General features: G+C 56.9%; 18 protein-coding genes and 1 long non-coding RNA gene across 65 annotated transcripts; 6 read left to right on the top strand and 13 right to left on the bottom strand.

Annotated features, from left to right (window-relative positions):
- Window positions 1-2,761: 2,761 nt before the first annotated feature.
- CXCR5 (C-X-C motif chemokine receptor 5) lies at window positions 2,762-11,659 on the top strand. Its single transcript, XM_009469052.2, has 2 exons — window positions 2,762-2,844; window positions 8,466-11,659. Exons 1-2 carry the CDS (start codon window positions 2,806-2,808, stop codon window positions 9,540-9,542), a joined length of 1,116 nt encoding a protein of 371 aa, XP_009467327.1. The 5' UTR covers window positions 2,762-2,805; the 3' UTR covers window positions 9,543-11,659.
- Window positions 11,660-14,379: 2,720 nt separating this feature from the next.
- On the bottom strand, window positions 14,380-88,042 carry BCL9L (BCL9 like). 5 transcript variants are annotated; one of them, XM_087778414.1, is made up of 13 exons: window positions 87,127-88,042; window positions 86,888-87,014; window positions 86,277-86,656; window positions 85,598-86,056; window positions 84,504-84,546; window positions 83,674-83,843; window positions 28,269-28,632; window positions 26,438-26,560; window positions 24,730-24,940; window positions 23,874-23,958; window positions 21,081-23,472; window positions 20,340-20,600; window positions 14,380-19,053 (listed from the first exon to the last, which is right to left on the bottom strand). In XM_087778414.1, exons 7-13 carry the CDS (start codon window positions 28,567-28,569, stop codon window positions 17,894-17,896), a joined length of 4,533 nt encoding a protein of 1,510 aa, XP_087634540.1. In that variant the 5' UTR covers window positions 28,570-28,632; window positions 83,674-83,843; window positions 84,504-84,546; window positions 85,598-86,056; window positions 86,277-86,656; window positions 86,888-87,014; window positions 87,127-88,042; the 3' UTR covers window positions 14,380-17,893. The 5 variants fall into 5 exon arrangements, 4 of the variants coding, with proteins under 4 accessions (XP_087634540.1, XP_087634541.1, XP_087634539.1 ...); XR_015709161.1 differs by lacking the exons at window positions 83,674-83,843; window positions 84,504-84,546; window positions 85,598-86,056; ... (1 more) ...; window positions 86,888-87,014; window positions 87,127-88,042 and adding an exon at window positions 51,927-51,950 and having other exon boundaries at window positions 14,380-16,270; window positions 16,486-19,053; XM_087778415.1 differs by lacking the exons at window positions 83,674-83,843; window positions 84,504-84,546; window positions 85,598-86,056; ... (1 more) ...; window positions 86,888-87,014; window positions 87,127-88,042 and adding an exon at window positions 64,753-64,885.
- Window positions 87,043-90,560, top strand: FOXR1 (forkhead box R1). Of its 2 annotated transcripts, XM_009469085.2 has the most exons (5): window positions 87,043-87,152; window positions 88,027-88,241; window positions 88,555-88,823; window positions 89,212-89,444; window positions 89,857-90,560. In XM_009469085.2, the coding sequence occupies exons 1-5, from the start codon at window positions 87,104-87,106 to the stop codon at window positions 89,883-89,885; spliced, it is 795 nt and encodes a 264-aa protein (XP_009467360.2). In that variant the 5' UTR covers window positions 87,043-87,103; the 3' UTR covers window positions 89,886-90,560. The 2 variants fall into 2 exon arrangements, with proteins under 2 accessions (XP_009467360.2, XP_087634555.1); XM_087778429.1 differs by lacking the exon at window positions 89,857-90,560 and having other exon boundaries at window positions 89,212-89,669.
- On the bottom strand, window positions 89,545-90,953 carry LOC148052852 (uncharacterized). The gene is made up of 3 exons (XR_015709165.1): window positions 90,863-90,953; window positions 90,554-90,746; window positions 89,545-89,675 (listed from the first exon to the last, which is right to left on the bottom strand). It is a non-coding gene; the product is annotated as an uncharacterized LOC148052852 (long non-coding RNA).
- A 962-nt stretch (window positions 90,954-91,915) lies between these two features.
- CENATAC (centrosomal AT-AC splicing factor) lies at window positions 91,916-95,491 on the top strand. 10 transcript variants are annotated; one of them, XM_087778422.1, is made up of 9 exons: window positions 91,916-92,234; window positions 92,303-92,468; window positions 92,553-92,626; window positions 92,773-92,837; window positions 93,188-93,372; window positions 93,726-93,756; window positions 94,166-94,249; window positions 94,356-94,488; window positions 94,995-95,489. In XM_087778422.1, exons 1-9 carry the CDS (start codon window positions 91,936-91,938, stop codon window positions 95,038-95,040), a joined length of 1,083 nt encoding a protein of 360 aa, XP_087634548.1. In that variant the 5' UTR covers window positions 91,916-91,935; the 3' UTR covers window positions 95,041-95,489. The 10 variants fall into 10 exon arrangements, 7 of the variants coding, with proteins under 7 accessions (XP_087634548.1, XP_087634551.1, XP_087634550.1 ...); XM_087778425.1 differs by having other exon boundaries at window positions 92,553-92,615; window positions 93,267-93,372; window positions 94,995-95,488; XR_015709164.1 differs by lacking the exons at window positions 94,166-94,249; window positions 94,995-95,489 and adding an exon at window positions 92,960-93,059 and having other exon boundaries at window positions 92,553-92,615; window positions 94,356-94,463.
- Window positions 95,492-96,032: 541 nt separating this feature from the next.
- RPS25 (ribosomal protein S25) lies at window positions 96,033-98,608 on the bottom strand. Its single transcript, XM_087778299.1, has 6 exons — window positions 98,442-98,608; window positions 97,923-98,289; window positions 97,674-97,769; window positions 96,998-97,181; window positions 96,500-96,598; window positions 96,033-96,098 (listed from the first exon to the last, which is right to left on the bottom strand). The coding sequence occupies exons 1-5, from the start codon at window positions 98,606-98,608 to the stop codon at window positions 96,504-96,506; spliced, it is 909 nt and encodes a 302-aa protein (XP_087634425.1). The 3' UTR covers window positions 96,033-96,098; window positions 96,500-96,503.
- TRAPPC4 (trafficking protein particle complex subunit 4) lies at window positions 98,073-99,830 on the top strand. The gene is made up of 5 exons (XM_087778430.1): window positions 98,073-98,247; window positions 98,341-98,515; window positions 98,597-98,700; window positions 98,795-98,921; window positions 99,350-99,830. Exons 1-5 carry the CDS (start codon window positions 98,073-98,075, stop codon window positions 99,426-99,428), a joined length of 660 nt encoding a protein of 219 aa, XP_087634556.1. The 3' UTR covers window positions 99,429-99,830.
- A 119-nt stretch (window positions 99,831-99,949) lies between these two features.
- SLC37A4 (solute carrier family 37 member 4) lies at window positions 99,950-108,599 on the bottom strand. 4 transcript variants are annotated; one of them, XM_087778419.1, is made up of 9 exons: window positions 108,260-108,599; window positions 107,877-108,154; window positions 106,313-106,556; window positions 104,859-105,017; window positions 104,377-104,462; window positions 103,280-103,393; window positions 102,915-102,980; window positions 101,728-101,866; window positions 99,950-101,459 (listed from the first exon to the last, which is right to left on the bottom strand). In XM_087778419.1, the coding sequence occupies exons 1-9, from the start codon at window positions 108,405-108,407 to the stop codon at window positions 101,293-101,295; spliced, it is 1,401 nt and encodes a 466-aa protein (XP_087634545.1). In that variant the 5' UTR covers window positions 108,408-108,599; the 3' UTR covers window positions 99,950-101,292. The 4 variants fall into 4 exon arrangements, with proteins under 4 accessions (XP_087634545.1, XP_009467324.2, XP_087634546.1 ...); XM_009469049.2 differs by having other exon boundaries at window positions 107,877-108,109; XM_087778420.1 differs by lacking the exon at window positions 102,915-102,980.
- Window positions 108,600-108,722: 123 nt separating this feature from the next.
- HYOU1 (hypoxia up-regulated 1) lies at window positions 108,723-123,907 on the bottom strand. The gene is made up of 24 exons (XM_087778417.1): window positions 123,705-123,907; window positions 123,338-123,431; window positions 122,452-122,530; window positions 122,028-122,182; window positions 121,848-121,924; window positions 120,708-120,889; window positions 119,989-120,104; window positions 119,027-119,210; window positions 118,438-118,572; window positions 117,446-117,528; window positions 117,214-117,346; window positions 116,707-116,894; window positions 116,290-116,428; window positions 116,117-116,177; window positions 115,265-115,347; window positions 114,458-114,646; window positions 114,097-114,296; window positions 113,840-113,927; window positions 113,096-113,218; window positions 112,604-112,737; window positions 112,003-112,087; window positions 111,268-111,520; window positions 110,310-110,393; window positions 108,723-109,777 (listed from the first exon to the last, which is right to left on the bottom strand). Exons 1-24 carry the CDS (start codon window positions 123,886-123,888, stop codon window positions 109,716-109,718), a joined length of 3,111 nt encoding a protein of 1,036 aa, XP_087634543.1. The 5' UTR covers window positions 123,889-123,907; the 3' UTR covers window positions 108,723-109,715.
- A 2,307-nt stretch (window positions 123,908-126,214) lies between these two features.
- Window positions 126,215-148,018, bottom strand: PHLDB1 (pleckstrin homology like domain family B member 1). 22 transcript variants are annotated; one of them, XM_087778372.1, is made up of 26 exons: window positions 147,956-148,018; window positions 143,402-143,503; window positions 142,849-142,972; window positions 142,602-142,772; window positions 140,622-140,747; window positions 138,036-139,147; window positions 137,021-137,263; window positions 136,816-136,953; window positions 136,557-136,694; window positions 134,425-134,553; window positions 133,030-133,185; window positions 132,808-132,918; window positions 132,536-132,625; window positions 131,721-131,843; window positions 130,732-130,869; window positions 130,072-130,227; window positions 129,468-129,635; window positions 129,010-129,126; window positions 128,801-128,894; window positions 128,552-128,596; window positions 127,840-128,131; window positions 127,642-127,732; window positions 127,414-127,560; window positions 127,039-127,258; window positions 126,868-126,953; window positions 126,215-126,647 (listed from the first exon to the last, which is right to left on the bottom strand). In XM_087778372.1, the coding sequence occupies exons 2-26, from the start codon at window positions 143,459-143,461 to the stop codon at window positions 126,507-126,509; spliced, it is 4,416 nt and encodes a 1,471-aa protein (XP_087634498.1). In that variant the 5' UTR covers window positions 143,462-143,503; window positions 147,956-148,018; the 3' UTR covers window positions 126,215-126,506. The 22 variants fall into 22 exon arrangements, with proteins under 22 accessions (XP_087634498.1, XP_087634499.1, XP_087634500.1 ...); XM_087778373.1 differs by having other exon boundaries at window positions 147,961-148,001; XM_087778374.1 differs by lacking the exon at window positions 147,956-148,018 and adding an exon at window positions 147,388-147,529.
- Window positions 148,019-149,389: 1,371 nt separating this feature from the next.
- On the bottom strand, window positions 149,390-157,409 carry ARCN1 (archain 1 coat protein complex I subunit delta). The gene is made up of 10 exons (XM_087778405.1): window positions 157,283-157,409; window positions 155,538-155,801; window positions 154,798-154,977; window positions 154,346-154,551; window positions 153,641-153,802; window positions 152,735-152,900; window positions 151,264-151,411; window positions 150,832-150,940; window positions 150,463-150,667; window positions 149,390-149,882 (listed from the first exon to the last, which is right to left on the bottom strand). The coding sequence occupies exons 1-10, from the start codon at window positions 157,283-157,285 to the stop codon at window positions 149,793-149,795; spliced, it is 1,533 nt and encodes a 510-aa protein (XP_087634531.1). The 5' UTR covers window positions 157,286-157,409; the 3' UTR covers window positions 149,390-149,792.
- Window positions 157,410-157,453: 44 nt separating this feature from the next.
- Window positions 157,454-162,159, top strand: IFT46 (intraflagellar transport 46). 3 transcript variants are annotated; one of them, XM_087778407.1, is made up of 11 exons: window positions 157,454-157,573; window positions 157,653-157,862; window positions 157,933-158,078; window positions 158,776-158,850; window positions 158,963-159,056; window positions 159,465-159,593; window positions 160,034-160,152; window positions 160,577-160,643; window positions 160,917-160,977; window positions 161,259-161,344; window positions 161,717-162,159. In XM_087778407.1, the coding sequence occupies exons 1-11, from the start codon at window positions 157,517-157,519 to the stop codon at window positions 161,810-161,812; spliced, it is 1,140 nt and encodes a 379-aa protein (XP_087634533.1). In that variant the 5' UTR covers window positions 157,454-157,516; the 3' UTR covers window positions 161,813-162,159. The 3 variants fall into 3 exon arrangements, with proteins under 3 accessions (XP_087634533.1, XP_087634532.1, XP_087634534.1); XM_087778406.1 differs by having other exon boundaries at window positions 157,456-157,573; window positions 160,031-160,152; XM_087778408.1 differs by lacking the exon at window positions 157,653-157,862 and having other exon boundaries at window positions 157,477-157,573; window positions 160,031-160,152.
- A 156-nt stretch (window positions 162,160-162,315) lies between these two features.
- Window positions 162,316-164,710, bottom strand: TMEM25 (transmembrane protein 25). Its single transcript, XM_087778412.1, is given in 7 exon segments — window positions 162,316-162,822; window positions 162,926-163,012; window positions 163,115-163,399; window positions 163,476-163,977; window positions 163,979-164,280; window positions 164,361-164,467; window positions 164,574-164,710. Coding segments are annotated over 6 exon segments (1,335 nt in total). The 5' UTR covers window positions 164,446-164,467; window positions 164,574-164,710; the 3' UTR covers window positions 162,316-162,748.
- A 267-nt stretch (window positions 164,711-164,977) lies between these two features.
- TTC36 (tetratricopeptide repeat domain 36) lies at window positions 164,978-166,166 on the bottom strand. Its single transcript, XM_087778409.1, has 3 exons — window positions 165,842-166,166; window positions 165,474-165,662; window positions 164,978-165,390 (listed from the first exon to the last, which is right to left on the bottom strand). Exons 1-3 carry the CDS (start codon window positions 165,948-165,950, stop codon window positions 165,122-165,124), a joined length of 567 nt encoding a protein of 188 aa, XP_087634535.1. The 5' UTR covers window positions 165,951-166,166; the 3' UTR covers window positions 164,978-165,121.
- Window positions 166,167-166,313: 147 nt separating this feature from the next.
- Window positions 166,314-215,912, bottom strand: KMT2A (lysine methyltransferase 2A). Of its 5 annotated transcripts, none has more exons than XM_087778354.1 (36): window positions 215,535-215,905; window positions 203,550-203,619; window positions 199,583-202,254; window positions 198,055-198,232; window positions 197,438-197,672; window positions 196,066-196,130; window positions 194,890-195,261; window positions 194,194-194,267; window positions 193,373-193,501; window positions 192,392-192,505; window positions 191,046-191,192; window positions 190,668-190,763; window positions 189,757-189,877; window positions 188,835-188,948; window positions 188,280-188,464; window positions 187,526-187,699; window positions 186,598-186,708; window positions 186,276-186,349; window positions 185,592-185,785; window positions 185,104-185,210; window positions 184,819-184,956; window positions 183,437-183,595; window positions 183,029-183,146; window positions 182,866-182,944; window positions 182,450-182,610; window positions 181,420-181,605; window positions 176,678-180,989; window positions 175,215-175,295; window positions 174,619-174,683; window positions 174,071-174,241; window positions 173,333-173,407; window positions 172,850-173,024; window positions 172,346-172,453; window positions 171,825-171,908; window positions 171,306-171,435; window positions 166,314-170,911 (listed from the first exon to the last, which is right to left on the bottom strand). In XM_087778354.1, exons 1-36 carry the CDS (start codon window positions 215,880-215,882, stop codon window positions 170,636-170,638), a joined length of 11,898 nt encoding a protein of 3,965 aa, XP_087634480.1. In that variant the 5' UTR covers window positions 215,883-215,905; the 3' UTR covers window positions 166,314-170,635. The 5 variants fall into 5 exon arrangements, 4 of the variants coding, with proteins under 4 accessions (XP_087634480.1, XP_087634481.1, XP_087634482.1 ...); XM_087778355.1 differs by having other exon boundaries at window positions 185,592-185,782; XM_087778356.1 differs by having other exon boundaries at window positions 190,668-190,760.
- A 2,986-nt stretch (window positions 215,913-218,898) lies between these two features.
- On the bottom strand, window positions 218,899-220,297 carry ATP5MG (ATP synthase membrane subunit g). Its single transcript, XM_087778411.1, has 3 exons — window positions 220,091-220,297; window positions 219,785-219,945; window positions 218,899-219,080 (listed from the first exon to the last, which is right to left on the bottom strand). Exons 1-3 carry the CDS (start codon window positions 220,152-220,154, stop codon window positions 218,982-218,984), a joined length of 324 nt encoding a protein of 107 aa, XP_087634537.1. The 5' UTR covers window positions 220,155-220,297; the 3' UTR covers window positions 218,899-218,981.
- A 110-nt stretch (window positions 220,298-220,407) lies between these two features.
- Window positions 220,408-232,447, bottom strand: UBE4A (ubiquitination factor E4A). Of its 2 annotated transcripts, XM_009471661.2 has the most exons (19): window positions 232,182-232,447; window positions 231,922-232,098; window positions 231,558-231,670; window positions 230,729-230,881; window positions 230,439-230,598; window positions 230,034-230,236; window positions 229,614-229,805; window positions 228,368-228,701; window positions 227,978-228,104; window positions 226,711-227,018; window positions 225,697-225,829; window positions 224,447-224,634; window positions 223,906-224,006; window positions 223,676-223,789; window positions 222,621-222,795; window positions 222,332-222,512; window positions 221,726-221,873; window positions 221,299-221,456; window positions 220,408-221,103 (listed from the first exon to the last, which is right to left on the bottom strand). In XM_009471661.2, the coding sequence occupies exons 1-19, from the start codon at window positions 232,303-232,305 to the stop codon at window positions 220,965-220,967; spliced, it is 3,228 nt and encodes a 1,075-aa protein (XP_009469936.2). In that variant the 5' UTR covers window positions 232,306-232,447; the 3' UTR covers window positions 220,408-220,964. The 2 variants fall into 2 exon arrangements, with proteins under 2 accessions (XP_009469936.2, XP_087634523.1); XM_087778397.1 differs by lacking the exons at window positions 220,408-221,103; window positions 221,299-221,456; window positions 221,726-221,873; window positions 222,332-222,512 and having other exon boundaries at window positions 222,692-223,581.
- Window positions 232,448-233,029: 582 nt separating this feature from the next.
- Window positions 233,030-236,367, bottom strand: LOC104018513 (G protein-activated inward rectifier potassium channel 4). Of its 2 annotated transcripts, XM_087778401.1 has the most exons (4): window positions 236,278-236,367; window positions 235,382-235,600; window positions 234,071-235,274; window positions 233,030-233,842 (listed from the first exon to the last, which is right to left on the bottom strand). In XM_087778401.1, the coding sequence occupies exons 2-4, from the start codon at window positions 235,553-235,555 to the stop codon at window positions 233,508-233,510; spliced, it is 1,713 nt and encodes a 570-aa protein (XP_087634527.1). In that variant the 5' UTR covers window positions 235,556-235,600; window positions 236,278-236,367; the 3' UTR covers window positions 233,030-233,507. The 2 variants fall into 2 exon arrangements, with proteins under 2 accessions (XP_087634527.1, XP_087634526.1); XM_087778400.1 differs by having other exon boundaries at window positions 233,030-235,274.
- A 1,304-nt stretch (window positions 236,368-237,671) lies between these two features.
- Window positions 237,672-238,663, top strand: CLDN25 (claudin 25). The gene has a single exon (XM_009474977.2). It carries the CDS (start codon window positions 237,675-237,677, stop codon window positions 238,347-238,349), a length of 675 nt encoding a protein of 224 aa, XP_009473252.2. The 5' UTR covers window positions 237,672-237,674; the 3' UTR covers window positions 238,350-238,663.
- Window positions 238,664-240,441: the final 1,778 nt, after the last annotated feature.

Raw genomic sequence — 240,441 nt, 5'->3', positions numbered from 1 at the left:
TTGTAAGCCTCTCTCGCGCCCAGTGCGTCCCTCTTTCTTTCTAACGCTTCTGTGCCAAGCATGGCAAGAGAAAAAGGAACCTGAAAAGACAGGTGGTGTGCCTTCGAATGCCAGGGGATTGGAAAAGCTGCATCTCACCTGTTTTCTTGATGTGCCAGCTCGTTGTGCCGCTTGTTGGCCGACGGGCACAGCAGCTACAGCTGGAGAAGCCTCGACTCCCCCATTCCCACAGTCAGAGGCACACGCTGGGCACGACCACCATCGTTCTCTGGGGCCTGCTCCTGCTGCTCTGGCCCCGCTGCGCGGGGACCGGTGTTTCATCTCAGCTCTTTGCAGGGCTGAGCGTCGCACTTCGCAACGAGATGTACGGGAAATAGCACAAATAGCACGCTCTAACCTTAAAAGAACAGACGACGACAGAAATTGACAGATTAGTAAATACGACTAACACCTGTAGGCAGCACATGCTTCCCAAAGCTTTATGGCAACAGCAAATAAGACAAACGGAAAAGATTAAAGGTGAGAGGATTCAGGAGCCAAAAGCGATCTGGCTTTTCTCAAGCAGAGCTCGGAAAGTCAGTGTAGCGTCAAACGGGTCACTAGATGTGCTTGTTAGTCACATAGTTATACAGAATAGAGCCAACTTCAGATGCAATTAGCGTATTTTACTGTCCTTATGTATAGCCGAATAATTTCCTATTATCAGAATACCTTATACAAGTTAATGAAATTTTATGTTCCTGACAATACAAGAACAGTTCTCCAGTGAGAGCGTGTACCAGTGGCAGAAAATCAGAGTTCAGCCCGGAATTCCCAGGTACAGACACCAAAACATTCCTCAAATATTTATCATTGAATTTTGCGACAATTTTCTTCTGTAGTCAGTTCCTTACCTGCCCGTGAAGTGACATTATTTTTCATTTAGCTTTCTTTTCTCCCCATTTATTTTTCTCCCATGCTCTTCTCTCTCACTACCATTTTTCCCATATTTTGCGTTACAGCAACACATGGATCCCGTAGGTCACGTCTGTACAGTAGCAGTCATTTCCTTGGCGTAGTAGGTGTTTGCAAGTGAAATCACTTGTGTCTATTGCTTTGGAGTGGGTTCCCTGAGCCTCTGTCATTCCCACGCCACATCTGAGGGCCAAGCTCACGGCCTGGGAGATATTTCCAGCCTATGGTTCCCCGTAGCCACATCCTGCACTGTCTCTCTGACCCAAGAGGTTCTCCAGCATCACTGTCACCTACAGACTCACAGTACCTTATTTTGCACAGTACTTCTGCTTTGCTCACTGGGTAGTTGGGGCTCAGGGGGACGGCCCTTAAAGGAAGTCCCTGATGCTGAGCGCTCCACCCTCCAGTTCTAGCTGAGCGAAAACATCTTCCTAACCTCTCTGTCTCTCTGTCTGGGGCACAGCGGTACCCCACTTCTTGCCTCACCCCACAGCCCCAGCAGCGCAGGGCCTCGGGACAGCCAAGCCATGCCGGACAGGGCTCACTCGGTCTGTACTCCCCCCACAAGGTGAGGGACACGAGGCACAGCGCAAGCTCCCTGTGCCCTCCCTCCGGCTTTCCCGCTCTATGTCCTCTCACTTTTGGGAGGAGGGGTGCCCAGAGGCTGGTGCATCGGGTGGGCATACACAGGTGCACACAAACGTCCTCGGGGCAGGGGAGGACGACGACATCCTCGGGGCAGCAGGTCCCCCGTCAAGGCAGGATCACCAGGCTCCCGCTAATAAGCATAAGGAACGGGTGAAATCAAATGGCGCTCACCAGAACAACGCCACCTCCTTCTTCACCAGTCCAAGTCCCACCAGACTCCTTGCTGGTATGGAGGCTTTGGTGCAGCTGTGCCCAGACAAGAGGAGGACGGGCACGGCCCTTGTCGAACTGCCTCAGCTCCTCACAGAGGAAAAGCTTTCTGCCAAAATGCCAGCTACGATGCCACCCTATCCTGCTGATCCAGGCTGGGGCTTTCACACCGTGAATCTGCTGCTGTGACGTTACTGGGGCAAAACGCCCATTTCCCTGAGCAGAGGAAATCTCGATTTCCCATCTTTATTATGGGCAAGACAAGCGCTGCAGGAAGGCGTGTAATCAAGGGGCTTCACTGTGTGTGATATAGCAGACCAGCCTCTGCTAGGTAGCGCCCTTCCCTAGACCTGCAGAGCAGCCGCCGAGGCCATGCTTTCCTGTGCAAGCCACTGCACGCCCCCCTGAGCCAAGGCAAGGGGTGAAGCAGCGGGAGAAGGAGCAGAAGACGTCCGCAGGTCACTGAGGTTAAAGCAGCCAGGAGGAGCCCAAAGCGGAGGGCGATGGTCACACAGACTAGATCCATACATTTCATCTCGGGTATCTTCAAAATCTCGCACAGCTCTAGAGAGATGCCCGGATCCGGGGAGATTTCTAGTAAAGGGGTCCGGTCCCTTGGCGCAGAGCTTTCCAAAGCCTTTCGGACCACCTAGCACAAGGACGGCCGTGGGCAAGAGCCCTGGAGGTTTCCAGGGAAGACCTATAAACAGTTCTGGATCTTCTCTAGTACTGACCAAAGGAACATGGATTCTTCAAACTGTACTTTAAAAATCAACTTACAGCACTAAAAAAAAAAAAAAAAAAGATGGTAACGCTAGATGCTAATCTTCATGTCAATTAGGTCACTCTATGCCTGGAGCTCATTTGCCTTGCAAATACTCTATTGTTACATGCTGGGTCCCTCCCTACTCACTTAAATGACTAACTCCACCCCAAAAAAGAAGAACTTTTGCTGAAACTGCTGGAGGGGAGACAGATCCTGCCCCTGAAACCATGGGGCCTGTCAGCTACTCATCAGAGACCTATGACTTGGTGAGTCAGGCCTGGCTTTGCTTGTTTGAGAGGATAATGGGGAGAGCAGGTAGAGCTAGGGTGGACTGAAAGACCTCGTTTCTGTCTGTCCGTCTTCTCACCCTCCTGTTGGCAGAGGGAGAGCTTGGTTGATTTCTTACGCCGGCGCAAGCAGCCCTCACATCTCGTAAGTCCGGACTTGACCGATGAGGGGACTGCAAGCGGCAGCGCTGTGCTTGCAGAGCGCCAGCGTGACGGGGCTGCAGCCGTTGTGATCCAAGGGTGCCAGGTATTACCTTGGGGACAGCTGCCTACCTACTGGGACCTCGCGCGCAGACATTCTGGCGAGCGCTGAGCCCGAGCGCCGTGCTTGCACAGACGGGGACCGAGACCACAGTCGCTGCCAAAGGGCCAGGTGGCTCACCGGGAGAGCCAGGCTGCTGTAGCCCCGTCCCGCGCTGCCAGCCTGTCCCAGTCTCTGTTCCCTGCTGCCCTGCTCTCTGCGCAGCCATTGACGCAGCGTGGGCGTAAAACACTCGTTCTGAGTCGGGCGCTTTTTGCACCAGCCTTCAGTGGTATAAATGACTGTGCGCACAGCGTGCAAAGCCCTGGAAATCTCATCTAGTACCTTCACACAACAGGAATACCCAAGCAAACCCAATGCTACCTCTCCGTGTGTGAAAACCCTTGGTGTGACTATACACGCTCCTACCTCTGCTTGCCTTCTCCACGAACAGGCTGCCGTAGACTCTGCTGAAAGGGGAATATGTGGTGTATTTACAAGAGGGGAATTTTAAAGAGGGGAAGATAAATTGCAAGTACTTCTTCTAATAGGGAGTGATGACACTGTGTATTCTGCCCCATAGTTCTCTCCCCTGTGTTTTCAAGCGAAAGACAGCAGCTGCACCTTTTAGAGTATCTTGTGCTATCCAAGGGGAAGTCCACAGCAGCGCTGTCATTAGCCTGGTTTTCAAATGTTGCAGCTCAGAATTTATTTTTTAATACAGTGGCTCTCTGCAGCAGACCTCAGTTTTTGTTTAGTTTCTCTAAAGAGAGAAATGCTGGATTTAATTTTTGCCAATTTTTTCTGTCCCTCCTTTGTCCTATACACCAGGGAAGAGAGAGGAGATGTGGGGGGCAAGCCCTACCCTCCTTATTTTTTCTGATTCATCCAGTATAAAAATCCTTTGCATATGGTGGTCGCTTCCTTTAGAGCTTTTTTGCAGAAGACACTTCTCTCCCTGACCTCTGCTGAAGTTCAGTGGCAGCGCTAATGCTGGCTGCGAGGTTAAAACCAAACTCAAACCTTTTTCATCTCCATGCTGGTTTGTTCCTCCAGCTGAACTCTCCATTGGAAATCTGTCCCCCCACCAGAAAACCAGAAAAGTCGAAGCATGCCGGCCGCCTGCCCGCAGCACGTCACGCGCTATAAGCAAGCGGCTGCTTGTGGCAAAACTGCGTCGTTTTTAACACAGGGGGATTAAGGAGCACTGGGATTTGTTCTTTGTATACAATACTGTCCAGAACCTTAGCTTAGCGATTTTACCTCTGCCGTGAATTGTCGTAAGTTATAAAGGAGAGCTCGTGTGAGGGGGGGAAACTCAGCTAACTTCAGGCGCGAGCGTCTACAGTCAGGTGCCACAGCAAGAACAGTTTTGTACCTTTTCTCAGACTTCCCGCAGTCGGGAGTTTGTGGCACACGTTTCCCACCTCTGCCTCTTGGGAGCTTCCCAGGTTTGGCTCCTTTCCTGGAACAGGCCACAGATCTCACACGAGCAATGCCACATTGGCTGTGGTGGTGCCGTACGCTGCTTTACTTATACTCGGCGCTTGTAGCAGCAACCTACCCACAGAGATTTGCAAAAAAGACCTCAATGGTGTCCTGTCAAAGCGGTGACACAAACCTTGCCTTGTGCGCTCATCAGAGAGGATCGCTTGACTGATTGAGCAAATGTGAAAGGGAGAATGATGAGAACATTTGCACCGAAAGGGCATTTATCTCAGTATCGCCCAGTGAGTGCAGCGAGGACCTCACCTAAACTTTGATACTGTACGGGACCATTCGTCTCCATAACCTTGTGGTAAAGTCACATGCCCAAAACGATAACCCCATTTCTGCATAGCAAGAAAGCTTTGCCCACTTCACCTTCCTCAGCTGCAAGACTAGAGAAACAAAACCACAGTTGCACAAAGACCACCGAGATCCCCACCGGGTCCCTGAGGTGCTGCAGGCCACTTCTCACTGTAATGGGACCAACGTGACTCAAGAGCCGTAAAGGCACCTGCGCTACAGTAACGTGGCATTTCCACAGGCTTTGCTCTTATTCGTGGGTTTCCGTAGTTCAGCACCTGGAGAGGGGATGAGCAGAAGCTGTCAGTAACTTGCACTGATGTGGGCAATTTCAGTTTTAAGGCTTTGGGAATGAAACGTGCTTCTCCCAGCCCTGGCAAGGGCTAGAAGGGAATGACTTGCGTGGAAAATCCCTAGCAGTGCACAGGCTGCTTCTCTTCTGCAGCCAAATATTTTGATCGCTGGCAGTTGTGGGGAACTGAGAAAAGCAGCTGACACACGGAGACTGGAATAACTCTGAGGTGTGAGTTAGAGGGGAAGAGGGATCCCTGAACAAAAAGCACACAGGAACAGGCTTCCCAGGCATGCGCTTGACTGCTCAGTTACAGAAAAAGGCACCACTTTATCGCCCACCCCCAAATCTGGCTGCAATCGTATTGCAGGAGACCTGTACAAAGGTCCCCCTGCGCACGCACTCCCATCCCAGATCAGGCAGCCACCCGCTTCCAGTCCTAGAAATGGGAATCGCAGCAGAGCCCCCAACAGCCCCAGCTTGTCACGTTCAGTGCACCTCCTGCAGCTCCGGTCCCTGCCCTTCCTGTCTCAGCCCGGACTCTGACCTTTCATCCTCTTTTATTTGTCTCCAACTCATCTCTGTCCGCTCCCACCCACACTCGCTGCTCTGCTCGGAGATGCACATGAGAGGACGCCTCAGACACAGCTCAGCGTACGCTTCCCCTGCCCGCGGCAAGTGGCTTCCAGTAAGAGCCCTACCTGCTGACTTATCAGCAATCAGATGGTGCCTGATAGCGGCACTCAGCCTCCGCACCTCCGGCTCCGAATGCAAGGTGATGCTGGAAACCGTTCAGCAGCCAAAGCCATTGAAGACCATGCACGGCCTGCCCATCCGCCATCGTCAGTGGCGCTGGCGTGGCTCCAGGCAGCGCTCTGACGCTCGGGCCAGCAAACCCAGCCATTTCCCATCATTTCCTTTTTGCCTTTAAAGCTGGAACCTTCCAGCCTCTCCCCAGTGAAGTTACCCATTCTAAAACATGTTCTCTTTGGGATTTTCAGCACAGTCACCCGCACGTCCTGAGCAGCCTGGTTCGGTCGCTGTACCAAATTGCAAAGGTGTTTGGTTTGTTTTTTTTTCTGGGGAGATTCAAGGATCTGGCCCTGACCAATACATCACAGGTTTCTGTGTGCGTTGGTAACTCTTGACGCAGGGTCCATGTACGGACTAGGCAGGAAATAATTTTCAAACCAGGGAGAAGGCAAACTGGGAGGGATTTCTAAAGGCTTTTGTCTTTAGCAGCAATCTCCAGTCTCCAGAACCATACCCTAAACCGGAAAAATAATTGTTCTCTGGAAATAGAAATGCTCCCCACCAAAGGCTTACCCCAGCCCCACCATTAAGTTAGGGGAAGATAGTCACATGCGTTTGAGGTTTTGGGCAGGGAGGAGGACTCTCGGCCCCTGAGAGGACCAGCTCTCGCCCGTTCGGGGGGAAGCACTGTGGCATCACACCACAGTGGCAGCACCACTGGATGCAGAGCCAGTGGGGAACAGGACTGTGACGAGACCAAGAGTAGCTTGGTCAGACCAAAGTCTGCCTGGCTCGACAGTCTTTCTAGCAGTAGCCAAAGGCAGAGGCTCTGGGAAGAGGGCAAGAACTGGGCAAGCTTATTCCGCGCTTTCCCCAAGGGCTCGCTCACCCTCCTGCCATCCACTGCTCGGGGACTGCCTGAGCCAGCTGCCTGCTCCGCACGTTCAGTAACGCTCCGTAGACTTCTTCCCCATCAACACGCCTGGGCTCCCCTTGGAGCCATGCAGACGGTTTCAGCAGCACAGCAGTTCGGGATGAGTGCTGCCACTGCGATGTCACCTCTTTATCCCAGACAGTCGCATGCGGAAGCACCCAGCGCGTCACCCAGGGAAGGCTGCCTGAGAGAGAGGAAACATAAATCACCCTTCTCTAGCTAGGCACAACGCAGGGCTCAAGGCTGGTCACAGTCATTTGGCTTAGCAGCACGAGGGAGAGCAAAAACCCCCCAAATCAGCTCTAAAACTGATTAAAGCAGGGCTAGTATTTTTAGATGGGAACTTTGGCTGACGAGGGAAGGAGCAGCAGGTGCAAACGGCTACAGCTGGCAGTGAAAGGTATGAAAGCAGCGAGCAGAGACTTCCGCTGTGGTTGGCACTGAAGTCTCGGCGCTGGTCTCCAGAGAGGGTGTGGGTGGGGGAGCTCAGGGTAACTGCTGCCGAGCGCTTCCCAGTCATCACTAATTTCTCAGCTTGCCACAAGCCTCCTGTGCCGCTCTCTTTTTCTGCCCGTCTGCATCCGAGCCCTTTGCTTTTGTGAACGCCCAGCTCCTGCAAGGTGCCTGAGGCCAGCCGGAGCGTGCCCCCTGTCCGGGGGGCTCGTCCCAAGCACGACTGCAGCTTTCTGGCACTCGGAACTTGTGCGCAGTCTCAGCCCAAATACAGGCTGCTCACCTGGCAAGGAACTCCAGCAGGCCAAGTGCGAATCACATCTGCAGCGTCTCTATCGCACTTTTCTTACTGGGTATCAGCCCGGGGTCCGAGTGGTGTTTTCAGATTCCCTTTCCTGCTCTGGCTGCCATTAATTCAGAACCGCAAGGTTTACCAACAGAACAGGTTTCTCTCTCCTGCATCCATCCCCATAGCTATAGCACCACGGTGCCTCAGAGGCGTTCCTCCAGTTATGTTTGAACAGCTGCCCCACGCTTTTCTCTGAGCACGTGGAAAGCGATCCGAAGCACGGCTGCTACTGTCCCCCCCTCGCCTTGCTCTGCCCCAGGCAGCTCTGAGGTCTCCGAGGAGGAGAGGCAGAAGGGGACAGGATCGGTGCACATAACTTGAGGCAGACATGTGCTCTGCGGTGAATCCTACCACCTTCCTACCTGACAGCAGACAGCAGGCAGGACAGGGACAGTCAGTGTCGGAAACGGATGGAAAGATCGGGAAAGCTGGTAGAGGAGGGTTCCGTGCCGTGTGAGGAAGCAAAAGGCACGAGCAGGTAACTCAGCAAGAAACAGAAGATGAAACTGGTCATCTGTCTGGACGCCAGAACATCCCCAAATATGCTAGTTAACAATTACAGACTGAGCAGCCCTTGCTGTCAGAGATCGGGACAACCCTCTCCACGTGGTGCCGGTCCACCTCCCAGGACCTGGCACCAGAGTCATCATGCTGCAGACAGGCAGCACCTCCTCCTGACGCAGGCGGGCCGCGGGGATGCTCCGCTCCAGGTCTGCCAGGTGCAGCTGAGGGACTGGGTTCTCGTGTTCAGAAACTCCCCTCCGATAACCAGACTCTCTCTGTTCCCCAGAGCCAGGTGGAGCTGAGTGGTTACTACGAAGCCGAGAACACCACCCCTTCTTTGGAGGGCTACTTTTGCTTCAACCCAGCCTCATCTGTGGTCGGCAACCAGACAGACCCCTTCAGAAGGGTCTTCATGCCCCTCATTTATCTGCTGATGTTTGTGTTGGGGACTGTGGGCAACGCCCTGGTCCTGGTCATTTTAGAGAGGTTCAAGCGCTCTCGCACTACCACGGAAAACTTCCTCTTCCACCTCACCCTGGCCAACCTGGCACTGTTGCTCACCTTCCCCTTCAGCGTGGTGGAGAGCTTGGCCGGGTGGGTATTTGGGAAGTTCCTCTGCAAGATCCTCAGTGCTGTCCACAAGATCAATTTCTACTGCAGTAGCATGCTGCTAGGGTGCATCGCGGTGGACCGCTACCTGGCCATTGTCTATGCAATCCACACCTACCGCAAACGCAGAGCTCGCTCCATCCACCTCACCTGCATGGCTGTGTGGCTCTGCTCGCTGCTTTTGACCTTACCCGATCTCATCTTCATGGAAGTCTGGACAGACGACAGCAACCGCAGCATTTGCTATTTTCCAGAGGTTGGGATCGACGGCAACAACGTCTGGCTGGCGACCCGCTTCCTCTACCACACTGTGGGCTTCTTTGTGCCCCTGCTGGTCATGTGTTACTGCTACACGGCCATCGTCCGGGCTCTGTGTCAGTCCCAGCGCCTGCAGAGGCAAAAAGCTGTCCGCGTGGCCATCCTGGTCACAGGCGTCTTCCTGCTCTGCTGGAGCCCGTACCACATCGTCATCTTCCTGAACACGCTTACTAAGCTAGAAGCCTTCACCAAGAACTGCCTCCTGGAAGACCAGCTGGACACAGCCATCATGGTGACAGAGGCCATCGGCTTCACGCACTGCTGCCTCAACCCCATCCTCTATGCCTTCATTGGAGTCAAGTTCCGTAACGACTTCTTCCGGATCCTGCAGGAGCTCGGCTGCATAAGCCAGGAGACCCTGCAGGAGATCCTGGAGGTGACGAGGAAGGGCAGCGGGATTGAGTCTGACAACACCACCTCTATCTCCACTTTCTAGCTGGGAAAGGCTGCCTGCAGGGCAGAACTGGCCTGGGGCTTGCCTTCTCAGTGGCACACGTGCTGTGGCCTCAGTCCCAAGTTTCACAAGCGTCCCCACCACTTTCCTTATGCCTCAGGAAACTCAAGTCTGGTAGCTACCAAACACCCAAATCTCACCAGATACCTTCCCTGGCTCTTTCTGGTTCTCACAGCTGTAGTAATAATCCATTTGGCAGCTGTTGGCAAGCGCTGGCTGTCCGACGGTCACTCTGGCAGGGCCGGATGAACCCGAGTGGGTTGAACCTGACGTTTCCACCTCTCCCACGAAAAACTGACTGCAGGCGTCCTGTGCACGGAGCCGAGCATGAGACTAGGGTGCCGGGGGCAAGGAAAAAAGTGCAGCTGAGTAACTGTGGAGTTGCGTCAGTGAGCAAGGACTGAGGACAAAAGCTAAGCAGGTCTCCGTTCACCGGCTCAGGTTGGTAGAGACACGCCCGAAAGAAGCAGCAGGACTCAATGGCCACAGCAGCTTGAATGAGAGATGCAGGTAGGACCGGCGGGGGGTGCAGAGCTCACTCCAATAGCGTGGGCACGCAGTGCTGGGTGGTCTCTGGCTGCAATATTGTTCCTCCTGCTGCGTGACATCCCCCTGGCCAGCCACGGCACATTGATTTTTCCCAACTTGGCTTGCGCCAGGAGGTCCTGCCATGGACTCAGAGATTTGACTGTCGCAGATTCTTTTCCTGACATCAACTGCATCCTTTCCTGCTCACTTGATCTGTTTTACTGCTGTTAAGACCTCCAGTGAGTGACTGCTGAACTGAATGCCTGACTGTGTAAAAGCTTTCCTTTAACGAAGAAAGCTGCCTGGAGAGATGGCTTCTATCTTGTGACTGAGCACAGGGGAGATGAACCACACAGCTTTGTGAGGCTGAAGGTGCAACTTTTTTTTTTGCAGCTAGTTCTACGGCACTTTGTGTGTGCCAAGAGCAAGGAGACCCATTGCCCCAGAGTAAGGAAAAGAGCTTGTTTGCGTAATTTCTGTTTGTTTTTAGCAGGCTGAGAGGGAACGTAGCGTTTTGCTTTGCAGTGTGCTTTCTGACATTTTTGCTCCCCCTGCATCTACGGGGCTTTCAGAGGTTTAGTGCATCCAGGTTTATACAGAACAAACCTGGGTGCTGATCTTGCCCTGAACCATGAGTATCCAGCAACTGCTCAGATCAGGGCTGCTTGGTAAAAATTTGGTCCAAAATAAGAGGAGCCGCTTTCACCACCATTAAAAATTGCACCGCAAGCTGGCATGCGGGGCAGCCCTAACAGACTCGTGCAGCCTGCTGCTTCCTAGTCGGTCATGTCACAGTATAACGTCGCAGCACGTACACAGCGTTGCTCCATGATGTTTCTCTTGCAAGCTAAGCAGCGCCGTAGCCTGAACTGTACGAGGGCCATAAGTACCAACTGTCACACAAGCACAACCCTAATCACGAGCGCACTTTAAAATCCGCTCTACCATTCACCTCACTTTTTAAGCAAAGTCGGAACAACGTCAGTTCTCCTGCTGCAGCACGAATTTTGTGCTAAACTCACTTCTGAAGTTCAACCCGCTAACAAAGGGCTCGGTTGCAGCTGAACTTCACCGTACCCAAGTGCCCCGCTAAAAAGACCGGTCGTTATGGAAGGGGTCACATTACACCGGTCCACCTCAGGCAGAGATCTCAATAGCTCATTCGCAAATTGTGACTCAAGGAGAAAACTCCCCAGGCATAAAGCTTTTTATACAAAGAGCAGTCCACCATTTCCTGCAGTGCTGCATCTTCAAAGCTGAAACCTGCAGGTAATGGCGACCGTGGTTGTCCAAGCACGTACGTGCAGCAGAGGAAGAGCAGCTCTCTGACACCAGGCCGTCGCTATCTCCACGGCTGTACTGGTGAGGAACCCTGCTGCAGACGCATTGTAAACACCTCCCCAGCCCGGGTTCTGGTGGGAACTGTGTGTCTACACAAAAATGTTACTGAAGAAATGAACAGTCAGACTGTAAAATTCATAGAGCATTCACAAGGTAAAAAGAAAACCTGCACGCAAAATAAGGGTGAACAGATTACACATCTATTGTTACTATAGTTTTTAGTACTGGTATGTTGGTAAACTTTTAGAAAGTTTTGACGTGAGCTGTTAAATAAACAGTTAAATAAAATACCGTCTTCTCATGTATAGCACTTGCAAGCAGCCGTCTGCAGTTATGTCACTTTTGCACGAGAAATGCATCAGAGGGTGCTAAGACGGTTGATGGCACCTTTCTGACAAGCGTTGCTGTTCACACATGGAGATCACAGGGCTCATAAGAGCAGCTTGCTCAGATTTCCCTTCACCGGTGCCACAGAAGGCTCTGCTGTGTTCAGAGTCAGTCCAGACCTATGTTAGCTCCCTGCTTCACAGAGCCTCTTCCACCGACTGCAGCACCTCCTGCCCCAGTTTTACAGCAGCTGCTAACCTGAGCGGAAAGCTGCCCTCCCACCCGCCTTCGGCTCAGCCGGCCTGGGGAAGGCTTGGCTCGGAGCTGGCAGACCCTTCCCCAAAGAGCGGACATTGCTCCTCCCGCAGCTGACTGCAGCCAGCCTGCTGAATGGCGATGAGAAGAAAGCCAGAGGAACTCTCCTTCACCGCAGAGGAAGCTGGGCTTTCCACTCAGCAAAATCCTCCCCGACTCTCCGAGGTTTGCATGGCCGTCACATGCCTTGGCGCAGAGAGCAGGCTTCCCCGCTAAGCGCTCACGCTGCCAGAGCTGCCCCTGGACACCGCAGCCCTCAGTCAGACCTTCAGGCTGCCCCAGGGAGCTCTGCTCGGCCCCCAGCCCACCACTACCGAGTGAGGCAGACGGGCTCTGCTCCCGCCAGGAAGGGGGACTAAGGGCCGAGGGGAGCTCCGAGGCGGCTGCTGCAGGCAGCGGGGAGGTGGCGCCCAGGCAAGGCCACGTCACTACCATCCACAGCGCACACTCGTGTGACCCCGGCCCCGGGCTCTGCTCTGCAAAAAGGGCTGGAGCAGACAACCCAGAGAAAGCCCTAGTCCCTACTGAAGGCAACGCCAAAGAAGGGGACACAAAGAACCCCACAACAGCACGCTGCTCTGCATGTCCTACGGGGTGACAGAGTCTCCCAGGAGACAGAGCTGGGGTGTTTCAGCAGAGCATCCTGCTACACACGCGCAGCGATCACAGGGCCGTGGCAGGCAGCGGGGCGTGCACCGACGAGCAGCAGTCAGAGAATGCATGAATGAGCGCGTGCCTGGGAGCGCTGCAGAGAAGGGGCTCTCCCCACGCCCTCGCACCCCTCCTAGCAGCTTTAGCACCCCCTTCCCCGCTGTGACTCATGCACAGTTTCATTTTCCTTATCAAAAAGACGACCTGCTTCCTCACCCCGATCTCCCAAAACCAAGCAGATGCTTAAGCACTTCAGCATCTGTACTGCTGCCTGCTGTGTCATCCTTATTTTGAGCACAGGTGGCTCTGGACATATGACACCACAGCCACCGAGGCCCGTGAGCTTGGGCCTTGGGCAGCATGCCACGTGCGCCGCCCTGGCCCTGTGCACAGACGGCAGCACGATCCCTTTCTCTCTCTGAGCCCCCAGAACCGGCCTCTCGCCCCGCTGCCGTCACAGCGTGCTCTGCATTTGCCCCGGCTCCCCACAAGCATGCAGCAGCTATGGCACACGCGAGCTTTGCCAGGCCACGAGATGCACAGAACAAGGGGGAACCGTGGGGCTCCAGGCACCAGCGGACAGCTTGGGCAGCAAGTCCCTGCTGCAGGCCACCTCTCCACTCTGCAGTCCTGCCAAGGACTTCAGGTGTCCAAGGTGGCCCTGCCTGCCCCGCCCCCCCCCCCCCCCCAGCCCCACGCGTGCCCCTCCACCTACCTGGGAGGACTGTCCTGTCCCACGTCCTGCGAAGGCAGCTCCCCAGTCCCAGCCCAGCTTCCACTGCCTTGGGGCAGGGGCACACGCAGGTCTACGCCAAGGGCAGGTATCCCAGCTCCCTTAAGGAGCTCACAGCCATCTCACGAAGGGCAAGAGCTTCTCTTCGGACAGGGGCACACAGCAACCACCTCGAAGTCGCAGGAGATGGGACCTGCAGCACTGGAAGCCGCACTCGCAGGTCAGCTGGCAGGCCCCTCTCCCTTACCTACCCCTGCCTGGGGACCTGCAGCTCTCCTGCCAGGCACGAGTGGCTGGGAGCAGATGTGCTCAGGAACCGCCACAGAGGCGGGGACCGGCAGCAGGCAGGAGGGGAAAATGAGGCTGTTTGCCTCGTGACTGTTACTTGTTTGCAAGCAGCTAGAAAAGATGGTCCATTTCAAGCCGCAGGAGCTAGAGGATGGGCCGGCATGGCAGAGGGTGGGAAAGAACAGCCAGCACAGCCTGGACTTAGGCAGCAAAATCCATGCTACGGTAACGAACCACTGCGAGCTGCGTGGCTGGGTCTCGTTCGATGTCGGGGAGCCAGCACGCAAGTGTCCAAGGAGGGCCAAGTCGCCCACCCCGCACAGAGCGCAGCAGGCGCTGAACAGCTGACCCCGCTCCCAGAGGGGGCTGCCCGAATTTCGTAGGAAGAAAACCGCAACTGCAGCCAAGCCTCAGCGTACCTTAGGCACAGATGACTCGTGCAATCCTGAAGAGCTCCTCTCCTCTCAACCAGAGCCCCCACCTGACATAAGGTATTTATAGTGGGGCCAGCTGAGCGCCTCTGATCAGCCCCAGCCGGCCACAGGTGATGCTGGCTGAGCTCCCGGAGGCTGGGCTGAGCACACCTGCTTGCAGCCCAGCAGAAAACCCCGCAGCTCACTCAAGACAGGCACAGGGTCGGGTTTTGAAATTTGTCTTTTTAATAAAAAGGCACCTATAAAACAGGTCAATACATTACAGGCAGCACAGATACCCAAAAACAAGCCTAAAAATTGTTTCAAATAAAAACCAATAAGATGTCTTCACATATTGTATTTATATATTTATATTTATATATATATTTATATAATGGTACAAAATGACTGGGGAAGTTTCTCCATGGGATGACAGAGAACAGGTCAGTCACCATTACCTCAACGTGAAAGCGAATTCCGGGCGTGTGATTATCTGACGTACTGAAAGATGCGGTTTCCCAGCATTCGCTTTTTTGGAGCTGGAAAAACATGGCGAAGTCATGGCTAAAACATGGGCAAACCTTTTACTGTGATTAGGTGGAGTCAGTACACAGAACTCAAGCTGAGAAGCCGAGCAATAAACTACAAGACACGAGACTAGACACAGCTCACGGCAGCGGGCAACTGGCCGATGGCAAACCCTGCCCAGGTCTAACAAGGACTGGCTGTTACTGAGCTTCCAGAGAAGCTCCTGCCATATTGCTGTTCATGGACGCGGCTGGGCGCGGTGCCCGGGGCAGTGGGGTGTTAGGCAGCACTTCTCCCCGTTGCTCAGCCATTGCGGTGGTAGGGACGGGGCTGGCTCCAGGGCGGTGGGATTTTGCGGAAGAGTGCTGACTGCTGCTCCAAAGTCCCCAGCTCTGACCTAGCGTCAGGATTTCCCTTTTGTATGCAGGGCTGCTGAGTCAAAAGGCTCTACTTACTCATTTGTCACCGAAGGACAGGTGGTCTTCCTGCCGCCTGGCAGAAATAGCATTGCGCTGCCCTGTCCCTGCGAGCAGGCTCTGGCTGACATAGGGACAGTGCACTGTCGACAGAGCGAGGACCGCAAGCCCCAGGCAACTTCTCAGTTGGGCTGGGCAAAAGGGACAACAGGGAAGGTACGGACACATGGAGATCTCAACCGGGCTAAAACAACAGCTGTCTACAGACAAACAAAAAAACTTCTGTATAGAAAATATTATGGCTTCAAATTAACCGAGACTAGCTGGTGGGTGATGAGCAAGGTTTGGGGCTGGCATTGGTATTTGGATGTTTACGAAAAACTACCAGCAGCCAACACCCCGAAGTGCAGCCAAGAGAAGCCGCAGCCTTTCAGGCAAGTCAGGCTTAGAAAGAGCTACATCTGTTTGAGCCACATCCTCCCATGTGAAACGCACGCTCTGAAAGGATGGAGAATCCAACCGGCTAACACGTCAGGTCCAAAGCACGCTGCGTTTGCCTGGGCTGAAGATTATTCCTCTGCTCCAACTGCCAAGGCAGGGACAAGCACTTCCTGGGATTGTCCCCATTTTGCCATCTTCAAAAACACCGCTCGCTCACATCGTGCACAACAAAACCACACAGAGCAAGAGACCAGAGCGAAATCCTTCCTCGAATCCAGACCCATGCTTCCCACCCAGTACTGCTCACTACAAAATGCCCCAAGGCTTCAAGGTATTCCTAACTGGACTTTGTGGCTCCATCTTCTCACAGATCGGATCAAGACGACAGCCGCTGGGCTGACGTTTCAGCACCCGCCAGCCTTTCCGAACAGCTTGCAACGTGATAAAAAGCGTTGCCGTTCGCTCGCTACTTGACAATCTCCCTTTCCGAAAGCCCTCTCCTCCCTGCAGTAGCAAGTAAGGAACGGTAAGCTCTGTTACAAGAGAGGTAGTACGCTAAGTCTGGCTCCGCAGAGAGAATCCTCCAACTGGTGTTCCTCCGGCAATCACGTGCCCCGAGTTCACCGTTGGATACCCATAGGGTACACCATGCTGGAATGTGGTCCCCGCGGAGGTCCAGAGACACTGCGGTATGTGCAGAAGTGCAAGCACGTCACCCCACAGTCCCCTCTGTGGACAAACACAGGAAAGACCATTGGTGCCGCGTGCAGGAAGACCTTACAGAGTGGAGAACGGGGAGGGTGGAGCGCATCCAGAAACGCCGGAGTTGTTTGAACGGCACGCTTCCGCCAGCCTAGGAACGAGGGGCTGCGACGCAACCTCGGCCTCTTCTGTCCAAAGCACAGGACAGCCACGCCACTGACACCGAACGAGACAACTCTTACCCTGAGATGGAGTATCGCACGCAGGGACAGGTCGTCTTCAGCGGCTAGACCTCTATTGTGCAGTAGGGCAGGGCTGCTGCCGGTAGCTCAGGGTGAGATGGAGAGAAGACTGCCTGTGAAACTCCGGAGCAGGAGGACCGACAAGCACGAGGAAGACCTGGGAGAGCGCGTTCAACGGCAGAGGTAGACGGGGCGTGGCGCAGTCACGGAGGGCGACGGATGGGTAAAGGACTGGTGTAGGAAGGCTGCGAAAGAGCAAGGTTCCCAGCTAGCCTCTCCCAGAGGCACAGGAACGCATTGCCTCGCTCATCTCAGAGCCCATCTACCCCTATGCACCGCACCACCCTGCCCACAGGGGACACGGCGTGAAGGGAAAAGAAGGGACTAGCGGTGACGCGGCCAGTCGAGACCTTTGGGTCCAGCACATTGTCATCTGCGAAGCCCAGATCCTCGCCACTTCTCCAGCCGAAGGGCTGGCATCCTCCCCGTCCCAGCCACGGCAGCTTTGCGACGGAGCAGCGACAGATGTCTTCCGTGAAGCTGCGGCCTCTGCCCCGATGGATGAGCACTGCTCTGGCAACGTTTCACTGGGGCCACAGCTCTGACCTCCCCGACGGATGGTCCTCAGTCGTTGGTTGTGTTTGTGTACTCAGCACAGCCTCCACAGGGGCCTAAGATCTGCGTGAAACTATACACCCCGCGCATGCAAACCGTTCAGACGCATGAACAACACAGGTTTGACACAGAGTCACTCTACAATGGGATCTCTCAATGCCCTGTGCACCCTGGGGGATCCTCCTGCCTCCCCCAAGGAGAATTTTCAATCCTTGTACACTGTTGCCTTTAGCATGTTTTTTGTTTCTGTTTTTTTAAAACATGTTTTGAGGCTTCTATTAAAACACAGAAATACAGAACAATTAAAAACCAGCACAAGTTTTGCCTTTCCCAGCGACCTATTTACAGCTAGTTCCAAAAACCCTCTTGCACATTTTGGTTGCTTAAAAAGAAAAAAAAAAAAAAAAAAAGGAGGGGGAGGGGGGAGGAAAAGGAAAGAAGAGAGAGGTAAAAAAGGGAAAGAAAAACACTTGACAGAGGAAAACCATAAATGAAAACTTTACAAACTGCCACAGGGTCTGGATGTCCCTGGTCATCACGCAGGGTTCAAAGTAACAGCCCCACTCCCAGCCCCTCCACCCTCCCCTTCCCCAAAAAAGAAAGGAAAAAGAAACCCAATTCACATCAAGTTTACTGCACATCTGGTTTTCTGTGTAGAGGCGAATCCGATATGAAAAGCATCCCCCGTGGTGTCCTCCACCGGCGTTGGCCCCCAACCCTCCCCCGAAGAAAGGCTGAAAAAGGTTTGTACAGGCAGCCCCGTCCCCTCCCCACCCCTGAGCGCGGGCCGGGGTTAGAAAGGCAGGTTCGCCATGTTCCCAGGCCCGGGGATGTAACTCATCTGGCTGTCCAGGGAGACACTCCTCTGCCTCATCTGGTGCGTGACCATGAGGTTCTGCTGAGGCGGGGGCCCCATGAGAGAGCCCTGAGGTGACATCATGTGTCCTGTCTGAGCATACATCTCCCCTGACACAGACATGCTCCTCTGCTTCGCCTGCATCAGCATGAAATTCTGCTGGGCCATCAGGCTCTGCTGCGGAGACATCATGCCCTGATGCATGCTGTTGCCCATCATGCCTTGCTGGGGTGGTATGCCTGTCCTGCCCAGCATGGGCACTTGTCCAGGATGGCACATGGGCATGCCGAGTCCCCTCTGCACGCCCTGCTGCCCGGGGAGGCTGGGGGCATTCATACCTGGCCGCACCGGGGGCTGGTCAGCCATCATGTTCTGCAGGTTCATGAGGTGGAGGTTGGAAGGCTGCGATTTGGGTGCTTGGCTGTCGCTCTTGGGGAAATACTGCAAGGTGCTGCTTGGCTTCTCTGACGGGATGATCCTCGACAGGTCAAACTCGGGGATACCCGTGGGCGTGGGGCGGATGACCTCGCTGAGCTCAGGGTCGTTCAGCACCGACGCCACCCCAGGAAGCACGGGCGGGTAGGGCTCGCCGATCCGAGGAGGGATGTTCTTGCCCATCATGTGCTGCTGAGGGGGCATCTGGCTGGGCTGCTGGGAGGGAAGGTCCTCAGGCGGCAAGGGCATCCCCGGCGGGTAATGCTGCTGCATGCCAGGGCCACCTCCCCCACCGGGGGCCATGGGGATGCCTCCAGCAGGAGACGGCATGGCGCTGTGGGGCTGCTGCATGCGGGGGAACACGAGCTGGTTGGAAGGAATCATCTGCGAACTGTTGGGCACGGGGCCGCACTGCTGGTTCAACGAGTCCTGGGGCCCTGGGGGCAGCATCATGGGGTTCTGGGCGGGCACGCCCGCCCCTGGCGCACTCGGGTGCATAGGAATGTTGGAGCCCAGAGGGTTTGGGGAGGACATCATGGAGGTGGGGGGCGGTTCGTGGGAGAGGGGTTGCTGACCAGGCAGGTTCATTCCCATGGGGCTCTGAGAGGATCCAGGCCCCACGGAGTTCAAGTGCAGTTGATTCGGCTGGTTCCCCGTCACGCCTAAAGGAGAGGAAAAAGAGAGAAGAGTTAACTCTGCCCACTGACCTCTCAGGGCTGCCAAATCCACACCCTGGAAGCCTGCCAAGCGCTCCTGCTCGGAAAGCTCTGAGCGCGGAGTGTGATGCTCAGTAAGCAGCCGCAAGATGGGCTTGCAAAGCACCGACGTCAGGAAAAAGTGTCTCAGACTCCAGCTCCCCAAGCCCACGAGCAGCAGAGAGCTATTCTAGCTTCATCCAGTCCCACGCTGGATCTGTAGTCCCTTACAGCCCACTGATTTGAGAGTCCCAGCTGGCGCTGAGAGTTGGGACAGGCCTACACCATGATCTCAGCAGGGCTCTCAGCTGCCTGGAAGGCACCGGGGAGCAACCCCTCACCACTGCCTGCCTGCAGGGTTAGCCACCCGGCAAGCTCCTGTGACCACACGGCCTCGGGCGGCAAGGAGAAAAAAAAAGCAGAAGAGTTGGCAGCCCGACACAGGTGCTGTCCGGGAGGGAGGACTGTGCTCATCGGTACAGCAGAGCAACCAGTGCCTGCGGAGGGGTTTGGGTTAGGAGGGAGCCAATGCATTTGCCTGCCTGTGGTCAATCTAAGTGACTACTCAGCAGTGAAAGAGTCAAAAAGTTGATTTTTTCATTTTGAAAACTGCCAAAAATACTCATCAGACAGCTTTAAACCCCTAAATCGAGTGGTACAGCGTGCTGGAATTCCCCTTTGGGTTGGTCACCAAGTGACGAAAAACACTCATTTGCCTAGCTGTCCTCACCAGCACCACCAGCTAGCGGAGCGTATCTGGCTGTCGCCTACTGAAATCAGAACTATGCTACGACACAGCCTTGCACTGTGCAGGTGCCTGGGCTCCACTCAAAACACCAGACTCCCATACCCTCTTCAGAGCATCCCTGTCCCGCTGCACGAAAACATAAGAGCTCCAAGCAGCAGGCCTCTGCCTGCAACTCCTGGGCCCGAGACAACTCCAGGAGCCATGGAAATCCAGGGTCAACACATCCGCACAGGGTAAAGGTAGTTCCGAAAACTTCCAGAGCTCATGGAAGAAGGGTGCCTCAAATGCCAGACGGGCTCATGTCCTTCCAGACAGCACACCCGAGAAGCCAAATGCTGATGGACAGCCTGGGCACAGGGTGGAGAAGCGAGCAGACTATTATGAACGAGGGCAAATTTAAGCTATTTGACATGGCAGCCGGTGGCAGAACACAGTTTCTAATGCCCCCTCAGGCCTGCTGGCAGCCGGTCTGTCCCCTCGCAAGCCCAGCCCCGGAGGTACTTACCTGACATGCTTCCAGGCGGGAGCATAGGCCTGTCCGGCAGCAGCTCGTCATCAGAGGCAGCGATGGTTTTGATGGCATTGTGATAAAGCGGTGTGGAGCTGGGCATGGCATACTTGGACATCTGGGACATCATCAGCGAGAGGGGGTTCTGGGAGGGGGATGGATCTGGAGAGGAAGTAAAAGGCATGTTGGGATTCATGGTGCTAGAGGTGTTACTGGCTGGTGCGGAAGAGCTGCTCCGAGGCCCAGAAGGGAGAGAACCTGCAAGCAAGAGAGAGACCAGCTTAGTACTGCCCGTGCACCGTGGCTTGCTCCCATCAGACAGCAACCCCATCCCCTCCTTCCGACGGCAGCGACCAGAGGAAGCCGCAAAACGCAGAGCTGGCGCAGCCCAGCACTCTCTGGACTCTGAGGAGGCTCATGCGGAGACCCTGCTCCAGAACAGTGACGGACTTCCACTTCAAACTGCCCCTGACTGTCCAGCACAGACGCTTCTTTTGCTGCCTGCATCACAGGGCATGAGCCGGGGTTGAAGTAAAAGCTGCTCTGTTCGCCCTCCCATCTACCTGAAAAGGCCCTGTTTGGACTCCCGGGAAAAAAAGACTTGCCCCACGAGACGCGAGGGCACCCACAGGCACGAGTGTCTCCCCGCTCCTGCGGGAGCATGCAGGCTGGAGAGAAACGCTGTCCACAGGCTCACCAAAACCAAGCACGCACTTGCACACAAGATACACGGCATACCCTGATCCAGTCCTCCCATGGAAGTAGACGAGTTCATGCTGAGAGTCTGCTTGCTCTGGTTGACTCCTGGGCTGGGCATGGTGGCTTTGGGAGACGGCACCCAACCAGGGGAAGGAACAGCCATAGAAGGGGACTTCAGGCGGCTTGGAGAGCCAGTCGGAGACCGGACGTTAAGCGAGGAGCTCATGACCTGGGGGGACTTGAGGGGTCCAGACTGGTTTGAAGGTGGCATGCTGACCATCTGCGAGGGCGTCTGTGGGGACTTGAGGTTGGCAGAGGGGGAGGTGACCAGTGGCGAGTGCACCTGGCTGAGGGTGGGAGACTTGAGGTGACCCATGCTGGGGGAGTTCATCTGGCTGATGTTGATGGTGAGGTCAGAGGGCCGGCGGCCCAGCCCCCGGGAAGGTGCTGGGTGCATGTTGGCCAGGTTGCCCCCTTGCGTGGGAGTGGGATTGGAGGCCGGAGGCAGAGGGATGTGGCTGAGCCTGGTGGTGCTGCCGATGCTCCCAACGGGCATGGTGCCCTGCTCAGGGCTGAACATGTCCGAGCCGCTGCCCATCTCCTGGGGCATGTTGGGGAAAGGCCCTTGCCCGCTTGAGAAGCCTTGCTGTCCTTGGTTGGGGAACTGGGAAGGAACCATCATTTTCTGGGGTCCCCCCAGCATTGCACTGCCATTGCCGTTCTGAGCCCTCGCCCTGGCCAGCTCCTCAGGGCTCATGCCCTGGTGGGCCATCATATCGGGGCCCCTCATCTTCTGCGACATCATCATCTGCTGCTGCGGGGTCATCTGGACATTGAGGTTCATGTTCATGTTCATGTTGACATTCATGTTCATGTTGAGGTTGCCAGGGCCCATGGGCGCGTCCATGTCCCGAAGGCCCGACTGACTCATAGTGGGGCTCAACATCCCCCGAGTGCCTGCAAAATCCATTCCCATCGGGGCACTGCTCAGGCTGTCCCCCGTTATCTGCCCAGCAAACATGGATGGATCCATCTGCCTGTGAGCCTGTATCATCCTCTCCATTTCCATGCCCTGGCTCATGGAGTTGCCGGACATCCCCATGGGCCTCTGCATTGCCACTGGGCGTTTCTCCATCAGCTGATGCCGCAGGATGTCCTCCCTGGCACGGGGGTTCATGAACCTTTCGGGGTCCCCTTGCCCTGACGGGTAGGGCAGGGTGCCTTGCGGAAAGTTCCCGGGGCCTCCCATAGGAGGCATATCGTCGCTCCATCCCATGCCGGGCCTGACTGGCCTCTGCATGGCATTCATGGGCCCAAGAGCATCCAAGGGCATGTTCTGCATCCCTCCAAAGCCAGAGACTCTCTGCATTTGATTCCCAGGGAACCGTGGCCCTGGGAAGGGTGGGCCTCCCCGCAGCTGCATAGGGTCCTGCACATCTATGGGTCCCCGCAGCTGGCTGCCCATCCCCGGCGGCCACTGCTCTCCAGGCTTGCTGTGGTAGGGTGGCGGGGGCCCACGCATCATCATGCTCCCCATCGACTGCGGGATCATGATCTCCTGCATGGGCCGGCCGTGGATGCTGATCTGCTCCTCTTTCCGTCGCTTCTCCTCATAGTACTCTTCCTGCAGCTTCCTCCAGGCCACTTGCTCCGGTGTCAGGCTGTCCTGGTTCAGCCGCTGCATCATCATGTTCATCTGCTGCCCCATGTCAGCGCCTGGGTGGTGGGGCACCTCGTGTTCCAGACTTGGCCCACCAAGGCTCTGGGTCTGGGAGATCATGGACTGCAGAGGCTCTTCGTATTTCTTCATGCTGGCGGGGGGTGCAGGGGGCTGGGCAGGGGCAGCCTGGGGTTGAGGGGCAGTCCCGCCCTCACCTGCGTTTTGGCTGGACTTCATGAAGGGCTCAGCCTCCCCGCTGCGCAGCAACAGACGCTCAATGTCCCGCAGGGTCTGCAGCGAGCGCTCTCGGTGCTCCAGCTGCTCCTTCGACAGCCCTTCCGAGTTCATGGGGTTCCTGGGGCCCAGGCCCGCCTGCCCATTCCCTGGCATCCCTGGGCCCGGGCCCTCCCCAAGGAGGCTGGAGCTGGATGTGGCGGAGGAGTCCACTTGCCCAGGCTGCATGGTGTTGGCGGACGCGGTGGGCGTATTTGAGTGGTTACTTCCAGGCTGGTTGCTGCCGCTGTTGTTCCCCAAAGAGTTGGGAGTCAGATCTCTCCGGACATCTTCACTTGTCCCTTCCTGGGGCAGGCTGCTGGGGGCAGGCAAAGGTGCTTGACTGATGGTCTGAGGTGGAGGCGGAGGCTGCGTCGGGGGAGGCTGCGGCTGTGGCTGACTGGCTTGAGGTGCCGGTGGCTGGGACTGTGGAGTGTTGGCAGCAGGAGGGTTAATGGGAAGCGGCTCAGCAACCCCCAGCACTTTAGGAGCTGGCGCCTGGCAGAGAAAAGGGAAATAAATGCGAGCAGGAAAAACCCCAGGTAGGTATTCCTCCCCGCACCCTGCAGGAGACCTCTCTGTCCCAAAAACATGCCTGCTGCAGTTTGCCTTCATTCCTTGTGGGGAAGAAGCAGGCCCTATTACATGCCCTGGAAACGCACAATCAGGTATCCTGCCCATGTGCCCCACCCCAAACTTTTCACAGCTGACAGCAGCCAGGACTCACTCCGAAGAGGTTCCACAGCAAAGCAGCTTCGCACCCCATGGGAAGGGCATTCTGACAACCCTTTCCCTCGGCAGCTGAGCCAAGAGCTGGGGGAGAACGGCCACGTCAGAAGAGAAGGGTCAGCAGTCAGCAGCATGTGCCGACAGGAGCATTTGGTTCATGGCTGGTATACCTGGTCTAGCTTTGCCCGTGGGACGTTCTGCTGATGGTAGGCCAGAATGGAGTCAGCTCGGCCCTGCAGGACAGCTTCTGCAGCTCTGGGGAGAGAGCACAAACCGCTCAAGAACAGGCATTGTGCCCCATCCCACCCACCCCAGGCTCCAGGTGCCACCTCCGCTCTTCAGTCCTGCGGGAAGAGGGAATTCTCTGGAGGTCACCGAGAAGGGGGGATAGTCTCAGCGTCCCCCCACCTGTCCTGCACAGGCCCCAGTGAGGCTCTCCAACTGGCGATCGCTTGCCCTGGAATTTCCCTCTTCCCGCGTCCTGTGACGGGCACTCAGCTCTGCCTTGTGCCTGCTGCTGTCTGCTGCCCTAAGGTGGCTGTCGCCGAGATGTTCTGGGATCTACCACACTGAACCTGTGGTACAGCAGAGCTCTAAGATGAAAGGGCCTTGCTAAGACTCCGCGGCTGAGACAATGCGGGACAGAAGGGAGGAATCGAGTGGAGAACACCAAGTGTTACACAGCACTCCCCGTGACACCCAGCCCCTCTGCTACCTCCGAATCAGAACAGTGGCCCATACTGCTGTGGGTGAATCTTTGCGTTGGGTGCTGACTAGACGCACTCGACGGCCCGTGTCGCAGAACACAGTGCTGGGCATCACTGGGAGAAAGCGTGCATTTAAGACAAAGTTTGCCCACCAGCAGTAGCTGCCAGCAAACTTCCTGAACCTCAGGGGGGACCCGCTCTGCGCAACCAAAGCGACGTGGGTCCGTCCAGCTCTCTTGTGCTCAAGTGCAGCACGCAGCAGGCAGGTGTGACAGGCCAGCCCTGCGCCAGCAGAGGACAGACAGGGTTTAGTGCTTACGTGTTAGCAAGGTGCGTTGTAAAGACGTAAACGAACTGTGAAGGCTGCTTTCCTGTTCCGCCGCCTCCGCCTCCTGCAGCGTCTGACCGTAAGCCGGGGGCAGCACCATGAGGCACGCTGGAAGAACCGGTCTCGTTCAGGTTCGGCAGCGGGTTGGACCCTGGGCCAAGCTGCGAGGCTGTGGACATCGCAGGATCTGCTACATTACAATCTGCGGGAGCACAGGATTCGAGCTGCTAGGGCCGGCGCAGCAGGGCAGCCCGGGCGGCCTCTGCTGCCCGCACCGCGGGACGGAAGGGCCGGGAGGGAGGCAGCCGGGGCCGGGGCAGAGCCCCGCGGGGCGGCACGGCCGTGCTCGGGCGCCGGGCCGAGGAAGGGCCGCTGCCCGGCCGGGCCACCGGCAGGTGGCAGCACCCGCCCGGCCGGCCCCGGGGCCGACGCTCCCGCTCCCCCGGCCCGGGGCTCTACCTCCTCTCCCGGCCCGCGGCGGCGGGACGGACGCCCCCGGCAGCGGGGGGAGAGGGGATGCTGTCCGCCGGCGTGGTCACCGTTAATCGTCAGCTGCTATTAGATAATATTCCCACTGAATATTAATAAGCATCGCAATTACCAGGAGCGTGCAGCACCTTCCTCTTGCCTAGCCCCTCTCACACACACATGCTACACCCCGCCGAGGCAGGCTCGCCGGTTCTCCTCCTGCCAGCCTCTCACCACCAACCTCCCCGCAGACCTACTGTACGCCACTGCCAGCAGCTCGGCCCTGGCACAGCAGCATTTAAAGAGAAGAGACAGCACTGGAAATCTGGCGTGAGGACAGACGCGCTGCCTCACTGCCAGCCCTTGCCCTTGGACCTCGACCAGCTCGAAGATGTCGGAGCAGGCAGTGACAGGGAGGCAGCGCTATCCCTTCCCACAAGGGTTGTGGACTGTGCGGAGAAGCACAAGGGACATCCTGGAGAGGATGGCTACGGCGCAATGGCAGGCACAGAGGCCACCCTCTACTTGGGTTTATACGCTTCCGTGTTCTCCATCAGCTGTGGCCCTTGGGCCCCGCAGGACCTTGCCCTCTTCTCTCAGATATTCTCCCTGTTGCAATCTGAAAGTAAACTGAATTCTAGATACAAAAAAAAAAAAAAAAAACAAAAAACCAAAGAGTTTTGATGCTTTTGGAAAACAGGAGACACCTATGGTTTGTTGCCCCAAATGGTGCATGCCTTGGCCAGCTCAGCCCTGCCTGAACCACTGTGAAGACTCCGAGGGCCTCTTTAGCTTCAGTTGCCTTTAAAGCACAGCTGCGGAGAGGCAGGTGGATGGCCTGGCACAGACTTAGCTGCTGCGACAAGGGCAATGCACGTCGCGTGGTCTGGCTGCCGCTATGACCAGGGTAGGCATGCTTAACCAGATTTAAACCAGGCACACTTTCAAGGTGGCAATTCTGCCGCTGGTGTGGCCAGAGCAGGGACATCCAACCTTCTCCTCCAGCATCTCGACAGCACCTCCACAAAACAGGTCCTACACCTCACTGCATGGCCACAAACACTCTCACAGCACGACGACCGCCAGCCGTGATGGCCCACCACGCCACACACCCGGCTAAGCGAGCACACACGGGCAAAGCTAAAGGTGCCGGTGCCATCTGCCATGCTGAGCTGCAGGAAGGAGCTGGCTTTATTCAAGCTTCTAAACTGGTAAGGAGGTAGACACTCACTGTGTGCACTGCTGATGGGCTTGTCGTCTTCCTCGCTGTCCGGCCCAGAGCACCATTCGTCCCCGCTGTATGGCTGCTTCCTTTCCAGCACGCACCGCCGCTTGCTACGGGGAGCCACCTCACCTGCAAAGGGACAGAGCCATCAGAAGAGCTGAGGAGACCTGGCAGGGGCTGGGAAGGCTGGGGCCCTGCCCAGCTGTGTGCTGCACGCTGGCACTGCCAACCCAGCCAGGATGCACTGGGCGAGAAGCCTTACACTGACATCTGCCCAGCCCCGGTAAAGATCCTGAAGCATCTGCTCAGTCTGGGCTCCTTGTCTTTGCAGCCAGACCTGGTGAGACACTCCTGTGAGAGCCAGCAGTTCAGAATACGATCTGTTTCTTACTGTCTGAACGGAGTCTGCAGACACAGGACACGTCCAACTGCTGTTCCAAACCAGAGAGCTTTGGACATTAACCCTAAATTTAAGGGGTCTGTGATTTAGCAATGAAAACCTGAAAATGGAACGGGAGGGCACGTTCACATCTGTTGTGGGAACAAGAGACAGACTCTGCCCTTCCCAGACATCAATCAGGCAGGTGCCTTTACGCCCTCTGTAAACTTGGATGCTCCCTCCGTATCTCAGATGGGGCTGATGCAGCTCAGAGAGGAAGTGGCTTGCCTAAAGGCACTCAGGGACTCGGGGAAAGGAACTGGACATGGAACGGATAACTTCTAGTGCTGTGCTTTAACTCTAATATAACACTGTCTGGACTCCCTTTTTTATATCATCTGGTGGTTTTCCAGGCCATATTCACATGATCTATCAGAGCACTGCAGCAGGAACACAGGAGATTTGGGCATTCCTGACCAAGCCATTTTAATAATTTTCCTGTGGAAGCCTGGGCTGCAAGACAGTACTGGGATAAAGCTACAAATACTTATGATCGGTGGCACACAGTTACCCCCTAACGCAACAGGGAGAAAGCTTTCCTGGGGGCAGGAGGTCTGTTCAGGTACGTTCTACCCATTCTTCCAAGGCACGGTTCTGGCCTAAGCTAGTCAGTCAACACAGCTTTGGCCACGAAACCAAATGCTTAGATGCACGAGCCACAACAGCGGCTCTGCGTTTGGGGACCGGGTGTGAGTCTCGGTTGGAATCAAGGGCACCACTGGGATTTCTCCTCTGACAACCCCCCACAAGATGCTCAAGCGTCCCATGCGGCCGTTGAGCACAGAGCTTGGTGGAACACAAGAGGCTACAGGGAAGGCTGGTGAGGACAGGGAAGCCAGAGGGTTTGGAAGCAGTGACTCAGCCCTTTTCCAGAAGCCACGTGCTGTAACACAAGAGTCATCCATCGCTGACAAAACCACAGAACTGTTCAGACAGCGACCCTCACAGCACCTCCTCGCTAACCACGACTGAGTCGTCGGGCAGCTGCAAGAACACCACAAAAGCAGCTCTTGGCCAACAGCAAGGAAACAGAAAACAACTCAACTCGGTCCCAAGTTGAAAGTCTGCACATTGCAAAGCAGGGGCGTGCGGTACTGTTTCAGTGAACCATGCTCTTGCTTAGCCAGCCTCAGTAGCCCCTGAAAACCAGAGTCCCAGGTTCTCAGTGTAACAAACAGTTTAGGGAATGAAACGTAAAGACAATGCTCAGCCACTCTGGTCCCAAAACCACGGATGCGACAAGCAGCGATGCGAAGACGCACCGGCAGCCAGGGCAAGCCCAGACAGCAGCCGTAGCACAGAAAGCCAAGACGCTCACAGCTGCTCCCATCCCAGGTCCTGCCAGGACGCTTGGAGCAACTACAAGACGTGCCGAGGCAAGGTTTAGGAGAGCATTACCTTTTGATTCTGTGTCCTGCGAAGGGGTGCTGGCTTCTCGCTGTTCTCCGGAATCCACCGAGATGCTTCGTTCCCGTTTCACCTTGCCCTTCAAGGAGCTGAAGTTTGGGACAGTGTTCTGGCTGTTTTTCAGTCCAGAGTTGCCAGGGGAGATCTGAGTGGCCTTGCCGCCATGGCTGCCCGCCCCCACACCCTTAGAGCCCAGGTTGCAGGTGGGTGCTTGGCTCACGTTGTGGTGCTGGGCCGGGGCACCGCTGCTGCCTGCCTTGCCATGGCTGGGCAGTTTGTTGTCAGGGTGCATTGGATTGGCTAAAGCTCCCCACAGCGCCAGCGGAGGGAGCTCCCAGGCCCTTCGGTCAGAAACCTGCAAGAGAAGAGGGCAGCGAGTGAGTGCGGTGCCCCTCGCATGCGCGCAGCTGACAGGGGCACTGCCCAGGGCCGGGGCACTGGGGCTGCTGCCTGGTCACAGGGCCAGACAAAGCCTGCGGCAAGGCACAGCCCAGAGCCACTTGTGCCGGGAATTAGCCCTGGCCCCTTTGAGCAAAGGATCCTCCTCCGCAGTTAGCTGCGTGCGGACAAGCAGCAAACTCCCACCCAGGCACAGCAGGCTTGCCAGCACTCCAAGGCACAGGCACGGACGCGAGAGCCCTCATTTCCAAGGCCACGATGAGAACGGGGTGCTCCATGCCAGCCTGGCCCTTTGGTGAGCAGAAGGATCCTTAGAGCTATTTTGCAGGTGTTCCCAGAGCTCAGACAACTTTGCGACCCTGAACAGAAATCTGGTGCCCTGCTGGCGTCAGGGACCCCTTCTGCTGCTAAATCGGTTTCCTCTGCTCTGCAAAACACACAGGAGACAACTGAGCAGACAGAAGATGGTCTTGATGCAAGCCGATAAAGAGAAAGCTGGGACGGGGCAGGGAAGGACTAAGAGGAGAAGGCGGCAGTGGGTTGCAAGGCAAGGGCAGAGCCAAGAGTGCGGGAGCTCATCAGCTAAATGGTATCCCTGTCTCTTCCCGGGGGCCTGAGGGACCGTTCCGGCTCCTGCTCCAAGGCCTTAGGTGGGGGAGCGTCCACTTCAGTGGCAGCTTCCAGCCCAGCAGGATGATGCAACATGCCACAGGCCTGCCGGGACAGCAGGGTGAGGCTCTCCTGCTCCAGACCCAGCCCAGCTTTCTGAACAGCCCCACAGGCTGAGGCAGAGCGTTTCAGGGAAGAAGCGGCTAGGGCAGAGCACGCAGGCTTCTGGGCTGGTGGACGTGCATGCAGCTGAGCCATGCTGCAGCAGCCCTCCTTGCAGATCTATTTGCCTTAGCAGAGTCTCTTAGGCTTGCGCTGGGATTCTTCCCCTCGGAGCTCTGCACAGGCATTACAGGTGACTGGGATGCGGCTCCACAGTACCTGAGCACATCACATGTTCTGGAGCGCTGCTCCTAACCCTTGGTTCAACAGACAACCCTGGTAACTGCAGGGTGCATCCCTCCTGGCCTACGAGTACCTCCTACTTGCAGCAAGTAGCCTTCTTCAACATGGCAGAGGCAGCGCGGGACATCAGCCAGCCTAACCTCGGGGGCTACCGGAGCGGGCAGAGGATGTCCCTGACCTTCAGACATGGCTCTTAGACATCGACTCTTCCCGGCCTGAACTGCGTTTGCTGCTAAGCCCTCGGAGACAGTCCCAGTGCAGAAAGATGCACATCCCCGTGAGAACTGCTCCTCTCTTTCTTCATCTAGAGGACGTAACTCTTCCTGCATGGGGGCCCCACGTTGCTCTGCTACAGCCTCCTCACTGCCCCAGCGAGTGACTCCAAAGCTGCAGAGACCCCCACTGCCTGTCACAGTCTTCTCTACTGCTCGGGGAGCAGGGGTGAAGGAGCATAAACCACGTGTTCATGGAAGTTGAGGTATTACTCTCTGTTTGCTTACGTCTGCTATGTGCTTTGCATGACACCCCCACAACGCACTCAAGAACCTTCCCCGTGTACAGGCAGAGAAATTTCCCAGCACACGGGGGGGTTACTGGGCCCATGGTCCGCTCCTCCCATCTGGACTGAGCAGGCCAGATGCTGCGCACAGATTTCTTCTGCCACCCAGGGACAGGAAGCGCCGGCTCCAGACCAAACCCCGCATCTCGAAATAGCGCCGCAAGAGCTCAGCAGCACTACACACACTGCTCCTGGCTTGCCAAAGGCAGGCCTGAAGACATCCCATCAGCAAAAGCCAAGTGCTTGCTCTGCTAGGGCAAAACACCGTACCCAGAGCAGCGCGCAAGCGAAGAGCAAAGCACGTTTGGCAGACCCGTAATCCCTGAAAGACGGTGATCGCCACAAGGCGCAGGCTGCAGCTTGCCATCCACCGCCAGCAAGTTCCCTGCCTGCAAAGGGGACTTCTTGGCACCTGCCTCCCTGTGAGGCAAGGCTGAGCCGGTGGCTGGCTGGCACGCTGAGGCGCCCGACGGAGAGCAGCCTGCACAAACAGCGCTATCGCACAGCCCGCCCAGGCATTCCTAGTTAGTTAGTGGGATCGTTCATGCACAGCTTGGCCTATCACTGCTTCCTAACTAGCGAGTCGTTAGTTGCTCCCTCCTCCTCCACCTCCTCCCCACGCACCTCAGCGAGGGCTCTGCTCTAGCCTGGAGGAAGATGGTGAGCCACAGCGCTGATTAATTTTCACAGCACATAAGGGAGTTGCTAGCCCTTTAAGTGTCAGCCAGTCTCGCTCGCTCGCTCTTGTTCTCCGGGGACCTATTAATAGCAGCTGGAAAGATCACATCACTCTCTGGATATTTATACCCCTCATTCCACACCAGGAGAGATTTATGTCAGAGCTGCTGTCCCAGTGCCTGCCCAATTGCTCTGTCAAACCGCTCGCAGGGGGAGGGGAGCAGAGCGGGGAAGGAGACGTGGAGAGGGCAAGCGGGGAGGAGGAGAAGGTCCATATGGCACAAGCTGCAGCGTTAAGCACACACGCTGCCTGCAGCCGCTGGCTGGCCAGCCGCAGGGAGCCTTCGGCCCCGCTGGAAGAGGCTGCTGCCAGACAGCATTCCAGAAAGCAAGCCCTGCAGCAGCTCCCGCTGCTGGTGGCCCAGAGCCCCCGCCTGCTGCGCCGCACTCAGCAATCTTTGCAACACGTTGCACCGCAGTCCTGAGGGTCACAAACCGACTGACGCCAGGGTGCGGCTAGACCAGCCGAGGAGGTGCTACCACCGCCATCCGTATCACCGATAGGCTGGGAGATGCAGGTCTGCCTGTGGCACATCTGCACGGACACGATATTGCATTCAAAATAGATCCCAAAGTGCTTCACCGAAAATGGGAATGCTCAGCAGCACTGCAGCACAACCCTCCTACAGCATAGCGTGGGCATGTGAGTAGCCTGGGGAGGGAGGAAGAAAACCCGGGCCCCGCTAAGACCACGCCTGCAGAGCCCAGAGACTAACGCTCGAGACGCACCCCCTGTCCCTCTAGCTCTCAGGTCAGACTGCAGGGAACACACGCATCGATCCCAAAGGACCTGGCAGCCGCCACAATGAAACCTTCAGACGCTGCCTGCGGCGTGGGTGAGCCTCGCTGGCTGCGAGGTCCCTCCAGAACATCACCGTTTTGGGGCATCTATCTTCTTCCTTCATTCTGGGAGTAGGCTGGTGCTCCAGGGAGGGCATCCAATGCCTCGCCTCAGCCAGTCGCAGGATGGAAAGCCACCCTGGGCTGACGGGGGGCCCTGGCTCAACCTCGGGAAGCCCTCTTCTTCCAGCCTCGACTGAGGCTGACTGCACTCCCCTCGCAAATCCTAATGGGAACAGGGCCAGAAACAGCTGGTCGTGGATTCTGCTCTACTTTCGGGAGTAGCAACAGTTGGATCCTGTTGCAGTTGCATAGTGGGGATCCACCCCGGCCTCCCATGTGTCTGGCTGCAGTACGCCGATAGGCATCTCGATTGCTGTAAGCTCCTTGCACACGCCCCTAGATTCAAATTGGATTCCAGCAGGCATGCCACACATCTGGGCCACAGAAGAGAATTAATTAGAAAGTAGATACACTGACACGGGGAGACAAACAATCCAAAACATCTTGAAAAGAACACGACAAAAAGGAGATTGCATAGAAATCTGGCTCCCTCTGCAATTTAGCAACACACCCGCTCCAGCCCAGCAGTTTTAAAGACAATAGCAAACTTAATTCCCAGCAGTTATAGCAAGGAGCCGAGACTCCTGGCTTCTACCCCCAGCTGCCACAGATTCCACGAATGACCCTGAGCAAGATGCACTCTTTCTGGGGGCCTCGATTCCTCCGTCACTAAAGAGGGGGACAACCCAGCCTCCCTCACATGGGGAGGGAAGCTTACAAGGGACAATAAACATCTCTGTTGAACGAAGTGCTACACCTAAATGCAGAGGGAGAGTATTTGCGCCTGGTACATCTGAAAAGCCACAGCTTTAAATCAAAGACTGGGACCTTAGCAGACAAGAAACCTCAAAACAAAACAACAAAACCTGCTTTCAGTAAGTCTCCTCCAGTACGGTCTGAACAGCAGCAGAGGGGGAGGAGGAAGCTCCGGGCAAGGAGAGACTGAGCTGACATATTCCCAGTCCCGGAATTGCTAGCTGATAGTTCAAGAAACCTGAAACCCCACTGCGTTCCTGGAGGACTTTCTGGTGAATCATGCTCCCGCTCACTCCCCGAAGGACGATAACGCAGATTCCCAACGCTGCCGCAAGAATGCGGAGCCCGCGCCCGCCTCCCAATGGGGCAGGAAAGCCTCTCCGCCGCCAGCCTGCCTGCGCCGCAGCTTCCACGTCTTGATGCTGGCTGACATTGCTGCTGTGCTAACCCTATCGGGAGGAAGGGCAAGAGAAGAAGCCGGGAAACGAGAGTCACGACGGTTCAAAAAGGAAGGAGCTTCGCCCGCACCTCCCTCCTATCAGATGCTGGGGAGAGCTCTTGCGAAATCCAGATGACTACCGACTTGCGCATACACAGCGAAGACCAGAACCCAGGCCTCCTGAGCTGTGCTGACATGCCCGGCAGCTCACGAACACCCAGCGTAGCAGGTCGTGACAGAGCGATGCAACGAGCAGAAAGTCACCCAGCCCCTCTCCGCCAGCCAGTCCAGGAAATAACAAGACCAGGTTGCCGCTGCAAACACCCTCTGAGCACATTGCCTCTGCTGATAACCACCCACCCGCTCACTATGAGCGGCAATCCCGGGACAAGCCCGATCTAAAACGTCCCACAGACACCACCACAAACTCAAGCGGAACACCTTGGCTTTGGAAATGAGGGGTCCTAAGCAAGCTCAAGAGCCTCTCAAAGAAAGGCATCAGGCAGAGAACAGCAAAAGGAGAGACCCCCAAAGACCCGCTGCCCCGTCCTGAAATACCTCTCTCACCCCAAGTCCGGATGAGATCACGGGCACGCTGCCTAACACCACTCCTGGATTACCAGTCCTCCCAGGGTTAACAGCAGAAGGGGCTGGAACACCTCCAAAGAAATACCGTACTATTTCATTAAAGTCAGAGTATTTCATGGAGACAAAGACTACGACAAACTTTCCAGAAGCAAGATTTCTGAAGTCCGAGACTCTTGGGTCATTTCTGATTTGAGAAAGAGACCAGAATCAGAAACTTGACCTTTTCCATGCAAAAATGGTTGTTCCAAAACAATCCTTTTCGCAAGACCACTCAATGGGTTTTGAGTCTGTTCCAGTGAGAAACAAAACCCTCAAAAACAGTAGCGAAACAGCACTGCTGTCACCCAGCCAGCTCCAGCCAAGAGTCAGTGATGGGCTCTAACGGCCAGATGAGCCCAGGAACCCACCCGAGCCTGACAAGCACACCTCTGAGCCAGCACGCTATTTAGCAACCACCGACTGCAGGAGTGTCTCCCTAACCCCTGTATGGGAGCACTCGCCTGAACGTGTTTATCACCAGCGAGAACAGCCTTAGCCCAGGCTGCCATTGCTAAAGGAGTTTTCATTTGAGCCTTGCCTCGGCCAGCCAGCCTCGGAGACATCAGGAGGCAGGCAGTTCCGCAAGGCAACGCTCCCCCTGACAAGTCATCTGTTTTGAATGCATCATGAAATTATCTTGCTCTCCTACCGTCAGATGGATAGCCTGGAGAAGCCCATTTTCTCTTCTATCCATTTCTTGGATTCTTCTCACGCCCTTTTAAATGGCGGAAACGGTGGTACCCTCATCAGCTGTATCATAGAATGGTTTGGGTTGGAAGGGACCCTAAAGATCACCCAGTTCCAATTGCCATGGGCAGACACACCTTCCACCAGACCAGGTTGCTCCAAGCCCCATCCAGCCTGGCCTTGAACACTTCCAGGGAGGGGGCATCCACAGCTTCTCTGGGAAACCGGTTCCAGTGCCTCACCGCCCTCATAGTGAAGAATTTCTTCCTTAGATCTAATCTAAATCTACCCTCTTTTAGTTTTAAGCCATTACCCCCTGTCCTATCACTACATGCCCTTGTAAAAAGCCTCTCTCCAGCTTGCTGCAATCCATTGGTGTTAAAGAGCTTTTCTTAGCACTTCCTTGCCCCCTGCTCAACAGTTTCTCCCACTCTTCGGCTGCTTACTGCACCCCCAGGCAGAGGCTGGCTTCCTGTCCTGTGCTCAGGGAGCCTCCAGGTCTATCACCAAATTTGCAGATCCTTCCAGCTTCCGAGTCCAACTGGCACGTTCGCTACAGCAACCCTGCATGTGCCAGACGTTACTCGACAGTCGCATGTGGCTTTATGGGGACGATAACGAGGAATTGTTTTGTACATCGGCTCGTGTGACCTGCTGGGGACGGGTCAGCGAGAGACCTGCATGAAGGTCCGGGTGCCCCATGTGCAGGGTAGCACAGCCACCCGCACGTTGCAGCTCGGCAGGCTGCGGTGGTGTAACCAGCATCGAGCAGGTCAGGGAGCAAAGCCAGAAATCTCTTCCAAAGGTACTGCTGCTGCTCAGGGAGCTTCGATTTCCTCCGAGGCAGGATCCCTTCCCGCAGTATGTGAAATCTGGCCAGAGTCACGGGCCGCTGTGACAGCTGGACACCCCCACGCAGCCTTTGGTAAACGCCTTGAGGATCTTAGCTTGTAGATGTCAGCGGCGTGGCTCAGGCAGGTAGCAACACTGGGATACGTGAAACACTCGTGCAGCAGGCACTGTGCATCCAACCCCCTCAAGCGCTCACCGCCGGCTGTCCCATCATAAGCAGCACAGGGCAGGAGACCATCCCGGACTGCAACAGCATGGGTGTGCTGGGGTGCGCAAAGACAAGCTCACCTACACGTGAAGGGGGCGGTTTCCCTGTGAAAACCATTACGGCACATAACATTGCAGGCTGCAACGCACAGCCACAGCACAGACCTCCCTGTGCAGTTGATCCATGGGATTAAAAGACCTCCTTGGGCAATTCCCACTGTGTTTGTGCACTAGCGTTACTGAGAGCGGGTCAGTAATGCTTAAAAGTCTACCTGGTGAGCTGCCCTCTGCTACACCAGCTCTCCTGAGTAGCAGGGCTCGTAGATGAGCCCCTGAAAGCCCAACGTTCCCACAAATACCACGAGGGAGCCAAGTCATGTGTGTCAGGTAAACGCCTAATGCAGCTAAATCTACGAGGAGGGTCTTTCAGCTGTGTCTAGACTTCAGTATCTGCTTTAGGATCCTTTGGCAATAACTAAAGAAGCCCGTGAGATGCCAGCAGTGTGCGGGACTGGAACCCAGCAATGCTGGAGCTTGTCGAGGAGCTCCCAAGCTTTAACACAACAGTTTCTGCTCTTCCTTCTAGCAGAAAGGCTCTCTGCAGGGCTCCGTGATGGACTAGCCACCGTCAACAAGGACGTCACGCTTGGTCCACTTCCCCACACACTGTCTCCAAGCCAGAGCCATAAGGGCTCCCGAGTGCCGCGGGGTCTGTTGCCCACGACTGGTCCAGCTTCATGCTGGGCGCCTGGAAGCACCAGGAGATTTTCCAGGGTGTCGCACCCAGCACCCCATCTCTGGGCCTGAGGTGGAGACTGTGGGACAAAGCCACTAGGTGTCACCGTCACCCAGGGCATCCACAGTCTCGCCAGGGCTGAGCACGGGCGAACTCGCTGCACCTCCTGGCCAGCACCGAGGCACCCGGGCTGGCGCAGGGACTTTGCACCGGATCACGGGCTTCCTCCGCACCCCAGCCCTCACAGCAGGGACTCTGCAGGGTGCGGAGGGGTGGGCTGGAGGGCAGAACCATGCGGCGTATCCCTGCAGCAGACGCTTACCCCACTTCCTCAGATAAAGGCAGCACAGAGACGCCTGTTGCACGCTGCTAGCGAGGGCTAGACATCCTGTACCACCTTGCAGAAAATCTCCCCCGTAACAGCTCTCCCTTTGAGCCCGACAATGCAAGCTCAGGCAACTTTCCAGCCTGAAGAAGGGCACAATCCTTGCAGACAGAGTCCCGGCAGGAAACCCTTTTGGCAGGACACCCCTGCCACCTCTCAACACCGGGTACCCCAGCTGCACCGCATGGTACGACCAGCAGCCTTTGAGGAGGCTCACAGCAGAGGAAATAAGACGTTTTAAGCCACACGCAGGAAGGCTTGCTCCAACAGCCCTACTTTGACCTGACTGTACGCATTTTTCAGATCACTCAGTGTCCCAGGGTTCTCGGCCTGCTCTCGAAATAGACGTGAGTTGGGGAAGAGTTGGGCTCCCTTCCTGCACCCAGTCCTGGCACTGAATGCAACGTCCAAAGGACGGACCCACACAAAAAGCAGAAGCTGGAGCACCTGCGGGCCGGCAAACCACCCAGATTGCAGCACTGCATCTGCGCAAGTGAGCGCACCTGGGGAGGGGGAGCCGACAGAAAAATGCAGGGAAGAGAGGGGAAAGCAAGGCCGGCTGCCCCAGCACCTTGCCCCTACGCTGCCCTCTGCCAGCCTGGACTGCAGAAGAGACGCAGAGAGTCGCCAAGTGCTCCTCCAGGATTATAAATACCAGGCCCAGCACGCAGCGGAGCCTGGGCTCTATATTTAAACCCCGGCTGAGGTCACTTCCTTTTCCCAGCAGCTCCCTCCAGCCCCCACCTCGTCGCCTCGTATTTGCATGCCACCATGACTAAGGCACATCGGGGTTTAAGGTCAGAGGGGAAGCGGCCGCGCATCTGCCTCGCAGGAAATTCCACCCTGGGAAACCCTTCACCTTCCCTGGCGCGGATCGGATCGGCGCAGGCAATGGAGATCCTGCCGCTGAGCAGTGGCAGCTGCCTATGGGTGGTAGGGGGACTCCAGCGCTGGGTGGAGAGGGAGGGAGGGAGAGACCTCGCAGAGAGGGGAGCCCATGCTCCCCACCTGGCTTTACCGTCAGAGTCTGGGCTCGCACTGATCCGGAGAGGGGTTTCCCCACTGCGCGCCCCGAAAGGGCAGCTGCTCCACCTCCTCACCACGCGTCACCTCCAGAAGCCTCCTCCGCACCTCGAGCTGAGATTCCCCAGCTTCTCCCACTCAGGGGGTGCAAAGAGGCACGGCCTTCCCCACAGACCTAGCCCCAAGTCCCAGCGGCTACTTTGCCCTTACTCGACGCCCCCCCGCAGCTCACCGAGCTCCTCCAGAGACAGTGATCTAACCCTGACCCAGGCCTCCGACCACCCCATGGGAAACGGGCAGAAAGACCCAGAAATGCCCTGTCTCACTAACTGCAGCTCTCTGGGGGTGGTAGCGAGACCCCCGTTTAAAAGCAGCTGTACACCCACACACAGGGAGGAGCGACCAAACAGCAACCTGTCTCGGGGGCTGCCCCCCGAGAGCCCCTCTTCTCCACCAGGACAGAGAGGTCTCATGAACTCACGATGCGCAGAGTAGGCAAGGGCTTCTGACGCTCCTCCAGCCCTCGTGCCTGAGGCTCATGGGAGGCTTTGGGATTTGCAGTGGTCTCTGTGGCCAGAGCCCAGGTGCAGGCATTCAGCCAGATGAAGTTCTGCAGCAGTTGCATTCCCATTTGGTACAGCAACTGGGGCCATCAAGTGCTCCCAGCCCAGCCCTTGGCCCTCCACACTCAACTCTAGTTACGCCGTTATTTAAAAACCAGAACATATAAAAAAGAAAAGTCACTGCATCAACAAAGACCGGGGTACAAAGGAGGGGGGAAGAGCGCCAAGGGTACCTAGTGGGAGAAGCGGAGATAAGAGAACTTTCGGAAGCAGGGTAACTGCTTAGCTTATGATATAAGCAAATTAGCTGCAGGGTTTGCAGTAGAACTAATTGGTGATGCTCGCACGGCATCTATTAGGTTTCAAAGTTCTCGGCCGCCTGGATTACCGAGCCGATTCGCAAGTCTCCAAGCTAGCACGAGACACGCCGGGATCGACAGCCAGAAAGTTTCCTGTACGCAGTCTTGGCATGCCAGCCAAATGCCTCTTCCTCTCCTTCATCCCACGGATTCTGGAGAGGAAATCTGTGACAGAGCAGGGGTGCTGAGGCAGCCCTATAATCCCTGGAGTCAGCTGACAGGGAAGCAAGCGTGGCAGAAAGCTGCGGGGAAGCATCACTGCTACCAAAAGATGGGCAGCGCAGAGCCGGCCAGCAGAGAGGGATGCGGGTGTCCAGGTCCTCCGGCCGGCAACAGGGTGCTCGTTGTCCCCTTAGGCACACGGACATTGCGCTCTGGCTCCGAGCCTGCACCCCGGCAGCGTGAGCACGCTGGTGAGGCGTGCTTGTGCCCTCCAAGGCTGCGCCTCCACAACAACAGGAACCAGAAGCCACAGCAGACCATGAGCAGCTCGTTGACCCGCGATCACGTTACAGGACAGGAAGGAAGAAGGCACTTTGATCAGGCTGGAATCGCTTTAAACAGCTTCCACACCGATAGCTCAGCCACTGGAATTAGCACCCCAACATCCCAAACGTCCCGATCCCAAAGACACGTCCTGCTCTGGCACGCGCGCTGGGGCCAGAGCAACGTGGCCACGCCAAGGCTGGACAGGGGCTGCTCCCAAAGCAAGGTCACGGCAGCAAGCAGCCTGGAAGAAGGCAGAGAGCCTCCCTACGCCTTGTCAGAGGAAATCAAGGCTCAGCGGGGCCCTGCCTCTCCGTGTACATCTTCACCACAGGCGTGTGCTAGCTGTCCTCAAAACAGCAGCAACCGGCAGGTTTGGAGGCAGCTGGCAGAGAGAGGCTGGCGCTCCCTTGCAGCTCCCTTCCACGTACTCAAGGGTGGCAGGAGCTCCTCCACCTGCCCACGGGACCTCCTGTGCCATGCCACGCCATGCCCCGCACGCCCTGCAGCCCACTGCTGGCAGGCAGAGGGTTAACAATGCCCAGGGAGCTGCAGGCAGCCTCCTGCTTGCCCTCTCAGGAACAATGGGGCCATTGTGGGAGGCCAGGCAAGTGTGGGCAGATCCCTGGGACTGGCAGTTACCCACTGGGTGGGTCCTTACTGCCAGGCACTCTCCTCCTCCGCTCAGGTAGGAGGAGAACGGGGGCTGCCAGCCCTTCCCATGGGCCTTGGAAGAAAACAGGGCCAGCCCAGCCGCAGGAGCACCATGCCAGCGTGCCCGGTGGCCCTGTCGAGCAACCTCGCTCCTACCAATTTGTCTGGGTACAAAATGCAGTCAGACAGCCACAGGCACAAAGCTGCCAGCCGACACCAGCATGCAGCAGACCAGACTGCGAGCCGGCTGCTGAGCACTGCCAGCACTGCCAGTACCGCACCTGGGTCTCCAGCAGGATCAGCTGCGCTCTCAGGATGTGCTACAGGGGGACTGGAGCAGGACGAACCAGGTTATTCCCACCCCAAAGTCACATTTCAATGGTGGGTGCAAGCGCTGACCTGGGACCAAGAGCTTCTGGGTGACCTGACAACTCCTCAACTTGACACACACGTGAGCAGTGAGAACACAGCCGCGTACCAGGGGGGTACGACAGTGACTGCTTTCTGAGCCTCCGCAGTCTGAAACTGGGATGAATAAGCAAGGGAGCAAGCAGCTCCAACATACTCCCACTCTCCTACAGATTTGCATCTCCTGGCCCCAGCACGGCAGTGCAAAGAGAACTCGGGACGCTCCGAATTCACACCCCCAAGACACAGAGCTGATCCCTGACGCAGCAGCAGGGACACACCGCTGGGAAGTCCTACGCCGAGGCAAGGCCGGCACTCTGTCACGCTCCCAGACTTTCCAGCAGAGCCTCATGCCCCCTTGGGCATGGGACCAGGGTACACAGCCACGAACTTGGCTCACTGAAGCGTGCACTGAGCATCTGCGTGAAACCCTTGGCCGGGAACCTGACTCTGGACTAACAGCCCGATTTACAGCCGCTGCATGCCGCCTCCAACACCAGAAGCGGCTCCGGCTGGTCCACAGGAGCGTAGCAGTGCAAAGAGAAGCCGAAAACAGCCCCATACGGCTCGGCACTGCCTCCCTGGGACCCCTCAGGCTGGGCACAAGCCTGCAGGCGATGCTGCAGAGTGCAGCTCCAAACATCTGGATTAGTCCAAGTCCCGACAGGGGGAAGGTGCAGTTCAGGTGCACGCTGTGCGTGCTGCTGTGCACAACCACTGCAGCTCGAACCCCACAGGACTGACTGCCTATCTGCGTGGGAGATGTGTCCTTTTCCACTCGACACTGCAGCTTCTTCCCCCATCTCACAACTAGACTCAATCTTCCCATTTTCAGGAGCACAAATACAGGCCAGCACAATTCTCTGACCTGGCAGCACCAGCTCTACCAGCAGTCCCCATCTCCGTTTCTTTTTTCTACAGTCTCCCCGTGTCCTGCACTAGCTCAGGAGTGCTGCTGCTCCCTAATTTTCCCAGAACCGGGCTGACAAGCAGCCAGCTTCCCAGGTCTGCACCCTGGTTCATGCTTTCAGAGCCAGAGCCTTCTCCCCTGCAACTCCCAGATAACTATTCTGTCATTTCTTTACATTTCCCACCTGAGGGCATCGCTTTCTTCCTTGCCCCCAGATCGCTCTCTCCTGCTGCTGTTACTCAGTTTCCACCAAGCCCACTTCAAGACACGCTATACAAGTTAAAGACAATGCTACTTCAGGTCCCAAACAGGAGGCTGGCTGCCCTCAAAGAAAGGGCTACAAACAGATCTGTCAACGTAAATGTGCTGTGCTCCCCCACTTTGCAGCCAGCTCTGTTCAACAAACCAGCGCAGCCCGCAGATGGATTTTGCTCTTCCCTAAATACTCAAGCAAGAGGGCCCAAGACGAGGACAGGTAAAAACATCTGACGGGGCAGGGTTTAATCTGTGTATCTTCACAAGACAGCATGCCTGAAAGAAAACACAATCTCTCCTTCCAACAAGGAAAAGGAAGAATCTGGGTAACCTCTGGCAAAAAGAACAAAAAAAAAAAAAAAAAAAAAAAAAAGAAGGAAAAGAAAAGAAAAAAAGAAATCAGGGCAAGAGGGACAAAACAATCTTTGTCCTTGTTTTGCTGGTCACGCAAGCACAGGGCAGCCTCAGTACCCGCTGCCCCAGCTCGGACAGCAAGTAATAAGCACGACCGGCCCAGTTTCCAGGCTCTATGGTCTAGGGAAAGCTGCGTCCCTGCGCTCGAGAAAGAGGTAGAGCATCGATGGGATTTCCAGACTACACTGATAATCGGCTCACAGAAACCAGATAGGACAGCACACCCTCAGAGGTCACCGCTCAGCTCTACAACATTCACTTCAGATGCTGTTCCTTTAAACGTGGCTCCAGAGACCACACAAGGGTTAAATCTGCCTATAAATATCTGTTCTCAGCAGGGCTGCTGCTCTGAACCCTCCAGCCATCTGTTCTAGCTTTCCCCCATCTAAGACTCTAACATCTGAAACACGCTCACAATTCTTAGGAGCGCTCCCAAAAATAGACCAGCGCTGTGGCTTAGCTCTGTCGCCTGTGTCTGCGAGCGCAGGAGCATGTATGCGTGCGCCTGTGCCGGCACAAGCCTGGAGCTGTGCAAATACAAACACGTCTGCCTCTGTGATGGCGAGCAGGCCCGCACCAGCATGGGTCTATTTGCATCCATGTTGGCGTGGGTGTGCCTGCCTAACCGCAGCTCCATGCGAATCCGCACGAGCATGTTCACGCTGGTACAAACCTGCATCCGTACGCGTGTGCGCATTCGTACCAGCGCGTGGGCGTGAGAGAATGTGGAAGCCTCTCCACCAGTGGATGCGACGGCAGTTCTGCCGTGCCCTCTTCCCCGGCGGCATGGCAGCGCTGTGGGACAGGGCCAGGCACCTCTCCCGCTGCAGCCCAGCCCTGCGTGGCCTCAGCATGAACCAGGTTGTCCTGTGAGGTCCCGCTGTCCCCAGGCCCTGGCACTGCAACCCAGACAGCGAGCCTACGCTACAGCACAGCAGGGAAGGGAGGACGCCGGTTCTCTTGTTCAACGCCTGGCTCAGCAAATTCGGCAACTCCACCTCCAGGCACCAGAACCTCGCTGCGAAAGCAAGTAAAGCCTGATCTGCGTGAGGCCGGAGACACGCCACCCTGCTCACATCCAGCTGGGGCTTGCAGGATTTCCTCAAGCACTCCACAGAGAGAGCCGGGGCAAGGCTTCTACTGCAGACACGACAGCTTTTTCTTGGAGCAGGGTGGGCTCCAAGTCTCTCATAGTTCTTTCCAAATATCAAAGACATTGGTACGTTCACCCTTCCGACTGCCAAGCCCATTAGCCTCGCTCCATGCGGGCAAATCCAGGAGACAACGATCATCTTCAAGCTCACAAGGCAAAATGGGAAACGAGCTGTCAGCTCCCACATATTGTCCAGGAGCAGACCGTCCTCCTGAGCATCCTCAGGGCACAGTGCTGCCCACCTGCTCTGTGCCCAGCACAGCTCATACTCGAACACCCGTTATGCAGCAGGGACCATCGCAGAGAAGCTCAGCCCTGGCTGCTGGCCCTGCTGACACCACATCGCAGGGCAATGTGCACGCACAGCCACAGGGAGGGGACAACCGGTGTCCATCCTCCGTGCAGTGACGACAGCCCGAGGATCAGACAGCTGCTAGGTTTTCATCTCTAACTAGTTCCACAAGACTGATTTTCCCGTCCAGACTGAGTAAAACTCTAGACAAAGCCTCAAACACAAAAGTGCCTGGCTGCGGTACGGGATGGGGCTGTCTCAGGGCATGCCATTTCTGCCAGTCGCTAACCCCCACGGCAATGTGGTGGGGAATGCCTGCCACAACGCGGCACATGCAGAGCGAACCCTCCTCGACCAACACACACACACACACACACACACACACACCCCCACCCCACTGGTGAGAAACACTGCGGGGGGCTCTCTCACGACCATACCTGCACACGTGGGCTGGTGGAAGGGACCAAGGCTGCCATACCAGAGTGCTGCACTGCTGGAGTGTCATTTGGCTTTTCCCAGAGTGCATTCAAAAGGGAACCTGACAGGGAGGAAGGGCAGAGGGCAGAAAGTACATACCAGCAATTTTGCTCAGGGTTTGCCAAGCGTCCCAGTCTCTTTCACCCCTCTGATGTGCTCGAGATAGCCAGCTAGCTCCAAGAACTATAAGCAAGACGCTCCAAGAAGCCTAAACTGCAGGTACACTTAGACTCGGGTGACCATGTAAATGGAAAGAGCTTGAAATTCCAGCTCTTCCTTTCAGCCTTTGACGGGGAGATGTGCTGGGAAACAGCTTCAGCAGACTGAGTCAACACAGCTATACTCTATTTCTGACAGAGGGAAAAAAACCCCATTGATCCGGGTATTGATTCGATGCAGGAGTTTGTGTTTGTTTAAAAGTTTGCCCATGGGTCAGACCTTGTTACAAGCATCTTTCTTGGTGATGAGGTTAGAAACAGACTGTGCCGAACGCCGGTCACCTGCCCGGGAAGCAGAATGTAAGCAGGTGTGGAAGTTAAGCAGTCCCTCAGGGATGCTTCCCTCCTCCGCTCCCCCAACATTAAAAACCACCTTGTTGGGTGGAGGAACACCACAAACAGCCGTAAGGCAGCACTGGCATTTTGAGGAGTACAGCACAGCTCGGGTGTAAATGGGGGGCTGAAGGCCAGGCAGTTTGCCAGAGGTTTCAGATCATGAGGTGGAAAGGATTTAAACAGCAGATCCGTTTTAGGATTTCTCCCCCTTCTTTCAGAAAGAGCAACAGGATTTCAAGGTCCCCACAGGTTTGCAATCCAACCAGGCAAGGGCCCGAGAACGACACTGACCAGGCCAAGGTGGAACTGACAAGTCTCGTTTCCTTCTCTCCAGCAAAAGCAAACAGGTAAGTACCAGGATCAAGTAGGTACCCACTAGCACAGACAACTTCCAAAAGCACTGCACACAAATAGCTCCTGCACCAGCTCAGGCCCCCAGCGGGCTCCACATTTGGTGGAAAATAACAGTCTCCACTTCAGCACCCGGCCACGGGTGCCAGCAACCTACAGGTCACTCTGAGTTACCATATTCCCTTCCAAACCATTCCTACTCTTCTTCTGTCCCGGACACTCGCGGAGTGAATGACCGCAAATAAGTTTAAGGAAAAAGCGTGGCTACATCAGGCGCAGTAATTCCACCAGAGACACGCTCGGGTGTTCTCGGGTGTACTCGGGTATTGCTACAGAGCTCTCCTCTTCCCACACCTCCTCAACCCTACGGGCACAAGCTCTTGAGAGATGGGGAAGAGAAGCGAGGAGATGCTGAGGACTAGGCGCACAAGAATGCAGGAGAGGCATCCCCAGCAGCTACCTCCCGACCTCAAAGCTCCTTCCCTTAGCACCCAGCAAACGTGTAGCATCCACTGCCCTCCCCTCCTTCCAGCCCCAGAAATCTCTGCCAGCAAACACCAGATCCCAGCAGCACTTCTCACTTTTCCTCACCGCTTCTGTCCTGCTATCACAGTTCCTGCATGAACCGCAGACGCATGCACACTGCAGCGTTTTCATAGCTGCCTCCAGCTGTATAGCATAGGCAGGGCCTCCGACCATCGGAGAAGAGGTGGGGGCACAACTACATGTGCAAAGAGACATCTTTTAGGGACTAAGATAGCTATCGTTCCCCTCACCTCTGCGTTCCCCATGTGACACGTGGCAAAGGGGTTCAGCCTTACCAGGAGCTCACAGACACCTTTCCCCACTGCATTCTCAAGCCTCCTTGTGCACCTTTAAGTTCCCTTCATTTCAACAGAGCAAAATATTCTGGAGGATTTATTTTGCATTTTACATTTCTTAGCCCATCACATCCTTTCCTGCTAAAATAAAAAACAGTAAATCAATTTCTCCCCTTCCCTGCCTTTGCTGCCTGGGAAGTCTGTCTCACAATTGAGCGGTGATATATGACGGAGGAAGCAGCAAACTAGTTCAGACCAGTGCGGGTATCCTCAGATAGCTGCATGGCTCACAGCAGCCAACCGGCTGCTTGCTCTCATGCAGCCCTCTTGCTGAAGTACACAGAAGCCAGAGTCAGGCTGGAGCATTTGCTGCGATTTATGCATTTGAAATAGCAAAAATCAACATACAAATTAAGAAAATCTGTCTCCGAAACCAACTGGCCGATTTGCATCTGAAAACTCCTCTCACCTTGAGGAGCCTCCTTTCTTTGCTCAAGAAGTTTTGCTCCTGCGAGGTGCCGCACACTGGGGCGCCCAGTGACCCCCTGGGAGCTGGGACACACAGCGAGATCCCACGACCTGTTGCGCAGTTCAGACTGGAACGCGGACTTGCCACAAGCGACGAGCCAAGTTGGCAGTACTCCGATCGCACCTGCCTCACCCCCTGCGCCATCCCCCCTCCACCCTGGGAAGGGGTCACAGGGCTGCCCACAGACAGGCTACAGAAGTTGGATGCATAGGGAGCAAAGATGCTGACGGCCAAACCACAGGCCACGGGGCAGAAAACCACCCCTTGTGCACGCACCCTGCTTCTGCCCAAGCCCAGCTACGTCTGGGTGCAGGGATACATGCAGCGGGAGCACGAGGTGGGACAGTAACTGGTGGCTTCCCTGAAAGCCTAGGGGAAAGCTGAGCTCCCAAGCTGGGATGCTGCTTCCTGGGAATTAACAGACCAAAGCGGAGGCCCAGGCACGCTGCCAGCGGCAAACAGGGGCTCTCAAACCTTTCATGTCCACATCCGAGTCCCAGTGCTCCGGTGCACCCGTTTCACCCTCGCGCTTAGTGCAGCAGGCAGGGAGAGAGCCGTGCAATCCCCCCACTGTGCGGAACGACGTTAGCGCTTACCAGCGATGACTTCCAGTGCAGTGGAAACAGACAGCTCCCGCGCCACCCTGCCGCCACAGGGCCCACAGGAGATGCCCGCGCCCCTGTCCCAGGATACACGCGTCGTGCGCAGCCCAGCAGCACGAGGCACCTGAAACCCGGCCAGCTGCCCACACAGCCTGCTGGCGGAGAGGCCAAACACGCCTGTCCCCGCCTCGACAACACAGTGTCTGGCTACCCCTCTACAAGATGTCGGGCCGTTCACACAGGAGGGTCGTTGGCTCCCATCTTCCCAGTGGAAGAGCCGACTCCAGGGCGCGTTTCAACCAGCCACACCTGCGCCACAGCAGCCAGGAGCATTTGTAAACACTCAGGAACAAATCTTCGCCTCTCACCTCCTCCTACCCCCCCGAAAGCCAGCCCACGGCCAGCACGGCTCCTGGGTGCCAGCGGCCGAGGGAGACTCGCACCTCAGCTCCCATCCTCCCAGGCCTGGCCTGCGTGGCCTTGGGCAAGACACTTCACCTCTCCGTCCCTCCGAGAGCGGACGCTGCCACCAGCCTCTGCAGGCCTGGGTGCAGCGGGCAGCTCCCCCTCCTCCCAGGCAGCATCACTGCAGGCAGAAGCAAGAAGGCAAAACCAGGCTGCCATCCTGCACCTTCTCCCCCTAGACTGATTCTGAAAATAAAAACCAGCTTCCACTTGTCCCGGCCCCGAGAGAGAAGGAGGCAGAAAGAGGTTTGTTGTCAATACATGAAACTGTCGCTAAGTGAAGGAGAAAAAAAATCCGGGGGGGGAAGGGGGAGAACGAGGGAGGGGACAAAACCGCATTTTTACTTCTGGTGGCCAGCCAGCTGACTGACTCAGCCAGTTTGGTCGCCTGCCATATAGATTTAAAAACAAAACCAAGCTCTCGGAGAGGGGAGAGAAGGGGATTCGGATGAACGTGCTTTTTTGTTGCGTGTCAAGCAGATCCTAGACTGGCCCAAGACACGTTCAGGAAAATGGCTTCCCTGCCACACTGTGCCCAGGGGCTCGGCGCAGAGCAAGGCGCAGCACAGGTCTGCCGCTGCCGGCGCCACACGCAGCACGAGACTCCCGCCGCAGCACCGCTCCCGGCAAAACGCTGGGTCTGAAAAGAAGTGCAGTGAAAGCCTGAGGCTCCAGGGCTGTCCCCAGAGCTGGTTCCCTCCAGCCACCTCGAGGGCTAGAGACAGGGGTCTGGGTCCCCAGGCAGGTGCTGTCTACCCACCGGGCGGCACGGCCAAGGCCAGGGCGACCCGCTGCGTCCGAGGTGTCCTGCGTCTGCTGGCCAGAGAGCTGTGCGGTATGCTGCCAGCCGCTGCAGCCGCTCTCGGGCTGCGGGCTAGGGCTGCATGCTGCGGGCAGCATGCTGCGGGCAGCTCCCCACCTTCGCCTGCTCTCTGCCGGAGGAATGTGCACAGGAGGTGGGAGGAGCGGGGAAGAGGTTGTTTTGAAATACCAGGTCCCGTTTTATTTATCTGGATCCCACAGTGCCCATGGCACGGTAGCCACTCATAACGAGGGCTTTCTGTTCCCAAAGCGCTGTACAAACACGAACATGCTCTCCCCACGCCCTTTACGGCAACACAACACGCCGGCATGCTCAGCACGGCACCAGACACGCAGAGCTCACCGCCCCACACCGACTCGGCACTTCCACACAACTGGACGGTCATGAAATCCTATGTGAATAAGCAGTACTTGGCACTTTGCAGCTGCAGCAGGCATTACAAACACGAGCTGGTGAAGCCTCGTGAGCCTCCCACGCAGTGATCTCCCATAGAAACTGGCCAGCCTCCCTGGAGATTAATCCCTCGCTCACTGCGGGGAGCACAGACAGAATAAGTTACCTAAGGAGCTGACGACAGGTAACTGCAAACCCTGCGGCTCTTATTCCCGTTTCAAGATAGCAGGACGGAGGCACAGAAAAACCAAGGCCATGCCCAAAGCTGCCCCAGCCATCAGCAAAGCCGAGAAGAAAACCTTTGCCCTTTGGCTCCCGGTCCCCAGCACCGACACTAAGACAATACTGAAACGTGGTCTGCCAGCTGCCCCGGACAAGGTATCATCTCCAGCAGCGCCCCGCCAGCCTCCCGAGGCTCAGAAGAGAGGTGCAGATGTGCACCCCCACGGGCAGGGGGAGCAGGTGCAGGACCCCCCCCAGGGACTGCTGCAGAGAGGCACCCGGGGAGCCTGCTGCTGCCAGCACCGGTTCACGCAGGAAGCAGGCAGACAGACACAAGGACAGCTGCCAAGCCGGATGGGACCCACCGCTGCAGGGCGAGGGGCACCGCTGACGGACCAGCGGCTTGAGCTCTCCCCAGCCTTCAGCCCGGGGGGAACAGGCTGGCCTCACCTTCGGAGATGTTTCTGATTTGAGCAGAAGGAGCAAGACGCGGGGCTGGGGGCAGGAGAGGGGAGTGACGGGTAGAGGTTTGCAGCGGAGCTAAAAGGGGAGATTTAGTAACTGTCGGAAAAAATGGCTGCTTTATTGCAGGCAGCTTGTAAACCCTGGAGCCTGAAGGTCTGGGAGTAATTTCTCCCTCCCACGTGCTGGGCTCAGTTTGTACTGGGGGTCAGAGGTCAGTGCTTTTCCAAAGCATTCTGGGAAAGACGCCAACTGGAGCAAGCTGCTAAACACTGCTCCTGCAAGCACGGCCCAAGCTGCTGAGAGCAGCGGGCTGGAGCGCACCGTTAACCCTTCACGGGGCGATTCTTCCCCTCCGTCTCTCCTGGCCCCATCCCTCGAGGAGCGCGGGAAGAGGAGGGTGGGGAGGATGGCTGCTGTGGACCTGCTGGGGACGGTCTCCCCCAGAGGCCGCCCTGCGCGGGGCTGGGCTGGGGAGGCAGCTCGCCTCCCCGTAGCACCAGCTGATGCCTTGACGTCACCCGGGGCCTGGACTCAGCCGCCCGCGTGCAAGCTCAGCCTGCTTCCTGGCTCGCCAGCAACCAGGTCCCGCCGGCGGGCCAGGTCCCAGAGTCAGACTCCTATCAGGGGAAAACAAGAGCCCACCGGCGCGAGAGCCACGTGCCTGCCGTAAAGCCCTGCATTAGCCTCGGCACAGAGGGAAAGGCGGCTCACAGGAACACGCCCAGCACCACTGTAGAAGGGAGAAGAGCCAGGTACCGGTCTCCTTGAGCCCAACACCAGTCCCTGCAGCCCATATGCCTGTCCCTGCCACACCACTGCCCTCCGAGAAGCCTGTGGGCACAAAATCACGACTGGGGGCACTAACCGGGGCACTCATGGGAGATAATGCTCCCGTTGGCAGAGTCCTACCAACCCTGGCACCCTTCTCCTCTCAAGGGAAGGATGCCCTCCCCAGCGACCTCCTGGGCCCTGGCGCTCCCCCTCTGCCTCCACTCATCAGTGCTTTCTTCCCAGGGTAACGTCGTGCCCTGCTGACTTCTCCCTCTGCCCCGCCGATCTCCTGGGGGAGGCAACGACCAGCCTCCACGTGGCACCTTCTGCTTCTCCTCAGCATCGGGTAAACACCAGGACCTACCAGTCTTGCCTCCAGCTGCTGGTGATGCTCCCATTCCCCTGGGCAGGGGCTTTAACGGCTGCCTGCCAGGGCTCCCTTATCTCCTTAGCCACCTCCTCCCAAGCTGCGGGACAGGGTCCGGCTGGCTGGGGGAGGCATGGCTTTGCTGTCCCACCCCTGCGACGCAGCGGCTCTGGATCACCTGTGCAGGCGAGAGCATGGCTTCCTGCAGCATTTCAGCTTCCTCTCCCAGGGATGTGTGCGAGCGTTTCTGGCCTGCAGCCCAGCCCCGCTGCCCCCACCCCACCGAGTATCCGCCAGCACACAAAGAGGAAGGGAGCTCAGTTCTGTTTCTCAGCGGCATCTCTCATCTTCCTCTCAGACGCATGCCCCATCTTTCCCTCGCTTCATCTCCTTCGTGCTCAGCGCTGCACCGAGGAGGAGGGGCCTGCGGTTACTGCCCAGGCGAACAGGAGACCCGAGCACTTGACTCGGGTCTGGCTGCCGGATCTGCTCTAGGCTCTTCCCCTCCGTGCAGCAGCACCGGTCCCAGTTGCCACAGACCGGCACCCGAAAGCATGCCAACGGGTGCGCCAGGGCCCTTCGCTGGTGACACCGCAGAGCCTCGGCTCTGCTCGCCGTGCAGCCGCCAGCCTTGCTGCTCGCTGTCAGGCACCTGGCCCCAGCCCAGCCCCGCAGCTCCCGTCTCTATGCCGCATCCTTCACAGGCACTCAGATAATTTCACCAGCTCCTCCGGTGGCAGTCACCCAGCTCTCCCGCTACCACTTCTTCAACGCCTGGCACGGGCATGGACCACAGCCTTACTAATCAAACAGGGGGGGCCAGAACCTACTGTCAACTAACCGCATGCCAAGCAATGCTCCTCTGTTACACTGCACTTCCTCCAAGCTGGCAGGGGGGATCTGGCTGTGCCTCTGCACCCCTCCACCACAAAGACGGTCACAGTGAAGAAGATCATCCCTCTCCCTCCAAACACAGACTTGTGCCTTCTTGTCTAAATCCCTTAGAATCATGCTCGCATCTTTCTGATCCAGGTACAAAACAGTAAATTTCCCCACCGGCTTCGTTTATTCCATCTTTCCAAGCTCCTGTTTTCATGTCCCACCTGCAATCCCTCCAGCTCCTTCTTCCAAACCTGCCTTTACAGTCAGAGCTGCTGAATCCTCTTTCATCCTCTACCATCTCTTCTGACTAATCCACATACCTCAGCCCTCCTTCTGGGCTTTCCCCAAGATCACAGCCCGGCATTGCCTTCATGCTCCCAGCTACTGCTTTACCCGTTTCAGGAGAAAGGAGTTTGCTGTGCTCCCCCTCCATACCCTCTTCATTAAATCCTTCCGCTCAATCCATCCCAGCTCCTCCACTCTCACCTCCGGAGAAGCCCCCAGGCTAGAAGCACACGCAGTGCAGCCAGGGCACCTCAACGACTGTTGTGTTGGGGGACTGGCTGGGCTCAGGGTAAAGATCTCCTCTCAGGCTACCGCCACACTTTCTGGTGACAAACGCATACGCACAGACAGGAACCTGATGCAGCAGCGCCAAGAGGCTGAAGCCACAGAAAAGCCACTTTGCAGGGTGCTTCCTGCTGCCACAACGGCAGGGCTACTGAGCCTGGGGGTTACTCTCAGGAGGCAGAAGGCCACAGCCCTGCTGCCCTCTGCACCCAAGGAGCACATCATCCCACCGCTCGGCCGCAGCAGAAAGAAACAGAGCTCCCTTCTCCCCGAAGGGGCCAGATGAATACCTGGAGTAGCGAACTTTGCCCCCTGCAGCTGCGCAGGACAGGCCTGAGCCAGACATCGGACCAGAGCATCCAGTGCTGGCACCAGGGCTGCAGCTCACAGCTGACCTTGCTGCATCTGCTTCAGTCAAACAGCTCTGAGCTTTTTGCCCCAGACTCCGCGCCTGCCTCAGGCCCCAGGCGCTGGCTGGAGACCTGCCAAGGAAAGGGCTGCCTGTTTGAATCACGAGCCAGAACCGGGTAAGCATCACCTTTAATAAGCCTTTCCCCTCCATCAGGCACCCTGATTTTTTTTCAGCTACGGTCTTGTGAGACGGAAGGCTGCTTGGAGCCAAGCCAGCACCAGGGAAACCACCATTTCAAGGTCCTGCGAAGGAGCCTGTAAGAGCAGAAGGGAGCTTTGGTCAGGCGTGCGGGGGGTGATGCAAAGAGCAGGCTGTTCGCTGGGAAGCTGCTGCTGCTTGCCAGGAGGTGGTGGGGGAGGAGGCAGCAGATGTCCGCAGACAGCATTTGCCGAGAGCCTGCAGCGCTCCAGCCCAGCGAGGGGAGGAAGGCGGCGGCTGGTGCCACTGCTGCTGCATTGTAATTGAACAGGACAAACACGACAGAGTCTGCCGAGAAAGCTTACGTTGCCTTTCCCTCCAATAACCACTACTTCAGCGATGGGAAGTGGGAGTCCCAGGACCCCGGCTGGGGGTCAGAGGAAGACCTTAGGATGACTGTCGAGAGACCTCGAGCACAGGAGAAAAAAGCCCTGCCATGAAGACGGCAAGACCTTCTTCCCAGGGAAGTAGCGGTGGCTGCAAACCCCAGCACAGCCATCGCACCGGGGCCGAGTCTGGCTACGGGGGCCTGGGTGAAGGCAGCGTGCTACAGCCCAGGAGCTGCCTTTATTCCTGGCATACACGACAGACGGGCACTGAGACAGCCAGAGCCCGGACAAGTGCCTGAGGACGGATGCACAGCAGATTCCCAGCAGAAAGAGGAAGAGAGCCCAAGAGCTCTGGCTGCAGCCTCCCACTTTGGGCACTGGAGCACTGGTGCAGCAGTCTACGTTTCCCCCCTTGCTTTGCAAACAGAGGACACAGAACAGGGCGACCGGCGCTGCGGTGGGCAGCCAGCGAGCCTGAGCCCAGCTGCGCTGCTTTCGGTGCGAGTGTGAGGTGCCGGTGGGGCTCGGAGGCAGCCCACGTGGTTCTCGTTTCCTGCCTCTGGGCAGGGGAGGTTGGCTTCCTCCCCACCCCACAGCAGTGAGGCCGACCAGGGGAGCTCTGCATCCAGCAGCTACCCTGCAGCCACCCTTCTCCCACAGGTTCGGTCCCGCACCTGGGATACGGCGAGCCAGGCAGCGTCGGTCTGACTAGATGTACAGTGGCGGGGAGCAGCACCTCCTGTGCTGGTCCTGGTCCTGCGGCACTGGGACACCCGAGGGCAGCGGCAGGTCCTAGGCGAGCCATACTCCCGTCAGACAGCATCCTGACCGTCACCAGGGTCTACAGGACCCTCTCTCGCTCACTCGCTGCCTGGACTGTTCACAGGGACCTTAAAACCCCCAGAAAAATCGGCACTTGCCCATTTCAGATGGAAAGGAACTGATTTCAGCCAGAGGGGTCTTTGGCTCATTAAGCGATACCACCCTCAGGCTTGTTGTTCAGATCAAATCAAGCAGTTCCTGGGCTCCTCCTCCAGCATACTGAGACACGGTCTGGCACTTGGGTCCACTTGAGTCCTCTTAAAATAAAAATTAATTGATATGGAAATCAGACGAGGCATTAGACTAGTCTACTGGCCAAGGGCGATGCACAGGTTCCCTGCTGTTTCACGCTGCAATCCCAACTCCCCCCCACATCTCCTCCTTCCCAAGCCCAGGGTCAGCTGTTAGCCGTGGCTCTCCAGAGCGGGGAGGACCCCGTGGATGCACGCCTTCCGTGCAAGAAGGGAGCCTGCACGGCACATGTTCTTCTGAAGCCAGGTCCCAGCTCTGCCTCGTCCCTCCCCTGAGCATCAGCGTGTCACATCTGGCAGGAGCACGGCTGGGCTCTCACCTCAAGCTGAGCCACTTGCACACGATCCGAGTTTGAGCCTGCTAAGTAGGACAACGGAGCTGCTCCGGGCGCGTCAACGCCTGTGCCCGGTGGGGAGGCAAGGAGGTAGCAAGAGAAGTAAGAGCCTGGCCTCCTGCCATGTTTGCCGTTGGGATTCTTCTATCAAGCTTCCAAGAGAGAACAATTCTTTGCATGCTCCCGATAGCTTTTCCAAATATACTGCAAAGAGCAACCACAGCCCCAGCCATTGCACCACCCGCAGCCAGGAACAGCCACAGAAGAAACACCGAAACAGCAGCCATCCAACGTGCTCAGGATCAGGTCTTGGAGGAAGGGCAACCCCAAAACATGCCATTACTCTTGGACATGCTCACCTCTCCTCTCTCCCCTTCCAACTAACCAACCATCAACTACAGCTACCCTCTTCCGCAATCTTGTTTCAGCCTGAGGTTGGGCAAAGCAATTAACCTCCCCATCTGGTTGCAGCACGATGAATACAAAGCTTGCCATCACCCAGACGGGGATCAGCAGCCCTGAGGGACGCCAACATCATCCCTTTCCACTGAAAGGGCTCGGAGCACGGCACTGCCAGCATCGGCCTGAGAACTAGGAAATCCCAGGGCAGCTGGTTTGCTTCATTTCTGTTAAACCCACCCACTCTGGACCTCCAAGGGCCTGTGGGCTACTGCTGGGAGTTCGGGGGAACGTCCTTAAGAAAGGCAGCCTATTACTGCAATAGCCTTAGATCTGTTGCATAGGGGTCCATACCAGCATCAGAAAAAACAACCAGAGCCCTTAGAAAAAGTCTAAACCCTACTAACATAAGTAATACATTTTAATTAGACTAGGACTTTGTGAAATCACTTGTGGTTAAAAAGCATAACAAACTAACCGATAAACATTTGCCACCAGTAGCTGAGTCCCTCTGAATATTTCAAAAGCACTGCGCGGGCTGGGGAGCAGTCACTTACACGTAAGGTCCTGATCACACAAACGCTTAGGAGGGTAAATGACTAAAACAACACACGCACCTGCAAACTCAGGGCTAAAATTACATCTAGAGCAAAATATCTGTAAGTGGCAGGACACTTCTTTGTTGAAGTTCCGCTTAAGGCAAAGTAACAAAAGTTACAAAACGTTCGCAATTTCAACTCATGAAACTGACCTCCACCGAGCAAAAGCAGGTCTGGGGTTTGGGAGGGGGATTTGTTTGCTTGGCTTTGTTTTTTGAAACAGGCTCCAAAGCAGATTCAAACACCGAATGCTGTGATTTTTCTAAAAGAGAGTTTTAAAAGAGTGGGGAGCAAAACTCACACTGAGTTCTCCGATGGAGGTGGGCAACCTCGGCAGATCGTTACTGAACCGCTGGCGTGCTGAAATGTTTGGGGAGGGAAGGTGCTGCCGACTGGATTACAGCCACGCTGCTGCACTTATCTGTTCTTCGTCTGGGTTTGTACCGTTCTCACAGCAAAGACGACAAACGGGGCTTTGGACTTGTCTCTTGCGGCATCAAGTTCATGTGAAACAGGATTCCCCACTGACAATTAGGAAACTAATTAAAGAGTACAAAGAGCATCCACTTCAGCCGTTCTGAAACGGATATACGCAGATGGCACCACAGAAACAAACAACAACAAAAAGGTATTCAACTCCTTTTTGAACACTTTTCCCAGCAGCTCCCCATGTGTTTCGAGCTCCGAGATCGAGCTGGGACAGAGAAGCTCATCTCTGCGAGAAGCCAACAGGGGAGCTGCACTCGTACTTCCCAGCGGCAGAGCGAAGGCGCTTGGCCTGCACTGTCAAACGCGATCTCAGCTTCTGCCTGTGAGCCCCGAGAAAGGAAAGGGGACATATCACTCATTTTCCAGGTGGAGGAGGGGACGCAGCCCCGGGAAGGTGCTTTCTCCCGCCCAACGCAGCAGAAAGCTGGGAATAGGTGGAGTGACGAACAAAAGGGAGAGGAGGGCACGGTTCCGGTGCCTGCATCCCACTCTGAGGGCTGCCAGGCCTGCGCAGGCTGCCAAATCAAATAGCTATCCAGGGCCGCGCTCCTGACAGGCGTAACGGGCAAAGCCCTCAAAGCAGGACCAGCGCGAGGTTCCTTCCACCCAGGGCCATCGCTGCCCACGTCTGACGCTCATCCACCACGACTGGCAGCAGCTGATGCCTACGGACGGCACAGAAACCTCGATCCCTCCCGCTGGAGAAGCTCCACAGCTCCCCAGGCCGCTGCGGTTTTACAGGCTCCAACCAAAACCCCCGTCCCGGTCCCCGCAGATGCCTGTTTACCATTGGAAAGGGATCTGGGACGCTGTGAGGACACACGAGGAGGATGGCAAGGACCAGCCCATACCGCCAGCGCCTTTCCGGGCAGAAGTGCTTGTCGGGAGATCAGTGTCGCGATCGGTGGGCTCTGCTGAGCGAAACCAGACAAATGCAAGGGCAGACCTTCAGCACCTCCCAGAAGGGGTGTTTATCCAAAACCGAGGGCTCCCGGCTCCCTTCTCAGCACCGTCTTACCAAGGGAAGGCAGGAAAGCCACAGCTTATTTTGTGCTCCGGTTTCTCCTACTGTCACATGGTTGCTCAGCCGAAGGGGCAAATTACACAAGACTGTCCCTTTCGGGTCAAACACTGTGCTGGCGGCACCTGCGTTCCTACATCCCTGTGCCCAGAGGCACCCTGCCTGGGCACTCTGCCGTCCCCCGTGACGGGGAGACCGCCAGCCTGGCATCCGGCAGTGGTCCTTCCCACCAGCCTTGTGGACCGACATGAAGCGCATCCACGTGCGGGAGCCTCCGCCTGCAACCCCAGTAGAAATAAAACCACTGCCGTTCAGAAAAAGCACACTTAGCAAAGATTAAACAGCCAGCAGCTATGCCGGCAGCCGGGAGGGAAGATGCAGACCACCACCTCCCCATAGAAGAGGAGTCGCGGCTTCCCTGCGCCCGTTTCGCACCCTCCGAGAGCCCTGCGGGTCTTGCCCCGTGCTGTGCCCAGCTCCGGCAGGAGGCACCGAGCCCGCTCACCCCGATCACTAGAAAGCCTGTATACCGCAGTATACAAAATCCTTCCTGTCTTCTTTTCCAAACCCATCTCGCCCCCTCTCAACTGGGACCCCCTCATAAAAATAAGAAGAGACAGGCCTTTCCTGGCATTTCCTTTTTCTGAAAAGGCTGTAAAATTTTCCAAGCGTAGCCAGAGCCAGAGCAAAGTTTGTCAGGAGCTCAGCTCATTAGGCGGCTGCTCAAGGAGCCCCGCGGGAGGCGCAGGCTGCATAATTCAAAACAGCTTGGACCCTGGAAAAGAAAATAGAAACCAGGCTGCGAGAGCAAGGGGGGGCAGCTCCAGCTCCGGTGTAACCCCTGCTCCGGGAGCGCCCCATTCGCGGGGCTCGAGAGGAGCCCCGGCCCCAGCAGAGGTGCTGCGGCCAGCCCAAGAGGAGCTGGCACCAGGCAGAGGAAATTCCAAGCCTGTTGCTTCTGGCAGCCGCGCCGGGCCCTGGCTAGGACCTCGGCAACCTGGAAACCGGCTACTCAGCAATTTTCTTGCCATCCAGAGGGCTTGTTCTGAACCACAGTTTCACTTCCCCCTCCCTGCGTCGCAGCCCAAGAGGCAGGGAACACCAGAGGCAAAAAAACGTTTGCTCAAAAGCTGTCCTGACCGAGGCCCCCCCAAACTGCTCCGCTCCAGGACGGCAGTCTGGAGCTGCTGCCGTTCCCCCCCGTTGCATCTGGGGGCGGGGAGAGCAGAGGAAACTTGCTTGGACCAGCCCTAGGTCTCCCCGGTTCCTTTTGCTCCTTGCCAGAGAAAAGTTCAAACAAGGCTGCACAGAGGCAGGACACAGGCAGCTTTCAGCCCAGCCTGACTGCCGCGCTTGAGGCTCGCCTGTGGCTGGACCCGCTCCGTTCAGGCCCTGTCTGGCCCGATCCTCCGCTGCAGACTGGTGCTGGAACGAATCCTGCCGAGGAAGTGGTGAAAGCTCCAGTGCTGCAGGGGTTTCCACAGCCTTGGCCAGCTTGCTGTCGGAAAGAGTCGCCCAGAGATGCAGCCCTTGCTCTCGGTTACTGCCCTTCGGAGCTCCCCATCCAGCTCCTCGCTGCCCTGAGCCCACAGACTGCCAGGGCTGCAGGAGACCTACAGCGTGGCTACCCAAGACCCCCGCAACCGCCTTTTTATAAGCCAGCATCCTCTACCAATTGCAGCCTCACACTGTGCCTTTCCCAAGAAGCCAAGAGCCCAGCACTGCGTAACAGCAGAACGAAGCAACAGTCATTCCACCCGCTGGTGAAGCTCCTTCCTATCTGAAGGGGAGCACAACCGTTCACTGATACACAGCTATTTAGCAGGACCTTTCTTCCAAAGAGGGTATTAAGAATGTGTTTTCTACTAGGAAGACTGCAGTGCTCCACAGAGTCCCTGCCTGCAGAACCAGGCAACCGACGCACACCCCATCATACAGTTACCAAGCCCTGAATGGCAAGTCAAGGAAGACCGTCCACAAAGCCACCTTCAGGAGGGGACACGTGGCAAGCAGAGAGAAACAGCTTCCCTTAACTTAAACCCTTAAGAGAAACCTGGGTACGGCCCTCCAAACAAGGGTACAGCATTCTGGGAGAATGGCACTTCCCTGCAGAGCGCACATCGGACGAGGAGCGCGGTGCTCCTTGGAGAACCAGACGCTCAACTTACTAGCCAAGGACACGGTTTGCGACTTCTGCTGTAACCACACCAGTCATAGCTTTCTAACTTACAGTTTTCTCAGCTGGGCAAATCCTGGAGACGAGACGCTGAGATGAGACACTCGGGGACTGGAAAGCCCACAGATGCACCGAGCATTGAGGAGATCTCACGAGAGAGGCTCCTGACCTCCAGCTTCTCAGAGGGCTGGAAAAGCCCCCTTACGCCTGAACTCGAATAGGAGGCTGAGACCCAGAGAGGCAGCTGAGGAGGAGTGGAGCGATGAGCAGGAACCAGGAATCCTGGCTTCTGGCCCTAGCTCTGTCCCATATTCCCTTCCTGTCTTTGGCCAAGTCATTTCCTTTCACTTTTCCTCCCAGTCTCTCTTTCGGAGGTGAAAAAAACAAGCCCTTGCTGCTGCAGAGCGCTCGAAACCTCCTCTGGCCTGTGACAGCGCAGAGCATCGCTACCGCCAGAGGCTGCAAGACACCCAGCGTGCAGGAGCCACGCTGCTCGCACAGACCCCAGCAGAGCCTGGCACTTCCTGTGCTTACATTTCAAGCAGCACAGAGTCTGTAAACAGTCAGTGCTGCCCAGCATCTTCTACACAAACCGTATCCTGGCCCGCTCCTCTCCTCGGCCACTGCAGTAAGCAGCCCAGCAAGGAAAAAGAAAGCTGCTCAGCTGAGGCGTGACAGAAGGAGCAACGCAACCGCACACAGCATTGCTCTGGACAGCCTGCCTGCAAGGAGGTGGTCCTCAAACCAGTAGCAGCAAGGATGGATGAGGGAAGATACAGCGACGAGAAAAGCAGGGTTAAAAGGGGGAAGGGGGAAAAAAAAAACCAAAACAAAAAAACCCAAATCAAAACCCAACCCAACCAGCAGCCCAAAGAGACAGGCTGGAGCAGAGGGGCCTGAGGAGCGCAACCCTCCTGCTCCCTACCAGATCCGTCCTGTGGCCTCCCACATACTTCAGGGAGAGGGAAGACCAGTAGGCATAGGCAAGAACAAGGAGCACTCTGTGGTTTTGCTTGGTATTTCAGGCCATCTCTCACACAGAAGGAGATCTGCTTCGCTTTCCAAGTCTCGCCCTCTCTGGCACGGATCACAAACCTGGCTTCTGGCCCAGGACTTGGCTCCAGCAGAGCTCCTCACCAAACAGGGTGACGCCCCACCTCTGGGCACAGCGCACAGCCCAGTCTTAAAGCCATCTTGAGGCTATTACCCCAGCATTAGAAGAGGCTCCCCATCATCCCCTAGCTGGGATTCAAGACATCTTGAGTCACAGCTGAAAAAAAAAAACTAACCCCAAACCTAGCTCCTACTCTTGGTGGAAGCAAAACCCAGAGACAAAGTGCCATTTTCCCTAGCAGCTCCGGCTGAAGCTGGCAGACGATCTGCCCGTGTCGGGGAAGCACGGTCTCCCAAAGACACCCAGGCACAGCTAGCACGTTCCTCTGCCTGCAGCTGCCCAGAAAGACGTGGCAGGATGAGATGCCAGGTGACGGCCCTGCCCTCCCATCACCGGCAGCGCAGAGGGGCTGGAAACCACTGCCTGATGCACCCATCTGGCAATCCAGCAAGGATGCCGGGATACAGGGGAGCCACTTGCGCCCAGACACCAGCAGCTGCCGAAGAACCAGCCCATCTCTCCAGAAAGAGCTGAGAAAGCTCATCCCACTGGCTGCGCCCAGCCTGGACACGCACCCGGCGAGAGCAGAGCAGGTTCCCCCTTGGCTCTTCAGGGTGCCGCAGCCCATCGTCCTCGCGCTGCTTTCTCCAGTGGAGGGCTGCAGCCGGCATCAAGGCAACCCTGCCTGCTGGGGAGCTGCGTGTCTCTGACAGCCCACCCCATGCCGTGGAAGAGGGGCAGCAGGAGGGCAAGGTGGGAAGGGAGGATCGGGTCCAAGCAAGCAGAACTCGGAGCCGGGCAGCACGCCCAACAGCAGGACACCCATTTCCAAGGCTCGGTGCAGGCTTGGGATAGCCACGCCGAGGTGTCCCGTGCTCCCTTCTCCTGCCACACCAGGGACCAGGCCGCCCAGGGCAGCGATGAGCACAGCTCCACTCGCCAGGGACGCGGGAAACGCGCAGGGCTCCCGGCAAGCCACCCCTCCGTAGCATAGCTCGCCCTTAAATCAAAAGCAGGTGCCAGTGACACTAACTGCTTCCTCTATGCTGGCTCCTGCTGAGCATGGCCCTGTGGCAACTGCAAACGCCACCGCGAACCGGTCCCAATTAGAACAAAATCCATCACCCTCTCCACCTTTGAGTTTCAAAGAAAACCAGGTAGGGAGAAAACAAAACCAGCGCCCCATTCCCAGCAAGGGCCTGGTGCCAAGCAGATGACCTGGAACAGGCACCAGTGAAGAAGGAAGGTGCCTCTCATCCACGCCACGTGGTTTGGCTGGTGCTGCCTCCCGGGGAGAGGCCGAGGAAGGGCAAAATACAGCGACAGAAACCATCCCCAACAACCTCTGGTAACAGCGTCTGGGTACCTTCCACCCCGGGGCTGCCCGGGGTGGCGCTCGCAGAAGGGAAGCCAGACCAGAGGAGCAAAGACCGACCTGCCGGAAAGTAGCACGCAACTTCGAAATAGAAGTCGGGAAGAATCAAGGAATCTCGTTTCGGCCATCCTCACCCCCTGCACCGCACAGAGCTGCTGGAAACGCACAACTGAGAAGCAAAGCGGCTGCGATGCTTCCTAGGCCCCTTGCTCCAAGAGGGGTGTATTTATCCACAGCTTCAGTGCTACAAGAAACCTCATAGGGTAGTTTTAACCTCACGGAGATCGACTACATAAAGTCGGTATCCAAAGCTCCCGCACCCCCTGGAAACATGGAACCACGCGCGAGATCACCAGAAAACGCATTTGCCAGTCAACGTCTTCCTGGGAGGAAAGGAAAGCTGAGTGACGCCGTGTCCTGACCTGCATTAGATTTTGATTTGCCAGAAGAGTCATGCTGGCAATCCTCCTAGCGCTTCACTGGTGCAGCTTAAACAACACTGACAAAATATTGCTGCATCTGGCCATCATATCGCTACGGTATCTCTACCCTTCATTATATCATATATCCATGCATCTACGTACCACGTCTCCTGTTAAAAACGCCAAAAGTAAATGCCAAATGCACAAACGTAGCACAACCCTCCTGTGCTCCCCCTTGTCCAGGGCACTGGCGCGATGCTGCGTCTTTGCCAAAAGAGCAACAGCACAAGGAAAATGACATTTGCAGGGCGAGCTCTGGGCTTCTGCTCGGCTAAGGCTATGGGGGCCGGCTGGCATCCCTGGGAGGAGGCAGCGACAGCAGCTCAGGAGCAGGCTCACAGGCGGAGCAGACCCCCAATGCATTCTCGGACAGGAACCGCAAACTTGTGCTTTTCCACAGGGGACTTACCCCCCGAGAAGAGGCCTGCTTGGGAGATCTGTCAGGCAGGGTATTTAAAACTGGATGGAGCCCTAAGGAATTAAGAGCTGGAAGCCAGCCTGTGCCATCCCCAGGAAATGGCTAGACCCAAGCAGCTTAAAACCCATCGTAGGAGCTGGAATACACAACTAGTGCCAGCAAGAGCACATCTGGACCTCGGGGGGACACAGACACATCCTCGAGCGCTCCAATGGCTACAGACTGTTACTCTTAGCAGCAGCCGAGCCTGACGCAATCACCTAAGACAGCGCAAAGAAGCAAAGGCTGTCCCGAAGTCAACGCTGAACCAGACGCTGTACCGAGAAGAGATGGGGCACGGAAAACAATCCCAGGACCCCTCTTTTACTCAGAACTCTGCAACCAACTGAGGACAACCGGAGTAAGCCACGAAGAGTAACGCCTCCACAGCAGTAAGAAACAGCCGCTGGCTGGGACACAGCTGATGCTCCCCGCAGGGGGAACCAAGAGCCTCCCCTCTAGCTACCGCTCCCTTCCGCACCCCTCCGCACAGCAAGCGCTGCCGGGAGGGAGAGCGCTCACAGCGCCTCAGCAGGAAAGAACAGCAGCGGGGAGAAGGAAAAGCAAAGTTTTTTCCCCCAAAACCAGCAAGCACGGAGGACGTGATGCCAGCTGGGTTGACGACTCAATAGAAAAGTCAAAGGCTGAGTTGAGCTTGGACCTCAGGGACTCCAAGCCGGCACAAACAAGGTCTGCAGCTCTACGGGCTGGAGTTAGCCTGGAGCTGAAGCACAACTCCAGCGCATCCTCAGCAGCTGCCCTGGAGCAGCATAGCCCAGCGAGCTCAGTACTTCCAGCTTTGCGATGGCCCAGTCGCTTCATGCGGCAGCCTGTCCCCTCTGTCACGCAGTGGCCAGAGAGGCACCTTCCAACCGCAACATGGCGAGATGCAAAAGGTGGAGGGCTTTAAAGTACAAAACATAGCTATTTTACTTTCTTCAACTGAACAACAACCGTGGCTTCGAGTTTCTGAGTAAGCTTCCTTTAGCTGCTGCCTTCTTTTTTTTTTTTTTTTTTTTTTTTTTTCCTCCCAGTAGGGGTTCTGGAAAGAGGAAAGGGACTTTCAGGGGCAGGGAGACGTAGTAACACCTACAACATTGCACTGCAGAAAGTACCAAACACCACGGACGGATTTTCTAGGTAATGAAGATACAGGTCAGGGTGGTAGGGAGGCACCGATCACGCCATCTGCCCACCTTACACGTCAAAACACACGTTAAAAAACAGACAAAAAGGTTCTAGAGCATTTAGGGTGTGAATGCTCTGGAAAAAGTCCTCGACGGAGTAGACAATTGCTTGGAGAGACAGCACAGCGATACGCTCATCTTTCTACCAAGGAGACAGAGAGAATCAGGCAACAACGTCAACCTGGTGATTTTTGCACTGGTACCAGCCGTGGGTGTGTATTACATACCCACGTGTGGCGGCAGCCAGCGTTATCACAGGCACCAGAGTCAAAGAAGGTCTCACTTCAGCACTGACACGGAGTCGCCGTGCGACCTTGGGCAAATCGCTTCCTCCGTGAGTCACTTTCCTTATCCCTCCTGCCGCCAAAGTAGCAAAACAAGGCGCGTGCACATCCCTTTGCAGAGACCTGGCGACCGACGGCTGGAAGGAGCTGCATGCCGTTACTGCGTGCCTGGCATGAAACAGCATTTGGGCAGGATAACGAGCGGCAGCCACGTTCGCAGCGCGGATCCCGCGGGTCAAGAGCACGCCACTAAGTCTCCCACAGCACCGCTCTGCAGGGAGGCGCCGCAGCCAAAGGTGCGCAGTTATCCTCCGCGCCACGCTGTCGGCGGCCCTTTGCCTCACGCAGCCAGGGCACAACCGTATGACGCCGCAGCCCAACACCCTGTCAAACGGCGCTGCCCCCGAGGCGCGCAGACGCCGCACACAACAACACGACAGCCTGCCCTGTCACGTAGCATTACTTGTGTGTTCAGATATGCATCCTTCTCACGTTTCTACTCCAGCAAGTGGTTGCTAGCAGAGCGGGGCTAGGACAAGTTCACCACCTGCTAAAGACACGTCCCTAATACAACGCAGGGAAGGTTTTGTTACACCGGTTCCTGTCCGCGCACAAGGGAAGCCCGCACGTACGGTGCTTCCCCCCTTTTTCCTCCAAGCCGACCACATGCCCGGTTGACCTCAGGAGAGCACAGGAGCCCATCGAGTAGGACACGGCAAAGAGAGGGGAGAGGTCTCCCCTGACATCTAGGATGGGCTCTGACAGGAGCATGTATTCAAACCCCACGTGAAAGGCGGCGAGTCCGGAGACAGGAATCCCAGTTCCAATCCTCCCTGGGGCTTTAACAGCACCTAGCAAAATCCAGAGCAGCCCAGGTAAAACGGGGTGCAGCGCAAGTAAGTTCTCTGCATCTAGAGCGGAGCCCCACTCGAGGCTCCCTGGCCCTCGGGGAACGACCGGCGGCCGCGGCGGTGGGTTACGCGGACCCGGGAGGAGCGGTCCCCGCACCGCCAGAGCGAAGCGGGACGGGCCACGCGGACCGGGGGCGACGTCCGAGCCGTGCCCAAGCAAAGCGGGAGCGCTGACAGCACAGCCCCGGGCCGGGCAGCGCGGGCAGCCAGCCCGCCTCCCCGGCCCGGCCCCGCCAACAGCGGGCTGGAGCACCGAGCACCGGGCGGCGGGGAGGGGAGCCGCCGGGGAAGCGCCGGGCAGGCCGAGCGGGGGCCAGCGCCGTCTCCCCGCCAAGTTCTCGCCGCCCCCCCCCCCACCCCCGCAGACCACGCCGCCCCCCGGGAGCTGTAGCGCGGCGGCTCCCCGCTCCCCGGGGCGGGCCGGGACCGCGGCCCCCCGCCTACCGGGGTGCGCCCGGATGACAGCGCCGGCCGCCGCCGGCTGCGCGGGGCGGCCGCCGCCCGGGCCCGGCGGGGCACTCACCTCGGCGGCGGCGGCGGCGCGGCTCAGGGCAGGCCGGGCGAGCCCGCCGGGGCGGCGCGGCGCGGCTCCGCGGGCTGCTGAGGGCCGGCCGGCGGCGCGGGGCCGGCGGCGCGGGCCGCGCTCATGGCTCGGCCGCCCGCCGCGGGGCGCGGGGCCGGGGCCGGCGGCGGCGCCGCCGGCGGAGCCCCCCGCCCCGCCGCGCCGCTCCTTCCGCCGGCAGCGCCGGCGGCGGCTCCGGCCCGCGCCCGCCGGCGGGGGTGGGCGTCCGGCGGCGGCGGGCCCCGGCTGCCCGCCCGGCCCCGGGCCGCGGGCGGCTTCCCCGCGCTGCGGCGGGCGGCCGGGCGCGGGCGGCGGGCTGCGGTGCCGGCGGGCGCGGCGGCCCGGGCGCGGGCGGGGACGCCGTGGCGAGGGGCGAGGCGCTGCGTGTGCCGAGTGCTCCTTTCTCCGCCGGAGCCTGAATAATCATTTGGAGAAACAGGATCATTCACTTTCCTCCGAGCGCGGAGCCAGGCGCTGCCCTGTCAAAATAAAAGCCCCGCGCGCTGATTAACCGCTTCCTGGTCGCGGCCGCTCCGCCGGCCGCCCAGCGGCCTGCCGGGGACCAGCACCGCGCCGGGGACCAGCACCGGACCGGGCCGGGCCGGGCCGGGGACCAGCACCGCGCCGGGGCCCGGGCGCCCCCCGCCGCCGGCAGCCCCCGCCCGGAAACGGCGCCCGGCGCCCGCTCTGGGGTCGCCCGCGGCCTCCTACGGGGAGGCTCCACCAGCTCGCTCGGGACGTGCAAGCCGCCGATCCCGTCGCGCCGCGGGGCGAGCCCCGCTCTGCGGGGAAGATCCCGCACCTGAGGCCCTCTCTGCCGCATCTCCCAGTCCCCGTGCACGAGAGATGCACAAGGGCTGGCCCCGGCGCCTGGGAAGGACTGCGTTTTCCTGTCGTTACCAACAACTTTTCGTGCATCGACCGCCCTCCTGCCCTGAGCAACAGCCTCATACACCCGAGAAATCAACAGTCTCCCTTCCAAACTACACAAGGGCCAAGAGAGAGACGTCTGCAACCGCGACTCCAGCCTTCCCTGGGAAGAACTGGGACCTGCCACCCAGAGGCTCCTGACACGTTCTGCCTCTGTGGGATGCAGAGGATACCGGGATGCAGGGCCGGAAGGATTGGCCTCGTCCTGTTGCGCTTCTGCGGATGAGGACGTCTGGAGTACTCGGGAGCCGGGTCCCAAGCCGCCTCCAGGGCTCTGGGGCCTGATCGTTCCCATCGCCTCTCCGGAACGCCAGCCCCAAGCTCAGACCTTCGCAAGACCCCTGTGGGCAAGGCCCTTGTTGCACTTATGAATATGATTAATTAGGTCCAATTAACTATACTGGAATTAATGATGTGACTCACAGCTACACTGGGGTGGGGGTGACAGGAGCGGGAAGAGGCAAATGAGACCCAAGTAGCAGGGGGAGGAAGGGGAGGAGATGGCTAGCGACAGCCAGGCGCAGGCTCAGGTGGAAGTAACATCCATCCCAAATACACCATTTGCTTCAGCTGGGCAGCCGGAGCACAGCCCTCCACCGACCTCGGGAGCTGCGGCCCAACTCGGGGCCACCGCCGCTGCCACTGCTGCTATGGGTGCGCAGCGTGTAGCTGAGCAAGGACACAGCTGGCTCGCTGGCTGCCTGTGCTCTGTGCCTGCTCCCTCTTTCCTCACAAGCAGAAGGGAGCCGCACAAGCACACACGCACGTCAGGCTGTTAAGCCAGTCCACCCGCTTCTGGATGATGCCAGCAGCATCCTAACCAGGATGTGTCACCTTCCTGCCTGCAGCGCGCTAACTGCTCCGGGGTGGGCTGGGAAGAGAGGGCTGGAGGCAGGGACCACTTGGCAGCATCCCCGAGCGTTGCAGAGCTTAAGGGGACCCAGGGACAAGCCATCCATCTCCACCGGCGGGAAGTGGCAGCCCCGACTGAAAATGAAAACACACTTCACCCTCCCGCTCTCCATGTGCACACATCCACGGCCACCACCAGAGCCGGACACCCACCCCCACCCCCCCCCAGTCCCTCGCCCTCCCCCGGCTCAGGGCAAGGAAGCCAGCCTGCCCCTGGGAAGCAGAGGCAGGAGATGAGGCGGCAGCGGAGGCGGTGGGGGACCCCCCCGACCCGGGGCGCCACGGTGGGAGCGTGGGCAGCTGCTTGCTTGCATCGGCCACCCAGCCATACCCTGAGGTACCCTCCCAGGGACCAGGCAGCAGCGAGGCCATATGTCTCCCTGCCTCTCCCGTGAGCTCCCAAGCGCCTCATCAGCAAGCAGCAACATATTTTCAGGCTTTCGTCCTTCCCAGTAGCAGCACCAGGCTCGCATTCCCGCAGACGGCAGGCATGGGCACAGTGGGTTCAAGGCAGTGCCCAGCCACCGCTGTCTGGCACAACAGCTCCCTGCCAGGGGCAGACCGGCAGCTCCTTCCCTCCAGAGGGGATGTGCGGAGCCACCTGTCCTCCAGGCCCTCTGGCTGCCTCTCCCTCTTGCTCCTTCCCTTCCCCACAGCCTCCTGGGCTTTCTACATCACAGCCCCTCGCATCTCTCCCAGCCTGCGCACATGAAAGCGGCAGAGCGAGACTGGGAAAGGTCAGCGGGAGGACCAGCCGCTGGCAGCTCAGCACCGAGCCTCTCTCTTTAATTAACATCTGCCGGGCTAGCTGCCCTCCCTACACTTGACTCCGACTCCCAGTTCCCCCTTCCCTCCTCTATCATTACGCCCACGCTAGGAGAGACAGGGAGGGGAGGAGATGGGGAAGCAGAGTCCTTGGAGTTCCTCAAAGCCTCCCTCTGCCAACACCACCACCACCACGACAGCAGCAGCTCATCCCTGGAGCTGCGTAGTACGTCGGCACGTCAGCGAGCCCCTGGCCGAGATACCCAGACTGGCTGTTACCTGCCCCCCTCTTGCGTGGAGCTTTCCTGCCTTTGGGCCACAGAACATACACCCGAGAAATCAACAGTCTCCCTTCCAAACTACACAAGGGCCAAGAGAGAGACGTCTGCAACCGCGACTCCAGCCTTCCCTGGGAAGAACTGGGACCCGCCACCCAGAGGCTCCTGACACGTTCTGCCTCTGTGGGACGCAGAGGATACCGGGATGCAGGGCCGGAAGGATTGGCCTCGTCCTGTTGCGCCTCTGCGGATGAGGACGTCTGGAGTACCCGGGAGCCGGGTCCCAAGCCGCCTCCAGGGCTCTGGGGCCTGATCGTTCCCATCGCCTCTCCGGAACGCCAGCCCCAAGCTCAGACCTTCGCAAGACCCCTGTGGGCAAGGCCCTTGTTGCACTTATGAATATGATTAATTAGGTCCAATTAACTATACTGGAATTAATGATGTGACTCACAGTTAGCTGGAGCTGCCTCTTTGCGAAGCGTTTCCCCAGTGGCTCACTCCAGTCCCAGACCAACCCCCAGCAGAGGCCCTGGAGATGGAAGAGCACAGATGAATTGGGAACAAGGAAAGGAGCCTGGGGCTGCGAAATGCCTGTTTTAGGGGCAGCCCTCTGCTTTGCTGATCCACGTAGGTACAGAGCAGGGAGCTGGCGGCAGCTCCAGCATTAAATCCACAGACCTGGCACACGGACTCATCCTGCGTTCCCCCAGAAAGGCAAAGGTCCAGCGAGGAGATGGAAGAGGCTACGTTACTGCTGCAGAGGTAGACTCTGGCCTCAAAACGTCTTTTCAGCTCTCCCCACGCTACCCTCAGTCCTGCACATCGCTAGACAGACTCCTGGCCACCAGTGCCCCCTTCTCCCCTCAGACACTGGCACGGATCCTGTCCCACAGCCTCACAAGTCCCTGCCGTGCCTCCATCTCTCTTGGGCTGCACTGCAATGTCTCAATCCCGCTTCTGTTTTGATGGCACCACAAAGCCGTCGCTCAGGGAAAGGGAAAAAAAGCCAACCCGGGAGAGGCCCCAGGTCCGTGCCCAGCCCCACGGCCAGCCGGGGAAGAATGGGCTCCCTCATTCCGTGCTCACTGGAGTTTGAGCAGGGCAGCCGCCAGCAGCAGGCAGCTGCGAGGAGCCTGCGCTACCTCTGCCACCTCTGCAGCTGCCTGGGCAGCCTGTGCCGTTGGCCAGATGGGCCTGGACAGAATCCGGGGTGCCCAGCTTGGCTTCCCTGCTCCTTTCAAATGGGACCCCAGCCCGTTCCCTTCATGCTGACTTATTAACCATCACATCTCCAGCAGGCCAAGGCCATTTTCCCACCTCAGCCAGAAGAAACTGGGAAGCGCAAAGACAACATGGGAAGCGACGCAGCCAGCCGGCCACAGTCTCCTGCTCAGCGTCCTCATGCCAGAACCGGGCCCTGGCCCCCCTCCATACGCTGGGATTTTCCTATGCTGCAGTCCTAAAGGCAAAACACAGCCTGTGCCAGAGTACCGGAGGAGAATTTAATCAAGCTGAGCCATCCTTTTCCCAAATGGAAATATGCTGCTGCAGCCACACCATCGTCTAGCAAAGACAAACTCCTGACACAGTTCCAGGATCACAAAGACACCAAGGCTCGGGATCCTGGATGCCTTGCTATTCCTGCAACGTCAGATGCGCTCGCAATGCCTGTCCGGGTGCAGGCGTGACGTAGCTCTTCAAGCCTCCTTCCCTTCTCGCGACTCCCGTGCACTCTGAACGCCAGCCTCATCCTCCCACCACCTCAGATGCTCGCGCTGCAGCCCAGGAGAAGTCATCCCAGGTCTTCTGCATGGCGCGCAAAGTCCTGATGCTGCTGGGATTCTGGCACGGGAGACGAGCCGAATTCCTACCGCAACAGCCCAGCCTCGGGCGGCCTCCGCTATGTGCTCCGGCTGTGTTTGGGCTGCTCTTTGCACGGGGCCCTGCAGAGACATTCGCTTTGCTGTCTCCGGTCTCGGTACATCGCTGCTGTCCAGAGCAGCCCCTGGCGAGCGGCAAAGCAAGAAAGGGCTGGGGTCTACTGGCGCTGGAGCCAGGAGGGAGCTCCTGCCCCCCGCCAGCCGGTGGGGCGCCAGGAGAGCCGGAGCCGGTCAGGCAGCCTGCGGGGCTGGGCAGACCGGCGAGCCTGCCGCCAGCAACGCCTGCGGGGCGCCAAGGGTTAAACCATTTAGCGAGGCCACCAGCGTGATAAATGCAGGCAGCGGCGGAGCCGGCGCCTCCCACCGCCGGCCGGGGCTCGGCGGGCTGGGGAGCGGGAAGGTGGCAGGCGGGGACTCTTATCCTGATACGGCGCCTTCCTCCCGAGTGCGGGTTTGGAAAAACTGAGCAGGCAGGGCTGCTCTGGCATCGCGGCGCCTGGGTGACACAAAGCCGGCGGGGCCCTCGCCGATGGGACGGGCAGGCAGCCGGCGGCGGGGGGCGAGCCTGGCAGGGCGCGGGCAGGAGGCAGCCGGGGGCGCGGGCGGCACCGCCGCGGCAGCGGGCTCTGCCTCCCCCGGGGCGTCCCGGGCAGCAGCAGGCCCCGCGCCGGCTGCGGGGGGCTTTGGGGGCTGCGCACGCAGGCGGGCGGCTCCGGGCGCTGCCTGGCTGCCGCGCCCGCATTCCTCGGCTCCCGCGCCGCTCCGCCAGCCTGCCCGCAGCCCGCTGACCGTGGGCCGCGCTGGCCCCCTCCGCCAAAGCGGGCGCCCAGGGCGGCCTCGGCGCGTGCAGCGCGCGCCGTGCCCACGTGCGGGGGCGAACGCGCGTCGCGGACGGGCGAATCTATGCGCTGGTGACGGGTGTCGGAGACGGCGCTGGGGCAGGCGCGCGCAAGCGTGTGCGACCACAAATGGCAGGAACAGAGCGCACGGCAGGGGTGCCGGCCCCAGAGCTACGCTACAGCCAGAGCACCGGCGAGGCTGGGGTGCATCGTACCAGGGGATGACAAGGTAGTCAAGGATGGCGCAAGAACGGCTCCTGCTGTCCCTGCTACCACAGTCTTACAGGGAGGCAGAACTAGGAATGGAGTAGTCCCTCCCTTTGTTTTATTTACTCGGTGCCTTCATCCCCAGAGGACTCCTGGAAGCTTGGTCACTGCAGACACTCAAGCCCTGCGTCAGCGAGTCCCAGCGCAGAAATCAGGCGAGTTTTCAGGAAGGTCACAAGCCTGACACAAATTCAGTTTTATTCGATGTCTCTATTGGTATTTGGGGTCCCTGGAAATCACCGCTCTCTAAACGGGGTCATAACAGGAAAAGTTAGCGAGCTGCTGCCTTGCGCCATCTGCCAGCACGGCAGGGACTTGTGTTGCTGGTGGCTTGGACTAGCACTTGCTACCCCCGTTCCCACACGGGCAGTCTCTGTTCCCGAGACAGTCACGTGCGTCTTGGTGTGTGCGACGCCTCAGCCGCACAGATCTCTAGCTGGGGGAAAAGCCTCTCCCCCAGCACCTCAGGGGCAGACCTGTTTTGCAGAGAAGCAGGGCACGTACCCCGGCACGCGGGGCTGACGCAGCCGGACTCACCGGCATCGGCAGGCAGCTGCCCGGCCAGGCCCATCTGCCCTGCGTGCTCCGGGGAGGGCGACCGTCTGAGTAAAGCCACGGGCTCTCCTTGTATGTTCAGGCTCCGCTCCCTTGGTTTCCGCCCAGCCCTTGCTCATCCGCGCCCCACTCTCCCAAGAACACGCACGCATTTACGCCGGCCTGATGGTACTTGCCTGCCAGAGGTGCCGAGCACCTCAGCTGACTGCCACGAGGACCCTACGGACTTTGGGACAAGGAAAAGGTCCTCCTCGCCGGGACCGGTACCCCACCCCTGCCCAGCTACTTCTCGCTTGCATTCAGCCTCCTCTCGCGCTCCGGATTTCTCCCCCTCCCTTCGTGCTCTCCCACAACGTGCCCTCTGCACCCGCCCCACGGACACGGGGGCACCCTCCGGCCCCGGCCTGCCTTGCCCGCGGCGCGCAGCAGGGCGAGCGCGGTGCCGGCGGCGGCTGCCTCTCCCCGCGCTCCTCCCGCCCTCCCTCCCATGCAGCGTTATTGACCACGCACGCTGTCGCCTGCCGCGGGCCCGCGGCCACCGAGGAAGGCGGGCCGAGGGCCGGCTCCTCCGGCCGCGGCAGCGCTGGCGCGTCCCCCCGCTGCCCGGGCAGGGGGACGAGGAGGGCACACGAGGGGAGAGCGCGGTCCCGCCCCCGGCGAGGGAGGCTGCTCCGCACGCACAAGCCGGCCCCGCGCCGCCGCCGGCTCGCACGGGAGCGGCGCGGAGCTGCCCGGGCGCAGCTCCTCGGGCAGGGCCCGGGGGCTCCGGCAGAGGGAACCGGGCCGCGGGCCCCGGGCCGCCCCAGCCCAGCGCGGAGAGCGGCGGGCTCCATCCCCCGCGGCGGCGGCGGGGCGCGGCGGCGCCACCTGGCGGGCGCGGGCGGCGCAGCGGCGGCGCGGGCAGCGGGCGCGGGCGGCGGCCCGGCGGGCGGAGCCCCGGCGGGGAGGGAAGCCCCAGCGGCAGCCAGGCAGGGCGCGGCGGGCACGGCCCGGCCCTTCCCTGGGCACCGGGCGGCCCCGCGCTCCTCCTGCAGCAGGGCAGAGCGGGGCTGCTCCCATCGCAGCCCGACTTTCCCCTCCCTAGAGCCGATGCCGAGGTGCAGCGCCAGAGCTGGGACGAGACACGCGAAAAAACCCACTGCCTTGTTGTATGTACCCTATTTTCTCTCTCAGATGGCGCAACGGAGACGCAGCTACCTCCGGGGCTACGCACGACAGAATAGCAGCACGTGCACAGCAGAAGGGGCTGTTTTAATTAAGACGAAAAGGAGAAGCGGTGGCTCCGGTGAAAAATGCCAAACGAAGCTTTAACGTCCAGGTGCAGAAGTGAGGAAACGGATTGCCGCAGCACGCAATACACCCTCGTCCCTGCGCTATAATACCAAGAGCTAAATGAACGGCATCCCTGCCAGCAGCCGTGGCTTACAGCCGGCACCCGAACTGTTAAATCACGCCTCCCTGCACAGACAGCCCTTCTTGCGTATCTGTGTAACAGGTACCTTAACGCACTTTACAGCTGCCCTTTATACGGCGTGGCCACCGAGAGCCACACATCAAAATCCTCTCCCAGGTGGAAGGCAAGGCGAGGGGTTGCGGGAGAGCTGCGTGCCTGGCAGCAAAGGCTGGCAGAGCCAGAACGCCCAACAGAGGGGTTGGCCCGGCCACAGGTTACGAGGTCAGCCGGATGCCAAGGTGCTTGGCCAGGACAAAAACGGAGGCAGGGACCGGGTTTAGATGGGCTGAGATAGAGGGAGGCTGCCAAAGCCCTGTTGGCTCTCCAGCAGTGCGACTAGAGAGGGCGAGGAAGAGCGGAGGCCGGAGCGGTGAGGCCGAAGCAGCCTAGCTGCTAGCCCCGCTACACGTGGGACTTAGTAAGAGAAGGAGAACCCTCCTAAGAGGTGGCTTGGGGAACCTCTCCCCTCAGCCACTGCCCCTTCCTCCTTCAAAGCAACCCCTGGCCCAATTTAAGCAAACACGCTGTACTTGAAAAAACCAAGGCGCAGTTACTTAAGGAACAAAGAAGACAATAAATGACAATTCGCTAAGAGGTAGCATCGCAACCGCTTGCAACTTTCTGCGCGTGCTCTTGATCTAGCAGGCGAATGCATGATTTGCAAAAGCAAAGCAAAAGGCAGCAAGAAGGCGATAGTTGCAAGAGCCTGGAGCAGCATCTCCTCCCCTGCTGTCTCTCAACCATACACAGCCTCGACACCAGCTTGGTCTTTGCAGAAACAGGCAGGAAAAATCCCTCAGCTACAATGAAGAGCACAGTGTGTACCACCCTGGTGCTGGCTTCCCAGGCCACCAGAGACAACAGCGGACTCAAAGCAGGAGAGACCCTTGGGGTGAGCGGACAGACTCGCGGACAGCAGGCGTCCAGGACTCCCTTTCATAGCTGCGCGACGCAGAAAAGATCAAACTAAAGACCACGTAAGCAGAGTGACTTCATCCCGTCCCTAATGGTCTTGCCATATTTCCCCAATTCCTCCCTCTAACCGCTGCCTTCATCCCAGGTATCGGAAGCCTTACGAGCTTCCCCATCCTCTGACAGCCACAGCTCTGTGTCCAAGCTGGAAAGGGGAAAAGAGACAGGGGGAAAGGGAACAAGGAGTTTTTCTGGAAGCCAATGAAATGCAACTGTGAACATAGTTCCCATGGTAACAGCAGGATCCAGGGGAAGGAAAGGGAATGTAAATCGGATTATCAAGGGGATGAACAGGGAGGGACGAACGAACCGGTTGCATCCGCCAGCCCAGCCAGGCCGCTCAAACACCATCTGCGCTGCGTGCCCGAGTACCGAGTCCCCTCCTCACCTTAACGCCTGCCCAGAGAGCGAGCTCCCTGTGCAGCAGCTCTCTCTGCTCTGGAGTCGCCCAGCAAGGCGAGGTCCCCGCAGCACAGCAGGGCTCACGGAGGTCACCGAGGGAGTCCTACCGCCACCACTCCCAGCCCAGAAACTTTCTCCTGAGTGGAGCAGTCTCCCTATAACTGATGCAATATATTACTTTTACTGCCTGACATCTTACCCATAAATGAGGAGGAGGCTCAAAAATGCCCTGAACATTAACAAAAAAAAAAAAAAAAATCATAGAGAAGTAACTCACGAGACCCAAGATTTATGCTCCTCCAGCCACAGGGGAGAGAGAGTACTCCTCTGTGGCATTCTAGCAAGGACTTGCGCTTTGCGGAACGAATACAGTGAAATCAAGGCGGCTTTCAATAAAGCCAGGAGAAGCACACCAATTCGCATCAGATGGATTTAAACCAGCACACCCAACAGCAGCAGAGCCTGTTCCAGCAGGCTTCCCAGGCTCGGGAAACATCTTCCCAGCCTGAGAAAGGACTACATCATCTCGGCTGCTCTCTAGATCTGGCTCTCCCTGCACTGCTTAGGCTGCACCCTCTCTCTGCCGGTGCTTCCCAGCCTGGAAAGGGTTAAGTCTCAAAAGCACCTCCTGGGGTTTTGCTGCTTCTTTTCTGCTCTGTTTTATTTCCTCAAAGACAGAGATCAGCCGCCCGGATCTGGCTTGACCTCACAGCAGAGCCCACAGCCGCCCTCTCTGCAGCACAGATTGCCTGCGTGCGTGGGGGGGGGGGCACGGGAGGGACACACAGATTTGCTGCGCTGGAGCCCTTTTAGAGACAGGCATGAATATTTCATGACAGGGAGACGATGCTTCGCTTCGGCAGCATCATGCAGATGCGGATTTGCGCTGTGCTGTCAGGGACACAAAAGGACAGACCCCGGGTCAGCGCTCCCCGGCTCCCAGGGAGCCCACCGAGAAGAGAAGCCCCCCAAGGGCAAAGGGACCTCCTCTGCCCACGTTTGCTCTGCAGGGCCAGCAGTATGAGGAGCCACAGGTGGTGCCAGCAGCTCCTGCGCGAACCTGCCATCCTCTACCTGGCAGCAAAACCCCAGCAGAGAAAGCTGCCCGTTGGCCTGCTCTGGGGAGGGGTAGAGGGGCAGCCCTGTCAGTCCCCAGGACATCCCCAGTACCGTAACGCCCTGTTAGAACGCTGCACCGGCCCCAAAACACGAGAAGTAACCAGATGGTCGTTCCAAACCCGAGCCCAGGTTTCAAGAAAGGCGCAATATCCCACTGGAACCAAAGAAAACATCTCTAGGGGGGGCGGACTGCATTTGGCACAAACTGTATAGACGCCCTTTGATTCAGGCACTCAGTACAACTTCCTCCATTCAAAAGGAGAGCGAGGTTCAAGATCTCTGTTTTGACTCTTTGCAATATGTAGAGCAGGTCCTGTCTAAGAGCCTCTGCAAGTCCAGCATAAAAGGAGCACTTGTGTCTCCAGAGCGTGTGTAGAGGGCAGAAAGAAAACGGACTGAAGAGCACAAGGCTGGACTGCCTGCAGCAGGGCTAAGCCCATCTCTGAAACTCTCAAGCATGATCTAACAGCAAAATTATCGGGGTAGAGTACCAAACTGTATTCCTATGGGCAATCCTGTGTGGAAGGAACGACCGGCCATCCTGGTTCAAGCCCCCCAAAATCTTGCCATACAGCAGTGATACCAAGAGGAGGAAGGAGCAAGATTTCAGCAAGGGGAGCCTGTGGAGGACCACAGCTCTGGAAGTTAATTGAGACAAAGCTGCTACACTTTTCTTGGACGTGAATTTGAGTGGGAGGTGTGCGCTACTGCCAATACATTTTTCCTCATACACAGTTCTTCCACATGAGGTTGAACCGTTAAGCGTTGACAGTGCATCTGTTAAGATTGGCTCCAGAAACCAAATGTTCTTGAAAATAAAGAGAGAAACACGCTGTGCTTGCCCTTCATCTTCCCAGCCACCCAGCTCCCAGTACCACAGAGAAAAGCCACGTGGAGCAGCCCACGTGCGCACGGACGGCCCAAGAGCGGCCGTGTTTAAAGCGCTCCCCTGCGTGAAAGGTGCAGTAGGCTGAGGAACGAAGAGAAGTTCTCCAAGGATGGCAAGACTCGGCGCGAGGCTAGCACGACAACGTCCGGCTTGTTTCTGCTGACGATATAAGGCTTCAAGGAAAGGTCCCACGGAAGACCTGGGAGAAGGGCTCTTCCCAATATTTCAAATTCCTCTCCCGCTTTGTGTTTTCTTTTTACAACTGCATTTCTGTCCTACCTCCCAGGGCAGCTGCCTTGGGCTTAGAGCAAACAGCGAGCCTGCTTCTTTAGAAAGATCCTGCGCCCAGCAGATAGCACTGGGATCACCACGGACTACAAGCACTGGAAGAGGAAGATGATCTTCCTCCAAGGTCACAAAAATCTTTTCTTCAGAGGAAGGAAAAAAAAAAAAAAAAAAAGATAGAAAGGGCAATGCAGCCTCCTCACTTGACTCCCTTTAATTAGTAACCATCTGGTTTTGAGAAGAGCTGTCAACCAACGTAGAGCATTTGGCAAGCTTCCTCAGCTGCTGCTCTCCTAACTTCAGTTCTTCTTGGAAACGCTTTAAGCCCCGAGATGCCAAAAGGAAATGAAAAGAAAAGCAAAATAGAGAGCGCGCGAGTGAAGCAGAAGAGCAAGGATGCAGTATAACCTAGCGGACAGGGCGAGACATTCCCCAGTTCCACCTCCAGGTCGGGGAGCAAACTGCAAACGCTGCTGGCCATCTGATAGCCGGGAAGCCTCCCGCCCCGCCAGCCACGCGGGAGGAACCGCGATACCTCAAGCGCCATATTTCAAACAAGCCGTTACAAATCCCTCGACATTTTCCGGAAGTCGGGCTGCTCAATTCAGCGTCCTGGCCAAATTCCAACTTAGGCAGTGACTTTCTATCTTCCTAAATTCCTTCCCTCACTTTAATTTCTTCTTTGTCCCAACCACCGTGCGACAGCACTGCGTGCCTGCAGTTACGTGTGCTGCTCCAGCACAGCGTTCATCCACCAGGATAGACACGGACAGTCTTACAAAGCAAATTCATTGTGCTCCGTGGACAAGAGCTGCGACGCTCTTCCTTGAGTTTTGCCCTGGTTCTGCCTGATGCCACGCTCTGCTCAGATAAAGGGGTGCTGCTCTCCACTGGGAAGCCCGCGGGTGCAAAGGGAGCGTTTCACCTAGCTTTTGGACAGAGCGAGGAGGCACGCCAACCATTCTGCTCCACAAGCTCCCAGGCTGCCTTGCTCATGGAAGCTCAAGTCCTCAGGCACGCTCTGCCAGCACAAGCCCTTTTGCTCTTTCCAGGGAAGCAGCCGCACTGGTAGCAAAGCTGGGCGGCAGGAGGCGGGCTGCAGCATTTTTGTCAGTGCTGCCTGCCTCATTAACATTCAGCACATGGCTCAAGCAGCTTTTAGATTACTCCTTCCTGACTCTGGGACCTCGTGCGCGAGTCAGAGGCTTGCACATTTGCTTCCCCTGATCCCTGTGAGCCCCCGACACATGGCAAACTACGTTTTGAACAGTTCCCTTAATTTCTGCGCACAGACAACCACCTTCTCACTCTTGCGAAGAAGCGGAGTCATCCTCTACTCCCCCAAACAGCAGCACGCGCCCACGAACTACCACCCTCTTTTCTCACAGATGCGTTCAGATTTTGCAATACCCTCAGATTTTGCAATACCCTCTTGTAAGCAGGCGTATCAGACTCCCCTACGCTCTCGCCCCCTCTACCCATTTCCACCCCGGTTCCCATACAGTGCTTCAGCTTCCTGTCAAGCACATGTAGAAGCCAGCTCCCTTTTCCTTCTCCAGACCCATGGTAATGGGGTATAGGCACAGCTGAAGGAGTGGAGGATCCCCATGTTACATACGTTAATGTCCTGCTACAAACAGGGCAGATATCGTTTCCCAATGCGTTTCCGCAGATCTGTCCTATGCAGCAAAGGAGTCCGAGATCCAAACCTACGAGATCCTCCTGTTATACCTGCCCTGACATTCACCAGCCTGTCAGAGCAGCAGAGCTGTAACCTCGTCGACTCCTGACCCACGAGAAAAAGGCAAGCACTAAATTCCTTATATCAGAGCACCTGAAACCACCAGGGACCCGCACCTGATGAGCCTTCTTGCACATTCCCAGAGGGGCAGATGAGCAGCTTTCATCTGCCCTGATCTGCACAGAGCTATGAGATATTCTCACTTTCTGTCTCAGGAGCTGCACGAGACTTGGGCTCGGCTGGGATGCCCGCCATCGACGGGGCGGCGGGAGCTTGGGAACTCTCTCACATCCACTTTTAAGAGGATGAGCATGCTGGTCTGACCTTCTTGGGACTGCGAATCCCCACGCAGGGAACAGGGAGGCACCCAGGCAGGCGGCAGGCGAGAGAAACACACGTGGCTCATCAGGCCTGGACCGTCTCCCCGTGAGCCTCGACACGGCCAATTTACACCAGAGGACCAAAAGCGAAAGGCTATGGACACCGTCGCTCTTTTTGGTTTCCCAGCCTCGGCTGGGGAAAACAAAGCTTTTCCTTTACACTACACGCTCCGCTCCAAGCCACAGGAACCCTTGCGCAACACTTCCATCTTCCATGCTTCTCCTCCAAAGCCTTTCTTCCTTGTCTGTTAGCATTATGCGAAGTGCCCAACTGCCAATGCCAATGAAACTTCAGGCAGAAATCCATCTACTTCTCCCCTCCAGCTCCCAATTAACATGTGGACTTTAATTACATTTCCTGTTTTCGTGACAAAATATGTCTCTCTCCTCCACCTACCTCTCTCCGAGATCGTTACAAGAGGTCTAATAATAATTATCATCATCCGTCTACCCTGAGAGCGAGGTGGGGGGCACCTGCTCCATCTTCCCAAGCTACCCCATCCCGCCCAGCCCCCGGTCACTCATTCCTCGGAGAGCCGCATGCCCTGGTCCCGTTCCAAGGGAGAGGGGGAGAGGGGTGGAAGTGCTGCTAACAGGTTGGCACAACATATTGCCAGGGCTGAATGGTGCCTGCAGGCTTTGGCTGCAGCAAAAGACATTACAATTCAAGGATGGACACAGAAACAAAGACAAATCAGGGAGGTATTAGGGATTCTCTTCCTTTATCAAAGGTAAGGATGGGCCACCCTCCTGCTGAAGAAGCTCCGTCCTCACTACCGATACAAGGCGCAGCAAACGCTGCTAGGAAGCTTTGCAGTAACACTCAGCTGGTTCACAGACCGATGCAGTAAAAAAAATGGAATAAAAGCTTTCTAACAAACCTCCCCATCCTCACTGATCCAGCCACTAGAAAAGCAATCACCTTAGTAAATCACAAAGCATCCATTTCCCAGGAGAAAGTGAAAACTGAGAAATTCTTCCCTAACCAGCCAGATGGGAGCAGGCAAGAAGCTGATACAATTTACTCAAGCACGGGCCTTGGTGCAGGCAGGCTTTCACAAAGCTCAGGCGTTTGGCTAAAGGTAACTCAAACTGCTACCACTCTCCTCACAGGTCCGGGAACCTCACCCGGGTGCAATCTATCACGGCGGGGAGACCGAGTCCTGCACAATATCAACTGTGGATCTGCAAACTCGAAATCAGAATCAGCTCTCAGACCAATTATTTTATCTGAATGTTCAAAATTCACCAGTCAGCTGGTGGCTTTGTCCACTTACAGAGGTCCGGGAAATGAGATTTTCCTTAGTTGTTACTTTACACCTCAGACTTTCAGTGCTCCTCAAAGACTTAATCTTTAGCCCCCCTGGCAGCAAACAGAAAGGTAATACCGAACTGAATATCAAGCTGTGCAATGTTCGCTTTAGTCTGCAGACAGACCGAAGGCAGCGACCTGCCCACCTCTTCCATTGCCGAGTTCTGAAGAATTAGCAATACTTCACAGAGCAGACATGACATCAGGCTCTTGGGACAGAGACAATACCGTAAGGGCAGCATCGGGGCAATCGCAACACAAAGGAGATATACGAAGGACTAAAAGCATGGCCCAGACAGAGCCTGCGAGGCAAGGACTGCATGAGCCAAACGTATAGCCAAGCGCATCACGCATAACTTGGACGGCAAGAAGAGCTCGCAGCAGAGCTCCGTGCACGGGCAGCAAGCGTGCCGCGAGCACAGACACCATCTCTGCTGCTCGCAGAAGCCCAGATCCCTTCTCGTAGTCCAACGATGCAAGAAAACCAAGTAATTGCCCGAGCAAGAGAGTCTCGATAAGCACAGCAGAAGGGAGACGATGTCCCTTTAAATGTGACTAAAGTGTTGTCAATGGATCTGCCATGGTAGAGGAGTTAATCCCCCCCCAGCCCCTCTCAGCCACTGTGATGGGATAATTAGATGCAAGGGCTCAGGGCAGATGATGCTCCAGTTGCTTAGCAACTAATGGTTTCCATGGAAATGGCAAAGCACAGCCTTCGGAGCAGTAAGTGAGCAGTGCAGCAGGGCAGGGAAAGATGCCTTAAACTCCTGCACTGATCTGCTCCTCCAGAATCACTCGGAGGCCTTGAGGTATTAGGGGAGTGAGAAGGGGGTGCCTTAAAGATACAACATCCCTGTTTCAAGCAGCAGTAAAAAGAAAGGGGTGTTTTTTTTTTAGACTAAACATCCAGTGACGTGGTCCTCCTAATCTCGGTGGCCCTCCACTAGCAGGACAAGCGAGGCTGAATCACACAGAGCGGTCTTACGCAAAGGCTCATGCCCCGATACATGGGTCGTCTTGCTATAAGCAGTTGAATGCGATTCCAGCATTGGTTCTCGCAGCCAGAGGCCGAGAGGTGAACGCGCAAACACAAACACACGCTAATGTGTTTAGATTTTCAGTGCTGGCCCACAAGAAGCCATGTACAGGCATCCAGCCTGGCCCCGGACCAGCAGGGAAGAGGAGGTGTCCTCTCGATTGTGCAGCTCTGCAACACACACGAAAGCGAGGCTGGCTGTAAAACGTGAAGTCTCACCAGAATAACAGAGATCAGATTTATTAACCTTAGCCCAAGTCTGTCATCTGGCACTTCCTTCGACACGACCAATTCCTACTGCTTTATCACCGCTGCTCCCTGCACCGAGTCAGCATCCCACTGTTTCTGAGCATCGCAGCCATGACCTGCATCTCTCTTCTCACTAAATACCGCACGTGCTGGCAGTGCAGCTGCACTGCTGCAATCTTGTCATCTTGTGAGCCGAGCAGAGACAAGCTCTGTTTGTATTTTGATAAGAGAGCTCTGGGACACTTAGGTGGGGTTGTTGATTCAGGGGGGTCTTCACCCCCCTCACGTGATGCAGGGATGGCCTGCGTCGCTACCCGCTTGCAAATGACAGCCTTATGCGTTAAAGCTTTGCAAACATCTCAAGCCCTGACGGCACAGAAGGGGGTATGGAAACTCACATCACGAAGACAAACCCTGCTCTCCTACCCTCCCTTGCAGAGAGGGCAGCAGTCTGCGTGCCTTGGGCACTGACTGCAGCACGCGCGCTCGCCATGCTTCTTTTCCCCTTCCCACCTGGGAGGAGGCTGGCAGCACGTGCTCCGCTCCGCCGCGTGCCATCTCTTCCTGGCAGAAAGCATGGAAAACGGAGAATAGGGCAGACCCCTCCCTCCGGCAGGGGCCGAGCCGGGAGGTGGCACGTACTGCTGGTGAGGGGCAGCCCAGACCGGCCTCTGGGACCCCCGCACGTGTCGGTCAAAGCCACCAACTCTGAGATGCTCTGCGGCTCCTTCCTCCCCTCGCCGCACGCGTTACTTTGCCCTCCTTGCAAACCCGGGGGATACCGGCTGCGACATCCAGGAGGGATGAAGCATCCCATCGGCCAGCCTGCGCTGACGGTTAGTTTAGCCACGAGTGAGGTCTCTTCCCTGGAGCCCTGTCCTGATCCACCCAGCGCTTCAGGAAGGTACCGGAACAGACTCGCCAAAAAAGTTGCAGAGCGTTTCAGACTCTGTCCCCTACGGCTTTCAAAGGAGGAAATCAAAGGGAAGCGCCGCGCTTTGTTCCGCGGGGGAGCGGCACGAAAGGTGAGTGGCGGCGAGCCCGGCAGAACCGGTCGCTTCAATCGTCCGCCAGCTCACCTTTGAAGTGGTTTTAAAAATCAGGGAGGAGGGGCAGAGACCCGAGTTCAGCTCTTTTACTGCGACTTCACAGAATTTGAGGATGTGGGGGGTAAGAGGCCGCCTTTCCCCCACCAGAAAAATAGCATATCTGTTCAGAGAGAATAGAAAACGGCTTAGAAAAAAGGCCGCGATACTCATCAAGTACGTCTGTTGCGTCCTCATGTCCCGAGGCAGCTACGAACAGCTACGACGGCAGCAGCATCTACCTACAGTACCAACAGAGACATAGCCAGGCATCCGCAGGATTAACCGGGCACCCTGACACGGCCCCCGGTCCGGTGCCGATGGAGCAACCGACTCTCGCCCGCCCGCAGCCTCCTCTCTGCCCCACGTTCCCCTCTCCCCCTGCCCGCCTATACTTTCCCCACTGCCTCTCTTTAACAGAAACGACTGGTTTTAACCCCGGCCCACACAAATCCCGCAAGCGCTTTCTGCGTTATAGTCACAGCATCAGCCACTTGCTGCAGCACGGGGAATCGAAGCAATGCCAACACAGCGGGAGCAGCACTGTGTGAGGACAAGCCAGGTGCCTACCGTACACACTAGGAAGATGGGGAAAAGTACCAATTACTTAACTGGAAATTAATCTCTGTTCTACCACAGGGGGGAAGAAAAAAAAAAAAAAAAAAAAAAAGATGTGTGCATATAGATATAAAGAACACAGTTGATTGGCATGACCAGTATTCAGAAGCCCAGAGTCCCCCACGCCCACTGAGCTTGCCTCTGTACAAACACCATCAGCTGGGCAAAGCCAAGACAAGCAATGATACCCTCCTGTCACCACAGACAAGCGGATGTCACTCTGTACAAATTCAAAGCTTTCAGGGGCTGTGGAATACAAGAGCCATTCGAGCCAGGCTTGAATAAAACTCTTGAGTCGGAAGCCAAGTTACAGAGCTCCCCTATCTTTAGAATCATAGAATCGTTAAGGTTGGAAAAGACCCTTAAGATGATCGAGTCCAACCAACCGTTAAGGGAGTGGACATTGCTTCCACATCGTAATACCTGGGACAGATTAGGCAGGGGCCGTGTGTGAAAGATATGGTCGACTTTAGGGGAGAGGGTGAGCTTGGATCCAACATCTTTCAGAAACAGGAGCAAATCTAGTTTCTCTGGCGTCCCGAGGAGACCTTATGCAACACATCCACGCACACACATGAAGCCAAAAGCCTGGCCAAAAACATCTACCTACGCCTCACGCGCACAGGTGGAAACGCACGTGCGAAAGTCAGACATCCCGAGAAGCAATCGAGCACACTCGCAGTTACATCTCAAATCTGAAACGTCTTTTCTCTTGATTTGCAAACGAGTCTTAGTCTAAAACGCCAGGAGATAGGGATCAGCAAGGAAAGAGAACGGCGCTTGCCCCCCGACCCCAACCCACACCCTTACGAAGCTTCCCTGGAGTTCTTGTGGGTACGAGGTGCGTGGGAGTAGGCGAGACCGGTTTTCAGTAAAACTCTCCCATCAGTTGGCTTCCGTGCAGGTAGCACTCACCTGAAAAGAGCTGGCTTTGAAGAATCCAGACGTCCTGAGCCAAGACACCTCCAGCCTGTCGCTTCTCTACATTTTCAGCTCCGTTCATGATGCAGATAGAGATGCTGGCTGCTCTGACCTTCTGCACGTGTCAGCAGGTTCTCTTCTAACTTCTGTTTCACCTTCCAAAGCTAGAGGGAGACCAGAAAATGAGACGGCTTTAGGAGACAAGTGGGAGCTTCTGGTTAAACTGTAGGGCGTAAGGAATCGGCAGTCTTAGATTTTATCTGCCACAAATCGGCTCTATCAGTCTGATCAAGATCCCTCTCCCCTGGGAAAGCAGGGGTAGCAAGACAGAGCTCAGGGCTTACGATGCCTTCACCCAGAATACGCAGTAGACAAACCGATGGGATTGGGATTCAGCAACTGAAAGGCCAAAGGCAAAATTAAGGCCTTTTAGCCCTTTCCTCGACTTAAGGGAAAGGTCTGTGGTGGGTATTTAAATACCCAATTGTGGGTATTTAAAACATTCTTAGGCTTTAAGCTGGAAACCAACACTTCTGCTCCCAGTTTTGCTAGCTTTTGCACAGACTGGGCAGACCACAGGGCTCATTTCCCTGCTTTACCTGTTTGTATTATAGCAGCGCCTCAAATCCCTACCCGTAAGAAGTAAATGTTATCATGTGGGGGAACCGTTTCCATCCCTGCAGCAGAGGCAGGAGATATTATCAAGCTCTTTGCACATCTTTTTCTGGGGAGGGTCTAAGTACAAACGTTTAGGCCTTCCCCGGGTAGAGTGCTATATTATATTATACTGTGTCACATCCTATCCCTCCCCTTGCGTTACTTACCAGTCCCACAGACGGGCACAGCCTTCTCTGAGGACACAGAAACCTGGGGGAACATGGGAGAAAGGAAACTCTAATCAGCTGCAGCCAGTTGCTGCTCTCAGCCCTGGCAGGTCTGCAGCTGTTTCTCATCTCCTTCATCGCCCTGTAGCAGCTTTTGCTGGAGAGCCCCCACCTCGCTCCGGGGGCACCGGCTCTGAACCGGCTACAGGTGAATGCGATCACTCCCTGCAAAATGCCTGTTCACATGGCCTCTTGTGGCCAAGCCACACCGGCTACCCTCCTGCAGCTCTGCCAGGCCGCTCTTCCCAGGGCGGCTCCTGGAAAGTGGCACAGGGAACGGTGTCCTTCCCGCGGACAAGTCCATCCCCAAATATTCTTCTGTCTGTTTTTCACATCGGTGCCTCACGCATGGCCCTGCTTGCTTTTCAGAAACCACGCCTGGCTGAAGGGCAAGCAGGTCACGATACTTCATCCGCAGGCAAGGTCTGGCTATCGCAGGACTTCTTTTACCCCCCCCAAAATACTTACGCGGTTCTAAGATTATTAACATAACTGCAGCCAGCCTAGCAGTCTTGTGCGAGTTTATTGTTGAAGTACCAAAGGTTATGTGGGTAGGTGAGGCATCAATTGAGGGTGCACGTAGATAATCACGGGCTTAATGAATTACTATGCCTCAGCTGACGCATACTCCGCCGCATGAGAGTTTCGCGCCAGACAGAAAGGGGAAAGCAACTTTGTGGTGCGACAGGTCGACTGATACGTGGTAAATTATTAAACTATCGTAGCTGGATTGTTTGCAGCACAACTCAAGTCAAATAGCAGGCTCCGGTTTCAGGAAGGGGAAAGGATTTTGACTGGGGCGCCCTCAGACTTTTTTGAGGAAAGCAGCCAACCGAGCAGGTCCGCTCACACCCGAGGAATCTGACGGGGAGCACGTCGTCTCAGCTAACGTCTGAGCTTTGTCACACGAGGGTGGAAAAAGCTATGCGACTGTAGTCTTTTGCATGTAGGGAAAGCCAAGCCAGGCTGGCTTGATATTTGTGAAATGCCTAACAAGAACTAAGCAAAACTTAATGCAGTACAAACTATCATACCTGCTTTTATTGAAGAAGCAAAACTGAGCGTGACAGGTCCTTCTCTGCCTTTTGAAAGCTACCTCTTCGAGAAAGGCTTGGTTTGGTGTTTGACTTCTTTTTCAACAGCCCGTCTCAAAAGACGCAGATACGCAGAGGGTGAGAATCGTGACAGCGAACGGTGCAGGGACATTCGGCCCAAACCACTGCAGAGCAAGCCTGCAGTTTGAAAAAAGCATCTTTTACCCTTTTCTTTCATCGTGCAGAAAAAGACCCCAAACAACTCGAAGCCAAACCTTTGGCGCAAGGGTCACGGAATTCACTTTTAAGCCGAGATTCTCCCAACATCGTGATGCTAACGTTACGGAGCAATCTCTTCCAGCAATTGCCAAAACCAGCCTCTTTCTGTCCGTCTCCCTGCTACGGGCTGGCAGCAGGTCCCTGACGTACTCCTCCGCTACGAGCATAACCTGCGTCCTCCTACAAAATGGTCAACATATGTAGCGAGTCTGAAATCTAATTGCCTGCTGGTACTAAGCCAAGGCTTGGATTTTGATGTGTAGCTACTCCATTTCCACCCCTGCCACCTGCCTCCCCTGCCCTCCGAGCAGAAGAGCGATGGCGAGTGGGCGGATAGGATGGGGATGTATTACAACCACCCTTTAATAGCACAAACCACATTGCTTCCACATCGTAATACCTGGGACAGATTAGGCTGGGGCCGGGTGTGAAAGATATGGTCAAAGAAACAAAAGCAATTCAGGAAGGCACGCAGAATTCAGGTCACATCTTCAAGCTGCCCAGAAAGTTTCTAAGAGACAGGCTGTGAAAGCACGCCCAGTGTCTGCTTAACCCGGCTCCTTTTCCCCGACTGTGGTACCCCCTCGGTGTTTTGCCTGGGCTGACAGAAAGCGGTTTCCAGTCTTAAAACCTGCTGCTTCCAGGCGAGCAGGGTGCGGGAGCTCCCTGGTACCTGCCAACGCGTCCCGAGCACCCTGTGCATTCCTCAGACATCCGTTCTGCTTCCAGAGACGTTCGGGGTCTCAGATCGGGGAAGTCCACGGCAGAGAGTAGGTAGTGCTGTGATTTTATCAGGAGCGGGGAAAAAAAAAATGTTAGCCTAATGAACACAGGAAGGGCTCGTTTATCAAGGCTCTAGCAAAGTAAATGGGCAGAAAACAGAGCCTATGTGGTGCGACCTATCTTACTCTCAATCAGCTCGCTTACTCCACCAATATGGAGCACTTACTCACTGGAAGGGGCTTTAATAGGTATTTAGAAGTGTGAAACAGAGACCAGCCTTTCACCCACCTGTGTGACATCCTTTTTAAAAAAGAAAATATGAAATCGGCTTTCTCAGCACACAGAGCACTTCAAGCTTGCGGGATTCTTTGTGCCACCCTCGCAGATCCCGCTGCGCTCAGCACCCGGAGGTTACCTTGCCATACGAAGAAAATGTACTTGAGTTTTCAAAACAAGTCATTCTGGGAAAGCCTGCATTTAAAAAACGGCCTTGAGGACTGGGATATGGCAGAGGAGCTCAAACTCACCGTCACTACTGAAGAGTTTCTGCAAGGTAAGGGCCTCAGGGGGATGGACTGACTTGGCTTCCTTTTAAAAAGATTCCTACCTCCAAAACCCAGGTGAAAGTTGTAAAATCTGGTAAACAGTAAGTTCCAGTCTAGAAGTTAACAAAAAGCCCGTGTTTGAATGTGATCAGATCAGATTAGAAGTGTCTGCAATTAGGTACAAAGTAAGTAGGCAGCTTACAGAGGCTAACACAAAAAATACAAGCTCACCCACAGTGTCTCTGGGCTCCCTATGTCTACCAGCTCCTGATGGGACCCCGCGCCATTGCACGCTGAAGCGGCAAGCTGAGCCCCGGGGTGCTCGCTGGCAGGGGCACTGCCAGATGCCAGGGGTACGTTCGGGACCTGGTGCTACCTACGGAGGCTGGCGGTGTTTCAGAGAATGGCCTGGGAAAGGGGCTTTTCTTTTGCCAGCCAGAACATCTGTGTCCAGGCTGGAATTTTTCCAAGCTTACTTAGAAAAAGTTGAAGCCCGTCCCTCAAGGCCACGGATGTGATGACATAGCTGTGCCTGCAGACACACTTCCCTCCGAATGCAACCTTTTGGGCAGATAAACTTGGGAGAGGAGGGCTGAAGGGAGTAATTTACGCTCTTCTGGCTGTGCAGGGGAAAGAGAAAGTAAAATTGCAGAGCCGAGCACCGATGTTCGGGCTGGCCGCAGCGGTGCAAGAACACACAGACGTGCACGCTCTATGCAAAACAGGAAACAAAACACTCTTTAGAGGGATGGGGAGGCAACTGGGGACCTTTGCCTTGGGAGCTGCATTGCATTAGAGCTCCCCCAGGCTGCCTCTGGACAGCAGGGTCTAGAAATGGTCCTCAGGTAGGACCGGCGGGGTGACGTTTCTCCTTCTCCTCAGAACCTGGCCTTCAGCCCCATCTGTGGATGTGGGTAAACCCCAGCCTGGTCTGCCCCATCCCCGGGAGCCCTGGCGTAGAGCCGGCTGGATCCGACAGCCCGGTGGCCTCGGTCGCTGGCGCCACGGAAACCTCCTCGCCGAACACATCCTGGGACTACTCCGACCCGGACTGCTCCGAGGAGGATGCGCTGTCATCCTCCGGCGAGGCTGGAAAGGTATAAAAAAGGGAACTGCTTGGGCAGTCCTAGGCATCGTATGCGCTTAATGATCCCGCAGGAGCAACCGGCCCAGCAGCTCCGCGAGCGGTTACCTCCCGTTTCAGCAGGGGTCAGTCAATGCATGGAGCCCGTCTGACGAACAGGCTGAGAGTACAAAGTGCAGGGAAGGAGGCTGAAACTTAAAAGTATATAAGCTTTCTATACGCACTCTGCCAGACCCGCCCTCCCCCAGAACAAGGCAGCTTATCCCCGCCCCTCATTCCACCCAGGGCTAATATATCCCCGGCCTTTTTATCCTTCCTCTCCACAGCTTATGGAGGGTGAAGATGCTTCGTGTGTGGACATCCCGGTTCCTCAGGAGACGCCGGAAACTCCCGAACTCAAGGCAACGCTGATGCCTCGGAAATCTGCAGTCCTCAGGCCTCAGAGCGTGAAGCTCAAGTGCCCCAGGGAGATGAGCGCCAAAATCGAGGGAGGCTGGCCTCGTCCCCCCCTTAATTACTGCATCCTCATCGCCCTCGCCCTGTGCAACAGCGCAAGTGGCAGTCTGACCGTACAGCAGATCTACCAGTTCACACGGTACCCGCCCTTCTCCCAGCTCCTGGCGCAGAGTGAGGGGACGAGGGACGACGAGGGGTACGGGAGTCTCTGATCTTCTACTGGGGAGCAGGGACGTGGCAGCCAGGACTTGCATTCTGCTCTCAGCTCTGCCTTCGGCTCAAGATGCCGCTGAGAAAACTGCTTCCCCTCTTTGTCAACACCCACACCCAGGAGCCTCGAGAGCCAGCATTTTAGTTTTGTCTTACCCTCCTTAGAAAAAACACAGTGCTCAACTGTGCCAGCCATCCTTACACCACAGGGGTCAGGGAGGACACTCTCCTCCTTCCCTTGCTCGGATGCGATGCATTCTGTCATTTATCACAGCCGCTAATCGCTTCAGCTCAGGACAAATCTTTTCTCTCCGCAGGCAGCACTTCCCATTTTTTCAAACGGCCCCAGAGGGCTGGAAAAACACGATCCGACACAACCTGTGCTTCAGCAGCTGCTTTGAGAAAAACACCGGCTTCGTGTGCGGCGAGGGAAACCGCAAGTCCTGCCTCTGGAAGCTGACTCCAGAAGGACGCAGAAAGTTCCAGGAGGAGGCGCAGGCTCTGCCCAAAGAGGCTCTCGACTTGGTGCGCCAAAGCATGAGCGAACCGGGTACGTTTCAGAGGGCAGGAGCCCCGCAAAACGCAGAGCGAGTCAGACGTGACAAGGTTCCCACGGTGGGGGGGATACGGACAGGCACCCAAGCCAGTACGCAGTCACCAGCACTGCCGGACAGCAGGTCCAGGAGATGATACCAGACACTCAGAGATCCCTGTAGAGCCAGCCTCAGGAGCGGGGCTTGGTCACCAGACCAGCCAAGAACCCTTCTTTAACGAAACCAACCTAGCAATAGGAACAAACCAGGCTACATTAAAACACAGAGCCTTCATCTCAGTATCGCGTTGCTCAGCAAAACAATACCTATCACGTTAACATGGATAAGAGCTGAGGCTGTGGCGTCAGTGCCTGAGCAGTCATTCTGCTCCAAGTAACTATCGCAACTTCCTCTCTCTCTCTTTTGCAGATCTCATGAGATCTCTGTTTGGCCTATGATTCCTTCTGGCTCCCTGCTTCTGAAACACGTACCGTGTGTTTTCAAACCAAGCTTGTTTTCTCAGGTCCTGCCGCAGGTAGCTTCCCAAGAGCTGCGTGTGGAGATGATGAGTATCGTGACATAAGGACTCAAATTTAGAAGCAAGGTGGGGAAAGGTGACCAATCTCATTTCCTTCAGTAAGGCAAGTTTTTGCTCCAGCTGCACACATCTCAAGTTGCAGAGGCATTTTGACATGTGGCAGCCGCTACGACTTTAACACAAAGTCCTCCACGCAAGCTGTTGCCTCTTGCAATGTTCTTGCGGTGCAGAGGCTGAAGCTGCGGGAGAAGGTTGATCTGTGCCCTAACAAAGGGTCTCGGCCCACAGGCCGGAGGCTGAGCAGAGAACACGTTAGCTGGCTGAGCGAGAGGAGCCCCTGCCGTACAGACGTTATTCCAAGCTGTTGCGCTTGCCCGCCCAGCTGTAAAACCAGCAGGCAAGGATCCACATAACTGCTGGGCAGGCTGCTTTGCAAGGTGCTTGGAATTTCTGCAACGCTCGCTTGGCAGAAATCAGCAAGCACTGCAGAGTGTGAGGAGGGAGGGGGTTATCTCGGAGAGGCAAGGATGCAACAAAGCAAAAAAAAAAAAGAAGCAATCAGAGCTTGCTGTTGTGCTGTTGACTTACTTGCTTCTCCAGCAAGAGGCAAGAAAATCACGTCCCCGGGCCAGAATTCAGGCTGGTAGCAGGTGCCTAGTGTTTGAGAAGAGTAGGTTTTCTGTACCTTCTGCCTGGCTGCTGCGGCAGCTGCTCGAGGAGAAGCACGATCGCTCCAGTTATGTCCATTATCAGTCCCGCATGCAGCAGGAGCCGGGGCGCCCTGTCGACAGGGGACAAACAGCACACGGTCACGATGCGAGTTCTGAAGTTCACTGCGGGGTTGTATCCTAGTCCTGACCCACAGGGAGAGGATGCCAGGGGACAGCCCCCCCGAACCTGCTTGAGAGGGCGGGCTGGGCACACCCTGGAGATCGGCTCCTTTCACCCGCCTGCCCACGAGAGCATAAAAGAAGAGACGCGTTAAAAGCGGTTTGATCGAGTCGCAACGCGCGCGCGCGCTAGGCTGGTAGCTTCCCTGGCGAGCGCACAAACCACCGCGCAGGGTAGGCTTGCGCAGCTGGGTGCCAATGTCACCTGAGCGACTGCAGAAGTCGGAGAGTGACAGGCGGCTGTCAGTCCCACACGTGACAGCACAGGCTCTGTCTGTCTGTCTGGGACCTGATTTAAGGTGAACGGTCTTTGAAGGCCTCGCTGCGCTGGATGGCAGCACTGAGAGAACCTTGATGCTGCAGTTCAGGCGCTCTCCTTCAATCACGCTGGGCTAGACCATGAGCATCCTCTGCTCTTACTGAACGTAAACAAAAAAACCCAACCAAACAGTTAAGATTTCGGTAGAGCTGTGGAGGGGCAGGAAAACGAAGGCGTCGGACCAACGCTACCGGACAGGCTGTGTCAGAAGGCAGCCAGGTGGGAGGCCAGCGGGTTTCAGGGATGTACGACGTGCCTGCAGCGAGCGCTCGTAACGGTGAACGGAAGAAGTCTGAAACCAGATGAAGCTTCAGACAGGCCGGGGGAGAGCGGCGTTTGCCGCGCGCACGTCCCCGCGGGGCGCCGAGCGAAACGCCAGCTCGCGATGAAGGAAAAGGGCGTCGGCTTTCCTGCCACCCTCAACTCAACACCCTGCAGCGGGGCTTAGCATGGAATCCCGGAATGCTTTGGGACGGAAGGGACCTGTAAAGCTCATCTGGTCCATCCCCCCGCAACTGGCAGGGACATCTTCAGCCAGACCGGGTCGCTCCTCTCCTGAGCAGCGCACCCGGAGCTGCAGCGAGCCCGCGCGCTGTCCGGCGGCCGCTCGAGAGCTCCCCGGGCCGGGGCCGGGGCCGGGGCCGGGGCCGGGGCCGGGGGGAAGGCAGGGCCGGCGCCCCTCGCCGCGGCGGCCGGGCGGTGGCGGGCTGCCGCGCCTGCGCCCCGCGGGGCCGGGCCGGGGCGGGCCGCGCCGCGCCGCCATGGCGGTGCACTACTGCGGGCTGTGCCGCCGCACCTCCTTCTCCGGCCGGCGGCACCTGTACAGCGCCGCGCACCGGCGGCGGCTGCGGGAGGCGCTGGACCGGCTGCAGGAGGAGGTGGCGGCGGCGCGGGCGGCGGCGGCGGGGGCCGGGGAGGGCGGCGGGGCCGTGCGGCCCTACGACCCGGCGGAGCACGAGCGGCGCGTCTGGTGCCTGTGCTGCGGGCGCGGCGTGCGGCGGGACGGGCGGCGGGGCGGGCTGGCGCTGCCGCAGGCCGGCCTCCTCCAGCACCTGGCCGGGTAGGCGGGCGGGCAGGCGGCGGCGGGCGGGCGGCGGGGCCGGGGCGGCGCTGACGGGTGTCCCGCAGGCCCGAGCACCGCCGGGAGACGGCGCGGTTCTGGCGGGAGAACAGGCCGGAGGCGGCGCCGCGGGAGCGGTTCCTGGTGCCGGCCGAGGAGTACGAGCGCTTCGCCCGGGCGCTGGAGCGGGCGCTGGCCGCGCACCAGCGGCGGGAGGAGGAGCGCATCCGCCAGGTACCGCCGACCCGGCCCCGGCCCCGCCGACCGGACCCCGGCCCCGCCGAGCCGGTCCCGGCCTCACCCGCGCTCTCCCCGCAGATGGCGGCCGGCATCCGGGAAGCGGAGCGCAGGCAGCGGGAGACGGTGCAGGCCGCGCTCCAGGTCGGTGAGCCGTATCCTGCCCTGGCTGTGGGGAGCGGGGCCGGGGCCGCGGCCGCGCGTCCCCGGCGGCACCGGACGCCCCGGCGAGGGGCTGGGGGCGGGCGGGGGCTCTGCTCAGCGCCAGAAATATCGTTCCTTTTTCCTGAATCGCGCCCAGCTTCAGACAGAGCCGGAGCCTGGCGCGGGACCTGCCCTCTGCGGCCCCCCAGCCGGACCCAGAAGGTGAGAACCGTTTTCCTTAAATTGCTGCTCACCCGCACCCCACTCAAATACCGCCCCGCGCCACAGCGGCAGCCTTTTGCGCTTGCCGCTGCTGTTGCCAGAGTTGACACTGCCACCGCCAGGATCTCGCGTTCGCTCAGATCCTTCACAGACTCTTATGGCCTAGACGATAGTAAGCGCCATAGCCGCAGAAAGGTTGCCCTCCCGTCCACGCATTGGGAGGTAAGCGCTCACAGCCACGAAGAGCGAGCACAGTGGTAGCACAAAAGTGTTTAACGTTGCCCCGAGAACATTCCTCCTTGCCCTTCTTACTGCAAAACTCTCCGAACACAAATACCATTCTGCTCCAGAAACCTCTGGACAATCGTTGCCTGCCCGGCTTCGGCAGTCGCTCACCTCTCAGCCTGCCCCTTGGCTCCCCTCTTCCAGGGACTCCTCTCAGGATGCAGAGCAGCCTGGCCCGAGCGGGACGCAGGCAGGACCTGACTTAGACTGGATGGAGGCAGGCCAGGCTTTGACCTTCATCGGCCACCAGGTAGGGGTGACTTGCTAACGAGCATGACTTAAATAACTGCAAGTTATAGCACGCGTCACAAAGCCAAGCAAGGGCTTGCAACCTCCGTCGCTGAAAAAGGCAGCTTTGCCGATTCAGACGACCGACTAGCCGAGAATTCCAGTCATCCAGTCTAAACTTGCGTTTCGTTAAGCAAACGTTCTCTAACACGCACAGAAAACCCAACCGCTCCTCAAAGAAAGCGGCGACGAGCCTCCCTCTGCGTCTTTTTGTAACAGCTTGAATCTGGGAGGGAACGCACGTAATGCCCTTCTGTTTAGAGACGTTCTTGAAAGCATCAGTTTCTCATTAGTGTTTTATGTTTCTGTTGACAGGAAACAGAAGGGAAAGGAAATGTTCACACAGGTAACCGCGCCTGCTTCGTGGCTCATTTGGTCGCTACCCTGCTGAAAACTCTTGGCTTGCAAACGTAACAGGGGTAACTGAAAGCAGTTCTGAAGCAGTTACAGCGTAACCTGGAGCTGCTCGCTCTTTTGCTAACGTTTGACACGCTAGAGGAGAAGACGACACTTCCGTATCATGAAAACGCTGTTGGTGCTACTGCTGCGCGGAGCGTACGGTTTGGGGTGCGATCTGCCACGGCCGTCACTGAGACAAGCCAGCTGCTTTTTCTTACGAAGCCCCAAGTTTACTTTTCCTTTGCTGCTCGCTTGGCAGGGCGAGCTGCGGGGACAGCGAGTAGAGGTGATGCCTTCCCCTATCTCGAGCTTAGGATAGCTTCAGTGGCTAAATGCATTTTCCCCCTGACTTCTAGGAGCAAAACCTCCGTGGCTAACAGAGGAAGAGGATGGAAGTAAACCACAAATTGGACCTTCGTACGAGGAATTTCTCAAGCAAAGTGAGCGGGTTGCATACGTTTCAGTTAACCTTACGTTCACTTTACCGCACTAAAGAATCAAAAGCTATTTGACTGAAAAACTTTCACTTAACGAACTATTTTTTAGAGGAGAAGCAGAAGCTGAAAAAGCTCCCAGCGGAGCGCGTGGGTGCCAACTTTGACCATACCTCTCAGACGGGTGACGGCTGGCTCCCTTCCTTCGGGCGGGTTTGGAATCACGGCAGGAGGTGGCAGTCCAGGTGGGCGTCAGGGCAGCACGGACCGATGCTGAGGGGAGGGCGTGCGGCTTCCTTCCACGCAAGCCGCTCGCGGAGCGGGCTTGGCGGTAGCAGCAAGCGTAAGGAGATGTCTTACCGCGCAAACGAGTCACGCCACGCGGTGCTCAGTCCGGGCAGGGCGTCGCTCCTGCCCTGGAGCAGCGCACGCTGACTTGCGGGGCGAAGCGCGGTCGCGGCTGCAGGGGCCGCGCACGCGAAGGCGTCTGCCTTGCTGAGCTAGGCTCACCTTTCAGACCCGCGTACTGGTGCGCATACGCACGCTTCTTCCGCTGGCGCCTCGTAATACGCTAGAAATCTCTGCCAGCTAGCTGAAGAGACTACTGCAGCTCACCGAGATAACTGAAAAAAAATAGCGGAGTAAGCGTCTGTTCTACACCACTGTGCCTAGCACTATCTCGCTTGTTAGATGAGGCAGCATTACCTCTTTCTAAAGGCTGTTGCGTTCTGACTTGTACGCTCTCTTTCAGGCATCAGTTCAGAACTGAATCGGGGGAAAAGAAGAAAAAAAGGTGATCAGAAGAGGAGCACCGAAGAAACCAAGCTGTGACCGTAGCGGAAGGGCGGACTGCGGGTACCTGCAGCTTTGTCGGCGCTGCCACCGCCGCCGCCAAGTTTAGCGCTCTTATTGAATACCTACATCTAGACGCGTCCAGTCCCCCGCAAGGCTGGGCGACCACGGCCTCATTCCGAGTTGAGCACCGTTACCGGAAGGGGGGCATCGTGGCAGACCCACTCCCCCTGTAAGAGACGCGCAGCGCACAGCTGGGCACCGGTTTCTTGAGTCTTAAGCTACACAAAGGCAGATCCTGCCAGCAGGGAAGGTCTCCTGCCTACGCGGTATCTTCATAATCAGAAAGCCTGCCTTATACAGCGCGTGCTGCCAGTGTCCTAGGCTGATGTGTGGCATGATGTCCCATTAAAAAACCAAGTTTTTGAGAAATAAAGTTGTTTTTTTTTTTTTTTTAAATTACCTGTGTTAGTAGAGCAACTGAAACTTGTTTCAGATGCAGGGCCCATGCTGGGGATAACCGATGACACGCAGCTGATGTTTTCATTCTAATTTATATTACTTTACTTGTTCTGCCTCACCTGAAGTCCTCAGTAGAAGAAAGGAGGCCTTGAAGACCATTGCTGTGGGCAGTTCTTCCTTTTAATTTAAACAAAATACAGCCTGATTTAGAGCTGCTTATTTAGCAGCTTGTTTAGAGGGAGTTTAAATACATGATTGAAATATCCCACTAGCACCTTCCCTGTCTACAATGCCAGAAACAGGCTTCGGTGTTCCTCCTACTAGAACCGAATACGGCTTAACGTCACTGGCTGCTGTCGGGGATGCAAAAGTTCCTTCCCTTTTTGCGATATAAAAGCACGTTCACAGTACATTCCTAACACCGTATAAATGCAAAAACTTGCTGCTAGAGGAAGACAGCTGTGACCTGTACCAGAAGCCACTATCAATAACGCGTCAATAACGAAACGTACACATTCTTGAAAAAGCAAGGAAACTTATTTCAATAATTTTATTGCGTGCATCTACATATGACACATTGTGGACGAGGTCACCGGAGAACCTGCAAAGCAAGAAGTTCCAAATCAGACAACCGGCTCGCAACCAGCTAGGCACAAACCAAACCGCCCGAAAGCCCTGCCCCAATAAGAACACTTGCACATGGTGCCCTCTGGCAGCAGCGAAGACGCGGGCCCCGCAGCCCACAGAGATAGGAGAGCGCACGCAGCTCTCCCCGTCCGATGGGCAACAGGGACAAAATCGCAAATTGCTCTTTAACTCTGGAGAACTGACGTTTCCAGCAACGCCACACAGACAGGCGCTCGGAGCGCGAGCGACGTCCTCAACACCTGGAGAAACGGCGCACCCAAAGCAACGTGGGAGCTGCCCGTGACACGGCGCGTAGCCGTCTGCCAGCCCCTGACCAAGCGTGACCCAGCTCCTTCACAGAGCCCGCTGTCTCACCTCCCTACGCGTCCTCCCCTGCGGCGGGCGCGTCTCCACCTTTCGTGTTTCTGGTGTAGATCACTTGGGCTCGGTGCTTGGACACCAGTTTGATCAAACCTACGAAAAAAGGAAATTATTCGAGTGCACGCGCGCGTAGTGGAGGACGCCGGGGATGTCGCGCTCCCTTCTAAAGGGGCGGACTGGACAACGCGCGATAGCAAATGCCAGGGTACCCGATACTACACACGCTTATACGCGGCTTTTGTTCGGGTCTGGCAGCGGTTCTGTCACAACCCGTCCTTCTGGCAGCATTGTCTTACTACAGCAACGCCACTGAAAGCGGCAGAGCCGCTGCTCCTTACTTTGGAGCGCTTTTGAAACGCGAGCTAAGGCAGCGGCTCATCAGAAACGCACCAATTTGCATACTGCAGATACAGTATGAAATCTTCTAGGTGAGCAAGAAGATGACGCCCAATTCAAGCTGCCTTCTGTTTTTCCACAGTTTTGAGCACTTACCTTTGCTGAGCAGCTCCTGGAGCGCAGCCCTAGCCAGGGAGCCTCGAATCTTCAGTCGCTCCGAGACAACTGCAGGCGTGATGAGCTTGTAGTTGGGGACTTCTTTGCACAGTTTGTCATAGGTGGCCTTGTCAAACAGGACAAGGTTGTTCAACTTGTCTCTCACTTTCCCCTTGGACCACTTCTACTTGAAAAGAGGAAAAAAAAAAACCCTAAGACATCTTCTAAGCAATAACAAAAGATAAAGCTTCCGGATGCCCTAAGAACTGCACCATCAGACGTCTCCATCTCGCGTCCCAGATTAAAGAACTAACGAGATGCGCAAAGTCGCCTTTATAAACGTCCGTGTTACAGACAATACCTACAGCACCTCCAAATAAAAGGAGCAAAACCTTTTGTTACCCAGCTTTAACGCCGTCGCCTGCAACTTACAGCCAGATGACGAAAGGGCTCCTCTAACGAGACGGCCCCCCAGCGCCAGGAGCACCCAGCCACCCGCGCCGCAGGCCTGGAAGGCCTGGGGAGCCCCAGCAGCCTCCTCCGAGCGATCGGGCTCCCGCGCCCCTTCGTGCGCCCGGCTGCGCGCCCCGCCTTTTCACGGCGGGCTCGGCGAGGGCCGCGGCCCGGGGCCCGCCGCCAGCGAGGCCGCCTCGGCAGGCGCGGCGCAGGCTCCTACCTTCTTCTTGGCTTTGCCGCCGGACTTGTTGACCGGGTCCTTGTCCTTTTTGGCGGACTTGCCCGCGTCCTTCTTCTTCTTGTCGTCTTTGGGCGGCTGCGGGGTGGAGTGGGGGGGAGAAGGATGGGACGGTCAGCGGCGGGGACGGCCCCCCCCCCCCCCCCCCCCCAGCTCCCGGCCCCTGCTCGGGGCCGCCCTCCCGCCGCTCGGCGGGTCCCCCCGCGCCCCCGCCGCCCGCCCCGGCCTCACCATGCTGCGGCGGCGGCTGCTCCCCCAAGATGTCGGCCGAGAAAGGAAGCGCCTGGCGCGAGGCGTGGGGAAGCCCCGTGCTCTCGGGCGGCTTCCGGGGCACGGCCTGACGCCACTTCCGGGGCGGGGCGGGGCGGGGCGGGCGGCGCCATGGCGATCTTCAGCGTCTACGTGGTGAACAAGGCGGGCGGCCTGATCTACCAGCTGGACCACTACGCGCCCCGCGCCGACACCGAGAAGACCTTCAGCTTCCCGCTCGACCTCGTCCTGCGCCCGCACGACGAGCGCGTCGTCGTCGCCTTCGGACAGCGCGACGGCATCCGCGGTGCGGCGGCGGGCGGGGAGGGCCGGGCCGGGCCGCGCCGGGCTGGCAGACAGACAGACAGACTGGCAGACTGACGCCGCGCTGTCTCCGCAGTGGGCCACGCCGTGCTGGCCATCAACGGCGCCGAGGTGAACGGGCGCTTCACGGCGGACGGGAAGGACGTGCTGGAGTTCCTGGGCAACCCCGCCAACTACCCGGTGTCCATCCGCTTCGGCCGCCACCGCCTCTCCTCCAACGAGAAGCTCATGCTGGCCTCCATGTTCCACTCGTGAGCCGGGGCGGCACGGGGCGGGCGGGGACGCGGCGTGGGCGGGGGCGGCGGCGGGCGCTGAGGGCCGTCTCCCCGCAGGCTCTTCGCCATCGGGTCGCAGCTGTCCCCCGAGGTCGGCAGCTCTGGGATCGAGATGCTGGAGACAGACACCTTCAAGCTGCACTGCTTCCAGACGCTGACAGGTACCGTCCGGCCCCGGGCGCCCGGCCCCGCTCCGCTTTGCTGGGGCCGTCACAGAGCTCGGCCTTCCTCCCGCTTCTGTCGTTGTGGCTCCAGGGATCAAGTTCGTGGTGCTCGCTGACCCGAGGCAGGCGGGGATAGACGCCCTTCTCCGCAAGATCTACGAGATTTACTCTGACTTTGCTCTGAAGAATCCCTTCTACTCCCTGGAGATGCCGATCAGGTAAGGAAAAGCCCACTTTTAATCACGCGGCTGCAACCCCTTGTCGCTTTCTGCCTGCGCAGTAACAAATGCTGACAGCCCTGAAGTGGCAAAGCAGACCCAGAGGCTGAGGGAAGGGGGACGACCCAGCACACTGCTGCAGGGACGGGATGCTGACCTGTGCCTTTTCCAGTGCCGCTCTGCTGGGGAGGCGGGAGGCGCTCTTCCTTGGTACAATCCCCGCTGTCCTTCCCTAACGCTGGAGCCCACGCAAGCAGCTTTACTCGTGCTTAACGGCCCAGCCAAAGTTTCACAGCAGTCAGGTTGCCCTCTTGTGACTTACGGAATCTCTCCTTGAAGGATGCAGAGCCAAAGGATGTGGAGAGCCCATCTTCCTTAGCCTGTTCCGTAGGTGAAGTCATCCCCTTCCGCTTTTCTGACTGTTTCAGATGCGAGTTGTTTGACCAGAACTTGAAGCTGGCTCTGGAGGTGGCAGAGAAAGCCGGACCCTTCGGACCTGGGTCGTAGAGAAAGCCTCACCTGTTGCACAGACTCCTTTCTCGGGAGAGCAGGGCCTCTCTCGTCCCCGGCTGGCCTCTCCCGGAGCTCTCTCCTCCACAGCAGAGACTGCGCATCCCCGAAACATGCTTCGTTATGTCCTAAAATACCCTTTTATCCCCTTTGTTGTGAAAGTTACCTTAAACAGACTCGTTACTACTGTTTACATTGGGCCCCAGAGGCTTGTTCCGCTGTTGCGGCTCCACTGCCCTTGAGTGAAGAAAAAGATAAGGTGCGGGTCCCCGGCCTTACCGCAGTCGATGATTGTCTTCTTTCATTTCATAACTGTACATACGGATTTTTCCTGTATAGCTCTAACTTATGGTTTTGCAGGGGGTTTCTGCATAGAAGTAATAAACGCTCCTCAAAGAGGCGGATGGCTGTTTGTTTTCTGTTGGCAGGGTAAATTCGCCCCAGTAGCACCTCAAGAGGACAGGCGGGTTTGGGTGGTTCTGCTTGCACCGTTCTCCATAAGACAACCAGAGCCCTCGTGACACTGCTCCGTTTTTATTTCACAGACAGTAGAAGACATACAATTAAGTACAAAATGTAATTCACTTCCATTGTTTTAATTAAGGCTGGCTACCTGCTCTTGCAACCAAGCTGTTCAGCAGAGTACCTGCGCGTGGGTTCTTCACGAGTAGAACTTGCCTCTTCCAGGACCCTAAAGCAGTAAATCCTAATCCTTTTGGGGAAAACCAAGAATATTCAACAAAACCCCGGTTAAAAACCGGAGCCTACTTATGGCAAAGAGTGCTGGGCCCGCGGGCTGCCAGCGGTGGCTCTGCTAAGGCCAACTCCCAGAGGCAGCCCAAGCCCCCGCCCACAGCCAGGGGAGATGCAGCTCTTGACCGAAAACATCCTAGACTACGTACCTCGCGCTGAAAAAATACAAGCCAAATGCTAGAAACACAGGTTTGCACGAAACCCAGCTGCAGAAGTCGTGGGCCGGCGGCAGCTGCTGTCACAATACCTGCCGCCGGGTCAGTTTTCCTGGCTGATTTGCAGAGCGCTCGCTACAAGCTGACTTGGCAGCAGCTGCCTCCCTTGCAAATCATTAACGCCGTCCGCAGAAATCGCACCGGGCCGGATCAGTTCAACAGAAGGAGCTTCTCTAAACGCTCTCCCCTGAAGTGCCAAGAATTTCTTGGAAACGTGCCTATTTCTAAGCGCTGCGGAGAGCCCTGCCACAGCACCGCATCGGCGTTCCGCTTCTCCAGAGCAAAACACCACCCTCGCTCCTAACAGCTCATCCCGAGTAAAGCTAAAGCCACGCTGCCCTCCAGTCAGCCGTGAGGCCGAACCGTCATGGTCATCGCTCCCTGCTCTGCCACCGTTCTAGGGCCGAGAGCGCGCAGGGAGCTCGCGCCTAAGCGAACCGAGACAGCTGCGCTTACAGCGGCTGGAGGGGGTGAACGAACGCGGCGAAGGCTCGCTTCAGCACCCCTGAACAACGAGGCTGACTTGACAGTTAATGGCCAAGACGAACAGTAAGGACAAAACTAAATGTGACAGCACCTGAAGCCGGTCATTTTAGAGCACTTTTAGTGAAGAAGCTCAGGCTGCGAAGCCTGCTTGCCTCACCAACAGTGCTGTGAGGAGGAGGTACAGTAAAATCATTGCAAATGTAAACTAGCTGAATTATCACATCTCGAGGGAAAAAGTGATCGGTAGCAGGAACCTTGTGCCCTCAGGCACGTGACAGTGGACGAGAAATTGAGACATTTTTATCTAGGTTGCAGCAATAGGTAAACTCGCTCCTAGGCCAGTTAAACAAAAACTGAGCATTGTTCACGGTGGTGTGGGAGCATCCTTTTCACCAAGCGGCTTATCCTCAGTCAGCCTTCCTGGGAATCCGGCCCATCTTGGTGCGGATGTTCCGCAGTAAGAAGAAAGCCACCGTGCTACTGGTACAGGTGATTTCGGCTACCCAGAAGGCTGTGGCCCAGCTGTAGTGCTTGGCAATGGTACTGAAGGGTAGTCCAGCCAGAAAACCCCCAACTGTAAGGAAAAACAAAGAGAAAACTAGCAATGCTTGAGCGTCTCAATTTTATCCGCCAGCACTCGGTTTTGCAGGTATAAAAGTTCCTTGGGCCTGGTTTGAACTTAAAGCACGAGGCAAAAACCCGTCAGGTACAGCAGGAAGCATTACCTCTGCTTCTCAGCTGACTTCCCACGATTGGTAACTTGGCACCCAGGGGCTAGACCATGCGTCACCAAGAACGCACACGGGTTTTCTTTGGTTTTCAGGGAAACGGGTGTTACTCACCGTTGGCCATGAGGGCCACTATGGCGTGGGAGGTGCCACACAGGTTGGCAGGGGCACTTTCGTTGGCTATAACCCCAAACAGGGCGATCGGCCCGTATGAGGAGAACCCAAACACAGCTCCCAGAGTCAGGATCCACAGCTGTCAAAACAAGTTAAGATCAGAAACAGGATCTGTGCATCTTACCCCTGCCAGTCAGCAGCTGCTGACAAATCTCAGATCCTATGCGCACGGTACGAGGGGGTTTTGACATTTTCGGGCTGACACCAGCTCCCTGGCCTGCCGACAGAGAGCTCAAGCCTGTGACAGACCCCACGTATACACAGCCCAGCTGCACCTCCGTCTTGTTAGCCAGCGCGCGCTCTCCTCTCTCCTACAGTTCTGCCCCCTACACCGTGTACGTACGCTATGCGCTGTTTTGCAAGAAAGAACCAGAACGTTGAAGAGAGATGGGCAATGAGCCCGTGAAATGGCAGGAGAGAGCTGTGAATCGAGTTGCTTTTAAAAATGATCCCGGAGACAGCACCTAAAAGCTTTTCTCATTTTAGATGCGAGCGACTGAGCAGAACATCTTTATTTGCGAGTAGCCACTATCTGATAACCTCTGTGTTACTAAACAAACACAGAAGCAAAACCAAAAAACCCCAGCAGTCTGAGCTTCAGTGTTAGCTTACGCTCTACAAAAGCTACCTGGCTCAGAATTTCTTGTGAAAGGACGACGAAGGATAAGTAACTCGACCACCTCAAGAGTACAGCACGCTTTTTGAACTCTAAACACCATTTCAAGATGCGCAGAAGGAAGTAAATGCCATCTTATTTTCCAGATAGGACACAGAAACAAAGAGTCAGGAGGACACCTGCCAAAGTTAAGCAGGAAGGCATCTACAGGAACAGAATCAGTCCTTCTGACCTCACTCACAAAACCCCTTAACCGGCTATGTTTTACCTGATAAACAAATGCCCTCGGAACCTTCTATACAAGAACTCAAAATTTTTATGTTCAGGCTTTTAAAGTCAGTTAGTGTGATCAAATGATTACAAGAAAAGGTTTCTTTCACAAAACTTACAGTAATCTTCTCAATGCCCTGGTTCTAAGTTCTGGAGCGCTAACCAACCTCCCAGGATAGGAAAAAGGCAGACCAGCGAAAGCAGAAACAGGCAGAGGGAGAAAAAAATGCAAGGCAGAAACCTCATGTTCTTTTAGGCCTGTAAGATCAGCTAGAGGTTGCAAGGCTACAGTCCAGAAGTGATTTTCCTGAAGAAGAAAAAAAGGGAAAGGAGAAAAGAGGTTTCATTTATTTAGCAATCATTAGGGCAGATGCAAGTCACGTCTACGCTATAGCCGGTAACGCAGGCTACCCAAGCCAACTTAGGCAGCAGCAGCAGTCCAAACCAGACTAAGCTAGCCTGCTTCTCTCTAGCGCAAACAAAGAAAACGCAAACTTAAAGTTCCTGGGAAGGGTGAAGGAAACAGTCACGCTCCCTGTCATCAAACTCCTCACCGTTAAAGGGCTATCCCTACAACCGACGGTCAGCTGCTCGCGCATGAATTACCTTGGGAGAATCGCCCGTGACCGTGACGCGGAAGAGAAACATGGACACGCACATCCCGGCCATCATGGAAAGCAGCAGCGCGTGCCGAGGATTCCCGTAGCTTGACAGACCCACCTGTAACACGGGAAGGGAAACCGAGGGTCAGAAACTGGAAGGACTCCTTCCATCTTACGCTTGTGGTAACAAACGCTGTCCACACAGCCCAGTCAGAAACGTGGATGGTGCATCAGAAGCACACACTTTAGCAAGGCTTCTTGGTTTGGTTTAGGGACTGCCCGCAGTCAAACCGTGCTAAACAAGCAGCTCTTAGTGATGAATGATACTTCTGTTATCAACTGTGCCCTATTTCCACCCTGAATTCAGCTTCAGATCCCACCACTGGATAGTAATGTGGGTTTTTTTCAGCCAGACATAACTGTCAACAACCAGATCTCTTTCAACACGGAAATCTGGAGAGCACAGTAAAGCCAACAAATTAAACAGATCAAACACCTTAAACCTGACAGGCGTATCACAATCCCTAACATCGGCATGCACATTTCCCAACACCTTCTAGGGTGTTCAGCGGTTGTCCTCACGCACACAGCAGAACTGGGTACAGGCCTGTTTCTCAGTTGTACCGCACCGCGGCAACGCCACCCTGACTGAGCACCTTAGCGAAGCTGTTGAGATGGGTCGCGTCCCTCCCAGCCTACTTCTGCACAAAGGGAAAGAGGCGGGTTAACCAAGAACGGTCTGATTTTCAAAAGTCCCATTTCAAAGCAGGGTAGTTTAGACACAGAACTGCATCCAAAAGAAGAGCTTGGGAAGACAGAAGAAAGAAACACGATACTAAGAATGGCTGTTTTCTAGCGTGAGGCAGCAGCTCCCTACCTCTGCATTCTGGGTATCCTGAATCTCCAGAGCAACATAAACAAGGGGAGCATTCTGCTCCGCTACTGGTGCGGGCATTAGAGAGGGGAGAAAAATAAAAAAAAAAAAAAAAAAAATCTTTACGCACTCACGAAGGAAGCCAAAAACAAACGTAAAAATTCTGAAGCAGTTCAAACTGACGTTGTGTCAACCGCCCGGCACGCCTGAGGGTCCGGATTACTTACTCTTGCTACCGCTCTGTCAGAAAGGTATCCAGCAGCAATGCTTCCCACCAGACCCCCAATCTCCAAGGCACTCATGTAGGAACTACCTAGAACGTAGGCGAAGCAAAGAACAGGCCATCAGGTTCGGTCACAACAGCAAAGCTGCTGCACGCTTTAAACCAAGCTCAACTGCTGTCAGCTCACCACGAGCTCAGAGCAGCTCTGCTGGACCAGACTCTCCAGCTCAGCCTTGCACAGGAATGCCCGTCTGCCAGTCCCAGGAGGGCTCTGGCACAAGACCACACTGAGGCACTCGGCGCATGCAGTCACTTCATCGGCAAGTTATTTCAATAACTACGTGTACCTAAATGGACAGGTAGGAGGTAAGCAAACAAGTCCCTCAGATGGAGTGGCCTGCATCCTTTCGCTCTACCCGGTTGAGCTCTCTGCCACACCCCCCACACTGCAGCCACAAAGCTTAAAAATGCAGCTTTGCATCTTACCCACAAGCACGGACTGTCCCCTCTCCTGGATCAGGAAAAGCTGTCCCCAGTCAGTACAGCACGTTTTCACTCCAAAAACGACCAGGTAGCCTGTTGAGAGCACCCAGAGGTACGGTGAGAGCAGCAGCTCTGTCAAAGTACTATTGTCGCTGGAGGAAGCTGTAAGGAAGACCAGGAGGAATGTTACTACCGCTTGAGCGCAGCTACTGAACCACACCGACTCAGCAGCACTACAGACACATCTGCAAGCAGGATTCACGCATAAGGACATCCTTAGAGGGAGCTATTCATAGCTACTGGTAGTGAATGGCTTTACCTCCCCCTCGTTCTGGGTTTGCTGTGACTTCAGAATCTTTTCTGTCAACTTATTCCACGCTCGTTAAAGAGTTCAAAAGAATAATCAAAACGCTACTCCCAGTAATTTTCTGTATTGCGGTTGCCAATAAACCCTTCACAACGGTGGTTAGAAACAACGATCTGCTTCTCCAGATTTTGCGCTAATGCTTTTACACTCTGCCTGTGAAAGCCACTACACAGACCCAAACAAAGACGCTGACTTTCAGGTGCTACCTTTATTTTTTGCATCGGTCACCCAAGAACGCCTACAAACCTCCCCAGAGAACACTCTGGGGAAGCAATGTTGGTTCTGTACACAAAGAGGTCAAGTCTAGCAGCGTAGGCATCGCAGGACGGTGTGGAAGGTAGGCTGAGTTTCCACTGGCCTTTAAAATCCTACAGCAAACCTCTGTTGCAATTCCCCTCTACCTGTTCTGCTTTCAGAGGAGCACCACACTCAGTGGTCTGGACAAACATTTACTAACTAGATGTCCTAGGTTAGGACAGAAAACACTGAGCAGAGTCCACCACAAGCCAGGGGTCAAGAGAACCCACGGCGGGGTGAGTGGAGAACTGCCTGTCTTCTGGTAACGTGGAGGAGAGGAAGGTTAGGCTTAAGGAAGCATTCCCTGCTGTTGCTTTTTTCCTCTCTCCCCAGTACTCCCCAGGAGACTCGGCTACGCAAATAAAACGCCAAGAAAATGAGGGAAGACGTTACACAGATGGGCAGATGAAACAGCCAGGCACGAGCATCTCAGCGACGCACACAGGGCCACTGGCAGGCCAAGGAACAGAACTAACTGGTGGTCAGGCTCTTCCTCTGCTCTGCTGCACTTTGCTGTGACAGTCTCGGAAGCCCATGCACCGGCCCCTTCTCACAAGGCTACACTGGGGCTTGCTTTATACGATTTGTAACTTCAACACAGCAGCTTGACAGTTACCAGAATAAAGCTGCTGAAAACAACCCCTTACACGTATCCCGCTGAGCAGTGGTTTCGGGAAGCGGGAAGGACGGAGGTCTTGGTACACCGAGAGCGACACAGAGGCACCCGAACGCAGACAGAAGGCACCGCACCTTCTCCCGCGGCTGCCCGCTTACAGTGAAGTCTTGTGCTCACCTTTCTTCCCTTTCTTGGGTCCTTGTTCAACGTTGGGTAGCCCAACATCCGACGGCTCGTTTTTAATCAGGACAAGGCAAACAAAAGAGACAACCACGCAGATGAAGCCAGAGAAGGACAAAGTCATGCGCCAGTCGTAGTTCAGAGACACGAGAGCAGCGACAATGGGGCCTAAGCCTCCAGCCAAGTTCATGCTTGTAGACAGGACTGCCCACCAAGTCCCAAACTGGGAAGGCTCAAACCACTGTGCAACAACAAGAAAAATGACGTGAGGTCTGAGAAAGAGAGCGACGCTGCACCTGAAAACCCTCGAGGCCCACGCTGCGGGTTCGGGGCAATTCAGACCCAGATCTACAAAAGCAGGTAAAGGGAGCGCCTGCTCTTCACCCCCTTAGTCATGCAGGGAGCTCCAAACATTATGCGAGCGTCAGCCACGGGAGCTTGACAGGTGCTCACACCACGAGCCAGCTCACGGTTATTTCCATTTACAGACGACGAAACCGAGACGCGGGCCAGGAGAGGCAAATTTAAGAGCGCGTGGTTCCGCGTACTCACTTGCTAGGAACAGCGTCCTCCTGGAAAGGTCTGCTGGCACAGGACCGTGAACGGATACGCGGAGAGTCACAGGGTAACTTTAGGACTCGCTGTTGCATTAAGTATCAGGCACGATCGGCTCTGCATTGCAACGTGCGCTCGGAGCCAGAGCCACTTGGGTGGTGGCTGTCGGCAGGAAAATCTGAGCGCTACGTTCACAAACGCCTTCAGAAAACACTGCGTGTATTGTTTCTGTTATGTGGGAACTTCCTTTCTGCGCACACAACCATCCCGGACAGTCCTTCTCTCGCCAGCTAGACGAGGCTAGATGCCTCACAGAAGGGCAATGCAGGTGTTCGCCTCCCCTCGTCCCGCCAGCACGTGCATTCCTGGATTTTACGTCTTTCGAGAGAGGTTAGCGCACAGCTGACCTCCTTTCCTTCTGCCCTAAGGCAGGAACCAATCTGTTCGATTTAGACTACCACAACACCCAAATACAGGCAGCTTAGAGGCTCGACTCATGCTGGTCCTCCATATGTTACCCGGTTTTCTACCTGAACAGCCTGCGGTTTGCAATTCCCGAGTTCCCTGAGCATGCAGATGGAATTCTGCTCATCGCTCCTCACCCCGCAGCAAAACGCCGCAACGACAAAAAGAGATGAGCAGGCCTTTGTCTGCACACTTACAACGCTGGGTTCCGACAAATGATGTCTCTTACAGCGGAAAAGCTCTGCTACCAGGAGGTGTTACTTATCAAACTGAACTAGGATCGAGGCACACAGACGCTAATGAACTTTTTGAATCTTTGCCAGAATAAGCAGAGTCTCGTGCACGGACCCTTGCTCCGCAGGCAGAAGAAAGCACAGCTAGTAGTTTGACCTCCTTAGCTCGAAAGAGGCAGGAATAGGCGTGAGTTCCTCCGGATTCGGAGCAAGCATTCCTGCAACGTGGTCTGCACAGGCCTGCTGCCGGCAGAGCTCAGAAGAAGAGCCGCGAGAAGTTTCCCCCCTCGCCTCCAGCGAGCACTTACTTTTCGCAGTATCTTCCCGCAGGGTGGCCAGCCCAGTCCCTGGGCCAAGCCGTTGAGGAACCAGAGCCCAGCAAAGGCCGTGACGGTGGAGCTCCAGGAGAAGACCACGTTGACCAAGCCCACCATCAGCAGGCCGGAGGAGAAGAGCCAGCGGGCGCTCATCTGGTCGGAGAGGACGCCGCTGACGAACTTGCTGATGGCGTAGGCTGCGGACTGGCTGCTGGTGATGAGACCTGCGGCGGGGCAGAGCCCCAGGCGGGCCTGAGCCCCAGGCGGGCCTGAGCCCCAGGCGGGCCTCAGCCAGGCGGCACGGCGGCCTGCCCACCCGGTAAAGCCGGCGCCGAGCAGGCAGGGCAGCGGGGGGCCCGGGGACCGGCACTCACCCAGGTCGTCCTTCCCCAGCGGCACCTCGGCCATGACGGCGGGCATGACGAACGAGAAGGTTTTGCGGTTGAAGTAGTACAGCGTGTACCCGACGAACATGGCTCCGAAGATCACGGCCCGGTACCGCCCGTACCCGCCGGCCGCCATCCCGCCGCGCTCCTCCGCGGCCAGGCGCGGCCCGGACCCGACGGGAGGGGACGGGACGGGGCAGGCGAGGCGGCCGGCGGCCCGGCGCCGCGGGCGGGGGGACGGCGCGGGCGGAGGGAACTGGCGAGCGGCACCGGCTCCTGCCGCAGCCCCGGCCTCGCCGCCCCGCGCGGAAGCCCCGCCCCGCCCCGCCCCTTGGGCGCCGGGCCCCGCCCCTGTCCGCCCGCCCCGCGGCCCCCCCGCCGCCGCGCCCCCGCGGCCCCGTTCCGCCCCCGAGCACGTACCCCGAAACAAACGAAGCCGCTTCCAAGAGCCTGTCAGGAAGTGTAATTTTTATTTTCGGTTGAGGAGGCCAAAACGGAGCACGACATCAGATGCACATTCACAGGCGTCCGCACGAGTCGATCAGAGACTCCGCTCCTGTACTGCGGCAGCGTGAAGGGGGCCCAGGGGCCAAGGACATGGAGGGTCACAAGGAAGCCGCTCCGCGCACACAAGATACAGAGGAAGGAGGGTAGTTACCGTTAACCCTGCCAGTTTTGTTTCTGCCTCACCCTGTGCCTCCTCTGCGGTCTGTTACCAGTGGTTGTTCTCACCACAAGATGCGCCAACACGTTTCTTCTTTCGGTCGCTTTAGCGTTCAGCGTTGCCAGTTCTGAGCTTTTTATTTCGTAGTAAACTATAAACAGAATCTTTTGGTCAAGTCTCAATTCACTGTTTTTAGAGCAGGGACAGAGAAGGTCCTAGCAACGCTCTACGGAAAACAGACGCTCTCTTATCTCGCAGCACGGAGCGTCCGCCTCCCCAGTTCCGCTCCACCGTCCTATGAATCCAAAGGAGAACGCACCTCCCGCCAGCTGAAATCACACCATTTCTTTACGCTAGGCCCTCGTATGCAAAGACACCGCCACCTCAGCTACATATGCTTCTGCGTTAATCCCATTCATCTTCACCAGAAGAGGTGTGGCACAGGGTTTGTGTTCCAAGTTACTTCCTAAAGCTTAAGATGTTTCTCTACTGCTTTCTTTCCACAGGAAAGTCACTTTGGTGACTTCTGTACTGAACTAGAGACAACTCTCAGTGGGCACACTGCCACCTTTAAACACATAAGAAAAACAAAAAACAATTCACTAAGTTAGTAGCGGCAAAATCCCCAGAAAGAAAAAATAAAATTTACATCTCTATCCCATTTTGTTGTCAGACTGTTTGTTGTGTTCCATTTACATCATGACTAACCAGGTCCATTATAAAAACAAGAAAGTAACCATGAAATAAATAGATGTTGACACTAGTGGGATTTCAGGGGTGTTATAACTCATCGTTTTTCCTGCTTTCTCCTCCAGCTTCTGTCTTCTTCTCTTTTTTGGACCCTGTGTAACGAAGTAGACTCAGTTACACACTGTAACAGTTTTTACAGCATAAAAAGCAGCGCTGAAAGTCCCTGACATTCATTAAGCGTTCCACCGAACTCTCGGTCTATGGTACAGAAGTCAGGGGAACGCTCTGAGCGCCAAAGAGCTGAAGACATTACTACTCTCCAGCTGTTGAACTCTGCCGTCCTCGCAACAGGACCGGCAGAATAAACACACGCCTGCACACCAGCTCTTTAACAAAGACAGGCTTGCGGCTACAGGACTGGCTATAAACTGCAGCGACCGAGGCATAAAGCAGCTGCCAAGGCAGGTGGCAGTGGTACATTATAACTTCACACCGAATGATGAAAATGTAGGAACAGTGAAGAACAACATTTGTGTCTTCCTCTTTGCAGAATTAACAATTGCTTCGCCATCAGGGGTTCTACCGCCTTACTACCTCCTACAGCTAAAAAGATGGAAGGAAGCACACAGACAGCTTGCATTTGTAGCTACCACGTTCCAGACCGTTAGTCAAACATTTACCCACCAGAGTCTGATCCAGGCTTGTCATCTATTGCTACTTTCTCAGCTGTAGGAGGTTCCTTGGCTGGACGGATATCCTCAGGTTTGTCTGTGTTCAAAGCAGAAGGAAAGAGCGCAGAAGTTAAGGGAGAATACACAGGAAATTAGGTGCAGAGAGATGAGGTGACTAGCGGCGAGGTTTACAAACAAGCCAGCTGTGCTGCCTCAGCAGGCCTGTAGTAATTCACTCTCACAAGGGATCTCTGTAACATTCGGAGAAGCATCACAGAATTGCTCCTTATTTCTCACTGCTGCTGTCTGCTAGGCTTTGTGTCCCTAGAAGCCCTGGAGATTCCCTGGTTGAACAGGCAAGTCACCTTTGGAGCTGCGATTATAAGCGGGATCTCTTACTCAGGCCAGAGGAACCGGCGGGGAACTCTGCTGACAAACAGCAGTCTAGATTTAAAAGGACCGGGGCACTCAGAACCCGAGGACGTTAAAAAGTTCAGAAAACTGAAAGTCTTAGCATCCCAAGAGATTTTTTTTTTTTTTTTTTTTTTTTCCCCTGGCGTCCATCTAAGCCACGAACCTGTCTCAGCAACATCTCATTCTGTTCCTCGATAGAGGACGCAACCTTGAATACTTGCTCTGGACACCCATAACGGAATTGATGGCTTATCTTTCTTATAAGGCAGCCAGCCAACCAGACAGACACTGACTAAGCATCCTAGGAAGTTTATAAATACTTCCTGTTCCTTTACAGAAAAAAACCAAAGAAACAAATGGTGGGGGGAAAAGGACACTGCTATACCTAGATTTTCCCAGCCATCTTTGAAAACTAAGAGGAGGATCATTTGGTCCTACAGTTAACTGTTCTCTTCGCTTATTTAGCTCCCTTTCACTCAAGGCAGGGAGATACGAGTGTGTTACACACGGTAATTACACACTGGAAGTTATATACACGTTCCCTAGCCGCTCCTTACCTTCTTGTTTCCCCTCCGTGGGAGGGATAGTGTTCTCGGTCTCAGAGGTTGCTGTAGCATTCTTGCCTGAATCGGTTTTTGTGGTGTTCTTCTCCTTTTTGGGTTTGGGTTTTGCAAACTTGGCCTTATTCAGAAGATACTGCACTTCCCTGTCCAGGGCTGCTATCTTGAGCTCTATGTCTTTGGACAGCAGGATGGGTTTCTCAGTAGGAGAGAGCTTATCCTGTTCAGCCAGTGTCTCGTTTTTCCAGATCTGTAGGATGGGAGGGAAGAGGTGCTTTTCAGACGCTTTTTTTGGTTCCAGGAACCACTGTACATCACAGTATCTCAAAGTCTCCTGGGCCTTCTAACTTATTCAGGATAACGCCGCTCCCTGCTACATTTACACCACCTTCTTAGCTACCCAGACATAGGACGAAACAAAGAAACAGAACCCTCAAAACCCAGTCTCTGCTTTTAAAAACTGCAGCCAGACTACTGGGCTACACCTCCACTCCTGCAGACAACTGTCCACATGCAACGCAAGGACTGTTATCCCCACAAAGCAGTCTGGGGTCAAGTTGGGCATTAGAAAACACTGAAACGCAGAAGTGGTTTGCTGGTGGCACAGAAACAAGACGCACACTCTCTGTTCCATGACCTGGAGTGAAAGTACACGACCTGTTACTTCAGACAGGAAACACAACCCAAACTGCCACCCCCACCCTCCCCCAGAATTATTTGATCCTTTATTACCGTTGTTTCATTGATAGCTTTTTCCAGCGTACTCAGTTCCACTTCTGTGAATATCTGGTCAGACTCTGGAATCATTCGGGCTCCCCTTAAAGACAAGACGAAAGTTTATTTCTGTTAAACCAAACAGACTGTACCTTGGCAACTCAGTGTTTACAGCTCCAGTAATCGTAATAATAACGAGCCATTGCACATGCCAACCAATTAGTGCATTTCACATTTATGTCTCTCACCTCTGCAGGAAACAGAGTCCTAAATCAACCTCTGAACGCTCAGAATAGAATACAGAGCCAGCAAAAGCAGCTATCACGAGGTCAGAAAAACAGGGAAGACAGAAAAAGCTGAGGCCATAGGACCAAGAGGCAGGAATCTGCTAGCAAATGGTGCGTACAGCATTGGACGCTTCCTGCCCCCGCAGTGTAAACAGAGCTTGCACGCTCCTGTTAATGGGTTCTGCAGAACTGAGCACTAGCAAGCAGGGTTTTGGTCGTCTTTTCTCAAGAAGCGCTAGTGACTTTCAGACCACATTCGATCTGGTCACGTTCTATTGGCATCTCTTACATGATCAGCTACACGACTCTCCTTCCCAACAGCTTGCTCTTACTTGAGAAAGATGGTTGAGTGGTTGAGCAGACTTTCCAGGGCAGCCAGGCGTTCTGGCCACTTTCTCCTTTCCTCGACACGAAAGAAGAGGTTCCTACAAAGCTTCTTCAGCTCTGAAAGCTTGTCTTTCAGCTCCTGCAAATGGGGGAGAGGGGAAAGGAGACAACTAGTTTGCCCACCGTCTAACATTGTAGACCTCAGAAGTTAAAACTGCAGTTTCTGTCGTTCTCTCTATCAAATGTACTTAATACAGTAAAAAGAGCCACATGACTAAGCTTTACGTGGAATCAACGGGCTACTGCTGAAGCTGTTGAAGATGTACCCATGGCTGGAAGAACTTCATGTTTTGTTCTGTGCATAATGCACTGAGGAAGCAAGAAACCTTCAAGAACCAAATTTCAAAGGATCAAGATGGATCAATACTCTGTCAGCCTGTGTGGTCGTTTCTGCATCAGCGATAGCAGACTGGTATCCTGACTGCACGCAGCAATACCTTAGTTGCAGCTGCATAGCCCTCCTCCTCCATCCAACTGGACGCCTCGCTAAGCCTTCTAGAAATTTCTTCTCTCTGCTCCTCTGTTGAGACAAACTGATACTCGTCTTGGTAAAGCTTGTCCTGAAAAGAAAAAAGCAAGCACTCCCGTCAAATGCCACTGAGCGCGGCCACATAAAACAACCAGGTCACCCGCTTGCAGCTGGGCTGGACTGTGAACTCCTGGGGTGCTGCCTGCACTGGCCAGGAGATTCTCATTCAACCCCCCCCAAACCTGGGCTCCTGCTCCTAGCGCTACCAGGAGCACGACGGTAATACACCAGGTATACAGACGCACGCGCACACCAGGTATACGACAGTAAAGCTGCAACAACCGTAATCTCACACGCATTTAACATTAGCTGCTTCTTCTGCACAACAGTTCTTGAGAAGCTGTAGCTTCTTTACAGCCTGCGTGCAATTGATCCAAAACACAGGGATTCCAGGGATACCAGAAACCCAAAGCTTAACGTGCTAGACACGCTGAAGGAAAGTGTCCGTTTTGTGTCGAGGAAACCTCCCAAGTCCACATGGGCTTGGGAAGCCTAATGGCAGCAGAAAAAAATGACTGAAAGATGAAAGCTGGGCTCTTCAAATCAGCTTCCTCCGGCTCAAGCAGCTCCCCTACATTCAGATCAGCCAAGCTGCGTAAGACACTTTTACCTGCTCTCCAGGAATTCTCATTTCTTTATATGGCTCTCCTACCTGGGTCTCAAAGATGAACGATTCCAAGCTGTTAGCCGATTTTTCTCTTTCCTGCTTCTCTAGATCTCTGACCGTCAAGTCTTGGAGTCTAACATGTGAAGAGAACAGAAATCAAAGGTAGCAAGTGCCTTTAGATAAGCACCTCATCATATACATCAGCTTCTGAGGATAGCAGCACTATGTGAGCTGTCAGCCTTCCAAAGCAATTCACTCCCTTTATCTAGAGCTTTAACCTAGCAAAGCCATTTCAAACATACTTTTTCATTGAGCTCTTCAGTTCATCCTCCAGCAGGTCAGGCACATCGTTTACATCCAGTTCCATGGTGATCTCATGGACAAGCTTCTGCTTCTTGGGTGCTTTGATCTTCTTCTCTTCCTCTGTTTTGGTAACTGTGCTGTCACCGGAACTTTTAGATGGCTCTTCCTCTTTCGCAGTTTCTCTGTTTTCTTTGGGATCCTGTAACAGACAAAGTACATTCTCAGGCAAGGGAGCAGATCTGCAGATTTTGCAACTTTTTTCCAAGGCAGGGCACTAACAGGGAAAGAAGAATTCCACTGAGGAAATTCCACTTCTCAGACACCGGAATCACAGTCCCATTCCGTCAATCTGATGCTCACCTGAGACTGTAATTTCTCGCCTTCTTCCTTCTTCTGTGACTCTGCTTTCGGAGGGGCAGTTTCTGCCTCACCTGGAGGCTGCTGTTTCTCTTCTCCCTGCTCTTCACCAGCATCTTCTGCACTGCTTTTCTGGTCTTGTTTCTCCCCCTGCTCTTCTTTACCTGTTTCTGCTAGGCTCTCCTCTTCTTCCTGGTCATCACAGGCAAGTAAAGGGGAAACCGAAACAGTGTTTTTAATGTAGAAATTCCATGCAAATGTTTCACAGAACAGACAATTCTCTGCAAAAAATGTACGGATGAAAAACAGCACTCACAGTGACTGTAGCCATTAGCGAGGGACTGTGCTGAGCTAGAATATTAATTAAGAGTCACTCCAGTGCAGGACACGACTCTGTAACAAGGAGCTTTCGTCTCACTGGAAGGAAATCTAATCGCTACTGCCAGCATAACGGCAGCTGTGCCTACAAGGCCCGGGAGAAAGCAAGGAGCCTGCTAGACGTCCGCACAGACAACACACAGGCAGAAGCCCATCCACAGAGCACCAGGACAATTTAGAAATGAGCGACTTCCCCAGAAACAAGTCCTGTAACTTGAGTCCACCGCTGCTGGACTTGCCAGCAAAAGATCACAAGTTTCTTTAAACGCATGCCACGTGAAACTCGAGAGGAATACAGCACTTTCTGAAAATATTTAGAATCCCGACATGCTGCCGGACACCTTTAACTCTGCTCACACGAACTGCTGCCTCTTTAGCAGCCACAGAAGGACCCAGGGGCTCCCTCCCGCTAGCAGTCACCCTGGGGCTCACCTGAACCGAGTCTGTCAGGTTCTCTCCAGTCTCTGGCGTAGAGCCACCACCCCCAAACAGGCTTGAGATGGTGTTTCCAAGTTCTGTCGATGGGAGACAAAAAATCCAGAGCATTGTGTATCCACAGGAGGAAGAAAGTCATTTTCAGCTCTCGGTTCTTCCCCTCACAACCATAATGATCACACCAAGGAGCTCCCTTGGCGGTGTAGGTTAGCTACATACGCTCCAGAAACTCATCCTTCCCTGACCTCAACTCAGTGTTTTCACATGCACAGAGAAGTGGGGCCTCTACCTCTGCTGGAATATGACCTGAAATTTGTAACTTCGACTGAAAAGCTTCAAGCTTCAACCTGTGGCAGCATTAGCCATCCTTGCATCTCCCCTTCGCCTGCAAACGCACAGACTTCCAGCTCCTCTCTACCGGGAAGCCTGTGCTCTAAAACCTGAGCAACGCAAAGCACAGATCAGGGCATCGCAACCCAGACAACGAGAAGGGAGAACGCAGCAGGGCTGTGGAGGCAGGACTTCCCTTCAGGACAGAACTCCTGAAATTAGCAGCTGTGGCTGAACAAAGAGGAAACCACTCCTATTTTTCAAGTTGCAATGCATGCCATAGTCACCTTAGGAGCATATGATATTTCAGAGCTGCTGGCAGCACCCAGAAGCCACTTGCAAAGCGCTTTCAGGTATTTTGGAGCTGTATACACGGTCAGAGACTATGGCTAACCGCTTAATTTCCACATCCCAAAACCATAGTGCTTGCTCTGCTCGGAGCAATGACACGCTTTAGTTATCCCAGCTACTGCAGGTAAAACACAACAGTCAGCAGGAAAATCGAAGTTCAGCATTTACTTGTCAGCGTTGACTCCTCCTCCAGCTTGTCTTCCACCAAGGTCTCAAACACAGATTCCACCTTGGAGAGGGGAGCACAGAATTAGTTTTAAGCAGGGACCATCAATACCGGAGAGAGGGACAGTACTGGAAAATAAGTAGGCTGACAAACCTCACAACACGCTGGTGCTTACCCGGTCAAGACTTAGTACTCCGCTCTCATCCATGTTGAAGTGAGCTTTGATGCCTTTGGATTCATAATCCGAGTGCTTCTTGAAACTGTCCCCAACTCCCTTTAGCCTCACGGTCGTGAGATTCTGAGAGCCAAAAATCCTGACGACGCAGAGACAAACACAGAGAGAAAACTTAAGATAACGACGCTGCAGAACAGCTAACCGCTTCTCACAGTCACGTTTGCTGCATCAGACAGCTGCACAAAGCGAGGAACCGGCACGGTTCGGTTTGCTAAAGCGCACACAACTCTCAGAACAGATCTGCAAATACGCGCTGGTGGCCGGTCAGATTCATAGGCCTGCCTGCCAATAAAACTTTCCAGCTAGGCATATTGCGCTGCCGTGGAGCTGTCTGCTCAGATGCTCGCCTCAACTCACCGCATGTCATCCTGGGTCAGGAAAGACAGGTCTCCATAGTTGACATAGAACTCAAAGTCATCTGTGTAGCGGTTGAAAGTGATAACTTTGCGCTGTGGATAGGGCGCCATGCGCTGGAACAAAATCCTCTTGTTATGCTTTAAACTCTTGGATTTATCGTCCTCTTCAACTTCACGAGTGAACTCCACCTGCATCACAAACAGAAGATATGACTCAGCAACTGCAAACTTCCTCGACGGCATCTTACGTCACAGGTTTCCGCAGCATTTGGCTGCTCTACCTCGTGCAAAAGTCAGGGGACAGGCAAGTATTTCTCAACAGATGTTTCTATACGCCTGGCTTCTTGGATACAGGACTTCTACAGTAGGGCCAACTTTCTTCTGCTTTCTTTATTACATCTCTGTCACTTCCTTACTCAAAGGAATCCAACAGGTCACCTGGAACGTTTCTCCCAGCACAGCCCCGTTTACCCATACCTTGCATGAGAGTAAGAAAGCCAAGGGTTACCTGGATAGGAAACACAGCGGCATCCCGAACGATGAAAGGCTTCACCTTAAAGGCTTTGCTCAGAGCAGCTGCCTGGTAGACTGCACCCATAGCAGCAGCCTCATCAGCATTGATATTCTTGCCCAGTTCTTCTCTATGAAGTGAAAAGCAACAGACGTCAGCTTTGCAGCCGCTGCCACGAACAACAACTTGTCAATAGGAGACAGGCTAGAAGGGGACCTCACATACTCACTTGCCCACAGCTTTCAGCAAAACCTCCTGCACTTTGGGGACCCGTGTGGCACCGCCAACTAGAATCACCTGGTCAATTCCATCCTAGGGATTGGAAACAGTCACCTTGTCTTGAGAAAGCAATTTTGGAAAGCTAAGTTCAGGGCTTCCTTACGCTCCTTCCCCCGTCACCATGCACTGATGCGGTGCTCTACGAACACCCGTGCTACATCCTGCCGCCCCAGTGCACGTCAGTGCCCAACAGATCTCCGACAGGCTGACACAAGCCATGCCGTCACGAGCAACCTGGAGTCAGGTCTGTCCAACAGGGACAACGTGACCGCTGCTTCAAGTCACCTGAAACGTGGGACTTGGTTCAAAATTAAACAGGCTACAGTTTAATGCCGGAGGAGCCAGCGACTCCGACAGCAAGCTGGACCAGAACAGAGGGAAACCTGGACTCTGAGAGGTGACTCGGTGTCTTGTACTGAATACCAGAGCCAAAAGATGCTCAAGAGCATCCTGGCACCCTGGAAAGCGAGCATTTAACAATGCAGTAAGTCTCTCCAAAGGACCGCATTGCGTTTGGTCCAACTGCAGTCCGCAACAGGGCTTCTAAAGGGAGCGCTCAAAGGAGAAGCCTGAACAGCAATAATTCTGTTTCCAGGCACTTTAAGATAAAACTTCAGAAGAGAGACCAGAACCAGCATCCGAGACAAAAAAAGGGAAGACCAGTGTTTCAAACCTCCAGCCCAAGAGTAAAGTTTTTTTAACAGAAAGAAACGCCTCCTCCAAGACCTTTGTTTCTGATGCATAGCACAAGGAGCCATGAGAGACTCCTGCTCGACACCGCAGCAAGGGACCTCGCTGCAGCAGCAACACCACTCTATTACACTAGCAGGCATCTGTACCTCTCAGCAGTGCTGATAACACAATCGCTGACGCTTTGATCGCAACGCGACAGCAGCTCCGTACATAGAGACTTCAGCCTTCTTCATACATGCCTAAACCTACCAGGTTCATCTCTGCGCTGCTCAGAGCCTGCCGCACAGGTCCTGGGACTCGCTGGAACAAGTCAGAGCACAAATCCTCAAATTCTTGCCTTGAGACCTTGGCCTTGAAGTCGATATCATCTAGTAGCCCCTCAATCTGTCCAGAAAAAAAAAAAAAAAAACAACAGTCAGAATGAAATTACGCATGGAGCGTTCTCCAAGCAAAATCTTTACCCGACTTGCCCAGCGTGCAAAATGTTCCAGCTTTCTTAATGCACCTAGGACCTGACCCCACTCACCCGAATCCTGCCATCGCTAAAGTGACGAGAGGATGGAACGTGGATGTAACAGACAGCTTCTCTCAGTGAAAGTTTACTACACTTCACATGACTAACTCTCATCCGCTCCACTCATTTAATCACCGGGGTACTAAATGGGCACAAGATGAGAGGCACCACCAGTGCTGCCACCCCCCCCCCCCCCGGAACACCGGGAGCGATGCTCTTCAGCACACCGACGCTGCGGAGGGACAGCGTTCCTACGCCCCTGTCCTTAACCCACCCCGCCCGCAGTCCTGAAAAAGCCAGAAACCCTGTGACAGAAGGTCAGACCTGTGCCATGTGGTCAGCATTCGCGCTCAGAACAGTTTTCAGGCGGTTGGCCTCCTTCAGTAGTTTGCCCATGGCCCGGGGATTCTTTCGGACGTCTTTTGAAGGGTGCTGCTCGTTAAAGAGTTTCGCCAAATAGTCCCGGAGACGAAGCTCCATCTCTAAACCTCCAAGAGTACGGTCAAACCTGAGCAAAAGAACAAACGGAGATGTAACAACTTAAACGGAGCTGAAATACAAACAGACTTCATCTGTTATTTCACAAATATGCAGAGCAGCAAGCGGTCAAAAGTAGCTGCAGTACTATCAGCTGTGAATGACTGTGAAAGAACAGCGGTTGTTTCAAAAATAACACATTATAAAGAGCCAAAGCAAAGAAAGATTCACCACCACAATAGCCTTTGAGCAGGAAGCTTCATTATGTTTACGGTAAAGGCCTTATTGCCAAGCACGTCAAACAGCTGAGAAGCCAAAGGATAACTCTCTCAGGTCCCAGGTATTTTCTTGGAAACTGCAGTATAAATGTTTTGGAGTTGAAATTGCTGGGCCGGCGATTCACAGCACCCCCCTCCTTATTTGGCAAACGCACTGCATTTTCAATCCTCTCTAGAAGGATATTCTGCTTTTTCAAACTGACACGCTCTACTTCTGTAAGCTTATAGGAAATAGAATTACTCTAAAATGGCTTGAGGCTGTAAAAAAAAAAAAAAAAAAAAGGCAAGCCTGAAGCAAATTAAGTATACTGGTTTGCCTCCTGGACATTCTCAGTTACCTTCTGCACAAGACAGCGACACCAGAATTATTACTAACTGGAGCCTTCTCGCTCCAAATGTCTGCCCCACTCTGCCATCCAAATTACTGGGCTGAAGCCTCACTGCAAAATTCCACATTTAGAAGAGACTGTAAAACAAATGGTTTCTTTCCCGAGACCTGTGGGTTTTGTGCAACTCGTGTTGAATTCTTACCCAATGCCCTGGATCTGCAATTGAGGTTGGGTTCCCGAGTCCTTAGTTTTCACTGTCTGATACGTAACAATAGTACAAACGGTGCTTCCTGCTCCCATGTCGTAAAACATGATATTCTGAAAAGAGAAGCTGGGACGGTGAAGCAGAAACGCCTGGATATCCCCCACAAATAAGGAAAGAACCCACTGCTGTCCGAGCTCGATACAGGCCAAGACTATTCGCTCCCTAGCCTGGCTTTATACCGCAACGACAGGACTTGTACTTTGATCAACCACAGGAGATGTTCAAGGTCGTGCTTGACACAAGCGGACAAGAAAACTTTTTGCATCCATTTTGTAGATCAGAAAACAATGCTTTGCTCTTTAAAAGTTTCTTCAACCTCAGGAAAAACACGTATTTCAGAGTCAGTCTTCCAATACCTTAGAAAACCACTAACGTTACTCCCCCCGTGGTTGACGGGCAAGGAACAAACACACAGGTTTACAAAATGGGAACTCCCAGCCACCTGCCCTCACTCCAGAAGCTTTCAGGCTTCACCACATATTCACACAGGGTTTCGTCTCTTCCCCTTGTTGATAACCGCATCGAAACAGAGGAGACTGGTTGACTAATGGAGTCCGCCTTCTCACAGGTAAGTCCTTTTGATTTTATCTGCAGCACTTGCTCCCCCACATGCAGGCACTCGCACAGGACTCTCCGCATCCCCCAACCGCACCTACCTGCGCGGTGGCATTGATGTCTTTCCTCCTAAAAACTCCATAGTTCAACGCTACAGCAGTGTTGTCGTTGATCAGCTGCAGCACCTTCAAGTCGGCCATGCGAGCGGCGTGCAGAACTGCTCTCCTCTCTGCCTGGTTGAAGTAGGCAGGAACAGTGATCACTGCATCCTTGATGGGCTGCTCTGAAAAAGTTGCAGGGAAAATGTTTTCCTATCAGCGTAGCCACACGCAAAGACTCATTATAACGGGGTGACGGCAGCAGAGCCAGAGAATCCAAGGTAAGACTCGTACAGAACGCAATCCCGAAGCAGCACCAGTAGCCAGGATCCTTAGGGATGAATCTGTGTCCTGTTGAAACCAGGCACGCTTTGCAGATTCTCACAAAGGCACATGTCTACTGATCTCTCTCTCACGTGTTAGGATACTCTCAAATGCTCTGGGATGCCTTAGATTTGAACAAATGTTATCTTCACAGAGACTTACTTCATGACTGGATTATGTTCACTCTCCAGAATAAGAAGTCTTTGGATTGGCTTTAGCATTACTAACCAAACAACGCACATCCTCCTAGTGAGGATGCAAGTCAAACACACCAACGAAACTCACCCAGTTTTCATTACTGTGGTATTTCACTAGCAACACAGCACAGCAAATGCCCCGCAGGCTCTTATCTGCCAGCAAGTTTCACAACAGAGGGCAGTTTTTGCCAATTGTAGCTCAGCTCCAGCAGCAAGTCTCCGTCCAGACCAGTTACAACACAGACTTCAACGGAGCCGCTTCCATCTTCCCCTGCAGTTATCTACCAACGTGCCCCTCGCTCCAGTCACACGTACGAGCCAGAAAACACTTTACTCTTTCTCCAGAGATTGCCAGTAAGACTTCTTCACTGCAAGGTGGGGTGGCATCTGGGGTGCCTGCCCCCGGGAATAGGATTAAAACCCCAAACTTGCATCACATTAGAAACAAACGATGACCTGATAGCTGTTAAGTCTTGCTTACAGCCTACGCCTGAAGAGACCCAACATCCTGTTTCTAAAAATCTGTGGGTTTTCAAACAGCTTTAGTCTCTGCTCAAATCCTCTAATACACACACACACGCACACACACAAATACTGTAAGAAATGGCTAAATCCTTCCAACCTGCAAATTCCTCAGCCAGACCACGTGAATAGTTCAGGACCATCCCCAGCATCTCCTCAGGAGAATACTGCATCGTTCTACAAGAAACAGATAGGAAAGAAAATTACGGCAACAACAACCAGCTATAGAAGCCTGGTAGCCAAAGTCCCACCCACGAGGAACCCAAAAGCAGCCACTTACGGGGATAGCTTGAAGATAACGGTCTGCCTTTTCTCGTCCTTCACCAGTTCGTGCTCTGGGAATCGGGACCGGTACAGTGCCACGTGGGGGTTATCGATACGCTTACCCAGCAGATCCTGAAAGTATCTGAATGCCACCTTGGGGGTCCTTATGGACTGCAGAAAGAAAAAGCACATCACCCAGCTGCATTTCTTTGGCTTTGCTGTTGTCAAACGAACCTCTCCCCAGCTATGTAGCGAACAGCTCTCGTTATGGGAGTTGGGAGCACAAGACCACTACAGAAAGCCAGTAACGCACCACGGAGATGAGAAGCACAGGACAAGAAATAAAAATTCCTAGCTCAGACATTTATCACGAAAGACCCAGCAGCAGGAACGTATATCCTGCGTACAGGAACCACCGTTGGCGCGATGAGAACTCTTACCATTCCTAGCGCGCTATCACCGAAGAGACGCTCGTTCTCCTTCAAAGAAACGGCCACGGGCGTTTTCCTTCGTGACTCCCTACATAGAAAGAGAGGAATAAAGCAGTCAAAACAGGTGAACATTCAATACAGAGTCCCTGGTGGGGAAGGGCGTTGTTTCCATTGCAGAAAGGCTAAGGGAAGGTGCTCGGATACCACCTACGGAGAGGAAGGCCAGCCTCTGTTCATCTGAAGAGCTGCAATAGCAGCACCTCCCTTCAGAGCTTTCATAACTCCTGATGTTTGTCACAACACGGGCAAATAACATGCTTTACCAAAACACAGACAGACGTCTTTCAAATTCACGGCCGAAGCTGCGGTGGGCAGATTGTTATTTTTCCCATAGCACAAGAGAACTTGACGAGAGGTGAGTCGTTTCTGCTCCCATTCATATGTTGGCACACCAAGGTGAGTATTTTACTACGATAACCACAAAAGGGCTTAAAGCTCTTCACGAAGCTCGTTGCACGCTACCTGCTCCCCAACGCCTCACGACACCTCATCAGTTGCCTAACGTAAGGCTACGACGAAACGACTTGCCGCAAAGAAGAAAGGCTCGCGAGCAGCTTTCTTGAGCCTGCTGCTTCGCGCTTCGACAAGGCTTGCTCGTTCTCCAGCAAAGCGAGACGGTTCCCTCGTTCTGTCAACGACCGCCAAGCACCAGGGAGCCGGGTGAAAAATTCCACGTATTACCACCTCTCAGCCCAGACTCCCAGAAAACGAGGCCGTTCCTGACCGTACGTCCTCCTCGGGGCAATCGCAATGGTCTCAAGCCCCAACAAAGCAGTCAGGAGCCCCCCACGTTACGGCTTCGCCGCCGGCGCGGGCTCGAGGAACGGCCGCTTACTTGTTTAAGACGATCTCCATCGGCACCCCGGGTTTCACGATGGCGATCTTCATCGATTCGCTGCCCACGTCCACCGACATCACCGCCACGGGCTCTGTAGCACGGGAGGAAACGGGAAAACCCCCGGTAAGAACCCGCCCGGCCGGAGACCGCGGTCCTTCCCGGCCCCGAGCGGCCTGGGACCGGAGAAGGCAGCCCGGCGGGAGGCGCCGAAGCACCGCGGAGCAGCGCCGGCCGCTCGCCACCCCGCGCCTTCCCCCAGAGCGCCGCCAGCACCCCGGCCCGGGCGGGAGAGGGCCCGGCCGCCCCGCCGGGAGCCCCCGCCGCCGCCGCCGCCACCCGCCGGCGGCCCCGCAGCCGCACGTACCCGCGCCGGGCAGGCGGCAGGAGAGGAGGAGCAGCCAGGCCAACGCCCAGCCGGGCACCCGCGCCATCCTCGCCGCCGCCGCCCCGTCCCGCCGGCAGAACGGTGCCGTTGCTGCTGCTGCTGCTGCGGCGCGGCGGCCCCGGCGGCTCGCGCAACCCCCGGCCCGGACGCGGCGCGAGCTCATTGGCGCGGCCGCCAGCGCCGGGCCCCCCGCGCGCCAATCCTGGCGGCCGTGCGCTCCCATTGGGCCACGTCGGGGGAAACCGGAAGCGGGCACGACGGGAGCTTCGGTCTCATTGGTCGGGGAGAGCCGGGGCGGGGCGAAGCGAGGGGGCGGGAGGGCCGTGCGTGGTGGCGTCATACGTACGCGTGCGCGCGCAACCGCACGGCAACAGAGCCACGTGCGGCCCATGGCGCGCGAGCGCCCCCTGGCGGCTGAGAGGCGCCTCGCCGCCACCAGGCCCCGCCCCAAGCCCCGCCCATCCACGCATCCCACTCCCTGGCCCCGCCTCTTCCCCGCCCCCGCCCCGCCCCTTCCTGGGGCTCCGCCTCTGCCCCGGGACCTGGCCCCGCTCCTCACGCGGGCCCCGCCCCTGCACCGGGCCCCACCACGTTTCTGCCCCTCACCCCGCCCCTGCCCTGGGCCGCACCTCTGACCCCGGCACCGCCTCTGCCTCGGGCCCCACCCCGCCCCTTCCCCGGCCCGGCCTCTGCCTCGAGCCCCGCTCCACCCCTGTCTGGTCCCACCCCTTGCCCGGCCCCGCCCCTAGCCCGGCCCCGGCCCCGCCCCCGCACCGGGCCCCGCCCCTGCCAGGGGCGGGAGGGGCGTGCCTGGTGGCGTCATATAAGCGCATGCGCGCACACCCGCATGGCAATAGACCGATAGGCGGGCGCGCGCGCGCTCCCTGGCGGATGGGAGGTGCCTCCCATCCCGCCCCGCCTCCGGTCCCGCCCCTGCCCTGGCCCCGCCCCTCATCCTGCCCCGCCTCTGATCCCGCCCCCTCCTGACCCCGGCCCCGCCCCTTGTCCGGCCCCATCCCGCCTCTGCCCCCGCCCCGGTCCCGGCCCCGCCCCGCCTCCGGCCCCGCCCTGGCCCCGTCCCCTTCCCTTATCCCGCCCCGCCTCGGGTCCCGCCCCTGTCCTGGCCCCGGTCCCGCCCCTTCCCGGCCCCGCCCCCGCCCCCGCCCCGCCTCCGTTCCCGGCCCCGCCCCACCGCTCTCAATGGCGCAAACCCCGCAGACGAACGGCAGCGCCCCGGCCAGAGCCGCCGCCGCTTTATTGTGCGCAGGTGCGCGGTGGAAAGGCCACAGCCCAAGCACGGCGTCACCCACCGCCACACCGCAGTTATCAGGATACACGAGTGTATAAACATGCCTAAAGCCACACTTGGTTAGTGAGTAATAGTTCACACGGGACTGGGTTACTATATTAAAATTAGCCTCGCCGGCTATGCAAATTAGTACGCATCCTCCTTTCAGGGGTGGGGGGGGGGAGGCAAGTCCTTTTGGTCCTGAATTCCGTTGGTGGTTGCAGTCTCCCCTCGCTGCATTTACCTCTCACCCGGTTTCTGCGGTTTTTAGCAGCTCTGGCCGCAGTCCAGTCTCTGGCACCAGGATGTCCCCGGCTACCAGCCTGTCAGCTCTCCTCCAAGGCGAGAGCCGTCGGTTTTCCGCAGCTCGTTACGGGCACAAACACCACCACCTCGCTCAGCTCCCTCCCAGAGGCCTTTCCCGAGGCAGACGTGGTGACGAGTCCTGCTAACTGGACAATTAATGATGTCCTGCAGGACATCACCCCCACTCTGCCTCTGCCCCGGCCCCGCCCCTTCTCTGGCCACGCCTCTGCCTCGAGCCCCAGCCCCGCCCCTTCCCTGGCCACGCCTCTGTTCGAGCCCCGCCCCACCTCCACCCCTGCCCTGGCCCTGCCTCTGCCCCTTCTCTGGCCACGCCTCTGCCTCGAGCCCCGCTCCGCCCCTTCCCTGGCCCCCCCCACTCCGCCCCTTCCCCGGCTCCGCCCCTGCCTCGAGCTCTGCTCCGCCCCTTCTCCAGCCCCGCCTCTGCCCCGGCCCTGGCCCCGCCTCTGCCCCTTCCCCGGTCCCGCCTCTGCCACGGCCCTGCCCCTTCTCTGGCCACGCCCCTGCCTCGAGCCCCGCTCCGCCCCTTCTCCGGCCCCGCCTCTGTCCCGACCCTTGGCCCCGCCTCTGCCCCGGTCCCACCTCCGTCCCCGCTCTGCCCCTTCCCTGGCCCCGCCTTTGCCCGGGGCCACGCCCCTTCTCTGGCCACGCCTCTGCCTCGAGCCCTGCTCCTCCCTTTCCCCGGCCCCGCCTCTGCTCCTGCTCCACCCCTTCCTTGAGCCCCGCCCCTGCCTCGGGCCCCGGCCCCGCCTCTGCCCTTGCTCCGCCCCTTCCCTGCCTCCGCCCCTGCCTCGAGCCCCGCCCCCACCGTAACCGCAGGGGTCTGACCCCCCCCCGCCCCCCCGCCCCGGGGCAGCAAGCTCTGGGCACCGGCAGGTCTTTGGCAACTTTTTACATTTCAGCACTTTGATACATTTCCAGTAAATTTCGTTTTTAAAAAGTCAACGTGTAAAAAAAAAAAAACCAAAAAAAAAACCTAAAAAAACCAACAGCAACAACAACCCAAAGGCCGTTATTCCCTTGGCGGAGCAGGCCACGCCGGTGCCGCCCAGCACGGCTCCGCCGCCGTGGGGTGCGCGGCCCTGGGCGCAGCAGGGCCCCGGGAGCGCCTCTCCGCTGGGGCTGCTCAGGAGTCTGTCGAGCTGGCGGCTCTGGGGTGCGCAGCACCCTCAGTTCATGAACTGGGTGTAGCCCTCCGCCCCGGTGACGATGACGTCCATCCAGATGCGCATGGCCTCGGCCGAGGGTGCCACCATGTAGTAGAGGCGGTCGTGGGTCTTGACGCAGAAGGTGAGGGCGGGGTTGGGGCTCTGGGGAGGAGAGGAGGGCAGGGTCAGCGCTCTGCCCCCTTCGCCCCCGCGAAGCTCAGCACCGGGGCCCCGTCCTCGGCAGCCCGAGGAGCTGGACCGCTCCGGGAGCGTCCCCGGCACAAGCTGCCTCCTGCCCGCGTGGCGGCGGGTGACGGGAGGGCGCAGCAACGCTGGGGGGGTCCCAGCGGACACCAGGGCAGCGGCGGTGCCCGGCTCTCACCTTTGCCGCGCTGCGGAGGTGGTCGTAGTAAACCTCTTCAATGGCTTGGAAGTAGATGACGCCCTTCAGCTTTGTCTCGTGTTTATCTGCCCGAGAGAAGGAACCGGTGTTGACCGCTGCAGGCCGTGGCACGGGGAGGGGGCAATGGCGCGGGGCAGCGCAGGGACTCACCCACGTAGTAGGAGAGGGTGCGCTTCATGCGGTCGAAGACGAACCAGCGCTTCTTCCAAGACTTGATCTTGCCGCCCATCTTGACCAGGTAGCCCTTGCACATCTTCTCCGTCAGGATGACGTGGTAGCAGGTGTCCACGCTGTGGCCCGAGGACTCGATGTGCAGCCGCAGGTCAAAATCCTCCTTGCGGATGGGGAGGTACCGCGTCAGGGGACGAGCCTGGAAAAGCAACGCAGCCCTGCAAAGCCCGGCACTGGTGGCAAGAGCTGCATCTCCCCGTCAAGACCCCGCGACGCTGGCGGAGAGCTGGGTCTGCCTCGCTAGCTGGGCTGGGAGAGGGGACCCCGCGCCGGAGGGAGCAGCCCGCCCCGCACCTGCGAGAAGTGCTTCTCCCGCAGCTTGACCTCCTTCTCCACCAGCTTCTGCCGCCGTGCCGTCTCATCCTGCAGCCGGCGTTCCAGCTGCTCCCGGCGCCGGCGCTCATCCTCCAGCGCCTGCCGCCGCAGCTCCATCTCCCGCTCCTGCCGGCACGCGCAGGCGCTCAGCCCCGGGAACTGCGGACCCGTGACTCAGCTGGCCGCGGCGCTGGTGCCCCCACTCACCCGGGACTCCATCAGCCGCGACTTCTCTGCGTGCGCCTCCTTCAGCATCTTCTCCATCTCCTCGATCTTCCCTGCTTCCATCCCGCTGGCACTGCAAGACAGCCGCAGCTGCCACGCCAGCAGGAAGGACCTCGAGCCCGCGGCGTGGCCAGCAGCGTGGACTGTGCCGCTGGCCGCGGGAGCTGGCCCCAGGGTTACCTGGAGATGTTGTCGGGCGAGCAGGCAGAGTTGTTGCCGGTAGAGATGCTGGTCTCCATGCTGTCTGAGCTCTCCAGGCTGAGGGTGTCATATGCATGGTCCAGCTCCTCGGCCCGGGGCCCGACGCCATGGGGACGGTGGTGGTGAAGGATGGAGTGATGCACAAGCGGGGGAAAGGCAGCGGGGAAGGGGGGCTGCCCGTGCAGGGCTTCCCACTGGGACTGAGCCTCTGCGGCCGCTTTCTGCTTCAGCTCCGCCAGCCGCCGCTTCTGCTCCTCAATCACCTGCTGACCTGCGCCGCGGGAAGAAGACGACGACTGAGCGCACCGCGCTCAGAGCCGCACCGCGGTGGGTGAGGGGACAGCGCGGGCAGAAGACACCGCAGGTGCTGCTGGAGGCGGGGAGGGACGGTGGGTGCAGAGGTGGGAGCCGCTGTCACAACTCCCTGGTGAGCACGGCAAGCAGCCCCCGTCCGGGCAGGAGGGGGGGCCCGGGCAGCCAAGGGGAACACATGCGCCAGGCTGGCAGGAGCGGGCTGGGCAAAGCATTAGCAGCTTAGGGATGCACAGGGTCGTCCCTAAGCGGATGTCGAGAGGCACCCGGGGTCCTGGGCTGGTCATGCCCCTCCTACGGATGGCAGAAGGTGCCAGCAAACAGCCATGCTGCTGCCTCTGGGCTGCTCTAGGCAGTCCAAGCTGCCCCACGTCTCTACCTGGTAGATCACCCGGCTGCAAGGGCTCTGCTGGGAGTGGCTCGGCTGGAGACACGCCGTCGGGCGGAGGGGTCGGGAGGGAGAGGGGGGGAAAAGCGAGAGACCGTGAGAGAGAGACCGCGTCCCGCCGGAGCACTGCCGCTGCCACCCTTGGCCGGGCTCCCTTCTCCACCGCCCGAGCGGCAGCGGGGGAAGCGTCTCCCAATGTCCTGCCGCACCGCAGAGCCGGGATGCGGAGCCGGAGCTTACCCTTCTGCTGCAGGGCCAGCTGGCGCTTGGTCTCGATGTCCTGCAGTGTGGCTGCCAGGTTGCGGGGCAGGCTGCCCGCCGGGCTTGGGGGGCCCTGGGCAGGACAGCAGGCAGTCAGCTGCGGGGATGGGGGCTGGCACTGGGCGCACAGGACCCGCGGCCGGGGCGTCCGAGGACGCGCGACGCCCAGCTCCCCCCGGCAGCCGTACCTTGGGTGAGGGGCTGCGCCCCAGCACAGCGAGGTTGAGCTGCGAGGACGAGGGGGTCCCGCTCTTCATCCGAGGGGCGAGGGCACCAGCGTCACCCTCCGTTTTGGCACGATAGACCTGGGCACAGAGACACGGAGGTGAGAGGGGCACAGGGGGGCTGCAAAAGCCCCCCGGACGGATGGCTCAGCTGTTGGCGGGGCTGAGCGTCCCCTCCCCAGACCCTGCCCCTGTGTAGGTGCCATCTTGGCAGCAGTACAGGCAAGAGGAAGCAGCGGCTGCCTGCCCCAGGCATGCTGCCCGCTGCGGGTCAGCTCTGCCCCTGCCCGCTGTAGCACAGCAGCTGGGTGCCTGGCAGCACCCAGGGCGCAGAGCCGGCAGGAACGTCCCCGCGCTGCCCCGCTCCCGCTGCGGCCGGCAGCCCCAAAGACTGAGCCCCAGCGGCAGGGAGCCAGGATTACCTGGAGAGGCTTGTGAGAGGAGTGAGCTTTAGCTGGAAGCGGAGGAGGGGAAGAAGGAGGAGAGACAGAGGAGGAGGAGGTCTCAAAGCCAGCCATGACCTCCTGGTACCACTTCTCTAAATCAAGAGCCGGGAGCCACATGTGGCCCCCCGGCAGCTGCTGCTCCATCTGGAGAGAGACATCGCATGAGAAAGGAGGGAGGGTGAAATGCAGCGAGGGGGACAGAGGCACGGAGATAGAGAGGTCGGAGCATCCCTGCCTGTGCCTGCACCGCCCCCCCAGAATGGGACCTGCAGACCCCGGGGGACCCCCACGCACTCCCGGGCTGAGTCCCGGCAGCTCCGGGACCCCCTTGCTGCTCACGGGGCTGGCAAGAACCAATGCAAACATCAAGAGGGCACGGAGACCCCCTGCCCTGCGCTGCGGGCTGGGCAGGCCGCCAGGCAGGCAGCGAAGCAGCGGGCAGGGCAGCGAGGGGTGCGCAGGCTGGCAAGAGCCCGGCCGGGCTGCAGCTCGGCCTCATCCACAGCTCACCCCTTCCCATGCATCCCCACCAGCTCCCAGTGAGAGCACGGGGGCAGAGGGAGGGAAACGGGGCACGAACCTCTGCAGAGACGGAGGGAGAAGAGAGAGACGGAAGAGGAGGAGGAGGAGCAGCACAGCCCGAGGATGAAGGAGCTGGAGGGGCACAGCCCAGTGGGGAAGCAGCAGGGGTGCGGAGGCCACCCAGGATGCCCGAGAGCTGCTCAACGGTCACGTACTGGGCGGAGAGAAGCAGATTAAACCGGGAGAAGAGGCTCAGAGCACGGGCAAGCAGGCACAGGGGAACGAGCAGGCAGCTCCAGCCCCCAAAAGAGGGTGCCACATCCCCAGGAGGAAGGGCAGCTGGTGCTCCCTGCCACGCCAGCCCACCGGGTCAGGTCCTCGCCTGCTCTGCGTCCTCCTTGCCTGGGACTGGTGGCCAGGACTGGGTCCAACAGGCAAAGGGCCACCCTCCCACCCAGCTGGCCACCCACTCTGCTCCCCAGCTCTGCTGCTGCCACCCCAGAGGGCAAAGCCTGTCCGGAGCAGGCGAGAAGCGCTCTCGGGCTCCAGCCTCTGCTCCCTGCTCAGCTGCAGCCAGACAAGTCGCCCAGCCCAAGAGAGAGGTGCGCTCTGAGCACCAGGGCACGCTGGGAAGCCACGCGGTCTGCAGCATCCTCGCTGCCCGGGATGTGGCGGGCAACCCAAGGGAGCAAACCCGAGCATGCTCTGGAGCGGGTACCTCGTCGACTGCGGGAGGTACAGCAAGCAAGAAAGAGCGCTGAGCGGCAGCAGGGGCAGCAGCAGAAGCTTTAGTGTCCAGGCTGGGGCCGTGCGCACTGCTGCAGAACCTGAAAACGTCAGACAGCCTCATGTACTCCTAGAAATCCACGGCGGAGGAGAAGGAGGAGAGTTAGACCCATGCGCTGGCATCATGGCGCCAACTGCAAAGCGGGAGCAAATCTCCCCACGCCCGTGTGCCCCACCGCCGCCTGCCCAGCCCTTCCCTGCCTCGCTGCCCTCCCTGCCTGCGGCTGCCTCGGTGCACAGCACCGTGCGGGGAGCGGGGTGCCCGAGCTGGGCTGCGTGTCCCAGCACGCTGCCTCGCTCCTGCCTTAGGTGCAGCTTCGCTGGCTGCAGGCTGGGGACAGGGGGCTGCAGCCTGCCCTGCCAAGGCCCCAGGCACCTTCAGCTGTTCCCGTCACCCAGATCTCAGGGTCCCCCGGGGTCCCCAGTCACCAGCTCTCCCCAGTGTGACAGCACTGGACGAGGCAGCTCTAGCTGCTCCGAGCCAGCTTAAAAATCCACTTCCTCACCCTTCCTGAACCAAACATGTTAAAGCTGGGGATCTGCTCTTTTCTGGGGGGGGCCAGGCTAGCAGGACCCTAAAGGATGCTGTCAGTAGGCGCCCAGCCAGCGGGTGAGCAGCGGGCAAGGGGGAAGCGGAGGGATGCCTGTGGCACACGGCGCCATGCCAGGGTTAAAACTGAGGGCGGCAGTGGGAGCCAGGACGCCCAGCAGGCTCAGGAGAGCACCTGAAATCGGGGTCTGAGTGTTAATGAGCAGAGCTGCTGGAGAGCTAAATGAGAAATGCCCCAGCTGTGCCACCTCGGCGTGCTGCTGCGGGGATGCTCTGCTGCCCGAAGGTGACATTAGTCTGCGTAAAGGGTCTGGCGGTGGCCTGGCCAAGGAGGGGGCAAGCGAGCAAGCGCGTGCAGTTAGTCCCGTTACCTCTTGTGCCTTGGGGTAGGAGCGGGCGGCAGGAGAAGCTAAGGAGGCAGCTGCTGCTGGCAGGGGGCTCAGGGACTTAGTTCCCTCCAACAGCTCATAAGGCTCTGAGATACGGAGGGTCTCCTGTTGGACGGTAAAGATCACATAGGCGAGGCGGGCACAGGCAGCAAGGTGGCAGCAGCAGGAGCCCCACTGCAGGTAGGAGCAAGGGGACTCTGCCATCCTGCCCCTCTCCCCAGCAGCGGGTCGGGTGGCACTGAAGTCCCCAGGGGCATTGTGGTTCTGGCTCCCTGTTCAGAGCCACAAGCAGGGCAACGGGGCGACCCGCTGTCACCTAAAAGCCTTCGGACATGAACTGGAAGGAGTCTCCTGTACCAGCGCCAAGACAGCCCCACGCTTGCTCTCTGGCAAGGACGGGACCCCAGGCGGTGCCTGCCCCGGGTGCTCCGCAGCCATGCCAAGCCCTTCCCTCGTGGGCACTCATAGCCCTTGCCAAGCCGCCTGCTAAAAGCCCGGACTGCTCCGGGGCTCCCGCAGCACCCGAGCAGCCTGGCAGGGGAGACGCTGCTGCTCCCAAGCCCAGCTCTGTTGCATTTCCCTCCCTCCCTCCCTCCCAACGTGGCGATGGTCTCTGCAGCCCATGGGAGAGGCTCTGAGCAGCCAGGAGCACCTGGCTCCGGCCAGAAGGCGCTTGGGAGCACAGGAGCTGCTGCAACGCAGAGCTTGAGGTGCACCAGGCTCGTCTCCACTGGCGACAGCAGCTTGGGGTGGCAGGAGAGCAGCCCTAGGGGCTGTACCCTCCTCTCCCCACTTACCTCTCTGAGAGCTGAGGACATTTTGGGGAAGCTCCTGCCGCCTGTGACGAGCTGGTATCGCCTCTCCAGAGACACGAGCTTCTCCTTCTCCTGAGCGTGGGGCAACAGCGAAGGCAGAGGCAGCTGACGGTTACTGGCACCCCGTGGCCACTCCCCCACAAGCTCGCCCCGACTGTCAGCACCTTGGCAAGAGCCGGCGCGCGATCTTGTCCCCTGCCTCGGGCACCCCCAGGGTCGGGGAGGGCATGCTGACCCCCTGATTGCTGCATTACCTTCTGCAGGAGCTGCAGGATGCCGTTTCTCTCCCTGGCCAGGCGCTCGGCCTCCTGGGCGCTCTGCAGCTGGATCTGGGCAGCCTGGGCATCCAGGGCGGCCACTCGCTCCTGGGGAGCGGGTAGTGGGGATGAGCTGGCCGCCGGCAAGCCGTGGGGCTCAGCCGGGGCCGCGGGGTGCAGCCCGGCCGTGCCGGATCTGCCACCCCCCTCCACCCCTACCTTCCTGCGGGCGATGCTGCGGTGGCACTCGGCCCGGCTCTGCAGGAGCTGCTGGCCCCGTGCCTCGCGCTCCTCCTCGAGGCGGCTCTCCCGCTCCAGCTGCTGGAACTCCAGGTCCTCAAACAGCTTGGCCTCTGTCTCCAGCACCTCCGCCTCCTTTGGACACACACAAGGGCATGGCGGATCACTCCCTCTGGACAGGTACCTCCGTATCCCACAGGCAGGTCTCCCACAGCGAAACCCCCTGCTGTGCTCCTGTGTCCTGCTGGTGCTGGCCAGGAACGGGAACCCGTGGCAAAGCCTGTCCCCAGTGCCCTGTGTGCACAGGCAGGCAGCTTTCCCTCCTGCTCAGCACCAGCAATGCGGGCAACACCGGCAACCCCTGCCCGGCTGGAGAAGGCGATGGAGGCACCGGGCACCGGCCAGGTCAGAGCCATCGCCCCCACGAGATGAGAAGCTTGCTGTGGCCGGGGGCTTCACCCAGCCCTCGTAGACTAGCTGCCCCCATTGAACCACGTCCGGGCCGGCGCTGTGCCCTGCTGGGCTGTAAAACACCATGCACTGGTGTAACCATCACAGGTGGTCCCATGTCACCGAGCTGACGGGCGGCAGAGCCCCCACGGACGAGCACCGCACGCCCTCCCAGCCTTCAAGCCCACGGTAGCGCTCAGCTCAGGGTCTGCCAGTGCCACACCGGCGGCAATTGCACCTCGCTCGCTGTGGGGACGCGTTTCACCCTGCTATGGGTGCAGGCCAGCTGCTGCTCTTGTGGCATGGCGTGGCACCACCAGCGTGGTGGCTACCGAGGGCTCCCACGCACTGGGACCGCCCCATCGCTCTCCCTGGCCACTGCACGCCAGGACCCGCATCCAACACGGGGGTGCCTGCCCCGAGCAGGCTGCAGCAAGGCGGGTTTCTCTGCACGCTGAGGGCCGGGCAGGCGCCAGCCACGGACTGGGGAAGGTCGGCCACTACCAGAAAATACCAGATAAGGGGAAAAAAACGCTGTGGACCGGCGGTAACATAAACTGACGGCACCGTGTAAATAAACGCTCACAGGAAATAGCTGGAACCGGACACGGGAGGACCCAGCGGTCCCCAAGGCTCCCCAGCCTGCCCTCCTCTGCGGGGCACGATCCATGCTCGCGCCCTGCCCGGTCCAGAGGAGCACGGCGGCTCCGCGGTGGGGGGCAGCCCCGCGCTCTGCCGAGCCAGCACCACGCCCCCGGCCCGGGCGAGCGGCAAGCTTACCAGGACGGCGGTGCCCGGCGCCAGCCGCCTCCAGCCCGGGTGCGACGCTCCCAGTGCGGCCCCGGCTGGCGGGGAAGAGCTGGCCTAAGCTGGAGCGGAGGGAGGTGGGCCATGGTCCGGGAGGGGTAGGGGGGAGACACTGACCCTTCGCATCTGCTCCCGCAACTGCTCCCGCATTGACTCGGGGCACTTATCAAGGTGGCTCTTCGACTCATGGTAAAGCGCCCGGAGTTGCTCTAGCTCCTTCCTTTCAGCATCAACCTTTGCCCTTTCCTGAATTGGGGGAGAATGAGACAAAACAAAAAAAAAAAAAAAAAAAGAAAAAGGAAAAAAAAAAAGAGAGAAAACACACTTCTCAAATCCGCGCCATGCAGAAGCTGCAGAGTTAGAGAGGGGCTCAGCTGGAGAAAGAGGGGGCTCGCGGGGAGGAGCATCACGGCATCTACGGAGGGGTCGAGAGAGCAACAGCCATGGGGACCCAGGCCGGGCGGTGTTAGAGGGGTTACGGCCAGCCCTGGACCTCAGCCTCGCGTTTCCACGCCCAAAGCCCGCTTACGGGCAGCAAAAGGATCGATGCTCACAGCATGGAGAAAGTCATCCCAATCCTGCAAATGGCTGCACCACGCACACCTTCTGAACAACCGCTAACTACCTTTGTTAATTGACGCTCACCATATGGGATGCTGCCAGTTAAGCACAGCAGGTCCTGCACGCAGGCTGAGGGACCAAGGACCACCCCTCTCCATCGGAGGGAGAGGGCTGCCTGCGGGACGGCAGCAAAAAGGGGAGACTGAGGTCCAACCCTGCTGCTGGAGCTGCTCAGGCTGCGCCGAGTTAGCGGCAGAGCAGACACTTGCTCCTGGCCCCAGGAGGAGGGGGAAGCATCCCCAACCCTCCCTCCCACAGCCGCAGGGGCAGCACGACAGAGGCCGGCGACACAGGGCTGGCATAGGGGACCACGTCCCGCAGGTCTGGCATACCCATACGGGGGGTAGGCGTTGGGAAACACACGCTGCAAGAAACCCTGCTCCATGCCGTGGCAGCGCGGAGACAGGGGATCCATGCAAAGGGACGCGGGGGGGACGCGCCGGGGGGGAGACAGGGCTGGCACAGGTGGGTGCCCCGGGACAGGGGCTGCAGGGTGCCCAGGGGGCTCCCGGGCATGCAGAGATGTCAGAGGTGACGGCAGACTTCAGCGCAGGCACCGTTAGTGCAATTAGTGCTGGCTGGTTAGGAAAGCAGGTGGTTAGGTCAGCAGAGAGGTTGGGAGGGGGATTTCCCTGTGCTCCTCTCCTGGCTCTGCATGAGGCTGCCCCTGGCTAGAGAAGATGCCTGCAAAGGACTGAAGACCAAAATCAGAACAAAAACCCCAAATGCCACGGGGGCACGGCTGGCAGGCGCAGACGGCAGCTCTGCCTGGCCACAGGCAACCAAACAGCCCGAGCACCTCCAGCCATGGGGCCAGCCAGACCCCCAGGGACGCACAGAGCTGCCGGCGGGACCCAGGCATAGGCTGCACGGGGATGCCGGCCTCGGGCAGCGGGGAGCCAGGTCCCAGTGGCTCTCCCGCCGTGGAGCAGCTTGCCCAGGGCTGTGCCATGCTGCCCACAAGGCTGTGGGATGGCTGGCAACCAGCAGCCGGGACGAACGTGCCACGCACGCAGCGGTACGGGTGCCTTCGGGCGCGGCTGGCAGATCACGGCAGCAACTGCACCAGAGACGACTCCAGGGGAAAGGGGCCGGGACCCCCCTCCTCAGCCACTGAGCCAAATGAAACACCCGCAGCAATTTCCTGGCCACCTCCAGCAAGCTGAACACTACAGTGGCAGCCGCCATCACGCGTGAAGATGACCCGACAGGCAGCAGAGTGGGGGACTTGCCACAAGACACAGCCCCCCAGCAAGGGCAGGGAGCACTGAGGCCCCCCCGCCCCGGGGGGGTGCCATACGGGAAGGCAGCCATACAGGAGAGACCCGCACCACAGAGCCTCGCTGCAAGACCCTGCCGGCGCAACGGACAACGACCGAAACCCACCCCAAGCATCAGCCCCGTGCTCCTTGGCAGGGCCGTGGGAACAGTCCCAGGCAGACGGACGGACAGACAGACCCCCCCACGACGCAAACCCAAAGGGGATGCTCCTCGATGCCTCCGCAGAGCCTGGGGACAGGAGAACGCGCCCCCAGGGGAACGCCGCAGCACGGGGCGCCAGCACCGGCTGCAAGCACCGGGGTGGCCACGGCGCAGCCTGTGCCGGGGAGCCCTGCCCTGGGGCTCACCTTGTCCCGCTCCTTCCGGATGCTGGCGTCCAGGCTGGAGAGCTTCTCCTGCAGCTGCTGCACCACCTCCTGCTCCTGCCGCAGCCGCGCCGCCTCCGACTCCCGCTCACCCTGCAGCAGCGCCCGCTCCATCTCCGCCTGGACGGGCATGGCTGTGTCAGGACGGCTGCCCCAGCCGCATCCCGCTCAACACCCACAGGATCCAGCTGGCAAGGGCAGGGAGCGGCGGGGGACCCAGTGGGGTACCCCGTCCCCTAACCTCTCGTGATGTCTCCTGCAGCTGCTGCTCCAGCTCCTTGACACGGCCCTTCAGCTGGTCCAGGCGGCCGAGGATGCTGGCACGTTCCTCCTCCAGCCGCTGCGCCTCCTTGGCCCGGGGGCCGGCCAGCTCCTCGTGCTGTGGAGAGGGCAGGTTGGCACGGTGCGGCACAGCGTGGCGCGGCGCGGCACAGCAGTCCACTCACCTCGTGGTGGGTGCTCTCAGTGCTGCTACACTCTTCCCTCAGGTTCTCCTCATCCGACCTCTCCAAGCTCTCCCTCTGCCGCAGCTCCTTGGCAGCACGGCCCAGAGCCATGGCGCCCCTGGGCGCCCGCTGGCCAGCATCTGCGTCGCCGGCCAGGAGCCGCTGCACATCGCCCGGCTCAGTGCCGTCCGTCTTGGTGTACTCGGCACAGAGGTTCAGGATGGTCTCCAGGCGCTGCCGCTCCTGCGGGGAAGAACAGTCGGCACAGCGCCTGTCCCAGCACGCACCGCCACCAGAGCCCACAGGACCCCGTGCTAATGGCAGGCATGGGGATGCAGGCTCGCTCCTTGCCCTGCCCGCACACTGGGACGGGCTGGGGACACTGCAAAGCTCGATGCAGCCCGCCCCAACCCCATGCCGGAGCCAGGCACACGACGCGCTGGGAGCCGTAGACGGACTAATTACAGGCAGCAGCGCCGGCCACCGAGCGCCTCCGCTATTTCCAGGCAGTGACTCAGGCCGCCCGCGCCGGGCGTGAGTCAGGGCTGAGCAAACAGGGCTCCGGTGGCACAGCCCCCGGGACCGGCAGATGCACAGGGCAAACCCCACCCAGGCAGCTGCTGGCTCTATAAAAACTCCATCCATCCTAAATATAGACGCAGCGCCCACAAAGCCACAGCACCGTCGCCGGCAGACGCGGCCCTTGGCGGGGCTGGACGAGACGTGGATGGTTTTGCAAAGCCAGGGCCACCACAATTTCAGCTGGCAGCCCCGCAGAGCCGTGCTGACCCCACGAGCTTCCCCGGGCTGCTGCGAGCCAAGGGCTTTGTGCTCCCGGAGAGCTGCCATGCATCGATGGCCACTCTGGGCCGTAATCCCCTCAGATAAGCTGGCAGCCTGGCAGCTGCAGCAAATCCCAGAGAGCCAAGGGCCGGGTTTTAAAGCAGCAAAAGCTGAAAGGCGTTTGCAAAGAGGGCGTCCTATACTCAAACACAGCCCCGGCCCCGGGTCTCACCAGGCGCTCCATCTCCTGCTCCCGCACCCGCTCCTGCCGCTGCCGCCGGTGGTACTCCAGCAGCTCATCCTCATTGTCACTGATCTCGGTGATGCTGTTCTTGCGCTCCCGTGGCCCCGCTGGCGGCCGTGGGTCCCCCAAGGGCTTCCTGGGGGCACGGGGGCTCTGCCAGGGCGAGGACATGGCCGGGGAGCCCAGCCCGTATGCCGGGCTCAGGCAGGTGCTAAAGCTGGGGCGGCGCGGAGGGGTCTCTGCCGGCAGTGGGGGCGAGGGGCTCCCAGAGCCCCTTGGCTCCTCCAGGCCCTTGCGCCTGGTGCGGGGGCTGCCGGGCACCTCCCTGCCCAGCCGGGACTGCGGGGAGGGGGCGTCGGGGGCTGCCCGGGGGCTGACGGCCCGGCGGGACAAGGAGGGGCTCAGGGGGGGCAGATCCCGCATGCTCTCCACGTTCCTCCGGGCTGCCCGCGGGCTTTCAGGGGGCTGCAGCCGGGCCTCTGGGACCACCCTGCTGGTGGGCTGCCGGCTGGGGGCTGGGGGGTCCCGTGGCTCCCGGAAGGGGCTGGGGGGCCGCTCCTGCAGGGTTGCCCGCGGCCGTGGCGCCGCCCTGGGGGTCAGCCGGGGGCTGCCTGCCCGGTGGTCCCCGAGCCTCTCAGCTGGCCAAGGCTCGCTGGGACCCCCAGTGGGTGGGGGGGGCGGGTGCTGGGGGGGCGGCTGCACGGCGTGGTTGTAGCTGGAGGAGCGGAGCGGGACGAGGGGGGGCACGGCCGGACCCTGCTCCTGGCTGCTGGGCGAGGGGCTGGTGTAGCCACCGCTGCTGGCTGGGGAGGAGAGGGGGGAGAAGGGGGGAGAGGCGTTCTCGTAGCTGGAGCCCCCCGAGGTGGCCCCGGGGCTGGGCGGGGGGGACAGGAGGCAACGCCCACCCCCATTCACCACGGGGGAGAGGGGGGACCGGCCACGGGTGGGCGGCTTCTTGCCGCCGGGCGATGCCGGCTCCTCCAGCACCAGCGAGTCCATGATGTCCTGCAGGTCCTTCTCAATGGAGCTGACGAGGGAGCTGTGGCTGGGACACCCGCGCTCGGCCGGCTGGCGGCCACCGTTCACCAGGGCCTCGGGCTCTGCGGGGAGACATGGGAGCAGGCGTCAGCGTGGTGGGACCCCCCCACAGCCCCTACCCAGGCTGGGGTCCCCCAAAGCAGCCTCGCATTACCCCTCCATGCAGCCTCGCAGAGCCAGCGCCGGGTCGCAGCTCTCCTCCCCATCACCCCGAGCTGCCTGCGCGCCGCTGCCACTGCTTCCCGGCTGGGGAGCCTGGCCAGGGAGGAGGCCGGCGTCCTGCTGGCCCCATCACCAGGGAGACAGAAACCCGATAGCGCAGCCCAGCCGCCTGCTCCCGACATCCCTGCGCTGCCAGCAGCTCCCGGCCCTGCTCCCTAGGGAGCAGCTGCCCCCGCCAGCCGCCGGCGCCCACCCCTCGTCCCTGGCATGCTCCGGCACCCCAGCGAGGGGACAGAGATGCGACAGCCAAAAGCCACCGATCGCAGACCCGCGGCGTGTCCAGACCCACTGCCACGTCGCCCGCAGCCTCCCCGCGCCCCCGGCTGGGGTGCCCCCTGCCCGGGCTGCGCCGTCCTGCCGGCGCAGCACCGATGTCCCTGTCACTCAGGGGACGAGCTAATCACGGCAGGCACGGAGCCTGGCCAGGACGGCGTGCCACCCAGGCTGCGTCACCCCCTGGCACCCAGTGGCTCCCCCGCAGTGGCCGGCAGCGCCTCCGCACCCAGGGGGATGTGCCGCAGCCCTGCCCATGCGATCCCATCCGATCCTGCAGGGCAGAGAGGGACCATGCCGGGACAATGCAGGCAGCAGCCACGGGATGCTCTGCAGTCGCAGGATGCCTCTGTGGCCACGACACCTCCCGACGTCCCTCCTCCCGTCCCCCAGCTGCAGGGCGCGCTGCCTTCCCGGCACACACGTGGCACGAGGAGGCTGCCAAGCTCTCTCCCCGTGCCAGGGCGTGCCGGTCGGGGCAGGGAGAAGGGCTGCCAGCCCAAGGACTGCTGCCGCCGGGGGTTCAGACATCGCCGGTAGCTGGGCGCAGTGCCGGACCTCGGCACAGGCGCTCGTCCCATCGGCCCCACAGACAGGCAGACACAGCAAGATAAGCAGCCAGCGAGATGGAGGACTGCAGCCGAGGAAACGGCCTTCGCAGCCTCCGCACAGCCACCCAAGCATGTAAACACTGGTTCCAAGGCAGCCGGGGGGGCCCCGCCGCACCCCACATCCCTGGCACAGGCTGATGGGTGATGGCTCTGCCATGGCCAGGTTGGGCAGAGGCGGGAGCTGTGCCTCACTGCCCTCGCAATTACCCTCTTCCAAGGCAATGTTAATCATTAACAAACACCAGCGCAGCTGCCCTGCCGAGCCAACGGCCAGCACATCCGCAGCTGGGCGTGAGCCCTGCTCCCAAGCGCGGCAGCCTGGGCAGGACAGGGCTGGGAGAGCATCGTGTGCCGGGAAGGCTGGCGGCGCGGGACAGGGAGTGCCCCGGTGTCCCCCCCACCCTGCCTGCGACGAGGTGGGGTCACCTACTTGCTGGCAGCCCGCAGAGAGCTGCCGGGCTCCTGCCCCCCGCCGGGATCATGCTCTTCATCCACTTGGCCTCGGCAGGGTGGTTGAAGCGGAGGAAGGTGGCCTGGCCCAGGCAGATGGTGCACCCTGGGGAGAGACGGAAGAGGGTCAGCCGCTGGCCATCCGGCCGCACCGGAGTGGTGCCGAAAAGAGGCGAGGCAGGAGCCGGCGCAGGCAGGCAGCCGGGCGCTGCCTGGCCCTACAACACGTCCCCAGGAGGGGAGCGGGCCCTTGCCGTCAGCAGAGGCTTAGAGGGAGGCTGAAATCCAGGTCACTCCCCGGCAGCTGCAGGCAGCGCGTCGCAGGCGCAGGCACAGCTGGGGTCCCCGCCGGGGGCTGCGCTGCCGCGAGGGAGCTGGCGGCGCTCCAGGGCCTGCGCGGCTGCCAGCTGCAGACAAGACAGCTCCTGTCCCCGGCCACAAAATGCCTCTTCTCGGCCCATAGCGGCAGCCCGCTCAGGGGAAGGTGCCGAGCGGCCGCCGGGGAGGAAGGCAGCTCGGGAAGGGGAGCGGGGCCATGCGCTGCCTGCTGCCCCACTGCCCACGGTGCCGGGGAGCTGCGTGCCGGCAGGCTCCGCGCTGCAGACACACCCCGCTTTGAAGCGCCTGCCAGGGCCGTGGGGAGAGGCTCGCTCCGCACCGACAGCCGCAGCCGAAAATCCCTCGCCGCAGGGGACGCGGTTTTTGGAGCACCCGGCAGCCCAGGCTGGTGGCAAGGCGAGCGAGAGCCCGTACAGACGGAGGCCATCGCCGCCGCGGGAGCCTGGCAGCCTCGTCCGAGCGCCGGGGAGGGCAGGAGCCGTGCTCCCCGCAGGAGCTGCCGCAGCACCCCGGCTCGACGAGAGCATCCTCCCCGCCGTGCGGCGATGCCAGCGCCCGGCCCGGCAACGGCTCCTCCAGCCCAGCGGCTGCTCGGGCTCGGGGCATCGCCGACCTCCGCCTTCCCTGCGCGCCAGCACCGGCCCCGGCGGAGCCGCGCATCGCCCCGCGCCCCGGCCCCGCAGCCGACCCCGCCTGCCCGCGGCCACCGGGCGGGAGAAGCGGGGCTCTCGGCCCGGCCCTGCCCGCGCCCCGGCAGACCCCGACTCCCACCGCGGCGGGACCCCGCCCGCAGCCGTCGCTCCCCTTCCCCGGCGGCCGCGTGGCTCCCGTTGTCCCCCGCGAGGTCGCCCGCGGCAGCGCCCGCGCGGGCGGAGTCCCCCGTCCGGGGGGGGGGGGCGCAGCGCGGCCGCCGGCGGGGGGCAAGGGAGCTTTGCAACCCGCGGCGGGCCGGCAGCGCGCCCCCCGCCCCCCCCCCGGCGCGGACACGCGGGGCCCCCGCGCCGCGCCGCACTCACCGCGCCGCCGCCGCCGCCGCCGCCCGGGCAGCGCCGCGCACCGCCCCCGGGGAGGGGCCAGGGCGGGCGGGGACGGCGGGGGCCGGGCCTCACCCGGGAACCGGGGCAGGGACGGAAAACGTGACACGGGCCGTGCGGGGAGAGGGGACCCCGTGGGGAGGGACCCACGGCTCTGCCCACGCTGCCCCGGGAGCGGCCGGGGGGGACGGCAGGGTCCAAGGCCCCCCGGCCACGCCAGCGCAGCGGCGGGTCCCCGGCAGCGACGCCCCGCGGCCGCCGAGTTGTTTTCTTCCTTCGCCTCCCCTTCCCAAACCCGGCTCAACATCTCTACTGTACACGTCTGGGAAATGGGTGCGACGGCGGGGACCAAACCCTGCCCGGCACCGGCCGGCCGGAGTCGCTTTCTCCTTCCCGATCTCACGCGCGGCACAACCCCTGGGCACATGGCAAAGCCGATTCCCAAACGGTGCCGGCACCCGGCACGTCCCCACCCTGCAGCAAAGGGGCAGGAGCATCCCAGCTGGGATTTCAGAATGGATCCGCAAACACCCCTATACCCAACGGCACAACCCCACCTGCTCCGGAGGAGACCGGACCGCCCCTACCTTGGGTGAGGCGCGTGGGCCGCCGGAGCGGGACACCGTCGATGGCGCAGGCGTTGCCGCAGGGGTGCAGGGTGAGCGTCCCTCGCACGTTCTCGATGTAGCAGTGCTGGGGCGCCAGCCCAGGGCCCTGCAGGATGATGTCCCTCGCGGCTGTGCCAATGGTGGTCCTCCCTGCCGGCAGAGAGGGTGGCTCAGCGTCCCTGCCGCCGGCATGCCTGTGGGGACCCCCCCAGCAGCCGGCACTCACCTTCCTCCAGAGGCAGGAGCGTGATGGCGGTGCTGAGCCGGCCGCTGCCCAGGCTCACCAAGTGCGGCTTCTCCGTCTGCACCTTCAGGCCCTTGCCCGTGTCGATCAGGTCTAGGGGGCTGTTCTGCAGGAAGAGAGGGGAGGGATGCTCGCAGCTCCCGCGGCTGCAGCCCTCCTGGCTCGGGCCGCTCGGAAACAGCTGCGCACGCAGGCAGAGAGCGATGCCCAGGCACAGCCGCGTGCGGGCAGGACGGTCTGGCAGCGGGGCGCAGGAGCTGAGGGTTCCCTCCTGCCCGTGCTGCCCGCTCTGGGGAGCGGAGGTGAGCTGCCGTGGGAGAAGATCCCCAGGGCTTGGGCTGCATCTAAGAGGATCCGAGCTGCCAGCCACTTAGCTCAATTGGCTTTGCCACCGATCCCGTAATAGGATTGGGGCGAGGAGAAGCCGGGGGGCAGCGTCGGCCACCCATGGCGGGGCTGGCTGCGGAGGAGAAGGGCTCCCGGCCGGATCCCCGTGCTCCCGCAGGGCAGAGGTCCCGCGGCCCTGCACGCTCACCTGGATGATGGTCTGGACTCTGCGGGTTGGGCTGGCGGGGATCCTGCCGGGTGCCTCCATGGTGCTTGCTCGAAGACGCCGGGTGCTCTCGAGCACAGGCTGCTGCCAGGAGAAAGAGAGGACGTCAGCACAGGCGACCACGCCGGGCACGGCTCTGCCGTATTCCTCCCGCACATCCCTGCCGGCAGCCTGCACATCTGGCAGCCTGAGCACAAGCCTCGCAAACCCTACCCCACCCCGAAGTGGCATTTGCCAGCAAGCGGATTCCCCTCCTGAGCTCTGGTCTCCAGCCCAGCAGCAGCTGCCTGAAGCCAGCGAGCATCCCCGCCTGGCGAGGCACGAGCCTCCGTCCGCCCGGGGAAACCCACGTGCGCGCCAAGCGTCAGCACCCGACACAGCGCCAGAAGGAGCCGGCACGCTGGCTGGGCTTTGGGGAGGTGGTGTAGGAAACGCACGCCCTAAACGCTGAGAGCGATGGGCAGCTGGACCCCAATGGCTGCTGGGGGACAAGGACACGCGAGCACAGCATCCAGCTGTCCCCAGCAACATCTGCCTGCCCGTGCACAGCCCGCGGCACACCCCGGCACACCCGCGCGTGCCACGAGTGCCCGTCCCTGGCACCCGGGCACTGCACCTTTGCTCCCGCAGAGGCAGGCAGCAGCAGCGCCTTGGGGTACGCAAGCCCAGCTGAGCATGCCGCGTCCCTGCCCGCGCCCTGCCTGGCCGGCAGCGCCGCTGCCCATGGGAAGAGCCACCAGCTGCTGGTCTCCACGCGGGTAGGAGGCAGCTCAGAGAGGAACAATTTCCGTCACCCGGCACTCACGCCACCGTCACAGCCCGGGATGCTCCGGGGTTACTAAATTTACCGTCTGCTGCTCCCCACGTCCCTCCCTTCCGCCCGGGCCTGGCCGAATGTGGCTTAACCCTTCCCGGGTAGGCTGGGGCAGCTGGACCGGGAGTGCTTCCACCCCCGTTAGGGACCCCGGTCCCAGGGCAGCCGGGAGCACCGGGAGGAGCCCCAGGCTCGGCTCCCTGCAGCATCGCCCGTGGTCCCGCCAGCCCCGGCGTCCCACGGGGTGAGGGACCCCCCCAGACTTGGACAGCGCCGGACTTGGCTGCGGGGGCGAGCGGGCGGCTATTACACACTGCGGAAAAAATGAAACGCTGGAAAACACCAGGCGTGGGCTCCAGGGCTGGGACGGAGCCCGGGCAGCTCTGCACGACGCCACAGCCAGCTGCCCCGCTGCGTGGGCTCCGTGGGGACCGCGGCCGCCCCAAACGGATTGGGGACAGATCAGCTGAGACAGGGGGAGGAAGAGCTCACCGGCTGCCAGGGCGGGACCCCCCCCCTTTCCCTTACCTGCCACCCGGTGCTGGCCCGGGAGCCCAGCGGGACCCTCTGTGGCAGCGTGCCCATGTCCCCCAGGCGCAGGGGGGCCGCGCTTCCCAGCATCAGGAGACCCCACAGCCCGGCTGAGCCCCTGCCCCTTGCCTGCACCCAGGCCCTGCCGCAATGTCCAGGAAGGAGGAAAAGCCAGGAGGGGCCAGGCTGCTGCATAGGAAGGGAGCGGGGCCACGGCGGGATCCTGTGCCGGTGTTAACCCCTTCCCAGCGTGGCTGTGCCAGTGGGGCCGGGTGAGCGTCATGGGGGACCCCCAGCTCCACCGCCCGGGGGATCCATCCCTGCTCCTGTCCATCGCCTGCTGCCCCAACTCGCTCCACCAGCACCCCCTGCTCCACAGGCAGCCCTGCCTGCCCATGAGCCGGAGGGTGACTCTGGCGTCCAGCTGCTCCCCGATGCCCACCCTGCCCGCTGACAGTCGCCGGCCCCCCAGCATCACCCTCCGCCCTGGCAGAGCCCCTCACCTGGCTCCTCACTGCGCAGGAGACGCCTGCCCGTCCCCCCAGCCGGTCCCTCAGGGGGTGCAGCCCCTCTCCAGCCGGCTCTGCCGGAGGAATGCGGGGCGGGAGTGCGGCTGCCCCGGCCGGCGCCCCACCGCTGGGGCGGACAAGGCGGCCTTTCTTCTCCCGCCACCGCCTGCAGAACGCGCCGCTTGTTCCCGCCGTGGGAAGCGGCGAAGGCAGCGAATGCCAAGGGGTCGGGCTCGGTTACCGCCAAACAGCCCACGGCCCCCGTGCCCCCCGCACGCAGGGCTGCCCGCTCGGCCCCGGCCTCTCGGAGGACAAAAGCCCCTTTCTTCTCACGGCACAGGCAGAGGCCTCACCTGGGAGGACGCCCAGCCCCGCTGCTGCAGGGCCCCCGCCGACGCCGGGCAGGCTGTGCACGAACACGCTGCCCCACCACCACCGTACTCCCAGGGAGCCCCTGCACCCCACTGCCCGCAGGCTGTAACCTGCCTGCCTGCCTGCCCCGAGCCCACGCGGACGGGCAGGGGGGCTCGGGGGTCCGCTCCTGCCCGCCGAGACCCAGCCAGGCACGACATGGCCTGCCTTGCGCCCCGTCAGCGTGGCCGGGTGCCAGCAGCCGGCAGGCAGACCCCAGAGCCGCACCGTGTGCCGCTGGCCAGGGCGCAGCCAGGGCACCGCCAGCCGACCCATGCTTGCGAAGGGCCGTGCCGATGCACCGGAGCACAGCCTGGCACCCTGCCACGAGCAGGGCGCCCAAAGGTGCCCCAGCTGCCCCCTGCCTGGGATGCAGCATGCAAGGGGCAGGCACGCAGCATCCCACACATGGCCTTTCCTCCCCACCCGCAGCCGAGTGAGTCACTGGAGGAAGCCAGAGCAGCCGAGCTAACGGGTGCGCACCACGCAGCATCGCAGCCGCCGTCCAACTTGGCTGCCTGCTCGCTCCCCATCTGCTAATGCGCTTAGGGTGCGTTTACCCCTTCCCACACCCTCTGCCCCGGTAAACAACCGACCCTTCCGTCGGCGGCTGGGAAGGGGAAGCCCATCTCCGGCGCAAAGCCGGAGGGGAGCGAGGAGCCTGCTCCCGGCCGCTGCCTCCGAGCCTGGGGCTGCCCCACGCCGAGCAGGGGAGACGCAGCCGGCCCCATCCCACCCGGGCGAGGGGCAGCGGGGGCCGCTTCACGGTTGCTGGGGCGACGCAACGCTCCTGGCAATAACATCACCGTAAATCAGCCGCCAGACAGCTCCGGCGGGAGCCGAGGAATCCCGGCCGCACCCGCTGATCTCAGCGCTCCCGCACCGCCACGGTGCGGCACAGCTGCGCTCCAGCCGAGGCCTTGCCGGCATCGCACCTCGGGCTCTCTGCGGGCTGGGGTACGCCCACCGCATGCTTGGGCCAGGGAGGGCGCGCGCCCCTGCTTTCCTGCACCCGACGCTCCCCAAGACGAGCCAGCTCCGAGGGCTGGTGATGCCGTGCGTGGTCCCGACCGCTGCTGGAGCTTGAGCACCGAGCCCAGCGTCAGCACATGTCTCCGGCCACCGCAGCACGGACAGGAAAACCACCGCTGCTGAGCTCTGAGACCCCTCGTTGTAAGGTTGCACAACGGAGGCTCCTTCCTCAAAGCCCTCTCGTAGCAAATGATGGCTTCTCATCTGCAGGCCTGGCTCGGCTCAGCGGGGAGCATCTGCGGCTCCTCGCACATATGACAGCCCAGGGACCGCGGCACGGGACGGGTTTCGTGGGTCTCGGATCCGGTCCCTGGCACGAACCCATCGCCCAGCCCTGCCCTCGCTGGGAGAGGGGCAGGGGCGAACCTCGCCTCCCCGAAACGGGCACCGCTCCCTCCGTTCTGGTGTCCGGCCATCAGCAAGCACCGCCCCGTCACGCAAACCCACGGCTCCGTCGCCCCGCGTGGCACCCTGCCCGCTGCAGCCCCGCGCCCGCCGACGTACGGCATCGCGCGGCAAACCCAGACGTACGAGGACTCGCCGAAGGACCGCCTGGGCAGCACGGCCCTGCTGCCGCCCGGTCCCTGCCCGGTGCCCGGGGAGGGCGGGGGGCTCGCAGAGCAGCGGAGGGGTGGGAGAGCGGGCGGCCCTTCGGCGCGGCAGCTGGGTACCTCTGGGGCTGCCAAATTCCTCGGGCTTTCTGGCAGCGGCCGAAGGGGCCGTGGCGAGAGCGTGTCAGGAAGCCGGAGTAAACAAGGTCCCGCCGCGGAGCGGGGTCTGGCCGGGCCGGCGCCGTTCCCAGGCTCCCCGAGAGGCGTCGGGGCCGGCGGGGGCAGCCCCGGGCCAGGCGCCGCCTCCCCCCGCGACCGCCCGGGAGCCGCAGCGGGATTTGGGGCCGGGAGAGCCGCCCACGGGGGGCCGGGAGAGCCGCCCACGGGGGGCCGCCCGCTCTCGGGGCTCCCGCACCGACGCGCTCGCCGCCGCCGCGGACCCCCGGCTCCCCGCCCGCCGCCGCCGCCGCCGCCGCCGCCTTGTGCAAGGACGGCTCTCCCGGCCCAAGGGGCTCCCCGGCTCCCCCGCCCGCAGCTCCATCCCCGCGCCCCGCCTCGGGAGCCCCCCACGACCCACGCCCGGCCCCGGAGCCCCCCGCCGCCGGCCGGGGGTCCCAGCGGGACAGGGCGCCCGGGAGGGAGGAGCTGCCCCCGGCCGGGCCCCGAGCCCGTCCCCGCCGCTGCTCACCTCACCTCGGCTCGGCTCGGCTGCTCCGGCAGCCCCGTCCCGGGCTCCGCCGCCGCCTCCGCTCCGCCCCGGTGCCGGCCCCGTCCCGCCCCGCAGGGCCGGGCCGGGGACGCCGCTCCGCCCCCGGAAGGAGCCCACGACCCTCGGCCGGTTCCTTTGACAATACTCTTTATTTGATTAAAGACGTGGTAGGCTCTGTGTACACTGGAATGTGCTCTAGTCCCTAGGCCAGGACGGTACGGGGTTACAAAAGGGGGGAGCGCGCCTCGGCTTCAATGTTACCCTCCAACAAATTTAAGAAAAAAAAAAAAAAGAAAAAGAAAGCTCCTTGGATGCCTGAACTAACCTCGACTCCATTTTAAAATCGTACAGACGAGCCACTCCCGAACACGACCGAGTTACCAGCATTCGTCACCTACTTCGCTAGGGAAGGGGGTCTGCTCGCCCGCCCTCCCAGGACGGGGATCAGGGCCGACTTCCCCTCGGGTGCCGCCGACGGAGGAGAGACCACGAACTTCTTTGGCAGAGGAGCCCACGGGACGCGAGACGCGCTCGCTCCCACAGAAGGGCTCTCCCGGGAGCACGGCACGCTTGCCTTGAGGGCGTTTTCCTTCCATCTGCACGCTCGGGAGCTCCGGCAGCAGCTGCTGCTGCGCTCCCCGGCAGGCCTCGGCGGTGGCCAGCGAAGCTGCTAGCCGCAGGCCCCGCGTCAAGCAGGCGAGATGAGTTTAGAGGGGAGCGCAGCTCTGTGAGATGAGGCAAGTAACGCTCGTGGGGAGGAACGGCCCTGGGACAGCAGACCCCGCGCTGGGGTGCCGCTCGCGCTCACATCAGCCCCCACGTTTTCTGGAAACCAGCGTTTCCTTCTCCTCCATCCGCCAGCGCCGAGAAAGAACAGGAGCTTGGGACAGGTCCCGACACACGCGCCCCGACACGCAGGCCGAGTAACTCGGTCTCCGCGGCTGCTTGCGCCAAGGCAGGCAAAGCCTTCAACCTCCCCAGACACCGAAAGGGCCGCAGGAAGGACAGGCAGCTGGTTCTAAACAAGCTAAACCGCCTCCAAAGCCTGGCCCAAGAGCAGCTGCAGCAGACAGGGAGCCCGTGCACGGGACAGTCCCTTCCGGACGCTCTCCCCCCCGCCGTAGGAGCTCGAGCATCCGGAGCCGCAGCCTGTGCTACCTCGCGGCCCTCCCCGAGCCAGAGAGGCAAGCCCAGGCGTAGGCACGGCAGGGCTGGAGAGAGCAGGAACCGTGCGGGGCAAAAGGACCGAAGGCCCGACTCCCTCTTCCCCACCCCACGCCCCTGCCACAACCCCCCCCCCCCGTGGGCACCGAGGCCAACTCGCTCCGCTTCTACCAGACGGAAGGGTCCAGAGAAGCAAGGCGCCCCCGCGCACGTTATCTTAATGCCTGCTTTCACCAATGGAAACGAGAGTTGAAGGCCGGGGAGAAATTAAAATGGCAGCACCAACGGCGGAACAGCGCGTGAGGCTTCGGAAAGGAAGAGAACGATGTCTGGTAGGCTCCGGGGTTGAGCTCCGGTCGTCTTCAGGGGAGAAGGGGACGTGTCAAAGCCAGGTTCTCTGCGGAGATCTTGCTTTTCTGCCGGTCGGTAAAAATCTGCCAAAGAAATTCGTAGCCTTTTCCCCCACGAGCACGTCAGTTCTCTGCCAAAAATGTCTGTGACCCAGGAACGCTGCAGATGGCAGACAGAGCCACACGTCTCAGCAGAGAGGGGGCTGCGGCGTTCCCAGCATTCAGAATAAGCTTCGGCCTCTTTTTTTTTTTTTTTTTTTTAATTTAAAAATTTCTTCCTTTGCGATTCCCCACGGCTGGCGTTACAGGATTTCGTACTTGTCCACCAGGAAGGTGGTTTCAGTGGAAAACCTTACAGGGCTGTTCCCGTCTACCTGGGTCACTTTGGTAACCTGCGGAGACAAGGCGCACGGTTAGCTCAGCATCGAACGCCGCTCCCCCCGCAGCTACGCGGCGCTTTCCGACGCCGGGGTGGTCACGAGGGCAGGATTCACCCAGCGCTTTCGAACCGCAAGTCAACCCTGACAGAAAGATCTTTGTTCTCAGGAAACCCGAAAACGGGAATGATTTTCTGCGGTAACTGTGCCTCTGCCGAAAGCGGCCCGCGAGGAGTTAAGCGGCTGTCGCTAGCTACAGTTCAGCGGGGACAGACAGACAGACATATGCCGAGAAGCGTCTTGGCTTGGAAGGCCTCTCTAACAAAGTCTGAGGGGAATTAACGATCACTCAGAGACACGAAGGCACAACCGAAACCGCAGGCAAGCTCTGGGAAGCTGACGTTGCCAGTGCTGCCTGCTCCCAAATCCGGCTAAGGCAGAGGCAACTGAACGCCGACGCCCAAGCCTTCGCTCAGCGGGACAGCGGGGCCCACACACCGCAGCGCGGCTGCGGATTTCAGCCAGCGGGTAACCGAGGCAGCTTGAAAGAGGCAAGAGTGACACCACGCCTGCAGAGCACCGGCAGCGACCGTACCTGTAGGTTGCAATAGTTCTTTTTGGAGACGAAGGAGACTTGCACTGGGAAGAAGTCATTTGGCTGCCCTGCTATGCTGAACTCCAGGCTGCCGCTCTTGTTTTTGGCATCTATCACTGGCAGGCACCACTCGAGGAGATTTCGCCGGCTGTCGTGGCGATACTCGCCATCGATCTCCCCGATCACCGGGGCGCCGACACCAGACCTAGAGCAGGCAAGGAGAAGCCACGATAGCTTACCTGCACAGAGCCAAGGAAACGCTTGTCGAGCCCCTCGGTGTGGCCGAGACGGCGAAGCGGAGAGGGGAAGGAACCGACGGGATCCAGGACGGCGCTTGTTAGCGCTGCCCGGACAAGGGAAGTCACTTACGGCAAGGGGATGGCGATGATCACATCGTTCAGCTCTAGGCTCTCCTCTTGCAACTCGTACTCAATGTTAACATCACAACTGTTCCCGCTTTCTGACGGCCAGCAGTTAACTGAGGGCACAGAAACAGTACGCTGAACCACGCCGGCTTTCCACGGGGAACAGGCTCTCAAAAGACTATGCCCTTGGAGAAGCACAGCAAAGCCATCCCCAAGAAATTCTGGCTTTAAAAGCTTTTTGTTTTCTTCAAGAGCGTTACAGAAAACGCACGCTGCTGAGAACAACAGGTACCATCCGATGGAAGACGCTCGGTATCTCCGACACCCCACAACGTGCCGCGCTCCGGGCAGCCCAGCTGCCAGGAGGCGGGCTACGAGCCGGCAGCCCACGGCTGAACCTCGGCCCCCGAGCCCCCAGGCGCACAGCGGCACTCACTCGTCAGTGGAATGAAGGACTCTTCCGTGGTCTGCAACCTCCACTTCAGCACGCCCACGTCGCTGTTAATAGGGAACGACTTCTCGGGGTTCTTCAAACCAATCTGCGATTCTGAGGTGAAGAGCTTCTTGTCCACGTTTGGGTGAGTCTGAAAGGGGAACACATGCCCAGGCTGTGACTCTAAGCCTGAGGAGAGAACCGTACGTAGGTAAGGCAGGCTCTAGTAAGACAGGCCTACACAAGCCAGGGTGTTTTCCTTGACAAAATACACGTCGGTTTTGCTCCCTCCTCAGAAGTCCGGCCGGAGCACATCTCCTGATCAACCTGGGATTCCTTCCAGAAAACGCTGATCCGCTCAGAAGAACCCACACCGCCGCGGTTTTCGCTTGCCGCTGTGCCAGAGACTCTAGCAAGGCATGTCCTGGGCTGACACCCAGAGAACAGCAGCTCTCAAAATCTCAAAGACCATCCTGAAGACCCATCGGGGACACTTCTCTTGAAGAAAAGACAACCTAACGCTGCTGGGAAGAACACCCTGAAACCACAAAAATACTACTTCCCTCAGCAACCTTAACGCGTATACGTGACAGCAGCCAAACTCCATTTAAATCTCCTCTCTTCACAACAGCAAGCGTAAGCAGCTTTTTAGAAGCCGAGGATTTCTGCAAGTTAACGTTCAAGTCACACTAGAAAGACAGGAGTCAGCACCGGGTTTGATCTCTCCTTCCACCTGAAGCGGCACACGTGGGAGCACTGTCAGGAACTCGCCCGTGAGACGCGCCGACAAGGAACCTACTAGCGTACAAGCAGACCTGTAGCCAGCTACGTATAGACAAGCTCTTGGCGAGGAGGAGGAGGAGGAGGGAGCAAAAGAGCGTATCAAAGCACCACGATCGCCAGGGCTCGGTAAGGTCACACAGAGATGGAGAAAGGGGAGGGCGTATCTCTAAGAATCTCCTGAGCTTCTATTCCTGACTGCAGTCACGGGCTCCGGCTCCAGGAATTGTCTCGGAGGCAGCAGGGAAAGGACACAAGCAGCCCCGAGAAGAAACGGCTTTCTAGGTAACAGATTCATTCTTCGCGGGCACGGTAGCTTAATGCTAACGCTCCCGCTCAACAACCAAAGCTCGCATCACATAAACAAGCACCAAGCAACACACCAGGCTGCTGCAAAGTCCAAGTGAGAGCAGACGGCACGCCAGCGTGCGTTACTGGACAGATAAGGCTCCGAGGGGAGGAGGATAAGCGCACGAGACTGGATCTCTCAAGTGACCTTCAACCTTTCGAGCATGAGCTGGCCCCGCATTTGTGCTGCGGTAACGCCTGCGGTGACTGCTCCCAGTTTCAATGCATTTGCTGAGAAGGCTCGGACAAGACCGCAGGAGAGTAACACCCTCAAGTATTCCCAAAAGTTTGCCCTGGAGAGCAGCAAAGGCACGTTCAACAGCCCGGGACACCGAGCAGGCTTTACCTGTAGCTGCACCCCCCTCTTGTCTTCATTTTCTACGTGCAGGCGAATCCGTGCAAACTTTTCATCGGAAATGTGCAGCATGATCATGCCGTGCAGCTCCATGTTCTGCAACCCTCCGTCACGGCCACAAGTCAAGGAAATTTTCTCCTCTATTTTCATGTGCACACTAGACGGACAGAAAAAAAGCAGGCGTCTCAAGTCCCGCGCTTGGCATCTTAACAGGCAAGACGAGAGATTAGCGCCCAGCGAGGACAGGCTACGCGTAACGAGCAGGCGCTCCCACGAGCGCGATGGCCCCGAACGGAATAGCGCGGACAGCGCAGCGGACGCTAATGCTGCTCTGACAGGTTAGGCCGGGGGCAGGCGGCTCCACAGATACGAGTCTGCAACGGATGGAAGCCCAGATCAACAGCAACGATTCGGCATCTCGACACGCTGCTTGCTCAAAACCCCGCTGCTGTACAGCAGCGTGGCTCACGGCACTGAAAGGTTCCGAACCGCTACGTGTAAAACGAGCCGTGAACGCTTCCATCCTAAGCTGCAATAAGGCAGGAACTCTTTGGGTCTGGGGAACAGGAAAAACGGCAGCTATTTTAACTCACCTGAAGGCAAAACACGGGGAAAAGGGCATAGGGAAATCCCCAACCTCAGCTGAACACCGGCTGCACATCCCGTTTTAGTCAAGGCGATTCCGAATCAAACTAGCTATCTGCTTTTTTGCTGCTGTGCTTTCCGAGATTTTGCCCACCACCTTTTAAAATTAACAGGCCGGGTAAGCACACGGGACCCCAACGGCAGGAAAAAGCCTGTTCTGAAAACTCAAAAGGCAGGCTAGCTCACAAAGCAACGCACGCGTCGCAGAGAGAGCTGCGAGAAAACTGCTTTCAAAGCGAGGGCAACACCTACCTCTCCACGTTAACGGGAGGAGCAAGAACTTTGGCGGCTTCCGTAGAGCGCTTGCCTACGGAAGTCATGATATTTTCTCCTTCCGATTTCAGCTTGTCCACAAAGTTGTCCACCTCCTTCCCCTTAGCGCCAAGTTTCAAGGCTTTACTGGGACCTGAAGGCCTAAAGAAAGGGCATAAGAATCTGAAGGTGAGCTCATCGCAACAGATTCCTCCTTCCTCGGTTACCTTTGTGCTGTAACACGACTATCCCAACAATACAGCGCTCACCCCTGCCGCCTTTTTTGGGGGAGAACACGCGCAAAACTGACGATCCTACGTGTACGGTGCCAAGTTGTAATTTAGATCTGGGTTCTGTTCCGAGTATTACCAGTAGCTCTTTTTCTCACACAAAATGAGAAGCCCGTCTCCCGTCAAAGACTCCAGGGAGGCTACGGGATGCTACTGTGGTACGCAGCACAGACGCTCTCCATATTAGAAGAGGGGTCTCAAGAATACGCAACATATACCGGCCTACGAGCACCCACAGTAAAGACTGAGGTCAACGCACGCCGATCGGCAAAAGGCAGGACAATCTCCACCTGCACGGCAAGCGAACGGGGAGGGCTACACAGACGAAGAACCCCTGTCAGAGAGCCTTTATCTGGGCACACGGTTTCAGCCGCTGCTGGCTCCAAGGAACAGCTGCTACCTACTGCACGCCTACCTGGCAGGCGCCGGGGCCACTTTGGGCTTCTCCGTTTCAATGATGGTCTCGGTGATCATGGCTGCCGTCGTGCCCCCAGACACGGCCGAGCTACCAAAGCCCCCAAAACCGGGTGCCTTTTTGCCCTGCCTCTCCGCGTCCCTCCTGGCCTGCTGCAGCTCCTTCGCTTTACGGCGCATCTCAGCTTTTGCTTCGCGCTCCTGAGTCTGAAACGGAAGACAAGAGGCTGACAGGGCTTTGCAATCTCAATCTCAGTCTGCCCAGGAACCAAGTGCATTTGCTTGTAAACCCTTTGCAAAGAAAAAGGAAACCAGAGACAGGCATGTGGTTTACAGGAAAGCTAAGTAACTTTGTGACCCCTGTCGAAGCGGAGTAACACCTTTGTAGAAAAAAAGCAGCGTTTCCCCGCCAGGGTGCCCCGCCGTACCAGGCTTGCAGTTATTCCCGCTCACCTCTCGGACAGCTCGGAACACCTTTTCTTCATGCGAGTCCATCTCAGTGAAGGTCCGAATTTGCGCCAGGTTTACGTTTTCACGGTAGCCCAGGGCAACAATTTCATCGAAGGCAAAAATCAGGTCAAAGCAGTGCTCGGAGATCTCATTCTCCTCCAGAGCTCGACAATATTCAGGGATCTAGTTAGGGAGGGGAAAACGTCTTCAGTGAGTACTTGTACGAAGATGAAGTTTTGCCATTATTAGTTTTCCTGCACTAAAATAGTTATACAACCTCTTAGCTTGGTTGTAACGCTAACTCTGAGCAACCTCAACACGCGCTGAGGCCAGCGCATTTCCTGAAGATCCTTTGGCTGCGTGAAGACAGCTGCACAAACTCACTGCTCAGAAATGCAGGTAAAGCAGTGCTGTACTTCTAACAATCACCTGCTGTAACATCGCGTTATTTTTAGAAGGAATACGGGCGTTACCTTAAGAATACAGAGAATACTTAATGCTAAATTTACAACATCGTTCCTTTGGTCTCCCCAGCCGAACTGCAACCGGGGATTTTTTACACGTAGTTCAAAAATACCACCCAAACTTGAAAGCTTGATTCCAGGTCAAGAGGCGGCTCTGGAAAATCAAGTTGCGAGGGGGAGGCAGACGGTGCTTCAGCGCCGGCTCACCGACAGGTTCCCTTACAACGGCTGCTTCAGGCTACGCACGTGCAAACTCTGTATTAAGTGACAGATCCTTACCACTCTGGAGAAGAGTCGGAGTGTTTCTAAGTCTTCCAGGATGTTGCTGTTCTTGGTGGTGATCAGCACCATGTAGAGCTTCTCCATCGGCTGATAGACGTACCGCACGCTCTCCGTTTCCACAAAAGTGTGCTGCTTCCCCGTGTTCATCAGCTTCGGGAAAGCTGCCAGCAGCCCCTCGATGCGGGTCCGAGTCATCTCCACGAACTGCCGGGAGACGATGGCCTTCCCCGCCTTTGTGCAGACGGCTGCTGCCAACAGCACCTGCGGAGAAGGCGAGCACCGGTTAGCTGGGCCTCCCGCACCGCACAGCCTCGGCGAGCCCGGCGTGGCACAGCTCCCTCAAAGAAAGGGCCGCCATCCACTGGTTTTCCTTAAATGCGATTTTAAGCCTTTTTCTGTGACCAGCACCAGGAACTGAACTACTCAAAGAGCAGGTCCGCCTCTGCTTTTCCCTCTCCCCAGTCCGCTTTCCGTTCCTGTGTTATCCCGAGCGAAAGCTCTCAGTGCTCCCGTCGGGCAGACGCCGCGAATCAGCCCGTTCCTACATACACAGAGAGGTGTGACAAACGCTTTAGGCGAGGCTCTGGGTTCTCGAGTTTTCCGTCAGCCCGGCCCCAGCTTACAACTAAATATAGGAACGTTTTAAAACGTGACATTTCTTCCCAAGGCCACATTTATGGCAGAGCCAGGTTAATAAAATATGGACGGCTATATCAATCGCAGCACTTGGACGACTCTCCTGGGCGCTTCGAAGACGCTATCGCACCAACAATAAAAAGGTAGAAAGGCAATTGCCAGCCTACGCTTTCTCGTTCTCTCAGACTACTGAGACTTCCTCCTCACATTTCTCTTTCCTAGATCAGCTTCTTAATTAACTTTGTCAGGATAAGGTAGTCTTAGGTCTTTTAAACGCCCAGCCGCTGTTATTAACAGCTGCCTAACAACGAGGCAAGCAGCAGAACCTCTCAAACGCAGACCGATTTCAAGTCCCACCTCAGCCCCAGGTCGAGAGCGCCCTGTGCACAGGCCTCGCTTGGTAAGAGCGCCGGGCTCTTTCTGGACTGCCCTGGGGCCCTGCAGCTTGACACGACAACGCGGGGACAGAGACATTCTGAAGCACTCCCAGGTCAGAAACAAGCTTTCCCTCGCCAAGTACTCAGAACGCGGTGCAAGAGAACCGGGCGGCAGCAAGGATCGCGAGTTCTGCTCTTTAACGGCGCAGCCTGTCAGCCTTTGCTGACCGAGACGGCCACCAAACGACGCCGCGGATGGGCAACCAGGCACGGGACGAGCTCGGGGAGGAAAGAGCTCGCAGCCTTACGCTCTGCACCGACACGGGAGCAGCCGGCCATCGCCGGCGCCTGCCTGCACCCAGCACTCGAGGGGACAGCCCTCACACCCCAAGCGACCTCTAAACCCAGCGTGACGCCGGGCACCCAGGGCTGCGGCCACCGGTTCCTCTGCCGAAGAGGCACTGCGGCTCTGCAAGCGGCGCTCGGCGCGTCCCCCTCGCCCCCGCCGCCCCCAACCCCGAATCCCCGGGCCGCAGAAGAACCTGCCACAGCGCTCGGCTCTGCCCCGCCAGGCCACGGGGCTCCGGCACCGGCCTGCGCCCGGGCCTGGGCGAGCGGCGGGCCTCCGAGCCGGGGCGAGGCGGGGAGGGGCCGCGGCTCCGCCCGCGGCTTCCCCAAGCCCCGCTCTACCCCGCAGCGGCGAGCGGCAGGCCGCGGGCCGGCCCTTACCATGGCGGCGGCGGCGGCGGCGCTGGGCTCCGCGTCCCCTCGGGCAGCCCCACAAGATGGCGGCGCCGAGCCACGTCCCCAGCCGGAAGCGGCGTGACGCACGGCGCGCGGGGCGGGGCGGACCGGCCCCGGCGGCGGACCGGCGGGCGGCGGCCGCCGCCCCGCCCGCCAGGGGGCGCCGCGGGGATGGCGCCGCTCTAGCCGGCCGGGGGCGAGAGAGGCGGGCGGGTCGCCATGGCGACGGCGGCGGCGCGGCGGCGGGGAGGCATGGCGGAGCGGCGGGGGCTGGAGGTGAGCGGGGCGCCGGGCCGGGCCGGGCCGGGCCGGGCCGGGCCGCGCCGCCGCCGCCTCACCGCGCCCCTCTGCCTAGACCCGCCTCGTCGAGGACCAGCCGTACGACGAGAGCCTGGAGCTGCCGGAGGCCGAGGAGGCGGGCGGCGCGGCGGGGAGGCCGGCCGGGGCCCGCTCGCCGCGGGCGGGGGGCGCGGGCCGCCCCCGGGGCTCCCGCCGGCCGGGGCTGCCCGGGGCAGGCGGCGGCGGCGCCGATCGCAGCGGCGACGAGGAGGGCAGCGGCGGCAAGGTAGGCGCGGGCCCGGCGGCGGGCGGGGCGGGGCGGGGCGGCCCGGTGAGGCCCGGTCCCTCTCGCCTAGGAGGAGGCGGCGGCCCGCTCGGCCCCCCCCGCCGCCCTCAGCGAGGACGAGGATGACGAGGACGACGACAACTCGGAGGAGGAGGAGGATTCCTCCGAAAGCGACTCGGAGGACGACTCGGAGGAGCACGGGGCTGCGCTGGAGGGGTGAGCGGTGCTACCGGCCGCCGGAGCCGGGGCCCGGTGCCTACGGGCCCTTTGGGCTCCGCTGCCGTGCTCGTCGTCCCGCGAGGGCGAGCGCGGCCGTGGGCATCGGGGCAGGCGGCTCCTTCCTCCTCGTACCCGGCTGGCCCGGGAAAGGTTCCGTGGCGTGAGGAGCTGCAGCCGCCCCGGGCGGCCCCTTGGACAATCGCCGTGCTTTGCCGCACCAACGAAAGGCACAGCTGGGAACGCCCGAAGGTGTCGGCCAGCCTCCTCTCTCGGCTTCAGCCCTGGCTGGCAGCGGACGCCCGAGAAAGAGAAGGGGCATCTCAATCAAACGCATCATTCGTCTCTTGATAATCCTCCTCCTCTTCCACTCCAAACCCGTTACTGAGCCCCCCTAGCCGTTGCCCTAACGCCCGCCTTTGTGCAGATCGCTTATCCGCCTTGTGGCAGCCCCTAGACAAGTCCCTCCAGTCACAAGCAACTGTCCATCACCAAAGGGCTTTTTTGGGCTAGGAGGCCCAAGGCAAAACATGGCCCAGTCGTGGTGTTTGTGTGCAAGAAGGCTTTGTAAGAGAGGACTCGCTGCCTCGTGCTTCAGCTTCCTTCGCGATTGTCTTGCACGGTTGGGGCCCGCTTCCCGCTTGTACAGAACCTACCGCAAGGTAATCTTTGCTCGCGTTTCTCTTCCTTTCTTTAGTGACTTCAATCTAGCAGACTACGACTACCTGCCAGTATCTTCTGAAATCAAGGAACTCTTTGAGTACATCAAGAGGTGAGCGGGAGGGGGTTTTAGCCCTCTCTTGGCTCTCCTTTTGTCAGTTGGTGCGGCAAGTCTTGCCGGACGGTTCACAGTCACCCACGCTGTGGCGGTGTTTTCTTGCCAGGTACACTCCCAAAACAATAGAGATCGAGCACAAGCTGCAGCCTTTTATTCCAGACTTCATTCCTGCCGTTGGAGACATCGACGCGTTCCTAAAGGTACAGTTGCTTCAGGTTCCCCTGTACCTCCCGCCGCACGAGCCGAAACAGAACGCGGCATCGGGGCGGGAGGGGCACCGGAGGCCGGCCCGTCCCCGCAGCGGCGCACGCCCTGGCCCTGCGCTGTCGGAGGTCACGTTCTAGAGACCTGGGAAACTACACCCAGTAGTGGTTCGGTCACCTCTCAAACGGCACGTAGGTGCTTTGGCCCGAGGGCGGCATTTGCCCTTGTCCAACACCTCGTGCTTTTCAGGTAGCACTGGACTAACAGCTCCTATGCAAGAGAGCGCGCCTAACCGATTCCCTTTAGGGTCTGATTTTTAAGCCGCAGGGAGGCTCTGTACAAAATAGCCCCAACTTTCCCCGCTTTGGACTCCCGTAGAAAACAGGGGCTCTGTTTATCCGCAGGTTCCCCGTCCCGACGGCAAGCCTGATAACCTTGGCCTGCTGGTCCTGGACGAGCCGTCGACCAAGCAGTCGGATCCCACCGTGCTCTCCCTTTGGCTGACGGAGGACTCCAAGCAGCACAACATCACAGTGAGCCGCGGAGCGGGAGGAGGCGCTTGCTGAGCACCGGCTGTAGCGAAAACATTGCGTTTTACTCTTACTTTTGTCTATGCGACCATAGTGTTGCGGCACAACTGATAACTTGGCTTTAAAAGCGGGAAAACCAAACCTTTTCCTTTAACCCGTAGCTTTAAACTGCAGCGTGTCTAAGCCTTGCTTCAGGCGAGTCTCGGTACAGGCTTTGGCTCGGTTTCCTTCAGGTGAAGCTTTGTTTCCTTTTGGTTGTCCCTGCCTGGTTTTACTCCTCGTTTTCTTTCCCAGCTGCTCTTCTGTCTGCAGAAATCAGTTGGTATAGCGCAGCTAGGAAAGAGAAAAAACGCATGGTTAATCGGGAGCGAACACCGGGTTTGCCAAAAAGCCCCCAGCCGCCACTAAACAGCCTTCCGGGTTTGTGTTTCTGCTTTTAGCAGCAGATAAAAGTGAAGAGTTTGGAGAACGCAGAGAAGAACCCCAAAGCCATTGGCAGCTGGATTGAAAGTATCAGCGAACTGCACCGCTGCAAACCTCCTGCCACGGTCCATTACACCAGGTGAGCCGTCACACCAGCTCTGCTTCACCCACGCTCGTACGGCGTAAGCTGGGGGCAGCGGGAGGCTGGGAGCAAAGTCTAGGAGCGCCGAGTAAAACTCTCAGCCTGTCACCGAGAGGGAGAAGAGGTGCTGATTTTCAGGGTAGTCGTACCACGCCTGTGCGCAGGACCCTCGGTTTCCCGCTCTGCACTTCTCTTTCCCTACGTGACTTGAATTAGTTTAACAGCTAGCACACGGACCGTGCGACTTGGCGAGCCGAGGCTTGTTTTGATGAATAAAAACGCCCACGTTGACCCTCGGCAGATCGGCAGCTCACTCTCAGCTGGTTAGAACGGAGGCTGTCCCGTTTGCAGCAGTCTGGCAGTAGGGAACCATTTCTGTTGCGTGCGGTCCTGACGTTCGCGTTCTTTTCCTCCCTGGCAGGCCAATGCCCGACATCGAGACCCTCATGCAGGAATGGTCACCGGAATTTGAGGAGCTCTTGGGAAAGGTACGGTGTCCGAGCAATAAGCAGCTAGCTCAGTGCGTGGTGTTAGAAACCATCTTCCGTGAAAGCTGGGTTCCTGTTCCCTTCTGAGCTCTTTGCCCGCAGCCCGGCCCGTTCAGCTTTGTTCCTACTTACCGTTTCTCCCTTGCCGGAAGACGGGGGAGCAGCCTAACGCCGGAATTCCTGGCTGCTGCCCCGGCGGCCTCTGTGCTCGGCCTGAGGTCAGCGTGGGCTCCCGCCGTACGGGAGCAGAGCCCACAGCCCGGTCTGTTCCAGGTGGGCCTCCCGACCGCGGAGATGAGCTGTGACCTGGCCGAATACATCGACATGATATGTGGTAAGCGCGGGAGACTGTGCTGGAGACGCAAGCGTGCTGCTGGCCTGGCACCGTCTCACTTAAAGCAGGGGGCTCTAGGTGCAGGCTCAGCCCCGAGCAGTCCAGATCGTTCTCCGCCGCCTTCGGTAGGAAGCAGGCTCTTGTACCGCAGGCGCCTGCGGTCTTTGCCGAGCGAAGGCCCAAGTAATCGGGGGCAGTGGGCCGCTCAGCCTTCACTTACGGCACCCTGTGCAGGGCGGTGCGGCCCAGAGGCGCTCAGGCACTTCTGCTCTCGCTCGTAGCCATTCTGGACATCCCCGTGTACAAGAGTCGGATCCAGCCTCTGCACGTCCTCTTCTCCCTCTACTCGGAGTTCAAGAACTCGCAGGTGAGCGACTCCAGGCAGGCACCGCTCACCCAGCTGGAAGCGTTGCAAAGCCGCTCTCCTTACGTTGCCGTGGGTGTTTGTAAAGGGCTGGTAGGCCACGATAAAGGGCTCCAAAGAACGTTTTGTAAGCTTCTCGGTTCCCTCGTACCTCACCTTTACACAAGGAGCCTCTGATGTGCCGCAGGGCTGGGCTGCCACGGCGGTTAACAGTCCAGCGTAAGCCCAGAATGCTTTTCCCACCCAAGTCGGGGCGACTGCCGAGCGCCCAGCTCACACGGCGCAGAAGTGGCTTGGATTTTTCAGGTGCACGTGTGTACACCGACTGACGAGAGTCGAATCTTTGCACTAACGCGTTCTTTCCCCCCCCCGCAGCATTTCAAGCCCCTGGCTGACGGGAAGAAGGGCAGAAGCCCGCCACCCAACCCGCCTTCACAAGCGGCAGACGCAGAAGTGTTAAGCTTTACTTGAAGCTTTGCGTTAAACCCTCATCTCCTGGATCACCGTCTGCCGCTGGACGTCGAGGCGTGACCAAAGCGGCCTGCGAAGCAACGCACAGCACTTCGGAAGCCTCCCTGGTTTTACAGGTCCTGCTGAGCGGTTCTGCAGCCATAGAGTAGGACTTTACTCATCGCGTTTCTTGCGGCAGCTGCCTAATGGCGCCCTTTTTTTTTGACTTGTCCCCAAGCAGCTCAGCATTAAACCAGCTCTTCCCAATGACAGGCTCCCTGTGCCACAGACGCAGCGGGGCAGAGGCTCTTCGAGCGCACGCTACGAGTGCTGCAGCAAGCGGGAATAAATTCCGTGCTCAAACACAACACGCGCGGCTGCCCAGTGTGTTCCAAGGCCTGCTCTGGGGATCTCCCGTCTCCTCTGCCCCCCCCCCCCCATTGTTGAGCCCCTTTTTCCATTCTCAAGCCCCTTAGCTACCGCTGAGGCGAAATAAGCAGCGTGGCGCCACGCAAACGCTTGAGTTTAGTTTATTGCTGTTGGGAGGACTCTCTCCAGCCCCTGCCACGCTGCCTGCCCGCCCGTCTGCTGCAGCTCCGGCAGGGGTGGAGAGGTTGACGGAGCGAGCAGGCCACGAACCTGCTAAAGCAAGGCTGGTGCTTGGTCTTACCCCGGGAGGAATCGCAGCGCTAGCAGCTTGGCAGAGTCTGGCTATAAACAGCTTTGCCGGGTTTTGATTATAACAGGCTATTTGTAAAGCGCACGGGCTACGTAAAAACACGCCTTGGCTAACGGCGCAGCTGCCGAGACCTGCAGCGCGTAGCTTAACGTAAAGGCGGGTGCTGGTCGGCGCCCGCCGCCCAGCACGGCCTCCTCGGCAGCCTCGGCTGCGCTTCGCCAGAGGCCGGTACGTACCTGGTGCCGGGCAGCCCTGGCTCGCGGGCACCGCGCCGCGTCTCACAGCCAGATCTCATCGCTGCTCACGCTGGGCACTTTGTAGATGCGCCCGGACAGCGGGAGCTGGACAAAAGCTGCAGGACAAAGACGGCTCGTTGCCCTCTCCCCTTTTAGGGCAGCCACGGCGTCCCCACACAACAGTTTTTGGGGCTACTCGCCCGCTGGTGCCCCCCTCACCGAGCTTGCCGAGGGCCAGGGAGTTCTCCAGCCCCGGCAAGGTGCTCGCCTCTCCCCTGGCACCGGCTCCCACATCCCTGGGGGAGGCTGCAGGGAAGGCAAGGGGTGAGAGCCGGGACACCCGGCCCTCACCCAGGCAGAGCCTGCGGCCCCGCATGTCAGCTCTGCACCGGCGCCTCGGGGTCCTACCTCCGGCCTCCTGCGCGAGGTCGCCGAGGCGCAGGTCGGGCGGCAGGGACCGGGTCTGGCGGGGCAGATGCGCGCCCCGGGGCTGCGGGTGCTCTGGGCCGCTGCAACGGGAGCACCGGCTGAGCGGGCTGCTCCCTCCCGCTCGCCCCTTACCTGGCACCGGCTTGGCCCGGCGGCACGCCAGGCAGGCGGCGCAGGAGCCCAGGCTGAGCAGGGCGGCCAGGGCCAGGGCTGCTCCGACAGCAACGCCCAGGAGGGGCAGCTCCACGCGGGCATCCAGCAGACCTGCACGGGCAGCACGGCCCCCTCAGCACCCCTCCGCAGGGCTGCTGCTCCGCACCCGCCCCTCCCCGACACCTACCTGGGGGCAGGAGGGAGGTGGTAGCGACGCCCACGCCGTTGGCAGCGCTGACGGAGAAGTTGCCGGCCGCGCTGCCGAGGTGGACGCGGAGCGAGTGGTTGGCCAGCCCCGGGTAGCGCGTGGCACCCAGGAGGAGGAACTCGGAGGCGTTGGCCATCACGTGCCCGTCCCGGTCCACCCAGGTGATTCTGGCGGGGGGGTTGGCTTGCACCAGCACAAAGAGCACCAGGAGGAGCCCAGCGCCCTCGACCTCCTGGTAGCGGGCATCTGCCCGCAGGATCTCTGGCTTATCTGGGCAACAAACAAACACAGGCAGTGAGGAGCAGGAGAACAGGGGCAGCACAGCCCGGAGCAGGATTTGTCTCGCCAGGGGCCGGGAGCACTGGTCGGCCGCGTTTGCGCGGGACCGACAAGATGCTGCCCCGTGGACGCGGGTCACGGTCCTGCTCCGGCCGGGCAGCAGCCCCACGCGCCCTCCCCGCACCTCTGGCCCGAGCAGGGCTGGCGCCGCGGACCTTACACTGCACGTCGAGGAGGACGGAGGCGTTGTAGGTCTCCCCAGAGGCCGGGTCCACCAGGGAGCAGTTGAGCTCGCGGTCGGTGCGCCGGGCGGTGAGGGTGAGGGTGCTGGCAGCGCCCGTGGCCGAGCAGTTTGCCTCCTGCTTCCGGCCGTCCAGGTACCACACCAGCGCAGCGCCGGGGGCTGGCCGGGGGGCCCGGCAGGTGAAGGCACGGCTCTCCTCCTCTCGCAGCGTGCACGCTGCCAGCGGCTGCCCGTCGATGGTGGGGCCCAGCTCCCCCAGCCCTGCCGGAGAGCCCGCGGCGTCAGAGCCGCAGCGGAGTCCTGCTGCCAGAGCCGTGTGCCGGACCCCACCGCAGCCTCACCTGCCGAGCAGAGCACCGGGACACCGAGCAGCAGCAGCAGCAGGCGGGCGAGGGCAGCCCCCGGCCAGCCCCCCGAACACCCCATGGCACGCCGGCCACGCTCAGCGCTAGGAGAGAGGCAGCTGGAGCAGGGACACGGGGCCGTCCCCGTGCTGGGCCCCCGGCATCCCAGCGCGCGGTGGGGCCGGGGGATGTGGCCAGGCCGCACCTTACCTGGAGCATCACCGCTGCTGCGTCCGGCCCAGCCCGCAGTGCGGCTCGGCGCCTGGGCCCCGGCACGCAGGGCCGTGCATGCGGCGCAGGGGCGGTCCCCGCCATGGCTGCGAGCATCCCTCTCGCGGGGCCCCCGCAGCCGCCTTCCCCGAGCGGGGCTGGCGCTGCGCGCAGCCGCTGCGGCGGCAGGGTTGGTCCTGCCGCACACGAGAGCGGCCAGAGACCACCCAGGCAGAGCAGGGGCCAGACGTCCCCGTGCCCCCCGCCTCCCCTCTTCAACGGAGGGGGCTCAGCACCCCGCTCAGCCCGGCCTGGCACCCACGGGGCCACCCATCTCAGCGGAGCTGTGCATGCACGGCGACAACGCCGCGACCGCCCGCAACGCCGCAAGCAGAGCCCAAGCGCCAGGGACACAGGGAGGTTTATTGGGGGTGGAGCAGAGCCGAGATAAAGCAAGGCACTTTGGTACTTTTCAGTCCCCGGCCGTCAGCCGGGAGGAGGAGGAACAGGATCTCCAGCACCGGAGATGGCACGCTGCCTCGGCCATCTCACTCGCTCCCGGTGCCGCCGGGGTTGCGCAGCCGCCCCAGCATCTCGCAGAGCATCTGGTTGCAGAGCGCCGAGTAGGGGTTCAGCAGGACCAGCTGCCGGCGGGCGAAGGCGCTGCCCAGCCGCGCAGCTCGCTCGAAGTCCCGCCGGGCGTCCTCCTCACGAGCTTGCAGCCGGTGGATCAGGCCGCGCTGCACGAAGCTCTGGCAGGCGGCACGGCCGCGGCCCCGGCTCAGGCGGATGGCCGTGTCCAGGTCCTGCAGGGCGCCTGGCCGGGGGGAAGAGAGGCGTCGGGGCGGGCCGGGGCTCTCGGAGGCCTGCCCACGAGCTGGCCGCGCCAGCGCCGCTCACCTGCCACGTTGCCCTGCAGCCGCAGGGCCTGGGCCCGGTTGTTGTAGGCCGAGGCGCGCTCGGGCAGCAGGCGGACGGCCTCGCCGAACCTCTCCAGGGCCGCGCTCACATCTCCCGACTCGGCGGCAGAGACCCCCTGCAGCTCCAGCTCCCGGACCTGCTCCAGCAGCTCCGGCGCGAAGGCTTCCCCTGCGGCGGCGCGAAGCGGCACGCTTGGCCGGGGAAGCGGCCGGCACCCGGACACCCCGGGGGGGGAGCGGCCCTGGCGCCCAGCCCGCACCCCCACCCTGGGGTGGGAACGGGCACTGGCAGGGTGCGGGGATCCCCTGCCAGTTCCCAGTGGGAACCCCGACGCAGCGTGGCCTCACCTTCCTCCTGGGCGTCCTCCTCCTCCTCGTCCAGCCCAGGGATGTCCCCAAAAGGGGTGCTGGGGTTAAAGATGGTCTGCAGGACGGCCCTGTCGCTGGCCGTGGCCATGGCGCTCTGCGTGCCGAGAGCCCCGCGGCCGGGCTGCGGGGCGCAGGCGGGCGGCCTCGGGCAGGTTAATGTTCACACCGCCGGCACCGCTTCACCCTTCCCCGTCCTATCCCAGCCCGGGTGCCAGGCCCCGCCGCCCGGCCGGTGCCCGCAGGCGGCAGCCCAGCTGGACGACCCGCGGCGCCCGAGGTGACCCGCGCAGCCGGAGCCCAGCGCCTCTCCGCCGGAACCCCACCGCGTCCCCAGCGGCGGCCGCGGGCGCCGGCCAGGGGCTCCCGCCCCCCCCGGCGTTTCCAGGAGGAGAGGCGGCGACACGGGGGAAACAGCTTCTCAACCCTCAAGAAGAAATCGAGAGCAGCCCTCTGCAGCAATAAACTTGACATGTTTATTAATTAAACTATCACTTAAATAAAAAAAAGTGCATAGAAAATAAACATGTTTAAAAACTCCTTTGTTTTTTTTGTTTTTTACAACTATGTACACTTTTTTATTTTTACATTCAGTCTTTTGCAGAGCTTTCAGCATTTTTTTAACTATTAAAGTATTTCCTTCTTCCCTGTGACAGGGAATTAACACTGATGTACTTTAGACACGTTTCCTCTTTTTTAAAAAAACAAAACAAAACAAAACAAAAACCCAACCAAAACAGAAGCTTGGAAGAACACAAGGAAAAAAAAAGAAGAGATCTGTTATACATGATAAGTGGTCAAGAACTGTATTTCTAGAACATAACCTTGCCTTTGCAGAGCTTTTTTTTTTTTCTTTTTTTCTTTTTTTTTTTTTTTGAAACAATTATTCACCTACCTGTACTTACTAAAGAGACTGTTAAGTTCAATAAAAGAAACACCACAAGTATAGTTCTCGGTTGATAGACAAAGCTACTGTACCTCGTTAAAAAGATACCAGGAAAGCACAGAGCACATTTTTTTCCCTATATGCAGGTGGTACCCCAACATTCATAACCAAAACGAGAGGAAGAGAAGGAAGAAACCAAGTTGTACAAGTACTGACTGGGAACAAGAAGGGCCGGGAAAGGCCGAGCCGCCCGCTCCCGGCTCCCCGGCGGGCCCCGGGCCCGGCAGCCCTCGCCCCGGCGCTGCCGCCCGGCGGGGAACGCACGGCGTGGCTCTTTCCCGGCCGTCGTTAGCAACTGTAACACAATCCTTATCTATAGTGTTAAGAGAATTAAAAGCCATGGACCGATACTGAACTAGGCTTCATTACACGGTGCATTACTATATTAGTTCCTATATATATCGTATTTATAGTTATAAAAAAACCTTGCGAGTGTCGAGAGTGGACCAGTAGTATGGGTTTGAATGGCATGATTCTGCACAAAGACCGTCTCGCTGAAGAACCTGGTATTGCTTTGAAACAAAAGAAAACCAGAAAGAAAAGATACCCAGCCCTTTGCAATGACCCGCTTTTCCTTAAAAAACCCCCACGTCGGTTTGTACAAAGAAAAATAAACGCCCTAAGGTTCCTTTTTTTTTTTTTTTTTTTTTTTTTTTTTTTTTAGTATTTTCAGATACCGTGATCGGCGTCAGTCCTTATAAAATATACATTCATACACGGGGAAGCTGCGCTGCACTCGCTGCCGGCCCGGGCAGGACAGGGCCGAGGGGCAGCGGGCGGCGGCAAGCCCTGCGCTCGCCGCCGCGGCTTCTCCCCGCCCTGCCGCCGCTCGCCCCAAAGGGCCCGGGCTCGCCGCGAGGTGCGGCGCAGCTCCCCGGGGGTACAGACAGTTTCACTGGCCACAGCGGCTCCCGCCGAGGCAGCCGCGACGGGTATAGCAGCAAAGCGGACAGCCAGCCGGACCCGCGGGCTCGACCGGTCCTCGCGGGAGGAGAGGGGCCTGGCGCTCGGTTCTCGGGGGGCTCCGGCGGCACGCCATCCCCCCAGCCCTCCTCCCCGCTCTTCCCTACGCAGGGCGGCTTTGGGCAGCGCTTCCCAGCAGCCAGAGCCGCCTCCCGCAGCCGGGCAGACGGAAGGGATCCGCGTGCCGGGGAAGACGCTCCTCCTCCATCACCGGGACGCGGCAGTAGCGCGGGCGCGAGAAAACGCGGCGGAGCTGAGCTACTCGGATCGATTCGCGGGCTTCGCCGAGGCGAGGGCCGTCCCCCAGCACTGCCGTCAGAAACAGGGAAGGACAATGACCGAGAGCAGCCGCGCCCGGGGCCACCGGGCTGAGGCCCCCCGGGCGCACGCTCTTCGGCCTCCTCAAGGTATGTGCGTTCCCAAACTGTCAGTGCATCAGATCATCTCAGTAACAAATGCAGCGTCACTTTGACTCTTCTTTCAACAGTTATCACCCAACAGTCACCACACAGTGCAATAACGAAAGGAAACCGGCAATTCCCGACCCTCCGAGCGCCGTATTTCGTTCTCAGGTCAGAGGAAGAGTTCTCGGGGCCCGAAGGGCGCGGGTTCGGGCTGCCCCGCCGCGAGCGCCGGGGAGTCAGCAGGTGCTCCCGTCCCTTTCCCACCGAGTGCCGATGCCGTGTCGGAGCAGCCCTCCAACCCGCCGGCCCCTAGAACGGCTGCCGACCTACCCGCAGGGACAGCTCGGAAAAGCGAGGGCGCTCCCTGCATCCCCTTCTCCACGGAAAAAACTCGTCTGCCTTCAAGAGAGAGGCTGCGGGATGAGGCGCGTGCCCGGGACCAGCCTCCCGGCAAGAGAGGTATCGACGGTCAGGCCTCTCTCCTTCTTCCTTTTTAAACACAGAGAGGATGCCGGCGCGGGGCAAGGCAGAATCACGCCTCCTGCCTGGGGGCACGGACAGTCCTTCGGAGAGAGTCCAACTCCTCCTAAGCTGGGCAATTCTCCCTCCCGCCCCCATCCTGACAGGTCAATAAAGTTTAAGGTCCAGCCAAACCTCCTGGAAACAGTTACTGAAGTCAAAAAGGCAGAACAGGAGCGAAAAACAAAAATAAAGTGTACCCCCCCCCCCCCCCCCCGGAGAAAGGATCAGACTGCGTCCAGCCAGGTATTTCCTATAACCGTCCTATGAAAATAAAAAAAATCATTAAAAAGAGATTCTCTTAAATTAGGATAATACCACTGTTTAAAAAGCCTCGTCATAAGTGCTTTCCCCTATGAAGTGCTTCTGATAGAAAAATATACAAAATATATTTACATTTATAAAACCTTAAATACTAAACTGTAAACAGAACAGAGTAAAATCCAATGTCGGCATTTGTTAGGCTTGGGGCTTTTTACTTCTTTCTCTGTTTTTGTTCTGGAGGCGCGGAGCGGACCCAAAGGGGAGGAGGACTTACGCTACTTTAGCCAGGACGATAGTGTCTTTTGATTCGCTCCAGACAAGCCCGGTCCCTCAGCTACAGCAGCTGCAGCCGTGCCGAGCGCTCGCTTCTTTCCTATGCGTTTCGGGACGCCGCGCGGCGCAGACGAGGCTGGTTAGTGTTCGGCCTCGCCTTTGCCGAGAACTTACGCTCCGCTTCGGCGCCTCTTCCCGCGCCTTTCGGGGAAGACGCGCGACTACACCCGAAGACGGGCCACGACAGGCGCCCGCCCGCAGGATCGCTCCTTCGCCTCCCCCACCTGGCCCTAGGACGCTGCGGCGGAGCCGAGCGGAGCGGAGCGGATCCCGTGGGAGCCTCCACCCAAGTCCTTCCTAGCTCCCGCTCCGCAGCTAACCCCGGAGCCGGCTCTCCCTCCCCACCTCTCCCCCTAGGGACGTCCGTCCCTCGGACCAGCTCCAACAGCGGCAGAGGGACCGCCGGCTGGAAGCGCCTTCAGCTCGCTGGGTAGAGGAGGGAGCCAGCTGCTGGGGACAGGAGCGGGGACAGGACTACTTCCTCCTACGAAGCCAGAGAGGGAGGGCGCTGCCGAAAGGAAGCCTTTGCTCGCAAAGATTTACAGCGCCCTAACTGTTGGCACAAGCCCTCTCTCTACCAAAGAATGCCAGGAATTGCCCTGCGCTCGGGTAGGGACTTCGGAGCCAAGCGCTAGCCAAAGCCTCTCCAGTCCAGTTGCGGGCTGCTCTGTTCCGCTCTCCCCGGTTCGGCCTTCCGAGACGAAACCAGCCAAGCCAGACTCGCGCAACGCACCAGGCCCCCCGTGCCACGCAGTACGCCAGCCGACTCGCAAATAGTGTTTTGCGGACGCATCGCGCAAGGAACCGCAGGCGCGCCCGGGGCCCTGGGGGTGGCTGGCTGGTGGGGCGCGGACTCTCTCCCTAGGAGGAAAGCTCGCTCAAACACCGCGCTACCGAACTTCTGAAGCAGCCCTCGAGCGAGGTGGAGGAGGAGAACTCCGGGTTCAAGCGCTCTGAGCCGAGAGACAGAGAGGGACAGAGGGACAGGACCCACGATCGCTCCCCGCGCTTGGGACTGGGCCGACCTCCCCTCCCCTCTCCCGCTCATTAGCCCCGCGCTGAGAAACAAATACCGGGGGCGGGGGGAAATGAGAATAGCAAAAACATAATCACGCTGAGGATCTTCTCCAGTCGCCCGTGTCTTTCACAAGGGTAAGTGTGCGCATGCGAGACATGAAGATGTGGACTCTGACAGAGAAACGCAGCCGCCAGCCAGGTCCCTGAGCCCAGCCGATCCTCGTTCCTGCCTCCGGCCTCCCTGTCCCGCCTGAGCGGCCGGGGAGGGGCTCGCTTGAAGCTTTGGTTCGCCCCAGGCCCTTCAGGGCTCGCTTGCAGCTGACGGAGGTTCTAGTTTAAAAACTTCCTGCACTTCTTGGCGCCGCAGTTACAGGGCAGTTTGTTGCTGGCGTCTTCAATGGGGAACTTGTAGTCGTACGTGAGCTCTTCCCCTCGGTAGATCTTGCGCATGGCGAAGATGACAATGTGTTTCTGGCCGTCGATGTTGATGACCCGGGAGTAGCAGTTGGGCTCGCAGGAGTGATTGATGAAGCGGGCTGCGTTCCCGTGCATGGTGGCATCTACCACTTCGGAGTCGTCAATGCGGAACATGTAGCAACCGATCCCCTACGCACGGAGGACAGAAAGAGGGTTAGGCCAAGGAAGCGAAGACGGAGCCACCCTAGCAGATCACCTAGCTCGTTACAGCAACCAAAAGTCAAGCCTTTACAAGTATCTGCAACCTCTCTTCACTCGTCTTCATAAGCTCACGCTTGAGTCCTTTCATCCCCGCGCTCTTTGGATCTGCAGCGCTAAGACTGGACCGAGACCCTTCCCGGCCCCCAGGAGGAAATAAGAAGCGCCTCTAGAGCTCCAGCAAGAACGGAAATACCCCGAGAAGTCTGTAATCCCGATCCATGAGGTTCCAAACGCTGTTTTCGCATAAGCCTGTCCTACCTTCACAGCCACTTTCTAGTTCTCCCAAACTCTTTAAGATCTTCTGCAAAAGCCCACAACTCACCTTACTGTCGTAGTATTTCTCTCGTTTGTCAGTGAGGATGGAGCGAATGACATTGCCTGAATATTCGATCACCATCTCACCTGCATCGATGTTCCTTTTGCAGAACAGACCCCGGCCATGGATGGGAGACCTAAAAAAGCACCACGATAAGCGAACGTTTCAAACGACACAAGCCAAGCTCAGAAACGTAAGACTGCCAACACTGCAGAAAACAGGTTACCCGTTACAAGGATCACTGCGGTATCACCGCTCTCCTGTAACGTAACGCCAACAAGAACCACCCTAGGTCTCTCCTGCCCGCTCCTGAGCGCGTGCCTTAGCTATCGCCAAGGTAAGCCAGCAAGGAATAAGCAGCTTGTGCCGAGGATTACTTTTCAAATACATACTTGGGCGGGGAGAAGGAGGAGGAAAAAAACCCCAAACCTGCTTGTTCCCCTCAATTTTGGAGCCTGACTTCACAGGCTTCCAGTTTTCACCTTCCTCTGTCCTAGAGGCAGCAGCACCCGAGCAAAACCGTACCTGTAGACACCAACTGCCTCCTTGGAGGTCTTCTTCAAGTGTCGGAAGCGCATGGGCATTGGCAGATCCATACTAGTCGCCCTCCTAGAACAAAGAGACGCTGCTAAGTGATGACCGTTGTTTGAGAGTCTGTGCCACGTATGTATTATCTGGGATACTTCCCAAGATAGAATAATTTAGACACCGTGACACTGCAGCCCACTGAGAACACAATCAAAACTAATTCAGCGTTTCTATGTATACGTGAAAGATCATTTCCTCCTTTTTCTGCCCGAATTCTCATCAGATTGCTTTACAGTAGCAGGGGAAAGAAACCTTTAAAGGAAGACCGGTCTGGGGGTCACCTTCAGCTGTCAGTTCTCTTGCTACCGTAGAAGACTCCTCTATACCTGCTAGTGCTTGGCAGCTCTCAAGTTTTAAACACCGCCTCAAAAGAACACAACGCGTAACTAAGCCCGGTCAGCTCGTTTTAACGCTACAGCGTTATTCTCCCCTTTGAACCTTTAAACCCTGCTGCATACCGGGCGGATTTCAGCTGTACTTCTTCCTCTTCCTCGTCATTTGGGTTGTATTCGGGTGGCTGTCGGTGTTTAGAAGCCAAGAAATTAAACATATCAAATGCAGATTTCCTGCAATTTAAAGAGAGGAAAGGAAGTTTCTTTTACTGACTGAAAACAAACATGTTGTTGCCAGAACAGTTTGACATGTTTACTACTTTACACCTTCTCCAGTCTGTCCTCTCTTAAAGCCTTCTATGCATCAGGGTAACGCACAACAGTTTCTGAGAACCGTGAAGGAAAGCACCAGCCAGGAAAGCTTTGTTAAACAAAGCAACGGTCGACAAAGCGGCACAGAAAAACGTGCCGACTCAGAAGGTGCGCTATAATTGATTTACACGAGAAAGTTGCTAACAGCTCTTCTTAACCGAGGGCTTTAGCGCTGTAGAGATTTGTTACTTAGGCCCTGCCATGGAGTTAGTCAATCGAGCAAACGTTAACCCGAACGGTGACAAAGCTCACACTTGCCTCAGGTGGACTTCAGCCCTAGCAGAGCCGTGTGGATTCAGAGGAGGTTCATTGGCCTCCTCTGGCTTATGAAATCTGAACTTGTAGTTGTGGCAGTGCTTTGCTCCGTAGAGTTGCTCGATCAGGAACACAACGGTATCGTGGATAATCCCCAGCATCCTCAAACCATTCACGCCTGGAACAAGAAATAGAGCACAACAAAAAAACCCAACTGACAATGCAGACTTGGAGCAGGAGGATACAGCAGCTTGTTAAACACAACTTTTGTGCTAGCCTGCAGTCTTCCCAGAAGCACCGTATTAGCCAGTTCATTCCCCGTAAGAGTGTTCAATCATTTCATCAGAAAGAAGTTACCCTCCGTAAAGCAGTTCACAGCTGAACTGAAACTCTTAAGACTCTGAACCCTAGGACGCTCGCAGAAAGACCTGCTTGCTCTCACATGTTCAAAAGCGCAGCAGACATGAGTTTGGCACTGGATATTACCTGCAAAAGATAGCTGTTTCAGGCGGGCGTTGGAACGGGCTTCTTGAACTTTGTCCGTCAGCGACTTCCAGGCATCTGCAGTCACACAAACAGAAGACAAGACAGTGAAAGAGTATCCGAGGGCTGGGCGCTGAGGATTGCCAAAACAGGTGCCTCGCTATGCCTCTTATTTTGCCGCATCTTATCAGGTTTCCAGCGAAACAACATACCATCTGTAGACTTCTCTGTACGCGTGCAGTATGCTGTTTTCCAACAAAATGCTCAGATTTGAATAAGCTAACCGGAGAATACGAAGTTTGCGTCCTTTCACAGGGCATAAATTAAGATCCTTGGATCTGATTGCTTCCATCCTCTCCAAAATTCACTTTGGCATACAAGGAAGTAAGCGCCTTCAGCAATCGGTCTGGAGGAAAAGTCTAGATACCCTGCTGTCTGATCCACACGGACTATATCTCTTGACAAAATACGGTTCAACGCCCTTGGTCAATTGATAAAACAAAATGGGACGATGATTAAAAAGAACCCAACCACCAAACTTTTTCAGTATAATCCAGACATTGCTAGGAACTGGGATTGTTCTAGGGCCAGAAATTAAGAGGTAGAGTTTTTTTTGTTTTGTTTTTTTTTTTTTTTTTTTAAATCTGTAAAAAAAAGCACGTAAGGGATCCTCAGCAGTCATAATGTTACTTCTAGCAAGGAAAGCTAAAACCAGTACAATCAAAACCGCACCGTTCTCACCTTCAATGCTTTCTGCGCAGATCTGAAAACCATCATCACTAGAGATCTCAAAAACCAAACCTTTCTTTGGTTTCTTCTCACCAAGACACTCTTTCCTCTTTTGTTCTTGCTGAAGCCAAAACACAAGTGGGGAGCTGAAAGTGCTCTCTTCCTCCTCGAGCGCTTTTGAGCCTAGAAAAGAGAGAGGCCAGCATGAAGACAGACATCGGGTAGAACCATGTTTTTTACGCTGGTTGTTCCACAACTGAAAATTACTTGTGTTTTGACCAGTAAATCCGTCTGAGAAAAAAAATCTAGACAGTGTTGTAGTAAGAGTGTGAAATCTCAAGTGCTGAAATTTCCACAATCCAAAAATAGAGACGTAACTATTTGTCTAATATCTATTAATAGCAAACAAACCTTCCTCCCTTCAAAGCAAGAATAACATGACTATTAGCTCTGAGATTTTTCCCGAGAGAACGAGACACACAAAAAATCAAAACTTCGAGGTACTCGTTTCCTAGTCCTGGAGAATCCCAAGACTCGGTGCTTCTGAAGAAGCAACATACCTGGATTTTCTTGCTCATTTGTTGAGTTCTGTGTTGACTGAGATTCTGGGAGGACTGCCGCTTGCCTTGGGAGGGAAGGAAGGGAACATGAAGAAAAATATTTAACAACTCGCCTCATTTCCTCACCAGCCCTGAACGCTCACCTACGAAATCCAAGAACTAGACAGAGGTGCAAGAACCTTTTTCCAGATCGAACGTCCTAACATCAGTTCAATTGGAAACAAACAAGTAAAAAGATTCTACTCAGTAGCATTTATTTTTGAGGCACTGATCAGTCTGTGGGTAGCAGTCTTATTTAACACAGTCTGTGACCTGTTCTTTGTATCAGCCCTACCCAGTAATAAGCCATATGCTAACATATGATCAGCCAAAACTGTATGAGTGGTCTTGTTCTTGGCAAGCAGTAAGCTTCCCAGAGCTACATGCCACTTAATGTAAAAAACGGCTCTATATCGCAACTAAATGTGACCCCCCATTCCAGACTGAAAGCTCCCAAGATATTTTAACTAACAAAGTAAGACTTCTCGCACTGTCAGTATAAATTTCCTTAAGCTCAAGCAAGCAGAATCTGATGGAAAGGTCTGTTTAATGCTTACCCTGCAGACTGGCCGCATTGTTTCTGTGATGGCTGATCTATGCTTGCTGCATCCTGCGTATCTGCCTTCATAGCAGGAGTCCTGGAACAAAAAGATTTAGGAACATTCAAAATGCCTGCCAAACCACATGTGCCAGACACGAGACTGGAAAGCAGTAACAGATTCACGGGGAGTTGCCATGAGCGATTCAGCAGTTCGGCAGAACTACAGAAGTAGGAACAACTGCTCCTAAGACATGAGAAACCAGATCACGCTTCTGGCCTAACATCAGAATCAACACCTGCACTTCGAGAGGAAGGAGGAGGTGACTCCGGGTGCAAGAGAAGCATGCCTGAGCAACCGTAAGCCACGAGCTCAGGAGTCAAGAGGTGCATGGCAGAATGTGGAAAGAGCTACAGAAAACGCTTACAGACAAACAGGCAAGCGTCAGCAACGCAAAAAAGCTATTTTAAAAGGTTAAGCTGTCGAAAGAGTTTTGGATCGAGGGTTTAAGAACCAGACCTGTTACAAGACATTAAAATGATCAAGGAATTACACAAGTGACATGCAGTATTTCTCAGTTACCAAAAGCTGGGTGTTACTGTCTTTTAGTACCAGCACTCATGGTGAAGAGTTCTCTCAGGCAGCCAGGACTGAAAGTCAGCAGTACAGCGTCTTTGGTGAAATACATTAGTTGTGGGCAGTGTGCTACTAAGACACAGCTACGGGCTACATCGATAAAACGGTCTAGTTTTGCGTGTAAAACACAGACCAGCAGCCCTTATTCCCTCTACAGATCCATATTTCAAAGAGTCAGTTCAATGTCGTTTTAATTTAAGGTCTGGAAAGCAATCCTCTGCTGCAAGAGACAAGTGCACACTCTGCTGTTCTGACAAAGTAAAGAGCAAGATTCTCCCTGTTCTCCCAGTTCCTCCCCAGTCCCTCTTGCTTGTAGGGACTGAAGAGGAGGGAAGAGGGGCAAGAAGAATAAACCGCACGCTGGAGAGACACTAAGCTCACAGAAACCGGCATGCAGTTTAAATTCTGTAATCAGAACGACCAAGGCAACACCACAACGGTGCGCCATTTCGGTGCTGTAGCACACCGCCGATATCGCAATTAAAACTTCTAGAGCACTTGCACACATTAACGACATGCAGGAATAGAACCCACCACCCTTGTGAGTGCCATTTTCTCTACCGGTATCTCTAAAACACACTTCACTTTGCCAGAGCTGTCAACGATGAATAGAGTCCTCATAACCCTGACCCTCAAAGTCTCAGGTTTTTCATCCTTCCCTTTCCAGAGGTAAAAGGTCTACTAACGCCTTTAGGTGTTAGGGAGATTTGCCTTCTGTTGGCAGCTGGGTTTTTTACCTTAGAAATTATCATTCAAAAGGAAAACCTGCTGTAAAACTAGTGGGAGATTCTTTCTTGTATTATTACCAAACCTCAGGGATGAGCAAAATCAAACGCTCCTCTTACCCTGTCGCCGAGACCTGGGGTACAGCCATGGTCCCCCTGTCAGGAACGTGTGCTTCAGAGGAACTGGTCCACACGTGAGAAGTTTTGTGCTTCTTTCCATTCCCTTTGTCTAACGATGGCTGAATGCGTTTGATTTTCGGCTTCATTTTCGTGGGACCCAGCACGGAGCTACTCGCAGACTGCTGACCAGATGACGGGGAGCCTCCAGGAGATGCTGAACTGGCATGCATCACCGACGAGGAAGCCTTGTTTTGTTCGAGTCCGGTATTATTGGGAACATCGACCAGTTGCGGAAAGCTCGACAACTGCGTCGCTGCGGAAGCCGTGCCAAGGTCCAGCTGGGAGGAAGCAACCCCGGTTTTGCTGGCTAAGAGTTGTGTCATATGCTGAAGTTGGTAAGAGCCTTCCGGGTCAGCAGACGATGGAGCAACTGTCATGCCCATCGTCTGTGCTGAAGGCAGCACGCATATGCTCGACGCAGCTGTCATGGCTGCCGTAGACGGCGTTTGGGATGCTCCCAGTTGCGAAAACATCCCAGAACTTGGCGGTAAAGTCACATGCTGCTCCTGAAGACCAAGGCTTTGCTGACTAGCTTTGATCAGGAGGTTGCTTATTGAACCAAGGTCCCCTAATAATCCAGGGCTAGTTAACGTTACTGAACTTTGTCCCAAAACGTGACCAGGAACTGACCCCCCAGTAGTAGGGGCTGCCGTGGCCTGCATGGATACGACGTTCAGCACCGAGGAACTCGATGCTAGGCCTGATACAGGCCCCGCTGGGAGGTGACTGGCATCCGGCCCGATAACACTGGGAGACGTGCCGACTGCAGTAGTGGTCCCACCTTGCGGGAGCAAAGATGTTTGCTCAAAGTACATGACCCCAGACTTGGACCTTTTGATAATATTGGGGACGGTTCTATGGGATGTTGAATTCGCAATGGTTCCCAAATCCAGCGGGTGGTTGGAAATTTGGGAAGGAGCAAAATTAATTAAGGTCATGTTGGAGACCATATCAGGAGGAGCTATAGCAGAAGGGGTTCCAGAGGGAGCCAGCTTCTTATTCTTCCGTGACTGCAGACGAGAGATGGGCCGTTTCTTGCCCAGGGCAGCAGCTGGCGTAGAAGCGGTGGTACCAAGGTCTGTCCTCTGACTAGCTTCAGAGACTAAGAGCTGAGGATCAGGGGGTGGCTGCACACCGATCAGAAGACCCGGCGAAGGACTGCTGATGTTTGGCGGGAAGCCAGTCTGCGTGGCTGTGGAGAAGGGATGTATATGCTGGTGATGGGACATGGGCAGCAGCCCCTTGCTCGTGGGAGGAAATAACGACTGAGACGAGGGCAAGCTCGGATTTAGTCCCGTGGTCAGCGTGAGCCCGCTCCCCATGGGCCCCAGCACCGAAGCGTTGGTCTCCATCACGCTCTGCGCGGAACTAACAGAAGGCGTTAACTGTATCTTTTGAGTAACGCCGTTGGGAAGAGTCTGGAGAACGTACAGCGGCTGCATGTTTTGATTGACTACCAGAAGCTTTTCTGCGGCTGGCTTGAGGTGGGGTGGCGTTGTCTGCACCGCAGCGTTGGAGATCTGCGAGGGGCCGGGACTGTCCGTGGAGTTTGGCACGTACTTCTGGCTCTGGAGGGGAACGGTGGGTGATACCGGCACCTGGATACCCGGAGTCCCGCTGTTTCTCGTTAAATCCTGGTTGCTGCCGTGCCCTTGCTCGACGGGGCCGCAGGGCGGGCTGGCTATATGCTCTGCATCTATGTGACCCTGGATGAAGTGATCGGGAGTCATGTGTCCTTCGGGGCTCGGGTCTACTCCTGGACTCAGGAGAGCTGTATCACCTTCCCCCGAGGCAGACTTTTCTGTGACCGTCACTCTCTTTTCCCCAGACTCTGTGGAAGGCAAGGCAAGCATTGACCTCTCTCCTGAGGAGGAGAGCGAAGACTCGGAGATGACGGCGAGCCTGTTGTGATTTTGGCTGGGCACCGTAGGGCTGCGAGTGGTCAGAACAGAGAGATCGGAAGGAAGCTCCAGCGGCAATTCAAACTGCTCCTCCGCTGATATGGAGGAAGAGACGCTGCTATCCACCGGCTCGGTGGTTGGCAGCTGCTGGGAGAACACCTCAAACAAAGCCATATCCTTGCCACGGTTGCTGTCGAGACCTAAACCTTCTCCAAGCGTTAGAAGTTCAGACGATGAGGACTCCGGACTTTCTCCCAACGCCTGCATAGACGGCGTGTTCTTTAGGACAAAGTCCATGATGTCAGAAGGGAGGATGTTCCCACAGTCATCGCTGTTGTTATTGTCAGAGTCAGATTTCAGAAGTTCTGTGTTGAAAGTGTCCAGTAAGTTCTTGTCAGAAGGCGTGCTTGCGTGAGCCCTGCGGCCCGTTTCCAACGAGCTCAGCTGAGCTTCCAGCGAGTCCTGACCTTGCGCTTTAACCCTGCTCACAGGATGGCAGTTATCGATCTTTGGGTCGGTTTTGTGGACAGTGGAGCTCTTGGTGACTTGTACTTTCTCTCCGGCTTCTTCAGTTCTATCTAGCTTTAAGTTCTCTGTTCCATTTTCTTTACCGCTCCTTTTGGTTACTTGACTGACTTTTCTTGTCGTTGCCGTGACACTCGTGTCGCTTTCAGTGCCGTCATCCACACCGTCCAGCTGCGAGATTTTCGGAAGATCACACTGCTCCTCCTCTCTGAATAAGTTATGGGATGCAAGCCTCTCCTCCGTGTTCGAGGAAACCACCGTTCTAGTGAAATTATAGTAGTATAAGTCATCTTCGTCTGACGTGCTCAAGTCATCCGCCCCATCCACTTGTCCTTCTGCAGACCGCTTCCCTCGCTTCTTCCCAGTTGAGTTACTGTAGAAGGGAATGTCTTCCTCTCCGTAAGACCTCACGCCATACAGAGGAGTCAATCCGAAGAACATATTGGATCTGGCCCGAGCACTTCTCCGTGGATACCTCCGCTTGTACGAGCCTTCTTCTTGAGGTTTAGCTCCATCCTGGAGCATCACGTTGTTATCTTGAACAGGCAAATTTTCATACGCGTTATTCTGAGATTCCTGTGCTGGCGCTTCGTTTGGACTTCCCTGAACTACAGGGTTATCTTCCGGGCTTTCCGAAGTTGAGGAGGGCTCCGCCAAAGCGGCCAGTTCTGCTCCTGCAGACTGAGGTTCAGCATCGCTTTCCTGCTGTGCATTTTTAGACTGGTTTTCGCTTTCCATCTTGAGAGGAGTCAGAGTGACTTTAACGGTGCGTTTTCTAGGTGCCTGCGGTTCCTTAGAGGCCACTTCGATCTGTGCTGCAGAACCTTTAGACGGCCCTTGTGAAGGTGGAGACTTCTCGCCAGCCTTTTCAGCAGGAATGTTATTACATAACCTCTGGCTCATTTGTTCAGCTGCCAAACCCTGATTACCAAATTCTGGTTTCAGGTTTCCTTCATCGCTGCCTACCGCTTGACTTGAATCTGTAAGAGACTTCAGGGAATGCTTCTCTTTAAAACTATCTTTCATTAACTTTTTCCCCTTCTGACGCCTGTCCCTGGGGGCAGAAACTACCTGCTCACTTGCTGCAGGAGATCTGCTGTTTACTCCAGCAGACTTCAAGGTCTTCGCATCCATCTCATCAACCGCAGTCGTTTTCTCTGGCTGTACAGGTTCCACGTGCTGATCTCTGTCTTTCCTTGGGCCTCTCTGATGCGAAGGTGGAAAGGGCATTGCTTCTTTGGAAGGAAACGATCCTGAACATTCTTGAAAGGTTCCTATTTTAACATTCATTTCTGCACCCGATGAACTGGTGGGTTGCGCAGACATTTTGGAGTTTCCTCCAGAAGCAAAACTATGAGCTGGATAATCTGGGTCCTTCGAGGTCAGCGTTTTCATCTTCTCTCCCTTAGAAGGGGCACCTTTGGCTATCAAATCTGAACCGCTAGAATGTTTTCCTTCCGCAGACTGAGATGCATCCAGCTGGTAAGTTTTACTTCCACTTGCGGCTGCCGTTTTCTGGGAGCCTGAACTGGTAGAGCAACTTTGAACTGGAGCGCTTGGAGTACCTGCATTCACCGATCCCACAAAGCGATCGGTACTCTTGACGCTCGGTTCATGTTCTGAAGAGGACCCCATGCCGGAAACCGAAGACACGCTGTGCCTGGAATAAGCGTTCCCAGCTCGTGTAGGGGAAATCATCCGGAGTTTAGATTGCTGCTGTGACAAAGAGGAGGTGCTATGTCTCCTAGAACCAATGCTCTTAAGTCCAGAGGATAGTAAAGGATCTCCTACTGTCACTATTTCATGGGTCACGGGGGTAGGACTTCCTGAGAAAATAAGGCAAGAAAGACTGTCAAGTGATCTGAAACCTTCACAACCAATGCATACCCAATTCCTTCACACAAAACACAAGAAATTGAAAACCAGCAAAACCTTCCAGCCAGATAGCATTAACGTAATGATGATACTGGGGATAGGTATTAAAAATCTGATACCGTCAATCAGTATTCACACCAAGTAGAGTTGACAAGTTTACACCTCAGGGTTCTGTATCTCAACTTTAGCTGTGAATTTTCAACATCAGTTTGAAACAAAAGGCGACTCATTCGTACAGAAACAGTAGCTGAATTACAGTACCAGATTTCTGATTCTCTCTGGAAAAACACCAACCGAGATGACTGAGTCCCTAACTTACAATACAAAAAAACCCCACCTCCCCAAAAAACCAAAAAACAAAGTCAATAGCACTTGAAATACCTGCAGAGGGTAAGGGCCTAGAGCCGGGAGACCTTTGTGTGGATGGATAACTTGGTGTCCTGATCCTGGGACCCTTTGAGACCACTGGATAGTAACAGGAACTAGAGGTCTGAGAATGCAAGGGACGATCTGGTGATGGCGGGTTTACAATTTCAGGCGTATTTCGGCTGTCTTTAGGTAGAGTTTCTGTTGTTGTATAAAAGAGAAACAACAGTATAAGCCATCGCTGAATCCTAAAAGCTACGATCTGATAAAGTATATATTGCTATCAGGTTTCACTTGGAGAATCAGGGCATTTGTTAAATAAGCACAAAGTCAAAGATTACTGCCTCCTTGCCATCAGATAACGTCTGGTTTCTTCTCCTGAGAACATTTGCAAATACTTGCAGCAATACAGTAACCCTCAGCTTACACGTGAAATTACATTACATTTTAATAAAGTTTAAGATTCTATGTTGACAATGACAACTATTATAAACATTTTAAAGATCTTCCACAGCCTCACCTTCTGGCAACTGAAAAGGATGAGTTTTGTGTGTGGTTTTGGTGGGGTTTTTTTTGTTGTGTGTGTGTTTTTTTTTTTTTTTTTTTTTTTAACTCCCCTACGGATACAGAGAAAGCAATTTCCAAATACAGAAGCAGCACAATACTACTATTCAACACGGTACTTAACAACGCCCATATTACATACCAACGCTGACACTTGAAGTACAATTTGAAGTTTTAGACCCCTAAAAAAATCTCAGATCTGTAGACTAGAAAGCATTACTACAGTAGTTTTTGTTTGGCTCAAGTTTTCCAAGTTACCAGTACACTCTGGAGCTTAGCTTTTTTTTTTTTTCTTTTTCTTTTTCTTTTTCTTTTTAAAAAGTCTTAAGATGCTGTAACATAATTTGGAAGCCTGAAGCGGATTCTAGTCCAAATCGGTTTAAGAGACACAGGTCCTAGCCACTGCCTGGCTTGCTGGTGAGCATACACTACAGCAAAAACACATAGAGAATATACTTTCAGAAAGCCCTTAAAAGATTACCTGTAAGGGGAACTGGGCTATGGGCAATTGTTCTGTTATCGTCATGCTCTACAGTGCTGTTGATGTCAGGTTCTATGACTGGAGGTCGGCACTCCATGATCTTGCAGGTATACACACAGCGCTTCCTGGCATCTGTTGTGCTCCAGTACACCCTGGAGCACCTGGAAGATAATTCAAACGCAAGACAATTTACTCAACAGCCAAGCAAACCTCCGCATTCCTACTTTAAATTTTCAGTTTCTCAAAATTACACGGGACAAAGTCTTCCTGGCACAACATGCTGCACACTTACCTTAATCACAAGATTCCTAAACAGTGTATGAAAGCTACGGTCAGTTTTTACATATGTTACTTCAGTGCTGGTTTGGCATCTAATACACTGAAAGATATCTAACAATGAAACAGCTTATACTCACTGGTAGCCGATGGGAAACAACTTATCTTCACAGTCTGAGAGGTCATTCAGAATTCCTAAACAGTCTATCGTCATTGAACCTGAGCAGAAAAAGGAACAGAAGAGTTCTGTGCACCAGATTCCAGCACCAAAGGCGGATCAAGTGTCCAGAGACCAGATCTTACCAATCATCATGTGGATGTTCTCTGGTTCCAAGCCACTAAGAAATTTTCTTCTCAAACTGATCCCTTCGAAGTCCACAAAAACTCTCCTAAGAACTTCAAACCCATTCTCAGGAACCACCTGGAACAAGAACCCACAAAACTACTCGTTAATTTTAAAGGAACCACCACGTGTACGCTACGCGGTCTATCTAACTCAATCCTCGGTTTGGTCTTTCGGCTTTTGAACTGCCACATAGTACCACTTGCCGAACTTCCCCATGCCAGTTGTATCACTGGCTTCTTTTTAACAGCACTGCGGTCCGGCCCTCGTTAGTAAGGAACACACTCACTACTAACTTCTAAAGAGTGCTCATAGTTACAGGCTGACCCCACTTTCAAGCAAGGCGGGGTGTGAAAGAAGAAGCTTACCTCTCCTTTGATCAAGTCACGATGCCGCTGGCAGTAAACTTTCTTATCGTCCAGGAAGACACAGTTCTTGGCTCGCGAGCACATAAAATGATAGTTACTTGTACAGGAAGTGAGGCAGCAGCCTACTGTGGCACCTGACTTCTGGCAGAACTCGCATCTCTACAAAAGGGGGGGGGGGAAAAAAAAAAAAGGTTAAAAATTAATCCCTTCTAAAACCAGGCTACCGTTACTGTTGTCAGTTAGGCTTTTTTGGCCCAGGCGGAAGTTTAGAGTAATGCCTGACCTCCCACTTCATTGCTGGAACATTTCGCTACCACGACTCGCATGCACAAGTGAGACATGGAGGAGGAGGAGGCGAGAGGAAGAAGGATCCCTCACGCAGAACAACTTTTGCATTTGCAGACTGGTTCCTCCAGGCCTCAGACTTTCTTGCTTGCACTCCATATCCAAGCATCATATTTGCAAGCTTAACTGATTAATATGCAACTATTTCTCATACACAGGGTATTCCCCATGTGGGTGGCTTACTACTGGCTAAGAGCAGTCCTATTCCACCGCTTTTGCCATTTTAATAAATATTTAGGACCAGATGATGCAATATTAAACCAAAATTTGGACAAACCTATTTCTAGTTATGCTCCCGGTCTCATTTCGTTCTTCTGGAAAGTAAGCAACAACCAATTCACAATAGGAAGATCATTTCGTTTTCTAAGACTGCTTAGGAGTTCGGAAAAAAAGACACCACCATCATTCGTTTTGCAGTATTTAACAGAGTAGCTACGTACAAGCTACGTGTCAAGATCCTTCATCTATAGTCAAACGTGAAAATGCTCCCTGATCAACACCTTGAATTGGACAATACTTGCTTTCAATTTTTATTGCTTTTACACATATATAAAATTTAACCTAGGTCAAAATAGCGGGCGCAGGCTTGCTCTCTCTCTCTCCCCTTTGAGTTCCTCTGCTGTCAGACTGTTTGGACTGCAACAGAAGATCTGGTAAGTCCTCGTATAGAGAGACAGGTGTTGGGCTTTAACAGAGCATTTGGCCGTGCTTTAGATATTCCGCATTATTTTTAAAAACGGGTTGCGACTACAGATACGGCATCAACTGCTTAAGGTATAGCACTGGCAACTGAAGACCCTCTGAGAAAAACATGACTCCAGTTCTCCCATTACAAGTTCCTTTCGGTCTCCACAATATCTCTGAACCGAGCAAGGATAAAATAAATTTTCAAATATCTTCAGTCAGTTCTGCTAAATGCAAGGAGAGGACAGAGCAGAAAAGACACACGCACACGAGGAATCTTTTAGCCAGGTTCCTGTCTTGGTTCTGTGTAAATCAGCGTGAGGTTTAGCAAAGTATTCTTTACTTATACCCACCAGCTGCTTTCCCCTGATCACAGCCATGTGCACGTTTTTCAGAGAACCATCGTCATCTTCAAATACTTCTGCTGACCATAAAGCACAGTTCACGTGCGTCCATTCATTTTGGCCAATGTAGAGAAGACGCCCGGCATCCTAAAGAACGGAAAGAAGCGTTCTTTTCAAATGTTCCACGAGACACAACAAGGCACAAAAAGCATCCAGCCTATCTACAGCACCAAATCTACAGTACTGCTTAAATCAGCTCCTATCAAAACGGGCAGGTGCCAGATAGATACTCACATTAGCACTGTCGTCACCGTATTTCAGGCACAACGCGCACTGCCTGTTGTCTTCTACATCTGGAGGTGGATTAAGTTCAGGACTATCCTCTCTGCTTCTGTCAGAGCCTTAGAGTTAAGAGAGAGAACACTGTTTATTCTTGAAAGTCAGGGAGGCTAAAATTCATCTGGAAAGACTATCGGTAAGCGAACAGGGTAGAAGAGCCAAACAACAGCCTAGAGCTTTCAATAGCCAGCTTGTAAAGCAAGGAAAAGCACACATCAGCCTCTACACATCCCTCGTTCTGGGGGAAGACAGGCAGGTGCAAAGGTATTTCTGGGCCCAAGCTCAGCTCAAAAACATCTCATATGTAACAGCCTCTGAACGCCTTCAGGTCAGAGAGGTCTCCAAAATCCTTCAGTCGCATACAGAACTAATACCGCCCTCTCTTTACTACCAGGAGGTTTGGAAGGAAGCGCTCCGGATTTGGGACCAATCTGTTTTCTTACTAGAGATAGGCGGCGTAGGAGGATGTAGAGGAGTTGGTGAATCTGGCTCTCCGGGCCCTTTGGGTTTTGGAGCTGGAATGATTTTCTTCATCAGAGGGGGTTGTTCAGTGCGGTTGTTCTCTTCACGCTCCTGCCACTGAGCATAATTATGGTCAAGCGAAGGGGGCAGCACTGCATTCGGCAACATACCACTGCTGAAATGCAACAAGGAGTCAGCTGTCAGACCTGACTACGCCAGAGGACCTTGTGCCCTGTCTACCAGCACTACTGACATTCCATGTAAAATAACCACTCGCTCCGTTACTTACAGTCCACACACGCTCTTGACAAAGGCTACGACCGGTCACCTACATTTTAAGGTTTGTGATGTGGCTGTCTGTTTCTTCTGAGGGTAAGAGATGCAGAAGGAGGGCCGCACCCAATGGAGGTGAGGAGGAGGAGGGGGAGGGAAGGACAGGACCGACAAGCCACCACACAATACACCTAGTTCTAAATGGTTTTGGTTGCTCTGCTTTAGAACAAGGAAGCGTATACAAAACCTGGGAATAGGATTACTGTTTTAACTTCAAAAGAAAAAAAGGAAAACAGAAAACCCAACCCCACAAACAGGCTCTCTTGATGCTTTTTGCTTGGACAGCTGGCAAACCGCAGGGAGTCGCAGCTGGACACGCAACAATTACTTACTTGCTTGTTACTTTATTTGGCTCCCAAAATCTGGACTTTTTTACACTGAACCACGGAAAAACACGCTCCATTTGCTGAAGGAAAACAACACTCCATTAGAAACGTTATACAACATACCCCAAAATTCAAAGACGTTCAGCCAAAATCTACCGTAAATGCACAACTAGTGAGACTTCATTCACGTCAACAACCCTGACAATGTATTGTTCTATTCCTGGAAATACCCAAGCAATGGTAAGTGTGATCGACCCTTCGGATTCCAACAGCAACAAGCAGCGGTACGACACCAAGCGGACTTCAAAAAAACTGTAGTTCAGCTCACCCGAATAAAGAAGGACTTGACCATGCTATTGGCTTTCTTCACTTCCGGCTGCCCTCCATCGGAATTAATGGCTGCTTGAATGATCTTCACAATATCATCACTAAAATCCAGCTATAAGCAAGCCACAAAATTTCACATTAACAGGGCTGTCTCTTGTACAGCTACACCACCCGCTAATTTTTTCAAGGCATCAAGCGAGCATCCAGATGACTACAAGACTGAACCAGACCATCGACTTAAAAGCAGAAAAAGAATTTGGCTGTAAAGAAACGAGCAGCCCTGGGCATTTGCAAACTGGCTGGCAGAACTGCTACACCCATAACTGTTTACTTCTTCCTTCTACCAGGAGTTGACTGCTGACCGATTTTAAATCGGCTAAGCTAGCTACCTTCACAAGGATTTGGCCAAAATCTGGCAACGGCGGGATCGCCTAGCACTTTGCAATGTACAGTCTTCCTCAAGATTACAGGCTCTTTAGGGAAAAATGAGGAAAAGGCTGCTCCCTACAAAGAACGGTCAACGTTAGCATTTTGTATAAATGACCCCGAAAGAGATCATCCCTCCACACGTGAATTATTAGTTTCGAGATAACTGGCCACCGCTAGCGTCACTTGCCTAGGCCTTCAGTTAGAATTTGCACGTGAAGGATGACCTATCCTGTTTCCATCAACATAAATGCCTGACTAAGGGCAAAAGGGGTTTAACCAAGTATCGCTGCTGGTTAAAGACAGCCATACAACAGTGTAAGTGACATGTCTTTGGGCCAACATTAAGACGAGCGTCAGCCGGGATTATTTTTAGCAGCGTGTTAACCTGTTACCTTGTTCCGAAAGAAAAGGCTTAAGCATGCTCAGTTATAAACACCACGGGTCATAAAGCAGTTCACAGGACCTTATTATTAGAGCGGAGCGCTAAAACTTTGACATACCACAGAAGTGTAACATCCTTGATCCATTTTTCTTTTCACTCCTTCCAGATCCAGAGGTTGCTGCTCCTCCTGTTTACTGACTTCTGTTAGGACAGGAGGATCAGGACCTTCAGGAGAGCTTCTGGATGGGATACTCTCCTCCGTCTCGGGATTTAAATCGGGTGGTTTTGCTGCCTGTTAACATCAGCAAGGAGACAGAGGGACATCGGCTATTGAAGTGCGGCTGCTACTCATGGCATACTCCCATGCACATTTATTGGCCCGCAGGTTCTCGCTAACACGAAAGAAAGGAGACTCAAGTTCTGAATTCCTGCCCAAAACGTAGGGACAAAAATGAAAAGATCTTAACCAGCTTTCTGCTGCTGACCTGCAAGGCACGCAGCAGAGCAGAGCGATCAGCTCTAAGGATCAAACTCATTTTTCCCCAAGTCTTACTTCTGAACATATACTTCACGACTAAGATCCTGTTCTTCTGTCAGAAAAGCACCTTCGCCATCACAGAGCTAAATCCTCCCATTCCTCGAAGAACTCTACCCCATTTTTTGATTCTTCTCCCAAGTCATATCATAGATACCCACTTCTCTGTTTCCGTAGGAATGAACAAAAGAAAGAAAACAAAAATCACAGTACGTGTTGTTCTAAGTATGAGAAAGACACTTTTGCAGCATGATGCACAGCAATACCGGAATTCAACTGAATGCCAGGCAACACTTCGAGCCAGAACAGATTAACGGGACGCGAGGCTCCAGCTTACCTGTCGATACCGCAGCAAGTGGCTAGTAGTTCTAGAATTCAATAGGGCTGTTAAAACCTGCTTTAGGGAAACCTGCAGCTCCTTTTCCAGTGCCAGACGCCACTCTGCAGGATGCTGCTCCGTACAGTTAATGCAGGTGTACGCTACGCTCTCAGGCAAGTTAGAGAGGATCTCATACATTTCATCTGGAGACACACAGAAAAAAAAAAAAAAAAAAAAAAAAAAGCGCAACCTGAACTACTTTACTGAAGGACGGATGCAGGGAAAACCCCCAACTCTGCACTTACTGTCTAACTGAAAACGCTTTTCACGTAACAAAAGCATCTTGTGCAACAAACCGAGCGATACTGCATTTGAGGCAAGTCCCATGCTTTCAGGATGTCGTCGATACTAGTACTGCTTTACCTGTAGCCGTTCTACAGGTATTCTTCAGGCAGGTCACAACAGGCGAGGGTGTTAACGTAACACGCTAGTAGAAAGTTCCAAAACTGGGCTGCTTTGGTCTACGTGCTGCCCCGCGTTCTGAAGTACTGAGGCGATAAGGATTTGCCTTACCAGAAAGGTTTTCACATTTGGAGTGGACCCAGCGGTCGCATTTCCCGCACTGCATCATCTTGCTCTCATAGTCGTCATCATCATAGCATTTGTCACAGAGAGGACAAAAATTTCCTGCAAACAAGACGTGATTTTTATCAGAAGTTCAGCTGCCACGCACACACACCTTAAAGGCTGGGTGGTTACTTACTAGTGTGCTGAGAAAGCAGCTCTCTGAAAACCCCCACCAGTAAGCTGCCAAGGCAGCTGTATCTACTTTTACAAAACCGCAAACAATGGCCACAAAAATCACCTGCTTGGAAGACCACTGACTACTCTAGAATTCCGTTACCGGCTACCCATTTTTGGGGAGGTGGTGAGACTAACAAAATACTATATGCAAGTAGCTTTACAGAGTAAAACGTAAGGACAAAGATGACATACAGGCAAGAAATTAGGTGGAATAGTCAAGATTTTCTGTCCCGAGATTTTTTTCCCCAGAGTGCCCCTCCTAGATTCAAAGGCATCGGGTACAGTAACTAACACAAGGAGGAACAACCACTTTACAACACGAATTTTGTTGCTTTTATGTCAGGAGCCCTTTACAATGTCTTTTTCTCAACTGTTACTTGGAACCCTGGGCCAACAGGCGCGTAATAACTGCTTTATGCGGTATAGGGTTTAAATTCTGGAAGGCTCAAACTCTGATAATAAAACAGTGGTGACTTTTGTTAGCCACTGTAAAATCTAAGAACCCGGCTTTCCTACAGAAGTTATTACCCATGCTTTCACGCTTGACCCTAACCCCAGCTTTCACTCCTGTTTGTACCGTGATAAGCTCACCTGCCCTGCAGGCCCTCTGTTCACTCTACACTGACGCTGTCTAATTCAAAACCGAGCATCTGAAGAGGCTCCTGCTGTAAAGAATCACGACTTTATGTACCTTTAGCAAAGAGTTTGGCACAATCATGACACAGCGAGAAGTCATGAGACCACTGCGCATCCCACCCTTTGCCTGGTGTTGTTGATCCGCAGCTCTTGCAGCGAACGCATTTGGTACATATCTGAAAAAGGAACGTGTTTGGCAAGAGTTATTTGCTTTTACGCAGTGGTTTCTGCGCTTTAGTCCTAACGATGCATTTCACAGTTTTTATTAGTTAATGAGTGCAGAGAGGAGTTTCAAATACCAAAACTCTCGCTAAAAAGAAAAGAGGTCCCTCCCTTTATGGTAAGATGGTGATAATGCAATAAGGAAAAAAAAAAAAAAAAAAAGAAAATAAATCACAGTATAGCTTTTCTGTCCTTCATATTTGCACTGAAGAAAGTACCACCTTTCCCTTCATATAAAACAGCGTACGTAGTTGTGGCATTTCTTCTGACCTAAAATACGAAGTCTTATTTTAACACTTTTCCAACTCTGAGGATATCGTAGTAGAAAACAATGAAAAACTGTTAGTACCAAATACACTATAGGCAAAGCCTCCGCACTTGTTTAGAACAGAAACTTGAAAGACACAAAACAGTGCATCAGTCTCAATACGAATGTCAACTGGTAAGTTTGTTAACAAGGCACATGCTTCCATTCTGAAGAGCTTCTTCCACGTTCCGCAACTACGATCAGAAGAATTACTACAACCAGAAAAGGTGCAATCTCTTTAAAAATCCTGCTTGTTCAGAACCTTATCAACAGCCCACCTCATTATCTATTTCCAAATGCACCTTCCAACGCAACAGGCACGCTGCCTTAAAAAGCTAAGCACCTGCTTCAGAGCACGTGATCTGCAGAGCTCTGGCCCACAGCGTTACGATCAGTCGACAAGTGAATTACCCAAATAAGAAATCAAAATCCCTCACCCAAACTTTCTTTTTCTTGGTGGGTTTTGTTGGGTAGTTTGGGCCCAGGCACTCAGGGTGATAGCTGTTTCGGCACTTGTTACACTCCAGCAACTGCTACAAGAATAAGGGGAGAAAAGCATTGGAACAGAGACCCTTCGGAGGGATGCAAAATCCTGGACATTTTCGTTTATGTCGGATCCCCCATTCGGGGCGAGAGGAAGAAGCTGCAACGAAGCAACTCGAGAGGCATTCTCCCCAGCGCGCAGCGGCGCTCGCGCAGAGACTCTGCGCTTCCCTGCTCCCCCCTGCAGGCTCGCCAGCTGAGCTCCGGAGCGAGAGGAGCTCTGGGAGCAGCGTGGAGGGTGCCCACCGGGTCTCCCGGAGGTTTGGGGGTACCTTGGTGGCCTGGTGCTGTCTCCCACACACGTGGCAGAACTTGCAGCGACGGCAGCACCAGTTTTCCAGCTGGTCCTCCAGGGGCCGCTCGCTCTCCTCTAAGCAGAACTTGTGGAAAGGCTCACAACAGACCTGACAATACACAAACTGCAAGGGGGGAGAGGGAGGTTTTAGCAAGTCAGAAGCTGCTCTGAATTCCCAAACAAGCCCCCTCGCGCTCTCAGCTACTCTGAATTCTGCTTTACAACTGACAGAACAAGGATATCTACTGGCACATTTTAGGAGGGAGACTGCGCGCGTACTCCAGGTAACCCAAATGCATGCTCGTCTACCCAGATTAGGCATCTAGCAGCAAAGGGGAGTCTGGCGCCCCTTATCTAAGTGTTCTGAGTACGGGCAGAGGCCTATAGGGCTCTTCAGGATCTCCCTCCCTCGCTGTGGCACAAGCCAACCGCACCAGAAGAAACACTTAGTGCAGAAGGAAGAGACAGGCGGAGCCAAGAGAGGCATTCCTCCCTCCATTCAGCTTAGGTGGCCCATGTGAAAGCTCTTCTAATTTCTACGTATCCCCTACGAGGCTGGTCGTGCTAGAAAAGGAATCATCCTTAGGGCATGAAGACGGCAGGCTCACAGGGGACAGAAGAATCGTTTGTCCCCTTGAGCAACCTGACTGAGAAGGGGATGGCTCCATGCCCCACTGGACCTTCACGGTCCTCAAACGCACTGATGTCCACATACAGATCTTAAGCTCCTTTTCCCCCAATATCGCTCACTCATCATAACCAAGCCTCTTCCAGCGTGCTAGCATCCCCTTCCCAGGAGAGCTGGTCTGAAGATGTTGAGAAGGCACCTATCTATACCTGGAAACGCATTTAACACATCTTAAGCCCAAATCCAGCTCTTTATACGGCACCAGAATCTTCCCAGTCACGTTTCAGTAACGGTTTGCGGCTCTCGGCAGATACAGAGATTCCCGGGAAAGTCAACACTGCCTAAAGCCCTTTAACATTATCAGGCAGCCTTTCTTATTTCACATTAAAAAGAAAGCAACGCCCCTGCTTGGCATCAGATGTGGGATTCCAAATTAAGAGGAGACGCAGGTGCTCTCGAGTACTCTATTCTTTACGTCTAATACAGTTCACCTGCAAAGTAAGCACCGGGGAAGTTTCCAACCTGGTTTTAAATACCTCGCGTTTTAGCATCTCGGGACAAAGTTTGGCAAGGACAGATTTGCAGGTACTATTTTAATTTCTCTTGGCTTAAGGTCATGACGTTATTTATTTATTTATTTTCCTAAGAACGTGGTGCTGTAACTAAGTCATCGACAGCAGAACACAATGCTTTACCTCCACATGTCCACTGCTGGCACAGAGAAAACAGACCACCCTGGGAGTAATAGGTACCGAGGTGACGATGCCTAACCCACCCATCTCCCAAACATTCTCCACTTCACAGTCCTCCTGAAAGTACAAAAGGATACATCACCATGCAGAATAAGGCAATACAACATCAGTATAAAGTGCTCACATTGACTGCTGCTTCATACGTTCTGTGCCTGTGATTAAGTGGTCTCAACCTGAAATCGTTTCAACTTCTACCTGGGTCTACCTTACAGCGTATATTGGAATAGTCACATCTCAGCGCTGTTCTTGCCAAGAGAGCTCAGTAATACACTAGCCTTCCTTCTACGGAAAGCAAGCCTAAGGAACGAGACAAAGTTTTTCACGATTGCACAATTATTACTAAAAGTGAAATTTCAGAAGAATTATACTTTATTAAAACTCCAGGTTTGTATAAAACACTTACGAGATCTCACTATAATCTCCAGTATCAACACTTATAGATGGACTGAAAAATTATTAGGAAAATATTAATTTTTATTATTTCAACACTGTTGTTCAAAAAAGTACAGGATTTATCAGTTTAAAACCCCAGATATACCCAAAATGTCGTGAATTACAAGTTACTAACATTTTCCCCAAATCTTGTTGGCTCAAGTTGTAGTAAGGTTTTATAGTTCCATCTTAATGGAATAATTCTTCATAAACCTCAAATTCTTGCTCATCCTCACACATTGACAGTTAAGGTTTTAAAGCTTTAAGTGTCTCTTCATCCAGTATGCTAATTATGAGGGAAAAAAAAAAAGGCATAACAAGCTTCTAAAAAAATCAACCGAGTGACTTGTCATGAAGGCTCCTATTTGCAGTTCTCTCTGAACAGTACCAGACACACAAACTTAGAGGTCACTGCCAGCGCTCTTGAGGGACTCTAGTTCCAGTGATTAGAGCCAGGTAACATTCAAATACTTAAAACATTTTGTCCTCTACCTTGAAATCCACTCGGATTCTGTGGACTCCATCTGTAGGTGGCTTTTGCTTGGAACTGCTTCCGTTAGTCAGAGTGCTGAGCAAATTCAGCGTGCTGCTGTCTGGCTTGCTTATAGGAGGGGGCTTTTCCTAGTCAAGTAAAGGAGCCTGCATTAATTCCAACCCCGAACGTTAGAACTTAACCAGTAATTATACTAAATGCCGTAGATAATTCACAGACAAAACCCCCAAACCATCACAGAATTAACGTGTGTAAAAGTTGCAAGAAAGTCACTATTCTGCAAACCACTTCTTACGAGCGTTCCACACGCAATTACATCACTAATTCAATTTGCTGCGTTTTCTCTAACATCATGTTGTTCTCTCTCATGAGACCGCTGGTTTCTATTTTGCTGCAGTGAGGCAACTCTGGGTGTAATTAGTCCCTATGCACTTCTCTCTCAGATTTAAATAAGACAATTCTTTTTTTTTATTATTCTTTTTTTGTTGTTTTTTTTTTTGTTTTTGTTTTTGTTTTTTTTTTTTGTTTCTTCCATAACGGAGTTGTTTCCGAGACGAAGGTAGTTCCATTTTTTATGGAAAAGCTAGCCTCCACCCCACAACGTACAAGTCTTAGAGAACAAGTTAATATCTAAACCGAATCTCGGGCACATGCCAGGTACTTTGGTATCCACGTACTGCCACACGGAAAAGTAAAAAAAAAAAAAAAAAAAAAAAAAAATCATCTGCAAAAGGGTTAAGTAATACAGTTCTACTTTCTAGACAGACAGAAGTTCCAGGTTCTTGACATTTACTGACTGTGTACAAAAAACGGTATTCACCTTTTCTTTTGGTTTCTGTTTCACAGGGAAAGTTGGACGGGGAGCAATTTTTTTCTGTTTGCTTTGTTCTGTGCCTAGGAAGGGGGGAAAAATTATGAGTATTTCAAGTAACTAACAGCCACCTGTAGAGAAGAAAAGGGAAAAAAAAATCAGCTGGGTAATGTGCGATGAATTTTAGACTAGAATTTTTCTACCCTCTTCTGTGACTGCACCTCACCAACTATGACTTGAGCAGTCTCCTCGAGGCACGACCAAGAGAGTTTGCCGTGCTAAAAATCTGAAGCGTTCCGGGTGCAAAGCCACAGAAGTCCCGGAGCTGCCTTGCTGGTCACCGTTCATGCTGTTCCGTACCGCGTGCAACAGCGGACTACGCTTTTGTAGTAAAAAGATTACATTCTTCTTGTTTCACATTCAGACTGTGAACAGTCAACAGACTTAACAGTATTGAAAATATACTTCAAAACTGCCAAGACTACAGGACTAAAAATCACAATGAGGATGGCCACCTTTCTCCCCACCCCAACATACACCGTAGCTCAATAAAAAGGAAGCCAGTTCTAAGAAAAAATTCCAAAGCAATCTGCTGTAGTTTCACCAGATCACAAAGCATTTATCCGTTTTAAAAATCCAACAGCTTTTAGCAGTACTGTTACTTAACATGACTCAAACAGATTGAAGATAAACAGTCCCATTTACCTATTTCTGGCTGGGGAGTCTGCTTTTTCTTAGGCTCAGAAGTGGGAAGTTTAGGTGCTTCTTTTTTCAAAGGTCCTGAGCTCGGTGGCTGAGAAGGAGGGAGCTGTACCGGCTGGGACGCCTGCTTGCCAGTCTTTCTGGTACCAGACGCAGGGACCTGTTTGGGCTCTGACACTGAAACGGAGGAATTCCCATCCTCATGCTTTTCCTCAACGGGCTTACGGGCAGGTTCACTGCTCTTCTTTACAGCATTGTCTTCTCTCGGTACGATAGCCTGAGGAGTTTGTTTCTGTCCAGAGTCCAACTGGTTCTTTCCAGAATGGCTTTCTTTCTTTTCGTTTGTCTTCGATTTCTTCTCTTTCTTTTTTGCAGCTAGGAAGAAGAAGCATCGATAAGGCAATGCAGATAAAATGGTGCGACTTCAAATGATTTGCTGCTTTTTTAAAATAAGGAAACATGGCAGAATTTTGTCACTCTGTCGTACAAAAGAAAAAACGATACTCAAAAAAATGAAGCATTTTGCTGGTAAAATGAATGCACTTGGCTTATGTGGCAATCTGTGTTCTAACACCTTGGGCCTCTATTCTGACAGAGCAGTAAGCAAAACCCTTCCGCAGCAAAGCGGATTCAGAGCTTCGCTGCACAAAGGAGAAAGCAGACTCTGTACGGCGAAGTTCAGGGAGTTCGAGGCAGCCGCCTGACCGCGGCCACACCGACATGCAGACCTCCAGAGGTCCAGTACCAAGAATGCAGGGATTTAACAGAACACGCGTGACGGCTCACTTGAGCCTTATGTCAGAGACAAGGAGGCTCCAAGAGACTCATCAGGCCCTGAGTCACTCAGGAGCAGGCAAACCTCCGAGAAATGCTTCACCTGAAGGGCAGAGGGCAGACTGACCAGCCGTCAGCAGCAGCTCCCTATAAAAGGCAGGGAAAACTACAAGTCCGGCGCTGAAAGAGACAGCCACTGTGACGGAGCACAGATGCTGCCTGTACTCGCATCTCTCCTGCAGCTTTTACTTGACATCGCCAGAACAGGCAGGCTCCCTGTTAACATTTGGTTGCAGACTAACCTTTTATAAGCTCAGTGCAGCCACAATGACAGCACAAAGAGCAAAAGTTAAGAGACGAAGATTCCTCTCTTGTGCCGTACTCGAGCCAAGTCTTTTAGCCTACCTTTAGCTTGCTTCTGGAGATATGCTTTTGAAGGCATCCACTGTAGATTCTGACATTTCCTCATTCTACAAAGAAAGAGCATGTCATGAAATCAAAAGAAAAATGCAGACGTTAAGAGGGCAGTTTGTAAATATTCAACGCGAAAAGCTGAAAAAACCCCATTATCAATACACCCGCCGCCTGTTTTCCCAGCAACCTTCCTTCTCCCCCCGCCTCCCTCTTCAGAGATATCTGAAAGAAACTTCTTATTTTCCTCTGCATTTTCCTTTTGGTTTTCCGCACTGTCAACACAATTTTGAGGTTAATAAAACCGCTTACGTAACAACACCGCCTCACTGGTAAATCCCCCATCAGTTCCATTTCTTAGCTTTGAGAAGTATCAGAATACTTCCAAGAGCTCTAAGAAACCGCACCAAACTCTCTCAACTGTAGCCGGCATGTAATCCAAACCGAGGCCGTTTCAGACAAAAACGGTTACTCTTGGAGTGGAATCGGATTAGGTGACCAAGCCTTTTTGTAAGCGGTCAACTTTCTGTCCTATTTTTCTTGTGTTTAGCATACGACGTCTTCTACAAGTCGGACTAGGCTTTGTTTCTGCCTTCATTCTTGTAGCAGGGCCTGTGGTTTTGAAACCTAGCCCAAGGCCTGGGCAAAGCTGCTAAGAGTGAGACTACTTACAGACCGTAGTCTACAGAGTGTTTTCACACAGATGAGCGCTACGCAGCAAATCTCACAGCTATGCTTTATGAATAGCTTTCATACCACAACAATCTTCATTGGTGCCCCTCCAGTTGCTGCCTTTTCAGACAGATTATCTAGTCTGGTCAAATCAATTTAATGCAGCAATTTGAAACAGCCAGAGGTTCAGGCTAAGTGACACGTATAAAAAACGATGGGAAAAATCGCGGAAGAGTGGTATTTCTTAATGGCATCCACAGACATCTTTGTTATATGAAGTGCATATACACCAGATAAACATCATCTTGAAAACAGCAGCTCTTCATAAATGCAATGGGGGAGAGTAAGAGACGAATATTTACGTACACATCGGCTTCCTTGCAGAAACCCATGCTGCCTAAGGGAAGCCACTGGTCTCATGCAAAACGCTTTTCAGGGCTATGCCAGTTTCGACAAACTGGGAAGAATAAACCAGAAGTGAACTTCAAAGAAAGAGCTCCTAACAAGCACACCTTGAATCAGGATCTTGGCTCTTAAACCGTTTACAATCCCCCGCTGCGATCCAGCCTCAGCCCAGGCCAAACGCGCTCAAAGCCTGTGCCACAGGGTAAATCTGCTGCTCCCTGTCCTGGAGCGTGGGCGTGCTTATCCCACTCAGCGTAGGGATCGGACAATTTCTCAGACACATACTTACTTGCAGCACTGCTTCTTTATATTGCGCCCACCAAACTTGGGTTTGTCTAGACAGTTAGTACAGACACCACAGTCCTCTGGAACCTGACAGCCCGAACACTGCCCACAGCGCCTTGAGCGTCGGCCCTTCTTCACCGGCGGTTCTTGCTGTGCCTTGTTTCTGGTAACCGGCTTAATTGGCTTGACAGGTGGAGCGAGAGGTTCAGCCTCTTCTGAGCCAGCTATCGATGACTTGTCTGTCAAAAACAATGTCTCTCATGAATTCCCTGATGTCAAAGAATGTTTCAGAAGCATCAAATGTGCTGATGGAATCTATTCCATTAAGCGTAAGTTCATCTGCAGAGCCACGCAAGGGGTGCGTGTGAGTGTGTAGGTACATACACATAGGTGTACGCACACGTACCCCTCAGCAGACCAACAGTTTAGTGCAAAACACATGTTTATAACAATTACCAACGGTTAAAAGGACTAACCCTGTTTGAGTGGCATTGTAACGGCGAGGCCCGGAGCTGCGTAACATACTTTCCCTTGTAAATCACTTGAAGTCCTCGTTTTAAGCAGTCAACAAAAGCTGACTTTGTATGAATCCACAGATGGAAACTGAAAATCTTAACTCACCGTCATTCCCCATGGAAGACAATATCTTCTCCCGTTCTTCCCATGGTAAGGCACTCAGAGTGGGCATGTCATCAGGAAACACTGCTCGCTTGCGGCCCAGCGCAACAGCTGCTCTCCTGCAAACATGTTTTATTCGTGGTCCACGGACTGATGTTTCTGATGAATCGCTCTCTTGTCCCTAGATTTCAGAACGTGAGAACAGACAGCATTCCTAAGAAAGGTACGAAAACAAGGCTGGGAAACATGTAATGGAACTTCTAAACAACCTAAAACGAGTTAAATTGTATCTTAGCTTGCACTTTGTAAGAATTGGGATAAAAATAAAGACTCTCGGCCTTCTAAGCCTCGGTTATCCAAGGGAGGATAAACTCGAGAGAACAAGAGGTTTTACTCATTTGGAATTACAAGGTAAGTTTCTACCTGCTACTGGGAAGCAAACTTGCTCATGGCATTGGTATCACAAACATCAGAGTTGACTGGAATCAGACTGACATTTGGCGCTGACTGGTCAGTCCAGCAGAAGCCAGAAGTACATCAAGCTGTTTGATAGCTTCGTAGCTGCTGGCCTTTAAAGATGAGGGGCTCGTGTTTACTGAGGTGCTAAAAGAAACATAGCCTTGTAGTGCAATTTTCTATGTTTTCATCACAGGATTCCGAACTACCTCCTACTAAAAGAACTCCCCCAAGCAGGTAATTGCAAGGGCCTGGGCTTCTTCTATACGAGGCCAGACATACGGAAGCATGCACTTCTTTCATTTCAGAGACAAAAGCTTGAGAGTTTTCTATTTAAAATACGAGCTAGTGATTTTCAACGCTGGTGCCATTAGGGAAAGTAGAAGTTTAAATAAAAAGGAAGCATTCTCTGAAAGTGTGTTTCACCTACCTTTCTGGTAGCTAAACAGGACTGTAGAAAAGGGTAGGTTTGGGGTGGGGGAAACGGGGAGAGGGAAGAGAGGAAAGCGGCAGGAAGCAGTCCCCCAATGCGATGCAAAATCCCAATGGATTTTACTCCCGCCCATAAGCAGATGATCATCACCGTGTAAAGTTAAAAAAAAGAGAGAGATCAAGACCAACTTTATCTTCGGAAGCCAGCTTTATGCTCCAGAAGGGCCTACAAGAAACATCGAGGCAGAGACAGACTACTGCAGTTTGCTGGAACCGTGCTTTTAAGAGAGAGCACTACTACTCTAGATGATCACTTTGCTTAGATTTATTCAGGGAAGCCTGATAAGCAGCTACGACTTACTGATCGCTAAAAAAGCACGCAGCTCCCCCCTGAGCTGACTACACAGCGGCTCCCTCTCCCCCTCAGCTTCTGCCCAGGGCTTCTCGTTTTCGGGTCGTTTGCCATCTGTTGCACTGACAGCTGCTTAGCTCGGCACGTTAATTCTCCACGCTCAGGATACGAAAGCTACTTGTGACTTTCAGCATGAGTTCAAAATAAGACACACGCTAGCAAAAAAAAAAAACAAACAAAAAAACCCAAAAAACCCAACCCCAAACCAAACAAACTTGGAAAAAGGAATACCTGTGCTTTTGGCTGATCTGCTTGTTTGAGGGACTTGCTCTTCTCAATCTTGTACAGCTGGGCTTTTGCCTTTTTCAGAAGACTAGCCACCCTCTTGTCAGTCATTGGCAGTTTGTCTGCTTGAGCCAGCATAGAGCTGATGGAGGAAGCAGAATGTTTAACGGTGCTTGACGAAGGAGCAGAAAGACGCAGGGCTTTTTCCTTCTCCAAAGATGGCACAGCGGGGCTGAGGTCCAGATCTGATTTGTCTAACCCCCCTCTACCTTTCTTGGACGTTTTGGTTTTGATGGCTGCCGTATCTACCAGAGCAGCAGTGGAAACGTCTGCTGCAGGATCTATTGCTGTCGACTTCTTCCTCCCGGCAGTTTTTTTGGCAGACGATGATGCTGCAACATCTTCGCTGACAACTTTTTCTTTGGGCATTTTACCTACAGGAAACAAAGCAGAGCTACTCTGAATTTCTGACCCTTTTCTCCTTTTCTCTTTCCTTGACTCCCGTTTGTTCTCCTTTTCTCTCTCTCTGTCTTTCTCTCTGCTCTTGTCCTTCTCCAGGCTTTTGTCAGCGTCTTTATCTTTGGAGAGTTCCTCTGCTGCCCTGTCCTTGTTTCTGCCTCTCTCTGTCTGGGGACTCGACGTGAACCAAGGGAAGAGAGGAGTAGGGCTGCTAGACGAGAAAGGCTCTGCCGGAGTGCTAGTCTGCTTCCTCGGTCTCTGGCTTCTTTCTGCCGATTCCCCAGACTGCGTTAGGGAATGGGAGGGAAAAGTAAAGGTTGAATTTAAGGCACTAGTGGCAAGAGAACTAACAGAAATGCTAGTTAATGAGGAAGAGACAGAAGACTGTGGGGTGAGAGTTGTCAGATCAGAGGTACTAAGTCTCCCGCTTCTCGTCCTCATGGAGTGCGAAGGAGATCTGGGTTCCGATCGGATGGGGCTAAAGACTCTCCTCTTCCGCTTCCGAGAAGAGACACCCGTTGCAGAGGTCCCTGTGGCGGTGCGACCGACCGACGAGGACAGAGTTACAGATTCAAAGATCCTGGAGTGGGCCTCGCTCGGCGTGAACCTGGGCGCTCGCAGCAGAGGACTTCTCTTGTGCATATCAAACCTCGTTCCAGAGTGAAGAGAAAACAGGCGTGCTGGAGCTGTGGCACCTGGCGTCGAGAAGCCAGATGCAAAGCCGACGTCCTCCGGTGTCAGCGGTGGAGGTCTGAAGTTATCGAATATCGGTTTGCGAATAAGACCCTCTTTGGCATATTTTGCTGATGAGAAGTACTGCGGTTCTGACCTGGAATGCTTCAGGGAGGTCCACCTAAACGTCGGCTCTCGCAGAATCGACTTCCGTTTCTCTTGCATCGGCGCGGCAGAAGCAGGAAGAAAGGGTGAGGCTAACGGTATGGTAGGAGGCATAAGCCAAGGGGTATGGTCCGAGATGCTGGAAGCAGGCTGCAGCGGTGGGGGCGGAGTGAGCAAGGGGGGAGGAGGAGAGGAGGAGGACTGCTGCTGCGGCACACTTGGTAAGGCTGACAGCTTTTTAGCAGTCCTCTGGCCAAAACTTCTTTCCGTTATCGAGAACCTTCTGTTTCTCCTATCGCCGTTATCGTTTTCAGGGGACTGAGAAACAGGCAGCGGTGCGTGAACTTCCGGAGTATTGCTTCGCTCCTCAGAAAGCGCCTGCATCTCCTCGGAAGCCTGGGAGTCCGTAGACGTATCCACGCTGGGGCTACTGGACCGCGAGGAGTCCGAAGACATCTGAGACGAATGCTGAGAAGCAGCGCTGGACTTTTCACTGGAGCCACAAGACGTGGCGCTGAACCTGCTGTTTGGTGTGGATTCTAGTCTGGATATTTTAATAGGAGGATCGTAGTCTTCATCCTCAATGAACCGTTTGGGTGTTTTAATAATCCGTGAAGAGATAGCACTCACAACCGGCATGATGAACTGTCGGATATTCTTGAGCTGGGTTCTCCCCTTCCTGCCCTGCAGTTTGGCTGCTTCTTTCTCAATCTTTTTTTGCGCCCCCTTTTTAGCCCTCTGCAAGAGTTGCTTAGCAATTGCAGCGTCCGTCCTTTTGGTGGAAGGTATAATCCTAACGGGCTTAATCCTGCGCGGACTCTGTCTGACAGCAGTCTTTTCCTCTTTTGTGAGAGGTGGCGTGCCATCCTTTTCTTTGCGAATCCTTTGGGGTTTCTCCAGCTGCGAGTTTATGACTAAGGAAGTCGAGGAAGTCTTCAAACGTTCGGAGGACGGCGGCCTACCTCTCCTGCGCACGATCTGAACGCTCTTCCTCCCGATCTGAAGTTTCGCCCCAGGCTTAAATTTAGATTTCAGTGGGGAGAGCTTACTGGTTCTTAATTTCTTGATTTTAGTTGCCTGCTGAAATGCAGTGGATGGTGACCTTTTGATTTTTTTCAGACTCTCTTTTTCTTCTTTACTGCCCTTCTGAATGTCCGATGCGTCCTTTACTTGTGACAATTTGAACTTCACGCTCGTAAGCGTTGGAGGTCTTCCTCGTCTTTTTTCCCCACTCTTCAACTCCTTCTTCTTTACTTTCTCCATGGGTGTGGTTTCAGACTTGCTCGAAGGGGAACACACTGATGAGGAGTCCGACAGTACAGCTGAACTTCGGTCAGAACTGCTCCGGGGCCTCCCGCGAGGTTTCCGTGGACTAGACTTAACTGAGAGGGAAGTAGAGAACGCAGAGCACACGTTAAATTTCTCCGAGTGTCGGACCAGCGTTACCCAGGTCACGCAAGTATTTACTCAGTATCTGTCGCACTGCCCATACAACTTGCCAAGACATTTCAGTTGATCAACAAATAGAAATACAGTTTTATCAATATACGTAAAGAGTACCTTCCCAACAAACCTCTTCTCCCATGTAAAATATGAAGTAGATCTTTTTTTTTTTTTTTTTTTTAAAACGCAAGCTTGCCTTTTCACGACAACTATCTATGCAATGCCACAAAACCACCATCAACCTGCTGTTGAGAGGGAACAATAATTCTTAAGGGCACGTGCCACCTTTCAAACACATTCAAAGATTTTTTGTTTTGTTTTGTTTTGTTTTTTTTTTAAGCAGATCACAGCGAGCTGAAAGGAAAAAAAAAAAAAATCCTTCTTCTCTAGTACCATCCATCTGCACTGCTAAGGGATAGGTCAGTAAGGCAAGAACCACGTACAGGGAGAGGCTGATACGAGGTAATTTACCACAAAAAACCTGGTTTTAGCTTTGAAACACAGTCAGTGCTCGGCATTGCACTTGGAATCATCAAGCAGCTGTGTAAGGCTTGATTACTCACCTCTACCAATGCATTTCAATGCATGCCCACCAAACCCAGCCATTCCAGTTCTGGGTCTTCACACAGCTCTGACAAGGTACTTCATTCTTCGTTTGAAACACCCTGTTAGCAAGGCTTGCCGCAGCAGAATTTGCTGGCAAGGCCAAGCTGAGCAGATCATTGTGGTGAATGAGCAGAGTGCTGTGGTGGGAGCCTTTATTGGCAAGAATCTAAATCAAAGCTGAACTCATTCACTGGCAGTCCCATCATGATTTGATCCTACATTTTGAAAGCTGAAAATTCAACAACTTAGCTGCAGCTTATCCTCAAGTGCTCTCTATTTGGTTTGTTTCCAAAAAAGCGAAGGTTCCAGTTACAGGTGATAATGAACCTAGTGAAAGATACTGAAATATTCAAACCAGTCTGAGATCCTTACTATCAAAATAATTGCCTCTCTGAAACACTCACGTGAGGTTTCGAACGCTGGTTTCATCAGTACAACTCTTTTACTCAAAGTTTCCCTGTACCGTAACAGATCAGATGTAAAGAGTCCAAAACGAACTGAGTCGAATCCAAAGACCAGGGTGGCTTTTATGGCGGATGAGATTTGGTGGAACAAACAGGAGAGGCAGGGCAAAACCATCACAAAGGAGAGTACAAAATCAACGTCCAGTCCCGCGACTTGAACGTACCTGTGGGGGACCTGGTGGGACTTCGTACTTTGACTTCTTCATCTGAACCAAAACCTAAAAACTGTTCATCCTGCAACGAGAAAGCGGATGGCAATTTGAAGACGCGGATATTAACGTTACAACGAACTCCACTATGATCGAAGCACGAAAGGCTTCTAGAGGATTTTCCCCTCCCCAGGTAACATACTGGCATTTGTTCTTCTAGCAAACAATTGCTAAAAAGGAAACAGAGCTTTCCTATATACATATGAAGCAGCTACAGTTTACAACTACGGAACGGTCAAAAAGAGATACGGGGAAACAAAAGACACGTATAAATGGAAACCAACCCTTAATGCCTAAAATCTGCCGCTCGTATCAAACCACAAAGGTCTACTCTTACAAGCTATTATTCAAACTACCCTAAAGACGTACTCCGGCAAAGGAAGTGTTTCCAGGTGTATTTTTCTAGTACAAACGTAGACTAACTTCCTCCAAACTCATCTAAAAGCCTCTCCGGATGAGCAGAAGCATCTGATGTCTATAATTCTGCCTGAGCATCCTGGAGTTCGAGCAAGACCTCAGGGCTCGCCCCAGTCCCTTTCCGAGAGCTCCCCTGAGGGAGGGCTTGCCACCACCAAAAAAGCATTTCTTCCTAAGGGACCGCAACCTTTACTAATTGTTACATTGCAAAGAATAACAAAATTAGCAGCCATGTAGGTAACATTATGGAACGTCAAGGACAATTTTCTTAAAAATTGGCTCTAGATTACAGTAAAGGTGGTTTTTTGTTGTTGGTTTGGTTTGGGTTTGACCTTTTTTAATTCTCTTCGGAGTTCGGCTTTAGGAGAGATGAAAACCCGGCTTCCATTGTAAAGCTCTTCCCCCTGACAGAGGCGTGACGTTAGAGGCACTCTGTTCACATTAAGACAGGCTTTTCAGGGAGTATGCAAAAATGCCAATCCTACTTGTCTGCCACCAAAATTTGCGACACGTTTTTGTTTTTACTTTGTTCCTAGTCCCGTTTCACCTCAAGTATTTGCGTTCGCCAGCCTTGAGTTTCCTCTGAGCTTTGAAAACAGAGATGTCACTTGTTGCTTGCTTCTTTCAAGGGCCGGGCGACCTGGCCGCCTGCTAGAACGTAACTATGCCGTTTCTGTAACACACTGAGCCTGCAAAGTGCTTTGCGGAGAGCAAACACTACAAAGAACCGTATCCTGAAAGTAAAGAGGTGCGACGCTGTGAACAGGAGAAGGAAAGCTGCACAAAGAAATAACACCGTTTCCTGATGTAGCTTAGGCCTGACAAAAGACTTTGTCAAAACAGTGCCTTTTTTCCGCCTTGTGCTTTGTGCAATAAATTTCTAACTCATCTGCTTACAGGACAGACCACGAAGAAAGTCTCAGCTACTGAAACCACAGGTTAGTTTTAAAGAAATTAAACCACGTGCACCGAGACCCGTACCTGTCTCTACGGGAAAGTCGTGATGCGATAAAAAAAAGCAGCGAGGCTTAAGACAAACTACTTCTAAAAGTTTTCTCCTTGATTTCTGTTTGGTGAGCCTCAGCGTTAAACAAGTCAAACAGTAAATATTCTGAACAGAAGGCCATTCAAGTCTGCAACACAAGTAACGCTCTAGCAGTCAAATGAAACGCATAGACACCGAGTATGTAATCGTAATCGCTGTAAGCAAATATCACCGCACGTTGCTGGAGAAGGGGACGGTCCTGCCCTTCCTCACACCCCTGCTGCCTATCTGCAACCTGCAGATGCAGCGGCGATGCCAAGAAAACCAGAAAAAGCAACGACAGAGCAACGTAAAAGAAATAAAATTACGCCAACACAAACCCATTGTTTCTACCCGAGGAATCTCGCGTCATGCAGAACCCCCTACCGCTTCTCAACTTTAAACCTACAGTAATAAAACCGGAGCGAGAGAGGCGGCAGAAGTGCCCGGCTGCCCGCTCGCGGCACCGCAGACCAACGGCCCCGGTCACGCCTGCCTGCCGCTCCCCGAGCACGTGGGCGGCTGCGAGATGTAAACACCGCTGCGCCGGCACTGCCTCCGCAGGGACGCGCGCCCGGGGAGAAGGGTCCCCGGCAGCGGCCGATGGAGAGGCTGTTGATGGAGACCGATTCGGGCTGAAACCGTCTGAACGCTGGGGATGCAAGCAGAAGAATAACCAGCTACCTACGAACAGCCAGGTTTAGAAACACAAAGGGAACAGCCGCTCACCCCACGCGATTTCTTCCTCCTCAGCCTACCAAAAATTGAGATCCGCAGCACTTTCAAACACAATCATGCGCATATAGCGAATGCTTGGTAGGGAGAAAGGCCAAATAACGCTGACTTTTGCGCGTATGAGCCCATCTTCCCCAAGGAAACAGAACTTATTGCTGCAAGCAGAAGACTCTTAAGGCATGTATACAGCCCCTTATAGGGGAATACCTATAGACTGCTTGGTGGGGAAAAAAAAAAAAAAAAAAAAAAAAAAAAAAGACAGCAGCGGTTTCCTTCCGTCACACAATTCATTTCCAAGTCTCCCAGCTCTGACTGAACAGCTCGCCAGCGCTTCGGAAGGGCTGCGAGCAAGGGGCAGCTCGGCGGCGGTGCTCCCAGAACCACAGCGCTGCAGCCTGGGAAGCACGCCCCGACAAAGACAGGGCCCTCGCTGCGGCAATCCCGACGCGCTCGGAAAATGCAGAAGGTAGCTCTAAGGACTAGTCACGTTTCCAATAGACCACTTAAAACACTAAATACTAAATAAACAAACAAGTTATTTTCAGGAAGAGTAAGAGACACAAAGACTTATTTACAGGACTGAATTAGAGACCGTCCCTGCCCAGAGAGGCAAGTTCGTTCAGTGTAATCTAAAATAATACCTTACGCTAAAATCAGTTACTGGCACTCGATTTACATGTGTATGAAAGGCTTGCTGTTGGCCAGCTACTGCAAACCTCCCGTAACAAAGAAAGAGGTGCACCTCATGTTAAATACAGTCTCATGCAGCTGCAAATAAAAAAATAACCTCATACATAACGACAAAGTTGCAGGGGGGCTGACTGCGTGCAGTTAGACCTTTGGAACAGGAAAGCAAGCGTGCACCCGAAGTTATGACTTGAGCGTTCGGTGTTCAAAGGCAGCAGTGTCAGACAACAGAAGTGTATTTTCTGCTAACCGCTCTTCTTCCCAGAACAAAACACTGGGCCTGAAGACACACAAGATCCCGTAGCGTGGCTTTCTAAAGCTCCGGCCACCCTCCACCTTTTTGTGCTCTTTATGAAAAGAAAGAGGTATGCGACTTTTACTTCCCCTAAGGAGTTTGTTCAGATCCGCTGCCTGGCCCACGTGAGGATTTCCATACAAGCACGCGGTGAAGGCGGTTGGAGAGAAGAGGAAACAAGGCGCGACTTCTGCGGGAGGAATCCCCGCTCCTGCTATCCCGAAATGTCTATCCCCAACCCCAGCGATCACCCAACAACCCTGACGGATGCACCGTCTCTACCAGTATTTGCGGGCTGGGACCACGAAGCGAATAACAAAACACAACTAACAGTCTTGACTTCCATCTGCCTTCAGGTTCCCGTGGCTACTACGAATGTTTGCTTCACTTCGTTATTTGGGGTCCTACAATCCTTATTATTTTACCTGTGGCTACTAAATCAGTACTTCCCGTATTTTTGACAATTGCCTGTCGTAATCCACAATTGGAACCTGCATTATTTTTAAACCGAGCACCATTACCTTGCTTTTCCAATAGGATACGTTAATTCTGGCTTTGGCCCGATATCCTGGGAATGATCATTTTTCCTCATTTTCTACCAAGCAGTCACCAGAACTGCCTACGGTAACAAGGTGCTCTCCACAAAATAATCACTTTGGCTTCATTTACAACTACAAGTAGCATGACCAATATGTCATTCATGTTTGCTCGGTGACATTCACGAGCGTATCGGTGACCTCAAAACAGTCACTCTCACTGTCTGAGAAGGCAGCCTTGTAACTTACCAGAGAAGATCAAGAAGGCCGCTAGACACCAGCACGCCTTTGCCAGGCTAAACCGTCCCATCAGCCATCATACGTCAAAACGCAGTTTTGAGGCCAATTAAGCGGTAAGAGCCTCCCTCCAGTTTTTCAGGAGCGACTATAAAGCGCGACAGATGGAGAGCGATTAAAAACCATAAGGGTTTTGAACGTGACCTCATTTACCTGAGGAAGAATAATGCAACACAAAAAAGGTCACTCTGGATTATAAATAAAAGGATGAGGGAAGGCTTGCCTCATGCGCAAGACACGAAGCCTAACCAAGCAGGCAAGGGGCGATCTCTCGACGGGCAGCAGAGCTTCCACCTACCTCTCCCACTCAAACATTACCCTACCTCAACCGGTTTAAACCTCCAAGTTGCGAGCAGATGAAGGAACGCTTTTCCTGAAGTAACCCAGCTACTAAACCAACAGAGAAGTTGCAAGCAAATCTGTATTACAACGTTCTTGAGCAAAATTACTTCTTTTAAAAGAACTTCTGACTAAGCATCTCGGAGGAAAATCTCCCTTCAAATGAGAAACTATCCTGGAAGTACTGACTGATGTTCCGATCTCTGTCTGAGGAATAATAGTATCATCTGCACCACTGTGGATCCGCCAAGTCGCACGGGACTGCCATCAAAGCTGTCAGAAGCACCAAACCAGCAACGCCGCTGTTCCAATCAGCTCTTGAAAAGGTTTATTTAATTTTACAATAGAGTTATCAGGACAATGCTTTACGTCTCTTCCTGCTCACCGTCTTGGTTTTGGCCCCAATTATACTGCACCTCATCATCTTGGAAAGAGAGAAGCTATTTTTAGAAGCTCATTCGGAAGCCTGCTTAGTAACTACAGCACAATATCTAACAGCAGACTCTTCTTTCAGCAGAGTAAACATCCTCAGAGGCTGGCAATAAGTAACCCCGAGATAAACGCCGGGTGCACTCCGCGCTCGTGTCGGGAGCGGAGTCATCTGGGAGTTCAGGGAGACGCTTCCCAAGCGATTACTTGCGATGCACCGCTGCTAACAAGCAGCGGAGCACTTGGGGTTACTGTTACGCACTGACTCGGCTGAGGGTCTGCTCGTCCTCTCATTCCTTCATTAGTCGAAAGCTCTGAACAGGAGCGAACCACAGATCCCACTGAGGCTGCTTCACCTTGAAACAGCACCGATCTACGCAGCACATCCTGAGAGCAGAGAACAGCTCCTGGCTGGGTCACCTCGACACAACAGCCCCCAAACTAGAACAACGGGAGGATACTCCCCTGCGATGGCACTGCAGCTGTACCCTCCGCAATCGTCAACGACAATACAACCGTTGCTAGGACTGCAGCGTCCAGAGTCCCTCAGACAACACCGGATCGTAAGATTAGAAAGAGCAAGTTGCTCTTTACAGGGCTCAAGTGCAGCGTGCCCATTCCGACAGTATTACCGAGCACGCAGATCAGTCTTGTCAGCTTGCTAGAAGGAAAATGAGAATATCCAGTGTTAGGAGGTAACAATACAGCCAGTCTCTCGCTATCTGGCCAAATCGCGAGCAGCCGAACAAACTAACTTACAGCAGCAGCCCACTAACAAAACACAACTGGTCCCGGTTCCATCCCGGAGGAGAAATTCTGATTTACCGTTTCCAGTCTGAACAAAGACGGATGCTTTTCAGAGCACCTGAAACAGTCCCATTCTGGTCGCAACAAGCTTTCAATACCACCTCCAAGGAAGAGGGTCAGCCAGACTATTACCTAGAAAGATTTAGCTTGCGCCCGCTGAAAGCAAAGCGAGACCAAAGCCTCCGGGACCACATCTAAGAGACCACTGGCAACACACCGCGTCTGGCAAGCGAAATCTCTCTCCCTTGCGGTTTCACAATGGACCTTTAGAAAGCAATGCTTCAGCTGGACTTGGACAACTGGGGAAAGGAAAGAATTCTAGAGCTCGTCGTTAAATAAAAGTCAACGTAACTAACAAAGCTGCCCGACGCACCAAAGCAGCAGGTTGCAAAACGTCCGCCACTTCTGCACACACACACGGCCATGCTCTAAAGCTGCCGTATCGATGCATTAAAAAAAAAAAAAAAAAAAAAAAATCTATAGTAGCGGCAAACTCATCTTTTGCTCCTAAAGAAACGTACACCACCCGGCAAAGCACGAAAGCTTTGTTAAAGTCAAACTATGCTTTATAGCTTGGCTCGGGGGGAACAGCTCACCCCTCTATGGGACGTTTGTGGTATCCCTTTACCTTAAGGTCCGAGAATTCACTTGCTGTTGGTGCACAAGACTGAACTGAGGGGGCTAAACGTAACGAACTGCCATATTCTCAGTAAAAAAACAAGCCCGTCAAAACCCCAGAGGCTTATGTTGCATGGCCACCTAGCTGAAAGGGTTCGATTGCTGGAGAAGCATCACATTTGAGTAGTTTGCAAGAACCCCCATTCTTTGCCAAAGTCATCCGCAGCGGCCACCAGTGCTGGAGAGAGGCACAAGACGCAGCATCTCATCTGTGACCCTCTCTGTCTGCCCTTTACCAATACTTGACTGCAAACCAGCCTGCAGTTCGTGAGATGAGGATGCCGTCCAATAAATGCCAGATACAGTCTCCTCAGGCAGCCTACAGGACAGGTCAAGAAACGGAGCCGCGGTTTAACCCCAGCCGGCAACTAAGCCCCACCCAGCCGCTCGCTCACTCCCTCCCTCCCCGCGGTGGGACGGGGGAAAGAATCGTAAGGGTAAAAGTGAAAAAAGTCGCAGGTTGAGATAAAGACAGTTTAACAGGCAAAGCAAAAGCCGTGCGCGTAAGCAGAGCAAAATGAGGAATTCATTCCCTACTTCCCATCGGCAGGCAGAGGTACAGCCATCTCCAGGAAGGCAGGGCTCCATCACGCCTAAGAGTGACTTGGGAAGACCAACACCATCGTTCCGAACGTCCCCCTCTTCCTTCTTCTTCCCCCAGCTTTCCATGCTGAGCATGGCGTCATATGGTGTGGGATATCCCTGTGGGCAGCCGGGGTCAGCTGTCCTGGCCGTGTCCCCTCCCAACCTCTTGTGCCCCCCAGCCTCCTCGCTGCTGGGGTGGGGCGAGGAGCAGAAAAGGCCTTGACTCTGTGCAAGCACTGCTCAGCAGTAACGACAACATCCCTGGGCGCGTTATCAATGCTCTTTCCAGCACAAATCCATGACATCGTCCCATACCGGCTACTATGAAGAAAATTCACTCTGCCCCAGGCAAAACCAGCACAAGTGGCGAACCTTCGCTGGTTTGCGACTTGAACCAACAAAACAAAGTCCCTCTACTGGAAGGCTCCCTCTGAACGCCGGTTACCCGCGCTTCTGTTCGCTGAAACCAAACACAACGGAAACCTGAACAAAATGCCTCCTTGTTGCAGTTTTACTTCACATAAGGCAGGCGCCTTTCCCCACTTCATTCTCGCCACTTGAAAGCGGTACGGGCAGCGAGCTTTGGCACCGCAGCTGGAAAACCTGCAGCAAGCCTGTTCCCTCGCACGCGTCCGCAGGAGAAAAGCACCTGCGCGTGCCGTTATGCTTCCACTCGCTGGTGGAAGCCACCGGCACCGTCTGACGTGCACTCAACAGGTGAGGAGGATGCAGCCTCAGCAGGGACGTGCTCGAAAGCCAGTTGAAAGAGGCTGAGAAGTGAACTACTGACTCAAAGAGGTACCCGGTCTCTTCCCTCGTTTCCTCCAAATGCGGTACAGTAACATCTGTAGCTCAGCGCTTTGATGACAACACGGAAGCACGCAGTGAAACACACTGCTGCGAGAGTCTGTCCCGTGAGTTTTCCAGCTTGAAGGAAGTGCAACATCGAAAAGCTCCCGGAGCAAACCGGTCGGTGCACACTGCTGCCGCTTCTGAAACCGTCTTACCTAGCCATCGCCGCCGTCGGGGAGATGAGTGACGTCACCTCCCATCAAAAAGAGCTCCTCACAGGGAACCCCAAATTCTTCTCCGCCAAAAAGCCTCACAAAACCACCGCTCTGAGGGTTTCCAGTCCTGTATAACGCTGACCAAATCGCGGGAACGGGAAACTCGCCAGGATGGTTAAAACATGTTCTTGTATTTTCAGGCTTCTGACAAAGGAGGGCTGGAGTCTTCAGAAAGGAGAAAAAGCACGAAGGAGCCCTCCGTGTCTCGGGCCGTGATCTGTATCACCTCCACCACGCGTCTCTCTTGTTTTACATCAATACCTGCGAGCAGTTATCTCCCCACGCGTGTGCAGTAATCGCGTTACCGCTAACAGGCAGGGCCCTGCACCTCTACTTCAGGGATTAAACACAGTGACCATTCAACATAACGCTAGGAGAGGAAATTCTGAGGCAGACAGAATTTTAATGCCCATGGAGGAGAGAAATCATCCGTACTTCCAGCTCAGGCGTGACCGTGGCGGCAGTATGGAAGCCACTCCTTCCTCCCAGCGCATGGATCTAGTACCATTTCAAAACAAGCCAGCCATCGGTGAACATCTAAGACTCTAACGTTTACCTCGTAAAAAATTACGATCCATGTATAATTACAGCAGCGCTGCCAGAGACACCCTCGTCACTGCTACGTTCCATTTCAAACCTCAGGTTTCTGCCACTTCCAAGCTGACGCGGATTTACGGAGTAAACCGCCAACGTGCATCCAACATGCTCTCAACTCTCACACCCCAAAGCTTCGATTAAACTTCAGAGGCAAGGAGGGAGCTCCGAAGTGACAGGCGTAGCAGGTATTTAGCAATTATACGCAAGCTTCTCTTATACCAAATATCGACACAACAAATCAAGAAAACGCAGCCAAATTTCCCCTGTTACTAAAAGCGTCATCCGCCTCAAGCAGAAATCCAGTACGAATGCCACCATCTTCAACCAGTTATAGCTTTACTGTGCAAAAAGTCCCCCCCCGCCACTCTTGTGGTGCCAAAATCAAGTATCGTAACATTGCTCCCTTAAAGCGAGCAGGTTTCAAGACAACTCAGTGAAACACCAAGCTGCGGCAGAAGTCAAGGATTCGTACAAAGTCACCAGAAACCCGGGGAGTACGCAGCGCATCCCAGAATTCAGGCACCTTTTCGATGAGAAATAAAATCTGCTACGTTCCACAAAACGGGCAAGGAGACAAGGGAAAGATCGAGCATAATCCTGGCTCCGGACTTTTTTGTTACATCAAATTTTGATGGTAGCGCACAATTTCAACAGGTACTTAACACAAGTGAACGCTGGAAGGCAGCATGCCACCAAGAGGTCAAAAAAATAAGCACACGGAGCAGAAGTCATACATAAAAAGATAACACGGCTTCTTCCCCTGATCGCCACGGACTCCTGAACTCAAAGCGACAACTCCGAGCTTATTCCCGAACGCAGATCGCCAACTCAGCTGCAGATTGTAACTGGGGTGGTTCAGGCTGGCACCCTCAGCCTTGCAGAAGGGAAGGGTGCAGGCACCAGGCAGTTACTCGAAGGACAGGGCGAGCCCTAGTAAGTAGGGGTCTTCTGGAAGCCCCCTTCTAGAAGAACATCTCCACCCAAAGCAGGTGCCATACAGGCGCCAGAACTTCACCGCTGCAGCACCAACACGCAGTCGCCCTCTCCTCTAAAGAGACCACAGGCAGCACCCACGCCGACTTCCTAGATGGGCTGGAGCTCTTTTCACATCCCCAGCTCCCACCCCGCAGAGAACTCGTACCGCAGGAGAGAAGAGCTGGTCCCAGCGCTTCTGGTGACCGGCAGCGGCGGTGGGATCTTCACTATGACTGTGATGCGTGCAGAATAAGTCACCGGTCAGAAGAAATAGGCCCTTCAACGCGAAAATGCTTTGTTTCTTGAGCGTCACCAAAGGAAAGAAACCAACTCAGCAAGCCACCTAAATCTGAATACTTGAGAGTATCCGCTCTCCGAGCACACCCGAGAACGCTAGCACACGTTGCAAATTCAGAGCGAGGAACAGCACCCTGGGTCTAGCCCTTCCCTGCTCACGAGTGGTCAGGTGAATCTCAACCTACAGACACCTAGCCACAAAGAGCTTTTATCCTTACTCTCCGCTGTATGTCATGTTCCTAGACGTAAGTTTTCAGTAGCTAAATGGAAAAGTGATGTCAGAAGTAAAATTTTTAAGATCCAAGAGACACCGTCTTCATCAGCTGCTAGCACCAAGAACGCAATCAAACTATTTCATTTGAAAGCAAAGGTACCCTAAAGGCCAAACTCACAGAGGCCTTTCAGAGACGTTCTAGAGGTTTTTTGAAATGCAAAAATATACTTTAAGACAACTGGAATTAAAAAAAAAAAAAAAAAAAAAAAAAAAGTCCAACATCATCTTAGGGAAAAAAGAAACAAGAAAAGAAACAAAGCAACTCGCCTCCCCCCACATAAAAACCTCCCGAGTTGTTAACTCTGTGGTCAGGTTGGTTAGCCAGATTTCAGTCATTTCTGCCACTGAACTGGCGCTGGTGAGATATTAACTTCTTTCAAGTAGACCCGGTAAATTCCATTGAACCTGGTCTACTGCAAACAGAAAAATGTACAAGGATCCTACAGCACAGCCTTTAAGACACCGGTATTAAATACAAAGGGATGCTGGCGGGCAGTCCCAGTTAAAGGCCAACGCGCTGTACCGGTGAGGTGACAAGCGCTTCCACGATCGGCTCCGCGCACGCAAACACGACCCCCTTCCTCCCCGCACCGCAGCCTGCTGGAGCTGGAACTCTGCAGCCCAGGAATGACTCTAGCTCAGCCGTGAGCAACTAGCTCCACTTCACGGCACCCAACGGAAGACACCAACGCCAAGCCGGAAAGACACACGAAAACTATATTTTTACGTGTGTTTTAATAAACTCTGATATCGCCAACGGTGGAAAAGCAAAGCAACTGCTCTTTAAACGGGCAAAACATAGACGACAAAGATACGCTCACCCACTCTGCAGTTGACAATCTGCCTCTAGAAGAAGAGATGGAACTGGCCTTTCAAAAAAAAATAAATAAAGCGTTCCCGCTACAAAGAACCTGGGGAATTTTCTTGCCGGCACAAGGGCACAGCTAACAAGTGATGCAAAACAAGGATCGGGGGAAAGGAAGGCTGCAGCTTGTAGTAAGTAACACACCCCCATCATGTCTTCCCTGTTCTGTCAATAGGTGGGTTGTTGTCAGACTCTTGCTCTGGCTGCCTTCGAAAGGCTTTAAAAAAAATAAAAATGAAGGCAGGAAGAAGAGCAACTCAAAAAAAAAAAAAAAAGGAAGAAAAAGAAAAAAAAAAAAAAAAAGAAAAAAAGACAGGCAGCGCGCTGGGTGCCAGCGAACGGCGCTCGCCCCGGGCCCCGCTGCCCCGGGGTCTGGCTGGGTGTCCGGGGCGGCGTGAGGGGAGGAGGGCCGGATCCCGCAGCATCCCCGCCTGGGCCCGGCGCCGGCCCCCCCGAGCCCCCTCTCCCGGAGGAGGACGCGTTACCCCGCAGAGCATCCTCCGCAACGGGGAGGAACGCCGGCCCGGCCCCGCGCCGACCCCCGCGGGGAGAGCAGCAGCCGCCGCCGCCGCCCCCCGGCCCCATCCTACCTCCCGGCGGCGGGGAGCGCGCTCCTCACCCCCGCCGCGGGCGCGGGAGCGGCGCGAGGAGGAGGATAATGGAGGCGGCGGCGGGGAGGACACACCGGCGGCAAGTCGCGTGCGCGGGGAGGGACGGCGCGGAGGCGGGGGGCGGCCGGCACCCCCCCGACCGCCGGGCTCCCCGCCGCGCCCCCCCCCCCCGCCCCGCCGCGGCCCGGCGGCGGGGCGCGCCCTTTGTGCGGGGAGCGGCGGCGCGGGCCCCGCGGGCGCGGTAGGTGTGTCCCGGCGGCGCGGGCAGGGGGTGTGCGGGCAGGGGGTGTGCCGCCCGCCGGGGCGGAGCGGGGATGCTGCGGGCCGGGACCCGCGGGCCGCGCCGCGCCGCGCCGCGCCCGCCCGCCCTCCCCGCCGCCGCCGCCGCCCGCCCCCCTCCCCCCAGCCCCGCTGCCCCTCCTCACCTCTCCGCTGGCCGCCTCGGCGCCGCAGGCCGCGCGGAACCGCCGCAGGTTGATGCCGATGGCGGCCGAGACCTGGAGCGCCGCGTCGAAGCCGGGTCCCACCCCGGCCGCGGGGCCCCCGGAGCCGCCGGAGCCCGGCGCTGCCCCGCCTCCCCCGCTTCCCGCCGCCCCGCCGGAGCACGGGCCGCCGCGCTCCCCCTCGCCCGCCGCCGCCGGCGCCGCCGCCGGTTCGGCGGCTCGCAGGCTCCGCACGGCCGGCACCCGCAGCCGGGACCCCCCCAGCCCCCGGCGGCCCCAGCCGCCGCTGCCGGGCCGGGCAGGGAAGCGCCACCGACCGCTGTGCGCCATCTTTACTGTGAGGCGACGAGCCAGAGAGCGGGGCCGGGCCGCGCCCCGCGCCCTGGATATCGCTTCGCCGGCCCGCAGAGGTCCAGCATAACGGCGGGCGCTATGCAGGTTGCGGGGCCCCGCCATCCCGCCGCCCGGGCGCCTGGGTAAGCCATGCGCGACGGGTGCTAGCCCGGCATAACGCTGGGCGATATGCAGGGCCCCGGGCCCGAGCCCCAGCGCGGCCCGCCGCCCTGGATAGCGCAGCCTTCCGCCGCCGCCGTCCCTGATAACTCGCAGGGCCATGCAGGCGCGGGGCACCTCGCGAGCGGGCCCCAGAACCTGGCTGCCGCAAAACCCGGCCGCAAACAACCCGCATAACCGCGACGGCGATGCCGAGCGAGCGCGGGAGCCGCCGGCGCCCGGGCCCGCGCATACGGCATAGGCCACCCCGCCGGCCCCCTCCATAGCCCCAGGCCGCATGCGGGGCGCGGGGCGCCGCTCGGCGCGGCCCCGGGCCCGGCATGGGGAGCGAGGCGCGGGCCGGCGCCCCGCATACCGGCGGCGCGCAGCCAGGGCGCGGGGCCGGCGGCGAGGCGGGAGGGCGGCGGGGCGGGCCCGGCCTGCGGGCGCCGCAGGGCCCGCCCGGGGGGAGAAGACGGGGCCCCCGGCAGGCGCGAAGGGGAAGCGACGAGGTACCGTGAGCCGGGGGTGCCAGCCCTCCCCTCCACGCCCCCGTCCGCCTCCTACCTGCCGCCCCGCGGGCCGGGGGGGGCCGTACCGCCGGGTGCCATCTCCGCCACGAAGGTAATGGCGGTGGCAGCAGGCCAGCAGCAGGTCCCCGGCGTCGCACCGCAGGCTCGCCTCCATCTTGTACAGCACAGCAGGAACAGGGTTAACGTCCAACAGGCGCCCGCTGCGTTCCCCGAGAACAACACGGCTGTGAACGCACCACTGTCGGATGTAAACCCCTCTACCTGGGGAACGTAAAATACCTGTTTCCTGTACGGCTCGTCAGCCGAAGGGAGAGAGCGACTGAGGAGGAGAGAAGGGCTGTCTGCCCCTCACGGGCGCAGCCAAACGATATCCGCGATGCTGAAGAGGACAGAAGAGCTTCTGGAGCCCATCGGGTTTGCAGCTGCCGCTTCTGCCGCTCCCGCCCTCGACGCGCTGCCGGGGCTCTGCTCTGGGAGCGGGGCTGGGGTGGCTTCTCACGAGGCCTTCCAGGGAGGAAAATGAAAACTGGATGGTTTCTGCCTCTCTAGGGAGCGTGAAAGGGACTGGAGCGCTTCCAAGCTCTCCCATGCTTTGCTAGTTGAGTTTAATCCAATCCTCCAAACGAAGCGAGTTTGTCAGCCCCCGCGACCCAGCGCTGGTGCGCGAGCTGCAGCGCAGGGCCCGCGCGAGTGCCTGCGAGCATCCGCCCCGGCGAGAGCAGCGCGCGCGGGCAGGAACAAGTCGCAGGGGGCAGGCCGGCCTTGGAGTGGGAGCAGGCAGACTTGTGTCCCGGGAGGTTCTTCTGGGGCCAGAAACCTTCTGCAAATCAAGATGACGCTTTAAATCCCACGTGCGACCTCTCTGTCTGTCTCTCACTAAGCAGTACATGCGACAGCCCCCCACCCAGGGGCCCGACGGGTTCCCCTCATGGGTATTTATCTGCCGGGCGATGGGTTTGTGAAGGCGGGAGCGAAGAGCTCCCAGGGAGGGGCCGGTTTTGGGGCCGTCGTTCACCTTCCCCAGCGCGTGCACCCGCGAGAAAGCATCGCCTCCTCAGAGGGGAGTGAGAAAGCGCCAAGTCCTCAGCAGCAAAGGAAGCAACGGGAGCACCCGGCAAGCCCCGGGAATAAGAGAGGTTTTCCAGGACTGCTCCTGCTTGGCCCTGCCAGGCAGAAATCGTCATCTCCCGGACAGAGACGCTGGGAGAACTGAATGCAGGACAGCAAGTCCAGGCAGGGGGCTGGAAGCCCAGGTCCCGTCCCTGCCCCTGTCGCAGACTCACCTGGGGAAGATGGCGAGCTTTTAGCCTCGGTTTCCCCATCTGTCGCGCGGAGGTGACCAGCGTCTGGTCCCGGGCTGTGACCTGCCACCCACAGCTGCTGGGTCAGGACCCCTTCTCTTTGACAAAAAAGGCTTTCCATCGATGCCACCGCGTTCCGGTCGCCGAATACGAAGCGCAGGAGCTCACCTGCGCCATCCGTCGGGAGTCCGAGCGGCTTCGTGCCGGGATGAAGCGCTGAGGCCAGCTCTGTCGCAGGGAGAAGGGAAATCGCCGTGCTACTGGCACAACCGCCCCGGAGGTGCTGGGGTCACTCAGGGCAGCCAAGCTGGGGGCTGCGGGTTCACCGGGGAGCCGAACGCAGGGCCCAGGGGAGCAAAGGAGCAGCTGCTACGGCGACAGTATCAACGAGAAGCAATACTGACTGGGAACCATCTTCTAAGACAATAAAAACAGTTAAGTCCTACCCTAACAGGACTGCCGGCTTCTGAGAACTCCTGCAAGTTATTTTCTGAAAACACGTTAGAGTGCAGGTGATCTCACCAGGTTTTTGTATACACCTCTACAAAAGCTGGCTGAAAATGAGCAGGCTTGCGCATTTCCAGACAGCTTACACCTCCAGCCGGCGGCGAGCTAAGACGCCGTGCAGTAAAGCTCCGCTTTCCTCCAAAGGCAACAGTGCTACGTACCCTATGATAACGAGCCACGGCGGATACCTTTTGATAGTGTAAAGGAAGTACTGGCTTTTCTTTTTGGTTCCCGCTAGCTGACCCGAAATACGTTCGGAACCAAATGAAAGCGTGTGCGCTCTCAGTTTGAAACGGGGGCTCTCGCGACTTCCCCAACGCTGTAGCCGAGGCGCAGCGCTTGTCCAAAGACCAAGCGCGGGCGTGATAACGAACAGCGGCGTCACCAAGCCAGCTTTAGCGCCGTCTCAGGGGACCGGCCCTCTCCGAGGAGCCGACCGCCACCGCCGGCGGCGCGACTGGGTCAGGGACGGGCTCGCGCCCCAACCGCCAAAAAAGACCACGACAGCTCAGCATCGGTTCCTGGCTTTATTGTCACAGACCCCGTTACAGACTCAGGACCACGGCACCGGAGACGGTGTTACTGAGGGCAAGTCTTCAGACATTGTACCCGATCAGGCCGCCCTTGCCTATGATCTCCCCGATGTAGAACCACATCAGCACCTCTGTGGCCACCAGACCGTTCCTCAGCGCTTCCTGAAAGAAAAGAAAGCGCCGGTTAGATCGTTTGCTCCTCCGACAGCTTCCTTCCCTGCTCCACGTAGGACGAGCAAAGCCGTCGACTCGTTCACAAGGCAACCGTTTCAGCGAAAGAACAAGAGTGCAACGGAGCGCTTATCGCGTTCAGCCACCACCCGACAGACCCCGTCGTTAAGATGGCTCTAAAACGCTCAGTCATTCCCGGTTTTTTACAGCCCTTTCAAAAGATCGTTTCTTAACCCCTGTACGTGGGAAGCGCTTTAATTTCAAGGCCGACCGATGACGCAGCCGTTCCCGGCGGCTGGGCTAAATCTCTCTCCCCTGGGACAGATAAGGACGGGGCCGCAGGAGCACGAGCGCAGCCTAGTCCGGGCGTGGAAGAGTTAAGGCAAAGCCGATACAAGAAAAGGCTTCCAGCTCTGGCCGCTAAACTCCCTGGGCTTCAAAGCCAGGGTGCCGGTGGTTAAGCCAGGTCTCGGAAAACGCCGTGCGGAATGCCTCTGGCTCGTACGGTACTCTGATAGAGCCCGAAGAGGCTGCAGAACTCGCCTGTGCCTCAGCTTTATCCAGGAAAAACGGATAAATTTTGGTAAATGTAATGTTTTGAAAACCTGGCACCGAACACACCGCATCTCTGGAGCGTGGGGTGCAGCCCGGTCTCTCCCCGCCCCGCAGAGGCCCCGCTCCCCCCCCCCCGGTACCTTGACGGTGAGCTGCGCCAGGCGGCCGTCCTGGAAGCTCCTGACCATGGCCTTCATGCTGTCGATGGCCCGGGGGATCTCGGCGGGGGTCGGCGGGGCCAGCTCCACCTTGGCGTAGTACCAGAACGTGGCCAAGCGGGGCTTCGAGTACGCCACGGCGGCTGCCGGGAGAGGAGGGGGGGGGGGGGAGAGGCGTTTTCCCAACGGCAGACGCCCGCGGGGCCGCCCCGGGCCCGGCCCTCGGCCCTCACCCCCCGCGCCCGCCCCGCCCGCCCCTCCGGAGCCCCGCTCCCCGCCGCCGCTCACCGCTGAGGAGCTGCGGCCCGCGGGCGGCCAGGCGCTGCGCCAGCCTCTGCGCGGCCTGCGCCATGCTGCCGGCGGCCCGCTGAATGTCACCCCGCCGCCGCTAAGGGCCCCGCCGCCGCGGCTGCCCGCCCGCCGCCTGCCTCCGCCCGCCCGGCAGGCGCCTGCCGCGGGCAGCCCCCGGCGAGGACCCCGAGCCGCGCCGCCGCGAGTTCGAGTCCCGGGCGGTGCCGGTGCCGCTCCCGCCCTGCTCTAAGCCAAAATCAAGAGGTTTTCCTACCCCCAGCGCCTCCCTGCCGCCAGACCTCCACCGCCAGCTGTAACATCACGTCTGTATTTAATTTCCATTAATTTCCAGCGCCCCTCCGTTCCCGAAGGCCGTTGGGGAAGGGACGCCTGCTCCGCCACCGGCGCGCAGGATGAGCACGACCTCCAGCCCGCGCCCACCCGGGACCCGGCCGCGGCTGCGGTGCAGAGGCGTCGCTTTCGCACCGAACGCGCAGTTACAGAGTTTAAACACAGCAACAGACGGGGGGGAGGGTTTTGGTGGCGCTGGAGAAGAACACGGCCGACACAAAGAACAAGTAATAGAGGGCCGGGGCACCGGGCCACACAGGGGTGGCTGCCGTCATCCCCCGAGGCAGAGGCTCACAGCTGTAGTGCGGTGAAAAGTCTTAGTATTAAAGAGTGAGTCTCGAAAGGAAAAGACAGAACAAGGGAGGAAAGGGAAGGTCCTAGGAGAGGCTCCGGAGGCAGCAGCGATGCACTAAATGCGGTCTTGATTAAGGTGGCGAGTTGCACAGATGCTCCCAGCTGCTACCCCTGCAAGGCATTTATCTCGCCAGTGATTGTAGGTCTAGGGACGAGATCCTGGGTTTCAGTTCCGCGTGTCCTCCAGCTCCTCCTTCTCCTTTTTCCTCTCCGCAAGCCACCGCTGGATCTTCTCTTTAAGCTCTGTGTTTGGTCTGATCTGGTCCATAGTGAGGGGGCTCCGATTGAACGGATCCGTCTGGTCGCTGAAAGACAAAGCGTTGAGGAGATTATTCAGACCATTCCAGCGCTAGGAGAAAAAGAAAAAGAGGAAGGTAGGCCAGGAAGAGCGGCACGACCTTTCTGCTGTGAAGCGAAGCAGGCACTCCGAGACTGGCCATCACTGGATAAGCAAAATAGATCCCCCAAAAGCACGAAAGCATGAGGCCCACGCTTCGTACCTGAGGAGGTGCCGGGCAATAGTTGACCGGTCCACGGTGACGCGGGAGGAGGGCAGTATCACAGGGTCCGACATCAGAGTGCTCATGATCGGATCCAGGAATTCATCGCAGGCGTCCGCGTACGTCTCCTCCTCCTGCTGCTGGCGGTCTGCAAGAGACTGGCGGGGCACACATCGCTTCTAGAGACTCGGCCTCCCAGTTCTGTCCAAACCAGGTTTGCACCTAACTCTTAGCTAAAGCATTTACAGGTCCGCGCTGGCAGGGAGCTCTCCCCGCCGCCCCACCTGAGCCTCAGGGGAAGCCCCGCTCCCGGGAATCCAGCTCCACGCAAAGATGCAGTGATAACACGGATGGAGAAGGATGCCAGGAACCCATTCCACCTTTTCTTTTTTGTGAGCTTAAAGCTTAAATTCACTCCGGTTCTCACCTTGATCCTCTCAGCCAGGTTACTGAAAGACACTATCATGTTGCCAGGCTTGTTGATTTTCTTCAGAACCCGAACGGTCTGGGCAAAGAGCGTCGGTGAATAGGAGCGGCCGTCCTTGGGCACCGTGGCACAGAAGTTTTCTTCATCCCTAGACCACAGGTTGACAGAGAGCAAAGGTTTAAGAATCCACATTTATCGGCATGCGAAACCACAGTCCCCGCAACAGCTGCATCACCATAGCGAAGGACTCAAAGCTAGGGAAAAGCTTGACCGTAACTGAGCATTTCTCCTGGGTCCCCTCCAGAGCGACCCAAGGTACGAACGTAACCGTGACGGTGCTTAACTTCCATCCCTGCTAGCTGGGTTGCAGCTGACTTCCCCGGGTAATTTAAATTAAAATTACGACAGAGGAGCACAGCACACTTCTGAAAGGCCCACTGAGGCCCGCGGTAAGCACGCAGAGCGATTCTGTTAGCGCTGTTCCCAGAGGGGATGCTCCTGCCCTGCAACGCAGGGGGCCACAGGGCTCTGCTAGCCAGGCCGTCCCCGGGATGGCTGCAGGATGGCTCCCGCCACCCCACAGGCCAGCTCTCCCTTGTCACCTACCCAAGGTTTAGGTAGATGGTACAGATGTCGGACACGAGCTGCTGCGGCTTGAAGTCAAACTCGCTGAAATCCTTGACTTTCAAAGCTCCCATTTTAGGCCCGACCAGGTGTTGCAGAAAGTAGTTGAGCATGGAGATGATGCGCTCAGCAAGGAAAGGATGCACGAACAGGGACTTAATTTCTGGAACGGAAACCAACAGTTCCCTGAGCTTCTCAGCAATCCCGCCCCGCTCCGACCACCCTGAAACCAAGCTCCTGCCCGCCCGCTCCCAGGCGTCGCTCTCCCTACCCGAGGTCAGGAAGGCCAGAGTGCCAATGGTTTCGTTGGACATGATGTTGTGGAAGCGCGCCAGCTGACCAAACATCTGCAGGCTTGACTCCTTCTCGCGGCGAGCCTCCTGGGACAGGCTGTCCCATTCGCCACGGTCCTTCTCGATCTGCTGAACTTTAATCTTACTGAGGTACTGCAAAGACACGGCAGGGAAGCGTACGGGAGAACAGGCAGGTAAACGGGCAAGGACAGCTAAGCCAGACCTGTTCTACGCGGCCCTGGGCTGACAGAGGCCAAGTCGGGACGCGGAAGGTACAGCAGAGCGCTCGAAAAGGCCTCTCACAACCGCACGTTTCACAAAACGTGGAACGTTCTGTTTAGATGGCAAACTGTAGAAAGCCCATGGATGTTCACAACCAGATGGGCAATATCCACATCACCCATTTTATCTGCTGGCCTGCCGACAGTCAATCCCACGGCAGGTAGAAGCTCCCCCAAAAAGCCCCTCCTAACAGCCACAAGCAGCTGTGAAGGGCGTGGAGAGACAGTCACCACGCACCAGGGACACGAGTTCACCTGGCACTCGCCTTGTAAACCCAAAGCGGAACCGCCTGGAGACAAAAGGCCCTTGTTAGGAGAAAGCACCTGCGGAAAGGCCACGGGGATTTGATAATCAAAAACTGCAGAGGTTGCTTAAAGCCTGGCTGCGTCCAGATTAGCAACAGGCAGATGTCCTCGCAACTCCCCAGCACGCTTAATGATGGATCTGAAAAAAGCCCTTTTGCTCCTCTTTGTTCTGACCCGCCTCCCGAGACCGAAGGGAGGGAAGAGAGGGCCCCGCGTGCAGCGCCCCGGGCCCCGCCGAACTTCTGCCTTCACCCCTTCTCCCAGGGCATTGGCCACACCAGCCTGGAATCGTTCCCTGCAAGCATCTACTGCACAGACTCATCGGGCAGGACCAGAGCGAGCCGATACCATTCTAGGGACAGAAGGTCAGTCTCGCACCCGGCCATCCTCAGGGGAGAGCGAGCCGTTGGTTACGTGATGCCGACGGCATGTGCGCTCAGCCCTACCTGTATGGCTTCATCCAACAGGAAAATAGCGTCGTTCATGAGCAAATTAAGGAAGCGCAAGAAGAGAGGGGGGTTCATTGCCTCCAGGTTCTCTGAGGCGTAATCAGCCAGAGCCTGCAAGGAACGAGAGAACGGTGAACGCTGCAGCACCGTCCCAGTGGCAGGACACAGATCCGTGCGCTCCGTACAGAGCTGCACTCACTCCCTGACATACGTGCTTCTTGCCTCACCTTTATGCTCTGCCGGTACGAATCTGTGCCCCACATGTACCTCAGGATGGGATACATGGGACGGCGGTAGTTAAACTTCTGCTCGAACTGGTGCGGGTCACCTAGACACAAGCAAAAGTCAAGAGCGTTTCAAGTGGGCAGCGGGCACAGGCAGGGGCTGCTGATTCCTTCCCGCAGTTTGTTTGAAATAAGCCCCTGCTCCCACACAGGTCAGTGAAATCTGTCACCGCTTTCAAAGCGGTACAACCGATCCCGCGTTAGAAGAGGACGGGCGAGGACCCGCTGTAAGCGCTGCCAAGCTGAAAAGCTTGAGCTCCCGAGATTATCCTTCGTAGATAGCTCCAGAGGTTATCCTTCCTAGATACGCAGTTCTGCACAAACCAGAAGTTTGGAAAGACCAGCTTTGCTGGAATGCCACCTGCCTAACAGCGTCAAAAGTGCAAATAGATTCGTTTGTTTTTACCGAGGTACTTTGAGCCCCGGAGGCATTCCCCCTGCAGACGTTACAGAAGGAAGACAACTCTTCCCCTTTCGCGCTTACCGGTAAACTCGATATCCACAAAGACTTTGATGAGCGCCTCGGCAAGATGGGCAGCGTTTCGGTAAGAGCAGAACACCCGCTTGCGATGAAACACGCTTGAGACGAGCGGGTTCTGGGCCTGATCTAAGTGAGGCATCACAGCTTCCAAGACTTCTGCCAGCTTGGCTCGCAGATGAGGATTTTTCATCCTGCAAGAGAAGACAACAAAGCAAGTCCCAGATGGCACGAGGGCCGGGGTGCGGGGACCGAGCCGTTCAGGAAACACTCCAGGAGCTGCGCCCATCCGTGCAGGAGCATCCAGCGGTTGCAGACCACCTGTAAAACTAACGCTGGCATCCAGCGGCTCCCTCTCGATCCCGGAGCCACGGGGCGAAGGCACGCGCTCAGCGCCTGCAGTTAAATCTCAGGCAGAGGCGAGAAGGCGTGGGGACAGCAAAGCTGTTGGTTCCTTCCCTCCCGGGCAGTGCACGCCGTTCGCAGCCCCTGCTCGCCTGCCAGCTGTAGCTCCCGAGCAAACGCGACTTGCCCTCCCAGCTGCTCGCTTCCTGCCCAGCAACTTGCTTCCTACTTATCCTGCAAGTCCAACGCGCTTTGCCCGCTGAGCCTGCTGTCCAGTACGTGACAGATCGCTGGGCTGAGGGTGCAACTCTCCTCTGCTGCACGCGTCAGGCAGAAGCCAGACCACCCGCCCAAGGTCACGCCGCAGGGTACTGCCAGGAAGAACTACAGCCTCCGTCTCCCGGGGCCAGCGGGAAGAGCAAGAGCTGCCTACCAAGCGAAATCCCCATCTGCTCCTGCCGTCGTCGTGAGCTCGCTGTATTTACACGTGCCAGTATAAACAAACGAACGGCAGAAATGCAGCGTGCGTGGCGACGTCTTATCGGGAAGATCGATAAAACTACTCAGTTTTGTTCAGCGCTCAGTTACCGTTAGTGGACTTCATAGAGAGACTCCAAACAGATCAATCCCAATAGCTTCCTTTAACAAGTACCAAAACGGCTCTAGCTGACGAGGCTCCTGCGTAATAGGACCGAACAAGCATTTAGACCCCGAATCCTGTCTGTACCTCACGGGAAGCCTGTGCTTCACTGTGCCTCCGGCGGGCAGAATTTAGCTTTTCCAATGAGATCAACCCACTCACGGACGTCTAAACCAAACCTCAGAACGCCTCTGACAGTTTCCACTTGCTTGTTCCCCTCTGGGTGCTCTGCAGATAAGCACCCAGGGCTCACACCCGGGGCTGTACATACCTCTCCACGTCGCCCATGAAAACAGTAACAAAGTGAAGGACGTGCTCCAGAGAATCGGCGGAAGTCTCCAAGACGTCGTCAGCGAAACGCCGCAGGAAAATGAAGAAGTCACCCAGATTATCGGCAAAGAATTCTGCGAACAGAGATCGCACGTGAGTTCCTCCTCGGGCAGCTCATTTTGCCCTTTTCTAGCCTCCCGCGCGCTCTCCCCTCATCGCCCTGATTCCGACTGCAGTTTCGGGAACTAACTAGCTGCATCCGTACACCGCAACCTGTTGCCCGATGAAATGCGTAACACGCGGGATGCACTTCACCTCTCTCAGAGGTCGGGTCACTTACTGGGCGAAACCCAGCAGCCGCCTGCTGATCGTACGCGCTGTCACACAAAAAAGCTCAAGGGAGGGGAATCTCTAGACAACAGAAACCACAGCGGGGGGGGGGGGGGTTTGTGCATAGGGACAATAGTAAATCAGCACGGTACTTGGCGAATCTTTGCAACTTGGCCACGAGTGGGATCCTTAAAAGGCCAGCAGCATCAATACCCTAAGCATGCCCCCCTCAAAGAGCCCCAAATTTTCAAGTGACCCTCTTCAGAGAGAATATTCTGTGCGAAGAAAGATGCATCGGTTGTAGCACTGCGTCCTGCTCTGGGCAGGGAAGCGCTTCCTTGGACAGCTCTGCCACTGCTCCTCTAGAAGGCACCAGGATTAGTCTGTAAGGTGAACACGGAGGTCCCAGCTTTCTCTGGAGCTTCCGACCGCGCTGCTGACCTTTTTGAAATTGTGGCTGACCCTCCCCACGCTCCCTTACACGCTCTGGACCCCTTCTTTCCAAAGGCAGAACGTCCTCTAAGCACCTCGGTGAAGAGGAAACCCAGGTGCTATGAACATCTTACGGAATCGGGCCGCGTCCGTGTAACTACCCTAAACGCGGTATTACGCGAGTAGCTCTAGACTTGGACGGTTAATTGCGGCAGGCACACAGACAGACCGCCAGCAGGACAAGCGGTGTCACCTGGCACATAGGCCAACGCGCTGTTTTCCACCTCTGGCAGCGGGAAGGTCAGCTCTACCGGCTCCGTCCCGTGGTTTCCCACGGCCAGCTGCACCAGCAGAACCGCCATGGACACCTGCAGGTTCAGGCAGTTCTGCAGCATCTGCGGCTCCGTCATCGCCGTCTTGGTGGAGAGATAGATGGTCATCAGGCGCTCGAACTGCTCCCTGAGGCTGTCGGCAGCAGGGCTGGAGCTCTGCTGGGCTTCTCGCCATGCTACTTGCAGGCGGTGAAGGCTTTGGTTTATCTTCACCATCTGGTCGTGCAACCTACCCGGAAAACAAGGCAAGGAGGAGGTGAGACGGGACGTACATACGTTCAGCACAGAGCGCCTAACCAATACGTAAGCTAGCGCACGCTTTTATCCTGTTCAAACCGTTTCCTGTGGATAATCTGTCGGGGGGGGCCAGCGACAGGAAGCCTTCGGAGAAACGCAAGCCAGGGCTTGGGAGGATACCAGACCTTACCGAGGAACCGCAGCCGTCTGCGGAGCGGCCCGGTACAGCGACGGCTGCTGCAAAGCCCTCTGCAGAGGTGCGGGCAACGAGCCGGTGCAGCCGCGAGCCCCCTTAGGTTACCAAGGTCAGGAATTCGGCAAGCCCGGGAGACACCTGCGAGGCGACACTTTCAGTTTCCCAGCAACAAGCCACTTGCATAACTTTTTCGCCTCTTTCTGTATTTAGAGAATAAACCAGAAGGGGACGGTGCTTGGATCAGCGGCGACCTCACAGTATCCAGGCAACGATTTGCAGAGAGAAGCTGAGAAAAATAGCGCGTTCTGGTGTCCAGAAAAATCCTTTCCTGGAAACGGACAGCTACCTGGCATTTCTGCTTCACGTTAAATCCATTTATTGGGGCGGTTCAGAGACCTCGCAGCAGGCAGGTGCTCTGCTGCCGAGACGCTCCCTAGTAGAGAAGCGAGACGCCAGCGGCTCGCTCCCCCGAGGAGAGGGGGGAGCCGCGCGACCCACGGACGCCCAGCACTTGGCTGTTAGGTGTCTATAAACGATGCGGAGCCCCTAAGGCTGTTAGCAGTGACTGTGAGCACCAGCGGGCAAAGTTTCTTTCTAAAATCAGCCAGCCTGAGGCTCAAACGGCAGTCAAAACGCGCAGCAAAAGGTACTCGGCAGCGCAACTGGCACGCTCTGTATTCTGAGCATTTACTAAACATTTCCGTGGCCGTACCCAGGTGGAGAAACAGCGCTGGGGGCGATCTGAGCGCCATTACCTGTGAAATCCCAAGTGAAGGGTGTACTGCGTGAGGACCAGGTTTTCCGTCACCAGATTGTAGCTGCTTGCAAACTCTGGCTCTTGCTCGCTCAGAGCGGGTATCAAGCACGTTTCCTTTTCCAAACCTGGAACGAAAAGCATCTCTGCGTCAAGTCCGACCCGGCAGCCTGAGGGAGGAGAGGGCTCAAGAGGGCCCCCGCTGAAGACGCAGAACGACTGCTGGTGATAGTAGGCAGCGTTTTGTTTGTCTTCAGCTCTTCCCTTGCCCCTCTCGACTCGTTTAGCTCTCCCTTTACCGGCATGCATTGAGAGGGCACTACCGGGAGAGGCAAGGACCTGAGGAGATCCCCTTTCTCGTTCCCTCGCTCCCCCCGAGGTTTGGGCGTACCTTTCATATGCACATTCTTACTCCTCCTCTCCTCTTCGTTCAGCTCCTTCAGGGCACAGTAAGTAGGGTTGAAGGTTAGCAGCCTCGGAGATTTTGGTTTGCAGAAGGGCTGGCACAGCTTCAGGAGGGCGGCTCCCAGGTTGAGGAAGAAGGCATCTGAGGCATACATCTGGAAGAAGATCTCCGGCATCTGGTTAGCCCAAATTTTGGTGCGGCCCGCGTTCGCATGGAGGCAGTTTCCCAGCCAGGAGAGAATCCTGTGCTTTGTCTCTGGAGACAACTGCAACAGGTTCTTCAGCATCTGGTAGATCTTCTCGTGGAACTGGGCCATAAACTGTTACGGGGAAGGGAACGCGGTCAAAGGCGTCATTGGCGGGATCGCTCTTTTGCCTCTCCCGTCATTAACGCTCTCTCAGAGCGCTCCTGGCTCTTGACCGCATCCTGCTTTTCAAGGGCAGGCCTTCGCAAGCAAATCACAGCCAGGACGCCTCTGTTAATCACCCGTCAGACACACCCGTTACGAGCGGGTCAAACCCGGAGGCCGGCAGCAAAGAATAATTAGGGACAGCCTCAAAAGCATAGGCGAGAGCAAGTTGTTTCCATGGGGAGTAAACCCAAAACTTTTTACGCGTTTTTGGCAGCAATGATGGCCGTGAAAGAACACGTGACTGGAAAAGCCCCTCTCTGTGTCCGCTTCTGCGCCCGAGCTTACTCCTGTATTTATATCCTACGTTCTAATGCTACGCTCCTCCCCTACCGAAACGTTCCGAGCACCGTTCCTCTGAGGAAGCCATTTACTGTCATAACGAGAGAGGATGTTGCTCTTGTCACTTGCTCTGCTGGGGAGCCAACCAGCGTTTTAATTACAGGACAGCTGCTGAATACTATTTCCCGGTGATTGCAACACCTAAGGCAGATGATCTTCACGTAGCGCCTCGAGCTACAGCGCCGCTATCTGTTCCAGGAGTACCTCCCCGCCCTTTTCCCAAAGCTCAGACAACTTCTCTGATAAAACACCACTTGCTCAACAGGAAGACTTGGGTTACAACCACCTGGGGAGGGCGGCGAAACTATTCGCACGTTACAGCTAGGGAATCCACGGCGGTTTTGTGACTTGCTTAGCCACAAGCCAGGTTATTGCAGAGTCGGCGGGGGAACTAAAGCCCTGACATCGCGTCTTTAACCCCCAAGCAACGAGCGGCCACTAAAACACACGGGCAAGCAGTGCTGTCACGCCTCAGCCCACCTGATGGATGTTGGATTCCTGCACTTTGATCTCTTGCGGGCTGGATCGGGATGGATTCAGAAAATAGCCGTGGTTCTCCACTACACCAGGGGTCTTTAACAAGCAGGAGATGTTTAAAACGGCGCCCAGCAAAGTCTTCTGGTACATCTGTCCGTTGCTGGGATCCTTGGGCTGGATGTACCCTGCAAAAACCTAGGGAACACAGCAGGACATGCTGGCGGTTACATAAAATCCCAGTAAAAAAATCCCACAGACGGACGCGTTTGGGACAGGCTATCGGGAAGGAGAGGGGGAAGAGCAAACGCACAGGGCACTGGTACGCTGTGCTGTTGGTCTGAGCTCGACAGATCCGCTCCTATAAACGTGCCCCTCCTGCAAGCAGGGCCCGCGAGGAGCTCTCGATTGGGCCGAGGCACCCACCTTCGCTACGTCCTTCTGCTTCGTGAAGTAGAGGAGCGCATCGAGGTACGTGTACAGCAGGATCTGGCAGAGGTCCAGGTCCTTGATCCTGCCCAACAGGATGTCGAACACGGGAACCATGACCTCCCCAAATGTCCGCACCTCCTCGTCCAGCGTCAAGGCTTCTATGACCTCCTCGAGAAACTCGGTCACGTCTTCAAAGTCTAGCGAGGGAAGCAAGGCTGTTACCACGACGCTCCAACCGGCCGAACCTCACGTGTACACGCCCCGACCGAAACGCAGCCCTCCCTTTTGGCAACGAGGGCAGCCAAAGCTTCGCCTGAGCGACGATGCTCTTCCCGCAAGCTTTAGCGTGACGGGCAGCCTCACAGCGCTAAGCCAGCGGCGCAACCCAGCCAGACTTACGTGCCCCTCTCAGCGCCTCCAGCATCAGGTCCACCAGCTGCTCGTACACGTTCTGGTTGACATAAATCTCTGGGGTGAGGAGGACAGTGCGAGTGTTCGACACGGTCAGGTTCCGGCAGCGCACGGCGAAGGGCAGCAGGTTCTCCGGGACCTTGGTTATCTGCGCAAGGAGAACGAGACCGAGCTGGGAGCCTGGCATCTGCTTCTGGCCGTTGAAATCTCGGCTCGGTCACCTCGGACCAGAAAACTGGGTGACAAAGCCGCCTTCTTCCTCAGAAGCCCCTGCCCACCTCTTCTCTTGCCCTCTGGAAACAGGCGTAGAGGTAGCGCAGAATCTGTCTCTCCCCCGCGTCCCGGTCGGCGGAGAGGTTCTGCGTGCTGGCAGAGGTCATGTAAATCAGGTGGTTTCCAGGCTCCGGCAGCAGCAAGCGGGTGAACAGGGCCTAGGCACCAGCAAAGACAGAGGGAAAGTGGAACGGCCCCGGCAGAGAGACAATCCCTCCAGAAAAAGCAGCCCTGTATCGCCACAGGCTAAGTTATTTCTGCCTGGAAGAGCTCTCTCTACCCCCTCATTAAGTAACAGAGCACTACGGCATAAGCCCTCAGCCTTGCTCCTTGGCTAAACAATTTCCCCGGTCCCCTTTAAGAGCGACGGCAGCCCTAACAGAAGCTATCATCTTCACTGAAAAACCCTCCAGGAACGACGAAGCTGAGCGTGCGCGTCAACGCCGATTGCAAAGTTTTGCTCGGCAGCGCAAGAGACGGCACGCTGCCCCGCTGCCAGCGGCATTTGCCTCCGACGGCTGTGCCCAAGCCTTCCCTCGCGCCCCATCCCGGCCGAATTTCTTCCCCTCCCCATCCCCAACCAATCTGCACGGCAGCAAACTCCTGCAGCCTGCAGGAGGAGGGAACAGAAGCGGCAAAATCTAAACCTTTCTCAGCCTTGTACCCCAAAAACCCTGTGGCCGCTTCCAGCAAAGCCGCAGCCGGCAGCTCCGCGCTAGGCTTTGGCAAACAGGCTGCATTCGGGATGCAGTGTGTGTGCGTTGCGAGGAAATAAATTCCGTTCCTGTTGCCAAAGTAAGCGGAACGCCTGTGGCCCGAGGCAGGCGGCCCTACCTGCTCAACGTTGTCCATGTCCAGCCAGTCCTGGTCGTCCAGGTCTGTGGCCATTTCTTCCAGATAGACGCAGCGCGCTGGGATCCCGTTCCCGCTCTTCATGCTGGGGTCACCTGGGAAAGGCGCGGATCGACCCGTTTCACCCAAACTGACGGACAACGTGCTGGCAGGCAGCGCAACCTGCAGGCAGAGCCCTGCCCGCGGCAGAGCCGCCTGCTACGCGCTGCTGCGCTGAGGCAGGCGCCCTCTCCCAGCGCTCCCCTCCAATTTCAGCCGGATCCGGCAAGCTCTGCGCAGCGCCACGGAGGCTCCCCAGCCACCCGCCCCCCCCGGCACACGAAGGAGGCTTCCCCGGGTTCCTCACTGTTGTCGAGGGTGATGAGGAAGATCCTCTGGATCATGTGGTTGATGTTGAGCTGCTCGCACAGCTCCCGCTGCGAGCGGAAGGAGCGGCTGATCTCGGCCACCGAGTAGTCGCAGTCGTCCAGGCTCTCGGAGACGCTGTTGTCGGAGTCATCCTGGCTGACCGAAGTCTCCTCGCCTGCAAAACCCGAGAGCTCCTCAGCGCCCGGCCGGGGGAAGCCGCCTCGCCTCCGCCGGAGGGGCCGGCGCCCGCCGCCCCACCTCTCAGCTGCCGCTGCTGCTGCTGCTTTTGGACGGCGGCGAAGTGCTTGGCGTCGGCGATGGAGCCGAAGAGGGCGGCGAAGGGGTTGCTGGAGATGCTGTTGTTGTTCTCCTGGTCGGTCATCTCCCCTCAGGGCCGCGCCATGCGGGGCGGGGGGGGGGGGAAGCTGCGGGGAGAGCCGCCGTCAGGGCCCGCACCCGCCGGGCAGCGCCGCCCGGGCCCCGGGCCCCGGGCCCCGAGCCCCGAGCCCCGAGCCGCTCCCCCGGGCCCCGAGCCGCTCCCCCGGGCGCGGCGGGCCCAGCCCGCTGGCTGCTGGCTTACCGGGCCCGGCGCCGGACAGCACTGCTCGTCACGGGGCGGGGGTCGCGCCGCAATAGACGTCACAGCCGTGCGCCGGAAGTGGGGCGGGGCAGAGGCGGGAGCTTTTGAAGACGGGGGCGGCAGCGGCCGCTGGCGGCGCGGAGGAGCGAGTGCCTCGGCCCGCCCCGCGGACACGGGTGGGAGGCGGGCACCGCGTGTAACTCACTAACGGAGTACAAAGACAAGGAAATCACGGCGGGCCGAGCCCAGGGAAATTTAATAAAGAAGGCGCCAAGGCCGCGTGCGGAAGGAAAGGGACGTCCGGGCCGTGGGCCTCGGCGCGCCGGGAGTTGCAGTCCGAACTACGGCTCCCGGCGTGCCGCGGGGCACTACGGCAGCGCGCAGGGGCCAAGCTTCCTCGGCGGCCGGCAGCTGTCAGTCAGTCAGCGCGGCGGGGCGGGGCCGGCGGCGGCAGAGCCAATGAGGCTGAGCGGGGCGGGGCCGGCCGCTATAAAAGGCCCCGCTCGCCAGCGGGCTCCGGCCGCGGGAGCGGCCAGGGTGGGTGGGGGCTGCGCTGGGTCCCGCTGTCCCCCGCTGTCTTCCCCCCCCCCCCCCCCGGGGGTGGACGAACACGAACACGAACACGAACGAATCCGTGCTGGTTTGGGGCAAAGGAGCGGGCGGCAGGAGCGCTCCCCCGCCAGCCCGGGCTCCCGCCGAGTCCGCCAACCCCTGCCCGCCCGGGCCCCCCCCGTGCCATCGAGCATCACCGAACACCGCCAACACTGCTGATGCATTTGTCTGGTTCTTTTACTTAAGAGACTTTAATCACCCGTTGTTTCGATCTTGCGTTCCTCGTCACCAAGGAACAACGTCGCAAAACCGACGCCACGCGGCTGCAGCTGAGGGCCGGGCTGGGAGGGCTCAGCCCCGCAGAGGGAGGGTGGGCTATGGCACCGTCGGCGCAGGACCCCCCCCGCCGGGCACCCACCGCGGCACCCAGTCCCACAGCCCCCAGGGGCGGCTCAGGCAGCGGCCTCCTGCTCCGGCGGCTCGTCCCGGCTGCCGGGGACGCTCAGCCCGGTGAGAGCATCCTCGCCGGGCCTGGTCCCCGGCAGGGCGCAGGGCTGCAGGAGGTGGTCCCAGTAGAGGCTGAGCGTGGAGTGCTCCTGCCGCTCCAGCTCCTTCAGCTCGTGCAGCTCCTTGGCGCTGGCCGCCGGGGTCTGCACCTCGAAGGTCATCTCGAAGCGGCTGTAGTCCACCCGGAAGGCGCCTTTCTCCAGGGACATGCAGGGCTCGAAGCGGTACCCCCAGAGGATCTCGTCCTCCGTGTACGAGGTGCGGGCTTGGCACGTCATTCCTGCGGCGAGACAACGGCTGAGCTGCCACCGTCGCTGCCGCAATGAACCCCCCCCCTGCTGCCTAACGAGGGGCCTCCAGCCCCAAGTCACCCGTTGCCGGGGTGGAGCCGGTGTCGGCCCCGGGCATCTCTTGCCAGGATGCCGGCCCCGAGCCCAGGCTCCCCCGGCATCTCTGGGACCCCAGGGGGGGCTGCCCGTCCCCGCCTCGACCCCTGCGGACCACTCGCCTGTGGCTTCCACGATGCCCTCGAGGATGATGATGATTTCGAACTGCTCCCGGCGCAGCGACTCGGCTGACATGTCCCAGAAGGGGCTGCGGCGGTTGATGACGTGGCAGATGATCTGGGGCTCCACCAGGAACAGGCGGTCCTCCCCCGTGTCGTAGCCCAGGTTCAGCTCCGACTGCTCCAGGGGGATGAACTCTCCCTCGGCCGTCTGCCGGGACTTGATCAGCTTGGCCCGGATCTTGGCGTCCACCATGTGGCTGTCCCGCAGGTCCCCCACGCGAAACATCAGGCAGAGCTTCTCGTCCCGGCGGGAGACGACGCAGTTCTTGCTGAAGATGAGGGTCTGGGCGCGCTTCTTGGGCCGGGAGATCTTGACGAACATGCAGCCCACCATCAGGGCGTCGATCATGGAGCCGACGATGGACTGCGCCATCAGCAGGATGACGCCCTCGGCGCAGTTGGCCGTCACCATCCGGGAGCCGTAGCCGATGGTCCGCTGGCTCTCCACCGAGAAAAGCAAGGCGGAGACGAAGCCGTCCACGTTCTCAATGCACGCCCGCCACTCGGGGTCGCCCCGGTGCCTGACGTCGCCCCGCACCCAGGCGTCGAAGAAGTAGACGGTGCCGAAGACCACCCAGGTGACGATGTAGCACATCATGAAGACGAAGAGGAACCAGCGGTACTTGAGGTCCACGATGGTGGTGAAGATGTCCGAGAGGAACCGCTTCTTCTCCTGGATGTTGCCCAGGTTCACCTGGCACTTGCCCACCTTGGTGACATAGCGCTGCCGCTGCCGCTTGCCGGCCTGGACCACTGGGCCGTCCTCCTCCAGCAGCTTGCGGCGCCGGCTCTGCAGCCCCTCCGGAGCGGGGATGGCAGCGGCAGCGGGAGCGGGGATGCTGCGGGCGGGGGTCTTGCCGTGTGCTGAGCTGGGGACGTCGGGCACGCTCAGCGCGTGCAGCGGGTACCGGCGGGCGCCTGCCTCCCGCGGGGCGACCGATGGGCACCGGGAGGGATCGCCAGGATGGTGCTGGACAGCCACGCTGCCGTGGCTCGGTGGCAGGGACAGCTCGCCGGGGAGGATGCCGCCGCGGCGGGGCAGGGATGGGTAGTTTGGCATCAGGGCGCTTCTCTTGGCGGCACCAGCACCAGCTTGCTGCCGGCTGTCCTCTGCCATAGCCCCAGGGGCGGCTGGGAGTTCGGGCTGCAGGGTGGAAAGGAGCCCACGGGTGAGAAATCGCCTCCGGCAACCACGACCGCCCGGCGGCGTCCCGTCCGAAGGATGCCCGAGAGCCCCGGCGCGAGCCATACCTTCTGGGGGAAGGTGCCGTACCGGCTGGTGTCGGTGGGCGGCCGGGGCAGGTAAGCCAGCAAGTGCTTGGCGGTGGGGGTCTGCGCCGGGGGGATGGAGTTGCTGCGGCCGCGGGGCTCCTCGGGCGCCAGCTGGCCGCCGCTGACACTGTTGCGGGCGCAGGGGAGCACCATGGCAGCGCCGGGGCGGGGGCTCAGCCCAGGGCTGGGCGGGGGGTCCTGCCACGGGGGACACAAAGCGGGGGGTTATTTTGGACGCAGAGGGCGGTGCGGGGCTCCGGCCCCTCTCCGCATCCCCGTGGGCCGGGGTCTGGCGGGGCTGCCCTTGCCCGGCAGCGCACGTGCCGGCCACGGAACCGTGCCGGGGCGGCTACGGGACGGCAGCAGATGGCTGAGCCTATTAGGGGCCGTAATTGCATTGCAGAGGCCGGGGAAGGAGGCGTCCACCTCCAGCAGGGAGCAGCCCCGGCAGCGGGCGAGCTCTGGGTGATGGCCCGCGGCTGTGCTCCACGCTTGTCCCGGGACGTGGCCGTAATCGCCAGTTCTCTAACGAGCTCTGAGCAGGCACGGGCAGCCCCCGGGGGGCGGGAGGAAGGACAGCCCGTGACAGCGATGCAGACCCCACAGCTGGGCTCCGTGGACGGGCCGAGTCCAGCCCGCTCCCCGCGGAGATGCGGTGGGAGGCCACGTTCCTGGAAACACACCCGAGAGCAGTGACCCGCGGGGACAGGGGACGGGGACGGCGATGGGGAGCACGGGCGCTCTGCCTCCTCCCGAGCATCCCCTGCCACCGCAGAGCAGCAGCGCCGGCGGTCCTTGGCGCGGCGATGGAGGACATCAGCCTCCGGGCAGACCTCCCGGCCCCGCGCACGCCCCCAGGCCAGGCGGGCACCCACCTCACGTGCAGGCGGAGCGGCTGCCAGGCTGGCAGGCGTCGTCCTCGGCTCCCGGCTCCCGCTCCACCCCGGCTGCTGCCAGGCATCTTCCCGCCGGCCGTGGACGGGAATTCTCCGCCGAGCTGCGCCGCGCCGCTGCAGCCGGTGGGAGGGAAGGAAGGGGAGCTCGGGGGCGGCCGCCAATCCTGCTCCAGCGGCAGAAGGTCACCGTTAATCTGTCTCAATGACAGGCACGGTTACCTCGAGATGATTTAATCGGAAGGAGCGGGTGCCCCGACCCCGAGGGAAGGAGCAGGAGGGGTTTCCCGGCAGGTTTCCCCCCTGCTCTCGCCCTCGGGACGATGCTCCCGGTCCGCCCTTGGCGACGGGACCGTCAGCAAGGGCTGGAAAGCGTCCCCCTACTCCTGCCGGGTCCCTGCTCCCTCGCCCCTGGCTGCGGCCTTTCGGGAGCCCCCTGCGAAGGTCCCCCGCGGCTCACCGGGGCCAGACCCCCAGCGCCAGGAGGACTCAGTAATTTCCCAGCCTGGCCCCCGATAAGAAAGACGGCAGATGAAGGCGAGATTAGTCGCTAATCTCCCAGAGAAGATGAATCTGCAAGCTGGACCCTGCGGAGGGGACGCGTGCGGGGGCGGGTGGGAGGCGAGCGCCAGCACAAAGTTGGGATTTTCCTGACGATGCGGCCCCTCCTTTTCCCCCATCTTTTTTTTTTTTTTGCAGCGGGACGTCTCCTCCCAGGCAGGAGCTTGCTCGTGTAAAGCGCCAGCAGCCGCGTCCCCTGACGAGGTGCTGGGCACAGGAGGGGGTGACGGGCGCCCGCCTGTGAGCGGCGGGCAAAGGCGCACCCTCCCTTGGGCGTCCCCGTCCTCGACACAGCTTTTGCAGGCCCCTTTGCATATTTATTTGATGACCAAAGGGGAGTCGATGCCTCAAACCCTCCCGAGAAGGGCCCGACGCTGGCTCTCGGCTGCCCGCATCCCGCCTCGGGGTCCCCTCCCTGTCCCACCGCGGCCGGAGCCGCCGCTGCTCCGAGGCGCTTTCCCTGCCAAGGCTCTCGCTTCGGGGTGGCTGAGGCTCGGAGGATTTGCATGCTTTGGCTTAACCCTCCCGGGCACGGTGAGGCTGCGGCGGGACCCTGGCCGGAGGCGGGGGGGACGACGCACCCGGCTTCTCCAGCCGAGCCGGGCGTGCTTTTCTTTTAGCCTGGAAAAACCAACAACGGCTGGAAAGTGACCGTGGCCACACCCCGGCGTTGGAGGAACAGGCTTGAATTCGCTCCCCCGGGCGCCAGATGCGGCCGGCGGCGGGGCGGACGCTGCTCCACAAGCGTTAATGCCGGGGGCCGCCGCTCAGGGCGGCTTATCTCGGCCCGGCGCGCAGGTTAGCGGGGCGGCGTTAGCATGGCCGGGAGCTGGCGGGCGAAGGCGCAGGCCGGGGGGATGCTGCTGGCCCTCCTCGGGTGGGTCTCCTCCTGCGTCACCACCTTCGTACCGCTCTGGAAGAGCCTCAGTCTGGACCTGAACGAGCTGGAGGTCTGGACCATGGGGCTCTGGCAGGTCTGCGTCGCCCGGGAGGAGGGGGCGGTCGAATGCCGAGCCCACGGCTCCTTCCTGGCGCTGCCGCCGGCGCTGCGCGTCTCCCGCCTCCTGATGTGCCTCTCCAACGGGCTGGGGCTCCTGGGCTGCCTCCTCGCCGCCCCGGGGCTGGAGGGCTGGAGGGCCTGCGAGGGCAAACCGGGGCTAAAGCGGCGGCTCCTGCTCGCCGGGGGAGCGGCGTTAGGCACGGCGGGGATGGCCACCCTGGCGCCGGTCTCCTGGGTCGCCTACAACACCGTCCTTGACTTCTGGGATGACACCGTCCCCGACATCGTCCCCCGGTGGGAATTCGGGGAGGCCACCTTCCTGGGGTGGTTCGCCGGAGCCTTCCTCGCCGCCGGCGGGCTGCTCCTCGCCTGCAGCGCCCGCTCTGCGACGACTGAAACGCCGCCGGCCCCCCCCTGCCGCCAGCCCCCCGCCGCGTGGGGTCCGGCCGGGGGCCACGACCCGCACCCCAAAGCCGCAGACCTGGTCATCTAGGGACTCGGGGCACCGTGCCCCACGCCCCTCCTGGCTCCTCCCGGTGCAGGGACGGCTCTTGCACGTTTTGCAGGACGATTTGCCAATTCCTACAGCCACCTCGCAGATTTTTTTCCTTCCTACGTGCGTCTGCTTCGCTTTTTCTTTTTTAAGGAGCACCAGCTTTTCCCGCAGCCCTCGCCAAGCGAGCGCGGGAAGGGACGGAGGCAGCGGCAGAGCAGCGGGCAGCACCTTGTACTCCTGGCGACATTTGTGGTAGGGTTCCTTAGCGATGACGCCGCGCTCGCATCCCCTGCGAGCCCCCTGCAGCCGCGGCTGGTGCGGTTAACAGCTGCGCCCCCGCGTAGCAGCTCGCTCCTTGCGTGTCCGTATCGCTCTGGTGTATTCGCAATAAATCACCGCGGTCGTCGGCAGCGTGTTTCCGTGCTCCGAACATCCAGCTGCATCTTGCACGAGGCACGGCGCGAGTGGGGAGGAAGGGCGGGAGCTGCAAGGGGCAGCGCTGCTGCTCCAACGATGCTGCGGTCTTGTCCAGAGAAGCTCGGGGAGGGGGGGGGAAGGGAAAGGCGGAAAACAAGGGGGAGAGGGAAAACGAGAGACGAGGTGGTACCGAAGACCGCTCCTGCTGCAAAGGCGGGACGCCAGCGGCCGCGTCCCCTGCGGCAGCCTCAGCTTCTCGTGGCCGAGACGATGAAGCCGTAAGCGTGCCACAGACCTCGTGCAGAAAGCTCCTCAGCTGCGTCGTTCACCTGCGCACGAGCGGCAAGAGCGGGGTTTTGGGGGTCGTCTCAACCCTTTGTTCCACGTTTTCCCCATTCGGCTGTAAAAGCAAAGCCTGCTCGCAGGCCTCTGCGCGCCCCACGGCACGGAACGTCGGGCTGGATTAACACCCCGCGTCCCGACGGAAGCCAGCCCGCTGCTACGGCACTGGTTAAAAACCGAGTTCGCCGCTGGTTTAATCCCCGCGGGCGCGTGACCGAACTCGAGGAAGCCCCCAGCCGACGCCGGCATTCCTGCGGGAAGCAAAGTCCGCTTTCCCCCAGAAGTCCCCTTTCGAAACCTGCCCTTTGCTCAGCTGGAGAGGAGGAAGAGGAGCGGGAGGGCAGGGAGAGAGAGAAGAGCTTCTCCCCCGGCGTTCCTCGCGCCGCCGGGCTCGGGGCACGGCAGAGTTAAGAGGGGAGAGGCGGGTGCTGGGTCCTTCCTAAGGCAGGCGGAGGGAGGCAAAGGAGGAGGGCGCGTTCTTGGCTGGCGAGCGTGCTTTCCACAGGCCCGCGCCCGCTGTCAGCCGCCCTGGAGGGCTCCGGCCAGCCCAGAGGGCAGAGTCTGTTTTGGCTGGAACCTCGCGCCCAGGCCCTCGGGCAACGGGAGGACGAGACACGGAGCAAAGGCTTCCCGCTTCGGGACACTCCTCCCTCCCGGCCCGACCCAAACCTCCCCGCTTTCCAGGCACCGACCTGCGCCCAGAAGTCTGCTTGGGGTTTTCTAAAGCAGGCTTTGGCCGCCGGCCGGGCGTTTCGCTTTCTGGCAGCAACACAAAGAACGGGGCAAAGCTACCGCCTCGTGACGGTCGGAATAACCGGCTTCTCCCAGTTCGAGAATCTCTCCCCAGACCACGTCCTCCGCGCCTGCGAGTCGGAAGGACGCAACGGCATTGCAAAAGCCGTCTGGAAAATCACCAGGCGTCTGCCGGCCGGGAGGAGCGAGCGCGCGGTGTCGCGGCCCCGGGTCTCTGCGCAGAAGCCCGGTGTGCGCCGTCACTGCGGTCGCAGCACCCCGAGAAGGGGCCGGAGGGCTCGTCCTCCTGCTCTCCGTCACGACAACGGGGAGAAAAGCTGAAAAAGCGGCAGCCCCGGCTCTGCAGCATCCCAGCACCTGGCAGAGGCAGGGCTCGCCGCCCGGACACGGGCGGCTCGAGCCTCCAGCTAACGGCGCTTCCGCTTGCTCGTCAAGTAACCGGGAGAACGCAGGGTGCTCCCGCAGGAGCCGTTCGTTCCTAAGTAACGGGGAAACGCGCGCCGACAGAGCGGCGGGACTGCGCTGGCAATTTCCGCTCAAAGACAGCTCTGCTAATTACAACAAATTTTGTACTCGC

This window comes from Nipponia nippon, unplaced genomic scaffold, assembly GCF_047370975.1.
Source record: "Nipponia nippon isolate SJK-2023a ecotype South Korea unplaced genomic scaffold, ASM4737097v1 scaffold_43, whole genome shotgun sequence".
NCBI lineage: Eukaryota > Metazoa > Chordata > Aves > Pelecaniformes > Threskiornithidae > Nipponia > Nipponia nippon.
Note: the sequence above shows the minus strand (reverse complement) of the source record. Positions and strands in the feature narration are given on the sequence as shown.

Excerpts from the sequence above, each read along its gene's own strand:
- CXCR5 (XM_009469052.2), top strand. The coding sequence starts at position 2,806 with ATGGGGCCTGTCAGCTACTCATCAGAGACCTATGACTTG. Across the intron at positions 2,845-8,465 it reads CATCAGAGACCTATGACTTG|AGCCAGGTGGAGCTGAGTGG; the intron begins GTGAGTCAGGCC and ends TCTGTTCCCCAG.
- BCL9L (XM_087778413.1), bottom strand. The coding sequence starts at position 51,950 with ATGGAGGGGAAAGGCTTATTAAAG. Across the intron at positions 26,561-28,268 it reads GCAGGACACAGAATCAAAAG|GTGAGGTGGCTCCCCGTAGC; the intron begins GTAATGCTCTCC and ends GTCCCTTTGCAG. Across the intron at positions 19,054-20,339 it reads CCCGCCTGGAAGCATGTCAG|GCGTGACGGGGAACCAGCCG; the intron begins GTAAGTACCTCC and ends CCTCTCCTTTAG.
- FOXR1 (XM_087778429.1), top strand. The coding sequence starts at position 87,104 with ATGGCAGAGGAGCTCAAACTCACCGTCACTACTGAAGAGTTTCTGCAA. Across the intron at positions 87,153-88,026 it reads TACTGAAGAGTTTCTGCAAG|AACCTGGCCTTCAGCCCCAT; the intron begins GTAAGGGCCTCA and ends CCTTCTCCTCAG. Across the intron at positions 88,242-88,554 it reads CCTCCGGCGAGGCTGGAAAG|CTTATGGAGGGTGAAGATGC; the intron begins GTATAAAAAAGG and ends TCCTCTCCACAG.
- CENATAC (XM_087778421.1), top strand. The coding sequence starts at position 91,936 with ATGGCGGTGCACTACTGCGGGCTGTGCCGCCGCACCTCCTTCTCCGGC. Across the intron at positions 92,235-92,302 it reads CTCCTCCAGCACCTGGCCGG|GCCCGAGCACCGCCGGGAGA; the intron begins GTAGGCGGGCGG and ends GGTGTCCCGCAG. Across the intron at positions 92,627-92,772 it reads GCGCTCCAGGTCGGTGAGCC|CTTCAGACAGAGCCGGAGCC; the intron begins GTATCCTGCCCT and ends AATCGCGCCCAG.
- TRAPPC4 (XM_087778430.1), top strand. The coding sequence starts at position 98,073 with ATGGCGATCTTCAGCGTCTACGTGGTGAACAAGGCGGGCGGCCTGATC. Across the intron at positions 98,516-98,596 it reads CTGGCCTCCATGTTCCACTC|GCTCTTCGCCATCGGGTCGC; the intron begins GTGAGCCGGGGC and ends GTCTCCCCGCAG. Across the intron at positions 98,701-98,794 it reads CTGCTTCCAGACGCTGACAG|GGATCAAGTTCGTGGTGCTC; the intron begins GTACCGTCCGGC and ends TTGTGGCTCCAG.
- RPS25 (XM_087778299.1), bottom strand. The coding sequence starts at position 98,608 with ATGGCGAAGAGCCTGCGGGGAGACGGCCCTCAGCGCCCGCCGCCGCCC. Across the intron at positions 98,290-98,441 it reads CCGAAGCGGATGGACACCGG|CCCGGCGCGGCCCGGCCCGG; the intron begins GTAGTTGGCGGG and ends TCTGTCTGCCAG. Across the intron at positions 97,770-97,922 it reads GCAGCCGCCGCCGCAGCATG|CCGCCCAAAGACGACAAGAA; the intron begins GTGAGGCCGGGG and ends TCCACCCCGCAG.
- SLC37A4 (XM_087778419.1), bottom strand. The coding sequence starts at position 108,407 with ATGGCGGCCGGCGGGTACGGGCGGTACCGGGCCGTGATCTTCGGAGCC. Across the intron at positions 108,155-108,259 it reads GCTGGGGAAGGACGACCTGG|GCCCGCCTGGGGCTCAGGCC; the intron begins GTGAGTGCCGGT and ends CCTGGGGCTCAG. Across the intron at positions 106,557-107,876 it reads GCGGGAAGATACTGCGAAAA|TGGTTTGAGCCTTCCCAGTT; the intron begins GTAAGTGCTCGC and ends GTTGTTGCACAG.
- HYOU1 (XM_087778417.1), bottom strand. The coding sequence starts at position 123,888 with ATGAGCTCGCGCCGCGTCCGGGCCGGGGGTTGCGCGAGCCGCCGGGGC. Across the intron at positions 117,529-118,437 it reads GCAGCGCAGAGATGAACCTG|GATGGAATTGACCAGGTGAT; the intron begins GTAGGTTTAGGC and ends TCCAATCCCTAG. Across the intron at positions 114,297-114,457 it reads GCGAGAAATTACAGTCTCAG|GATCCCAAAGAAAACAGAGA; the intron begins GTGAGCATCAGA and ends TGTCTGTTACAG.
- PHLDB1 (XM_087778359.1), bottom strand. The coding sequence starts at position 143,950 with ATGTTGCTGGGGACAGCTGGATGCTGTGCTCGCGTGTCCTTGTCCCCC. Across the intron at positions 133,186-134,424 it reads TGCGGGAGCAGATGCGAAGG|GAGGCGGAGGTGCTGGAGAC; the intron begins GTCAGTGTCTCC and ends GTGTGTCCAAAG. Across the intron at positions 130,228-130,731 it reads TACCTCCCGCAGTCGACGAG|TACGTGACCGTTGAGCAGCT; the intron begins GTACCCGCTCCA and ends CTCTCCGCCCAG.
- ARCN1 (XM_087778405.1), bottom strand. Across the intron at positions 152,901-153,640 it reads CCTCCCGTTAACGTGGAGAG|TGTGCACATGAAAATAGAGG; the intron begins GTAGGTGTTGCC and ends CTGTCCGTCTAG. Across the intron at positions 151,412-152,734 it reads AGAGGGGGGTGCAGCTACAG|ACTCACCCAAACGTGGACAA; the intron begins GTAAAGCCTGCT and ends TTCCCCTTTCAG.
- IFT46 (XM_087778406.1), top strand. The coding sequence starts at position 157,517 with ATGGCGACGGCGGCGGCGCGGCGGCGGGGAGGCATGGCGGAGCGGCGG. Across the intron at positions 159,057-159,464 it reads ACATCGACGCGTTCCTAAAG|GTTCCCCGTCCCGACGGCAA; the intron begins GTACAGTTGCTT and ends GTTTATCCGCAG. Across the intron at positions 161,345-161,716 it reads CGGAGTTCAAGAACTCGCAG|CATTTCAAGCCCCTGGCTGA; the intron begins GTGAGCGACTCC and ends CCCCCCCCGCAG.
- TTC36 (XM_087778409.1), bottom strand. The coding sequence starts at position 165,950 with ATGGCCACGGCCAGCGACAGGGCCGTCCTGCAGACCATCTTTAACCCC. Across the intron at positions 165,663-165,841 it reads GGAGGACGCCCAGGAGGAAG|GGGAAGCCTTCGCGCCGGAG; the intron begins GTGAGGCCACGC and ends GCGCCGCCGCAG. Across the intron at positions 165,391-165,473 it reads GCTGCAGGGCAACGTGGCAG|GCGCCCTGCAGGACCTGGAC; the intron begins GTGAGCGGCGCT and ends CCCCCCGGCCAG.
- KMT2A (XM_087778354.1), bottom strand. The coding sequence starts at position 215,882 with ATGGCGCACAGCGGTCGGTGGCGCTTCCCTGCCCGGCCCGGCAGCGGC. Across the intron at positions 185,211-185,591 it reads TCCTACGCCGCCTATCTCTA|GCTCTGACAGAAGCAGAGAG; the intron begins GTAAGAAAACAG and ends CTTAACTCTAAG. Across the intron at positions 180,990-181,419 it reads TAGGCCCTTACCCTCTGCAG|GAAGTCCTACCCCCGTGACC; the intron begins GTATTTCAAGTG and ends TTATTTTCTCAG.
- ATP5MG (XM_087778411.1), bottom strand. The coding sequence starts at position 220,154 with ATGGCGCAGGCCGCGCAGAGGCTGGCGCAGCGCCTGGCCGCCCGCGGG. Across the intron at positions 219,946-220,090 it reads CGGGCCGCAGCTCCTCAGCG|CCGCCGTGGCGTACTCGAAG; the intron begins GTGAGCGGCGGC and ends CTCTCCCGGCAG. Across the intron at positions 219,081-219,784 it reads TGGCGCAGCTCACCGTCAAG|GAAGCGCTGAGGAACGGTCT; the intron begins GTACCGGGGGGG and ends CTTTTCTTTCAG.
- UBE4A (XM_009471661.2), bottom strand. The coding sequence starts at position 232,305 with ATGACCGACCAGGAGAACAACAACAGCATCTCCAGCAACCCCTTCGCC. Across the intron at positions 230,599-230,728 it reads TCCAGAGGGCAAGAGAAGAG|ATAACCAAGGTCCCGGAGAA; the intron begins GTGGGCAGGGGC and ends CTCCTTGCGCAG. Across the intron at positions 221,104-221,298 it reads ATTGCCCGGCACCTCCTCAG|CGACCAGACGGATCCGTTCA; the intron begins GTACGAAGCGTG and ends TTTGTCTTTCAG.
- LOC104018513 (XM_087778400.1), bottom strand. The coding sequence starts at position 235,555 with ATGGTGCTCCCCTGCGCCCGCAACAGTGTCAGCGGCGGCCAGCTGGCG. Across the intron at positions 235,275-235,381 it reads ACGGCACCTTCCCCCAGAAG|CCCGAACTCCCAGCCGCCCC; the intron begins GTATGGCTCGCG and ends TCCACCCTGCAG.
- CLDN25 (XM_009474977.2), top strand. The coding sequence starts at position 237,675 with ATGGCCGGGAGCTGGCGGGCGAAGGCGCAGGCCGGGGGGATGCTGCTG.